The 275351-nt window shown below is 40.5% G+C and overlaps 1 protein-coding gene and 1 long non-coding RNA gene across 5 annotated transcripts; one reads left to right on the top strand and one right to left on the bottom strand.

Moving 5' to 3' along the window:
* Window positions 1-3802: 3802 nt before the first annotated feature.
* SPTBN1 (spectrin beta, non-erythrocytic 1) lies at window positions 3803-184839 on the bottom strand. Of its 4 annotated transcripts, none has more exons than XM_079110171.1 (36): window positions 184699-184839; window positions 132423-132617; window positions 69454-69605; window positions 57925-58098; window positions 54382-54473; window positions 52887-52967; window positions 52378-52493; window positions 49140-49252; window positions 48168-48355; window positions 47004-47121; window positions 45826-45984; window positions 44875-45177; window positions 43193-43346; window positions 41638-42508; window positions 41401-41538; window positions 39886-40642; window positions 38884-39086; window positions 34223-34313; window positions 30260-30406; window positions 29106-29369; window positions 27762-27986; window positions 27238-27327; window positions 26783-27064; window positions 25960-26090; window positions 24502-24706; window positions 23743-24117; window positions 19942-20186; window positions 18781-18919; window positions 17450-17534; window positions 15347-15543; window positions 14315-14427; window positions 13580-13643; window positions 8827-9065; window positions 7453-7626; window positions 5823-5865; window positions 3803-5136 (listed from the first exon to the last, which is right to left on the bottom strand). In XM_079110171.1, exons 2-36 carry the CDS (start codon window positions 132568-132570, stop codon window positions 4918-4920), a joined length of 7095 nt encoding a protein of 2364 aa, XP_078966297.1. In that variant the 5' UTR covers window positions 132571-132617; window positions 184699-184839; the 3' UTR covers window positions 3803-4917. The 4 variants fall into 4 exon arrangements, with proteins under 4 accessions (XP_078966297.1, XP_078966298.1, XP_078966299.1 ...); XM_079110172.1 differs by lacking the exon at window positions 184699-184839 and adding an exon at window positions 172082-172238; XM_079110173.1 differs by lacking the exons at window positions 132423-132617; window positions 184699-184839 and adding an exon at window positions 102324-102798.
* Window positions 184317-213326, top strand: LOC306643916. The gene is made up of 3 exons (XR_013759121.1): window positions 184317-184660; window positions 189264-189416; window positions 209263-213326. It is a non-coding gene; the product is annotated as an uncharacterized lncRNA (long non-coding RNA).
* The last annotated feature ends 62025 nt before the right edge of the window (window positions 213327-275351 follow it).

Raw genomic sequence — 275351 nt, forward strand, 5'->3', positions numbered from 1 at the left:
TTCAAATAAAACCTCACACATTAATGTTCATAGCAGTTTTACCGCCAAAATTGTTAACAACCCAGATGGCCTTTTGTAATGAATGTCTAAACAAACTGGTCCATCCATACCATCCTTTGTTATCCAGTAACAAAAGGAACTGTTGACACACCAAGTATTACTTGGATGAATTTCCAAATAATGCCAAGTCGGTGTGTGTGTCAGGGGGAGCCAATCCTAAGAGGTTTCATTCTATATAATTCCATTTATACATTATTATTATGATTATTATTGTTTGGTGCTGGGGATTGAACCTAGAGGCACTTTACCATTCTGTCACATCTCTAGTCCTTTTTATTTTGAGACAGGACCTTGCTAAGTTGCTAAGGCTGTCCTCAAACTTGGGATCCTCCTGCCTCAGTCTCCCAAACCACTGGAATTACAAGTGCATCTGGCCATACAATATTCTTGTTTGTTTGTTTTTTGTGGTGCTGGGGATTGAACCCAGGGCGTTGTGCTTGCTAGGCAGGCACTCTACCAACTGAGCTATATCCCCAGCCCACAATATTCTTAAAATGAAAAATTTTTAGCCATGGAGAAGACTGGTGGTTGCCAGAGATTAAAGAGGGGAGCGAGGGTGGAAAGTAGATAGATTTGTACAATGTGACGATGAAGATATTCTGTATCTGACTCTCAATGTCAATATTCCAGATGTGACTCTTTTTTTTTTTTTAACTGTGTTGTGAGAAGTTAGCATTTGCAGAAATCTGGGTAAAGGGGACAATATTATTTCTTACAACTGCACGTGAATTGCAAATTAAGTTTAATTAAAAAAAAATAGCCCGACACGGTGCTATATGACTGCAGTGCCAGCACTAGGGCTGGGCAGGTTCGTCACTTGAACTGAGTTCAAACTGGGCAAAACACTGAGACTCCCATCTCACTGTTAAACACACACACACAAATAAAAAATAAACACTGTCCTCAGTAATAAAATTGGTAGCAGCTGTACTGGTATTGCTATCCTGAGTTTACCTATATAACGTGGGATAGAACTGAACATTAAAGGATATTCTAGTTTTATGCCCCTATATCCTTGAGTTAAAAAAGGAGATGTTGATACAATATAGATATTAAGTAAAAACCAAAACAAAACACCCCTGCAATCCTGAATGTAAGTATAAACTTATTTTTCTTAAGTTTTGTCTAATGATATGGTCTAGAAATAAAGACAAATGCAAATAAGGATCCATTGTGGTCCTGAAATTCCATATCCCACCATAGGAAATTGGGTTTTTAGACTGCGGGTCTTAACTAGATGGGGCTGGGGCTGTAGTTCAGAGGTAGAGCGCTTGCCCCGCATGTGTGAGGCCCTGAGTTTGATCTTCAGCATCACATTAAAAGAAAATTGAATAAAATAAAGGTATTGTGTCCATCTACAACTAAAAGTACTTTAAGAATCATACTATACGAGCCTGGAGCATTGTGTCATTCCAGATAGGGAGGAAGCTGACAAAAGACCACTAGGGTTGTTCCGAAAGGTCTCTGAAGCCAACATGAGGACACTGCCAGCAATAAGAAGTGGGGCATTCTTAAGTTTCAAAAAGAATAATTTCATCAATGGATATTGCTGAGAGATGTACAGAAAAAGATTTCACCATGACCTTCAATAGTGAGAGAAATCTTCAGTGTTCACAGACAAAATGTTCTTTCCTCTAATGGCTTTTTGGATTAGGGGCCATGCTTAGGAAGGCCAACTCAAAATTATAAAATATGTTTGGTTTAAAAAAAAAAGAGGGTAATTTCATTTGAACAAAACTTGGCAAATATTTTTAAGCCCACGAATTATTTTAAAAAACTTTACTCATCTTTAGAGGATTATGGAAACACTCCATAATAAATAATGGAAATCATGGAAAAGTAAATAGAAAAGACAAGCACTTATTCTGCCTTTCCTAAAGGAACTGTATCAGTAGATGAAGAGAAGTTATGCATGCATGCATGTTTTTTCCCTTTTCTTTTTTTTCATACTGGGGAGCAAACCTAGGGCCTCATGTATACTGAGCAAGTGCTCTACCACTGAGCTGTATCCCCAACCCCTGTTATTTCTTTATGTAAGAATTCCAACTAACAAATGTAAAGAATGTATCCAAGGACAATAACACAGGACATATAACTGATTTTGTGACAGAATTTTAGTGAGATGACAATGTGCCCATCGTCCAGCCTGATAGCTATTTCATCTATACAAGATGCCATGGATTATAAGAAACACCATTGTCCTAAATACCCACAAGAAAGCCACAGCCATTTCAACTAGGACACAACACTGAAGATGCATCCCAACCCAGGGAGTTTAAATGTGATAAAAGGCACCCTTGTCTCAATTAAGGGTGCCATTTCATATGCAATAGATTTACATTTCTCGACTCTTTAGATTTATACTCAGGCCTGGTGTATGTATCACCCATACTGCAGCACTAAAAACAGAACATTATAGGAATAAAATGAATGGGTACAATCCTAAAAATATTAGTGAGAGAATAAGAAAAAATAATCCATATTACCCAGACAGGATTGGTGATCATGACCTTGTATGGGCTCTCCTTCCTGGCAGTGAATTTGTCTGGATGGGTGTCTCCTGATGCTGGTCTTCCTCTTGCTGTCCATAATCTTCCACCTTTAGGCCTAAGTGGATTCTCTGCAGGTGCACCAAGAAAGAGCCAGTACCACAGACCCAGGTTCCATAATCAGGGATCTGTGGACTGCTCACTTCATGCACAAGGTGCTCCATGTGTATGTATTCTAATAGGCTTCTTAGATTACTGATATGGACTTCTGTCATCTGCATGGCTTTATCAAGAGTAAGCTAGAGTTAATCACAACCATTTCCAAGATGCTTTTTCTTAACTGAACATTTTGATTTCTGAGAAACTAAACTTAATCCTGAGTAAGGCTAGGGCAAAGGAATATCATGGTAAGATAAATGGCCTTGGATATGTGAGATGAGGGGGAGAAGATGGTAAGGCCTGTTTGCCCAGAGATAAGAGTGAGCTTTGATGCCATTCAGCTGTGAAGCCCAGGACCAATGCACAGTGGGCATGGACTTCATAGAATAACTTATTGGGTGTACATGACACTAGCACCCACTGTGCTTTATGCATATAAGAATTTAAATAGACAAATGGTATGGAGTCAAAACACCCAGGCAAAACAGGACAAGCATTTCCCATGAAAAATAACCCATGACTCTACGCTGTGGTCAGCAAACTACAGCCCATGGTCCAAGTCTGGCCTGTTGCCTGTTTCTTGTATGATCTGTGTAAAATTGATTTAAAATGTTTAAGAAACAAATCAAATGAATACTGTGTGGCACATGGAAACTACATGAGATTCAAATGTTTCCGTCAGAACAGTTTTACTGGAATAGCTACACCCATTTGTTTGCATCCTATCAATGACAGTCTTTGTTCTACACAAGAGTTGAGCAACAGAGACATTATGGCCTGTAAAGTTTAAAATATTTACTATTTCTGTCCTTTTATAGAAAAAGTTTGCCAACCTCTCAGAGCTCAGGGTTAACAAGCTTTCTCATAATTCTTTCATAAATAAAAGATAAAATGTGGAGGTGTCACTACAAAAATTCACATTTATTATTCTGTTTGCTGTGGCTTTCAAAGCTGGCAAGCTATACACGCACAAAAATGCCAAAGGGTAACCTAGATGGACTGCATGATGGTTTCTATTTGCTATTTCTTCTTGTGCAATTTCCCTGATTGGCACGCATGTGCAGAAGAGGAAAAACAACAACTAGTCACCATGCTAGATTTAAAAGCATTTAATGACATAGCATATATTTAACAGATAGGGCAAAAGTTGAGAGGTACAGGTCGTACAATGGAGCACCAGGCCTGAGCGACCACTCCCTGTTCAGGCCCAGCCTCTAGAGTTCATTCCTATCAATGCCATTTTGATTGTGCAGTAAGATGAAAATTTGTCATTACAATAGTTACAGTGACAGAGAAATGCACACTATGTATCAAATAGCAAGGTAATGAAGCAAATTATAACACAGTGTGGCAACGCACAAGCAAGTAACCATTAGAGTAACATTACTTTGTCCAGTAAATGCTTCAGTTCCACTTGTACACTTACCAATGATTTAAAGGGTTTATTATACATCTAGTTTTATTATACTTTGTACTAGAATTATCTCAAACATACAATATAATGTATTTCAGCAAAAAAAAAAAAAAATTGAAATTACAGATTTTTTTAAAACAGTATCAGTTTTCTATTCCTTCTTATATACCGACATTCTTAACCGTCGTCGCAGTGGATGCAGAAAAGCCATATGTCATTTGTTAGTAAGTGATGCCAAGTACAAATGGTTTGGTCTGTAGTTTTAACATGGAGCTGCACAGTGGCTGCAGCAAGATCATAATACATGATCTGTTTGATAAAGGTTAGATCCATGGTGGGCACTTCTAATAGTCAAGACTCAGGGTAACCACCGGAAGTAAATGAAGAGAATGGTGTCAGGAGATTGGTACATTTTGTTTCTGGTGAGCACAGGAAATATTGTTTAAGCACCGCTGCCTTGCCAACCAACAGCACGAGAGGCGGGTTATTTCCAACACAGCCTCACAAAATTGAGGAACAGTTTAAATATTGAGATCTAATCTATATAATTTTATTAAAAAAAATCTGGCCTTCCCTCTGCACCTCAAACTTTTGTAACTTGGAGTTAAAGTGTATAGGTTTTATTTCCCCCTCCCCCCGAAATGCTCTATAAATTAAAAAAAAAAAAAAAAAAAAAAAAAAAAATCGACCACATTGAGGAACATTAGGCACAGAGAGTAATGTGTTGGTTCTGTGCTTGCATGCTGGAATTTCACTGAAAAGGAAAGAGAAGGGCAGGAGGTGATGGATAGGAGTTCATTTCTTTTTGCCAAAAAGGCTGAACCGCTTCTCTTTGTCTTTCTCTTTGTCCTTCTCCCGCTTGCCGGGGCTGGACTCGCTGGTGATGGTGACAACGCTGGTGGGTAAGGTCTGTGCCCGGCTGGATGCTGGCGTGCTCTGGGTGCTGGCAGACAGGTCGTGTTTATCAGAGGAGATGGCGGAGGAGATGGCCTGGATCCACGTGTTCATTTCCTCCTGGAGAGAGGAGGGGACATGGGTGAGATTCAACTGAGGGGCGTGGGCATCAGGTCTCTGGCTCCACCTGGATATCTGACCAAGCTGCCATAACCCAGAAGGCTCAGAAATGGCACCTGAGGCACTGTGCCTACAATCACCTCTGCTTTCTCAGCGTAGGGGAGTGAGCATGGCTCACCTCTCAGGAGTCAGTGTTACAGTACCTGGTGGGTGTTGTTCTAGCACTTGGTCTATAAATCTTAAAGACCTGAAAGAATGGTCTCCATCTGTGGGTCTCAGGTCTCACCCTACAAAGTATTTTCACTTTCTTTTTAAGGATATTTATCTCACTTGGTAAAAGGTTCTTCAAATTTAAACGCTGCATATGCTTCCTCTTTCCTCAAGGTGGAGAATGCCACGAAGAGCCGGGTAAAGGTCATGGGGAGCAGCAGGGAGGCTCCTGACTGCACCAAGGTTGTCTTTCCCAGATCCCAGTGGATCTTGCACTAGCTACCCTCCCACGGGGATGATCTTCACTGTTTTCTAGAGACAAAGAGAACTGAATGCCTGCCAGTATTAGCAACTGGCAACCATGCGAGAGTCACTGCTGATGATTATTTATATGGATAAAATTACAAATAAAGCTATCATCCCATAAAACTTGCATACTCCTAGGCACGTAAGAGAGATGAAGCTTAGCAACTTACATCGTCTTTGGCTTGGAAGAGGTACTCATTGCCGTCATTTAGTCTGTAATTTCAAGGAAGAGAGCAAGTCACAATTTAACTTCAGAAAAATAAAAATACCCAACTCTCTGTCTTATGTGGGACACAAGGAGGCCTCAGAATCTCTACATGCAGCACCAGCCATTCCAAGAGACCCATGTGGCCCTGCAATGGCCCTAGGGACATCAGAATTCACAATTAACTGCACCAATCTAATAGACACAGGCAACTTGGAGCTTCAATTCATAGGAGGATCTGTGGGGTCCACACACAACACTTGGCTTTGTTATGGCAAAGAGCACTAGATTCCTGATCACTGATCTAAAATGAACTCAAAAGAAAGCTCTACAGAAATGAAGAGTCCTGGGCTGGGGTTGTGGCTCAGTGGAAGCACTTGCCTAGCATATGCGAAGCACTGAGTTCAATTCTCAACACCACATATAACTAAAAAAAAAAAAGAGTCCTTCTGAAATTCTGCTACTGAGTTTATATTCCCCCAAATTTATACATTCTAGATTCTCTGACAAGACACAGAAAAAGACTCCTAAATTTTTCTTATGTGTGCCTCAGAATGAAGGGCCCCACCTGTGGGCTACCAGTGGGACATGGAGTAGTGCCTATGTTCAGAGGGTTCCATCATTCGCTCTGCGGCCATCAGCAGGAAGAGGGGGCTGTCACTGTAATGGTGGGCACTCCTCTTTGCCAACAGCCTTACTCCTGGAAGTGGCATCAAGGATGTACAATGGGGGAAAGCAGCTAAGGGGTCAAGCTATCTGGGCCTTGTCTGACAAAACATCAAGTATCCCAAGGCCCAAAGAGCCCACACTGCTCACTAGCAGAGTGTGACCAACTGTACATGTGTAACTGCCCTCTGCAGTCCTTGGCCACCTCCAATCAGCTCAAAACACAACTAAGAGCACGGCTGTCCAGGTCCCAGAGCAACAGCACAAAACTAGCACAAAACGAGCAACTAACCACTGAAACACATACTTTTTACATTTTTAGAAGATTATTAAAATAGTTTGCCCATTTCCAACAGGAGAACTTTTTTGAGGGTGGATCCACTGTGGGGAGGTGTGTGTCCTACTGGGAAGAGGCATTTGGAACCAGATGGCTCCAGGGGAGGGTCATGGGAGGACAGGCCCAGTCCCCACCCAGGCATTTCCTGTTTGTCTTCGTTCAGCTCCAGGCTAACTCACTTGACAGTCTCCAGATAACTCAAATGCAAGTAACAGCGAATCCAGGGTCTGCATAAGCTGAAAAAGTGGGGAAACTCTTTCTAGGCTTCCCTTAAACTGTGAGATGTGAGCAACCCACCTCAAGTGCTACAGGACAGTAAGCTCCACACATAAAACAGAAACTCCCTTTCCTTCCACGCTTGGCTGCATCATGAAACACAGGGAAGCTGGCGGCTGGCCATGGACCCCAAAGCACCCAGAGATCTTAATAGAAATGGGCGCCACATAGGTTTTTCTTTTTCTTTTTCTTTTTTGAGACTTAAAATGGCACAGAGAAAACTGACTGATCGCAATATGAGGTAAGAAAACCAACCCAAGTGAAAATAAAACACACATCTACTCAGACAACAGGGAAGCATGGGGGCAAGGCTCACCTGAGCTTGAACACGTGTTTCTTCTTTTTGTAATCAAGGGCCACTTCACAGATGGCTTCTTTCAAACTCACAGGGACCTCACTGTGATATGGGATTCCAGAAGCAGCGGTCTTTGCATCTTTATAGAAACCCATTTCTTGGTTATTTATGACACAATAAACATTGTGCCAGGACCTGGGCATGGTAAAGAAAGGGAAGTTAAGTTTCCACGTCACACTCTTACAGAATTAAGAATCTGACCACATAAAAATGATCTTTGTATAACCTTTTATTAAAAGCCCTTCCTAAAATCTGCTAACACTGAACAGTGAACACAACTACTCCAGAGACTCCCTAGGTTGAGTACCATGCTGCTACATCGGTACGTCTTTTTTTTTTTTTTTTTTTTGCGGTACTGGGGATCGAACTCAGGGCCTTGTGCTTGCGAGACAAGCACTCTACCAGCTGAGCTATCTCCCCAGCCCCATCAGTAGGTTTTTAAGGGCTATGTCTCTATCTGATTTTGATGGAAAACAAGGTGCCCTCTTCTATTAAGTGAAGGTACACTTGCCTCTGATGGGAAAGATTCTGATTGGTGTCTGATACTTTCCTCTGTGGTACTGGGCTACAGGGCTGGCTCCTTACTTGAAGCATAGCTATTTTCAAGCAGGGGCCCCTCCAGTCTTAGATTCATTCTTTATGTGGCTCAGCCACTTGACAAGAAGGCAGATCCAGGGCCACAAGCACTTATGAAACTTAAGGTGGCCTCTCTCCTATGGTATGGTTATCTAATATGCTAATTTCATTAAAACATCTGCTTGTGTTAACATATAAAAGATGTGAATGGCAGAACTCAGATGGCAAACCGTCTAGTGTTGTGTACAACTTGCAAAATTTAACATGGCTGCCCTAGGCAGTCTGGTTTACTGGCTTAGCATACAGGTTTTGGAGTCAGATATGATTTTTACCCCATTTTGCCATTTACTGGATTTCTACAGAAAGTGAGTTTCTCTAGCCTCTTGGCCTCCTTTTCCTAATAAAAGGAATCTAGGGCTATGGGGAGATAAGGAATATGAAGGTTGATATGGAGATGTGGCCAGGGAAATAATGAAGTCCTGTAATGAATCACTTCACTTAAGGAGGAGAAGACACCTTGACCTCAATGGAGGGAATTCCCTCTCAGGATGAACTGCGGAAGCTCCTTCTTGCTATTCCTATGGGCACTTACCTCTGCCTTCTCTATGAACAACAAACGCTCTTCCTTATTTTCCAGTGCCAGCCCCAAGAAAAATGCAAAGTCAGGAAGCTCTGAGTGAGAGAGCCCACAGGGGCACGCACTTCACCCCAGGGTGTGCTGGCTTCTCGCCTCCCCACTTCTGCCTGGGCTGTGGGTACCTGCTGGAGGCTTTCTTATTGTGGGCCTCCCACTCGTGCTTCCGGTTCAGGAAACCTTCCATCTGGGCTGAGGGCGTCTCCTGGGTTCTGGCTGGTAGGGTGGCGGCACTCTGGGCTGGGAGGGCAGACTTGGCTTTGCGGTCAGAGGTTGGGGAGGGGATGGGGCTGGACTCCTTTGAGCTCGTCCTCTGCTCTGCAGCGCCATTGACCATTTCGCTCGTGTCCACGGTTTCTGCCATCTAGGGACAGTAGAAAGGCCATTCAGCTAGCCCTGTGAGCCGTGGGGGGCGACCACATACGCTCTGACTCGCACACGTGGCTGTGTATAAATGCCTGGCACAGATCGAGGCAGTACAGTAAAACCATCGCACACCCCACAAAGCCAGCTGGACACCAAGGACATTAGAAGGTGGGAATGGATTAATGCCCCGCCCGCTTATGGGGAAACGAGAAAAGCGAGATGCCAGTATGCGTTTTACTGCACTCTTACTCCTCGGATCAATCCATTTTCTCTAATATAGCTCAGACCATCTCCTCTTATGGTTACTTTAAAACAGGACAACGGTGACAGTCACACATTAAATATTGAGAGAGAGTGGACGTTATACAGCAGCCACCTTACAACCAAGGGTGCCACCAGAGGGCTGGAAGTTTAAGCGAAAGGGCATTCACAAACAGATGGATAGACGGCCCCATCAGAACTACACGGCATTCCCCCAAAATAAGACAAGGAAAGACCTGGGGTTTCTAAAAGTGCTCTCTGGTTCTCCGCCCCCTCCCCTGAACATATCGTCATAAACACATGCAGAAATTAGGACGACAATCATGCACTTCACATCTACCATCCCAGTTAGACTTTGGAACTTAAGAGCTGGAAGGAAATGAGGCAAGTCAACAAACATCAATTTAACCGCATCTGCCGAAGTTGGATCGTGAGTGGGTTGTAGTTTGTGTTAAAGGAGCTGGAAAAGCCAATCACAGTCACTCAACACCACACAGCTATTTACCCCCAAACAAAGACAGAACCAGGGCCTTCCCCATCACGGGTTGGTTGATCGCGGTGCCTTGCCGCACTGAGATGAGAAAGCCCAGAGGCAGCCAGGCTTCCAGCGGCTCTGACCCTTCAGGCTGCAGACGTCTTCAGGAGCGTTCCTTCCCAAGCTCATTTAAATTGTGACCCTCACGGCTTTTCGGCTTTGGAAATGTAGTAGGGTCTTGATTCATTATCGCTTTCAGCCTGTGTACCATCAACTGTGTACCATTAACTGCAGCGGCCCCTGGCTGATGTACACCCAGGGTGTGGGATTAGCAAGTTACAAAAGCTGGGTGTGGCTGACGCTTTAGTGGATTACAGACAATTGGCACCCCTCGTACACGGACAAACATGGAGGTGTCAATGGCAGGCTCATTAGCTATGTCCCCCACCACTGCTGCTGAGAATCCAAATGACACCAAATTAGCAGCAATAACTTTGACAGGATAAGCGGTAGACTGGCCACCACCACTGGACCACTCAGATCTGTCAACTCTTGGGAACTGGACCTCTCACTTAGGTCTTACCTAAATGTAGGCTTAGTGCTTGATTTTCAACAAAATTAATTTTTTTAGGAAAAGGGATGGTGAAGACTCGAGGGATGGAGAATCACAAATTTATGTTATGTCTTTGCAAACCATTGCAATTTAACATTAGGATTGAGCATATGACTGGATGCAATTTAAGGCTGTTTTTGATTGAAATCCTTTACTCTCAAAGCAATGGAAAATGTATGATTAGGGCAGAAAGACACTGGGTGTGTGTGTACATGATTATCCTGGCCTTCTGAGTGACAGCCTGTAGACCTGTTCTTATGAGCAATATACTATTTAAGCTGTTTTCACTTTTTTTTGAGCTGGGGTTTCACTATGCTGCCCAGGCTGCTCTTGAACTCATGACCTTCCTGCCGGGATTATACAGGCATGTGCCACTGTACCCAGTCCCTCTTTTAAGGGAGAATTCTAGGAGGGGAAATGACCAAAAAATAAAACCCTGAGTCAAAACAATATGCATGATTTTAAAGTTGACAAATCTCTTCTAGTGTGAGACTTCAGGAAACTTCTGGTGAGGAGGAATTGTGAGTTTGGTGTGGAAGGCCTGAGCCAGGTGTGAGTCCAGAGAGACATGGGGTTAGTATGTACAGAAACCAGGTTAAAAAAAAATTTAGTGCTGCAGGTTTGACTTGAAAACTACTAGTGACAGTCATGACCTGGACAGAGAGATGTTTATGAGAAAAATGCTACAATTTATCATACTTGGTCAGACTTCAAGGTAGGTGAAAGGTCAGGAAGTCTCTTCTGAGGGAAATTCTGCAGCAAAAATTTTTTCTTTAGAGTTAGAAGGAAAGAGAAAACCCCAAACCAGTATGCAGAGATAATTAATGTTTATGCAAATGAATCACTAACCAAGAAAACAAGGAAAATAAAAGGAACAAAATGAATTTTAATGGACATGTGCTTTAAGCATGCCAACAGACAACACACTACTAGAGACAAACATTAAAAGCAAATCATAGTGCTATGATCAAACAGTGGGTACATGTGAATACAACTCCCTACCCCATGTTGCTTCTTTTTAGCAATTAGTCCAGAGTGCTTTAGTGGCCCGCACATCTGATACTTCAATCAGGAGATGAACACAAAGGCAACACAACTAGAAGCACAGGAAACACCTGATTGCTTTTCAAAGTGCAAGAAGCAACACTATCTTCAAGTTCATTAACTTGAGTCTCTGCATCATCACTCAAACAAAATGGCCTTTTCTTCTTCCAATACAATCCAATTGTTGGTTAAAAATTGGTTCTGGCAAGCTACAATTTAAAAATCTAGATAAAAATAGGCATGAGAGCAAATGCTAAAAGCATAGCACTCCCTTCTCATGTGCTTATGTGGTGGGTTTTTTTTTTTTTTTGGTCTTCTGAATACAAAAAGCATTAAAATTACGTATCCATCTTGATGATACAAAATTTAAACACACACACATATATATATATGGAAACATCACATATATACATATAGATCAGTGACACACATCACATAATTTGGGGCCAGAAACACACACCAGGGCTCCCTAATGACCAAAGACGAAGCAGTAGCTTTTTCTGAAATGAATTTGGGTGTGTTTTAAGGCAGAGACCCAATAATGGTGCAAACCACCCCCAGAACATAAGAAGCTTGGCATCTATCTATATACCCATCTACCATCACAAGTAGATAGATATGTACATAGAAATCAGGAAAAACAAACAAGATGCTACATGATGTTATCCTGACAAAAGAAAAAAAAAAAAGACATGCATCATGAAATGAAAAGACAAATTAGACTTAACTCATGAAGAACACATATCAAAACAGGTTTCTGAGGCCACTGACACATCTAAATATGGCAAATGAGCAAGAAATGTCTCATAAGGCTTGCATGTACTATGGATCTTATTTTGTTTTGGTCAGTACCAGGAATTCACCTCTTTTATCAGCTCTTATTTCTAAGGAAAAGGATTTCTGTTAAACATTTTCAGTCCTTGCTAGTGGCCTGATACACACCACCCTACGAGATTCCCAAAAAGTTTTGAGAAAATGAATGAATCAAAAGATCCATCTGAAAGGAACATGGTTTCTGTCTACAAGAGACCCTCGGGGGACCTCTAAAGCCAGGAGGCATGCAAATGCTCCTAGGCATGGTCCATCGAGTGCATCATTCAAGTAATCAGGATGAACCAAAATGGCTTATGTTCCACGTGTATGAAAAATTATAATAGTTTGACACCCCACGTCACTGACTGAAATGGAAAGGCCTTTAAGTCTGGTAGGCAGGTTCCCAAAACAGGCTGAAAACTGCTGTCACCAGCCATGCCAAGTCCCAGTGGGGCTGACAGTGACCAGGACAGAGGTGGCCAGCAGTAGTCAATAGGCCATTTACTCTAGAGGCCAGCTACAACACCTGCTGTGAGGAAGCCTGTGGTGCTCAATTTAGGGCTTGGCAGAAAAAAGAGAGTAACTAGTTTGTAAAAAAGTAATAAATGACCCAAGGGTCTTAAAATGTTTGAAATTTCTGCACCTAAAATTCAAATAGCTTCCCAAGTAGATCCAACTTCCTATTTTTTTTTTTTTTTGTCATCTTCAGTGAATGAATGCATCCTTCAATGGAATGTTACACAGCTGATTAGGTTTTAATCTTAGCAGTGAAATGTCTCCTTCCTTATAGACCAGTCTTCCTAGTTACTAGTAACTACTGCAGGTTAATAGCATCGGTAAGTAACACAGTACCTATACTGCAGTACTGTGCCCTGTTAGTATAACTGGATGTGTCATACCTGTTAGATTCTAGTTTTCTTCTTCATTATGCTGTAATCTCATTTAATTTCAATTACTCATGTAAGGATTTCGCTGTAAAATCTTAATAAAGTAAAAAGCTCACAATAAATAAACAAACGATAAGTACTGTGCTTTAAGGCAATGAGCATCCATCAGTTAAGAGACTCAAATAAACATGAATTAAATGCAAACAAATATGAAACCAAGGAAGGCTATGATATGAATTAAGTAAAACATAACACTTTGGGTGAAGTAGAAGCCAAAAAGTTAAAACCAACAGGATTTGGAAAGAATGGTTCTTGACAAATGGTAGTGAACTTCACAGTCCAGACCATGGCTGGTCACTGGCTGTCCGTCTGCTATTAAAGTTTTTGTAGTTTTGGTAGGTTTGAGAGCGGTAACTAACCCGTGGAGATCCCTGTTCAGTCGGCAAACCATTCTGGGAAACTTGCTCTCCTTTTGAAGTATCCCTGTTAAGTAAGGGCGGGGAAGGACAGAAGAGGGAAGAAGATGAAAGGGAAGGGGAAGGAAGGGAAAAAGAGAAAGAAAGAAAGAAAAACATAAGCAACCCTCCTTTACATCATTTGATTTCTTAAAAACTTGAATTTGCAAGTGTTCCACAGACACCATACAGAGAGGGAGACTACAGGAGCAGCTGGCTCCCCACTCTCATCCCACCCACCTTCCCACCAAAGGCTACAGTAGCTGTAGCTCCTACAAGTGAAGCAATTAGCCTTCTACAAACAGAATAATGTCTATCCTTCATGTGAAGTTGCCAGGACTTTCAGAGTTTCACTACAAAAATCAATGGCCTAAAATCTGGGTGGTGCATGCTATACACTGAATCACATGGAAATTCCTAAGTGTATGTGCATGCAGATATGGGTGTTCACACAGCAGAAAGGGCACTGTTTGTATTCCACCTCTGCCACCTAATAGTTATATGACCTTAGTCAGTGTCCTTGGGTGTTACTCAAGTCTGATTACACAGATTCTAAATCATGTGATGAAACATTTAATACGAAGGGCATGTGGCTAGGCGTGGCTAGGCCTAGCAAGGCCAAGCTTAGTAAAGATGCTCCATGAACCTCACCTGCCATCAAAGGTAAGCTTCCAGGTTCCCAGGTTGCCCCTGACTCACCACTGCTGCTGGGACTCTGCCTCCTCTGAAACCTTCGTGCTCGGCTCGGGCGAAGGTGGTCGCCTCTTCCTTTCCTCTTCCTCTTGCTGTCTGCGCACTTCCAGTAATTCCAACTGAGGGAGAACGCAATGATGTTGAGCAGAGCCCCAAACTTGCATCTTTTAAAAACAGGGCTTGGGGAGCCCAGGAAGCCCTTCCGCCTCCTTCCTACATTGGCTCACACTGCACAGGGTGAAACTCTAACATCCTGAGCAAAAGGGAAGTAAATTCATATGAACTATATCTACAACTTAAACCTGTAGGAGATGAAGGTCTACACTAGTTGCTGGTGAAACTCTCTGGGAGAATGGATTTAATTTCTAAATTACGCAACTCTCAACTTTGCTAAGTAGGAAGAGTATCTGGGCCATGGTCCCCGTGAGAGCTCAGACAACACCAACGACAAATGTACAAAAATACTCAGCAAAGACTCCTGTGCTGTGGTGGGGATGTGTTCAGCCCAAACCCCAAAAACACATTAAAAAGCCCCAGAATTGTCCACCCGAAATGAAGCCAATTCACAAGCAATGTGCATGCACTGGAAGTACTGTTTTGACACAGAAGTACACAGGGACACGTTAAATCCCCAGGCTTGCAGAATTACAAACACCAGTTCATAAGCCCTATTCCAAGACCTTTATGTTTGAGGGACAGATTATCAAGAATGGGGAGGATTTCAAAGGTCCAGGATCAAGCTACTATTTAATGGGCATTCTAATCCTGAAATGCAGAAGAAAATTTTAAGGTCATATCCCCTAGAAACCAGAGATTCTACAAAACACAAGAGGAAAAAAGACATTGAAAGAGAAACACAAACATCACCAATTGGTTCCTAGGCAGGAGGCTATTGTAAGAGATCCTGAATCCAGGTCCTTTGGAGGTGACTGAGGGTGGCACCTTGACCTCCTCCCCAGGTCCTGTTCCAAGAGAACCATCAGCTTCATAAGACCCTCACAAACATGCCAAGCACTGCAGCATCCCAGGGCCACTCACTGTTGTCAGCCTCTCCAGGGCGGAGAACCTCTCATCCCAGGTTGCTGCAGACTTTTCAAATGCCTCATGGCGCTTGATGAGCTTCTCCACCTCATCCACGCTCTGGCCGATTTCGCGACTGGATAGGTATGGCTCCTGCCCCAGCAGCCAGGCCTCAGCCACGCTGGCATCCCTTGAGAACTGATGGACCTCCAAAACTGCACAGGGTACCAAGAGTGAGTGCTGGCCACCGGGCCACCTGGCACTGCTACCCTCTGGTGGCAGCTACAGTCACAACCAGTTTATGATAAATACAACATGAGCCACACAAGCAACTTTATCTTCTCCAGCAGCCACATAAGTAAGAGTAAAAACAAGTGAGACTAAGTTTAATAGGATAGTTAATTTAACCCAATATAAAATATTATTAAACATGTAATTACTATAAGACACTTATTATTACTACTATTATTATTACTTGGTACTGGGGATTGAATCCAAAGGTACTTTACCACTGAGCTGAATCCCTACCCTTTTTATTTTTTGAGTCAGGGTGTTGCTCAGTTGCTTAAGGCCTTGCTAAATTGCTGAGGATGGCCTCTTAATTTGTGATCCTTTTGCCTTGGCCTCCCAAATCACTGGGATTACAGGCATGTGCCACCATGCTGCTAAAAAAAATTATCAAGATCTTTTAGCATTCTTTTTTTTCCTTCTAAGTCTGAATGCAAGGCAGATTTGACTGCATATCAATTTGAGAACACTTTAAGTTCCCAAGAGCCACAGTGGATCAGGGGCTACCAAACTGGACAGCATAGCTATAGAATGTACTCTGTTCACTGAGCCCTGCTTCCCTGAAGTAAGTGCTCAGTCCTGCAGGGATTCAAACTTGTGCAGGCCACGGTATAGCAGGCATTCTCATATTGCCCTTCTGTCAGGAGAAGTTTTCTCTTGGGGAGTTGAGGGGTGGGGAAGATGTGATGCTAGACAAGATGTGGGGACCGGTGGTGTGGGCTAATGCTCTTGCTGTGCCTCCTTCTTTTCTGGCAGGTGAGGAAACAGCACTCCTTCCACCACAGTCATGAGGGGATGGGTCAGAAACTGGTGCCTGGGGTGGGTGGGTAAGAGAGGGCCTGTGGGCAGCATTAGTTTCTAGCATCACCAATAGCACCTGACACCCGCTGCCATCCTGCACTAGGGGCTCGTCAGCTCTTTGAGGTGGAGACTATGCCTGTCATCACTGTGTTCTGAGGATAACCTGGTGTCCAGTTCACGGCAGTGTGGGATATAGGTTCTGTTGAATTGAATGAAACTAACCTGAAGTTCTCAAAACTTACAAACCAAATTCTCATCCAAATAATTGCCAAAAATGCCAAACATGATGTGCCCTCATTCCCTACACATGTTTCAGAAAAGGCCCCTTGGAAATCAAGCCATGGGTGAATGAATGGGGTCATTAGAATTTAAGGACAGAGCCCAAGTTCCAACATAGAATGTCAAAGTATGGCAAATAATGCTTGAACTGGACTACTTTGTGTTTGTAATTATGAGATGCTATTTCTAATACTATTGGCTATAAATTCTGATGGCTTCATGAGGATTAAAAAAAAAAAAAAAAGATTTTACCTCAGAGAGAGTAAATACAGAAATATATTTTAAAACACTTAGAACAATGCCCATTTCATTCCAAACCTTAACAGATGTTAGCTTTTACTTTGTGATATCATAAACCTTACATCAAAAATACTAGATATGAGACTTAGGCCAACTTTACAACTTACTGACTCTGAGGTGAGAATCTTTTTAGATGATGATTGGGGAAGTTCTATCTCTACTCTCCCAGAGGGATGCTGAATTGTCATCTTCATGATTTTCCTAAAGAACTCAAACCCCACTGACAGCTCTGAGATCAATCATGGGGTGAAAAACAGTAAATTCACCACACACAACATCTTTGAAAATAACAATAATATTTAGCATGCAATAATGAAATAGGACATAGCAGCATCCAGAACTTCAAAAATCATTAAGTGATAACATTGCATTGATTAAAGCGGGAGTATAGACTTGCATAATTTTCATGAATACCCAAAAAGAGCAGAAAGATAAATATAAATATGTGCTTACTCAGTCTTAACCACTCCCATCGGTCTTCCCACTTGTCAATCATTTCTTTTCTTTTTTCAGTCAACTGCAGTAACTTTTCCTTGATCTGTATGAAAATGAGAACCCCAAGATATTTTCATAGAACACATTAAATCCCTTTTGTTTCCCCCTACCATGGGTCACTTCATAGAAGAAACATACTTATTTTCTTAAGACGTTTTCCACTAAGCTTGAAACTTATCTGCTGAGTCTTGTCTGTCTGTCTTGGGAGAGGAGAGAAACACATGGCTAATCTTTCAGACCAGACTGAGAGGAAGGTGGGTCTCTGCTCAAAGATGCTTTGTTGTGAGGAGGTCAACAAAGCACTGGGCCACACTGGACTCTGGGGCTCACTGCAGCAAACACATTCACCAAGAGAGGGACAGGAGTAGGGGCACAGCTCTGGCCTGAGAGGACATCCATTCCTATGAAGGGATGTTCCTACACAGTGAACTCATTTAATTACTCATTACCATCATCCTAACCAGAATCTACAACCATCTACCTGAAAGTGAAGGGTCCTAGGAGATATGCAATGGAGAGGGAGTGCCAAGCAGAGAAGGGATGGAGGAGGTGGGAGGCACTTTTTCAACCTGGGACCCTCAAAATGGTCTTCTGTGCCACAGACATTACTGGCTCTGGGCCTAGATATAATTAAGTACATGCATGTGTGTGCATATGTGTAGTCAGCCCTCTAGCTTCAGGTTCTGTATCAAGAATTTGACCAACTGGAGATCAAAAATATTGAAAAAAAAAACTGCATATGAATGGAACACACAGACTTTCCCCTTTGCCATTTATTACTATTATTATTTTTTTGGTTCTGGGGATTAATCCCAGGGACACTTTACAGCTGACTGACATCCTCAGACCTTTCTTATTTTAAGACAGGGCCTTGCTAAATTTCTGAGGGTGGCCTCAAACTTGTGATCCTCCTGCCTCAGCCTCCTGAGTTCCTGGGATTATAGGCATGTGCCACCATACTCAGGCTTTTGCCATTTCTTAAACAATATAACAACTATATACATTATATCTACTTCATAGTTACAAGTATTACAAGTTTTATAGAAATGATTTAAAGTATACAAGAAGATGTGCTTAAGTTATATATGGATATTATACCACTTTATAAGAAGTACTTAAACATCCATGGAATACCCTGTGGATACTGAGGGACAATTGCACACACTTCTGTCTGCATATGTGTGTACGCATGCACGTGCACACACATGTACACACATAGAATAAAGTCATTTTATACCTGAACACCAGTGCATTTGTCCCATGGTTCCAAAGCAAAGCAGTATCATTACCTCCTCAGAAGCGTAGTGTTTTCTTGCAAGCAGGGATTTCCCCAATTCAATGCAGGTGGTGAAACTGTCATTACGAGCATCAATTTCAGCTTTGATACCTTGATGATTATTCATTAATAGTTCAACAGATGATACATCCCTAAAATTAGACAAGTGACATTTCCTTTACAACAAGCTTTTCAAACAAATGTATAGGTTTCAAAACATAACTGGAAGGAAAAGTGTCTAATGGCCTAGATGGTCTTTTACTGCAGATTCAGTCAGAGCTCAGGCTGGGTCACTGAGGCTAACTATAGTAACAGTGAAACTCAGGACCAGCTCTACAACCAAACACTCAGAAGAAGGCTCCTTATATTTTTATATGTGTGCTTAAATAATTAAAAACAATTGCTAGGTGTGTGCAAAAAAAGCACTAGATTTCTGCTCAAACTTTTATCTTGAAATGCAATTCAGAAAGACTCCCTTCAAGAAGGCACAGAGGCAATAACAGGTACCTCAAGGCATTCTCTACCACAGGCTCAGGATGAATACCTCAAAGAGCAGCTGATAGTTTCTCTATACTTACTCATGAGATACACATGAGGGAACTGGCTTTGGAATGAAGAGAATGGAAGCTATGAGAGCTTCTTGGGGATCAAAACCTACTGGCCCTGGCCCAGGGAACATAATTGTTTTTTTAACAACATAAATAATGATAAAAACATTTCTTCAACTGAAGCACAGTTCATTTCTCAATCATAGGGGGCCTGGGGTGAACTGGAGGTTACATACATATCTGCTCATCTATTAACTTCTCTTCACTGCTTTATATGAAACAGGGAAAGCAAAGAACTAATACTAATTGCTACATGACATCAGTAAGGCTGATGTTGACGGTAAGGGACACCTTTGAAAGTGTGTATGGAAAGAGAGTAGTTTTTAGTCCAATTAAGAGACACAGAAAAAGGAACTCAGTCATCTCTTTCTAAAAATAAGGCAGTTAGCTGGCTGTGCCCAAGGTACATGGCCTGCTTGAACCATGAATTTCCCAGATGTGGGCATGAGGGCTTGGGGGACATGGGAGCATGGTGGAGCAGAAGCCAGGAAGGTCTCACATTGCTGGTCCTTGTTTCCTGGTGGTTGTGTGGGGGAGAAAATTGAAGCAGTGGCTACAAGCATTACCTTGGCTTCTCCTGGGCCTCAATCTGCCGGATGACATCCTCCATCCAGAGCATGAGGTCACGCACCATGCTGAAAAAGCGGAATTTGTCCCCTGTGTCCACCAGCCGTACCCTGCGGCCCTCGCAGGCATCTAGCAGGGACTTCCAGGCTTCCAGGACCTCGTTCTCGCGCTTCTGGATGTCATCGGCCTTGTCCCCTGCATAAGCTGCCTGGAGGCGGGCTGCGTCCTCTTGCAGCTGCCTCACCTGTGAAGCCAGGGCAGAGATGAGCCAGGTTTGATTGCTATGACCTTCCTCATCACCTCCTCCCCTCAATACTCTGCTTACACACTAAAGGGAGCAGCAGGGCAAAATAGGCCATGTCCGCTCAGAACTCTCAATTTCATTGAGATCCAAGTCACAAAACCTAAGTTTTCTATAACCCTATTGAACTACATTATTAGGTTCTATACAAATATGAAAATAAATGTAAGACGATAAGAATGCAGGCAGGAAACTGAGGATAGGAACTGAGGACAAATCCTCTGGAGGTGGCCTGGGATATGAAGATGGTGGGACACATTCATATTCCAAAAAATAAGTGCCATATCTGTTCAGAGTAAAGATAAATGCTTGTTACCATGAATGAGAAACTGCCACAAAGAACAAATACGTTTTACAAAAGCCTTTCCACTGCTGTGTGATGGTACTGAAAAGAATACCCATATCTCCTGTCAGTTTTCTCCATGAGACACTTACACTTGAAAAAATATAAAAACAACATACAACGTGGTTAAAAGAACCAACAGATGTCACAGAAGGTGAAATCTGAACTAGCCAAACATTAGTAAAAGCTTTGTGGAACTGAAAACTAATGGTGAGAATTGTGATCTGGTAAATAAAATCGAGTGCACTTATGCTGGGCACAGTGGTGCATGCCTGAATCCCAGCAACTCGGGGGGCTGAGACAGGAGGGTTTTAAGTTCCAGGCCAGCCTGAGCAACTTTGTAAGACACCATTTCAAAATAAAAAGTAAAAAAGGACTGAGAGTGTGTTTCAGTGGCACTGTACCTGGGGCTCAATCCCTAGTACAGAGGCGGGGTGGAGGCAGAATGCATTTGTACTTATAGCTACTTGCTTTTTGTGCTTATCTTTTCAGCAACAAGAGCCACCAAACATTTTAAAAAATGCCAACCAACAGAAAAAGTGGCACAAGAAATTTCAGAATAGGAAAATCAAATGGGTCTTAAATATGAAAAAAATGCTATATGACAACACTGATTTGTCCTTGAATATTTAGGAAATTAAATACGTGATTATTTAGTATAGCACTGTTTACCAAGAGATCTTTAACCAAAAGATCAAAAGTAAGGTGCATCAATGAGGGATCAGTTAAAAGAATGTTATTACATCCTACCAGAGACTCCTATGTAGCCAGGAAGGGGGAAAAAAAAAAAAAAAAAAGGAAGCATTCTGCATACTCATATGAAAAGTGCTCTAGGAATATGGCTAAGTGGAATAAGCAAAGTACAGATGGTGTGTATAATATTCTTTTTGTGCAAAAAAGGGGAAAACAATAGGTTCTCACTCTTCCCTGGGCTGGAGGGTGCATATGCCTTTATAACAGAAACTGGTAACTGAGGCTATCTTATATTTCCTTCTCCTTATATATTTTATGTGAGGTACTTAGCATATCAGCAGAGCCACAAGTGTAAGACAATGTCTAATCAAAGATATACACATGGGAGAATGGACAATCATTACTTACTGGTGAGACTGTGATCAACAGTCCTTGGCAAATGAAAGTGTGGCAATGTCCATGAGGGAAGTGTCTGAAGAAATGCCACATGGGGCAGGGATGCACTTCCAAGGGAGGGGTGGACAATGCTGGGGCTTGTAGGGAGATGGATTACTGACCCTCAACTGCACAAAAGGACTTTAGGTGGTGGTGTGTAAAAAAATGAAGTATCTATAGAAGATGCAAAGAAGAATCAATGGGGTTTGATTTCCATGGTAATCTGATTTTCATATCCTAAGAGATTTGGGGAAATAATCTTTGATATTTGAGTTATGGCTCAGGCATAACTCAAATTACCATGAGCAAGTTCCTAGGAAGTTATGTGAAAAGTTAATTTCCTATATGACTAACCACATCTTTCCAAATGCCTTTTCTTATGTCTATGGTTGGTTTTCATGGGCTCCAACAAAGTGGAGGACAGCACAAGTGAAAATCCCCACAAAAATCAACCCCTGCTTTGTGCAATCACTTGAGGCTCTTAGTGGTCATCCTCAAATCCCACAGCTCCATGCAGAATGGAGGGTGGTGGTGGTTCAAGTTGGCACAAGAGGAACTAGTCAAGCAGGAGACAACCCCTGCTGATTCTGTGATAATAAACCTGGAATGGATCAACACATCTTTTTTACAGCTGTAAATGGCCTAGGGCAGCAGGGATGGTAAGGTAGGTGGAGACCATCAGACCTGAAGGAGTAGGTTCCTGTCCTGGACAGCCCTGGATCCCCACTGGCCCTCACCTCTCCAAGTCTCAGAAGTAAATGAATTTAATGAAAACACAAGGGAGCAACTTTAAGGTCTCCCTAGCCTCTTGTAGTTCTAAAAAGCAAAAAACCTTAATGATTTTACAGGTGCACAGGAAGGACCTGCTGTTGTCAAGATGTTTCCTAACTGTCTCAAGGCAGGCCCTAAGTTTCTCTGAGCTTTTGTTCTTTTTTTTTTGGGGTGCTGGGGATTGAACCCAGGGCCTTGTGCTTGCAAGGCAAGCACTCTACCGACAGCTATCTCCCCAGCCCCAGAGCTTTTGTTCTTTTGGAAAACCTTCAGAGAACTCTTATGATGGCATATGTTTTGCAAGCATCACCTCAAAACTAAGAGGACAATGACAGTCACAGTGGTTGCTCCAAAGAACAAACCCTAAAATGCCAAAGCACAGTGAGTCTCCTGGGGCCAAATCTGGGTTCTTTTTGTAAACAAAGATTTACTGTACATAGTCACACTGTTAATGTTAGCACTCTCTGGGGCTTTTTTATGCTAAGATGGCAGAAACAAGTATCTGTAACAGAAATTGTATTTTGTCACATGAATCCAAAAATATTTACTGTATGACCTTTAACAAACAACACCTGTTAATCCTTGCACTGGATAATCAATACACTCTCAATAGATAAGAATAAAATCCCTGACATGCTCAGGGCTAATATTTCTAATAAAATTGGTTTCTTCTCCATGACCATGAAACTCGTTTTTTTTGTTTTTTTCAACTAAAAAACATTAAGATTAAAACAGGAAACTATGCAGAGAGTAGAAAGGAAACTAGAGAATGATTATACTAGATTCTTACTGTTATATTTTTATTGCTTTGTCAAACACCTTCTAGACAAAACCTCAGTGCTTAGCAGGCATTTTATACTGAGGGTTAAAAAGATGAAGCATATCAAACTGTTAGAATCCTGCTTTCTCTCTTTTAGGATGACTGATGGAAAATAATAAGGTATTATTTTGAATATTGCTCTGGATGGATATACTAACATAATATAAACTCTAAGTAAGGCCTATAACTTGCAAATGTTTGTGTGTGCATCTGGGTTTACTTATTTAAATCATCTAACTATGTTTGCAAATGTGGCAAACTTAGAATTTTATGGACTGAAAAGCTCTCCCAAATGGAGCATTGTAACAATGTGTGTGTGTGTGTGTGTGTGTGTGCACATGTGTGTTTAACTTGGGCAATCCTCTCAGGCCAAAGAACAGAGAGACACTCAGAGATGCACAAAGACACTGTAGAGAGAAACCTCCTTCTCCACCCACCTGAGTGCCCAGAGCCTGGATATCATGCTCAAAGGTGGTGTGCATTCTCTGCAAGGTCTCCACAGTGTTCTGATCTCTCCCAAGTTCCTCAGGGAGTTTCTTATGTTTATCCTGGATGCGCCCAAAGATTTCCTTGGCATCATGGTAAAACTTATGCAGTTCATAGGAGGCAGCAAGAATCTGTGTCCTTGTGTCAATGAGCTCCAGGAGGTCAGCCCAGGCTTCATTGAGGCCGTCCTTCCACTCAGCAATGGTGGCAGCATCCGAATGTCCAGAGTTGATGAGTTCATCAGCCATGTGATTGACTGTGTCCACGCGCTCCTGCCCAATGTTTCCAGTGTCTCGAGCAAATTCCCGGAATCGTTCTTGTAACATCTGAAATGGGGATGTGTGTAAAGAAATCAGTGAGGCCATTGTAAACACTGTACTTCTTGATCACATGAGTTGTCATCTGGGAAGAGAGAGACAGCCTCTAAATGGGAGGCAACAAGTAATAGAATGATTTAAGAACAATAGATCTTTGCTACAAAACCTTGTATCAAGTCTCCTTGCTCAATGCAGCACTGCTTTGTCTCTTATAATTACTAGAGGAGCAGACACAGAGAGCTGGCCAACAGAAGTCAAAGTCACCAGATAAGAAATCCAAGTTGAAACTGAACCCCCAAGCCTAATTCAAGTCCCGGGCATTTTATCTGCTCACAGACGAGGAAGGCCAAGAGGCTCCCACACCATCACTCATGCTCTGCCCAAAGTACTTACTGTGACATGCTCATAGTCTTGCCCCAGTTCATGGGACCCTGCAACCACCTCCCTCTCGGCGATCCACTGCTCCAGGTCGTCCACCTCCCGGTTGAGCTGGAACAACCTGTGCCTTTCGTCCAGCTTGCCTCTCCTCTCCTCTGCCAGGTCCTTCAGGCCAGCATACAGCTTATCCACTTTGGACTGCCGCATGCTAATGCGCTCACTGAGAAGGGGGCAGGAGGTTGGGGAGAAAAAGAGATCTTAAATGTCAACCTTCTCCAAAGGGAAAAAGAATGAGGCAGAGATAATGGGAGAGTGTGCAACCTCAATTTTCTCTAAGGAAGCTTCTGGTAGCCTATTTAACCTGTAAAAACTCTGTAAACCATGATCTTGATTTTGAATGATGAAGAGCTAATATGTAAACCAAACACAATAATTAAGGTAAAGACCATCTAGAATATAATGACTGTGGGGAAGGGAGCTTAACTCTACACTACTGGCTCTGCAAGTTAGGATTTCTTGTGATGTGAAAAGTTAACAAAATTTTGTAGTCATCTTCCATTCTCAGGTGCCATGCTGCCAGAGGGACACACCTGTCAGTCACACACTGTTTCTAACTTTGGTCTGAACGCTCTTCACTCCTAAGAGGGCTGGATCTTGCTGCTCATTTCTTGGGTCCTGGGTAAAGAGACTGAATTCCCATCCTTCCTATTTATTCCCAGAAGGACAATCTCATAATAGTATACAACAGACAAGCGCTTGCTGGTTCTTGTCCCTAGAGACCAGGAAAGCTACTTTCTTGGGAATGTGATCATGCACAGTTTAAGGACATCATACACCAACATAGCCATTGACCTCATCTCACTCAACCTGCCTTGGTTAAACACAAAGAGCTGATTCCTTTCCTATCTCAGTCACAAAAGGCAGTTAAAACAGAAGGCTTAAAATGCTTGCTCTCAAAGTTAACATGGGGGTCAGGTATACAGTCAGTGAGTACCACACCCTCACCTGCTTCCTTCCCTAAACCATTCTGAGCACTCAATATATGAGTTAGGAGCTGAAATCATTTTGTTCTTTCTGGAGTCCTTTTATGGATCCACGTATTCTTATTTATCATTACTCTTAAAACTAATAATTGCTCTCCTAAACTGGATAACTTTTTCAATTCTAGGATAAATGATCTGATTACCTGTGTTGGTGCAAATCGACCTGTACTTTTTTGACTCACAAGATCAATAATCTTTCAATGGGGTCTCGGCTAACAGGAGATATTTAACCAAAAGAGTAATTTCTGAACGTAACAGTTTACCCTTCTTATTCACCACGGATAATTTGATCTGTTTTAGAAATGTTTCCCACGGTTCTAGCTCACCACTAAGTTAAGATGAATACTGCCATTTTCTTTTTGAGTGGGGTAGTAAGAGACCGGAGCCAAGAATCCACAACCACATCTCATCCTTAAAACATGGCACTCACCTTTCAGGGTGGCTGTCGGCCACCAAGGCCCGACTGGTCTTGGAGAGTTGGTGTACTGTCTCTGCATAGTCCTCAACAGCTTGTTCCAAGATTTGGTGCTTCTTCAACATGGAGACAGCACTCTGCTCATCCTGCAAGGAGGAGGCCTGTCAAAACCATAGCCATCTCCTCTGGTCTGATAACACTTTGTGAGGAGGGACAGACTAACTGCACAGTGGGGCAGGAGGATCATCAGAAAGAAAAACACTAGAAATGTGATGGGCTGGGAATAAACAGCTTCTGAAGCATTCTGAGAGCATCGATATGACCACAGGAGGCTTCTGTCAATGAGAAAGTTGGGACACAGAGGGACTAAGACCCCACTGAGGCACAGAGTTAAAGTCTGGCAGGTCAAGTGCATTTTGACTAGTTGAAATTCGACTAGTTGAAATTCTACAGATTATCAGATTTGTTGATAAAAATACTAAATATACTAAAATACTTTGAAAAGGTCTCAAAGGCATGTTGTATGTTGTAAAGTTATAGGTAATCGTATAAAGAATTCTGGCAAATTTATGTATTAGAAAAAAAATAAATAAAAATGACAGGACAAATCTTAATGGCACACCAGAATCCAGGCGAGAAAATGTTGTGTCAATGGGAAACAGAAGCCTGATTTTATAAACCTTTGCGAACCACGTGCTCCCTTAACATTCCAAGACAGCAGGTAAAATGTCTCACAAATTCAGAGCCACCAGCGAAAGTGAGGGTCAGGGTCTGAGTTGGAGGCTCTTCTAGGGATGCTTCCTGCTTCCTCTCAGGGAGGGCTAGGATGCTTGCTCACCTTGGCCTTTTCCTCAGACATCATGTATAGCTCCTGCTCGCTCATCCACGCCTCAGCCTCAGCTGCATCAAAATAGTACTGCTGGGCCTTATGCGCCTCCTCCAGCCGCCTGTGCCGTTTCTCCGTCTCCTCTATAAGTTGGCCCCACAGCTGCTTCAGGTCAGCAAGCCTCTGTCTGATGGCCTCAGCATTGAGGCTGCTGCTGTCAGTGACTATGTTTTGGCTCCTCTCAAAGATGTCATCGATTCGAGGCTGGTGCCCCTGGATTTCTTTCTGGAGGGTCTGTGTGGGAACAAAACACACACACAGACCCTTGCTAAATGGCCACAGCCGGGTGCTTTATGTCAAATTTCAGAGTCAAGAAAGAGTCACAAGCCCTGAAAGAACTCTTACTTTCTCTGTGATTTGGGAGTGACTATTTCTCAGACTGAACTAGCCCAAGCAGAGATGCTTACCTGATTTTTCTTTATTAACAGCTGCACAGTCTGAAGGTTGTGGCCATGATCTGTGGAAGTCGCCAAAGGCATCCTCTCACCAACCCACAACTGGAAAGAATTGAAAATAAGTGCTCAGGAACACGCAGAGGAACACATATATGAAACAAGGGCAGCAAGGATGGCAGGGGGCCAGCTCCCTTCAAAGGGGTTGCCAGGGGACGCATACCCTTCTTCAACACATGGCAAGAGTTAAGTCTTCCAAACTTCACTTCATCCTCAATGTAAGAGTCACTGTGAACCCTCCTGGTTATTTTTAAAATCACTGTTCTAAGGGACATTAAAATCCTGGCATACCTTTAGAAAACCAGGGAGAACATCTTGTATATGTAGGAGGGAAAGAATCCCTAGAACATGCAGAGTGTGGGCTGCAAAAGCTCACAGATGTGGCCCAACATGAGCACCAAAGGGGAGTGAGAACATGAGCTTTGGGACAGGCACGGCTGTTCGTGGAGAAGCATCGAGTGCAGTGACAGTCTACTCACGATCTCATCCTCCACATCCCGGTTGAATTGATGGATCTCTTTGGAGGCCAGGAGGTTATGTTTCCTTTCATTCAAGGGTTCCAACAGCTCCATGAACTTGGTCTGTACAGTGAGACGCTTGCTATCCACTTCATCAGTGCTCTTCCCCTCCTGACTTAGTGCCTGGGCTTGGCTCTGGAGTTCCTCAATCTCCTTCTTCCGCACCTCCATCTGATTTTCCAGCATCTAAGGGTGTAAGATGGAGAGACCTTCACATCAGAGACAGGGGAAACACAGATGGTCCTATGAAATGCTGGGCACTGGTCAAAGTGGAATATTGGAAAATATGAACTTATATAGTGGAAAACCCAAGAAATGGTTCTTACATTAATCAAATGACCAACTAACACTCCAGCTTCTCATCCCTTCCTAGTACTTTAAAGCTTGGAGTAATGTTTAAATTTATTCAGGAATTTGGGGAAGGAATGATACAAGAGACAAAGTTAATCATGGGAAAAGAACAGTTTCATCATTGGAAAGGACTGAAAATCTTGAGGTTCTAGTTCTTATAGGTAGAAAGATAACATTATCTTCATTTCTCTAATTGGAAAGCTGACACATACTAATTGTTGACTTATAAAGAAAAAGGGCAACAGTGAAAGCAGAGGTGTCTGGCTCAGGAAATTATAACACCAAGAAGACCACAGATGGACAGTTTAGAGACAAGGGATCCACACCTGGGAATGGACTGAGCTCCCTGAACCCCTGAACCCCAGGCCCAGGAGGTAAACATCTATGACTAAAAGACACCTATGAAAAAAAATTCCATTATGCACAGTTTTATCTAAGATCCAATTAAACAACCACTTATCAAAAGGCTGAGTGCCACTCTGGATGAAAGAAGCCAGCCTCAGCACTTGGCCACAACTATCTTGTGATTGGTTCTAAGAGGGATTGCTGGGTCCAGGACTCACACATGTTGCAAAGCCAGTCAGGGAAGCCACTGGAAAATCCTGCATCAACTGCTTTCTCAACCTCAGTGTAACTTTTCCCCATTATTTCAAGGTAAATTCATTTGCCCTCAGAGCCCTTTACTGTGATATAAAAACTTGAGATTTCTTTTATAATCTATAAAGTATCTTGTACAGTAACTGCACAGACACCTAGCACTTCGACAAATACTGTATACCATTTCTGTTGATTCTGGAAACTCCCAGGATGCTATTAGAGCAAGCACTGCTGGGTATTAAAATCCCTTCAACATAGTGGCAGATGGCTGAAAACATGGAGGGCAAGTAAGAATGGTAAGATCAAGACTGTAAAAACAGATGCAGGCCCAGGTATGAGGCTGCCTTGTCCACTTGCCTGTTGCTTTTTCAGCAGGATATTGACACTGGTAAGGTCTTTGCCATAGTCATCAGATTGAATCTGACTCTCCAGGCCATGCAGCCACTTGTCTAGATCTGCACAGCTCTGGGTAAAAAGTTCAGCCTTGTTTGCATCAAAGAGCCGCTGGGCCTTGGTCTGGGTGGTGGATTCAAGGACTTCCCACATTTTATGTAAACCAGTGAGTTTCTCCTTTACCACAGCTTCAGTCTCAGGCTTTTCTGATATAAGCTGCATTCCTTCCTGGAAAACACAAACCAGCAAGGTTATAAATAAATACAGTTAGCTAGAGAGTAAATGTCATTGTGGAAAACAAACCAATGATATGTGATCTGTGATTTACCCATTTATTCAACACTCATAAACACACATTCATACTGTATTTCCACAGGAAGTTACTGCTCAATAAAAATCACCAATGGCTTATTCCACATATCATATACGTTTTGTGGGACTTGGGCATCATGTACTGCAAGCTGACAGTTTCAAGTGGAGTAATGAGACATTTAATGTTAATAACCTAAGACTTGATCCCCCTTCCACTCTATGCTCAAAAGACTTCACATGTTATTTTAACCCTAAAGAGAATGACATAGTATAAAAAGTTTGAAGGGAGAGAAAGGATGGGGAACTCACACTGCTCAGTTAAGATACACAGAATCTCTCTGTGCAGAAATTACACACTGTGGCAATTAACGTAATGCCTGATGAATAGTAGTTACTGAGGCAAAATGGAAAATTTAAAGTGCATAGCATTATAAAATACCAAGAAACTGTATCTAATAACTGGTCACAAGGTACACACAAAAAATGATCAAGACAGTGGGTACCGCATGGAGGTTCACAGTTCATCAACAGCTGCAGATGAGATGCACAACACAGACCAAATTCCTAGGATTTGCTAGAAGAGCAATCAAACATTTTGGACCACCTGATTGGTTTTCTGCCTTTTTCCCTTATGGTGGGTGAAGTCAAGAACTGTTGAGTGCAAGGGGGACTGCCACTCACTGTGTAACTTTTGTAAATGATCAGTTAGAATTCAAACATGCTGGAAACATGTTCTAAATAAAATGGAGTTTGCTTCCCCCTATTTTTCCTCACCACAGCCATGACGTGGAAATAGCTTAACTTACCTTCTCAATCTTGTCAAGCCATTCTTTGTTGGATGCAAGTTCCGCCATGAAGGCTTGATGTTTTAGCCATTTACTGTGCAGATTCCTGGCTTCATCATAGGACATGTCCTGGGCTGTGAGCATCTTTTCATTGATCCACAGGGACAGCTAGGGAAAACATCAGGAAGGTTTCAGAGACCATAATCATAGGCATCAATCAACCTTCTTTGCTGCTTGGAGAAGGTTGTGTTTCTGTCATAGTATGCATATTGCATTTTTCCATGTCAACAGCCAATTGAATATTCAACTTCACAACTCTTATCTGTCATGACAGGTTATCTGTTACCAGGCATTTGTACCTGTTCCAAACTGTCCATCTAACATTAAATCCAGAAGTGTAAGACCCCTGAGCCAGCTTTCAAACTGTCTGGCAATAAACTTTCCCCCCAAAGCTTGGGTTTACACTTCTGCTCTAACCAGTCTGAGTCACAGCCTTTTTTCTCTTCTGAATACCATGTCAGCTATACCATGTTAGTCATGGTTAACTGTCTTTCACTTCATTCAGCCACTTCACCCTTTCAGTTCTTTCTATGAAAACAAAACGAAAACAACAACAACAACAACAACAACAACAACTAAAAACACCAGACTGCTCCCTTATCCACCCCTCCCTGCTTCATTGGTGCATGTATGGAAATACTGAAAAGCATGAGGGACTTGCTCACTGCGGGGCTAAGTTAATAGTGATGCCCTTCTGTTTCCTTCACATCTGAATCACTTTCACCTCTTCTACAGCCTCTAGTTCACCAATGAACTTTCATTTAGACTAAGAATACTCCAAGGGCTTGATTCTAAGACCCTAGATGTCTACTTGGGACAGAACCCTTGAAAACCATGCAAAGCCTGCCAGCTGCTGGCAGACTGAAACGAGTTCTTAGGAGGTTTGGGGCAAGAGTCAGCCAAATACCAGGCACCAACTCACACCTCCTGTTGCTGATTTAGCCCTGCTCATTACTGCCTGCAGACCAATGGCCAGAGCCCTGATTTCTACCCCATTCACAGCTATTTTGTTTGCTCAGGCAGGAGATACACAAAGAAACAACCACACAGATTAGCAGCAAGCATCTTCAGGACCATGTCCCTTCTCCTGGGAGCCTGCAAGAAGTCTGCTTTCATGCCAGTCACTGTCACATGTTTATACACAAATATCTTCATAGTTTTATCTGTCAAGGTCTAGAAATGACGCAGAAGACCAACAGAAACACTTTTGGAATCAACATGCCCAAGGCCACTTGCTCTCACTTGCCACTGCTGAGAAGGACTTCCCCATAAATTTGCTGCAATAATAGAAAGTCTGTTCTTTAGAAATATCGTGGAAGGGAATGAGGGCCACAAGAACACTCCTGGCTGTGACAGTGGGTGAACTCAGGCACTGGCCCTACCTTTCTCAGGCTATTCACCTTGAAGGAAAACTGAAGGGGGCAAGGTTCAAAGTAAAAGGTAGCAAGACCTCTGATGTCTCTTTACTGAGGGAAAAAAACTAGTAAACCTCACAACTTCCTCTGTAATCATACCATTGATCTGTCATACAACAAAGACACTAAATTTCTTACTTTAATTACTTGTTTTCTAGTTATGTTAGTGGCTAAAATTTGAAATACTATGGTCATTCATTCAATCTAAGATGGGAAAAGGTTAAAAGGAAACCAAATACTACAATAGAAGGTATTTATTTATTCAAATTGCTAAGAAGAGTCACATATTTTTGCTATTCATAACCACCTACCCAAGGGGGATTAAGGGAGAGAGAGCACTACATAAAATCAGAGGCTTATAAACAAATCTGCTCTTTGCTGAACACATCATCCTACAGATAAAGCATCGTGCGACACAGCACAATGCAGTGGGTCTATGGAACTTGCCAGTTCATCAGCAATGTGGAACCAGAGCCACAGTCAGTATTTGTGGGCATTTACAAAGGTCATTTAAGAATACACTCATTCTCTGCAGAAAAGAACACTGTGCAGATTGGAAAAAGATAAGAAAAATGCTTTAAGCATTGATTTAAGCCCAAAATAAAGCATTGCAATCACATCCCTGTGCCACACATCTAGGCACGCTGCCTTACCCTAAATCATGTTTCATAAAACAGGAGTTGCTCATGGTATGAGAGAATAAAATAAGAAAGCAACAACCTCGTAAATCAGTCATCATTTTTTCAGGACACCTCACTAAAATAACACTACAAAGATCAGGATGCTCTTTGCAACCCCATCTGTAAATGGGAACAAAGGTGTGGGTCCCTGCTCACTCCCACTACAGCACAAATTTAATAGCTGCCCCTGACCAGAAGGTGTTCACGGGGGTAGCAACCAGCACAGATCTCACAATCCATGCCTCTTCCAGCCAAAGCACCCAGGAGGAAAAAGACAAACTCCAGAATTTCCAAGAACTCAAAACACCACTAAGAGCCAGCCAGGAATGGCATTAAATCTGACCTCTGGGTGCTATGTCATTAACTACCAGCATAGTAGGTAGGTTTTCAAATATGGCCTATCTATACAAACTCCATTCTCAGAAATTCAGGCTCAAAAAAGGACATATTGGGCTAGGGTTGTAGCTCAGTGGTAGAGTGCTTTACTAGCACATGTAATGCACTGGGTTTGATTCTCAGCACCGCATATACATAAGATAAAGGTCTACTGACAACTAAAAAAAAGGATGTGTTTTACTAAAGCTGAGTGATGGAAATTCTAATCAGAATAATATATATCACCACTTTGCTTGTTATTTCTCTACCAAGGGTTTTGAAGTTCCCAAAGCTGACCTGCAAATGCCTTATCCTTCTGACTCTCTCCACTGTGAAGGGCCTACTGGGGCTTGGTGCAGCGCAACATGCGCTCTTCACAGCCCACTTCAGACTTTGTATGCTGGCACAGAACACCTGACATTAGCCTACAACCACACATTTGCATGCAAAGTATTGTGATGATCTGAGCTATATTCTCAGCTCATGTCCTGATCTTGCCCCCACCCCTTGATCCCCAAGGTCTTTTCTTGTGGATGTTCCTTATGCTGTGTCTGCCTTGAAGGGTATTTAGTCTAGCAAACCAGAGAGAACTAAGTCTTACTGTTTGTTCTCTAGCTGAACAGAGAAGCATGATATGCTCATGTGTTCACACCTGTGGAGTCAGCTAGATGCTTTTCTCCAACCAGCTTGCAGAGAGACTACATTTTTCTGGTCAACTTTAGTTTTCGAAGTTTATTTGGGCATGTATCACGGGAGCATGAAGTAGCACGAGAATCATCAGAGTAGTATCACGTGTTAAAACTTGGTGCCGGAAATCAGGATTACTGCTCTTGGCATGTTAGACACATATCTAAGGAGTCTGAAAGATGAATATCTTAGGAATACAATCTAGTGAGTAAGAAATCTAGTTTATAGCTTTTAAATCTTTGCTTCTTACTTGGCAGCCAATTTTTGTTCCTATTAGTTCTTTCCTGCCATATAATTTAAATGCACCTAACTTTATAAAGAGTTAATACCTACATGAAATGACAAAATGCTTTCAAGTTGTGCAATATTTTTGGACATCACTGTCCAATAAAACCTTCAACAATGATGGTTAAGGCTCCATGTCTGTGTGGTCTGCTTTAGTAGCCACTGATCTACATTTGGCAGCTAAGGACTTAAAATACAGCTAGTGATGAAATTATATTCTTTTGATTAACTTAAAATAGCCACATGTGGCTGATAGCTACTGTAATGGACCGTATAAGTCCTATAATATTCTATATTACAGAAATCTAGTTCCTCTAAATGGCAGCTTGTAGGTTGGAGAATTGACAAAGTGCCATATCTCTCTACCTAAAAATCAAATGGTTGATAGGAATTTCCAGCCTCATTCATCAAGGAGATTTCTGACTTAACCCTGGTTGGCTATTATTGAACACCAGGAAAGAAGGGACTGAGGAGCAACATACCTCTTGACAATCTTGCAGGAATTTCTGAAGATCCCTGTTGTCCTTTAATCTCATCAGGAGTTCACTGGCTGCCTCACGATTCTTCCTATGTCTATTAGAATAATAACAAAAATAATCTTTTAAGAAGAAATAGAGAATTTATAAGTCAGTTTCTTTCCAGGGTTTCTATATATGCCAACAAGAGTTTATGGTTCTCCAGTAGGTGAAGGTAAGATGAAAAGATTTTAGTATTCTTCAAATGAGTAAGCCATTGTGTAAGAGAGACCAAACACCTCTCCAAGCTACATAAAAGGCCAATGACACAGATGAGCTGCATTAATTTGGTGCTTTCTAATCTAGTGCTAGGGAAAAAAATCTAAGCATACAATGTGCACAAGCTCCCATTAAAAGTACTGTTGGAGAATCTGAAACTCATCTTCCAGAAACTCCTAACTGTAATACAGACAAGGTTAAGAAAATACATATAATCATGAAATTGGCTTATAACAAATGTTTCCTGACAGATTCCCATCTTGAGAACACTTAAAGAAAAATACAATTAAAAAACCCAGGAATAAAATTTTTTTAGACTTGTGAGATTATATATTTACTCAGTCCTACTTTTAAAAGATGAGAGTAATTATGTTTAAAGAAGTTAAAGCACAAAGCCTTTGACAAAAAACCTGTAAGACTTAGAAGCTGCTGAACTCAATGAACGATAAGGGAAAGGAGGTGCTTGCTCCTCAGCTTGAACACTGCACTTGCTGGCAAATTTCTTTCAAGCACCAGTGGTGCAGGTCCCCCCACACTGTAAGAACGGCAACACGAATGCAAGGGCAAAGACCAAGACTATAAGGAGGCAGCTGTCCAACCCTGAGGATCAAGGAGTACCCCCACCAACATGCTCACCTGGCATTCCCACATAACCTGCGATGGAGTGCCAGTCTGCTTGCAGAATATTAACAGCAAAGGAACAGTGCAAATAGAGAGCTGGGTTTTCACTCTTACTGTCAAACCAGTTGCTGGCTGCATGTGTCTGGGGGGGGCAAGGACTACCCATCCCAACAGCCCCCATGGCAGGAGCGAGGAAGAGACCCTCAGAAACATGTGCGGCTAACTTTGAAGACCTTTCCCCAGGAGAAAGTATCTTTAGTGTCACACAGGCCCTTGGCAAGTGCAGATGAAACAAACCACAGTAGCAGCACTGCAGCTACCATCTGCTGGGTGAACCAGAAGTCCCCTGCTTCTGTGGCTCCTGCAGTTGACAGCAGCTGTAGAACTGCAGGGCTATTATAAATGGAAATAAATGGTCATGTACACGTTAGATACACACAAGATTTTTAATTTTTTTTTTTCAAGTTGAAAGAGGTTCCATAGCTTCAGGAAAGGGAATATTAATGTGCCCATGTCCTTTCCAGAAAATGCAAGCATAGAAACATACTTATTTTATAATGCTAACTGAAAAGAACTTGTACATCCTATATGCTGTGAAACCCCAAGGCATAGATTAGACAGAAAAAAACAGCACATGCTAGTGATGGGATTAAGGGTAGTAGTTCCCCCTCAAAATTTTAGACATTTGTTGGAGTTTTAATTTACTGCCTTTATAACAAAAAAAATCAATAAAGGCCAAAGTCACTTTGTCATTGCTATCCTTAATCAGAAACTAAAAAATAAAATACTATTCTAATAAATTTGGGCTAAAAGGAATTTGTCATCTAAAAATGTGGATGGGTAAGGAATGTCAAGAAAAGTTCTTGAAGTTCCCTACCATCAAAATCTAGCTCCGTTTCTGGGGGAGTGTAATCAAATAAAGCAAATCTTCAGAACAGAGGTAATCTAAGTTGGAGCTAGTGACCAAATGCAGGAGTCCTGCCTTTTTAAGTCAAATGCCTTGAATATAAGATTCCATTTGCTTTGGCATGACAACTCACACAAGTGCTCCAGTGGCAAGGAAGACTCACAGATACTGGTATTCCCATAGGATATGCCCCCTTGACACTTGTGGAAATAATGGGAACAAAAACAACTTCAGACTCTGTCTAAAACATTCCTTAAGGGAGAAATACAACTAGACAGAATGTGAATGTCTTTCTCAGATATACATTCAAGTCTCATGCATGCCCTGCATATTTCTCTGCTCAGGTAATCTTTCTCTTATAAAAACAGGACCATGAAGAAGGGGAAAAGGAGGCTGGTGACTTAAAAGTTCAAATGACTCTACTCCAGGGGCATGTGTGCTGATGGCCTTTGCATGCTGTGTTCTGAGGGGTCAAACAGCAATGTAGGCAGTCGAAGCTGTTGTTGTCTCAGAGAACACTGGAAAGAAGTGAGTGTGGCTGAACAGGTTCCTAGCAGCAAGACCCTGAAAGCCTCTCAAAGTTGGGTCATGGATTCCATTACCAGGAGGACCCAAGAAGGACCTTCTAAAACATAGCTGTAGTCCTAAGAGTGCTCTTTGGACAAGGTTCTCTGGCTTCTATCTTCACCTCCTGCCCCCCAAACAAGACTCAGAGCTCCCTTATCACATGAAGCATAAAGCAGATGCTGGGTATAACTTGGCTTCCACTGAAGAGTAAAGAACCTCAGATGCCAGCAAATAGTTTGGTAATTATATTTTTTCCCTTTCTGAAGCTGAATGTGGGTCTTGGTTCTACTAGGACTGTGCTGTGGCTGAAATTTTCCTTTTAGGATCCTTCTCCCATCCACATCCCTAGACAGGCTGCTGGGCAGCAGGATGGTTTCCACCCAGCCTCAGACACTCTGAAGACCACATGTGCCTTACTTGCCATACCCACGTGTGTTAGAGCTAGTCTTTGTTCTGGTATCTCCCTCAACAAACTAACTCTGTAGTAACTGCTGGAATTTCCTGAATATGAATGCTTGCCTTGTAAGCACAAGGCCCTGGGTTCTATCCCCAGCACCAAAAAAAAAAAAAAAAAAAAAAAAAGGATATCTAGTTGGGTTGTATACCTACAACACCTGGACCTCACTTCTTTGTATATTTTTACAATAGACAAGGATCCTTTAGGGTTAGTTTCAGATCTTAAGTCCTCTGGGGGTATTAAAATGAAATCAGAATTTAGTTAAGAAATTATAGTTATCGAGGGCAAATCAATGGAAAGCCCCCCTCTAGCATCTTTCTCATGCTTATCAATAGTATAGGATTCTTTTTCTATTTCTTTTTAATACTATGAAGTCCTAAGAAAGTTTGGGAACTCCAGGAGCCCAGGGCAAAAGTAAGGGTAAGCCAGAAAGGAAGACTACTAATGCTCTCTTGGACCCAGCAGCCGCTGGTCTTGACAGTCTCACCTGCTCCCAATATTCCCATGCAGCTGCAGCACTGGGGGACACATAAATAAGTCCAGGAAGCAGCAGGGCAGCTGTACTTTTGTCTGAATGAGTCTAAGGGTCAAGCCTGCCTTGAGGAAACCAGCTGTGTGTATCTAACATGGAGGAACAAGAGGCACCACATTTACAAAACAATGATGGAGATAACATTAGGGAAGAGGAAAATTGTTTTTCTCTAGGTTAAGAATTGCTCATTCTCTGTTTCTTATACTCATTTAAGAAGGCTTTGGTGAAGGATATCTTTATTTCTTGTAGCTGTTTTAAAAGCAACAAATACAAAATTATAATTAATAAAATTATTCAACAGTCATCCTTAAAATTTAAGGTTTAGGTTCTTAATTGGTACAGAGACTGGAAATGCTAATTCTGGGAGCTCAAAATTTATGGGAATAATAAGTTGCCTTTTTCCCTCACATCTTATTTTAAGACGACCTGATCCAGAATCCCAGGAGACCCTTCTGGACGTGGTAAGCAAAAGAACACTTCTTTCTTCTGAACTGAACACCAGGGCCACAGAGGTCTTGACATCAGTCTCAAATGAGCCCTTGAATCTGGCCTAAACTGGGACCAGAGGGATGGCTAGAACAGAGGATAGTGACTGATCCAGATGGGCCAGTCCAGGATTGAACTGGATGGCTCAGAACCAGTTTGTGCTGCTGTATCCAAATTCTGATCTGGGTAGGGTGAGAGGGTTAGCCAATAGGGTCAAATGGCTTTTAAGAGAGGGAGCAAATTTTTCAGAAAAGAAAATAATAATGCAAACGGAAAAAAAGTACCCAATCCTAGAGATGTCCTGATCAAAGAGAATGGCATCTTCTCTCATCATGAAAAAGATCCTATTACACCATTATCCAAGCCCATTTTCTAAGGAAGGCAAGATAATGTTGCTCTGTGGCTCTGCCAGATAATAAGAACAAAGAAACCTCGCCCTCTCTTCCTTTCTCTTGACAGGCATCAGATAAGTCTTGCATGGATAAAGGCGAATGTGGCCTAGGCTGGGAAAGTCTGGTTCTCAAGGTCTCATTGGGTAACAGGTGGTGAAGAGCATGGCTTATACCTGACTGCTCTTCTGCACTACAGCTCTTCTAGATCTTTTGTTGAGGATTAGCTTGGCTTCTCAGGCTTTCTTATCTTTGGTAGACACCTGTATGTATCTTAGAAGAACCACAATCTGAGGCAGCCATGTGTTGTATAGGTAGATATAATTTTGGTAGGGGCCCATTCTGCCCACTAGGAAAATTATACCCACAGACCCAAGACTTTTGGTCACTGACTCATAGCTCAGGAGTCCTAGGGTGCAAGACTCCCTTTAGAATCTCAGAAAACTGTACCTGTCATCAATAGAGTCCACCTTCTCCTGGATGCGATCGGAGTTGATGTTCCCATCGCTCACCAGCCTCCGGCCCGTCTCCACAACAGCATTGATCTTCTCCTCATTGGCATCCATGGTGGTCATGAAGTCCTCTTGTTTCTTAATAGCTGCTTCAGCACCTTCCAGGGTGGTGGGCATTTCAGTATGAGCCAAAACATACTCCTTATTTTAGAAGAGAAGAAACCCACAGTAGGATGACATATTAACAAAAGACCTCTTATGTTCTACATTTCCATGTACCACACGTCACACCTGCTTAATTGCACTGTATCACAAAAATCTACTGAGTCAGATAAAATTAAATGGGAGGCAAAAAATCCCAATAGTATACCATAAGTGGCCAAACTTTCTAAGTGGTTCAATGTGCTGAATTTATTTTTCCCCCAAAGTAAGGAAAGTAATCAAAGTTCCCTGAGTCAGCAACTAGGGTCCTCAACTCATCAAGGCAACTGCAGCATTCCCTTCATTCTCTCTTGGAAGAGAGATCTACAACCCTGATGTAGGTGACCACCCTCAGTTGTTTTTCATTCCCTATTCTCTGCATTGTGTCCTTGGGTGAAGTCTTTGATCCTTCTAGATCAAGAAAGAGCCCTTTGGTTAAAAAAAACAAAAAACAAAAAACAAAAAACAAGCCTCACTGAACTCTTTAAATTGCACTGACACTCACAGAATGTTGCCAATTCAATCAGATACTATGAGAGCCATACCCCAAGAGATCTCAATTGTAGCTGAAATGGAAACGTACTTTACAAGGCAAGACAGTGTCCTCAAAAATCTTAAATCCTGTCCCATACACTGTGATGGATTTCAATGTCATAACGGTCAAGGAAAATATGTCTCTGAATTATCCATCTAATTTCATACAGGCGTGGCTTAAACCAGCTGCCCTGGTCAAAAGGTTTCAGAGGGCAGTCAGAACCTGTTCTAACAGGAAGAAAGCAGAGGCTGCAGTGACTGTTACCTGGTTGTTAAGAAAGGCTTCAGCTTGCTTTGTGTCCCTAAGGAACTGCTGGTAGGCATGAGACTGAGAGAGGAGATTCTGCCTGTTCTCCCACATTTTGTGGAGCTCATTCCATCCAGTGTCCAAGGCCTGTAGTCGCTGCCGGAGAAACATGTACTGGGCATCTGTTTGTCCCTGTGTGACCATCTCACCCATGTCCCTCATCTTCTGGTAGTCCTCCTCGTAGTTGTCAATCTCGTTTTTGATGTTTTCGTGCTGCGTGAGAAGCTTCTCTGCCTCGGTCAGGGTGTTGGGCATGTCCTCCGAGGCGATGGCTGTCTGTGTCCTGGAGAGCCAGGACTGGAAGTCGTCCAAGTCCCGCAGGAACTGCTGCAGCTTGCTGGCCTCTCCCAGGGAGGCCTCTCTGTTCTTCAGGGTGGTCTTCATTTCCTCCCACACGTCGCTGATCTCAGCCAGCCGGGACAGGATGGCTTGAGCCTGGTCAGGGTGTTCAGACTCCAGTTTCTCTGCTTCCTTCTGCAGGTCACTCAGCTTCGCCTCAATGGCCACCAGATCCCGCTCCATGCCAGTCAGCTTGCGCTGCAAGGCCATGACACCAGCCAGGTCATTGCCCAGGTCCTGCGTAGACTCAATAACTTTGGTCTTTTCCCGAATCCAAGATTTGGTTTCATTGCACTCAAGGTGGTAGTTCTGGATGCTCAGGGCAGAGAGAAGAGCATCTTTCTTCCTGTCCACCAGTTCTCTGAACTGACTCCACCTGTGAGTACAAGGACATTAGAAAGAGACATGAAAAAAGGAGACTGGATTGACTGGTGGCTAGATACTAAAATAACCAGTGCTGTTTTTCACCCTTCGTCTTTGCTTTGACTACCTGCTTTTTGGAAAATCATGGCACTTAGTAACTGGGAAATGATATTAATCTGGAAAAAGCCTGACACAAAGAGATGTGTAACAAGACCAACATGAGCACACTATGCCACAGAGTCCCTTAATTCAGATCTGCTATATACATTCTAAACATCTCTGAACTGCTCCTAAGTGATATTTCCCAAACCCAAAGGCACATGGCAGCTTTCAGAATCAAAGTCAGGTGTCCACCACAACCAACTCAAACATGTTTAGTCAACACGAAGATAAGATGAGAACAAGGTCTCTCCTGACAATCAGAAGTTTCAGAAATTATTCCAGAAATCATTTAAAAAGGGACAGATGGCACAAATACCACCATGCTGCCTTATACCACACTAGGTGTAATCCAAACCCAAGCCCTGACCTCCGTGTGGGGAAGGGCAGGTGCCAGGCTGACTTATCCTCTTGCCTAAAATGATGTCACCCCACCTGAGTCACTTCTTGCAAACAACGATGAGGACATGTCGAAAGGCAGATGCCAATGTCATGACATCACTGCTGCAATGCTGGCGACTCTGTGCCAAGAGTTCCTGACAGCAAAGCTCAGTCAGTGACCTCACCCGCCCCAGTTCTATACACTGGGCACGCTGCTGAACACGTGCTCACCTTGTGTTGAGCTTGTCCTGCTGGGCTTTGATTTCTTTCTCACTGGGGTGGCCACTGTGCATCAGCTGGCGTGCAATCTGGTTCACCACGGCAACCCGGGAGGCCTGGTTGTTCATTTCTGGTTCTAGGCTCTCAAATCTGAAAAGGTGATTCAACAGAATGGTCAACTCCATGGCCACTGGTGGTTACAAGGGGGTGGGCCAGCAATCCCTGTACCCAGGCAGTGACCCTACTCACCTATGCTGGATGACCTCCAGGTCCTCCAGCTTCTCTGGGATCTGCATGTTGTTGAGCCACTGCTCCTTCTCATCAATCCAGAGCTCACAGGCGTCAGCCTCACTGAACATCTTGTACAGGGCCAGGGTATCTTGCAGCGCCTGCTTCCTCAGCCTTGTCAGCTCTGCCACCTCCTTGTACCGCTCCTCAATGCCTGACAGCCTGCCCCTCACATCTGGAGACTCTGCATGCTCCTGGGGGAGGGCGCTGGCTTGCTCATGCAGTGAGTCAATGGTGGGCCTGTAGTTGGTGATCTCTTCTGCCACATCCTTGTGTTTTTTGACCAAAGACTGTGTGGAGTACTCATCGTGGCCCACGTCGCTGCTGGAGACAATCTTGAGGATGTCCAGCATCCAGGCGTCAATGTCATCAGCATCCGCCTGAAACTGGTGCAGCAGCGAAGCCTCTTCCAGGCGCTTCTTCCGAATGGCTGAGAGTTGCTCCAGATTGGCCCACTGCTCCCGAATGTAAGTGATCCTCTCACGGATCTTTTCTGATCCGAAGTGTTCCTCTGTGATCATGTCTTCACCTTCCTTGATGGCCTGCTCGAAGTGGCCACTACGGCCACTCATCTCATCCTCGAATGCCCGGTGCTTGCTGAGCAGGCGCATGACACTGGTCAAATCCTTCCCATAATCATCAGAGGACAGAATCTTCTCCTTTTCCCGTATCCAGCCTTCCTCTTCTGCCATTTCCCAAAAGAACTTCCAGAGGCGACGGGACTCCTCGAGACGGGCTCGGCGCTCCGCCGCCAGCTGGCAAAGCTCTTGATAGCAGAATTCCATGTGGGCCACACGGTCTCGGATCACCTGGGGGTCGCAGGGCTTGTAGCCTGTTTCACACCAAAGAAGGATTATGGATGGGTGTTTGATGGTTTACCCTGGTTTTCTGCTCATTTTCAGGCAGTAAGTTATCCCAAGTTTTAACTGCTGATTATGAGTTCAATGCTAAGGGCAAGACAGTGTTGAGCAGGCAATGGGGCCCCTTTCAGGAGCCTGACTGGAATGGGAATGGGAGCAATGATACACACTTGTCCTTTTGGCCCAAATGTAGACAAACTGATCATTTATGTACAAGAAAGCATATGAAACATTTGAAAGAAGGCAGCAGCACTTAGCTTTTTCTAAAAAATATAAGCAGCAATGGTAAATCTTCCTAAACATCCTCTAAACAGAAGATGTGATCAGGTGTGAAATCTTGCACTACGGAACAGCCACACCAGGTTATTGGTGCACATCTGTACTGAGTGTGGCCTGGCAGTTTCACTGACAAATGTTAAACCATTCAAAACCAAGCAGCAGCATTTGAGTATTTAAGGAAAAGATATTTCAGAAAAATGAGAGTTAAAGCATTCAGAAGGTCACTGCACTGCACCTCATGACAGACGAGAACAAACCTCCTAAGAACCTACAACAGTACAGCAACTTTAAAAGCCCCATCGCCACACACAACTTGTATACTCCTATAGAGACAGGTTTCTGGTTTCTAGGAAATGTGTGGACAGGTCTATTCCTACCTTCCCCATCTGTTGCAAACTTCTGGGCGGAAGCATTGACGCCTCTCACACGCTCTGCCTGGATTCCAATGTCTGCTTCAACCAGAGCATGTTTCTGTAACAGGTCTTCCACGCCGAGTAGGTGTTTGCCGTAGTCTTGAGACAATAATAGCACCTGGACACAAAGGCAACAGAGAAGAAACCTATGAGTACAACCTTGACTTCAGCATCATATCATCTTTGGACAAGCAGAGAGTCAGCAACCAAGTTATAGCTTTCCTCTGGCTTGCCACAGACCCCCACCTTTAGGGGAAGATGATGGTAAACAAACCAAATCCAAGTACAGTGAATCCCCAAACCAGCATTAGGAGAAATATAGTAAGACACAATAAGGCATTCTTTTCTTTCATCTACCTTGAGAGCAAAGAGGCCAGACCCACACTAGGCACAAACAGAAAGAGGGATGAGGACTTGTATGAAGGATTCTAAAACGTGCACTGAGGCTTTAAGAAGAGAGTGCTACACTAACGCTATTCAAGAAGAAAAGATAAAGGTGACAGATTTGTTCACACCAGAGTTTAAAGGAATCTCTTAGATGTTGCAGACCCCTTGAGTGAATAGGTTTCCTCCTCTAAAAACTTAAATTGGTATGCCTCCATGATACTCATATATACATCAGTGAGAGAAGAATCTGGCTTTCACAAGCCACACCTTCAACCAAATGAGGAGAGTAGGATCAGGTGGCTGTCATGTTTGGTAAAACCCAAACAAGGTCTGGGGCTTAAGTTTAAACCCATTAACATTTAATTTTGTTTCTCCCATCAATAAGTCAAATTATTTTCCATCAATTGTCCAATATTCTCTATTCTGTCTTACCTTAGGCCCAGAATGGAGCTGGCTGATCATGGACTGAAACTGTGAGCAAAATAAACCTTTCTTCCTGTAAATTGTTACCATCAAGTATTTTGGTCACAGTGAAGAAAAGTTGATCAACACAACCATCTGGCCCCATCCTACAATCTGTATGTATGTATGTATGTATTTATGTATGTATGTATGTATGTATGTATGTATGTATGTATGTATGTGTGTGTGTGTGTGTGTGTGTGTATATATATATATATATATATAAATAAAATCTCCACATTCCAACCTCACATTGACCAGATGAAGCAGATACTAAGAACAAGCTCCAATTACAGACAAAAGTAAGTACAAAAGAGATTAGGCAACTCAGGCATTCATGATCTGAACTCAAGATCCCTGCTGCTGGCCCATACTTTGTTCAAACTGCCCACGTTACCTTCTCAAAGCAGTAATCATTCATGCATAAAAAAAAAAAAAAAAAAAAAAAAAAAAAAAATCAATGGAACTGAAATCTAGTTTAACTTTAAAGAATTAAAAACAAAACCACAACTTGATTGATTCTCAACACTGGAATATATCTAGGTTGGCCCTAAGTCATAGTAACAGACCACTCGCTCACTACTGAACTGGTCTTTGTGACAACAGTTTCACACTTCCAATCTCATTTAACTTGTGAACTGTCCATCTCTCCATGGGTAGTGTGGCACCCCCTGGCTTTACAGTGTGGGCAACAGACACAAGGCACAAGCATATGAGGGACCAGTGGGTGGGTCCAACAAAAAAGAAAGGCATGGTTAGATAAGCTCTGGTCTCATTGGCTTTCGGTTAAGTGTTACCTTCATCTCATCCATCCAGTCCATAATGTAGAGCATTTCCTGGAATATCTTCTGTAGCCCTAGGTTCATCTCGAGACGCTGTCTCCGAGCCCTGAGCAGTTCCAGCAGGTATTCCCAGAGCCGGATGACATTGTCCTTCCTTGCTGTGATGCGTTTGATGTCATGGTAGTTCTCTGCCTCGAGCTCCCTGGCCACAGCCACCACAGCCTGCACACGCTCCTCATAGGCAGCAATGTCTGTCTCAATGGCCTCATGCTTTTTTGTGGCAGCCTCAACGGCAGGAAGGTCAAATCCAAAGTTGTCCTACAGTGAAGAAGAATGAAAAGAAGCACAAAGTCAGTCATCCAATCAAAAAAGAAAGAAAAGAAAAGAAAGAAAAAAGAAACAGAACAGAGTCAAATCCTAAGTCTCCCACTGCTCTCTCTGCCCTCCCCCTAGGACCCTTAAAATTCCCTGTTGGAGCTCAGATGCCCTCCCTAAAACAAATCAACAACTTCTCCTTTGAAAGAAGGGGCCCAGCTCATACCTAGCAACTAACTTAAAGAGACTAGAGCAGGTGGTCATTGATGTCAAACCAAGGAAATGAAAGCCACTTTCATTTATTTCATGACCAGTCTCACATTATTGCCTTGAGGTTGGTTGGTCAGACTGAGGAAAAGGGAGACATTTTAAAACCTTACATGTAAATGTGAATGGTTCACACACACACTCATTGGCTTTAAACAAACTCTGAGCTGTTTCCAAATATATGACGAGTTAGATAAATAAAAAGGAAAGTATATCGGAAATTATAAACATCCTCTACATGGGAAGTGGGCAAGATGGCTGGACAGGCACTTCACAACACTGAGAGCAGATGAGCAGCTGTCCTGCAGTCTTGGGCCCCTGGGTACAGTCAATATTTCTAGACTACCCCAGGAATGGTTTTGTTAATAATGTCGAGAGCAGAACCTGAGACACCAGACGCTGGTTTTCGCTCAGCCAAGTCTCCCTCATAGCTGCCTTGCGATCAAATCTGCGGGCAAGCTGTTCCAGTTTCTCCTGTCTTATGAGCTCGTTCCGCAGAGCCAGTTCTCTCTCATGTTCTGCTTTTTCCAGTCTTTCCCAGGCCTGCAGAAATGAAAAAAGAATGTTTCCCTGCGATGTTGAAGAAAATTTCTTTGTCTAGAGCCAACAGCTAGTATTTCTCAAAATGACCCAAGAACTTGAAAGGGAATTTCTCGTTCCCACCCTCACGAACTCCTAAGCTTTGAGAAAAAATTACTTTTCTCTTGGTGTAGCCTCCTGGGACACTCGCCCCTATGGAAATCCAAAAACCCTGTGTTGTATTTGGAATAGGAAACAGTGCAGATATGGAGTGAACACAACTAAATTATAAATCTCTTGTTTTAAAAGGAAACCAAGTAATTATCTTAAATAGCTCTGATCACATAAAAAAGATAAATTATTTTTCTCAGAACAAAATAGGGTTATGAATCTCTCATTTACTCTATCTTGTGCTACTTATAAAAAATTCCTAAGTCTGAATATTTCTTTCAAAATCCTAACCTACTGTCCACATTAATCTCTATAATGTGTCTTATTCACATTTAAAAAAAGATCCAAACATTCCAAAGAAATTTAAGTGTGTACCACTAATCAGAGTTCTGGAGTTTTCAAATTTCCCACTGTGAAATTCTATAACTGCAGACATAACTGTATATACAATAATGGAAACTGTTTATCTGCTTCTCTGATGAAAGGAGTCAACTTCTCAAGCCCACAACCTCTAGATTTCGAATACATGAAGTAAGGTTTCAAGTTCTCCTTTGTGTAACCTGAAGATATTCGAGTTAATTGCCTCAGATGGATGAGGGATAAACTGAATATATCTGAGTAACAAAGAAAAATGGCCTGGACCATAGCTGGTTTGATAGAATCTGACACTGTCCCCCGAACTCCAATAGATGGGCCTATTACAAATAATCCCTGGAGCCTCCACCATGCTTGGCATTCGTCAGCGGTCATTCATCAGTTCAGCAGGCCAGGAAAGATCCTTCTGTTCTTCTGTCCTCTAAGGCATCAAGACCCAGAGACAGAGCCTGAAGATTGAAGCTCAGGGCTGACAAAGGACTGGATGGAGGTTTTACCTTGTTGATATCAGAGATGAGCTTCCCCTCTCGGGGCATGTAGACCTTCTGATTGTTGGCCCTCATCTTGCTCTGAATAGTGAAAAGCAGCACTTCCAAGTTCCCCTTCTCAGTAAATCTAAGCACAGAGAAAACAGCTATGAACATGATTTAGTGAATTTTGTTTCTTCAAGGGGGAAAATTCATTTGTTACTGGAGGAAAAAAAACATTTCACACAGTCACACAATTTTAAAAGCTATTTATCGCTCATCTAATTTATGTGAAATGTGTGTTAGACAGCAGTGGGCTGCGTTAGTTGTTGGTCATTACAAACCTTGGAATATGCCAAACTGTATAGGTTATTGTTTCTTTCTTTGTTTTGTGGTTGTTTGCTGTTGCTGAGATTTATATTTGAGGGCGTTAAGGGCACACCATACTCTTATTAAACACCTCAAACAAGGTTAAGTCCTGCACAGTAGACTTATTTCATTCAGAGAGCCCAGTAAATGTACTCAACTAGGATTACTTCAAACGTCTACCAAATATTTTCAATGAGCTTCAGAGACCTCACCAAGAATTTTACAACTGAGTTTATAGAAAAGTGAACGACTTCAGAATGAGAGTAAACAAGAGATAAAATTCATGATCCTTATTTGAGAACTGTGAACTTAAAAAAAATAAATATATATGAAAAAGTTAAAATTGTTGGGCAGTAATACTGGATGTGAAAGACTATGTAATGATTTACTGTACTTCTTTATCTAACATCATGTTAATGTTTATACATTTTGTTATAGATTTAGTAGGCTAGCTATAGGTTACTCTCTCAGACACACCTTAGGTTTTATAATACACAATAATTGTGCTACTTTTCTAAAATCCAAAAAACATGGTATTTTGAAAGACATTTGACAAAGGGTTTTGGAGAAGGAATTGGGAACCTGTATCAACTCTTAAGATTCTCACATATCCTGTATGTAAAGGACACATTTCTGTTAGAAAGGGCTGAGTAGGAGGCACGATTTACAATAAATCTCAGCAACACAAACTCAAAGGAAGAAAGGACACTGGTGAGAGGTATTCAGTTAAGAGCTGAGATCACTGAAGTCAGAAAACAGGGGTCTACTGGATGCTATAATCTCTCCTGCCATGTTAATGGTAATACATGACGATTTTCGTCTTACTTGGGTGGTTTCTCCACAGTGCGGTAAGTATTGAATGCCTGAAGCTGCTGTTGAACCCCAACCAGTGAATTGGCAAATTTGCGATTGTTCAGAATAATGATGGTTTGTTCAATCCACTCCAGAAGGTCAGAGGCAAGTGATTCATATTTTTCAATCATTTTTTCTGTTTCAATAGCATTGTCAAGCACCTGTAAAAAAGGGTTAGAAAAGCTCAACATCAAGATCATATCACCATGCAAGGAAAACATGATTGCAAACCTACAACTAGCATGTGCATACTTAATGACTGGCTTTGAAATGGTTCTGTGTTGCTTTGGCACAAGCATTTTTTAACTCAAGGAACCATTTGATAATAGGCAGTCAGACAGTGGCTATTACTTGTGAGCCATGACAGCAGAACTCAACTGCAATTGGTTCTGTAAACTCCCAAGCCCCAGGGAAAGATTCTGAATGACTTCTACAGTCCAACCTACAAAAATTCCTAGAGAAGCAAAAAGGGCTTCATTTAGCATGATCCTGTCCCGTTAATTTTCTGTTTCACTGCACTGGTAGGACAATGTCATCTGATCTCAGGTGTTTTTGAAAAGATACAGCAGGTGAACATCAGTCACATGGGAAGTAAAAAGCCTAAGACTGAGACCTTTTCTATTATGGTCAGCAGGATTTCATGGCCATCACATTAACAGACTCTATGAGACTTTCAATACCCAATTTTTTAGAAAGGTTGAGGGGAGAAGTGTTTGTGTCTGGGACCCCCCCAGTTCCCTTCCTAGATAATTCAACCATCACCCTGACTCCCACCTCCCATTGCCCTTTGGGAAGAAGAGGGTTCTGCCCACCTCCCTGCCTCAAGCTACTGGGTTTGCCATCACAATTGTGATGGGCTCAGAGAAGAACAAGGTGCTCGGTGGCAGGACAGAAGACTCAGATTTGAATTATACATTACAACTTAGAATACTTGTGTGAGCTCACCTTTCCAATTCGTTTTCCTTCAACAGCCAAGGCCTTCATCTTAGAGAAGTAGTGGTAATAAGTCACCACGTAAGTGATAATGGATTTCTCATCAGGGTGGTCCACACTGATGTCTGTAACCCAGAAAAATACTCTGTTCAGAGTGCTGCCAATCAGGCAGGAGGAACAACCTGAAACAATTGTGCAACTACACTGAATTGCCTGGTACCTTCCTTTCTTTACACTTGAGAGTTCTGTCATAACTCCATTATTATAAGGATGAGGATGAAGCCATATTACTGATTGTCATATGATATGAATATTCATAAAATGCCTTCTACAGGTGGTGTTTGGCTCCCTGCCTTACCACATACCCCTAACTCCTACCACCAAACTGGTTTGTGTTTCTTAGAGTTCTCATCTCTGCCATGGCCCCAGAATCTCTCCAAGTCACTCGGTCTAGACATCTTTGTCTCCTTGTTACCCATATCCAGTTAGCCACGGAATCCCTGCTATCACGTGACCAGACCAGAAACACTGGCTCCCTTGCTGGGTTTCTCCCTTGCTCCACTCACTGCGCACAGTGACTGCCCTTCCAGAAGGACAGCTATGAACACATTTTCTCCTAGCTCAAAAGTGCCATTCAGTGTAAAAATTACAATATAAGCCCTTTGGTCCTCCAAAATCTGGCTGAAACTTTCCTTCTCTTTTTATTTCATCAATACATCCCTCAAATATTCAATGCCAAGCATTGTCCTAGACATTTCTAATTCTTTAGCCTATGACTATATATCTGAACCAAACCTGACTCGTCACCACTCCGTACACATGTCCCCTGCTTTCTAATACGCCTTCCTTTCCTCACAACTTCCCTTTCCCTGAAATGGTCTTCCTCACTTATCACTTATTATTATCTTTCAAAATCCAGTTCAAAAGTTATAACCCCAATACAGCCATTCCTGATTTCTCAGCTGGAATTATTCTCTCCCCGTCTTCTCCCTTAGGATTACATACATGGGCACACAGTCCACTTTCCGTTGGGTATTATTTTTATTCATTTGCCTCCAAGATTCATTCTCCAATGGTAACCCTGTCTTAGCCCCTTATGCCACTCAACTTCACAAATTCCTAGTGTGTTGCCCTGTAGAAAGTAAGTAGTCAGTAAATATTTACTGAGCAAGAAAGCAAATGGATGAATATGGCAAGTCTTTAGTATGGCTATACTGAGGGAAGCACTATCCTGGGTCAGATTAAGAACACACAGGACAGTTCTCAGCAGATGTATCAGGCTCTTTTTCAATGTACACTCATACATATACTTTAATTTCATTCTCTAAATAGCCTGTGAAGCAAGATTGTTTCTCTTGTTTTAAACATGAGAAAACTACAGCACAGGGCTAGGATGCTCCCAGTACAAGGTCAACAAGGCAGCCAAAGACAGAAAGTGCCAGATTATAGCTGCTGTTTTCACCTGAGGGCTCCTAGGTCTGTTCAGCCCCATCAAAGTGTGCCCAAAGGGGAGAGAACTGGAGGATAGCCCAAATAAAATGTCAGACATGTGCGCAATTTAATAAACATAAAATGCTAACATAACTGGAAGGATTGAACAGGCAAAAAAATTCTTTTTTAATTTGTCTACAAGTATCTTTTAACTGATAATCTTTGGGGCATGGACAACTAATAATAGTTGGGTCTAATCTCAGTTTGGGACTAGAACTAATAATCAAGATAAAACCCACACATGCCTATAATCCCAGTGGCCTGGGAGGCTGAAGCAGGAGGATTGTGAATTCAGTCAGCCTCAGCAACTTAGCAAGACCCTGCCTTTAAATAAAATATAAAAAAGGGCTGCAGATGTTGCTCTGTGGTTAAGCACCCCTAGGTTCAATTCCCAGAACCAAAAAAAAAGATATCGAACCCACAGAACACATATCAACTGCCATTTTTAGCTTCTGTCTTCATGATCTGAGAAACATCAATCCCCTTTTTACAGGGTGGTGATTAGAAAAAGTAAAGAATAAGTTAATAAAACATTTTGTCAGTGTGATAGAAAAAAAAGAGGTTCTTTGTAAAGCACAAAGGGCTAACACAATTCTCCTTTCCATAGTAAAGTAGGAGTTAAAGCATGAAGATTTATCATGACTGAAGGAATTTTACTTTTCTGTTTATATTAAGAAATCATTTAATGGGTTAGCACAAAGATAATTTTATCTCAGCTTCCTGTAGAGAACATATCAGTGAATCTGATGCACTGGAAAATAGCAGCAAACCAGCCTGGCAGCCTCATGACCTCAATCTGCCCTTGGGGAGTTAAACTTCCTGTTGTATATTTATAAGAACTTTAAACTTTCACTCACATACCCATAGTTTCTCCAATACTTGCTGCTCACAGCTAAGAGAATCTATAAAGCCCCAGCACTACAAACAAATCCTTATATATTTTAAGTGTTTTTCAAAATCAGAAAACATTGGTCTGAGAGACCACACTGAAATGAAACTTGGAATTAGGATTTTGTGGACTGTCTCACACAGGCCAGTTCTGTGCCACCTGCAGCTGGGCTTCAGGCTGCTACAGAGACCACAGTGCACAGCGTTAGTTCCATGAGGAGAATGGGGTGCAGTAAGTCATAAGAAAAAACTGAGTGCTGCTGCTGCTGCTTCTACCCACATTCCCTTTCCCAGATGCACTCTCCTCATTTGTAAGTTATTTGCTCACTAGCAAACAAAGCTCAGTGTGTTTCCCAGTCTCCACCCATCCCAAAGCATCCACCTTCAGATGAATGTCAGCCAGCAAGCAATCACTGAATGCCTGAGCCAGGTTGTGTCCTATGCGCACAGGCAATAAAACCCTTCCATGACTCCCCACTACCTGCTGAATAATCTCTAAAGGCATTAGCTTGTGAGGCACCCAACCTTTTCCAGGGGTATTCACTACTGTCACCCTAACCACCATTCCAACTGATCTACAGTGCTCAAACTCTCCTTCCTCTTTCCTGGTTCTGTACCTGTTGCATGTGCTTCCCTCTGCCTAGCACACCCACTCTTTCAGACTGTTAAATCATAATCATCTTTCAAAAGCCTTTTCCAATGCCACCCTTCCCACAAATCTTCAAATAATTTCCATAACCAAAATTAAGCTCCCCTTCCTTTGATAATTCCTAAAGCATATTGTATAAATAGAAGATATGGACATAAGACAGGTTTTGTACTATCCCTTTGCTGCTAGTTAAAGTCCTACCTTTCATCCTTGAGTCCTTACCTTCAGGGTCCAACAGTTTAGTGAGGCCAAGATGCTGCTCTGCCAGGTTAAATGCATTCTGCAGATTGTAGTGTGCATTGGATTTCTTCAGTTTATCAAAATCTATCAGATCAGGTCTATGTAGAACAACAGCAGCCAAACAACAAAAATCATGATTTGGAAGCAAATTATGTAACTAATGAGTCATGATCATTACTCCAAAAATGTTAAAATAACCACTTAGTGGAGTTAAATTACAAAATCATGTAATTATTTAACAATGACACCTAATTTTTGAATAAACACTTTAAGAATTTATTAAGAGAATGGAAGATAAAGGGTGAACTTGTTTACTTTGTTTGGGAGAATTTACATATTCTCCCATATTTTTCTCATATGGAATGCAGAAATTTCCACTGTGGTGTAACATCTAAGGCAATGGACTTGAGAATCATAAGTCACCAAGATCTGCTATGAAAGAATGGCAACATTCTACTCCACAATTGTTAGCATGATTTCTTCAGACTTACCTGTGTTTGTGTATCAGTGCATTGAAGGCCATGCCATCTCTCCAGCTAGTGGTGAAATTGTGAATGTTGACATTGGGGTACCTGCCAAGGACAAAGTACAAGAGAAAAGTAACAGAATCACCAAATAAAGGTTTACACTTTTGCTAAATGTAGTGTTAAAAAAATGTATGCTTATAGCTAGGCACAGTGGCACATGTCTATAATCCCAGCAATCTAGGAGGCCAAGACAGGAGAATGACAAGTTCAAAGCTAGCCTGGGCTGGGGGGGTATAGCTCAGTGGTAGACCTCTGGATTCAATCCATAGTGCTACAAAAATAAACAAAAAATATGTCTGCTAAGTCCTGTAAAATCCAAGATAGTGCCCATCCTTAAAGTCAATTATGTCACAGCATGTATCCCCTCAACTTCAATTTGCTATAAAATATATACTTATGTAACTTCTCCTGTGTGGTAATGCAATCTCTCAAAAGGAATAATCCTAGATTTAAAGCACTACTCTTACTTTGGAAAAAAAATGACCATAACCTAGATATGGCTGAGGCCTCTTGCTTCCTTTGGGTTTTCTACTCCACCTAGTAGGACACCAGCACCAGTAGTCACTGGAAACTGAATAAACACACCACTCTGAGATACAAGGCAGATGGAGCTACCTCTTCATGTGATACTCGGCTTTTCTTTATTCCTTATGTCATTTAATTGGATGAAGTTTTATAATACATTAAGTACCTCCCTTTAAAAACTTGCCTATGTTTCAACCTCATCCCCAGTAAGCTATTCTGTACCATTCTGGTTATTAATAAGGTTATATCTGTGGTTGATTAAAGGCTCATTACCTGACTTGACCTGCTTATTAGGTCCTAAGCTCTTTATAGTTTCCATACTTCATATTCATTAGTTATAGCTACATGTAGTATTGACAGTAACTCTCCAATTTACTCGATATAAAAATCAAATCTCATTAAGAACCTATGACCCTAAAATATTTTGATAACTTTACAGATTTAGTATCAGTTGAGCCCAGAGAACTTTGGTGACAACGAAAAAGATGCAGTTTTCTACAGTTATCTTCACTAAAATTTCAGTGAAAGAATAAAAGAAAGGAAAACCGGGACTTAAAGATTACTCTTAAGTTTACTAAGCAAAGTTCCCCCAAACAGAAGTTAAAAGGAGAAGAAAATGCACAACAGCATTTTAAAAATATAATGGGTGTGATTCTTAATAATGCTTCCAGGATTTTAAAATTCAAAATATAATAGACTCTGGAGCTTCTTTGAAAAAGTGAAGGCAACTGATTGAAGAACTATGACAGGTCCAAACTGTAAATCAGAACTCCTTCCATTCAAGAGCTAGCTGAAATGGCAACACAGCAACTGCTTATGTGTTAACAAGCCCCCTCAATGGAAGCCATGGAAAAGACACTTGTCAATGCCTTAGAAGTGATGACTAAAGCAGAACTCAGTCCTGGGAGAAGCAGCCCTGATATCCTTTGCTCACCCAGCTGTCTTCATCTGGCACCATAATAGCAAGGCATCCTTGGCAGACTTCTTCTCTTTGTTATCTTCTGTTTCCACACTGATGTCCTGGATCTAAGATTTACAAAGAAATATTAGACAAACAGATGGGTCAGTGGTCTAACAGCCACTGAAGACCAGGTCTGCATTTATATAAAAGTCAAATTTAGATCAAAGCCTTACCCTGCAAACTACTTGCTCATATGTCAATGAAAACTGCTTCCTGAAGTCAGGGCTCAGCTCAGAAGCACCAGCCAGAGCTGGGTTTCCTACTTATACAGAGATAGTGCTGGAAGGAAGACAGCTACCTGTATGATTTCCTAGCACCATTAGAGTTGTTTCTGCCTGAGACCTGGTCTTCTAACTATAAGCGAGCACAGTGGTTCTCACAGCATACTTGGAACCTTATCACAGCCCAGAAAAATATTTAGTTGGGTTTTTCATAACCATTTTTTCAAACAAATATGTGGACTTCATTGATGAGAATACTATGGGCACCACTTCTCAAAAAAAGAGAATGCTTAAATGCCATGCTTCCATGGTCTGCATCTGTAAGCTCCTCATAAACAATGTGTGTTCAATAGAAAGTCTCATCTACTGGCACCAAAGTCACCCACACTACCTGGGTCTGAACTGAGGCTCTACCATCCAAGTACCTCAATTTCCTCATCTGAGGAATGGCAGTCACAACAGCTACCTCACAGCGCTGCTGTGTGTCTTAATGAAGTAAACAAGTGCCGAGCTCACAGAAAAGACTGGTAAATAGCAGTTCTTGGGTTAGGAGCCAGCTCCCAGTTATGATGTTAAACAAGTGCTCCAAATACCCTTCTGGTTGTAGTTTCTTTCCCATAATTAAATTTGGGATGTGGGCTGGAACTGGATGGATCAACCCAGGAGATCATCTTTCACCTTCCACCTCTAGCCATCCCAAGTTTCTCTGTCCTACCTCCTGTCAAACCCCTCCATTAAACCTAAAAATATTTCCCAGAGTTCTTTTTCAAAGAGATACAAAGCGGACAACATATCTAAATACAAAATTAAATGTTGTAAACTTTTAACTAGGAAAAAATATCTAGAAATTGAAATATCTGCACTTAAAAAATAAAAAACTTCATTTTTAATTGTGGTAAAAATGCAAAGTCTGAATTTGCAAAAACCTCAAACTCTTCTATTAGAATCATTAGCTCACGTGCAAAGTGAACAAGAATAATCTTCAACCACTGAGTGACAAAGACTCAGGCTGGAACTTTATACACTAAACACTGTCAGTTTTCTCACACTTCTGTATGAAGAAGGGCATCTTTTTCCAGATTTGCCCATGTAGCACTGGGTTCAATTCTTAGCACCACATAAAAATAAATAAAGTAAAGGCATTGTGTCCTTATACAACTAAAAAAAAATTATATATATATAAAAAGAAGTTCTAGCTATCTTTCTGTGAGACTAGGCAAACTCAAGACTTCCAGTTTCTCTCACCATCTTTTATTCTCTTTAAAGGCATAAAACCTGTGTTGCCATCAGTAATTAATGGATTTCTATTATACACATACAAGACAAAACATGTCCTGGGAACAACAGGGAACACACACAAGCACTGGGAACTTAAGACTGCATATTCAAGAGCTGGGGGAAGGAGAGATCTCTGTGGACACACAGGGATGCTTCACTGCAGAAGCTGAGCCTTGGCCGATGCAGAATTAATCCGTATCTATAGAACAGGTAGAAGAGGCTGAGTCATGTAAGAAACCAAGACCACAGACCATGCACTAGCATCAGCAGCCTTTGTATCTCCCCTCAAAGGCAAAAGGTTTGTATCAGCATTCACAGGTTGAAGTACAGAAAAAGGAAAGCTGGCAGGAAGCTAATTAGTCAACAACTCAACCCAATTCATGCTGAGAATCCTGAAAAGGGCTGCGTGTGCCAGCTCCCTGACATAGGAACAGTGGGTCAGTTATCAGGAACAAGATAGGCCACAGGAATTTTCCTGGATATATGTCAGTGACAGAATTAAAAAAAAAAAAAAAAAAAAAAAAGTAAAAGAAAAAGAAAAAAGAAACAATTGTAAATAAAGGTAATATTTATTAAACTGAATGTCAGTCTTGCATGAATTTAGCACAATTTTTAAATGAATTTTGTTGATGCATTAAAAAAAAAAAAAGATAGGCCACAATCAGGATGCCCTCCCGTGCTCTGATCACCACTGCTCAAAGGCAACAGACACAGAATGCTTTCCTCTGCAAAGCTGGGGCCAACCTCAAGGAATGTCTTGTTGATTTCACATCTACTGGCGTAAGACATGAGAGCAACGATTAGTGAACCTGATGGCATTCGTTCCATTTTCAATAATTCAGGAACTAAATGACAGAAACCTACATGAAAGTTGTGCCTGGGGAAAAAAATGTCCTTGGTGGTTGTGATTAAGTCTGTTAAGCTATGCCATCTTCTATCATGATCCCCTCCTCAAACCTACTTAATGAGAATCATGTGGGCTGAGCTCTGAAAATCTGAATTATTAAGAAGTTTTCACAATGGTGGCAGATGATCAGCCAGGTTTGGGAAACAGCTAGTCAGGGAGTCCTTTCTAAATGTGATTCCATTTTAGCCTCTTGCCCCCTCCTCACACATAGACACCCAGAACACTGGAAACTGAAGCCCAATCCTAGGCACAGTGAGGAGGAAGAGGGATTGGTGTCAGTATGAAAACATAAGATAGCTCTAATTTGATTTTTCACTTTCCCTTTTTGTGTTTTTATTTACCCAGAAAAAAAAAAAAAAATCAATCAGATCTTTATCAAAGGGCACAACAGGAAGGAAAGGCATGCAGTGCACAGTCACCCAGGAGACAAGACTGTTAAGATATTTGTTTGCAGAGTAACCTGACACCAGGGTAATAAGTCCTTCTTGCCTTTCAAATTTTAATTGAAGAGCCTGAGAAGGAAGCACACACCTGGAGAAGGAGTCCCAGGCCTCAGGCTGGAGGTCTTGAAATACCGAGCTCTTTCTTTTTTATGAGTCAGAAACCTGAGCAAGCCTACAAAACTTCTCAGGATCCTTGGTTTCCTCAAAAAGTAGAATTAGACAAAATGACCTTGAAAGTACATTCTGACTTAAAAAATACTTCTATACTCGGTGAAGTTCACAGTCTACTGCTAAGTAGACTCACATCAGCCTCATCCTCATACTTCTGCTCTGGAAAGTGAAATGGCAGACACCAGACAAGGTGTTGGGGAAGTAGTGGGGCAGGGGATGCAGCCTGAAAGCTACCACCACTAAGTCACATCTGAGAAGAGAGCCAAGACTGTCAGTAGCAGTGAAATGTGGGAGGATACAGTAGCTTCTATATGGCTCCAGGGGCAGCACTCAGTCCTGAGGGACAGATGTGACACCCCTGACTCTGAGATGCAGTTTCAAGCTGTTCTTCCTGGTCCCTCTGGCATGGGGAGGTCACCTCCACCAAGAGACCTGAACTTGGAAGATTAGCCTAAGTTCTGAGCATCATGTCAGCATCCTGGGTTGAGTCACTTACCTGGAAGCGAAGGATGATGGTCCAGATGAGGCCAAGGGTCAGCCGGTGATTCCCATCCACAATGTCATGGGACCCCATGTTCTCAAGATGAACTCTCTGCTCTTTCAGGAACTGAAGGGCCTTGTCCACATTCTCCAGACAGTGGATGCGCATTCTTCCTTTGGTGGGTTTAGGCTAGAAATGAGAGCAGAGGTGGAAAGAGATCATCCAATAGGGCAGAGACAGCCTGTCGTGCAGTGCTCCCCCAACCTAAAACACTAAAACTCTTGTGTGCTCATCTGTTCCAAAAACACATTTATCTAACAGTCTTGGAAAAGAAAAGTTTACTTAAGGGGTTGTAACCGATTACTTTCCAGAGGTCTGTTTAATTGTGGAAGCTACATAATTTACAAATGAGGACAGAAATGGGAAATTTAGAGAGACGCAAATCCAATTTTCATAGAGAATTTCAGTGCTACTGCTGCCATCTACACAGCTTTTTGCAGATGCATGGCCAACAACTGTGAGGATTTTCTAATTATTTTCAATACAAAAATAGATTTGTGGGCTGGGGATATAGCTCGGTTAGTAGAGTGCTTGACTAGAATTCACAAGGCTCTGGGTTCAATCCTCAGCAACACACATATACATACACATACACACACACACTTGCCACCTGCTGGCTTGAGTCATTTCCTAAGGATGGTACAAAACAAAGATGGACCACACCATCAAGTCAAGAGAATTTCCAAATGGTGGTTTTGTGAGGCGAACAGGGAAGAGGTTAAACAACAGGGAGTGATTTACTGAAAAGAAAGAAAAAGGGGGAAAATGAGAGTAGCCTAATTTGAATACCCCAAATGTTTCTTCCTTTCCCCTAGTTCCTTCCTTTCCCCCAGTTACATCAAAATCTAAATAAGGCCCTTGGAAGGTAAACATTCAAAAATAAACAAAAGATATATACATTTGTAACACACACACACACGCACCTACCATATGTATCTCCACAGTATCCGCTATACACACATACATATTTACTATAAATATTTATTTTATCTACCTACCTAATGTATGTACATACACTTCATTAGGTCACTATTACCAACATGACAAAACCAAGTTCATACTGGACTCCTGCACCTGCTCTTCATTTCCCATTCATTCCCCTCTGGTCCAGGGTGCACCTGGGGCTGATGTCATCATCTCAAAAACACCCCAACAGGAAGCACACACCCTCACCTGTCAGAAGAATACATTTTGCCTAGCTGACTAGTGGCTGCTGTTGATCCCTAGCATCTTCTTGGTCATCGCACCATGTCCCACCTATCTTCCAAGCCTCAGGGTCAAGGCCTGTCTTTCCTTCTTGGAGACATGTATAACTACTCTAATTCTCAGAGGTCTCTTCTCACAATTCTGCATATTGATTATGTGGACAGAGTCCAAGAACTCATCATTGCCTTGTATTTTTTATGATACTATTGTTTCTTATATTGCTCTTAAACTACTTCTAATTCAACTGCTGGCTGATTTTACGCTGCTATATTCTTAGGGGGTCTCTGGTTTGATTCTGAGCATAGGGTATGTGCACAAGTAATCTGAACACCCACGGGTGAGGTGACCTCCAGAGAGAAAAGGAGGCCAGGTGTGCGGCAACCTAGGCAAAACTAGGTAAACGCAATAGCCAGTCCTATGCCAATATATTGGCCATTTCCTGCTTTTTTCTTTTTTCCTCTACAGTTAAGATCTTCCTGACTTACTAGCTGGAAAACATCTGAATGGAAAGATATTTGGGTAACAAGTGGTCATTTCAGTCTACTCTGCCCAGTTTCAGATTAGTATTTTATACTTCCTACAGAAAAGGACATATAAGAATTGAAGAATTGGACTTTGACATCAAAGAAACAAAATTACAAGCAGAGGCCTTATCAAAAGTGGTAAATTCTTGCTTAGCATGCATGAGGCCCTGGGTTTGATCCCCTGCATTGCAAAAAGAGGATGAAAACTGAGCACTCTAGGTAGGCAGAAAAAGATATGATTGTAGACACTGTCTGAGGCTGCCACTGGCGCACGCTCTCTCAGAGGCACCCCCACCAGCCTCCTGAGTCACACTCAGTGTCATTACACAGGGATGGGGTTAGCTCCAAGTGAAGTGTGTGGATGCTGGTACAGGGGCTTCTGACCTTCCTTCCTGCTGCGGAGAAGACTTCTTCTCTTCTTGGTATATGTGTGGGTCAGTGCTTCCCAAGGTGAGGCAGATAGGGCTACCTCCTCCTGGTGAGAAGTGCAGAACTCCGCATTTGTTTGTTTTTTCCTGATCATTTCTTGGGTTAGCTATCATTTCTCACTACTGAAAACGTAACTATTCACAGCAGCCCCTTGCTCTTCTCATAGCCAGGGGCTTCGGGATGGAATGAAGCTCCTGGTTAAAACTCTGCTCCAAGTTGAGGGATAGAGATTTAGCTGTCTCTAAAAAGAGGTGTGTGAATTCTGTACATTTCTTCCTGCTGTTCAGAGGCCTTTTTTAAACTCCTCTCAATGTTTGTGTGCCTGGCTAGTGAGGCAGTGAGTGGTCTCTCTACACCTACAGGTGCTATTCCCTGCAGAGCAAGGAGGTCTGAAGCATTCTGTGAATCCCAGCAGAAACTCTCGTCTTAGTTCATACAGGCAGAAAAGGTTATTTCCTAAGTTGGGGTGAGGAGAACAGTATGATTAAAGCGAAAGGACTTAGGAAAAGGAGAACAAGGAATAGATGGGGGCTTCTGGTACCTTCCCAGCAGAACAAAACCACAACTAAAAAAACTATTCAGCAGAACAAAACCACAACTCTTTCAAACTTTGTCCTGAAAACCCAGATCTCAAATGATCACTTAAGTCTGGTTCACATTCAAACAAATGCAGCAAAGAGTCCTCCGAGAATCTCCTTTCCTCAAATGGGAAACTTCAAAACCTCAGTGTAATGTATGCACATTTGTGTGGACAACAGGGTGTGAGGCAGTGTGTAAGGGAGGATGAAGGTGCTTTCCTACAGGCTGAAGCAATGTGATGCACATCCCAGGGATCTCATACTAATTGGCCATGCCAGATGACCATAAAGGTGGTCCACTCCAGATCTGGATGCAACTCAAGTACTTGGGGCAAGGGTCAGTCATCAGAAACGGTGGAGCATGGGGCTGGGGATGTGGCTCAGTAGTACGGCACTTGCCCAGTATGCCAGAGCAACCCCCAGCACTACAAAAAAAGAGAAAAACAAACAACAAACAAAATGATATGGTAGTGTGCACACCTGTACTTCCAGCTACTCGGAAAGCTGAGGCAGGAGGATTGCAAGTTTGAGGTGAGCCTCAGCAACTTAGCAAGACCCTACTTCAGTGGTAAACTATCCCTGGGTTCAACCCCAGTACTCCCAAAACAACCAAACCAAACCAAACCCCACACCAAGAAGCCAGAAGAGATGGAAAACTGTGTTTTTTTTGTTTGTTTGTTTGTTTTTTTGCATTTTACCAGAGGGGAAGGGATGTGTATCTGCTTTTTTCCCACTAAAGTTGTACAAATGTGTATGTGTGCTTGCTTGCAATTTTCCTATTGCTCCTGGCCTTTACATTGTACAGGATGATGATATCCAAACAATCTCAATCAATAATTTACTTCACAACTATTTATCAGTAAAATTGGAATAGTATCGACAATTATTTCAAAAGGCTGCTACAAAATTAACTACTGTGGTATTCTCAAACCTAGAACCTCTCTACCAGCAAACGACACCTCAAGTATTTTCCTCCAAAAAGAAATTCTACTTTGAATAAAATGGGGAACTCCCCCTCTCCCTATGCCAGGGAGTTGGAACTGCTAAGAAGTAGCACAGCTCTCCGTGGACATGGGAATGTTTAGAGTATAGGACTCTCCCAGTGAGAGCCAGAAAAGTTGACCCTATCAATCGAAGGGCACGTTTAAAATGGGAAGAGAAATGTGCCCTAAGTACAGCAATGGCAATGTTACTCTTTTAATCCTGACACCCCAAACTGAATTCTAGCCTGAGAGAAAGATTTGGTGATAAGAGAAAAAAGTGGTCAGTAGTATCCCAAAGGAGCAGATAAGATTAAGGTGGGAAGAGGATATAAAAATATAGAAATACTGACCTTTGGGGGCTTCTATATAAAAACTCTAATTCAAAACTTATTGAGAAGTACCAAAAGTGTGATTTACAGAGATTTTAAATAAATATTATTACTGCCATACAGCAGTAAAGAATTCAAATTGGGCAAAACATTGTGTGATAAAAGTTATTGGGAGGCTTGCTTTATCATCTTATTACCCCACCTTTGTGATTTAAATCATTTTCCTGTATTTCGAAATTGAAGTTCGCCCATCTTCAGTGCAATATTAACCCCCTGTACAACAAAAGAATAAATAAGACAAGGCAAGGTCAGAGGATGTACTGGACACACACGAGGCAGAGCGAGAAGCAAGACTAAAGCTCAATAACGGGGCATGGTGGTGCATGTCTGTAATCCCAGTGCTGAGGCAGGAGGACTACAGCTTGGGCAACTTGATGGGACTCTGTTTCAAAATAAAAGGTTAGGGATGTGGCTCAGTGGGAGAGTTCTTGCCTAGTATTTTCAAAACCCTAGGTTCAGTTCCCAACCCCCACCCATAGAAAGACTAAAGCTCAAGTATGCCAACTAATTTGTCTTAGTTTTATTTGCTTCAGAGAGGACTTCTCAATGTTTTAAGGCACAATACTTGGAGGCAAGCTCAGGAAACATTACAAAACATTAATTTCCAGAGATAATAATGATATTCCATAGCTATACATGGAAACATATTGGTCAACTACATAGCTTCCAAGATCTAAAAATTCTCAGCTGCCATTTACTGAGCAACTATTGTGTGTTCACCTCTCTGTTAGGTGGTTTATAGCTGTGACCATAGTTAATCCTCAAAACATCCTGATTTATTGTAATTATTCTTTTCATTTTACAGATGAGGGCACGCTGGCTCAGAAAGATGACATAATCTGTCAGTACATGGCAAACCAAGACTCTAAAAGTCGTTCTTTTTATGCTACACTAAGAACCCAGAATACAGAATACAAGGAAGAAAAGTACACATTTCTCCGAGAAAGGAAGGAAGAGACTTGGTTCCCATCTGGTGAATAGCTTTCTTTTCCTTTAGAAGCTATTTTTATATTACTGAACTTGATCTTCTCAAAAGGAAGAGATAACAATGGCAAAAACTAAACACAATGGAGGAGGGGTGGGGGAGAGCACATCACTCAGTTATAAACACTTTCTGAAGCCTCACCCCCAGAGTGGCTAATTCTGCCAAGGAAAGGAGTGTCCCCTCTTGCTTCCACTAATTATCATCAGATTCCTAGTGTGACATGGGCATGTTCCCAAGGTAACATGTACATTTCTGTTTTGTTATTTCTGACAGGACAGTCTGAACAGGCTTTCACCCAAAGACAAGGATCAAGACAAGGCTTATGGGTCTGAGATTTCAGGGGGGCTCTGAAGGCAGGGAGACTTTCTCTGAGAACATACTTACTTTTACTGACCTTCTCTTAAATCATTTTTAACAAGCTTTCCTTCGCCTCCTACACTACTGTCCTGTGGTTTTTCAAAGGTGCCTTTTCTGTTTGCCTTTCCCCAAGGCCTCTCTATTCCAAATCTTTACCAACTGCTATGGTTTGGATTTGAGATATTCCCCCATCAGAAAAGCTCTTGTGAGAATTGATGCAGGAATGCTAAGAGATGGAATGATTAAATCACAAGAGCTGTTGGATTAATCCATTTGATGGACTAATAACTTCAAAGGACCACTGCACTGGTTAACTGTAGCAGGTGGGATGTGGCTAAAGGTGGCTAAAGGAAATAGGTCACTGGGAGCTTGCTCTTGGACTATATTTTGTCTCTGGTTCCTTATGTGAGTGTGCAACACACACACACACACACACACACAACCATCCCCTGGTTTTGTTGCTATCATGAGCTCAGCAGGTTTCCTCCACCTAGATGCTCTGCCTTGTCATCTCAGGCTCAGAGCAATGGAGTTGGCTGATCATAGACTGAAACTGTGAGCCCAAAATAAACATTTTCTCCTCTAAGCTGTTGTTGTCAGGTACTTTGGTCACAGTGATGAAAAGCTAACACACCAACCATAACTTTGTCCCAAATCCATGATCCATCTGCTTTATTAATCTAAGGGAGAAGTCTCTATGGTCTGAAAACATAATTCTAATTGCTCACTACAGCAGCCAGTCCAAGCTCTACCTGAAACAGTGTAGCCTTGGACTAATTACCCTGCATGGTTCCATCAGAGGCCCTTGGTTCTGCCTGGACAGCCCGATGGGCTGTGCAGCCTTGAATCTGTGTCATTTATACCCAGCAAGGTTTTAGGATTTGTAGAGCTATGGAATATATTCCCAAGATGGAAAAGAGAAAACAAATACTTCCTAGAGCCAAGCAGATCTCCTTTTTGAATAAAAGGAAGACACCAGGGACAGTTCTTTGCAGGGTGCTTTGGGAGGGCCCTGGGAGGTAGGCTGCCATGTCCCACTTTAGAAATAGCCACTCTTTCTCCACAGGTAGCCAAAGAAGCCCTGAAGCCACCTGGAAAGACAACTCTGCAGTGCTGGACACAGCACAGTTCTGGGAAGAATCCTCTGGGCCTTGAAGTGACACACACTGCTGCCTGGCCCTGACAGCCCCTTGGTTGGAGTTACAATGTCTACAACAGGAAGTGGTCACTTCCTGCAGTAAAACACAAGCTAGGGACTGTGGGGCAGAAGACTGGCCAACATGCAAGATGAATTCTAAAGAACCTGCTAATCCTGTTCAGGTGAAGAAGTAAGTAAAGACACGAACTGGCCTCAGGATACCTGTTTGACCAACCTTTGCTTATGTTTCTATCTTTTAATCAAAAGTGAATTTTACTACAGAGACAGATACTAGAGATGCCTCTCTAGTATCACTCAGGGTAGAATGGGAGGTACTAATTCTAAAGTCTCCTCTTATAGGTTATAAAGCCAAATTCGTTTCACACTAGTGTCCAACTTTCTCCCTACACATCAAACTTCAAGCTTTCAGAAGAATATCGGTGATTTTTACCCAATTAAAACTAATCAGGTGTGCCAGGTGCGGCGGCAGGGGGCACACCTGTAATCCCAGTCACTCAGGAAGATTGCAAGTTTGAGGCCAGCCTGGGCAACTTGGTGAGATTCCTGTCTCAAAATAAAAAAGTAAAAAGGACTGTCAATATAGTTCATTAGTAAAGCATCCCTGGAGTTAATCCCCAGTACTAAAAAAAAAAAAAAAAAAAAAAAAAAAAACCAAACAATTCAGGTAACACCACACTGAGTCCTGTTACCTCCTGCCTATCTCTTCCCTGGTCAGGATCTACTGATAAGAACTCAGTGGGAAAGGAGGGTACAACAGACAGGGTGGGCCACAGTCCAAGTTACATGACATACAGCAACACTAGCCTTGGGCAGGTTACTCTAACTCTGCTAATGCTGTCTACAAGGCAGAGGAAATACAGGTTGTCCACTTCACTAGACTCTAAGAACTAAATAACATGTGTGCCAGTATTGTGTAAATCCTAAAAATCAGACAGTATATACTGATGTTATCATCATCACTCCTTTCAAAAAAGGAACTCCAGTTTGACCAGGAAACTTGCCCATCAGGCAGCACCCCTCACCTGGGTCCTGTGGATACCATGGCCTCTCGTGGGCTGGCTGAGCCCCACACACTTCTAAGGTTTCTTGGCACTTCACTCAGAGGCTCCTTTCCTCCTCTCAACTCTAGGGATTTGAGGTCATTCATTTGCTACTCCAGCACACAGAACTCTATTATTTCGTTCTCTGTTTGTACAATTAGACCCCAATTCATCAGGGAATTACGTTCTTCCATGGCTGCTTGTTTGGAATAAAACTAAATTCTCCCATTTCCCAGTGATATTTAGAAAAACAGTTAGGTTCTATGGGCAGTCCACAAAATCCTGTTTCAACAAATAATACATGGCTGCTGTGATCTATAAACAAGGGTTTTATGAAAAAACTTGCTCAGAGTGGTTCAATATAGGATTTAAGGCTTAAGAAACCTCAATGGTAAATCTATCTTCTCCATCTCGCTAGCTCAGCTTGTTTTAGAATTAATGGTTGCCAAAAAAAAAAAAAAAAAAAAACCAAAAAAACAAAGCAACAACAAAAAATCCATACACACAGAAAAAAAAAAAAATCCATCTTTTTAGTTGCTTTTAATTCTTAAAGAGACTGATGAATGGAGTAAGATGACAGACTATCAGCAAACGACAAGCCAGCAAAAACCAATGGCATCTTGTGATTGGTAACACCTGGGGTTGGGGAAGAGCTCTCTCAGGGACAGGGAGAGCTCAGTGTGGCAGGGACAAGGCAGAAAACTGGCCACCCTAACTTAGAATCATTCTTTGCTATGGAGGCCCAGGAAAGGAAGGTACAGGCACAGGTAAGCCTCCAACCTTTATGACTTTGGCCATAACTATCAAAGTACAGGTTTGAGGATATTATGCCAGGGGCCCCTCTTGCTCCCAATGTTAGTGCTGCTATGGGTGAACCTTCACCCCTCAAATTCTGTTCTTGTCTGACACTGAGATCAAGGTCCAATTGCAGAGTGACCTGCACAGGTTTTGTGCTCACACTTTTACGTGTCAATATGACACTGAGGTAAAGGGTGGTTCCATATTTTTAGAGAATTTCAAAGTAGGACCTTTATGCAGAGTTGTAGTCCACAGTGATTTCAGAGCAAGATCCTGGAAAGTAATTTGTCAATTCAATCCCAAAGAGCAACAGCAAAGCCCCATGGTGTTCTCATTGCCCCAAGTACCTGAGACAGAGAGGGAGTGGACACTCTGGACACACAGTCTGCCCAGGCCAGGGATGAAGATGGGAAATTCTGTTCCACAGTGGATCAGAATCAAGTTCCTTGATAACACAAATGCCTGCCTAAAACTTGCTAAGTTTAACTCAAAGTCTATTGGGCCAAAATCCAGAGTAGAGTTAGGGTGAAATTTGCTGGATCATTCATCTAATATTTCTTTAAAGTTCACTAAGAAACATGCACGTGCACACACACGTACCCATCTCCTCCTTTGTAAAGGATTCTAAGAATCTATCAGTAAAGTAAATCTGACTGAGACGGAGCTCCAGATGGAGTGCAAACATTCGTGTTGCCAGGGATCCCTGGTGCAGAAACCTCAGCTCTGACGGAATGTTACCTGATGACACTTTAGCTGTGTTCATTAACTGATCCAGGCCTGGAAGCTCTAACCACCTCAATAGTTTTGGAACCTGAATACACGAGGATCCCTTGGGCAGCCCTCAGGGAGTTCTCTTCCCTGCTGGGAGGGTCTCTAACTTGAGGCCTACAGGCCTCAGCAGCAAAGGACAGAGTGTGGTTTGTGTCTGTTCCATAAAGTTCCTTAAACTAAACACCCTGAGGCCAAAGAGACTGAAAATCTCCAGTCCAAATGAACAATTTTACTCACTCAATGGTATCCTTACTTTTGGAATACAAATAACTGGACTGTTCAACCTATAATCCCGGTTAGCTGTGAGGAAAGGATAATAAATGAATTAAGGCAACTGAGGATTTTACAAAGTACCAGCTAAAAGTTTCTGATACTGACTGCTTAAGAGGGTGGAAATGGTGACCATCTCCATTCTTGGCCCCTAGTCTCCTAGGTCTCTGGGTCACAGTCTACAAAGTTATTGCTAGTGGCAAAAAAAGAGTAGGAGGTTTTCACACATAACTAAAAATTATGGTTCACTGGTTGGATTTTCCCTTCCTACTAATATTTTTGTTGCCCTGTTCAGGATAAACGGCAATAGGCCTAATCCCATTTATCATATGGACATTATCAAGGGCATAATCTTCTTGGTATAAAAGAATTACAAGCCTTCAAAGGTTTACAATTCACTCTTTACCTATACGATTTGACCACATTGGTAACAAAAATAAACGACTAAACTGATTCCTATCCATGTGACCTTTAATGAGCTTTTTAGCTACTTTCAAAACATTTTTAAAAATGAATAAGCAATTTTATGAGGCCCCAAAAAAGCACAGAGAGGCAGGGGGAAAAAAAAGTCTGGTTAAAAAAACTGTATTTTGTAAGCTGCATATCATAGTAATTCTAGCCTAGGCTCTCAAACAAATTTCACTTCAAGAAAACAAATCGAAATGCAATAAATGACTAGCCTGTCTGCCCTCTCCATGTGGGCCCAATGCTCACGTCACACACCACCTTCCTTTTTTTTTTTTTTTTGCGGTGCTATCACCACCTTCTTTTATAACCATAATGATTTTGAGTGAGGGGTTCTTTTCTCATCTAATCTGACCCACAAACTCTCACAGAAATTGAGGCAGTAGGACCTACATGTTCAGACAACAAACAGCATGGATAGAACTCAGTTTAGATGAGATGGGACTTCACTATCATATAGAGGAAAAATTCCCATTCTTGAACAGAGAGGCAACGAGGGAAAATGTTGGCTCCATTTTTACTCCAGCTCAGACACAATTTTGTCAGTGGGCTAATAATAGGGCAAGGTACAACCTTGGCCCCTTGCCTATGGTCAGAGGTGTATGGGTTCATCTACAGAAAGATCTGCTGTGGATGTCAAGTTACAGGGTGGAGATCAAGTTAAAAATAAGGCTTTCTGGCAGACCTGCCAACCACCATCATATTTTCCTAATGATGTCAGTGCAGATGTGGGGTTCTATCCCTGGGCATCAGCTCTTGGCTCAGCGGCATCACTACCTATGGAATTACATGTGCTCTGGTATAAAATATAGCATTTACTTTCAAATCAAGGCGAGACAAAACCTGTTGGGTCAGTCACAGAGATGGTTTAAGTTTCTCTGGTTTAAGGTGTATAAATAAAAGTCACATCAGAGAGGGTCACAGCAGCTCTGAGAAACAGAATGAGGACAGAGTTCTTACTGCAGGCTGATAACTTTCCTGCCAAAAACGGCAGGATGAATTCATCGGATGCTCTGTTTCTAAGGAGACAAAAATACCAGCTCTCCCTCCACCCCCAGAACAAAAAGGGTGCAGGGAAGAAAACAAAAACATCAGAACCCACTGAATTCAATTCTTGCCACCTTGAAATGAAAGCTCAGATTTTCCAGAGAATCAATAAGACCACAAATTTAGAAATCATTCCATGATCTCATGTGGGATGCAGATTCATCCTTGAGCCAGCATCCAAGCCTGGCTCTTCAATTTTCGGCACTATGCTCTGCTTAACAGGAACACCAGCCAGGATCTTTCTGACCAAAGGGAGCAACCTCACAAGTTACCAGAATGAGGCTGCTTTATTATAGTTCGAGAATGTCACCCAGACTCAGAATGTGAAGCTGGGGCTTTCCCTAAAGCATTTGCCTCACACATCGAAAATTCTCCTTTGCAAAAATATCATTAATTATAGAATTCAACAATAGGCAAATCCACACTTGAATTTTCAAAAATATTTTCCTACCTATGGTACAAGACACTACCATTTCCACTTACCAGTCTCTCTCCAGAGAGGACCTCCAGCAGCTTGATGAGCATCCGTCCATCTCGAAGGTCAGTGTACAGGTCTGTGATCCGGCAGGACACTCGGGCAAGGTGAGAATTGACCCACTTGGTGAAGGTCTTCTTTTGCACAGCTTCACGCTCATCTGCAAGAGGAGAGCTCACTTTAACCACCAACCACAGCACTGGCAGCAGCAGGTGCATGCCAGCAGGGCCACGAAAGTCCACAAAAGGAGTGGGGGTCAACCAAACCAAACTCCAATAGAACCTCTACTTACTTTAACTACAGTCATCGCTCTGAGAAAAAAAACTGGATAATCCTTGAACATGTGAGCCCCTTAGACATGCTGCCAAGAGAAAATCCTTCACTTCCTTTTCTCCCATCCCTGCTCAAGAGGCATCAGGATGCAGGAAATGATGATGGGGTGTGTGTGTGTGTGGGGGTGTCTTTGCAGTTCTGCCCAATACTGTAATATCTGACTGGCAGAGTTTCTAGTGTCATGTTATAGCTACTATTCCCCCAAAAGGAAAGTGTGGGGAAACGCACAGTATATGAAAGAATGTGGAATAGAAGCTCAGGAACAGCAGGAAACTGCTTCCCTTGTGTACAAAGACTTAGGCAATACCTGACAAGTTAAATTTACTCATGACTTTGATTGGCAATGGTTCTTTCACAGGTTCAGTCACATGCTCTGGGGACAAGAGAGAAAAGGGCAAGCAACAAGAGTACAAAGAGATCTAGCCAAGCATTAGGAGAACAGAGGCTGAGCCCAGGGCCTCAAGAAAAGTGTAGTGAGACCCTGGTGGCTCAAGTATTCTATTCTACAAACTAGTAGACTCCAACTTCAACCACACTGAAAAGGCAACTGCTGGTTTATGGTTTAAAGTATGGTAGTTGTATATTCAAGTTATCCAGAAAACAGCAATAACTTTTTCAAGTTTTGGTAATCCAAATTTTCTTCAATTTGAACCAAAAAAACTCTACAGACACTTAAGCCGAGAACTGCACCTCCACAATTCATATGAACAGGTTTCCAAACTCCTTGGCACTCCAGAACTTTCTAAGTGAGAGAGCTGAAAACCTTCAACAGACATCCACAGAGGGTGGACTCACACACTCATCCTCCCTGACTGTTCTCTACAGAGCTACTCTGCTCTTCTGCCACTAGAGTAGCTATTATTTCTAGTTCCACCAGAACCCAAACCCTACTTCTCCTAGGGCAAACCCAAACACATGGAGATGTTTATGCATGACTCTACAAAAGCTATGGAGAACTCAATTATTCCTTATGTATTTCAAAACTATTGGGTGACAACTAAAAAGCTATCCCACTTGATGGGGTATATGCCCAGTGGCCTGAGGGTATTGGATTCCCAGATTGGTTACAGGGTCAGCAAACAGTCTGGTATCTAAGATCTGCCTGAAAGCAAAGTCCCTTGCCAACCCCACCACAGGGAGGCAGTTAGGCAGAGACAACAGTGGATAAGCATTTACTAATGGCAACCTGGCAGGTGAGCCAGCAGAAACCAGCAGGGCACCTGCCAAGACAGCAGGCCACATGCTGCAATCAATAGCTCCTTGAGGTCCAGCTTCTCCCCTAAAAGATTCAGCCCCTCCAGATGGAAAGTGGGCCTTTCCGCAGGGACAAAGGTCAACCAGAAACAAAGGCAAATGGGGAGAAGGAGAAAAAGGCAGTAGGGGTTCACTGCAACCTATGAAGGAAGTTGCACCAATGACACTATGACAGGTCAGGAGGAGACCACTCACATTCATTATTAACTGCAAAATCATGGGGGATGGTGACTTTACCACTACAGTGATATGGGGAGCTGCATTTTTTGGTTTAGGTTGGCTGCTTTGAAAGAGCAGGTCCACAGTAGAATCAGAAGACTTTGCTAGGAACATTTCACAGATGGTCTCTACCCAGGAGGCAAGTAACTCTCAATTCAGATGCATTTAGGGTCAACTAATTTCTTTTTTCACTTGTAATATCCTTTATGTGCTATACTAGGGTAGGAAAATGTCTTTAATAAAACCCTTGATGGGTATCCGAGGCTGTTAATGAAGGGTTTGGGGCTCAAAGTTACTGCCGCATCCAGTCACTCAAAGGAGCAAGATCAAAACAAAAACCTGCTTGGATTACGGCATTTCTAAATAAACAAGTACAAAATGAGTTCCTCAGTCTACTGTCACTCCTTTGAGTGAATCTCACATTAAAGTAACATTCCCGGCTTTTTAAAGATTCTTTTACAAGGAAATTCCAAGGATTTGCTTCAGACTCCAGTAAACACACTCCCTACTCAGCACTCGGCCCCGTTACCACCCAACCCCAACCCTTCCCCCATAAAGAGGCAAACAGAGAGGTCAAGGGTGGGAGCAGAGAGACTGAGCTGAAACTAAACAGACCAGGATCTGTGCAAGGAGGACCCAGAAACTCTAGGAAGAAGAAAGATGAGGCAAAGAAACTAAGAACACGAAAGAAATGAGAGCTAGCATTGCATTCCCGTCTGCCCCTCCCTTCTCCTCACAGATTAAGAAGGAGAAATGCAGAAAAATCACAGGGTCTCAGCTCCTCAGGTTCACACCAACAGTGGAAAAAGCAGGAAGATTCTGCCCAGGGACAGGATCCGATAAACACCCTTTTGACAACCAGGCGCAGGGGCAGGAAACTCACTCAGCAGAGAGACACAAAGCCTGGCTGGCTAGCTGCCCTCTCGAAGGCAGCTTGGTCAATGACAAACACTTCTGAAGTGGAAGAAGGGAGAGGGAGGGACAAGCTACCCTGTGCTCCAGTAGAGGATGAGGCTCCTGTCCTTGGGGACCCGGTCCTTTGTTCCACCCTTCCTAGGAAGGCACAATATCAACCTCACAATCCCAGCAAGGAGGGGGATGGAGGTGCAGATAGGCCAGGAGGCTCTTGGCACATGTAGTGTGAAGACAACCCAGAGCCTCCTTCCAGGTTTCCAGGCTCAAGCTTATTGCCATCCTGAGCTGTCAGAGAAGGTGGAGAAAGCAGTCCAGGGAAGAGGGCCAACTTCCAATCCTATGAGTATAAAGCAGTGGTGGTGATATAGAAAGGAGTCCTTACAAGCTTCTACTGATCTGATTTTTTAGACCAGAGATTCTCTATGGGGGCAATTTTGGCTTCCAATCCTCTCCCCCAATGGGAGAGGCTACAGACATTTTTGATGATCATGAATGGGGAAGGGAACAGGAGCTACTGGCATCTACCGGGGAGAAGCCAGGATGCTGCTAACATCTTAACACAGAACACTGGGCTTACACCAATTGGAGCTTGCATTCGTGGCGCTCAGACCGCACTTACAAGATGCCAGAGTCAGGGTGTTATTCATTCCTCATTCTGTTTGCCTATATCAAAAGCTTTTTGACACTGATGGTTTGCATATCCTCCATGGCAGCAGGACATCTCTGCTTTCAGACTCACTCATTCCACAATGCAGAGGAGCAGAAGCATGCCTGGGAGAACAGAGCAGCCTCCATCTGGGACAGTGTGATGGTAGGCATTTCTGTCCCCTAGGCCATTTCCATTCTTTTCAGGGCCTGTTATCAAGTCAACTCATGCCTGTGTCTCCCCTCAGTAGGGGGTGCATGGTGAGGCAATCCACATGGCCAAGGAGGAGTGAGGTTAGAAAGGACAATTCCTGATGCTGCTCTCAAAAAATAAACTTCCAAAACAAATTCCACCAACATGTCCCTGCAGCTCTGAGAGATCCTAGGAACCAGAAGTAGTTCCCAGTGCAAAGACCTAATCAGGTTGTAGTTAATTCCACAAACTCAGAGATATACTAGCCAACTACTGGTCAATGAGAATTACCAAGAGGCAGATCAAGAAACACATCCTCAAATATGACAACATTTATAGTTTCTGATCCATGAAGGAGAGAAGTGCAAGTGACATTCCATTACTGGTACTCTTTCCACCAAATGATTTTCCAGGCACACCTGCAATAATGCCATTGTGCCTCAGAAAAGCAATTTATACTTCCTCAAAGCTCACTAGACCCTCACAGCAACTGACAGGAAGGCAGAACCTAACAGTTCTCTCCAGCAAAGCAAGAGGCTCAATGAGTCCACCAGACTGCAGTGGTAGGGCTGGCACGTCTGGGGTCCCTTTGGGTGTTGCTCTGTCTTTCCCATTCTTCAGTCACATAAAGGGATTTGTAGCTATGACTTCTCTTCAAAGTGCCAAGATTTGCTGTCCTTTGTTATCTGATTTCTAATTTAAAAAACTTGAAATTTTCAGTGTGTCTTTAAAAGGGGGGATATTTAAAGCAGAGAAACACATTTGATTGATGCTTAGGTCAAAAAGGTTGTGGATAGCCTCTTTATTATCATCCCCTGTAGAAGCACATAATCTATCTTTCTTTGCAGGGAATGGTTATTATAAATAATGGAAAGTTGCAATGCTTCAATATTTATTTATTCTGAAGAATGTATTACAACTGGAAAAATGAACATTATGTTAACATGAATCAAATTTCAGGACATAGGAGGAGCTTTGATGAATGGATTGTTATGGTTTGGATGTGAGGTGTCCCCCAAAAGCTCACATGTGAGACAATGCAAGAAGGTTCAGAGGAGAAATGACTGGGTTGTGAGAGTCTTAATCCAATCAGTGATTTAATTCTCATAGGGATTAACCGAATCAATAGGGATTAACTGAATCGTAACTGAAGTGGTAGGGTGTGGCTGGAGGAGGTGGGAATTGGGGTGCGGCTTTGGGTATATATTTTATCTGTTGAGTGGAGGCTCTCTCTGCTTCCTGATAATGCAAGCCATTTCCCTCTGCCAGTCTCTTTTGCCATGATGTTCTGCCTCACTTCAAGCCCTTCTAAGGACTAAAACCTCTGAACTCATGAGCCCTCAAATAAACTTTTCCTCCTCTACAGTTGTGATGGTCAGGTCACTTAGTCACAACAGTGAAAAAACTGACTAAAACAGATGGGTATCATGCTATGGAAACTATTGGGCAGCATTTTCCTGCAATACCCTCTGTAAAAAGTACTAAACACAAGCATGTTCTCCACATGCCATAACGCTGGCTGTGGAAAGAAACCAGAGGGAAGGCCTAAAAGGTATGGAACATCCTGGAAGGAAAGTGACGGAGAAACATCATGTGCAAGTTTTGCTAAAGCACAGATTAAGTTAGGTGTAGACCTCGGTGTAAGCAGGAAAGGAGTTGTAAGAACGGAAGCTGAGAAGAAATCAAAGGAATATATAAAGCAATCATTTTACAGACATTCCCATGACTGGCTGACTAATCAGAAATTGAGAGTATTAAAATAAATTCCAACATTACAAAGTGCATACTATACACAGACCTCTAAGATAAGGTCTCTTGAACTCAGTGAACTAAAAGTCTAACTAGGAAAACAAAACAAGAAGTGAGAAGATATTATGAAGATATTACAGAGAAGTTTAGGATCAAATGCAAAGAGAATGATTTTGACAACAGATTTTTGGGGTTGTTTGGGAAAAAATGCTCACCAGTTAAGATGATTTCAGGTCCCACCACCGTCAGTTATGAGGTTTCCCCCTGCCCTGAGCCTCTCTCCCCAAGCTAACCCCCCTGAAACATCACTGCCATAGTCATCCTCCCCAAACAGCAGCTTTTCAAAGCTGTACGACTGTACAATAACGTCCACATCCCCAGCCTTCATCTAGTTCTCTAAACCTAGTATCTGAAGGTCCTAAGATTCTCTCCTAAGACACCATCTTCATCTGGGACGCTCCCTGGCACACCATCTGGGTGCTCCCACCCAACAGGTCTTGCTCATGCTCTGAACTCTCCCTGAGCACATTCATTCTTCACATTTACTTACATCATTCTTCTAACCTAGAAGGCCCTTTCTCTTCTCTCACTTTCTTTAATGTGTAGGCTAAGATTCGCTCTCCAGGAGGCCGGGCTATCACCATTTGATGGAATATGGTCTCTCATCTTTGTATTAGGTATCCAGTGTCCTATCTCCTTCACTAGCCTTCAGCTGCCTCAGGGAGAGGGGCTCAACTCCACACTTGTTTAGAGCCTTAGCATACACCAAGAAGTGAATGGACATACAATAAACATCTGCTGAACCTATCAGCAAACCCCCAGTTCCAATAAGGAAGCTCTCAATAAAGCTTGCTGCTGCTAGTGTTCCTCCAGAAATTAGTGGGGGCGGTGCTGGTGAAAGTTTCAATCATATAGATATGAACACTTAAATGTTATAATTGCACAACATAAAAACTTTTCAAAACAATTTTTTATGTAATTATTTCTAAATGTCTGAAATATGACAAAAATGCCATTTTGTGGTACTGTCTTTCAGATTAAAGAGTTTGACAATTTTGTTTTGTTTCATTTGGGGGCAACTGCCACCACATAATTGCACAGTAAAGTTGCAGAATACACAAGGGGATAACTACAATGTTACATGACCCAAACAAGTGAATTGTCACAAGACTTACTTTATACCAATTTTAGTAATTTATCCACTAAAGCTAAATTCTTGAGTTTAAAAAAGAAAAAATCCTAATTCAAAACAAAAGAATACAGTGGGGTGGAGTCCTTATATGTGCCTTAGCATGAAAAAATAAATAAGCCATTTCCCAGGAGAAGCATGCAAAACACACAGAGCAGGAAACCGGAAACAGGCAACTGACTGTATTGATAATAGAGAATCAAACTGTTATCTTGAGGCAGCAAGAGGAAGGAAACTAATCTTTTGACTGAAGGCCTCCCTGTGACGGATTAGTCTGGGGGCCCTTAATTCACTGCTGATTTGTATATAAATAGAACTTGAGTTAAAATATTTTCCTAACAGTTTAACAGGCTTCATGGACAAAACACACGTAAACATCTGTCTAAATGCATGTGCCCCAAATAGCAATTCTCTGCTGATATTTATAGCCTGATGTGCAGACTATATAAAACCAACTAAAAACTCTGTATAACCCTGCACCGACCACGAGCACCAAATGAGAAGCCCCTGCTTGTGTTGTCTGAGTAACAAGGCTCCAATTCTGCCAAGGTGGAAACTGAGGCACAGAAAGGGAAACACAAGAGGACACCTGCGGTCCTGCCTCTCTGTCAGTCATACTTGAGGGTGAGCCCCTTAAAGACACAATCCAGGAAGCTAAGGCTATGGAAGGGGCTGAGGTTGGTGAGGATTCCTCTGAAAACAACTGAAGACAAGAGCCAGGGTAAGAACCAGTGTGGATTAACAGTCATGTAGAGTACAAAAACCAGGAGGAGAAAGTAAAGGCCTTTAAGACAGAGAAACAAGACCCCATTAAAAAAAAATTTTTAGACACTATATCTATTAATCTCCATCTCTGCAGGACAGGGCAGGAGGAAATAGCTTGGAATCGCAGTCAGGGAGAATATGGACAAAGGATGAAATGGGCCCAAATCTCCTCCTATACACTAATGGATGCTGAGTTTGGATCTTCACTAGGCTTACCCTGTTTATTAAAAACTGTTTTTAACTATATGAGGCACATAAAAATTTTGGTGACTTACTTAAGGGCATGCTGCTAGCAAAGATACATCCAGCATTAGAACCCACATCTATGTGAACTCTTAAGAATATCAAAGCCCACCACCACTACCACCCTACCCTGCCTGAGGAAAACAAGATATTACCTCCCCCAAACAACAGGGAAAAATCATGATCATTCATCTTAGGACAGTTTTTTATGATTAAAAAAAAAAATTTAAAACAGTAGTCTGCAAACTTCTGCCTATAGCCTAGTTTTATATTATCTGGAAGCTAGAATGCCTTTTATACATTTTAAGAACCTATGTAGCCTGCAAAACCTAACTTAGCTACCCTCTGGCTCTTTACAGAAAACGTTTGCCATTTTGAGGTTTAAAACATTTTCATAGTATCACTTATAGCATAACCCATTTGTTAGACTCTACTTTCCAATCAGTATCAGCGTAGCAAATGTGCATTGAGTGCTCATTATGAACAAGGCAGGGAACAAGGCACCATACCAGGCACCAATTTAACCTCCTCTGGTAAGTATGTTGCCAAGCTGGTGTTCAGAAGCAGTTTTTTTTTTTGTTTTGTTTTGTTTTTGGTACTGGGAACTGAACCCAGGGGAACTTAACTACTGAGTTATATCCCCAGTCCTTTTTATTTTTTGGAGATAGAGCCTTGCTAAATTGTCCAGGCTGGCCTTGAACTTGTGATCCTCCTGCCTCAGTCTCCTGAGTCCCTGGAATTCCAAGCATGTGCCACTGTATCCAGCATAGCATGACTTTTCTTTTTAAAAGTTATGTTACTAGGACTATGCCCAGAGGTCCAGCCAGGCAGGGAGAGAACATAGGACCCCTTTTCTCTCCCCAGAACCTCATTTGGTTACTGTGACATAACAGGATGAATAGTGTGCTATCCCACCTGTCAGAACTCAGGGCTGTACCTTTACCTTCTGAGGACTAGAAAGGGTCCTGGACTCAGGACTGGATTTCTCAACTTCTCACTGCTCTGCACATGCTGCAGGCTACTCTGCTAGGTTCTTACTTTGATGAACACTGCATTTACCATCACCTCTCCTTCCCCAACCCTCCCTGCAAGAAGGCAAACTGAAGATAATCTTAATATCCTTAAAGTTAGAAAAAAGCTGGGACTAAACCAATATCATAATTGTAATTACTAAACTTCTATGGCGGAATGTTATAATGCAGACTAACACTAATACTGAGTAGTGGGAAATAAATTGTTTTTATGGATTCCTTTTTCCTGTGAATAAATTTTCATTTATCTATTTAGCTTTGATCTCACTGTGTTGCCCAGGCTGGGCCTGAACTTCCTACCTCAGACTTCCAAGTAGCTGGGATTACAGGTGGTGTGCCACCATCCCAGCTAAGGAAAGAGATTTGTTAAAGGCAACACCTGGAGTGGGCTGTGTGGCATTTTTTTCTAAGCAACTACTAATGAAGCAGTAAATGTTATATTAAAAGTCTATCATGATAGCTCAGTTGGTAGAGTGCCTGCCTCGCAAACACAAGGCCCTGGGTTCAATCCCCAGCACCGAAAAAAAAAAAAAAAAAAAAACGTCTATCATGGGGCACACGAATTCACTGGTTAAAATTCTCTATGGTCACGCGTGGCTTAATGCCAAGGATTATGTTTTAAGAAATGTCCTTGAGCAATGGGGTCATTGTGTGAACATCATAGAACAAAACTTAAGACAGGCCCTGAAGGTATGAGCCCACTGCACACCTAGGCTATATAGTATAGCCACCATCATGTATGCAGTCCAGAGTTGATAAAAATGTTATGCAGAGCATGACTGTACTTCATTTTTCAGGGCTAATGATAGGTAGTCTTTTATTGTAGGAGCTTGGGAATTAAGTAATAAAAGATATTTCAAATTTACCATGTTTTCTTTTCATGCAATGCACTAATGTAGGGGAGGTAGCCATACTATTCTGTGGACCATGTGGCTGGTCTAAAAATCAGAGTGTGTACCCTGACCCCTGCTTATGATTTTCATCCTTCTCCAGGTCTCCAGAATTCCTAAGGTCAAAAGAATTTGGGTCAACAGTGCAGGGAGGAAAAACAAAACTCTTTCACATTACCTGAGACTTTCAAGATACAAGACGATTCTGCTCTACTTAAACATTTCTGCACAGATGACCAGAGAGGCCAAGGCTGCCTGTGAGATAATCACACCAAATGCAGCGGTTGCTGTAGTAGTTCTGACAGCTTTAGTTAATGAGGATGTCAAAATTAACTAATTCACAGACTCCAAAAGGTTAAGACCCCTGGGACTTTTTTTTCAAACCAGAGAGACAGAAACAAAAATAAATAAATAAATAAATAAATAAAGGGACATCACACAAAGTTAACTACTTTTCATAGACAGTATATCATCTACTAAAATAATTACTCCCTCAATAAAGTAATGATGGACACTCTCATCTAAAATAATCTAGTATTACAGAAGTCCTCCAAATAAGGTTATATGTAAAAATTTGCTCTGCAAAGGATTAGTACTGTGGAATAAAGAAAGCCACAGCAATGACAAGTTATCACTTCCAACTACAGAATTACACCAAAAGTCCACTTAATGAGAAGAGGAATTACATTTAAAATAAAGGGACATAAACAGAAAAAACATGTTTTAACTGACTTCTGTTTTAGTGAACTGTATACAAATTTAGTCAACTAAATCCCTTTTGGCCAGTGACTATGATCCCGGCAGAAACTATCAGGATGGAAATAACAGACTGATAACTAAGACTGTCTCAACTTCAATGCCAAACACCAAAATCCCAGTTGTCTATACAAGTAAGTCACAGACTTCATGTGTGTGTGGGGGGAGGAGGGGTGAGGTGTCCAAACCATACTTGGATTCCGAAATAACAAGTGATATGACAAGACTAGAAAAGAAACATATAATTTTACAATGGAGATTTACTTCCTAAACTAAGGAATTTTTAGAACTTAGCACTATTTCTAAGTGATATCCTAGTGCATCAAACCAAAATTTCACCTCAGAGTATTCTTCATTGAGAGAGTAATTCACTGAATGACAGAGGCTCTAAACCAATCAACAACTACAAATTTAACTCAGCCAACTAATCCATTAACTGAAAAATTATCCCATTTAGAACAGCAAATGTTATAAACACTAATACTTCACAGTCATAAAGGCCTCCTGTCATTTTTTCCCATCATGGGTTAATTAGTTAGTCAATGAGCAAATATTTACTTAATAACTAGTATGAAGACACTGTTTTTGGAGGATCTGTCCATCCTCCAAAAACATTAAAAAAAAAAAAAAAAAAAGTTAAGAAGCAGGGCTGGAGTGTGTAGCTCAGTGGCAGAAGGCTAGCCAGCATGCATGAAGCCCTGGATCAATATCCAGTACCTCAAAAAAGAAAACAGAAAGAAAAAAAAAAAAAAAAAAAAAAAACAGCTAAAAAGCAATTTCCAAATCCTTGAGAATTCACAGCATTAGGTAAGTGATATACATATTCATCTGCCATTGGTCACTTTTAAGATAACCTAAAATGAAAAGAAAGTTATTACATATAGCGCCACACTCTGAAAAACAGTTCTAACTTTCTTTGTGGATTCCTTAACCTCACCCATCCTATAAATGGTCGCACAAGATTTCTTTTTAAGTCAAATAGTGCGGAGTTTTGGTGGGCAGATCCTATTAACATACAATGTACACTGCCTTGTTTTAATAAAGGGCAGAAAAACTGGAGGTAGAAATACCTTACATTCAATCCCCTGTGACAACTTAAGTCACCAAGTAAGGAGGCAGGACAGTTGATGGTTTATACTACCTTTTTTTTTTTTTTTAAACCAAAACCTATTTTTCATTATTAGGAGCACTAATCAAAACTTTAAACCCACCTTTGTAGAAGCCCACTTTTACAGAACACATGACCAGGATCATAATCTTACTTAAAACTGTTTTTCTACCTAAATTTATTTATTTTTCAAATAAAAAAAAACAAACTTTGAATGAAGGGCTAGAAAGGGGAAGGTTTCTGATGTTTTGTTTTGGACATGTAAACCCACTGCCAAACTCATTAGCTCCTACAAAAGAGAACACAGACCTTCACAACGTTCTTGAGTGTGTACCCACTGCAGACCTCCCTACGCCATTTCCCCCATCCCCACACGCAAAGCTTAACTCTACAAAGTCAGGCGCTTCCAACAGGTGTAGGGACCTGGCTGTTTATAGTTTTGCCAGTTTGCAGGTGGGGTGGGACAGCCTTGTCATGGGAGGAGTATTTTTGCCTGGGTAGACTATTGCTCTACCGACTTACTCTTCAGGGGCATTTTATTGCTTAATGATTACCTTAGCTGTTTCTTTTCAACAAATTCTATAAAGATAATAATCCTGTATTTGTATTTAAGTGGGAAAGGCCAGAGACTCAAAGATATTCTGCTGGGGCTGCAGACAGAAGCTGTACTTTTAGCGGAAGTAGGTAAAAATAACCTCACTCCATTTCTTACCTAAAAGACAAATCCTTTCCGTTACAGAAGGCACAGAGAAGTAGCACACGTGTATGCGGTTGGTGAAAAGGTAAGTGGCAATATCGAAATTTAGAATACGTACTTCCTCCATAGTTCAGTCACGCCTATAGATATTTACCTTCCAGAAATATGTGCACTCCAGGATTTTTAAATAATTGCACAAAAGAATAGCAACAATAGCAAAACAGAAAAGACTAGAACTAAGGATATATTAATAGGTTAGCTAATGAAAATATGGCCATCCATATAAAAGAATAGTATGCATGCATTAAAAAGAGTAAGAGAAATCTGCAGTACACTGACTGGCTCTCTGGTCATCTGTGTTACTGAGGGATAAATAGTGGATATTTTTAGTGGGATCTCAAAAATATTTTAATGTTAGTTACTCCAATAAAGGGTATGGAAGAATATGTTCTAAACTATTAACCAAAATTATCTCAAGGGAGTCGAAGCAAAGAAAGGAGGCATTTCCACTTGTGTATTTCGTTGGCTTTTTTCTTCTGTTAAAGTAATACCAATTTTGAAAATTTTAAAGGGCATTTCCATTTGAGGGGAAACACACAATTCAATTTCATTTGATGACAGAACTGGGGTTCCCATCAGGTCTGAGTCTGATGGGAAGTAATACAAAGGACACTCACTGCAGAATGAATTCTCTCTGGGCACCGCGAAAGATCATACGTGAACTGCTGTCTTCAATGAGAACTCAAAAATAGATAAAACACCACCCTGAATTTTCATATCTTTCTTCTGAAGAATAATAAATGAATATTTAGCCTTTTACAACATTCGTACATGGAATAAGGTAAATGAATGCTAATACTTGCTTTTTTAAAAATTTTTTTGGAGTTGTATATGGACAGAATGTTTTTGTTTTTGTTTTTTTTTTTTTTTAAATGTGGTGCTAAGGATGGAACCCAGTGGCTCTCCTGTGCTAGGCAAGCGCTTTGCCACTGAGCTACAGACCTAGCCCCCAATACTGCCTTTTAATGGTTTGGAACTGAGGATATTAATAAAAAAATAATAAGTGACGTTTACTGAGGTCTATAGGATGCTGAAAGAGTAGTTTCCAACCATCTTTGCATCAAGGAATACAAAAGAGGCAAAACAGAAGCTTATACATGAAATACCTTCTCACCTGCATGTTGGACAGAAAAACTCCCATTTTAATATCCTTTATTTACTAATGTTCCACCTCAAATTTCATCTAAGGAAAATCAAATTCCATTCTTAAAAAGTTTGGTTTTTAAATTGTACTAAGTAATGGGAACTAAGGACAGGTGCAGTAGTTTCTAGTTTACTGAGACACTAACTTCCTCAATGGGTAATTTACGGCACAGAACAGGTACAAAAGAGAGGGCCAGGCAAAGCACTGTGGGACATTGACCAGAGGTGAGTCAAGGAGAGCTTCAGAGCTAATGTCTGAGTCCAGGTGACATCACCAATCAATGGCAGGGATAAGACCAGAGACCAGTGGGGTGGATCTACCAATGCTTGAGCTACCCATGTGAGAAGCACTCTAGATGTGATCCCAAATGATGGAGGAATTAAATCATCTCTCACCTCCACCCACACATACTGTAGGTTTACTGAATGATAACCAGGGCCAGGCGCTCTTGGAAGCACTTCACTAAGACTCATTTAATTCTCACAAGCGCTGTGTGAGGTAAGTATTCATATACCATCAAACATCTTGCACAAGATCAAATGAAGTGATTTGCCCAGTCACAAAGTAGGCACAGTCTCAGGAGTGTGACACTGAAATCCCCAACTCTAAAGAGTTCTACAATAACAAGGACTTGGGTGCAACCGAGACGAAATGGGGTTTGATTTTGAATGCTGAATAAAGTCCCTGCCGCCCTGCTGTCCACAATGGGCACACACTGAATTCAACCTCTTAAAAAGTTCTGCAACCAAAATTCATAATTCCCAAATTGCAGAAGTCCTCATGAGAAAAAATCCTCTGAACTCCCAATTGTTCTTTCTAGTCCATCAGGTTCACCCTTCCAGTCCCATCAAGGGAGAGGTTCCTCTTGCTGGTCTGGCACCCAAGAGGCTTGTATTTACCCTGCAATATTCAAGGAGCCCTTGCTTACAGTCAACGCACATCCAGACCCAAGACAGGTATCTTCAAGAGTTACCATTAGCCACAGCGAAATACCCCTTACTCTCTCTTCCACCCAAACGTCTACCAAAATAATTTTTAGATTCTGGAACTACTGACTCAAGAAAACTAGCTTTATCATTGTTCTGCCATCATATTTTTAAATGAACAGATGAAACAATTTACTACTGCATCTGTTTAAAACAAACATAAGTATAGACTGGAGGCTGTGAGCAGGTCTAAGGTTACACATAACCAGACTTCCAGATCTGTTTTCCTTTACCTTGGTTTCCAGGGCCACCCTGTTCTTGGCCCTGAAAATTACAGGTACCCCATGCACCAAACCAGAGCAGCATGCCTGCAGTCAAGGAAGAGTGAAACACCTATTGTATGGAATGGGGAAAGTTCTTCATTAGGATTCCGAGGCAAACAGTGATTAATTAATAAAAAGTATAGCTTGGGGTAATTAGCAGCAGCAACAAAAATGTTTAGCTGAGCTTCCTCTTTTTATCTTGAGGCAGTTCCTATAGACAGATGCTTAGGATTAGTGAAGTTTAATGAGACCGGCAGTGGCTGCCTAATTAGTCAGCGAGGAGGAAGCAGTCAGTAATGACAGGGGGAAAGGCTTTTACCCCTGTTATTAGTTTAGGCCTAGGACAGCATTTCTTCGACTGGGCTATACCCTCAGCCTCAAAGTGGTCCCTAGGCAAATAAAAAGTTAAAAAACAAAAACAAAAACACCCCCAAAAAAGAAACCAAAACATGAGAGCTGGGCTTCCTGAGGGCTGGCTCTCCCGTCTAGAGGAGAACCATACTGTATCAGCACTAGGGCTGCGGCAGCTCAACCCCAGCCACAGCTCTCCTGAAAGCAACACCAAATTCTGTGGCACCAGAGAATACCTGTGTCCTGGGTGGGCAGGATAGCTGCCACCTTATGTGGTAGATGGCACTGAAAATGAAAGGTGCCTGCTGAAGGAGCCAGAGGCCTCTGAACATCGCTGGCTTCCTGAAAGTTTCAGGTGCTAATCCATATATAGTTAGTTCTACCTTTAATCTCTACCACTTGACACATCCCTAGGAAAAAAGAGATCTCCTCCTTATGCACCAAGAGTCACCCCATAGTAAACTTCAAATGGAGTTTTTCTCTGAAGAAAAAGAGCCAGGCCACCATCACTGTCATGAGGACATTCCAGGGTTCCCTCTGACTATTTGGAAGCGTGAATTTTTCAGCACTGGCTTCCTTCCCTACAAAGGTCAGAGGTTGTCAGAACCAGCCCAGAAACCTCTTTCACCTGTGGCTGCAATGTAAATGAAACTAAGCCCCTGTTAATTTTTTACAGAAGGAAGGCCATCAGGTTGGCCCTACACCAGAAAGCAGGTCTCAGCAGCAGTTTTGCCCTGGGAATGAAGAAAGGAAACACTTACTTAAGCTCAGCATAGAAATCTGAATTTAGAATCTGTTTCCAAAGTCAACAGAGTTGACTGCTGTAGGCTACTTACTTCTACAGTTTTGGGATCTCACTGTAACACTGGACTTTCTGACAAGGTCTGACAAACAATACTGTCATTTTAGTCTTAACGCACTGGCTTAAACCGGTTCCCACATTCTCATCAATTCTGTAAGACATGCATTCTACCTAAACCCAAAGGTCAATAGTTAGGAGTTTCTGGGACTCACAAAGGTACTTTTCAGAACTCCATTCAAGCAGACAAACCTTCGAAATTCAAAGGCAGGATCAAAGAGCATGACTGATTTCCCCTGATGTACCCCACCTGCAGCCACGTGCTTAAGTTTGTAAGAAAGCAGGCAAATTGTTCTCTGGTACCCTTACACCTGAGTATGTCACAGGTTGAAGGCATTGTGACCGATGTGCTTGTCATTGGTCCTTCTACATTTTATATCTACTGCAGCTCAAAGTAAAAGTAAAGGAGACCACTGGAACTATATAAATCTACAATAAGCTTCATTCTCAAAAGAGAAATGGGAATACATAACATACACATTAATGTAAGAAAATTTTTCCAAATTTTCAAAAGAAAATTTCTTGAAAAAAACGCACAGCAGTGACAAAGCATCTTTCAGTCTGCAACATCTGTCCTTCCTGAGAAAGGTACTCTCATTTTTCCCGATAGAGAAACCAAAGAGAACAAACCCAGCATTCTCTAACCCAGAAATCCTATGACAAGCCTGTGATCTGAACTCTCTGAGCAGTAGGCTTTTCATAATATATACAAACAAAAAACACCACCAGGAGACACCTGCCCAGGCCAAATCATTTCTGGAACTAGGCAGGGAATAAACAATAAATACAAATAATTACTTTGCCTCTTTGATGCCATATTTAGAATGGCCAGTAAGTAAAACGAAGCTTGTGGTTTTAGGGTAATAACAAGAAGTGTGGATGCAGTGGTGCTCCCTTACAATTTTTTAATTTTAATTATTTTTATTTTTTGTACTGGGGATTGAAAACCCCAGAGTGCTCTAACACTGAGCTACATCCCCATCCTTTTTATGTTATTTTGAGACAGGATCTCTCACTAAATTACCTAGGTTGGCCTTGAACTTTTGATCCTCCTGCCTCAGATGTTTGGCCCTTTTGCCCCCTTGAAAGCTATTTTTAGGCCTGCCATGGGGAAACTCGGAAGATGGCAAGAAAAAAAAAATGCAAATAGCAGCTAGGATTCTTTACTTATACCAGGCTGCATCAGCAACACCAGAATTGAGATTATCTACTTTATTTGTACATGGACACACCAACAAATAGTTCAGCAGCCAAAAATACCTGAAGTTGAGAAAAATCAGCAAACTCCAAGAACCAGAACTTAAAAATGTGTTTGTCTGTTTTTTCCCCCATATTCCTATGTAATGCTAACATCATCTTTGACAATTGCTCGACTTACCTTCTATGAAGTCAGTGCCTCAGGAGTGAAGACCATACTTTAAACTCCAAAATTCTACTTCAACAGTAATACCCTTTATCCTAGGTCCTGCACCAATGATTTTCTATACTGGTGAACACAGACCAAAAGAATGTATTATCAGCTGAGTCCATTTATTCTGTCAGAACCACCAAAGCAGACATCAAAGGAAGAAAGTAAGGTCTTCCAAGATGAGGCAAGTCTTGAATTTTTACATGCCATTTACAATCCTGCCCTTTGCCACTGCCTCCAATTATGAGTGAGTTTGAGCAAACCCTTTAAGGTTGGAGCAGAATCAGGAATTTCCATCTCTCAGCAATCACTTTTGCCAAATCAAGGTTGTCCAGATCCTTAAAAAATGCTAATGTGATAGTTACAAAAGCACAGACATAGCAGTTTAGGTATTTTCTTTTTCTTTTTTTGGCGGTGGGGGGGGGGGGGGTGGAGGGACGACCAAGGATTGAACCCAGAAGTGCTCAACCACTGAGCTATATCCTCAGTCCTTTTTCATGTTTTATTTAGAGACAGGGTCTCACCTTGCTTAAGGCCTCGCTAAGTTGCTGAGGCTGGCTTTGAACCTGTAATCCTCCTGCCTTGGCTCCTGAACTGCTGGAGTTTAGGTGTTTTCATAAATTACCATACAGAAATGCCCTTGAGGGGCTGCACAGCAAAATGGCTAGAAACCAGGGTCCCAAAGCAAAGTGCCTAGGTTGGAATTTCAGCTCTGTCTTTATTAGTTAGTTAGGCATCTTTGGGCAAAGTATCCTTTGTGCTTCGATTTCCTCATCCTCAAAATGAAGAAAACACCACGCAGGGAAGTTGTGAGGACCAACACTGCAAAGTACTGAGAACTGTGTGTGCAGAAGGGGACCTACGTTCCTGCTCTCTGCGTAAGGATGTGCCTTTTCTTTTCCTTTTTCAGTCCCTGGAAGCCCTTCAGTTTCCCCATATGACTCATTCTGTGAGCTTAGAAAACCAGAAGTAAAGTGTGTGTGTGTGTATGTGTTTTGCAGTGGGCATCTACCCATCCGAGCTTTATAGGAGCATTCAGAGACATTAAAGTGCTCATGGTAGAGTCATGCATTTATTTGTGGGAGTGTCTTCAAATTTGTTATCAGATGACCAACAGTCCTTTCTAACAAGCAAGAGAACGGAGATGCAAGTCACTTGTCAAGGTCATTTTGCCAACATCAGATGCTAAGCAGCTGATTCCCTGGACATGTGCCAAGATTAGCTATTTGTTGGCTTACAAAAAGGAAACAAAAATCCCAACAAATAATAAGCATAAAGAGTTGAAATGTAAGAAAAAAACATGCCCAGGTAATGCTTAGCTATTACCCCAATAATGCTCCATGATTTTGAGACTCCCTCTGTTCATATCTCACGATAACTACCGCCTCATAAACTAATCTTCCAAAATGCCTTACACATCCCACAAACATGAAATGTATTCAGGTTTTGGAGCACTTGTCACTTTCTACCTAGTATTTTCTTTCAGAATATAATTTCAGACTGGCTGCACTGTGGTCCCAGTGTGCTTAGCACTGTAACCTGCTCACGATATCTACTATGCTTGTTAAATGTTGACTGAATGGGTAGATGGGTTTGATGGCTTCTTCAGAAATCTCAGATCTATAAATGTGTTCTAAAAAGTTACCCTGCCTTAATCCACAGCACTTATTCTTGGTTAATTAAGAGGTACATGCTAGTGTTCCAACAGTCAGTCTGCAATGGTGCATCAACTAAAGCACATTATAAGTAACTGGCTTGGAGGCTTTGTCAGTTGGGTTTTGAGGACATGAACTAGAAAGCACTACTAAAGTACAGAGTGAAAAAACTAAAGCAACTAAAGTCAACAGCTCTCTTCCTGAGTCTAAATATACCTGCCAACAACATTTTAGCTTTAAAAAAGTCATTAACACAGCCAAGACAGCAGAACAAGGATGCGTATCGGGACGACACAGGAATAAAACACAGCCTTAAACAAATCTGGGTACTGTCCTAAGTACCCGCCCATGAAACATGTTTCTCTTATGCTACAGGTTAATTTCTGTCTCAGGAGAAAGGAAGATAAGGTCCTCATGATTGTCTAAGTAGAGGCATGTTGGGACACAGCTTTCCAAATGTATGTAAACACATACATGGTTTCAGAGGTTTGTGGGACTGATTCAAATGAGTCCTTAATACCTTGAAGTGGAGCCGTCATGCAGTCTGGCTGCCACTGACTCACCACTTCATTGAATCGCAACAGATATTCTAGTTGCAAGTATTTTATCTAGCAGCCCAAATCCAGAGTCTTGCAATCACTGCCAGTGTGTATACATCCATGTCTCTATGTTCGAAGGATCCCAATTCACCAATCTTCAGAATCACCTCAATCGAGGCTATAGTATGACTCAAATTACATCACCCAAATATCTTAACTGCTTTTAAGTGAATGTCAGTTCTGCCCTTGAAGATATGCTGAGGTAATACTCAGCCCTCTAATGCTATGCTTACAGTATCAAAGATAAGCAAATTAGCTGATGGCATTGTTTTTAATGGAAGGATTTACTCATCAATAGCAACAGCTTTATCAGAAAGTGACATTTGAGAAACTTGAGTGGTGTGCCTTGTTTTCCAGCTGTTTATCCATTCTGTTGCTGGGTTACTTACTTTTTTTTTTTTTCTTGCAGTACCGTGGGATTGAACCCAGGGAGCTCAACCACTGAGCTACATTCCCAGCTTTAGGTTCTTGCTCAGTTGCCAAGGCTGGCCTTTAACCTGCAACCCTCCTGGCCTCAGCCTTCCAAGTTGCTGGGATTACAGGAATGTGCCTCCATTCCTGCCTAAATGTGGCACTTCTGAACACTTGTGACTTTCACCAATCTCTAGTAAGAACAATCAAAAATACACAATTCTTTGGGTTTAAAATGAAAATTAAAATCAATACAATCTCTACACAGGCTGATGGATGTGTACACCACACCTTGCTGTGTGTCTCCACCTATTTATAAAATGCACTTTCAGTTTGAAGACATACTGAAAACAGCTCCCTCTTTGCAGTAGTTTCCCAATTTGTCACTTGCTGTCTAATCCTCTCAGGAGACATCTCACCTCTGTGAGTCTCAGGTTCTTCAATTTTCACAGCAGACAGGACCCCATCTACTTCAGAGAGTGACTGAAAAGATATACTGTGTATCTGGCTTATGCTGAAAAGCCCCCACAAACGTTTCATACTGTCACATTCAATGCAAAAGAAGCCGCTTGTGGTTTGGCTTTTATATCAGATTATCAGCAGAGTCTAAGCAGTCTGGTGGGAAGGGCGTGACCCCCAGCTGCCCTGACTCTCACCACACCACTGGTTACTATGAGGATGGCACTGAGTGACTCAAGCAGCAGCTTCTCAGTAACTGATGATTTCTGACCCTGGGTGAGAAGAGCTGACCCCTAGAGGCAGGAGGAAGGAAACCATATGGTAAATTACCACACTCTAAGAGCAGGATGATTTCTGAACACTCAGGCTGAGGAAGTTGCTTCAAAGACAACCCAAGTAACTGCTGGTGGCTGCTGCTAGACAACTTCCAACTGCCGGCTCCACACCCAGCCACACCTAGATCCTCCCAAGAAGATAAGTATCTCTGGAGGGGCAGTGTGGGCATGGTTTAGTGCTGGGGCTTCATGAATGGTCAGGCAGCTGTGAGGGCAAGCTCCACACTGAGCCAGTTACTTCATCTCTCCTCATCTGTGAACAGAGATAGCTTCTCTACCTATCTCAAACATTCTTCTGAGTTTGAAGACAGTAATGCATACAAATAAAAGCAGAGTCTGGTAAACACTCCATAAATGTTTGCTGTTGTCACTGGAAAAGTGTCATTTTCCTTCATCAGCAGGTACCAGACCAGTTGAGTGAACCTGAGAACAAAGACAGCCTTGACATTTGTTCTCTCCTCCAAAAAGAATTTCTTATATTTGATTATGAATTTGTATTTTTCACAGAAGGTTCACAACCATTATTTTTTATTTTAGAATGTTGATGGACCTTTACTTTATTCACTTATTTATATGCAGTGCTGAGAATCAAACTCAGTGCCTCCCACATGCTAAGCAAGCACTCAACGCCTGAGCCACAACCCTAGCCCCATAACAATCATTTTTGTAACAGATTCTCACAGCAACCACAGAGGGGTAGGGAGGGCAGGTGTTCTCCACTTACAAGGGCATAAAGCCACCCTTTTCCTATGTACAGTCATTAAAACCCTGTTACAATAACCCTATCTATGTTCCTGTCTCTTGACTTGTTTGTGAGCTTCTTGAGGGCAGGGACAGAAACTCTACCCCTGTGACCCCAGTACCTAGCCAAGAACTGCAGACAGAGGCCCTTCATAAGGCAGAATATTAACCAGGGGTTGAGTCCTGCCAAGGACCATGATTATTTATTTTAATGACCAGGTCTCCTGGTCCAACAGGAGTTTGGTTTGTTTTTAATGCAGAGAACCTTGACAAGTAAGCTACACTGTGAATTCCCAGTGGAGGGGGAACAAAGAGATCCCAAATCGACAGCTGAATCACTAAGTGACCTGTGCCTCTCTTTCCTCTTCCTGAAACACTGTGCAGAAAGCAGAGGTGTTCCTTATCAAACAAAGAGGGAGCAGGCTCAATGACATAATTTATGATCTCATGGGAAAATGAGGTAAGAAAAGTCATTTTGGAATTACTTGAGGACAATAACTGGTGAGATGGGTATCAGCTGGGCGCTGAGTTGGCCTCCCCATCGGACTCCAGCACACCAGTTGGATACTAACAAAGGAGCTAGCTAACTCCCAGTCCTTTTCTATGCCCTTCACCTGGGGCTTAAGTCCAACAGGTCACTGCCCTAGTGCCCCTCCAACTTCAACCCTTTCCCCCAAAAGCCACATGAATTTACCACCCCGATAAAAATGATAGTATGTGGTTCTGTGGACAAGTACTGGAGTCAAGCTGGCAATAGTCAAGCCCAGGACTGAAAAAGTATAACTTTGAAAAATTGCTTCCTTGTATTTCCAGTGAAAAAAATAATCTATCTCAAAACTGAAATCACATATATTTGCAGAGGAAAAAACAATTTTAAAAAACTTTTTTTTTTTTTTTTTTTAAACTGGAGTGGGGCCTGGGAAGGACCAACACTTGGGAAGTAGTTTTTGGGCCAAAAGTAGTTTTCCTCCTGATATTCTTTTCAGTTGAAAAGGCCAAACATATTAATATGTTATCTAAATTTCTGAGGCCATGCCCTCTATTTGCTCAGTGTTATTTAACTGCAATACTTCTAGAAAAAGTATTGCTCATGCTGGATCTATATGAGCAAGGACACATTTGCAGTTAGAAAAGCTGTATTTGCTTTATGGGTCACGCAATGTAATATGTGAATGGCTACCACAACTAGAAAAATGGATCCCAGTTTCCTGGGGTATATGTTTTACATTTTTTTCTTGCTATGCAACTAGATTACATTAGTGTAATCCTTAAACCGTCTCATCTAACTACTCTTAACCATTCCACTCAGAAGAAAGAAACAATGAGAGACAATCTAATGTCTAATTCCTAGGGAGCTACTTCTACTCTCCAAGCACTTTAAGGTACTTACTGTGTGGGGACTTCCCTTCCTCCACCCCCAACAAAGTTAAGTTCCCCCAAGACCCTGTAGAGTTCTAGGGAGTCCATTCACAGGAAATCCCTAAGACAGAGTTATAAGCAGGCTGTCACTAGGTTCACATCAAATTTCTTATCAGAAATGAAACAAGTTCAGCCTAAACCCTCCCTGAAGTTATCATATGTCCACATCATAGAGACAGATTCATTATCAAACATGATTTATTATTTCATTCGACACAGTATTTGTGAAGTAGCCACCTCTCTATTCTCAGGGGAGAAGTGGTATTGGGAGGAGGATCAGTTAACTCACTTTAAAACAACTACCTGTGCATTTCTGCTTCCTTTACTCACTCATCCATCCCCCTAACCCAGAGACATTTATTTACGTGCTAAGTTCTAGGAAAGAATACAGAGATGAGCAAACACACACAAGATGTCCTCTTGGGAGTTCATAAATCTTTACGGTTATACACATTATTAGGTACCTTCATATATAACTAGGGTGCCTGGATTGAGAGAAATTCCCAAGAGGTGGAACATTTGGTGCCAAAACCCAAAAGTTCTCTGGCAAACCAAAATGAGTTGGTCACCCTACTAATACAATATACCTAATTTAATCTCCATAATCACCCCACGAGCTATTGATTCCTCCTAGTGGAAGAAAATGAGGCTCAGGGAATCCTGGTCAGTGTGCTTTGCAGCACCCCATGTTTCTGAAATGAGATATAATACCCTGGACAGCCCTCTTCACCACCACCACCAGGTTCTGAATCACTCTCTTCCACCCTCCCCTAGCCTCCACCACAGATTTCACAGCTGAGATTTCATCTCTGCAGTTGTCTGCAGATAATGCATAATCTCCCCTCTAACACTACAAGACTGAATTACAGTAAATTGTTTAAACCTCTGTAGGAATAAACGTCTCCCTCAATAGAAATCAGGGCACCAGTTTCAAGCACCAGAAACACACTCTGCATTAGATTTATATTCACATCTGGGATATTATACACTCAAGCTAGTGAACTACGGAAAGTCATTGGAATTTAACAGTTCAACAGACTACAGACTTTCAAAAGATGCTGTATTCTTTAAAATAGACCTTCAAAAATAAAAAATAAAAACAAAATAGACCTTCCAAGTTTTCTTACTTAAAAGAAACCTAACTAAAAAATGTGGAGGCAACACTTCAAGATATTGTTTTCTACCATCTTTGCTATAACCACCAATTACATATATCAATGCTACCAAAGTACTATGATTTAAAGGATCTCAGGCAAACATACACTTGCAATTGATCTGTGCTTAGAACGATCTTCACTCCAAAATTCCATTGCAATTGTGCTCTGGGGGAGAGAGAGGGTGGACTCACCCAAATAACACAGACTATGTCATTTCCTTGCCACCAGAGAAGAACAGAGTCTCCAGACTTTTTATTTATGTTTTGCTCACATTCTTCATGAATAGTGTGTCTCCGTGATCCTTAAATTAACTTTCCACTTGCATCATTTCAGCATTAAAAAGGGCCTATATGGCCAAACCCTTCACAAAGCCTTTGTGAAACCAAATATAGACCAGCCTGTTGTCTCCATGCTACTGTGATTACTGTATTTGCTACTTAAAGGTCTTGTGCCTCTTGAAAACTGGGTTGGGGGGAGAGAAAGGCCTTTCAAAAGCAAACACAGTGGAGGCATTCAATGTCTCCATGGAGGGCGGTCAAGGCTAGTTTGGACACAGTAGTGCTCTCTGACAAAGGCAGCTCTCTAATCTAGGGCTGGATGCTCTGGCTTCAGCAGTAACTGCTCCAGATGCTTTTCATGCACCTGGCAGAGGTACCACCACTGCAACCTTCAATTTACACCAAAAGTCACCTGGCTCAAGTGATAGTCATCAGATTCATGTTCTTTCTAAAGCAGAAAGGGGGTGTTTCAGTCGAGTGCATTTTCAGGCAAACCAAACACTCTTCTAACCCAGTGAAGGAAACCACACCCAGAGGTTTCAGGAGTGGGGGTTGGGGCACTCCACTGAAGTTCAGAAGACTCACTGCCCCCCAACCCCCGTCCTTGCTTTGCCATTTAACCAGGATCCACAATAACAATGGTTTGCTGTGGATCAATGAGCATTCACTTATGTACCAGCAACAGTACAACCAAATATAGTTCCTACAGAGAATCTCATCTAATTCTTAGAAGAATCTCATTACACAAAATTTATATTAACCCCCATCCTAGAGATGATGAAAAGGCTAAGACTGGTAAATAAATTGCTCTGATTTGCAAAGAGACAGAGTAACCACACATTAAGTAAAAAGCCAGGTGTAGTGGTAATTCCAGGGGCTTGGGAGGCAGAGGCAGGAGGATCACAAGTTTGAGGGTGGCCTCTACAATTCAGTGAGACACTGTTTCAAAATAAAAACAACTGGCTGTGTAGCTTCATGCTAGTGTCCCCAGTTTTAATCCCCAGTATAGCAAAGAAAGAAACAAACAAAAAACTTTGGTCATTAGTGTTAAGTTAAAAAAAAAAAAAAAAAAAAAAAACCAAGAAGCCTAGACAAAACAATCTGCACAATGATTATAATAGTGTTAAACTGTATGTACATATATAAATATTAATAGAAAGTTAAATTTGCTGGTATTGTATAATCACATAAATCATTCTTTCATTTTTCTTTTGAGGATGTCATAATACTGCTAGTATAATAAACATTAAAAAGTTTGGAATAATATAAAGGAACAGCTAAATATTTAATAACTGTCCATTAATTACCTTCGACCCAGCCTTTCAAAGACCATCACCCTCAATCACCTCCTGACTTGCTACAGCTTCTGCTGTCAACCCCTCCCATCAGGGAAGATCTGGTGAGTTGGCAATCAAGACCAGGGGTCACTTACCTTCCCCAGCCTTTTCCCTCTTCTCTAAGGGGCAAAAACTTCAGACAAGTTTTAACAGGTGCTTTTTCTCCCCTACCTGATCAATACCGGTCATTTTAGATTTTTACTTGCAGACTGAGGAAATGGTCACTTATCAAAGAACAGATATTTAGTGCATTTCAAATCCTCTTTTATCACCCAAACCCAAAGGCAATGTTGAATAAGTATGATATGCATGAAATGAAAATGGGAAGAAATCTAACCAACTGGAAGAACAGCATCATTGATTTAACGTAGGTTGATTCTATTAACATGAAGCCTGAAGTAAGGTGGTATTTTTGCTTTATTTCTTTAAAACAGTTTAAGAATCAGGACATAGCTCACTGGTAAGAGTGTCTGCCTAGCACGTGCAAGGACCTGGCTTCCATCATCAGCAGTACACAAAGTTTAAAAGTATTTAAAAGATTTAAATCATAAAGCAGGTATGGATGCCTCTATTTCCCTGGATACCATCTTGTAATTCTGGAAGAATTCAGACAAATTAGTCCAGAGTACTTTTGTAATTCTGTTAACAACAAATGGATAAATATAAAGAAACTTTTTTTTAAAAAAAAACCTCACAGATTTCTACAACTGCAGAATTGGCAAGTAGGAAAATCCTAGCCAAATTCTAGTAAGACTTAACAAAGTGAGGAATTAGTCAACCATGCTTTAAAGCCCTGTAATACTAAACTTTTTTAAATTAACTTTTATACATTTGCACACTCAAGATTTTTTTTTTTTTTTTTTTTTTTTTTGGTAAGGAGGATTGAACCCAGGGGATCTTAATCCCTGAGCCACAACCCCGGTTCTTTTTTATATTTTACTTAAAGAACAGGGTCTCATTGAGTTGCTTAGGGCCTTGCTAAACTGCTGAGGCTGGCTTTGAACTCACAATCCCCTGCCTCAGCCTCCCAAGCGGCTGGGATTACAGGCATGCTCTACCATGCCCGGCAAGATTATTTTTATAATTAATTAAAAATAATACACCTTACTTTAAAATACCCCCTCCCAAAAAACCCTACTACATTTAGTATGAATGATGTATAAAATATTAAACCTCAGAAAGCCTTTCTGGCACCATTTCCTTCTTTGTTCACAGGAGTAGAACCCTGGGCAGTAGAGATTATTTCCAAGGCAGTGCTTCTTAAACTAGAATATGCAAGAAAACACTTGGGGATCTTGTTAAAATGAGGTTCTGACTAAGGTCTGGGGTGGGGCTGAGGAGCTGCATTCTTGATAAACCCCAGGTCACCTAGAGAACACACCAAATAAGAAGGTTCTATCTGCCTTTGAAGTCCAAAATTCAAGGATATCATGTTTCCAGGTTTCTCAGCCCAACGAATGCAGCCTGGGCCTTCTGCCTCCTGACCACAATTCAGGAGTCAGATGAATCTTTCTTTAAAATTATAGAAGAAAAGAAGGGGCTCAAACAAGTCATTTAAAACCCTCTAGTAGCGTCCCACTGAACTGATTTAGCAGCCCAGCGTCTATCCAGAACCCCTCCTACCACTCTGCAGTGGAGCTCCAGCCAATCTCCACCCGCCTGAACTTCCCCACCTGGTCCCTGCCCCTAGACTGGAACAACTTTATTTGCTTGCTTCTACTCCTTGGTCAGCTCAGCCAACATTTCAGCATAGTTCAAATGAGTTCCACACACTTCTAATCAGAGGACCACTGTTCAATGAAAAGCGGGTAATCAATAGACATGTTAATAATAAAGAAAAAAACTAAAGAGCAAGCTCTGTGTTAACTACATTTTATTTGCCTTTTAATAAATAGAGTCACTTTTGCGTCTAAGATAGGTTATATCTTACCTTACCCAGTCTTTAGGCTTCCAGATGTATAATATGTAGGAAAAACAAAGAAATACTGGAATTGTAACAAAATGTCATATGTGAATAATCACTGGAAAATGACCAAGCACTGAAATGTTCAATCTTTTTTTTTTAACCTATTTATATTTTAGTTGTTGATAGGCCTTTATTTTTATTCATTTATTTAAATGCGGTACTGAGAATCAAACTCAGTGCCTCACACAGGCTAGGCAAGTGCTCCACCACTAAGCCAAAACCCCAGCCCCCAAACTTTCAATCTTAAAGGGAATGCAACCAAGCAGGGACTCTGATCCTTGCTCCCTCTGGCAATGCTTAGAATAAGTGGCATAAGAAATGAACCACAAAAGAATGATCCTGCTGAGCACTAAAGCACATGCCTGTAATCCCTGCAGTTCATCAGGCTGAGACAGGAGGATCTCAAGTCCAAAGCCAGCCTCAGAAATTTAGCAAGAACCTTTCTCAAAATAAAACATAAAAGGGCTGGGGGTGTGGCTCAGTGGTTAAGTGACCTGGGTTCAGTCCCCAGTACCAAAAAAAAAAAAAATAAGGAAAGGAAAGATCCTGATACACAACTGCCCAGTTGAAGAAACAAGAGAGCTGGGTCTGGAGGGTAGGGAAGTAAATGGAGGACAGACCTAGTGAATCTCAAGTTCCACTGGAAATGCTCGCTGGACTCAAATCCCAATTAAGTCAAAACCCTAAAGATTTTGCAAGGAGAGCTCTTACGGAGCCTGGCTTTAGGTACAGGGCAGAAGCAGAAGGGCACTTAGGAAGCCAGAAAAAGACGAAACAGAGGAAGAGGCACTGGAGCTGTGAACAGCTACAGCTACCTTTTGGGCTGAGAAGAGATGATGATGTGGAATGGTCATCCAGGAAGTTTTCCGGCTTTCTATAAACCAGGAAGTCTACAGTCCCATTATTTCACTCCCCTAACAGAAATGGTATCTCTTCCTGTAAGGCCAGTATCTATCAACCTCCCTTCTGACATGTCTGGCCTCCAAAAACCCTTTTAACACTCTTTCCAAACATGGAATAAATGGATTAAAGTTGAACGAACTGGTGTTCCCTTGACTGCTGGTGTTCCTAGCCCACCAAATCTGAGCAGCTTTCTGAACACACTGATTTCCCACATCAGCAGAATGTTTTCCTGATAACTGGGCAACAAGTGCCATGGCCCATATCTAACCCACACTATGTGGTACCAAATTCAGTCAGAAAGTCTGGATTATGGAGAGCTAGCCTCATTCTGACTGATCTTAATCCAATTATCTGTTTCTTCATAAAAAGGGAAAGACTATCCACTACACAGGATTATTTGGTATTAAGGAAATGTACATTTATTTATGATTTACTAAGTACTAGATCCCATGAATAATCTCATTAATTAAGCAAGATGATATATGTTATGTTTCTATACTTAGAAATAATAATTACTATATCGTTTAAAAAGGATTCTGATTCACAAATCTGATAGGAACTAATTTTGAGCTGAAGTTGGTAAACTGGTGAAAGGAGGTTTAATTTTGCTTGGTTTGTTTGGTTTGGTATCCTACAAAGTTGGGGCTTATAAAAACCACAGTATTAGCATGCATTTAGACCAAGAGTAGGAGGGATTTTATTTCATTAAACCCAAAAAATGTTCTTCTATAAAACTTGCTTCCACCAACTTCCCTACAGAAAAATTATTACTCATCAATTCTTTTCATTATCACAATGGAAAATATTAGAAGGTTATTACTTTCAATTTAAAAAGTTAAGAGTAAATTTTCTTCATGACAAGCAAAGGTAAACCTAGAAATCTTTCTCTAAGGCTTAGGAAATGAAGCAACACAAACATTTAAGAAGAGCAACAAACTAGAAATTTACTAAAAACTTAAGAATAAATGTTCTTCGTTATTCATGGGTATAAAAATCAACACTAGTCTTTCCCCTAAGTATTAAGAAATTAAGAAATTAGAAGGCAACTGTCAGACGGGGATGTAGCTCAGAGGCACAGTGCTTTCCTAGCACATGTGAGGACCTGGGTTCAATTCTCCAGAAACACACACACACAAGAAGGCCACTCTCAGCATGTAATAAATTTGGGAATACTGCATTCTCATGATCTGAAATTCTTTACAGTCCCTCTATAATCCCAGAGTCAGGGCACTCCATGGTTCTCTCCTGTGTACTCACAAAGCCAGAAGAGCTCGAAAAACCACCTGACCACCTCCAGAAAGTTCAGATACTGAATGTCTCAGTGGGATGCAAAGAAAAAGTACCTTTTAATGCTCTTCAATTAGTTCTAGTTTTCATTACAAACTCACTGCTAGAGACAATGGTATTAGTGGTCTGCGTTCGAGATAGACAGACAGAAAACCAGTTAGGCCCTGCTGGCCTGGAAGGTTTGACCACAGGAGTTGGAATAGGAAGTATGGGCGGGGGGCAATTTGGGGGAGTCTTTGAATGCCACGCTAAAGAATCTGGAATTTCATTTACACAATAGGATAGCATGACCAGTATTTTCCCATAAGGAGTTAAGCTGGCAGATGTGGAACTGGAAAGAAGGCATCATGAACCTCTGTTACTACAAACACATTTTTCTAAACATAAGAGGCTGAGTTTTAATATGTTTCAAGATTCTTCTTATTTAAAAAATACCAAAAAAATTCAACTTTATAAGAAATATGAATGATTCAAATTAAGAAAGTGCTATCTTAATTTTGCACATGAAAAATGAGAGGAAAAAAGTGTGCTAGTGAATGTTAAAGTGATGGGAGGTTAAAGGGCCTGTCCCATCTTATGCCAGAAGCCCTTCTGTGATAAAGATATCATTCTATATCTCTCAATTCCTTAAGTCAATGAAGTTTTGTTTTTATCACATTTATATACTGGCCTATAAATCTCCACACACTACTTTATCTACATAGACCAGACTCATTTTAACATATTTCCCCTAGTTTGAACAGTAAACTTCATTCTATGGTTCCTTCTGGAATTCTTAGGATTCAGTGTGGAAAAAAAAAAAAAAAAAAAACACAGAAATAATTTCCACAAAATTATAGTACACTCAGGCACAGGTATTAAATTAATATAGAAGGAGGCATTAAAAAAACCAATACAGGTTCAGAGAAGCATTTTACCAATATTGGGTGATAAGTGCTAGCAAAGATTATAACCAGAAGGGTATAAAAAGCATTTACGAAATTAAATCAGCAGATAGAATCTAAATGTTATAAAAAATACGCAATGAGCCAGATGCAGTGGCACATGCCTGTAATCCCAGCAGCTTGGGAGGCTGAGGCAGGAGGATCAGTTTCAAAGCTCAAAAACTTAGCTAGGACCCTGTCTCAAAATAAAAAAATAAAAAGGGGATGTGGTTCAGTGGTTGAGTGCCCATGGGTTCAATCTCTGGTACAAAAAAAAAAAAAGTGACGTTTTAAGAATTGCAAATACTAAACAAAGTACCAAGCCAGGGATGGGGAGTGAGGAAAGGTTTTATCAAAATTCTCATAAGGTTGCTTAAAATGCAGTTGGGTTCCATTTCTTACTAAGGATGCTGTCAATAGTTAGTGTTCTCTTGTAACTTGAAAGTAAATTCACACTTTCTCAGTTCCTGAACATAAGTGGTTTTCTGTTATAGAAATACCAGCACTAAACTTGTGCAACTCCAAACCACAATATTTAAAAAGAAAGTCATCTACAGCTAAATTAAGAGGTCAAAGGTTGTTTTTAAAAATTGTTTTAAAGTCACCACACTATGTGAAGCCCACCTCTTTTGAAGAGATTTTGAGAAAAATACACGAAATATGAGGGGCACATAGTGATTTTCTTTTTAATTTAAATGTTTCCTTGTCCAGAGAGGACAGTTAAGACATTTCCTGTGTGTAAGCGCCACCCTGCTCAGTGAGCAGTTTACAACCAACCTCAACCCTTTTAGAATAACAGCCTTTTGTTATGGGTGGGTCTGGAGTGCATTCCTCCCCACACCTTTTTACATTCTCTCCCAGTTGGGCATTTTTGCTGAGACTACAAGGAGTGAGCTGGTTGGAAACTGGTGGTGGGTTTTCTGGTTGAGACTCCCTGTGGGAGCTTTCCCTTTGGCAGAATGACATAAAAAAGTAGGGAGTCTGGGCCATGGGAAGAGGGGAGCTTTCTCAGATCCTAAAGCTGCGGGGCTGCTAACATAGGCTGAAGAACAAACACTCCTCTATTTTATCACTTGCAAGTTCCCCTCACCTAAGTTTTAAAAAAGTAAATCCCACCTACAAAGACTCAAGAAGAATGAACCAAAAACTCACAACCATTCCCAAGACTGAATGAAGTTTCCTCTCAGTTAACTGCCCAAGGAATACGGCACAACCTAGCAAATGTTTAAAATCACGTCCTGTTCTACCTCTTGTTTTCCAAAAATGTGTCATTACTGTCAACTATGTCACAAGACAAATAAACCAATGAATGAAATATATCCTCACCCTCTTCCTAATGAAAACATTCTAGGACTGAGCCGCTTCCTTCCTTTCTCCTCCTCACAGGAACCACATCTTTACCACCAAGAAGAGTTAAAATAAGAAACACAGTCTTTGAGTACTACTCTTTACAGTACTAGAGCCATTCCCCACCCATTACTGTTTCCAGGGGCTTCCAAATGGAAGGAGCTGTTTTCAGTTATGAACCTTTTTACATGTATAAACTGAGATCCACTGGCCAGGGCCTGCTGGCTGGTCAGCGACAGCCATGGGCTGCAGGCAGGAATACACAGTACACTCAAGCAACACAGGGTCCTGCTCTTTAAAATATGTACAGCAAAATATTGGATGCATTCACTTCTCTGAGCTTGATAGAGACGCCAAGAAACTTGTAATTGATCCAACTAATCCAACCCATAGCACTGGAATGCCAAATAACTGGCTTTTATTATAAATTACATAGCCCACTAAACTGATGGGAAGGTTCTTCCCCAACACAATACATCAAAAGAGTTAAAATTAAGCTTAGGAATCAAAACTGTAATTTACTGATGGCTTAGGAACAAAAAGACCACTCCCTCCTCCCCTCTATTGTTCTACAGGACTGGGTCTCCGGTAGTGCACTTTACACCTTTAAGGCTTCCCAGAGGTAAGAGGCTGGGGGCTGGGAACCAGAGGCGACCCGGAACCAAATACTTGCATGCTAATGGATCTATTAGCACCGATCTCCTGAGATAAAAAGACAGATAAAAGAAAGGAAGAAAATGTGGGTGTAGTGGCAGCTGATACCTGACAACCAAGAGCCAAAAGGGATCTGAAGCGAGCAGGACTCCAAATGGTGGCTTTTTTGAAAACCAGTGTGAGCAACTGCCGCCTGAAGTCGTGAATGGGTGCTCGTAGTCAACCAGAGGCTTTGGGGCCGTGCTGAGCGGCTGCAAGTCTTCATTAGGGTCAGGTACTATATGGCAGAAATAAAGCCTCAGAACCCACGTCGACCCGGCCCCACTGGGGCCTCAGGAAAGGTGCTTACCTTGGAGCTGCTTGAATCTCCCTTCCAGCTGGTTGTAGTTGTACGGCACCTGCCCTGTGTATGCAGGCGACAGAGGCCCAGAGATGCTAGAAGTCCTCTGCAATTCCATTATGCCCGACGTAACGCCCGGGCCGGCTGCACGGTGGAAATCCCGCTCCAGCCCCCTCCGATCCCCATCCAACACACAGTAGCTTCCGCGCGGCTTGGCTCCCGGACCCAGCAAAAAGGGCTGAACCTCAAGAGAGTCGCATTCCGGTCGGAAATGGGTGCTGGGTGATCTGATAGGAAGTTGGTTAGAGTCCACCTTAGCTGGGCGAGGAGTTACCACTCAGGCATCTAATTCCTTGTGGCTCTCCTTCCTTCTGTGGCCCTTGCCTAGAAGCTTGAGGAAGGCACAAGTCCTACTTACAAATGTTTTAAATATGGCCAATCCTAAGCATGCCACGGTCACCGAGCCCGGGTGCTCGCGGGAGCGGCGCACACACCTCCTCCCGGCTGCCCGCAGCGGCCGCCCGTTTGTAATTTAATCAGGAGCCACTCGCCGTGCGCTGGGCGGTGATGTCACCTGATTAGCATAACAGCATTGTGGAGGAAACGCAGGCTGTACCACGAGGAGGGGCGCGGGGGAGGCCGGCTGGCCCGCGACCCCACGGGACCGCGGGACCCGCACGGCCCGGGTGGCCCCGCAGCCGCCGCCCCGGCCCGGGTAGCGCCGCCGACAGGCGCCGCGGTGGTACCTTCCTAAACAAAGCTGCTGGAATTACAATCTTTTGTTGCGCGCCTCATGTAACGGAAAAGTCTCCGATTACTATCACAAGAAAAGGAGCGCACGGCCGCCGGAGGCCGCGAGGGTGGCGAGAGCCCCGCAGGTCCCCGGCCCCCGCGGCTCGGCCGCTGGGAGCGTCAGCGGAGATAACGCGGGCCGCGCACCTGGGCGCTCGGCAGCCACTGCGCGGGCGCCAACCACGCGGCCGCCGCGGCCCGCCACCGGGAAAGTTCAACAGAGTCGGTCTGGGCGCCACGCAGGACGCCGCCGGGGCAGGCGTGAGGCCGGGCCCACGGGGGAGTCTTCCCGGCAGACGGCTGCCTTCCTGGGAGGTGAAGCCGGGGGTTTCCTGGGATAACGCGCGCCCCGTGCCGGTAATTCCAGCCAGGAGGATTTATGGGAGCACCGAGGTGCAGGGCATTGTGGGAGAAAGGTGCGCAGGTAAACACCAGCAGGAGCCCTGACCCCGGGGGCTTCCGATTCCGTGGGGAGACGACGGAACAGAAATTCCCCTTAAATCCTGCTTCGAGTGGTTAAACGAGACCTCAAAACTTTTGGTTCTCCAAATTTTTTAAATCTCTCCTCACTGTTTCTCCCACGCACCTCAACCAAAAATAAACTCCTCTACGTAGAAAGTCTTAGGCTCAAAGTGTCTCCTTGGTAAATAACTGACTCTAGTCTTGCCCCCTCCCCCTTTTTTCCTCACTGAAGTTGGCAGACAACAAATTACAAATCTGGCATTCCGGGTTTAGAGCCCTGCAGCAATACTGAAAAAGTTAATTTCTTCATACCTAAAAGGATTCCAATCTGCATCAAAGAGGTGGGCCCCCATCCCAGATTCACTTTAGTCCCCAGGACAATTGTAATTCAAAGGGCTGCACCTGTCCAGCGCTATAGTTAGAACAAACCCAGAGCCTAGCTAAATGCTCAGCTTCCAATAAACCCTACTCCTGCCACACAACTGGGTTTTTAATACATTCAATATCAATCTTTGGTTTTCAGGATAAACCCAGCCAGGGTGAGAAGATATTTCTCATCATCCCAGATGTAGAGCATATTCTAAAGCTCTCTTAGCTTTACCAATTCAGAATACTGAACAGGTGTTAGGCAGGAAAATGGCAAGATGCTGGGTCTTAGGAAAAAACACCTGACTTGGATTCCCAAGACCTGAGTTTCTAGTCCTGTCCAAGCCTCTTCATCACCCCATGACCTTAGAAGGAAACCCTGGTTTCTTTCTAAACCCCAACTGTCAGAAATAATTAGTGTCTATCTCTACAAAGTCACTAAAGGAATAATGCGAAAATGCCCTAAAATTTTTCACACTCTTTAAAATTGAGTATACTTTTCAGAGGGCATCTTTCCTTCTATTTTCCCCCACATGAGTACAAAGAAAAATAGAATGTGGAATTGTCTCAATCAGAAAGAATCTTTTCAACAGGCCCTTTTTCACTATTAAATACACTAGTGAAGTGATGAGTCTCAGTGACCAGCTACGGCACAGAAAATGAGATTACAAAGTGCTTTGCCAATTTATAACATTTTATTTTTAATATTTAAGCCATTCAGTGAGGAGAGTGTGAGTCACCACTGGGAATATCTCCCTTTCAGCTCCCTCTGGTATGAGGAAGTACATGAAATAGCTTTCCAATTCACCAGGTTACATACAGTGCAATGGGAGAGGCTGGGACTAGTGCAGCTGTACTCAATCCTAAAAAGCCAAGGCTGAACAAACCAGGCAGAGTGAACACATGCACGTATTAGAAAGGTTTTGAGGTATCAGAAAGGTTTCTCACCCCACAGGGATGGGTGAGAAATGGGAATGTATTTGGTGTGATGGGGCCAGGGAACAATGGAACAAAACCCTGAAAGCCCATCAGACTACCTGCAACTCAGTAGTGGGAAGGAAAGTGAAGGACAGCCAAAGGCACTTGTTCTTTATTTCCTCAGTGTTTACTGAGCTATATTTACAATACCTAAGGTGGGCAAGGCAATGATGTTTCGGAGGATTCAAAGGAGACTGGAAGAGTTGCTAGCCAAAGGAGATGGGACAAATTATGTGCAAACAGTTAAATACCAAAAGAATACAAAGACTTCAGAAGACATGGAGGCCACATCTGCCTAGGAAGGCAGGTGGGAAGAACTCCAGGAGACACTGGCATTTTGACCAGACTTTGAAACACAAGCAGTTAACAGGCTGGAGAGAGGGAAAAGCTGCCTCACCTAATTGCCCAAGGAGTAGGACCACAAAGTGCTGCAGTTTAGCTGGTTGGCTGGCACATAAAGAACTGTCAGGTTGAGAGGGAAGCTATGAGAAGCAGGTTAGAATTAAAAATGAACTGGGAACCACTGGAGAATTTTTGAGCTAGGCACCAGGGATGATTAATCTGGCAGAAAAGAAACAAGGCAGCAAAGTCAATTGGGTGGTTACTACAAAAGTCTAGGTCAAAGGACCAATCAGGGTGTGGCAACAGGAATCAAAAGGCTGATGTAAGAGTTAATCCTAGGACTTTGGTAACCAACTTTATGTGGGAAGTTCAAAGGATAGGATCAGGAAAGACTGGCAGGTAGAGCTGGCAGGGGGTATGTAGGAGAGGACTGAACATTCCCTTTACACAGGCTGAATCTGAGTCACCTGCAACACCACTAGGTGACATCTCCAGAGTAGTCAGGGATGAACAGCTAGAGCTCAAAGCTATAGTCCTGGGCACAGAGGTGGCAGCTGAAAGAGTAGTGATGTTACTATTCCCATGAAGGGAATAACAAGGCAAGAGTCTAAGTAGAGCCCTGGGGATGATGGGTTTGGAGGAAGAAGAAAAAATAATGAAGAGTTATAGAATAAAAATCCAATGGAGAAGAGAGATACTCAAGGAGGAAAAAGGAGGTGAATAGCATCAAAAAGGTCAAGGAAGTATCTCAGAGAAAAGGTAAGTCAGTGTGAGAATTAGGAGGTCAGTCAATGGGTTAATAAAAGCAAAAGCCAGGTAAAGGAGAACAGAATAAGGAGAAAGTGGGGTGGGGGGAGGAGGCAGTTTGGACTAGGGAATGGCGGTTAGAGGGCCAGGGAAAGGGGTTCTGGAGTAGGGCCCAACTGAGCATGTCCTCTGTGCACAGGTTTCAGCCCTGGGTTGGCCTAAGTAGGGAAAGGCCAGTAGGAAAAAAGGCTCAGAGGTATGGGTGGTAGTCAGCCTCAGGCTAGAGGAGGTCCAATCATCTTCAGAGGCAGGGAAAGGACAGAGACATTCTGAGGAGGAAAGAAGGAATTTAAAGGAGCTTAGTTAGCCCTATCTTAATAAATGAGAAGTCGGCATCCTACCCACAGTTTTATTTATAGTGATATCAGAAGAATCATGAAGACACCTATGCAGATACATGTGGCATGTGACTGGGAAATTAAAAGAGGGAGACAGTTTTCTTTTCATAATGCTTAACAGTCAACCAACCTTCCTGCAGAAGGAAGCTTGGGTTCTGTCACTGTGGCCCATCCCCTCCATTTTCTAATCTACTCTATCCCTCACCCAAGCCAGGGGACCAACTCAACAAGTGGGATTATGCCTGCCTTCAAGCTGCATCAAGATTCCAAGGTGTGAAAGACAACTATGACTTACTGGAAAAGCAGTTACAATGATGTCGAAAAGGTAAAGCCAGGTCTCTGTGATGATCTGTAGGCGGAACAAATTAGAAGAGCTATGTATGGGCTGTGGGTAGGACCCAAGTCCAGTGTTGGTCAGGTACTCAGACTCATCCTAACTTCTGGGTGCCACCAATAGGATACCTAATCTTGAGCATGTGTCTAACCTTCCTGCAGCCTTTTATAGAAATCACACAGGTTGGAATCAAACACCATAAAAATTCCTTCTGATCCTAAAAGTATCAGTGATTTAGATGCCCCTTGCTTGGGTCCCAATTATAACTGCAGTCCCAATTATCAATCCCCACATAAACAGAATGGCCATAATAACCATAACATTATCACACTTTGCAGTTTAGTAAATGTTTTCACATATATCAAGGAACACTATAAGGTAGGTATTTTCTGCACTTTGCAAATAAGACAACTAAGAGTCAAGGAAATACACTGCTTTCCTTGCCAAGGTCTACCCAGCTTGATGAGTAGCTCAGCCAACAGGTGGATCCCAGGCTGACCAAGTCCAGCACTCTTTGCACCTCTCCATCTCTGCCATTTCTCAAGTGCACTTAGAGTTTATCTAAAGAAGGATTTTTGAGTTTATCTGAAAAACTGTAAACTCAAATAGTATCGAGGTAAACCTAAAACCCAAGCAAGCCTCCATGGGAACCCCTACGACAGTTAGTTTGGGACAAGATTAAGTACATTCTCTGTTAATGCACATAAAACTTGATACTTGGAGGGTTCTTTTGTTGAGAATGGGTTCTGTTTGGTCTTGTTTGGTTTTATTCCTCTTCTCATACTTGTGGACCTGGTCACTAAGATTCTATGGCATTCAGCATGTTGGATGTGAAATGGGGTGAGAGTACAACTGTTTGTTCTAAGAGCATCTGTACAGGCTTAGGGATTTAAAAAAAAAAAAAAAAAGAAAAGATGAATGCTTTTTCTGCATTACAGAAAGCTTGAAAGGGTAAACTTTGGATGTTCGTTTCCTGAACATCCAAACATTAGTAAGATTGAAAATGTCCGGGAGAGGATGGCCAAAATGCTAAGATGTGATGGGATTTGTACACATTCAATCCCAGGACTTGAAAAACCAGTCTAAGAGCTGGGAAAGAAGTGGTGGGAACAGGGAGACACAGAAAAACAACAAAGTTTCACATATAAACTGTTTTGCCGAGTTTTCTGCTGCTTTCCACTGCCAATTCATCATTCATCAGTGTCAAATCACTTGACAGTTGGATGAGCACAGCCAATTTCTCTTGGGCATTTTCTTATAGGAAACCAAAATACAATGACCAAAATAATCCTCTTCCATTTGCATGGTCAGAGACAGAAGTGGGCTTCAAATCATACCTGTATACTCCACAAGGCATTCGTTTATTTTACTTTTGTGACTGTGTCTCTGGTTTTTGCTGTGTCTTTCCTCTTACCCATCTATTCCATTCTCTAAAAGCCTCTTGCCCGCTTCCATTCTTAAATCCTTAAGCATGATCACTCTTCTTTTCTTTCTACTATCTAAAGCCCAAAGAGACTCCTGCCCCCCTAACTACCTACTTGCTACTTTCTTTTCTCCCCAAAGCCTACCTCATTATGTGTCTCCTGTTAAAAAACTCATCCCTTCGTCAATGGAAATTTTCCCACATAACAGAAAACTCACAACCCATCACACTATGCAATAACAGCCAAAAATAGTAAACAAGAAATTACACGCACGAAACCTCCTTTTTCTCTCCAAAGTGCATTTTTCAAAAAGGCTCACTAACAGAATACATTCAACACTGGCATTTCTGTGTCAAACTTTACCTGCTTGCCACCCTCCAGAAGGTCTCCTTACTCCCCAGTGGCACCTTGCACTTGAGGACCTCAGCCTGGGAGCTGGAAGCAGCACTTCTTCCAACCCATACTACTCCTAGAAGACCAGGGGTGAGTCCACCCCTTACCTTCTCCAGAGATAGCTCATGTAACGCTGTAAGGGTTTCAATACGCACCACTGGGGGAGGAAGGGTAGTTAAAAGCAGGCTTTGGATGTGGGAATCTAGCTCTGCTGTTTTCAACCTTGTGATTCTCTACAACTAATAAATGATGAAACCAACCTCACAGAGTTGTTCTATAAATTAAGTGAGCTAAACATCCATAAAGATGCCAGAACAATCCTAGATGCCATGATTACCAGTCTTTAAACTTGTCCTAGGGAATATTTCACAGGTTAATTCTCTAGTACTTCTGGTGGTCTCTTATTTAACCATGGAGGCTATCAGCTACATGATGTTGCAGGCTTCACAGAAATGCTGACCCCAGGCTGGGACCTGAAGTAGTCACTCCTGTGAATTTTGGACAAGGGCAGTAGTACGTGGTAGTACCAATTCTCCATTTGACAAGTACCCACATATTCCATTCTCTTCTCTTTAACTCACCCCATTATACACTGGGAAATGCATATTCAAATTCACATGGCTAGAAAGCAGTAACACCTCAGAGATAGCAAGGTTACAATATGCACCATGAAACAAATTACAAAAGGCCAATGTTTCTTCTAATTGGGCCTATCAGATTTGATACTTCAGGATTCACAACAACTAGAAGAAAAAAATTAAGGGAAGACTTAAGGTCAATAGAGATTACTAGCCTTGTTCCTTGGAAGACACAGATGTTTATCTATATATAAATCTGCCCCCACACACATAACCAAAATCATCTAGTTATATGGCAGAATGTGAAATATCATTGTATACCTAATTTCCATTCATCTGCTTTTCTGGTTTTTGTCCTACTGTTCATATCAGAACTGAATACAAAGCACCTGACATCAGTGCTGAGGAAAAAATTAAAAAAGGAAGTTACACTCCTAACAAGCACCCAAGATCCTGGGGAAGGAAGGAATGCAGTTTATTGAATCTTCCTCCCCAGCAAAACCTTATCCCTGCATTTGAATCATATCACATATTTTATCTACACAGGCAAAGTTTCCCTAAATGGAAAAAGAATGCCCTAGTCCACAGGCCCCACCTCTGGCAAACAGGTGTTGCTATGCCTATGAATGTAACACCAGCCAAAGCCCTGAATGGGCTCCTCTGCTATAGGTAGAGTAGTTTAAAGGAAAAGAATATCTGAGGAATGCAACTGGGGCCAGGCCTGCTCTTGCCCAGGGTTTTTGGTTCTGCTTTCCACCTCCAACATGGAGGAAAAAAGACTGATAAACATAGGTATTCAGAGCTGTCTTGCCAGAGTTTTATGAGAGGTTGGGGGATAGTAGAAAGACACTGTTGGGGATGGGGCTTGGAGCTAGCACAGCTCCATGATGGTAAAGGAGGAAATACAAATCTATTCTTTGTGAAAATAAGCTTTTGGACCCTGCCCTCAGGCATTCACACCCATGTTATTTTTTCCAGGTGAAAAAAGCAAAAGCAAGCACCTAAAGAAGGAAGGAAAAAGGGAAAGAATGGAGGAATGCAAACTTCGTTATCGAGATGGGTTCCATGCCTCCCGTCTAGAGAGCCAACTCAACCCATCCTATGTGCCACCCGTGAGTACAGGCCATCAGAGAGACCCAGAGGTTATGCTTTCTTCTCTGCAGGCACCTTCAACCTAGCTGAAACATGGTTATGCACATGCAAGTACAAAGATGTAAGCACGTGATCAATGACAGGTTAGTGACAGATAAAGTCAAATGGATCAACAACTGAATTTCTCTACTTGGTTGGGAAATACCAGACAAGAGTGGGGTTTCTTCCACATGAATGCTCTCTGTTCCTCTACCATCGAATTCATGCAGTTTTAATGTTGCATCTAACTAAACCCCTGCCAATCTGTGTCATACTAACATCAAAGTGTGGACTGTTGTACTTATTAATTGGGGGATGGGAGGTGTTATTTCTTGCTCTTTGAAAAAGAGACCCAGTTGCAGGGATAGGGAACACAGACAGCTCTGGCACGTTAGCATGTGAAATATTTTAAGGGTACAGTCATATCTTCCTCCTCAGCACCTGAGTGTCTGCTGATCTCTCAGTGAGATAAAACAGCCTCTTTCCCACAGGACTTTGCTAGGCAGCCACTCACTGAGCACAGGCCTGAATAATTCATAGATGACGCAGTCACTCAGGAGCACCAAGGCCCACCAGCTGCCTATGAAGTCAGAGGCTTACCATAAAAGAATGAAATAATATGGGCTACCTCTGAGACCTTCCTTATACAAATACACAATCCTTCCATTTTTCCTCCCCATTTCAAGCCAAATAATTTCCTGCTGGATCAAAATGCAATTGATTTTACTCGAAGTGGGACAGGTCCCCAAATACAAACCCAAGGTGGGGAGAAAGTGATGTCCTCAAACAGGTAGCAATCAGGATGTCATTTCCCACACTCAGGATGCTGAGATGAAATGGGTAAAGCTCCAGATCCTGTGCCTGGCACAAGGCAGATGGCTGCATAGATGTCAACCAACCCCTCCTTCCTACCTACTGGTCTGCTACAGCCAAACTGATCAGCATCCCACCACCTGTGTAGGGCTTCTCATGCCTCTGCTCTTGATGCTCCCCCTTCTCCATCTACATTCATCCATCCTTCAAGTCCATCTCAAAACCTTCCCTCCACCAGGAAGGCTTCCTAGATTATCCCAGCTAGGATGATCACTCCTTCTTAGAAACTTTATACCACTACTGCCAGCCTCCCTCGTCTGGCACCTATCACACACTGTCTTAGAGTAGTGCTTATCTCTTCTTGTGCACTAGTCTTATCTACTTAATTAAAATAGTAGACTGTGTACCAGTTTCAAACTCAAGAGAAGTAAAATGTGGACTCCCATTCTCAGCTTTGACACTGACTGGCTTACACCCATGAGCTGTGTCCTTTAGCTTCCCCAATGCTTCCCTAAAAATCTAAAGGACCGAAAAGAGAAAATCTCTCTGATTCTCTAGATATAATGGTCTTAAAAATACATAAGCTGCTTTAAGGCAGATGTAAGTCTGTAATCTTCTCCCCACCCTCCCAGCCCAGTACCTAAGAAGTGTGGTAGCCATTTCAGAAGCCTAAACATTGAGGAAACAAAAGCCCTGTAGGGAAGTTGGCCTCACATAGTAAACTACAGAACTTAGTCCACCTTATGGAACACCCTCAGGCAACACTTTAATCTTTCAGGTTTAGAAGATGACAGCTAGAACTCTGTAACAGGTGTCAAAAATTCCTTTTTTCAAAATGTATGTATTTAAGCCATCTATCTCAATAAGAGGCACAGAGATGTGCACCCAGATATACAAAGTTCCTGGCATACTGGAGATTAGAAAGTAGTCTTTCTGAATTCCTGCGCCTTTTTAATTTCCAGGACGAACCTGAAGGTACAGGTAGCTGCAGACAAAGGAAGTGGCATGCATTCCTCATGCCTCTCTGTCAGTGAAGTAGGGCCTGGGCTTGAAACCAGAGAAAGCCTCATTCTAACGTCCTCTCCCACCTGCCTTCCAGCATCCAAAACCACTTGTACCACGGGAGCCAACAAACTTAGACCAAGCGGTAGATGACCAATATCCTTCCATGTTCTGCAACACCCCTCTTGCACCAGCTCAGAGAATGGGAGCCCGCACTGTGGGACTACCTCATCTCCTAGTTTAGCAAAGAGCACAGAAAGTCCCAACAGACTGCTATTCTAAGACCCTTTCTCTCATCTCTGCACTGACTACTCCTTTATAATTCTTATGATATCCTGAACGGCCTATCAAAAGGCATCTTCAAAACAATAGTTGACAAATGATTCATTCATTGCAACTAGAATTTTAATGACAAATGAGGCATGAAGTGAGAGAAGAAAGGACTAAGCTATTTTCTAACACATGCCACGTATGACCACCCATAACCACCTCTACACTTACCCACTCTCATTACCTTTCAGTCGACCCTTTAAACTGGTTTTCTGACCCGGAAAAACACAGTTTGAGATCACAATGATGCCTTTTCTCTACTATCCCTTGTTTTAATAACATTATGAAGCCTCAGTAAAGGATGTGGAGAAACTGGAACCCCTGTGCACCATTAATGGAAACATGATGCAGTTGATAAAGAAATAATATGACGATTCTTCAAAATATTTAAAATAGAACCATATATGCTCCAGCAATCCCACTTTGGGTAATCAAACAAGATTTCAAAGAGATATCTGCACACCCTTGTTCATTGTACCAGCATTCACAATACCCAACACATGGAAGCAACTCTAACACCCATCAGTGAATGAATGGAGAGATCTGGATATTATTCAATCTTAAAAAAGAAGAAAATCTTGCCACATGCTACAACATGGATGAACCTTGTGGGCATTTTGCTAAGTGAAATAAGTCAATCATGAAAAGACAAATATTACATGATTCCACTTACACGGAGTACCTAGTTGGTCAAACTCATGGAAACAGTAAGTAGAATGGTGGTTGCCAGGAGCTGGGGGAGGGGAAACAGGGAGTTATTGTTAAATGGGTGTAGAGTTTCAGTTTTGCAAGATGAAAATGTTCTAGAGATCTATTTCACAACAACGTACATATAGTCAATACTGCTGAACTGCACACTTAAGAATGGTTAAGATGGTAATGTTTATGTTACTTTTTTTTTTTTTTTTTGCCACAAATTAAAATGAAAATTTGAGGGGCTAGGGATGTAGCTCAGTGGTAGAGCCCTGGTCTAGCATGCTCAAAGTCCTGAGTTCCATCCCCAGCACCACAAACAACTAAAAATACATTTAAAAAAATAAAAATTTGAAGGAAGGAAAAAAAAAAAAAAAGGCACCAGTAAAGACTGAAGAGAAAAGCACTCCTGTGATGGCGAAAAGACAGCAGATCTAGAGCTGCAGGTTCCATGCCCAAGACTCTGGAGCTGAACAAAATGTTCTCAAATGCTGTCAACCAATGCACCTGTCCCTGGTCCTCCCTTCCACCTGCAGGAAAAAAGAAATTTACAGGGAATCCTGCCAACTCTTATTTTTATAACAAAAGTCCTCATAACTTAGTCACTGGCTCCAAATTGCCTCCATGCCTCACACTTGCATGCAGTTCTAGACAGGGACTTTCATTCCTCACCACTGCCACTTGTGCAGAGCGTGGAGACCTATATGAGGCTGACCTTCATGCAACTGCTTAAACACTCTGTTACAGTTTGGATGTGAGGTGAGACAATGCAAGAAGGTTCAGAGGAGAAATGGTTGGGTTGTAAGAGTCTTGACCCAATTCAGTGATTGAATCCCCTGATAGGGATTAACTGAGTGGTAACTAAAGTGGTAGGATGTGGCTGGAGGAAATTGGAATTGGGATGTGGCTTTGGAGTATATATTTTGTATATATTTGGAGAGTAAAGTCAAGTCAGTGTCTCTCTCTCTCTCTCTCTCTCCCCCCTTCCTGATGTGAGCTGCTTCCCTCTGTGACACTCTTCTGCCATGATGTTCAGCCTCACCTTGAGCCCTGAGGAATGAGGCAGCTGTCTATGGATTGAGACCTCTGAAACTATGAGCCCTCAAATAAACCTTTCCTCCTTTAAAATTGTTCTAGTCAGAGCCTTTTAGTCATAGCAGAGAAAAGCTGACTAAAAGACACTTTATTTTTCAGACATTATCTTTTGAGATTAAGTCCCCAAAACATACAGGAAATCAATATTTCAGACACAGCAACAACATATCATGTTGAAGCATGTGCACATTTACACAATGTAGGGGTGTGAGCACAATTTAGTGGTGAGGGAGTGTGTGTGTGTGTGCACAGGATCACCCTGGCAGATGTTGGATGAGTGTCCCTTGCTCTGAAGGTCCTGTGATGCCCTGTCATCAGTCACCCTGGAACATCAAGACTTGCCCACCCAGCTACAGAACACTGATGTCCTGTCAATGTAGCCACATACACAGCCTGCTGTTAAGGATAATTTTAGGGTATTAAGAGCTTGTGAAGCAACAGACCAGGGTTCTCACTGATCAAAAAACTGTCCTTATTGTTGGTCTATTAAGGAATATAGAAGGGCAAATGGCAAAAATCATTACACAAGAAAGAAGTCTGTAATTTGAAGTGATTATAATCAAAGTTACCCTAGTTTTTGTTAATAACACTGTGTAAGAGCCTGCATTTCTGACTCATCAAACATAAAACATTAACAAAAAATTAACATGAGACTAGGCCTTGAGTCAGAGTCACAGGGCATTTATTATTTACCACCAAGAAGGACAAAGGTTGCTATCATCCTATACTAACACACAGTCCATGTCTCACCATGCACACAGAAACCACAGTGAAAAGAAGCCAGAACTAACAAAACAATGTCAGCCTGTCACCTTCCTAGGATATATTTACATCGCCTTATTTGGTGGTGGTGGTGGGGAGTACGCAAGGAGGAATGCTGGGGATGAACCCAGGGCCCTGAACATGCTAGGCCAGCACTCTACCACGGAGCTACATCCCCAGCTGACCATATTTTATAAGATAATCCACACCACCATATCTTTTTAGTACACTATTTGGTATATAAATGTATGTTTGATCCTTTTTTTAAAAAAACATGTAGGCTTCCCTTTCTAAAGTGGTCATGCTTCTCTTGTGTTTTGACAGTCAGAAACAAAAAGAAATACCCTGTAAAAAAAATGATTGTCAAACCTCAGCCTTCCTGTTAAATACAGGTAAGGTTCCGGCCTCTTGGGAAAGGTTTTATCAAGCTCGATCACCCACTGGTGTCATAAGGAGATATCTAGTTATCTCAGTCTTACTCATAATTCTGTAATATGGAGTAATTGTAGGGATAGGTACAAGATTTTTCCCATGAATTAAAGAGCATTTGGAGACCAACAAATACTTAGGTGAAGGAAGGCAATTTCCAAGAGGGTTGGAAACGACAGTCAAAGACAGGCATCAGAGGCTTTCAATTAGCGCCTGGGAAGCCAGATGCCTCTGATTTATGCCACACTAAGGCTAGGCAAAGAACAACCCAATTCAGAAAAACAGATTGAAATCTGTGAAATGGGAGATAACTCCCCCCTACCATGGACTGCTATTAATATCACAGTAGTATTCTAGAATGTTCTCCAAGATGAAAGTGACACACAAATTTTAAGTATTATAAATAATCCTCCTGGAAATCTAGTAATATTTCTTCTTTATTATTCCTCCATACCAAACTACAGCTGTCCCAACAAAGAGGAACAGAGCACTAAAACTAAATAACCCCCACTAAGGACCAGTCCCCTTTTGGTTAAAGCAAGCCTGTTTGACTTGGATTTTTCTACACTGTATCCTTCTGCCTCCAACCTCAAGTCATTTTGGGGGAGGAGAGGGAGTGGGGAAAATAAATTTATCAACCGTTTTTAAATATTTTTATTGCATTTCTCCCTAAATCATTCTTTCAATAAATCTGGGATTATGCAGGATCATTTTAATGTGCATTGAGCGTAGATCTAAACCAGGCAAGTGCAGCAAGAGAATGCTCAAATGTGAAGATCGTATTTATTTTTTAAGTTCAAAAACAAAGTCTTTTTCAGTGCTTTTCCTGCCTCCCAGGAGAAGGATTGAGTCACAAAAACCCTCTAGTCACCATAACAAACAAAGCAAGCTGCAAGTCACCAGTATCTTTAGGTCATAGAGCATGTGCCCTTTGAATGTTCCTGCTCGTCCACCTTGATGTCTAACCTCCCACTTCACATTAATGTAATCTCAATAGGGAAGGACTCCTTGAAAGGGGAGAGAGGAACCCTCTCTTCAAAAGATTGGTTTTCATAATGAATTTACACCTCACAAGCATGCCTACTGTGTGCAGACACTGAGCTAGCAACTTTCACATTACTGTAAGTTCTCATGTTCCTGTAAGATATTGTTTTGTTTTTGTTTTCTTTCTTTTTGTTTTGTTTTGAGTACTGGGGATTGAACCCAGGGGTACTTTACCACTGAGCTACATTCCCAGTCCTTTTTATTACTTATTGTGAGATAGGGTGTCTCTAAGTTGCTGAGGCTGCCCTCAAATTTGCCATACTTCCTGCCTCAGCTTCCTGAGTCGCTGGGATTACAGGTGTGCACTGGGCACAGGCTAGACATTGTTCTCATCCTATAGGAATAACTTCCCACTATCTCAGAGCTAGCAAGTGGCAGAGGAGGGATCTAATGTAGGACTATAGGACTCTGAGGCCATTCTTCAATTCCTGTTATTGGCTCTGAGATGGACAGTCCTAAATAAATGAAACAAAACCCAGGAAGAACCAGATGCTCTGGCCCTAGGAGGAACTCAAAGTGCATGTAGCCATCCAGACTGAAAGAGCCTCTGGGCTACATAGAACATAGACAAATATAAGCTGAGGAAACCAGTATATAACCCTAAAACTGGAGGGCACATGGTACAAACACACACACACACACACACATACACACACACACACACACACTCTTTGCACATTTTGTGATCAAAAGACCCAAACAACTCTCATAAGCCCCAAGCATCTGACATGCAAAGGCTTCAGATAACCAACACCTAACTCCTTTTCCTTCTTTCTTGTCCCATACCCTCTACAGCCTCTTGAAGAGCAAGTTCTAGGGATCCTAATTCAACAGTAAAGTCCTCGCTCTTGCTCCATCAAGCCCAGTTTCAGGACCTGTCTCCTTGGAAGAATAGAACAGTCTCTTAAAATGCCTTGTCTCCTTCTTGCCTCTCCCATTTCTATACCGTCTGAAGACAAAAATCTGAACCCACCATTCCCCAAAACTCACAGTGGTTCTCAGGTTAGGTCAGGCCTCAGGATTCCCAGGGGTAGGAGTCTAGAGGAGAGCCCTCTGTTTCACCTAGGATAGCTCTAAGTTTGCAGTTTTACAGATTAAAATAAAAAGTACTTTTCTATTTGAAAATTTAAAATCTTCTGACCTGAATTTTGCAAACCAGAATGAAAAGTAAGAGCTAAATACCTTGGCATAGCACTCAAGGCCTTATTCACTCCTTTTGTTTTACATAGAGCTCTTCCTGCATATGGCTCTATTCATTTGCTTGGCCTGAACTTCTTTTCCATTTACTGATATCACCTCTCCTCTTTGAGGACAAAAAAAAATCTCTGCTGACCATGCGGACATGTTTTCCTGTAATCACCTATCTCAGTATTTCAAACACTAATCACAGAGCCTGGGACATAGAAATTGCTTAATGAATATTTTAGCCATTCACTCACTAATACATGATGAAAGTAAGAAGTCAATAAACACTCTCTCTAGTAAGCATGATTCACAAAGCTTAAAAATAAAGGGACAAGCCAGATGTGGTGGTGTACACCTGTAATCGCAGTGGCTAGGGAGGCTGAAGCAGGAGGATCTCGAGTTCAAAGCCAGCCTCAACAACTTAAGAAAGACACTAAGCAACTCAGCAGAGACCCTGTCTCAAAATAAAATGTAAAAAAGGCTGGGGATGTTGCTCAGTGGTAGAGCCCAGGTTCAATCCTCATTACCAAAAATAAATAAATAAATAAATAGACTCTCTCCAAATCACAAGGTAGTTACAGATTAAATCACCATGATTAATTAGTTTGAAGTTCTTCATTTGGTTTTAAAAACATGGAAACATTATCATCTTCCATAAAATTCAATGGGAAGTCCATTTTAAAATGGCTCCTTGAAAGGGAAAGAGTTAAAAAAAAAAAAAAAAATACATGTGGGCATGCCTGAAGATTACAGCTGATTAAACGCACAAAGAAAGCTGCACAAGCACACCTGTTAATTCAGTGTTGGAGTTTTAGGTTTCACATTAGTATCAGGTGCATCCTCCAGCCTGTATTTCTCCAGGCAGTCTTGAATACCTCTACATTATTTACAAGCATCCACACTAACACCGCCTACCTTCAAATGCCTGGGGACCATAAGTACAGTTCCATGGATGGTGTGTTTAGGGCTCAGGGCAGAAGAGGGAAGCACACACTAATCCTCGGCAGAGCAACTAGTTCTAGGTGTGACATTATGTGTTCACAGTAGACCTATAAAAGGTTAAGAGATATGGTCTGTAACTTATTTCTCCAATATTTCTTATTTCTGATGTACATAAAACAGCTTTGGGTCCATCAACCCACGGGACTGTCAAACATATGTCCCTAGTTAAGACAAAAAGGTACCAACTGACCACAGGGCCAAGCTGGATAAATGACATGCTGCCAGTGCTATGCATTTAAGAAAGCTGCTAGACTGTTTTCCTCCTTGTCAGACCAGTGTGTGTGTGTGGTAGGGTGAGGGGGCTTAACTTCAATATCAGCTAAAACAACAGCAGCGACAAGAGCACTCTGCTCCACTTGTAATCCAGTCTGAGGGAAAGACAAATGGTCTTTGACTGCTGTAGCAAAATGGAAGTATTCTAGGTATAAATACTATAACTTGTAACATCCCAGTCCTAGTCAGGGGTTGCCACTCCACTCAACCAAATGTCCTATGTCACTGTCACAAAAAAAGCATTCCAAGGGGAAAAATGAACCATTAAGTCCTCAAACTCTAACTGCTCACATCCACAAGGCTAAAAGTGACTTAAGACTGGCAAACTACAGGCACTTAGGAGTGAACAGTTCTTTAGAGATGCCCTCCATGAAGCACCCTTTTTCAAGAAACTTAGAAGACAGAGAAACAAAGAGGGAAGAGGACCAGAAACACCACACGGTGACCTGAAGAAGTACAAAAATTAAAAGAATCTTTAGCTTAGCTCTTGTGACCAAAAGGGATAAAAGCCTACAGTCAGACACTTGCAGCTCAATAGGAAGCAGGGGCCAAACTGATGGCATTGTGTGAAGGATATCTGACCCACTGTGCAATGGCTTGCACCAGCTAGCAGACAATGCCCCAAACTTCTAAGAGCATCTCTACTAAGCTGACTTCATGGTAGGTAAGTTAGATGCTACAAGAATGAAAATCTATGACAAATGCTCTTTAAAGGGAGGAAGATTAAACTCTAGGATTCTATTAATCAACTGGTCCTGCTTCTACTTTTTTACTTAAAAAAAAAAAAGAATGCCTACTTCATGTATGCATGTATGTATGTATGTCTTAGTTTAGGTTGCTGTAACAGAATACCATAGACTGGATGTCTTAAACAACAAACATTTGTTTCTCACAGCTCTGGAGGCTAGAAGTCAGGGTGTTAGCACAGTAGGGTTCTGGGAATACAAGATGGTTTACAGAGAACCATCTTCTTCTGTTCTCACACAGTGCAGAGAAAGGCCATCTCCTGTGCCTCTTGTATAAGGGCACTAGTCCCAACTCATCAAGTCTCCTTCCTCAAAGTCTTTCATTTCCCAAAGGCTTCCCTCTTAACACATCATATTGGGGCCAGGATTTCAACACAGGAATTAAGAAGGGGAAATACAAATATTCAGTACTTAGTCTTTTCATGTACACGGAGAAAGTCCCAAAAGACATGCATCAAATTTTTAAAAGGAACTATCTTTAGGGAATGGGATGAGAAATGGTTTGGGGAAGAAGACATTCATTGTCTACTTCTGTAGTGCTTGGATTTATTTTTCAGTTGATGCATTGTAATGTATAATGCAATGTGTTATTTTATGATTTTAATGTAAAACCCTTAAACATGCAGAACTCTCTCTTTAACAGGTATCACAAAAATTAGGGGGAAATTTCCCCCAAATGAAGTGATAATTAGCAGTTCTGACCACAAGTGACTTCTTCATTTTGTCAAGTACTAACTGACACTAAGTGCATTCAGACTTACAAAAGACACTGTTATGGTTTAGGCATGAGGTAATTTGAAAATCTATGTCTGAAACAATGCAAGAATTTTGAGAGGTGAAATGATTAGATTATGAGAGCTTTAACCTAATCAGTGGATTATTCAACTGATACAGATTAACTGGGTGGTAACTATAGGCAGGCTGGGTGTGACTAGAGGAGGCAGGTCACTGGGGGCATGTCTTAGGGTTTATATTTTGTCCTTGGTGAACAGAGCCCTCTCTGCTCCCTGATTGCCATGTCCTGAGCTGCTTTCCTCTGGCACGCCCTTCTGCCACGATGTGCTGCTTTGTCTTGGGCCCAGAGCTATGGAGTTGGCCATCTATGGACTGAAAGCTCTGAAACCATGAGCCAAATAACCTATTCTTCTACATCGTTCTTGTTGGGTCTTTTGGTTCCTGTTATGAAAAAGCTGACTAAAACAGGTACTACAGGAAATGCTGGAAAAAATGTTATCCATTGTTATTATCTCCAAGGAATTTATTAATCAACTGGAGGAACAATATGGACATACACACTTTGATCACACACATCAAACTAGTAATCCTTAGAAACATGGTACAGAATAACGAGGGCCAAATAAATTTCTTTAAGAGAAGGGGTCCAGCATGAACCACAGGCAAAAGGGCTCCATGATGGGACTAGGCTCAGGCTGGAGCGCTTGGGTTTCCTAAAGACTTATAGGGTGATCTAATAGGTATCAAGGAATGCAGGGAGGGCAAATGTCCCAGTGTCTTCCTTACTTCAGTCCAACTATTTCTTGAGACTCCTACAATTTTGTAGCTAATAAAGCAACTTCACATACACATTCAAGAAATCTAAAAAGTTTGCAGAAATTTAAACCAGTGTGGCAAAATTCTTACCAGCCTCACCCAACAACATACAACCATTACCCAATCACATTACTACCTTATTGAAGTTCTGAAAAATCACAGGCTTACAGCAAACCAGTCAAAATTAGAGCTTGGCAAATTCCCCTGAAGGTTGACTAATGGGAATATAGATAAGAATTACAAACATGCATATGTTTATCAACCAGAGGATGAACAGGCTAAGATTCAAGTTTTCAGGAAGTATCACTTTCTATAAAATACTGTCCCATTCACTGCTTGTTTTATAAACATGGTCTAGTTCTCCAAAATAGATTATATGTGGGTAAAGAACATGCTAATGTAGTACTTAGGTCACTATACTGCTAAAAACCCTAGAACAATGCTCTAAAACTGGGTAACTTCTAAAACTGGGTAACTCTAAGAATGGTGCTTGGGGCTAGGGATATAGCTCAGCTGGTAGAGTGCTTGCCTCTCATGCACAAGGGCCTAAATTCAATCCGCAGCACCACAAAAAAATAAAAAAATAAAAAGAATGGTGCTTGGTCTTTGAAAGCCCCAAAGAAAAAAACAAGGGATGGACTCTCTTCCCACATCACAAAACCACCATACAAATTCACAAGTTAATAACTTGGGCACAAATTAAATATCTTAGTACAGGCATATTCATGTGTGTGTGTATGTGTGTGTGTTACTAGAGACAAAATTCAGCAGCTCGTGCATGCTAAGCATATGCTTTGCCACTGAGATTAGAGGCCTATTCTAAAGAACTCAAATTCTAATGTTTGTTTCTATTTGTTAACTTGATTTTTTTTCAACCATCTTAAAGGAAACTGTTACTTCTCCTCTTTTTAAAGGAAGCAATTTATCAAAGGTGAACACCACCTTGCCATTTTACAAAATTTCCTTTACCTTTTATGCCTTCGTGAATATTGATTTACCGTCGTCTTCCCAGCACCCTCCCTTTTTGTGGGGAGCCGCTTCCTGAGATTCTGAGAAAGCTGCCATGTTCTCACAGCCCTCCACACACCATATCAGAGTTCACTAGTCCAGGCGTAGCCATTTGACCAGAGCCTAGCAAATTATTGCTTTGCTCCCAAACACCCCCACACCCCCCACATCCCCAATGGTCATGTTTCCAACTGGAACTATAAATATTGAAAGGAAAGGGATGAAAAGCCTAGGGGCAGAAGGAAGGTCACCTTCAGGAGTACAGACGGAAGCCCACTCACACGAAGAAGCTAAAAACAGACCAAGAATGAGAAAGCTTCATTTTTTTCTGTTCTGGCCCCTTCTTCAGATTGACTGTTTAGCTCTTCCCTCAATCATGCACGATACTCCAAGATCTTTCCCTAAGAGTTTTAATACGAAGGGCCTTCCTTCCCCACGCTACAATTCTGCTTCAGACATGCCAAACAGAGCCTCCAACCTCCAGTCACATACTCTCTGACCTGTGAATGGCTAAATGCCACTGGTATGTTTTGTACATGTGGTTTTCTGCTCTTCATCAATGCCCAGAGATACCTTTTCTAAAGGAATCATTCGTAAACACATAGCCGGCTATGACCTAATATGATATGTTTTCTGGGTCTTCGATTCCAACTACTCATGAGATGAGAGGATCAGGAGTTCAAGGACAGCCTGGGGCAACACAGCAAGACCCTGTCAAATAAATAAATAGTTAAAAATTATCTGAGCCAATCAGAACTCCAACACCATACTCAACCTTACTTACAGAAACACACCGAGAAAAAAACCAGGATATTAAGTCATTAATATCATTTAGTGGTGAAGTCAAAAGATAAAAGCTTGGCGAGAAGTAGAGCTAGAGCTGGGCATGGTGTTGCACACCTGTAATCCAAACCATGGGAGGCTGAGACAAGAGGATCTCAATTTAAAGGCCAGCCTCAGCAATTTAGCAAGGCTCTAAACAAGTGAGACCCGGCCTTGAAAATAAAAACATAAAAAGGCAGGGGATATGGCTTGGTAGTAAAACAAAAACAAAACAAACCTGGGTATGAAAAAAGAAAAAAAAAAAAAAAGAATTGGAACTAAAATATACCAAAGTCAGCTGTGGGCCACATAATGAAGGAAGATACACTACACTAAGTACAGTAACCTATACTCAGTCATAGTTTGTTAAGTAGAGGTCTGCAATGAAGAAAGCACAGGGACCTGCCCTGTAGCAGCCACAGTCAACGAGGATTTCCAAGTCTCATGTGTCTGGAACTCTGTAATAACTTTCCTTCTCTCCTCCCCTAATTCTACCATACACATATCTTTTTTTTTATTCAGAGAACTCAAATGAATCTCTGTTCCTTCTAACCAGAAAGAACTAACCAAAAATAATTCTCTGAATGCAGGAATCTTTTCCAAGAAGCTAATCAGTAGACACAGAGTAGATGTTTAGCACCGGAACATCTCCCCACTGGATTACTATTTAGGGTGATCACATCAAAACTGCCAACAAATCTATAGTTTAATAATCACAGCCATCTTCTTTAGTGGACTTGGTTTCAAAACCAAAATGTAATCGGAGAAACTATTTAACATCTACCCAGCATCAATTTTCTCTACACATTAAACAATTAAATTGAATGATATTTCTGAGAATGTTGATGAAATAATATTTTAGCTATCTGAATTCCACTGTTAATTATAAAATATACTTTGTGATAGTTTCAATATCCTAGGTATCAATATCTCATTTCTTGTCTCAATGATCCTATGTGCCATTTTTTTATTTTTAAAGTACATGGGACTTCATAGATGCCCTGCATATAAATTAAATTTCAGTGGGGCTCAGTGGCCACACCTGTAATCCCAGCAACTCCAGAGGCAGAGACAGTAGGATTGCAAGTTCAAAGCCAGCCTCAGCAACTTAGGGCCCTAAGCAACTAAGAAAGATTCAGTCTTAAAATAAAAAATAAAATAGGGTTGGGGATATGGCTCAGTGGTTTGCCCCTGGGTTCAATCGCTGGTACCATAAAAGAAAAAAAAATAAATTTCATCCTTTTATCTTCCTATGATGGTACTTGCTCACAGGTCCATTTTGGTAGAAAAGTGGCATAGGAGCTAAACTATAAGTGAATTTAATAAAGATAAGACATGACCATATGAGACACCAAACACCCACACTAGGCTCTTTTGATAACCACATTTGGATAAATGAAAAACTTCCTAAGACCATAGTACTTTTAGGTCTGCAGTACTACAAATGATCTGTCATCTGTTCCCAGGAAACCACCAAATAAAAGCTGGTAGCTTTTACAGAGTATTTTCTGTTCTTTCTCACTATTCCATTACTATATAAGAGAGTGAAGGGAGAAAGGAGATAATGATACATGCCACAAGCTGGATGAACCTTGAAAACATTTTGTTAAGTGAAAGAAATTAGTCATAAAAGGTCACATATTGTAAAATTTCGTTTATATGCACTATAAGCTTGTATGTAAACTTTGACAACTTTATGTTATATATTTTCTGATATCTCACTTGTTGAGAAAGTTCAGAACAGGCAAGGATATAAAGTCAAAATGTAGATTAGTGGTTGCCTGGGGCTGGGGGGAAGGGAAAGTGGGAAGCCGGGGCTAAGGTGGAGATTTCCTTTTGGAGTATTGAAAATGCATTGGAACTAGATGGAACTAGACAGTGGTGACTGCCGGTGACTGCCGTATGGCTTTGTTTTAAAATTACCAAATTGTATGCTTTAAAAGGATTCATTTTAAGAAATGTAATTTTTTAAATTATTGTATTTGAAATGTAAATTTTATCTCAATAAAAGGTTGACATTTGAGAGTCAGAGAAGGAGGCTGAGGGAGAAAGTGCAGGAATGAGCAAGTGCTGAGGTCAGTGAGGAAGGAGAACCCTGATATGTGGTTAAGAGGTTTCACGAAGGAGAGGAATAGTAGAAGACCATGGTAGCCGCAGCTTCCACCTGTTGGTCTTCCCAAGCCTGGGCCACTCCCCTCACCTACCATGAGATCTTAGCCATCACTGAGCAGAGAACAGAATCTGTGGTAGAATCTAGGAATCCTAGCTGAACTAAAAAGCAGGGAAGAAACTGGATCTATAGTAACAGAGAGAAAAGGGAGGGAGGATAAGAAATCCAGATGAAATGTACCAAAAAAAGGCAGAGAAGACTCCTGCCTTCCAATGATTAGAGAACTACTGAAGCCACTTGCATGTGAAAAACAAATTGAGGGTATAATCTGGGAATACATGTAATGATCTAAACAGACTTCCTCTTTAATGGTTTTCATGAACCTCATGGATATGGAAATGCTCTTTCAGATTCAGATTTCACAATGGTGGTCTCTTACTGTGTGTTAGGGACCACACCTCTCATGCTCCCCACAATGCATCATTTAGGGAAACAGATTCTAGAGTGGATTAGGGAAACGAGGAGCAATTAAATCCCTGCTAATCCTGATTATAATATTGTATGTAAGTACTGAAAGGTCACGTTCTACCCCATAAATACATGCAATTACTATATGTCCATTAAAATTTTTTACATTTATTTTTAAAATATCCTGCCAGGTGCAATGTGGCACAAGCCTGTAATCCCACCTTCTTGGGGAACTGAGGCAGGAGGACCACAAGTTCAACGTCAGCCTGGGCAATTTAGCAAGATCCTGTCTTGAAATAAAAAATTAAAAGGGCTGGGGATGTAGCTCAGTGGTAAAGCACCCCTAGGTTCAATCCCTAATTCAGGGAGGGGGAAAAAAAATCCTGACTGTAAACATTCATTCTACCATCCAAGGAGCTGTTCTCTTTTGTAATGTATAAAGGTGCTCTCCCCACCCTTTCCGATGCAGCCATTCCCCTGCCTCCCAACTACTGTCAGTCTGTGAACATCCTAGCTAGCTATTGGTTCATCAGTCAGCTTGCAAGTATCCTTCTCCATTATTGGTCCCGTTAGCCCGTTATTGGTCCTGTTAGCCCGTGGGGATTCTTAAAGATAGCTTCATCACCATCTTTTCTCACTTGGTTTTCCTCCTCCTCGCTTTCCTCTCTCTCTAGCGCCCGTCCTTTCTCTTTCCTTTCTCTTTTCCTCTCATTTTCTCTCTTACCTTGCGGGAGACACTCTGTTTGCTTAATAAATTCCCTTATGTGATTTCCCGTGTCTGGTGTGGTTTCGTGAGATTTCTTTACATCTTTCCCTTGGGGCATTAAGTGTTACATCTGAACAGAGAGGTAGGTATGTGATTAAGCAAAGTCCTAGTTGGATTTTGAGGTGATTCCAAGCATGTGATGGCCTATCATCTTGAACAGCCCAGAGCAGGCTTTCTGCTTCAACAGAGGGGTCCTGGGAGACCCACAGCCTGGCCTCTTTAATTTGCTGCAATGGTAACTGGCAGCCAGAACAAGACTCAAGTCCTGATGTGCCTTCCAGCTATGAGACACTAACATCTTAAAATGACTCTGGTGCATTTTTCCCTGTTTTGTGATAAATCTTTCCCTCTAAATTACTGCAGTACTAATTGCTCATAGTACTTTCTTGGCACTTGTACACACATGCAGTGGGTATGTGGGGGGGTTAGCCATTGAGGATTCATAGTCTTATTCTGTATTCTGTAATTTCTGAATGAAACCATCATATTAGAGGTGACCATCAAAAATATAAAGCCAATATCCAAACCATCTAATCAAAAACATGATTATAGGTAGAAAAAAACATTAAAACATATTTCAAAAAGGTAAACTTAAATATCTTTCATGATTTTAAAATAGTTTTCCTGTCATCTATGTGTAGAACTGACAATTGAGGATTAAAAGAATCTAAGCACATAAGTCTTCCTTTCTCTTTCTTCTCTCTTCATCCTCCTTTTTCGTACTGAGGACTGAACCTTGGAGTACTCTACCACTGAGCTACGTCCAGCCCTTTTTAACTTATTTTGAGACAGGGCTTGACTAAATTGCCCAAGCTGGCCTTGAACTTGGCCTCAGCCGACTCAATCAGTGGGTTTATAGGTGTGAGTAGCTCCACCCAGGGTAAGGACATAACTTTAATGCTAGCTTGAAACTTGCAGTCAAGTGGGAGAATGGGATGGTAAATTCTGCTCTAATTCTTGCCATATACAATCTAGTTATTTCTTCTGAGAAAACCCTGGGTGTGAATTTTTTGTCTACAATTGCAAAATTTTTCAGGATATACTTTTTAAGTTTTCCCACTCATTTTAATTAGCACTACAGAGCTAACTTCAGACTAGAGAAATTTTCTGTCCTAGAAATTAACAAATCACACAAGACCCAGATAGCAATGGAGCAGATGTGGACGCCCTCGTCACCGTCACAAAGGGTGGATCCATCCAGTTGGGGCTGCAATGAAGGCAGGGATTACAAGAATGTACTCCTCCTGCCAGGAGACAGCACAACACTCAGTGTGGGCAGAACATTAAGGCATCTAGATTCAAGATATCAAAACATAAACTGTGACCTACTTGTCAGGGGAAAGGTAGACTAATACGTTAAAGGAGAGACAAAAGTTGATTGTCACTTCAGCAGGAATGCTCAAGGATAACAGGGTTTCAATATTAAGTGAGAGCATTTAGGCAATGTCCTAAGAAAGTGTGTTTCAAACTGGTCTACATCACAATCACAAGAAGGCTGACTAAAAATGCTGACTTCCATGCACCACTCCGCAGGGGTGAATCTCGATTTATAGGGCAGGGGGACTTGGAGTAAGCACTGTTAACAAGCAAGCTGTTGAATCTTGTGCATCCAAACACAGTGTTTGACAAAAGATGCCTGGGTATTGTGCTCAAGTTTTCAGCCAAAAGAGAAGAATGTAGATGTTGGTAGAGAATCTATATTTGTTGCTACTTTGCATCTATTTAATGAAAGTTTAATATTGGAAAGCAGAAGAGAGAAGGCTTGATTTTTTTAAATAACTGTTCAGTTAGTACACTATTCCTTATCAGAATTTAAATTTATATTTAGCTAGAAGCCAACTACTTACTACTTCATAAATTCACCTATGACTAAATTAGTACTTTAAAGCCTTCATCTATTCTATAGATCTAAAAATTATGCAGCCAATAAAAAATGTCTACATGAAGGCACTTAAATTGCACAAATCAGTGCAAATCAGTAGCCACTGGTCACATGTCTACTGACCACGTGGTATGTGCATACTGAGAGGAGCTGTAAGTATAAAATACACAATGGATTTCAAAGACAGTAAAAAAATGTAAAAGTATTTCAAATAATGTTTTATGCAGATTAAATGTTGACATGATAACATTTTGGATATACTGATTAAGATATTCTACTTAGAAATTTTAAAACTCACATTGGGCTAGTCTTATATTTCTTTTGCAGAGCACTGATCTGGATATTTCTGCTTAGTTGATTAAACAATATCAAATTCTTCACCACTGCAGTCCATGTTTAAAGGCATCTGGCACATATATACAATCACTATCAATGCTATTTCCTCTGTGCATGTGAGACAGGGACACAATTAGATACATGTCATTTTCCCATGGTTGATCTCTGTCCTTAATTCCTCTATGATAATGCAAATTCAAGGTCAAATTCTCTTGCTATGTCTACATCTTAGTAAACAGGTAAATTCTGAACTCATAAATGTTGATGAGTGACAACTCCCAAAGTAATCTCTTTTTTTTTTGCAGTGCTGGGGATTGAACCCAGGGCCTTGTGCTTGCGAGGCAGGCACTCTACCAACTGAGCCATATCCCAGCCCAGTAACCTCCTTTTAAATATCTATCATTTTATTAAAATGCACATTTATATACAGGTTTTCGTCTACCACCTCTCTGTGCCATTATTTTTTGGGAAAAAAGTTAATCAAAATTTCTGAAGAGTATTAGATGCTTATGATACTCTCATGCTTTTTCCTTATTACAAAAGAGTTTATGTTTTATTTGAGGAAAAAACCTAAATATAGAAAATTCACTAAAAAAATAAACATTGGCGATTTTGGTATATACTCTCCCAACTTTTTTCTTTACTAGTAACAAGTATTGATAGAAAAATATTAATTCTAATTACTTTTATCAATATTTTCAAACTAAATATGCTGCACATTTTAAGGACTTCTTCCCCTACTTCCTCTAATTTGTGTTGATTCTACAAAATATAAGCCATAATCATAAACACCCTTCATTTAAAAATAATCATTTATAGAAATAAAACATTCACCTTTGACATTGCTTTAAAAGATAAAGAAGTCAAGAATGTGGACAAGCCATCTGATGGAATGCAGGAAATAAAGACATAAAAACCGCTTCACAGTGTACCACCTCAAAGTTGAGTGCCCCCATCTCTTTGCCACTCAACAGAATTCATGAATATTCTTATCTTCCTTCTGAACCAAAAATGGGAACCACGGTAAATACTGGGTAAGTACCCTCTACCATGTTTTCATTCCACATTCAGTTTTAAAGATGAGTATGTATCACACCAGTCCCTCATATACAAAAGAGATATGTGGGGACTGGGGTTGGGGCTCAATGGTAGAGAGCTTACCTAGCATGTGTGAGGCACTGGGTTAAATTCTCAGCACCACATATAAATAAATGAAGAAAATAAAGGTCTATCAACATGTAAAAAAATGTTTAAAAAAAGAGATGTGCTTCAAAGACAGTATAAACATGTAAAATTTCACTAATAAATTTTCATGTTGATAGGATTGTATTTTGGATATATGTATTTTGTGTATATATACATAAACTTTGAGTATATGGCAAGTCAGTATTAACTCTAAGTATTTTCTAAAATTATATGTAAATCTTAAAATTTTTACAAACCAAAGTGTTAACAGACTCCCCCTTCATGCAACTTGTGCAAGGAAGTGGCTTACAGAGGAAGCTTTTCTCTACTTTGAGGAAAAGCTGCTGGTTTCAATCCAGCAAGGTACTCCAGGTAGTTTCTATAGATGGGAGAGTGTAATTCTCTGTACTTCTTTTTGATCATTAGGCTGATGTACCAGCAGGCCAGTAGTGTCCCTTGGCAACTTATTTAATCCCTCTGTTTCCTCATTTATACTTTACAGATAATGGTAACTCTCTCATACGATTGTTACAGGATTAACTGTTAATATACGCAATGCATTTAGAACAGTGCACATATTTAGTAATAATAAAAATGAGCATTTGCTATAATACTTGTGACACAGTTCTTCTGGGACCTAGATAAATATCCTTAGAATATCAGGAAAAATGAACAATACAATGGGATCTTTCCTCTACATCTATAGAAAGATCACAAACAAAAAGCAAGTAACTGCTCTGCAGTTTGCAAGAAAAATTGAACTTAAAAGAAAGACAGGGTAGCTGGGCACAATAGCACACACCTATTATCCCAGCAGCTTGGGAGGCTGAGGCAGAAGGATTCCAAGTTCAAAGCCAACCTCAGCAAGGTCCTTTAGTGAGGCCCTAAAGGAACTTAGCTAGATCCTGTCTCTAAATAAAATATTTAACAAGGGCTGGAGATGTGGCTGGGGATGTGGTTCAGTGGTTAAGTGCTCTTGGGGTTCAATCTCTGGTACCAAAAAAAAGACAGGATAGCCTAGAACTAGAAAGTAAAAGTCTCATGAGCAAAGGTAATTGGTCACCCTAGCATGCTAGTCTTAAGGCTCAAATGAAGAGCAAGCAAATCGGGGAGGGGTGAAAGTACCAATCAATCCATTAGTACAAGCCAAAGATCATGGTTTCCATAAAGTTCCATGCTAATGGAATGAGAAGAAAATAAGGCCCCAACTCTAGAGTGAATGACCATCTAATTAACCATTCATTCAAGAAAGATCTTTAAATCACACCACTCAAGGGACACATTAGCCTAAGAAAGCTCAATAATTTTCCTATAGCATTTAGTTGGCTGTATTCTCTACATCCATTCCCCTCTTTCTGCTTCATGTTGTATTCCAAATTTTCTAGCCAAGCTGTCTGGTGGGACTGACCAAATGCTCACTCTAGGAGTGTACCCTGTTTAGATGAAGTCAAAACAGATATCCTGTTCTCCAACGAAGTCAAACAGGGCAATGAGATGACCCCTGGACCATGGGGATGCAGATGTGCCCTTTTCTCTCGGTGTCTGTAAGGTCCTGGAGGCCTAGGATCTGGGGCAGCCACTTTGAGACCACAAGATAGACCCTGATTATAAATGGAGGCTGCACTAACAAATAAAGCCAGAGTGGAGGGAAAGAAACTGGGTTCTGGCTGTACCAATTAAGTCCAGGAGCAGGTCTTGTTAAAAGGTTGATTTTGCCTACCAATTAGTCTTCTGTGTTACTTAAGCCTCTTTGGGTTAGGTTTCCTTTTGTTTAAAATCAAGAGAATCCTGAATGAACATGCTTCATAATAAAATTCTGTTATAAAAAATAATAGAAAAGTGAGCTATTTTCACAGTTAACAGTAAACTTACCTGACTTCTTGTTTATCATAATTAAAGGTATTGGGAGGAAAGCATAAATTTACTTTTCTCATTAGAAACAATTTCCTTTAAAGTCTCAAAAGTACAGAGGGAGGACCTTGAAAGCACTCTAGTTTGACTCCTGCTTTACACATATTCAGTACTGTTGAGTTCTCAGAGTGATGAAACTGCTTCCTGATTTTCAGGGCAATTTTAGGGTGACACACTCCCCACCCTGCCCAGGGTCACTGTCAAAGTATGCTCTAGGTATTCAACAGCAACGAGGGAATAAGAAAATACACTTTCCTACTAGTGTAAATGAACCAATGATAAATCTACCTGTTACAGTATTAAATGTACCCTTACCTAAATATTATACTACTGGTTTTCAGATCTAAAGCCCTTATCTGTAGTACTAACCAACCTTATGCAGTTCAGGTCAGTTAACAGGTCACAGGCACTAACTACACAGGTTATTTCAGATATTTTTGTGTATAAGGTATACTATGTTCCAATAGTTTGAAATGTAAGATGTCAGAATGAAATCTGACAAAGTTTGAGTAGCCCTTTCTGAATTACTATAAAAATCACTCTGTGCTCTGAATTATGCTGGCCATTAGGACGGACAGCTCTCGAGATACAGAACTAGCTCTTTACAAAATGTTCAGCTTGCTCTCATGGGACACGGCTAAGTGGAGATAAGATGATCTGTAAACAGGAGTCAGAACGAGGACAGGTGGACGATTTTAAGGAGGACCATAGGGCATCCTGGGTTCTTGACAGGGCATGACGGGGACTCACCTGCCAGAGCCTTGATGCGGGACCGTTCAAAGAGCCGCGCAGAGCTGTTCTCGTTGTCCCAGTCATCCACGTCCCAGCGGTTGTTGACGTCGCTGTACTGCTGTTGGATCTCAATGTTGTCATAGTCTGTGGCTACTGTGGTCGTCATCGTGAACTGTCTCAGCTGCTCCTCCACATCAGTTCCTTCTTAGAGTTCTGTGAGAAAGAAAAGGAAAAACATATTTAGGTGTCCAAAGTGTGTATATTCCCACAAACCTACTAGGATAAAGGTGAGTAGAAAGCAAAAGAATGAGTGCTTGTCCAGAGTCAAGTCTTCTGGAGTCAAGGCTGGTTTTGAACTTCAGCACTGCCTCTTGCCAGCCGTGTGACCTTGGTCAACCTACTCAATATCTCTGAGCCTCAGTTTCCCAAAGGAAGTAACAAGGAAGATAGTTCACAAGCTGTTGAGAGGGCTGAATGAGATGATGGATTCCCAAAAAATGTTTCTTTCTTCTTTGCAAAGTTTGAACTGCAATTTTAAAACTTTTATTATGGCTATCCCAAAACTATTTGGGGCTTCTGAATAAACATTTTGGTTTTTATTACATATCACCATAAACTATATAATCTTTTAATATAATAATATTAAAACTATATAATCATTTAATCAAATGTTATGTAAAAGAACAAATCAATTTTTCTATACATCTCACTTGTGTATCAGAAAACTGATGCCTAAGATTAAAATATAAGAATATGGCAGTAAGAACAGTATCAGTTTACAGTAGATGCTCAATAAATGATCGTAATTATTTATATTGTTGTTATTAAAATTTCCATGACCAACACCAATAACCACCCCTCAGGAACCAACTGAGGGTCACAGTATTTTTCAGGAATAAATATGACACAAGGATCTGGACCTCAACTTTTGGCTCATCGTTGTCTTCACTTTATCACAGTCCTTCAATGAATGAAGAGAGAGATGTTTAAGTGTAGCCTCTCCCTCAATACAGCCATTATTGATGCAGTCAACCCAAATACACTGAGGGCTTACCCATGCTCAGCACCTTTCCAGATGCCAGGGATAAATAGTAAATAAGGACAGGGCCTTGCTCTAGGAAAGCTCAAGTCCCACTAGGAGCTGGACACACACACACACAGGTAAGAGAGTTTAAAGAAAATAAAATACAAGCAGAATAAAGTGAGAGAGTGAGTAACTGTTTTAAACCTGGTAGTCCCGGAAGTACTGAAATTGAGATCTCAGTGTCATAAAGGAATGAGTCAAGCACAGACAGAGAGGAACAGCATTGCAGGCAAAGGAAACAACAAGTTAACTGCAAATTAAGAGCAGGAGAGAGAAGGATGATTCCTCCTACAGAGGTACGAAGATGTCCCAAGGGAAAAGATGTTTGTTATCCTCCCTCTTTCTTCCCATCCCATCCCTCTCCACATCCTAAAATTCAAAAGTTCTAATATTTTTGTACCTGGATGCTCACTTTGCAAGAGTCTCATCTGATGTGTACCAAAAACATGAACATGAACCATTCAGCAGGCCTCATCACTAGAGAGCCTGAACTGATGCAGCCAGACCTCCACCCAGCCACACAGAAGGACCACTAAGAAGACAATCTGCCCAAATGCCACCATACAAGGAAACAAAGCCATGTGTGCTGAAAAGAAACTTTTCTCCTATTGTACTTCAAATGTACATTTTCTCAAGCTCCTTCCCATAACCACATGTCAAATGCAACCAAATGTCCAGGTTAAATTAAATAATCTGAAATAAACAAAGGCTTAAATAGCATAATGATAGCAAATAATGATATGAATAAAAGCATCCTCTTTTATCATTAGCAGTTTTCTCAGAAGCTAAGAACATGACCAACACATCCTTCATGTTCCTCAGGAAGAAAGCACCGACTGCACCTGACAAGCAGCCCACAACATCTGTGATCAAATGGTCATCATCACATCACTCAAACAGAAATCCTGGAGGGGAGCAAAATTCCCAGACAGACATAACCAATCCCAACCATGTACACGCATTGGTGTATTAACACCTATTTTAGCAATGTATTCACAGAATTCCATTAAGACAAAAGGTTATAGAAAACTAATTCAGTAAGTATATTCTACTGAATGATCTTATAGTTTTAATATTCAGGGTCATCGTCCCCCTTTGAAAAGATGGAAATCAATATTGTTATAATACCATTTGATCCTGGAGATGATTACCTTTCATGACTACATCACAACATCAAAGGCTTTGAGAAAATTCAGTCTTGGAGGAATCTACCTCAGGGGGTAAGAGGATGTGAAGGTGCTACTCATCTCAAATTCCAAAGGTATAGAAAGTGTGATTTAATCCAGCCCAAAGTGAAAGCCAAGCAGTGTCTCTCTCCCAGATAAGTTTTGGCTATTTGGTGCCACCTGCTGACCGATGAGAACAAGCCGTACGGCAGCCTCCAGGACAGCCAAGGACAGCCAAGGCCAGTCAGTGCTCCACCTTCTACCACCTGGTTCTGGAGTCGGCAGACTCAACCCATGTTTGAATCCGTTACTCCCACTGACCCATCCCCAATCACAACCAAAATTCAATACATAAAGTCATTCAGAGAACTTTAACACATTTTTCCCCCTAAGTGTTCTTAATTAATGCTTTTCTTTAAAAGTATTGTGATTATTCCTTAAAGAGGTGAATGGGAAGCAAATGTATCTACCAGTCTGTACAGAAGAAATGTTAATGGTGTAAGTTATTATTTTATTCAATTGTTCCACTCAAGAGCCTAGAATTTGGAGCCAGGCATGGTGGCACATGCCTATAATCCCACGGTGACTCAGGAGGCTGAGGCAGGGGGATCACAAGTTCGAAGTCAGCCTAAGCAACTTAGTAAGGCCTTATCTCAAAAAATAAAGTACTATGGATGTAGCTCAGGGGTAAAGTGTGCCTGGGTTCAATCCCCAGTACCAAAAACAAACAAACAAACAAACAAACAAACAAACAAAAAGCCTCCAATTTGGGGATTGGGATCATTTTTCTCCATTTCTCTCAAGACATTATCAAACAGTTGAGTTTTCACAGTGATGAAACACTTCTTACATTTTCAGAGCAATTTCAAGGTTATTTACCCCCACCCCCAGCAGGCACACAGTGAAAGGGTGCTTCGGGCACTTAGCAGAAGCAAGGGAGTGACATCCAGCATGCCTCAAACCCATCACATCTAACTCACTTTAGCAAGGGGCCATGCCAGCTATCAGCACAGCTTACACCACACATACAGGTGTTCCCAAGAAATTATCCCAGAAGGGTTGCATTTTCCCAAGGTGCTGCCAGCCATAAATCACCAGAGCTAGTGAGGTAATTTGTACTTCTTCAATGGCTGTGGAAGGATGCAGAGGAAAGAAGGGAGGAACTCTGCCGGGCAGTTCCACCACTAGGGAAGCTTGAGAGGACTGTGTAAAGTTGGCACAGGACAGGACACTCTCTCCTAGGAGAAACCGCCTCCAGCACCTCTCCTAGCTCACAGAGGATGGATTCTATATGAATTCGTCTTCACAGTATGAGCTCATTAAGCAGCCCTTGAATGAGTAAAAATTAATACTATCCTAGGTGTGAAATGGGGCAATACCCGTGTTCTTTGCAACTAGGTTTTGAGAAGATAGTTAACAGTGCCTATCCACCTCTATACTTTCCCTGCTCTTCTCTATTCCATGTGTGTGTATAAAAATGAGAAATAGGTAAAAGAAAAAAAAAAATCAGCACCTTCCTGCTCAAATTACTCCTCTCTAATCTTGTGTTCCATGAGTTGGAATCTTCTAAAAGATACAAAGAAACTCCAAGTGCTTTACCTTTTCTGCTTCAATAGCAGACACTATTTTCTTTTCTTTAACTGATGGACCAAGACACAGTGGATGAGGAAACTATTTTCCTAGACCTACAAGGCAAAGGTTCCTAGATTTCTGCCACAGACTCCCACAGGTCATAACCAATAGGAAAAAACCAGAGCATTACTAGTGTTAGAACTCTCACTAGTTCTCTGTATTGGTTGAAATTCTGAAGTCAACATTTGATGCAGCCCAAAGAGAAAATACTTAAGATATTCTGTTACTTCTCAAGATGCCACATTATTTTCTATTTCATACAGGTAACAGATAAACAGGTTTTTATTCTATAAAGAAATCAAAGAGCCAGGTTCAGTGGTACATACTGTAATCCTAGCCACACAGGAGGCTGAAGCAGGAGGATGCAATTTCAAGCTCAGCCTGGGCAAATTAGCAAGGCAACCTCCTTCCTCCGTTGAAAAAAAAATTTTAAGTTTATCCCCAAGCTTCCTTCCAGCACCTCTTCTGATACTCTGCAAAACCTCCATGGGAGCCCACCAACTTCCCTGTGTTTGACTAGTAGGTGCCCTGTGCTGACAACTATTCCCTGGACAGTTAAGTACAAGAGAATACTCTACTCTTAAGGAAGTACATTTTTAGAATTAGCTGCTAATGGATGTGAGCACGTATATAATAAGGTGCATCACACCCTATTAAAATTCAGGTTTCCCTTTTTAATTTAGTCTTTACCCATGAAAATAAATTTTTTTGTCTAAAGTACTAAGATTTCACAAAACAGAGCAACAATAAGAGAATAAATAGAATTTTCACTGGCACTACACACAAGTACACACACACACACGAACACACTAGTTTAATACTCAACCTTAATAAAGGTTCAAATAGATAAAAGTCACCAACATTTGCCAATTCTCCTGAAGGAGAAAAATCAGATGCTGACAATTACTTTGGAAGCATTCATGACCCAGATGTTCTGCAAACACTGAAAGCCCTCCCACCTCACTCATAAAAGACTTGAAAAAATATACACTGGAGTGCTTATGTGCTCTATTTTTTAAAAAAATTATAAAATAAAAATAAGTCTGCTCAGGACTTCGAAGGGACCAGATTAAGTGTCTGAGAACTTCCAGTAATAGTTTTTCAACCCTCTCAACCATTCAGTCACCAGGAAGCAAGGAAGTCACCTCCTGTTCACAATTTGCCTGAGGGATTATACAGCATGTATAAAAATCACCAGTTACCATATTTCATCTTCTTGGTAGGTTGCTAATGTTATAACATACCCTTTCATCCCTATTAACATATGGATTCTATTTGACTGATAATCTATACCTAGTGTATATTCTTCCATTCCATTATTTCACACTTTCTAAAGTTAAACTGGATTGGGTCACATAGCTCTTTATCTCCCATATCTTAATCTCTCATATCTTTATCACTGTTGAATTCGGAGCAAGAAGCATGTAATCTAATCTTTAAAATGCAGAGCTGGTAAGTTAAGCCCTAACACAACTAAAATACCAATTCTTGATGGCTTGCTTGATATGAGGCTCTCCTTGCTTCCTCATTCAGTACTCCCTAGCAACCTTTTGAGGTAGGCAACTATTATTAACCTATTTTGCTAATAAACTAAGGCTTAATAAAGACAAATAACCTATGACTTTGCTAGTGATAACATGGCATAAAGATGAGGAGGGCAAGAGGATTTGAACCAGGTGTGAGCAACTTCAAAGTCCAAGCTTTAGGTAAACAACTCAACCTTCCATCAGAGGCAAAACCCTTCAGTAGGGATCCATATCAGAAAAATAGCTGAAGGACTTAAGGATCTTAAATAAATGAGGACATGGCTTAGCCCTCATCAAAGCCTAATGACTGCCTAGGGCAGCAACTCATCCAGCCAGGTTTCCCAGCCTGTGCTTCCAACGGGGATGATAGCCAGTGGACTGAAAATTCATTTGGGGAGGGGCTGAAAAACTCCTTTGGATGTAAGCACAGATACACAGCTCGTCTATGGTATTTATTTATTTTTTAAATTTTGATTCATTGTACACAAATGGGGTACAACTTTTGTTTCTCTGGTTGTACAAGAAGTAGAGTGGCACCATTTGTGTGACCATACATGTACACAGGGTAATGATGTCTGTCCCATTCTATTATTTAATGTCATGGGCTGGGCAACAGTGTCTAAGGGACTCCTGGTGGGGGATGGGGAAAACAAAAAGCGTGAGGAACCCCACCCAAGCTAAAGGGAAACAGTCATCTCCTTTCAGTATATGAAGACTTGAGAGAAAGCCCTAGAAGACAGGAAGGTGAAGAGCACGGAGGATCCTTTGTGCTGAAGAATCAGAATTTCATATACCCCATCCTACTCCTTGTGCCTCTGGCATAAAACCCCACAATGGGTTACTCCCACAACGCCAAGCATGTGTGCTTTGGAGAAGCAGTGGGGGGTTCGGTCATTGCCCCCTGCCCACAACATTTTCAAAGTACCCACTACAAACCTTCATCCCAACATTCAGAGATAAGCCTTTCCTACCAGATCAGAATGGCCACTGGAAACCTGGATCTACCTCTACAAACAACACAGATGGAGAGGGAGAGTTTTGTTTTGTTTTATTTTGTTTTTAAATCAAGTGGGCAAATTCAATTGGCTTCTACTCTTTGAAGGAACAAAATTACTGTGAAGGAAATTAATTATTTTAAAAGATGTCAGTAGTGGAAAAGACACTGACCATAATTAGTTTATTTTAAGACAGTCCATCAAAAAGATCTTGTCATCAAGGTTTAAGGACATATGTATTACAAGTATTACTCCCAAGTATTAAAGCCAGGCAGGAGGCATGGTGGCCTATGCCTATAAACCCAGCAACCAAGGAGGCTGAGGCAGGAGCAAGTTTGAGTCTCTGTAACTTAGCAAGAGAGAGGGAGGAAGGGAAGAAAGGAAGGAAGGAAGGGAGGGAGGGAGGGAGGGAGGGAGGGAGGGAGGGAGGGAGGGAAGGAAGGAAGGGAGGAAGGAAGGAAGGAAGATAAGAGAAAAGAAAAACAGCTGGGAATGTAACTCAGTGGTAGAGTGCCTAGGTTCCATCCCTGATACCATAAAACAAACAAATGAGAGAAAATGACCACAAATGTACTTCTACAAGGAATGATATGAAACGAGGCATTACTCTGACCTTCCTCCAAGTGCTCCACCACTAAGCTACATCCCTTATATCCGTACCCCTTTTTTAAAATTTCACTTTCAGATAGGGTCTTACTAAACTGCCCAGTCTGGCCTCAAACTTGTGATCCTCCTGCATCAGTCTCCCAAGTAGCAGGAAGATCATAGGACTGCGCCACCAGGCCCAGTTGTACGTTAAAATTTTAAACAGAGTACCTTATTTCTTTTCTCCACCTACATTTGATATATCTGAATTCCAAATACAATTTTACAAGTCCTAATCTTTTTTTTTAAGTCAGCAATTTTGAAATTAGACAGTAGAATGAGAAGGTTGGCTCTGCCAGTGTTCGTTTATAAGCCTCAAGATTGCCTAATATGAGCCAAACTTAAATTGTTAAAAAAATAATTCCCACTAACTAGATGGCTATCCTCATCTACATGGCAGTCAAAGGCTACCTTTGCTTCTGCTCCTCTTACAGAAAAGAGCAATTAAAATTGAAATCATTAACTCTGTACAGGTCTAACACCATGTTCTCATGGCCAAAGTGGGGTTTCTGAGCCACTGTAAAAATTGTCTTATAATTATTTCCAAACAGTTCTAATGGTACCACTGCCAAAATACCAATCCTGAATTTCAGAGAGTTTTGCATTTCGCTGCCTTCTTCCTTATAAAATTTCACAAGTCAGCATCATGTGTGCCTGAACAACAGAGGACCAATAACAGAGTGAGCTTTCTACTTGGAAGCTGACTTTTACTCCTAGAGCAGCCCAGTGCCAGAATCCCCTGTAAATCTATCAGGTGAAAATGCACATCTCAATTACCCCTACAGAATAGGGATTAAAAGAAAGAAACATGTAGAACTGCAATGAAAAGCAACACTATACCAACTGTTATGTCACACACACACACACACACACACACACACATGCACGCACAGGTCAGGTGCCTATATGTTCTATTCATCTTTATGCCACCAGCACCCAGCACAACATCTAAGCCATAGCAAGTGCTCGATTTTTTTTTTCCCCAAAATAATTGTGAAATGAATTGGCAGGTGGCAGGAACCATCTAACTCTGGAACACAATGCTTCTTTCTACATAATATGAATTCCCAGTAAAAGTCTCATTGTTATGTAAGAGGCAGCCTTCTCTATGTAGATTCAAGTAGCAAAAGGTGAATTCTTGTAAGAAACCTGTTTTCACCTGGCACAAAGCATGATGGTTCATATTTATGTAGGAATGAAAAAAAATCACCAATTTCATAATCTCATTTGGAATTGCATTATAACATAATTGTCATAATATAGACTGTTATAAGACCATTTCCCTTTACAAAATGTTCTAAATCCTAGGGTCTAGTGACTACCTAAATTTCCAGAAGTTTAAATTTTATTACTCAAAAATTTTTCAAAGAGCGGTTGGAACAACTCTCATGGCTTGGGTGAGCCCTTGAGTTGCAAGCCTGTTTCCTCTGTATGCTTGATGAACATCCAAACTTACTTGTATATCTGTAATCTTTCAGATCAACAAAATGAGTAAAGGTTGGTGTGTAATACTCGAAAGGAAGAAGTGACATCAACCCCAGAAAAACCAAACATGATCAACCTTCTATTACTAAAATTTGTTTAAACCTAATCACAACCTGAAAGAATTTTCAAATACAAAAGACAAAAATAATAAATAGTGCTTAGTAACATATGCAGTCTGCAATTCATTAGAATCCTGTACGTTAATGGTGAAAGGCTCATTTCCAAAGGTGCTCAATATTAAACTTGATATCAAAGCAAATGAGTATAATGATACAAAGTAAATGTGGATACACTTTGGCCTGAAGAGTATCTAAACACTAATATAAAAGAAATTTTAAAAAATGAGCCAGGGTACCTAAAATAGTGCCACAAGTTTGGGATCATGGAGGAGCTCTAAGGGAGGCTCTGACAGCGAGTAGCATGCTTTAACAGCCACAGGCTAAGGATGTCTACCAACAGCCAGACCATCAATCTAGCATCCAGGCTGGGGATGCCTTATCACATTTCCCAGAAAGTCACAGAACAATGCAGCTTGTCCAAGGCCACATGGGCATGAGCTTAAAATTTTAATGATCCTCACTCTTTTGCCCAAATGACTTCAAAATAAAAATAAGGTCTTAGTAGGTGAACTACTCAGTTCTATTAATAAAAGAAATCAACTTTCCTTATTCCTCCAGCAGGGGAAAAGAGATACAGAACAAGACCTGAGTGCCCAGATCACATCAAATGTCTTTTAAAATTCCCTGGAATGGGGAGGCTGGGAAATATGACTCAGTGGTAGAATGTCTGCCTAGCATGCACAAGGCCCAGAGTTCGATCCCCAGCACCACACACACATACACACACACACACACACACGTGGGGCTGGGAATGTAGCTCAGTGATAAACAGTACTTCCCTAATGTGTGAGGACTGGGGTTCAATTCCCCAAAAAAAAAAAAAAAACAAAGGTGAAAGCCAGGTACTGTGGCTCACGCCTATAATTCCATTGATTATGGAGGCTGAGGTGGGAGGACCGTAAGTTGGAGGTTAGTCTCAGCAACTTAGCAAGATTGTAAGTAACTTAGGAAGACCCTGTCTCAAAATAAAAAACAAAAAGTGCTGGGGATGTAGCTCAGTAGTAAAGTCCCAATTCAATCCCTATTAACAGCAACAATTAATTTGGAAGGACCATATTTCAAGACCAGCCTCAGCAACAAAAATTCCCTGGTGATGTCATTTTGGAAAATGCCTTTTCCAACTAATTGCTCAACCCAAATCAAGCTGATAACTTTGTTTCTCTGAAATGAGTTATTAGTACACAAGATTTCTTCTTCTCCAAATACCTACAACATAACATATACTTTGTTTTTCCTGTCCCCAAATGCCTTCAAAGCAGTCCCTTCTTTTCTCAAAATCAGCAACAGAGCAGAAAAATGAAATGGACAGCAGGGCAATCTGGAACTTTTGCAAAGAACTAAATGCTGTATTTATTCTATAATCCTATGCAGAGAGAGAAATCAGGGGCTGGACATCCAGTAGTAGAATGAATTTTTAATGGTGCCTAAGTGTTATGGATTAAACTGTGTCCCACCCCAAATTCACACGTGTCTAACCCCCAATGTGACTGTATTTGGAGACAGAGCCTGTAGGGAGAGAAGTTAAATGATATCATAAGGATGGGGCTCTAGCCCAGTGGGATTGGTGTCCTCATAGGAAGAGACACTATGATCTCCCCACCCCACCTTATCTGCACAGGAAAACCAGGTGAGGACATGGCAAGACTGTGCCCATCTGCAGGCCAGGAGGAGAAGCCTCCTCAGAAATGGCCCTGGCAGCACCTTGATCTTACACTTGTAACCACCAGAACCATGAGAAAGTAGATCTCTGTTGTTTAAGCCACTCAATCTGTAGTATTCTATATGGCAGCCCAATACACCGAGTGAGCCTCAAAGCTGTCTTCTGTGCCATTAAACCCATTGAAATTGGGGAATTTCAATTCACTCAAGGACCCTACAATTTAAGGAAGGCTTTCCAATCTCATGAGCAATGGCACTGCTCTCTCTCATACCTGTGGTTTTACAGATAAGGACAACAAATAAATGAACCAGGTTAGCTTAAACTTTCTCAGGGAGGACTCTGCTGAAGTCCCCAGGGCCTCCTGTTAGGTGCTCTTGTTGGCCTGGGTTTTTTAGTTTTTGTTTGTTTGTTTTTTATAGCCAGTACCACAACAGTATATAAATAATTACCTATGTAATTATTTGTTAAATTACCAACTCACCTTATATACTGTACTCTCCACGAATTATGAGGTATTTCTCTGTCTTTCATCAACACATCCCTAGATTCACAGTGCCAAGCACACCAAGAACAATGGGTAAACATTTAATAAATAAATTTTATAATGAAAAATTTCTCAGCTTCAAAGAGTATTAGAAGCACTTCCCCTACCAAGTCTTCTACTATCAAGAAGAAAAAAAAAAATCTCTATTTCATCCAATGTTAAATTTGTCTAAATGTAAACTATAAATATTAGAGAAAATGGAGAAAAAAAATCTGACATAAAACTGGGATAAATTTTTTTTTCATTTTTTATTTTTGGTACCAGGGATTGAACCCAGGGGCACTTAACTGCCAAGCTACATATCCAGCCCTTTTTATTTTAAGTCAGGGTCTAAGTTGCATGCCTGGTGGTATAAATGCTTACAAATCAAGAGTTACCTACATTTCATTTTATTTTATTTTTTTTGCGGTACTGGGGATCGAACTCAGGGCCTTGTGCTTGCGAGGCAAGCACTCTACCAGCTGAGCTATCTCCCCAGTCCCATTTCATTTTATTTTTTAAAACTAGATTTGAATTTTTACTCCCCTCACTGACAAAGGGAAAACTTCAAACAGCAACTTCAAATTTGAGGTTCATTCCTCAAGATAAACTTTCACTGCTGGCTGAACAGCCATACACAGACTGGGTGCTGACCTGAAGATTAAAGGATGGGGCAGATTCATAATACAGGACCCAGGTCCAGCCAACAACTTCTTCTCTACCTCAGCGCACTTAGCACAGCAAAGGCCCCAGCATGGAGAAGGGACTCACAAGTGTTCAAGCTTGCATATGGTCCTGCATTTATATTTTAAGACAAAGTACCCAAAAAGAAGAGATAAAAACTGATAGCAAGTCTCAGAAAGGATGGCAGGCGCACAGTGAAGCAACAGAAGGCAGGACGATAAGACACTTCGTTTTTAGAAACCAAGATAAATTGCCCCAGAATACCAACCAACTCAAGAGTGTCCAGAAGAGGGCAGCCAGGCTGTAAAACACCTAGGAATCCCAGCCCAGGAACTAGCACCACTCAGGGAAAAGCCCAGAAGAGACAACAGTGCAACCATCTTTTAGACAGCAGCTTCAGAAGTCCTCATGGAGAGCTGGCAGACTCCCCGGCAGGTGGCACAGCAATTTCATAGTGGCTCAGGGTTGGGAGCTGCTTTCTCATGAAGTTCCCCAGAAATGCAGGCAGGGTTGCCCACGGAGGCAAACCATTTAACAGGGTAGTTACAGAGGGGGCTGAGTACTGTGCAGGGAGCTGAGCTACATAAATTCCAAGATCCCTTTCAACTGACAGGCCTCTCTGATTTGATTAACCACAAAGTGTTCCCCATTCTTGCAAATCAACATAACAGCAAATCCACAGTACTCAAAACTCGGTTCCCAAGGTGAGTGTAACACTCTCTCTAATGGGGTTCAGAAAGCATTTCAAACAAATGGTTTTTCCATTCCTATTTTTAACTGAATCTGTTAATCATAACCATTCTTTCTTTGGGGCACTTTCATATTAAGAAAACCTTTGTATTCCTTTTATAAACAAAAGTATTCTTCAAACATTTACACACATTTTCACTGGGTTTCTCAACCCCACTGAAAATAATGGCGAAAGTTTTTGACATTTTTATGAAAACATATAAGTCTACCACTAGAAATATTTATCACTGAAGTAGTTATTTTACTTGGGAGTTTTATACTTTTTAAGTATCATAGCTACTGAGAAAAACATTTGTTGATTTAACAACAACAAAAAATCCTTCTAATTAGAAAATACTGCTTATGCTAATGTGACTTCTCAAGTCATCAGGGATACTGAGTCTGGGATTTTGTTCTTGCAAAAGATAAAGACATTCCTACTCAGTAGATATAAAATTACCAATGTTTTCTTTAATGATGTAATAAAGTCATGGAACATGAGAATGTATAAAGACTGTGCTTTGCATGTCCTTTGTTTACGCTGTTTACATGAGAGCACTTTGCCTCTTCAGGTTGGGGGACAGAGATGGCCATATCTCAGAAAGTTGTTTTCCTAAGAAATTACTCTGATCACCTGTCCTGATTTTTGCTCTAATAAAACGGATGTGACCCAGTCAGTCCCACCTAGTGCATTTACTGAGCAATGTGTACACACCAGCATTAACTGAACACCAGCAATGTCCTAACACAGTGAGGGGGATGCCCCGAAGGGGAGCTGGTGGCAACTAAGGGACCACACCAGAAGGCTGCAGAATTTGCTTTGTAATGGCTTGGTTTGTTATTTGTTAATGCAGTTCCCAAATGACTGATTTTCTAGAGACAGAATCACCAAAATATTTCTGAGCAGAGTAAACTGACATATGTGGAAGCTTCAAGAAAGTATGAAAGAGTCATTCACTGAAACCACATTCAGCTATGGGAAGGTAAAGAGTTAGGCGTTTAGCACGTCTTGGCCAGAGGTGGGCTGGTTTTGCTTTTGGGCAAGGGGCCTATGTTTTGAATAGTGCTGAGTTGCTTGCTATATCCAAAGACTAGCAAGGAAAAGGCCAGTTTGAGAGATGAGGGGATAAGAACATGAGTCAAAACAGTGACCTGGGCCCTGGGTTTGATCCCCAGCACGGCAAAAAAAAAAAAACAAAAAACAGTGACCCACAAGTCATTTTCATGTGCATGGAGATTTCTTATTCCTAACCTTGGGTACACTTTCAAATGCTGCTAAATTCTACTATGCCAGGAAAGAGGCTGGCTACACAGCAAGGAGCACTGGCTTTCTTCTTTCTCAGCACCACAGAGGGAACATGCAGCAACTCAAGAACATTCTCCCCTGAGGTTACTGCCTGATGTTAGCTCAGGAGTCTGTGACAGGCTCATTCTCAGGGAGAGGGCAAAGCCAACAAGGATCAGCCCTCTTCAACCAGACTGCTCACCACTCACACATTCCAGAAACTTCCATCTAGATGCTCCAGAACGCTTTTGCTAAAAACTCAAAGGGCTTTAAAAAAGAGGTGAGGTCAATCCCTTCCACGTTGCCTCAGTGCCCGGTCCAAAAATGAGGGAAAAAAACAACCCCAGGAAAGCCAGAGTTTGCCCTTGGTTTGGTACTGAGATAGATTTTTCATTAACACATCTCTTCTGACTTTGGGGTAAGTTCGTTAATCTTTCTCTACATGGAGATACCTTCAGCAGGAAAAGCAGGTAGCGAGCCATCACCCATGCATGCACAGCCTCAAAATGTATTCACTGAAGTGGATATTTATTTATCTTCCTGAAATGGCAGGAGGTATCTTCCATTTCTGCTGGCTGTTGCCAGAAATAGACAGCTATGTCAGGAGCAGCCCTTCCTGATGTAAACTGACCCCTCACAGAGGAGGGGGTGGGCAAGTAAAGCTAGACCCTTCTGACAGCCTGACCATTCCCACAGCACTAAATTGACGCCAGCTGCCCATTACAGTCTACATTCCTTAGGTCCTGTAACAGGCTCCTGACAAGACTAACAAATCTTCATTGGCTTCCAGATGATGGCAGGGCCGAGGCCTTTGGGACAAGAAAGCAGAAAATCACTGGCTCCCCATCATAGCTACAGTCTTGAATTCTTATGGAAGGGGGGTTGTATACAGGGATAGGGTGTCATTTCAGAGAACAGTGAGTGTTTTGGATAAGGAATGATGAATTCTTTGATTGACATCCAGAAAAGAAAAATATACACACTCTTGAGTTTCGTATTTGGAGATGGATTCTGTCATTATTACAAGAATAAAAAACAGGTCTGGAAATGAACCAAAGCCCTTTAATCCAGTCTTGCTTTACAATGCAAATGTTTTTCTATCAAATATTCCAAAATATGCTAATCATCACCTGCAACAGAAATTTTCAGGGAGCTAGAAATACTTAACAAAAATGTGATCCATCTTTTCTCGCAAAAGAAGTCTCCATGTACACAAGTTATTTCATATTTGGGTTCTGGCTTCCCCTTCTCACAGCTGCAGGCTCCTCCTCTATTCTCCCCTCTCCCCAGAGGCTCCAACCCCTAGATGGGGCTAGTGACTCTCCAGTGCCAGCAAGGGACACCCAGGTACCACCCTTCCATCAACCCAACCACCACACCAAGGAGTTAATGAGTAGAAAGGTGAACAGGTAAGGAGGGCATTCTAGAAGTCTTCAAAACATGAAGTGCTAGTATGGACCCAGCCAGGGTCTACGAAGTCCCTCCCCTCTTTCTAGATACCACACATGCACACCATGCATTCAGCCAGGTTAGCATTTAATGGGTTTAAAAGATCTTTAATGGATTTGGTAGCATCAGAAATGATCATTTATATCAAACACTGCCTAATTTGCACTATTCCCTAAAGGGGAGAAAAGGAGTTTCTACAACAGAGTTGCCCAGCTATGCTGAGAAGCTCTTTTGTAATAATAAGTACCTCATGAAAGTTGCCATCTCAATTTAGGCAATTACAAACCTATTTGTTTCTGGAAGAAAAAAAATGGAGCACTTGAGGCTGTTTCTCAGCCTGGAACTCCTGTGGGAAAAGGAAGGGCCGTTTCCAACAGGGTGTAAAGGCAGGAAGGTAAATACTCCTCCCTGTCACTGGGGAACCTAACCGTCCTGCTCTCTGCAGCTTCCTGGACTGGCCCCTTGCAAGACAGTCCACAGGCCTTTTGGAAGGTCACCAGAGATCCCTTCCAGAAGCAGACCATCCCATATTTGGGTCAGTATGAACAAGGAACATGGGACAAGTCACCTAGGTGCCCAGGGTCTCTGTTTCCTGTCTGTAAAGAGAGAGCTGGCCTAGAACAGTGTTTCACAACCCTGAGCAAACATCACAAACACCAGCGGGGATCCTGTGACTTAATTAGCTTGGCTTGATTATAGCCTGACTCAGTGACCATGAAGATCTTTAAAACATTCAGCCAAAGGCTGACAACTACCAATCAAGTGGTGCTCCGGCTAGTTTATACAAAACAAAAAACTTCGTTAATTCCCAAATACCAAGGGAATCACTGTACATTCACCCCCACTCACCCCCTGACTATCCACCTTAGCATGGTGAATCAGTACAGAAAAGGTATGCTCATCACCAAGTTCATCTAAGCATGCTGCCTGGTTCTGAGAACACTTGAAGCACTGAGTCTGAAGCTTACATAAATGATCTAGAAGCTTCCAGACGGCTCTAGAATTTGGACACTATTTGAGATTGAGATTTAGATTTTTTTTCCCTCTGCTGTGTGAAAGATGAGTCTCACAATAAGATATCTTAGACATAAATTGTTGGCTATTTAAAATAAACCTTCAGCCAAGAAATGTAACTACTTGCCATTTTTTTTTTTAAGAATGAAAAACTGCCTAAAACATTCTTTCACTTCCTCACTTTTAGTAGACAACAGACCACAGAAAAACACAAAACAAACCCTAAGAAGTGAACAATTACTATCACAAATAGTGAAAAGCATTACAATAGCAAGATGCCAAAAACACTGATTACATTTCAATTACCATTTGCACTTTCATCTGGAAAACATACCCCACCCCCCCACCCACCACTGGAAAGCACCCAGTGCAACAGCTGCACCGCCTTTTCAACTTTCACAAACACGGGAAAAGTTAGCCAAAACGTGGGGCTGGCTGGCATCCAGGGGTTTATTATGATGTACTATTAGTCCATAGTGAGAACTGTGGGCTAAAGCAAGGGGGAAAGAGAAGTAACCACAGGGACTTCATAACCGTGTGCAGATGTGAAGGTTTCCGAAGCTTTATCTGCCAGAAAATGCATTCCATATTACTTCCACTACCTGAGGCCTTTATCAGTTTAATTAGATAATTGCAAATGTTGTGTTTTTAGGATATCAGAGACTTAACTGTGAAACTATTTTTCTTATGTCAGTGCCTGGACCACTGCTAACATTTTAATATTTTTCACATGTGAAAGCAAACTGGACGATTCGCTCCCCCTTCCTCCACTTTTTAGCAAGTGCTGAAAGCAATACAACAGGCCAAAAAAGAAAATAAAAGTCACCTCCCTTCACTATGTCCATGTCTCATCAAATCATTTGTGGTTCAAAAGTCCCTCACTTTTAGTACTTCATGAATGTTGTGTCTTTTTGTTTTTTTAGTTTATATAAGCCAAATGGACTGGTACAGCCTAAGCACAGACTTTTCAATCTCGCGAATCAGTAAATGAATGAAGGGACTGATGTGGGTTTCAAACTTTCATTTAGTTAAGTAAGGAATAAAAATGAAAACACACACAAAAACCTACCAATATTGCCATTATTTTACAGTGAAGAGCCTAAATAAGCAAAGGATCACCATCATTAGAACTGAAAGATCAATCCTTCCAGAAGAGGCCAACTGGTAACCTACTTCAAGGCTTCTGCTGGGGACAGTGATTGCCCCAGGACACTCCTGACTCCACAGGTACAACAGAACAGTGTGAGCTAACAGAAGGAACTTGCCCAAAGTCGAAGAGGGAGTGGAGTTAAGATTTGAGCCCAAGTGGTCTGAGTCTATCCTGTGTAGTCCAGCACACTCCACACATGCCATGGGTGGCTATCAAAGCTAAATAAAATTAAATGAAATTTAAAATTCAGCTCCCAATCACACTACCCATGTATGTTCAGAAGATACATGTGGCCTGTGATGATCAAACTGAAGAGTGTGGATATACATCATACCCGGCATTACAGAAAGCCCTGCTGGAAGCACTGATCTATGCTCTTAGCTGCCCCTGTCTTGCTGCCTCTTGCTCTGAGTTTGCTTCTAGACCCTGAAGTTCCATCTCCATGCTGTGTCCGCAACTTAAGAAAATATAACACAATAGGCTTTTCAGGCAGGGCTCTCTAACACACATTCTTAAGGCAAAAGGTACTTAGAACAAGTCGACAGCAGCTTGATTCTTGATGGACTTCCTCAACAAGTATGCCAACTAGAAAGTTTGGGTTTTTTCCTTTGTTATTTTCTACTCTTCTCTTGGCAGGATGTCGGAGAAATGGTCTCTTTCCATGAGGTCACTGGTGTATACTTGCACCTGTCCTGCTGTGCAGAGCTGAAGCCCTATATTTATGGATTTTTCAGCAGAGTTCAGCCAGAGGCTAGCCCTTCCCAAAATCCAGTTCCCAAAATATTTGCAGATATTTTTCAAAATGTAGGAAGCATACAAAGTTCTTTCTGTAACCCAAGAAAAAAGTTTTTTGTTGGTTAATTAAGGTGGCCTTTAAATTCTGTGGCTTGGAGGAAGATTCAGGGCGAGTTGTCCTTGGGAGCTAACAGTGAGTAGTTATGATTTCTACAATTCCCAATTTAAAAAAGCAATCATTAAATTTCAATTATGTAAGGGTAACATATCAAGCCATCATTCACTATAACATCTGAATTCAAATGACCAACTTCTACTGCCAAGTACTCAAGGGGAAATGAGACCCGGGACAGGTAAACTGCTGTTAAAAAAAAAGGACATTACTAGCATGGAGAGGCAGTTAATAAAGAGGTAAGCAGAAAAACTCCTTGGTAGATGGAGTGAATCTTGGGGGAAGAAGGAAGGTACTCAAGCAATCTTGGCGGCAGACTTAACTACAACAGTCACCAATTTGTTTCTTATGGTGGTTGGATTATCCAGTTGTAAAATAGTTTCTGTACTTGTTAAACGAAGTCAATATTAAGATCTATAACAAAATATATTAATTCCTTCACTTCCTCTTCTAAGCCAGACATTTTTATGATGTTCTCAGAGCGTCTAGCTGGAATTCAAAGGATTCCTTGAGTGGACATGCATCCTGTGGGTCGACAAATTTTTCTGGCACCATTTAACAATAAAGGAAATCAGATGTGCTAGTTGGGAAGGGGACAGGCAAGACCAACAATCAGGAGCATACAATGTGCATGAACGTCACATCCTCACGTTCCACACTGCATGTTGATCTCCGTTTGCTATTTCCTGAACAACTATTTCCTTAAACATATACCAAAGTCACCATTTGGAACAGTTATGCTGCATTCTGTGGAATTCTATGAATATACCACAATTTATTTGACCAAGTCCCTACTATAAGCCACATAGATATTCGCTATTTTCAACAATATTTCCATAAGCATGACAATATCATTACAACCTTCATTTTTTTTTCTTCTTTTTTTCCTGGTATCAGAGATTGAACCCAAGAGCACTTACCCACTGAGCTACATCCACAGTCCTTTTTTATTATTTTAATTAGAGATCCGGGTCTCACTGAGTTGCTTAGGGCCTGGCTAAACTGCTGAGGCTGGCTTTGAACTCCCAATCCTCCTTAGCCTCCCAAGCTGCTGGAATTACAGCACCACCATGGCCAGCTCCATTTTCTTAAATTAAATTTCTAGAAGAAAACCTAGTACCCACAGAAATAGATCCTCTCACCAGCACTATGTGAGAGGGTCTGCTATAATTCTACCCCGAACTATACATCAAATATAGGATTAAGATCACTATAGTCTCTAAAGGAGTTCATAGTTACTTTAATTTGCATGACGGCTTACTAGTGATGATTACTATATTTTCATATACTACATAGATCATTTATTTGGGTATGTTACTAACACTGCTTTCAGTTTATGTACCTGCCAAACAGAAATAATAATGGAATCTGTATCTCAAAAGAACTGTTTAAAGGATTAAATGAGTTAGTTAATACATGCTTCTAGCAATGCATGGAACACAGACGAATTAAAAAATGTTCCCTACTGCTGTTATCTATACTTTTTTAATGTATTTCTGATATGGGGAAGAAATCTTCCTTTGGGAACAACAGAGCTCACATTGGTTACTTTCTGTGAAGAGCAAAGATGAAATAATCATCACTCCACAACAAAGAACCACTGTATGTGCCCAAGTATAATTCTAGAAAGGGGTCTCCCTCCCTTCATTTTGTCAACATGTCCACTAGACTACAGCTATTTTTCTGTGCTATAAATTTAAACACTATTATCTTTTAATAATAACAATTTTAATTAACAGTACATTCTTTGATTTCTTTGATTTACTTGCTATTAGTAAAGGAATTACAATTCTCCCAAAATTTTTAACAGAAAACAAATCCCAAGAAGGAGTTTGGTTAAATAAATCATGATACATGTAATATGTAGACATATGCATTAAGTGAAAACAATATTTTATGTGTCTGTGTAAAACATGGGACAAAGCTCAGACAAAACTGCTAAAAACAAAGATGTACTTTTTGCTGGAAAACATATGTATGTCTGAAATAATATACGCCAAAATATTAAAAGTAGTTAGCACTGGGTAGTGGGATGAAAGATAACTTTAATTTTCTTAACTATATTTCCCTTAGTTTCTTATACAAAAAACACTTTATTTTTTGAAATGACAAATTTTTAAGTGTTTGTACAGGTGGGATTCCAATGCAGTTCAGTTTTTTGGACTCAGCAGAGTCGCTTGGCAAGACCGAGCCCTCTTGGATAACAAAGTTCTCCCCAGAGGAACATTCTTAGGACAGTTTGGGGGCGAAGCATCTAAGGGCTCCTTGAGCTCTGAACCCGTGCTTCCTGTCTTCTCATCCTCCTGGAGACAGGTAATGGCCTTGAGATGGCTTTGTCCCTTGCTCACCACCCATCAGAGATGACCCAAGCTTTCAAAACAAAGCATGGAACTGTTGGATAAGCACACATGTCCAGCTTTCCTCCAGTTCCACCTGCTGCCACAAACCCTCATGTCCTTACCCAGACTCAGCAGGCCCACTGAAATATCCTCCCTCATGCTCACTCAAGCTCACTTCCTCCCGGGGTTCCTCCCTGCACACCTTTGTTCCCCCATCTATCCCAGCGTTCTATACATGAGTACAGTTGCTGACCCACTCCTTTGAGCAGGTTGGATGGGTTACAAGACAGCTGGGGGTGGATCCAGTAGAAAAGTCCAGAGAGGACTGGACTTAGGGCATTCTTAAATCAAAAATCAGCTTTATTTAGGCGAAACTGACATACAATGTACTGTGCATATATAAATTATATTTTGAGAACTTTTGACATATATATACAACCATGAAACCATCACCACAAACAAAAAAAATGAGCATATTCATCCCTCCAAAAAGCCTTATGCCCCTTTGGAGTCCATTTCTCCTAGCCCACCCACATATCCCCATCCCCTCCCCTGACAATAATGGACTTACTTTGTGCCACTACAGATTAGTCTGCATTTTCTATGTAAATGGAACCATACAGTTTGAACACTTTTTTTATCTGGCTACTTCACTCAGCATAATCACTGAGATTCACTGAGGTTGATACATATAGGAATGGGGCATTCCTTCATATTCCATTGTATGCTCTAACAGTTCATCCATTCATCTGAGCTGGACATTTGAGTTGTTTCCAATTTGGGGTTACTACAAATAAAGCTGCAGTGAACATTTGTGTACAAGCTTTTGTGTGGATATATATTTTCATTTCATTCCTAGGTTTTCTAAGCAAATATCTAGAAGTGGACCTCCTGGGTCATATCACAGGTCATATTAAGACTGCATGGAAGGGCATTCTAATTCAAATTCTGTTAACAATGGGTGGAGAAATACTTAAATATACCAGGGGAATAGCCTCTTAAAAGAATAAGTCCTTGTATTAGGGATGCTGAGTCATCTTACAATGGGAATAATTATTCTCTGTGACTTTAAAAATTCAATCTTCACATTTCAAGTTTTTTGAATATGTCATGCCTATATTAATTACAGTTATATAAAAAGTTGTGCTTTGCCTGCTGTCTGGGTCTACTACATCGCACCTTATGCTTCTCAGGATTTGGATAGTACATTAATTGCTTCTTTCTCTGTGGTATTATGAAAACAATCATGGCACTGAGATTATATCAAGAGTCTTGAAGGATTCTTTCTTTGTATGTGTTCCAACAAAGGTAGTTACCCACTCATGTGACTTTGGGGAAGTTATATTAACTTAATGTGTCTCTGACAGTCACCCTATCATCACCCACAATGAGATGGAAGATTTCAAAGGTCTCCTGTTTAAGAAGTTACTCAGCAATAACAACATGAGCTGTTGATGGAAAAGCAGTTTCACATGCAAATATCCATCTTAGCACTTAGATCCTGGATCTCTCCCCCAACTTCATTCTAGTTAAATTCAAAACACGTAAAATAATACAGTTTGTAGAATATATATGTAAAAGCAATCCAGAAGGCAGAGGAAATTACAAGAAAATCCAAAACATCAAGACACGCTCTTTCTTTCTATCTAAACTTTAAAAGGTTGGGTTTTCTGGTAAATACTGTATTCAATATTTTGTAGGCACATTAAGCTACACAATTGCAATTTTCTAAACACAGTTTTAAAAGAACTGAGTATAATAGCATAATAGAGCTAAAGAGAGGCTGACAGTTTTTATTATTTCTATTAACTTTTCTGGTCTAGTTTATACAAGCCAATAAATCTCATTCTTATTCCACATGAAAAGAAAGGAAATCCACCCAGTAGTCACTCACTGTAGGTTTGGACTGTCTTGGCTGAAGACACAAGACACGTGTCCATGTGTCCTCATGAAGACTGCTGTAATTTACATAAATGTTCCAAAACCAAACCTTTTAAGTAACAAAACCCAAATCCCATGTAAAATGTTACCAGCCTGCCTAAGTCTGGAGCCATCTATGTAGCAGTAAGTCAGGCAGCATGAATGAAAGTAGGTCAGACACCTGCCAGGAGGTCCAGGGGATGTACAGCCTTTGAAACAGGTGTTGAGTAAAACTCCTGAGATCAAAGAATTCCTCTTTTAGGAATCTAAGGGTAAAAGGTGAACCCAGATAAAAATTAGGTGCAATGATGCTCACCACTGTTTTTATAGTAGCAAAAAATCAAAGACAACCTGAACTTTCAGTAGTGGAGGACTGCATACCAACTTTATACAGTCATGGAATGAACAGTGTCTTCACAAAAGATTTCAGCGTGGATGCAGCTAATAATAAAATGAGCATAATTATACAAAAACATAAGTATGGTGTAAGTATGTGAATGCAGACCTGTGAGCAAGTGTGGGTTCATCAGACCAGGAAGAAGTTATCATGAAATGTTAACAAGGGTTAGCTTTGGGATTACAGGAAAATTCTTCAATGTATTAATTTCATAGTAAGAAATTATCCTTTTTTAATTACAGTAATCTTCAAAGCAAATATTTTCAAAGTTGTTTGTTAGTTTGCTTTTGAGAGCTGGGACTGAACCAAGAGCCTGCAGTACGCTAGGCAAGCGCCCTACCACTGAGTTACACCCTCAGACATTTTCTGTGGTTAATTTTGAGATGGGTTCTCACTAAATTGCCCAGGCTGGCTTTGAATTTCGTGATTCTCCTGCCTCTGCTTCCCAAGTAGCTGGGATCACAGGCATATGCCACCGTATTCAACCAAGGCTTGCTTTTGTTTTTTTTAAGATCTTAAAATACCTCATTTCTTCAGGAACATCTAAGCAACAAAATATGTTCACCAGTCATGCTGAATATGTTTAACAGGAAAAATCCAGATTTAGAGAGCAGAGAAATAAAAATTACCCAAAAGTAATTCTTTAAGTCATATGATTTTCAACAGGACTAATTTAAACATGTATGTCTATAAAGCATTTAAAATATGATATTCAGGGGCTGAGACTGTAGCTCCATGGTAGAGCACTTGCCTAGCATGCATCAGGTCCTGGGTTCAATCCCCAGCATCACCGAAAAAAAAAAGTTCCAAAGTTCACTTTACATGGTAACCTATCAGGAACACATTTACCCCAAGAACTGATTCCTACATAATATGACCTACACTTTCCGATCAGTTCTTCACCAAAAATGTCAATTACCACAATAGCTCAAACTACAATATGTAATTGATAATGAAAAGGTTTCTACCTAATTGTAGAATAATCAAAAGAGAAAATATTTGAAAACTATAAAATCCTACTTAAGAATGTGGGTGATCTTTGACCCCTGAATGTGAACTTGAAGACTTTCACAATCTGTTACTATGTGAGAGAGAAGGTATACCCTCACAGCAGCAGGCTGATCACCTGGGAATTTTCCTATCACTCAAACTTATTACTAACAATTTATATGGACCTAATTTTTTTCTTTCCTTTTTAAATATTGAGGATTGAGCCAAAGCCCCAGCCCTTTTTATTTTTTATTTTAAGACAGGATCTCACTAAATTGACCAGGCTGCTCCAACTTGCAGTTTGCTGCCTCAGCTTCCCAAGTTGCTGGGATTATAGGCATGCACCACCCTGCCCGCCCATTTTTTGAAATGTGACTACTAGTCCCTTAGTGTCTTTGACTGAATTACTGCCACAGCCTCCTGACTGGTTTCCCTATTTTTGCCCTACTGGAATTCATCCTCTTCCATACTGTAGTTCAAGTGAACTCTGAAAAACACACAAACTTGCCCAAAATCTTTTAAGGCCCTCTAGCTTCATCTCATGAGTCAAGCGTCTTTTGCGTTGCCTCAGTTCCCTTCGCTCCTCAATATGCCCCTCCGCCTCAGTCAGTCCCCAAAGTCTCTGCCAGACTTCATGCATGCAGTTCCCTCTGTATGTAACTCTCCTACGCCCTAATCTTTCCAGCTAGGAGGGATCATTCTTCCAGAGTCACCTCCACCTCCTTTACAGAGTTTTCCTTATCCTCCCATCTGGCACCTACCTGAATAAGACACACCCCTTCTGTAACCAAGGCAAGGACCAAGACACTACTGCATGCACCTGTGGAGAGTTCCCTGTTTCCCCGCTCTGAACACTTTCCCTGTCTCATGTTGTACCCAGTGTTAGCACAGAGCCCAGCATGTGGCATTATTCAACCTTGTGGCTAAAGCTCTCTCACCCTTTTCTGCTGCTAAGGGGACCTTCCCACCTTGTGCAGTAAAATATCCACCAAGGGGAAATTCAGACATGGCAGCTGAGTAAACTACCCAGTAACTTCAAAGTGCTCATGCCCCATCAGAAAGTTCTAGAGAACTGACCTCTGAAAGAACAAGAGAGTTCTTTCACCAGGTCTGCAGTTTCATGTGTTCAAATTTCTGTTTTCTCTGTTTTGTGCCCCCCCCGCCCCCCGCCTTAAAGCACCAGAGAAGACCCTTTAAATACTTTCTGAATTAAAAGATAGGGCTCGGGATACAGCTCAGATGGTAGAGTGCTTGCCTCACAAGCACAGGGCCCTGGGTTCAATCCCCAGCACAGCAAAAAAAAAAAAAAAAAAAGTTTATAAAATCCAAAAACTTCTTTTGTATCCTCTGTTCTGCCCCATTCCTGGGGGTAGCTCTATGAGATCGGCATGAACAGCAAATGCTGAGGTGTTCTTGGAAATGCAGCTAGGATTAAACATACCTTCGGCTCATATAGGTCTGCATAGATTCTTTCCTTGATCTAGAAAAATTCAACTGATAAAAACTATGGTGAGAAGTTAATTTCAAAGGACATTTTTCTACAAATCACCCACATACTCAGTAGTATTTTTGCAAAACATTCCCAATAAGAGATTTCTGTATGCATGCTCTTCATAAAAGCTCTCAATCTGATTACACCAGCTCTCAAATCAGAATTATGATTTTAAAACTCAATAGCTCACATCTGCATACTGCCATATATTTCTCAAAGTACTTTCAATTCTGTCATTTTATTTGATCCCTTTTTATCACTGATTTCTCAATGTCAACCCCAAACATTAAAAGTTCTTCTTCTTAACTTTTCCATTTCCAGAAAACTGGATTTTTATTTTAGCTCCTCATGGTAACAATACTCTTAATAATTTTTGCCACACTGAAAGTAAATATTGTATACAGTACATTTGCCGAGATTAGTCTTATTACAAAATAAGTGCTTTGTAAGATTAATAGCTTCATTAAAACTGAGAGTAGAAAAATAACTCATGGAAAAGTGTGAAAAATTCTGTTTTCTTCCTCCTATACAAAAAGTACCATCTGGAGTTATTCTGCAGCCAAAAATGTATCAAGAGATAAGACATTTTTTTTTTTTTTAATGGTGGGGGAAGGGGGAAACTAAATCACAAAGAAGACACTAGGATGAGATAATGCACAACACTGAAACCTGAGAAAAAAACGGTCCCAAAGATCACTCTCTAAGCTCACACCAGCTCAAGTGACCACATAGGACCTGTGACACACCACCCTTTACAATGAAGCAAGAGGCAGCACCCTGGGAGTGAAACAAGAGAGCTCAATTTGCTGCCAAAAATAAACTGAAAAGAAGCAGATTTTAGGAAGAAGACTGCAGTATGAGTCAGACGCCACAAGCCTAAGGTGAAACCAGAGAGCCACTGTTCTCAGGGGTGTGAGGGACCTGAGAAGGAGCCCCTGGTCTTGTCTTACATCTGGCTGTATCTTCTGAAGGCAATCAGTTCACCTCCCCAGTCCTCAGTTTGCTCATGTGAACAGTGAAGCACCATTAATAAGGCCCAAACTCAGCAGCTCACCTAAATCGCCTGGGAATTTTAAAATACAGATTCCTGGGCTCGTGCCTAGAAACTCTTATTCAGAGGGATGCGATATGTCCCAGAACCTATACTGTTTTTAAAAGTCCTTCAAGTGGTTCTGATGGTCACCTCTAGAAACCACCAAGCAAGATGATCTCTAAAGAACCACCTCATCCTTTCATTTTAACTGCAATTTAATCTCATTACTGAGAACCCAGGTCTACTTTTTTCTAAATTTTTCTGAGTACTCTACTAAAAACTGAAAGGCAGCACTTCAGAACACAAATGTCCAAGGGTAAGGAGGTAAGTTTTTTACTTGCCTTTAAAATTCAATTCAATAAAGGTATCTGAAATTCATAAGCAAAGAGGGCAAGCTGCACCCTAAAGAGTTGAAGCAGGATGGCTCTCAACTAAGGAAGAGGTTGAATTACAAATGCTTACTTTCCTATCATTCCACTTAGCCTGTTTTTCAGTCCTTCCAATCTTCCATTCTCCTGTTTGTAGGAGAAGTTAGCATTCCCTACCGAGAGAATATGGAAACTAATGAAAGAGAAATGGAATGAATAATTAAAAGAGAATATGGAACACTAAGCAAAATAAAGGTGTTGGACATTATTCAAAACAGCAGATGAGTGTTAACAAAAGCCAAAAAACTGCTGACCATGGGGAGGGGAGGGCAGGGGAGGGGCGGGGCTGAAGTGAGTAGCTAAAAAACACAATTCCTAAGTTTATGAAATTGGGGGCGGTTATCATTATCACTTACTCCTCAGAGTAGAGTAGGAGGTCAGAGTGTACAGTTATCACTTGCCATATTTGGAAATTTGGATACAACCCTGTGAAGAATGCTTACCTGACAGGTGGGACAAAGTGAGGAAATGGGGTCTGCAAGGGGCACTCATACTCCACCCTCAGTTAACTGCAGACAATGACAAAACAGGAAAAACTCTCAAGTGACTCACAGGACCCATTAAGCCACTGGAGCCTCCACTCTTGGACTAAGTTATGGTTTGGATCTGGAATGTCCACCAAAAGCCCATGTGCTGAAGGCTTTGTTCCCCAGTGAGACAATGTTTGGAGGTGGGTCTTTTGGGAAGTGGCTGGATCACAAGAGATCTGACCTCATCAACAGATTAATCCATGATAACCAGATGGACTACTGGGAGGTGATGGAAACTAGACAAGCAGGGTGCGGCTGGAAAAAGTAGCTCCCTAAGGGTGTTCCCTTAACTATATCTTATCCCCCTCCATTTCATGGCTGCTATGAGTGAGGAATCCTTCCTCCACCACACCTCTGCCATTGATATTCTGCTTCATATGGGGCCAAAAGCAATGAAACCATCTACCCATGGATTGAAACCTCTGAAACTGTGATCTCCAAATAACTTTTCCTCCTCTAAGTTGCTTTTCTCAGTATTTGTCATAGCAATGAAAAGCTAACACAGCATGCATTTGACCATGTATTCTCAGAGCTCTTCCTACCCATGCCTATGCCCATAAATACTTGGCACCTTCCCTTTCAGTAGACTCAGAGAAAACAATAGAATTGTTTCTGGGGAGGTGCTAATATCCAGTGAAATGCAAGAGAGAAGAGGCAGGGCACAGAATCTGAAGGTACTAACTGGACTGCCAGCCTCAAGAAGGCCTCTCCACAGGAAGCTGGCTCACTCCTGCAGGAGGCAGATTCTCCAAAGAGGACTGGCCTGAGGAAAGCACGGTTTAGAAAATCCAGTCTTAAGAATAGAGGGACTTTGGATTAGGCAGAGAGGAGTGAAGGGAGAGGAGGGGATGAGGGAGTAGGAAAGATAGTAGAATAAGTCGAACATTATTATCCTATTACATATATGACTACACGACTGGTGTGATTCTACACATGTACAATCAGAAGACTGAGAACTTACACTCCATTTATGTATGATGTGTCAAAATGCATTATACTGTCATGTATAACTAATTAGGAAAAGCTAAAAAAAGAAAATCCATATTCTTTAGTGTACTTCATTTTCCTCTAATCCTTCTCTTTTCCATGACCCCTCCTACTTGAATTTTATATGTATGTCTGAATAAACATGATTAAGTATCTCAATCCTCTGTGCCCCTGTTCCCCAAGAAAATGGAGACCCACAGTGAACATTATTTCATTGGAAATGTGTGCTAGCACTGTCCTTGTCACCCACACCTCCCTCACAAAAGTGAGGCCATAACCAAGGCAGGTTTTCTTCAACAGAAGGGATAAAATGCCCTCTTACCTAGTCTTACCCCAAATACTCATGCTTCAGGGCATTCCTCAACTCTGAAGGAATAAAGCTGCATTCTCTCTTCCTTGGTCCTGGCCTCCTCAAGTTCACCTTTGCCTGCCCTAGGTCCTTATCACTTTCCTTAGGTCAGCCTGCTTTTTTAAATGGGGCCTTTCTGTGAGATGTGACACATAATCCATTGCACCAACTGTTCCAAGGCTTCTGGTGCCAAGAAGACCATTGAGAAAAAGGCTGCTTTAAAAAGTATGTGGTAACTCAGACCTGGCAAATCTTGCTGGATTAGCTCTATTCCAAGCCTGCCCTTCCTGTGTCAGACTTCTCAAATGTTCACAGCTCCTTCTGTGTTGTGCTGACATCCTATAGCTAACCTAGATCCAGGTTGTCCAATGGAAACATTCTATCTCTGCACTGTCCAGTGAGCCATATGTAGCTTCCAAGCATATGAATGTGGATAGTATGACTGAGGAACTTAAATTTTTAGTTTTATTTAATCTTAATTAATTTAATTATAAGAAGCCATGTAGTGCTTATAGCTACCCTATTGGGCAACACAGAAGAGACCATAATTCTGAAAGCAGACTAAATGATACTATGCAACTTGGGAAGTATGTTAAAATCACCCAGAACCTCTTGACAGGTCCTGGTGCCTGTTCTACATCCCATACAATTAAATCAGATTCTCTGGAGGTGAGACCCAGATATCTATAATTCTTAAGGCTCCTCAAGTAATGTTAATGTACTGCCAAGGTTAAGAATCCCTGCTCCAAAATGTGGACACTTCTATCATTAATAGCAAATAGCAAAATGTGGACACCTCTATCATTAATAGCAAATTCCTATCCAACCAAACACTTCCAAGCACTATGCCATGTAAACAATTAGGTCAACTATTCCAGCCATCTTGCAAATCAATCATGGGACACGATGACAAACCGCAGGCTTGTTAAAAGTAAAACCACCTCCAAAAGGAATGGGTCACTAAAGGAAGTAACAAGAAAAAGAGTTCAGAAAATAAAGGAAAAAGAGTGTATCAAGTTAACTGTCAGCATCTAATGCCTAGCTAGCACAAGTATATACAAATAGTTTATTTTTTGGAGTCAGCAGTTAACAAAATACACCTCCAAATCTAGTACTTGGAACAAACAGCTCTAATTGGATCTTTTCCCTTGGCTAAGCCACCCACACACTATCTGTGCCTAATAGTAAAAATGTACTCTTACCACAGTGCATTTTTCTTCAAAAGATAATCTGAAACCTGTGTGCCCTTTCATTGGGCACATCTGATTTTTTTAAATAGCAGCAATTTAAAAGTAGTTTTGTTCCAAAATCCATTTGCTCTGGCTCACTCTTCTCCAGCAGCACAACCTCAACCTTCACTTGCCATTACTGATTTCACTGAGTGTATTGTTAACCTGGTGAAGCTTTTCCTTGGAGACTTTACTTAACAGAGGCATCATACCCAGAATGTAAAAAATGCAAATAGACACTCAGGTTTCTGCAGCTTTTAATCCTCCAATCAGCATTTCCCAAAGACAAGCAGTGCCCTTCAGGTTGACTGCTGGAAAGAGTTCCAAAGCTGATGCAAAAAGCTCACAAGTATTTTCTAGGCAGCACTACTGAAAGTCAAAAACAGGAAGAAGAGATTTTAATGGAGGAGTATTTGAAGGTCACTCTTAATGACAATAAAAGTTGTTCCCTCTGTCTTGATGAGTGAAATATAGATGATCCAAAATTAAACTCTCCCCAAAATTATTACTAAAATAATTCAATCACAAAACAGAACTGGAGTTGGCCAGGACTTCTATAAGTCACGTTAACCAATAGACTCCCCTCCAAGGAGAAAGAACTGGCTTGAGTCCATCTACATTCACAGCCAAGAAGTCCTCACAGAACAAATGTAATCCCTGCTACTGTGGCAAACCAGACTGAATTCCTTTTCATCTTGGCCTGAGTGGGCACCCAGCAGTAGGTTGTTACCCACTCAGTAACAACCTTTCAATGATCATCCTGATGGAGGGCAGAAAACAAAGAGTTTAACACAATACTTAAAACAGGATCCAGACTACACTGTTTTATATACATCTGAATGTTATATTGGATAGGGTAAACATGTTTTTAGAGTATACAACCAGGACTGTCAGTTAAAGTTGAATTTCACAATGAACTTTTTAGTATAGCAACATGACATGAGATGTTCATACTAAAGAAGATGTACTGTTTATCTGAAATATCTGATGAAACTGTTTTATACTGTTTATGTGTTTAACCGAGAATTCTAGTTTGATTTTCCTAAATCTGGCAAACCTATATATCCCTATGCTGGGGGGAACCCCAATTTTGGAGACAGATAAGGAGGAAGTCTAGTTTTGCCACTCCCAAACCACTCAAGCACTCCTGTATCAGCTATAAAAAGTGTGCTCTCGGGTAGTTACTAATTAGCTACAATCTGATAAACTAGTGCCCCAATGCCCAGCCTTCTCCACTTCATAGCTTCTAATTATATAACTGTCAGAAAAATAGGTAGCTGACAAAGCAAAAGTTAATTTTACCTTCCTAAGTAAAGGCTCAGATAGAGCAAGTAATTAAGTTTGATCAGGTGCCATGAATGGAAGAAATCATTAGTAGATGTTATCACTCACTCAATAAAATAAAAAACAAAATTTTCTTTGGACAAATGACATGAAGATAATAGAAAACTAACTGAATATATAAGTGGTTATTGTATGAATTAAGTATCCTAAGTAATAAATATTTTTTAAAAATGACTAAATCTATTAAAGAGTTATCACATGCCAAACATTCTAAATAACTATTTTACTGCATTTAACCCTAACTCCCTGGAAGTGTTATCATCAGGTCCGTTTTCCAATGTGAAAAAAAACAGGATATCAAGATGAGGTAATTTGCTAAGGCAAGGATAAATAAATTACCTGATTTGCCTCAGAGAGTCCTAGTTTATACCTGGTAGTACTGGTACAGTTATGACCAGTCAGTAACTAGCCGAGGCAGGCTGTATGGCTACAGAAAAAACTCTACCAATGTATTGGCAAAGCTCTCTCCCAAATCTTACCTTTCATGGAAGAAGGTCAGGATGATGGGATTTCTTTCTTTACTCTTACCTAGATTTCCTGTGTGATTACACAGATCAGTTCAAGGTACTGGCAGCAGGTGAGGAACATGCTTTCTAGGATTGTCCTTGAACCCCCTTTAAATCATTGCTATGCACAGCATAAATGATAAGTGGGCAGAGAGGACTCCTCCATCAACTTCCATTGATATCCCTAGGTCTCGAAAATTTCTAAACAACTAAGCAAAGTAATATTTAACCAGATCCTTCTATTTTGGCATGACCTTCATCTTCCTTCAGCTTCACTGGGGAAGCTAGGGCACACAGTTATTATTTTCATTAAGACAAAAGTAGATGTGCAGTATGTATGTACTAACCTTTAGTTCCAAACGCAATGGGCTTTTTTTTTCTTCCCAATATTTCTGTGAACTCTTTTTTTTTTTTAACCTTTGGTATCATGTATTTTCAAACACTTTGTATTCTCCCAGTAAATGTTTAACCATTAACTATAGCTTAACAACACAAAAACAGCAAACATGAGAATAAACCTGTAGGCTCACCTCATCTATAAAATTTTAAAATGCATTACAAGTGGTCCCAATAAGCAGAGATGAGATACCTTTCAGGGCTCAGCCCTTTGAAAATGGTCACAAGCACAGAGTTTAATCGACAGTGATGGTTTCATCCCTTCCACTTGTGTAATAGCCTCTCTGAGCTTTAGTCCCTTCCCTAATACAAAGGCACAGACACACAAAGATCTACAAGGTCCTGCCCAGCACTAACACCTCCATTTCTATGTATTCTCTACAACCTTTCTGACCATGAGCTGCAGCCTACAATGAGAAAGCACTGTTCTTCCACAAAACTTCGTAACTACTAGCTCCCTAACTGCTCCACATAGGTAGAGCAGGTGAGGGTACCTGCAGGCTATCACAGGTGAGGAAACAATTCTTTCAAAAGCTGATCTATACCAAGGCACCATCCCTCTCATCACCAGATGAAACCCTGTACTTTTAGAAGACACGACATAGGCAAGGGTCCTGGGACCAGGCCTGGATGCAGCTCTTTGGTGAAGAGCAAGTGGACCCATGTTTGTGATATTCCTTGATATAGAAGCTTAACTGCTACTGGCCCCAGGCCACTTGAAAGAATGTTTTTTAATGATGGTTTTTGTGAAGGGTCACAAATGCTTTTCCTACAACAATACTAAAATCAACGAAAAGGACGAGACTGGGAACCATGGCTCCAAAGGATTTCTCTGGCTCAAATCCTCAAGTTGCCTTCAAAAGGCAAGTGTACTAACTGTACTGACATAATGGCAGGGGGAACAGGGTGGGAATGGGGCAGGACAGGGAGCTGCTGAATTAACTGATGAATTTTTTTTTTAAAAAGTATCTCCTGTCAGGAAAGAGCAACTGCCCTTCACACATGTCCCCTCACAGAGGAAAAAACAAGCAAAACAGAAAACGAAAACTGAGTTCTCAGCGTAGAGTCTACATGATTTATAAGAAAAACTGAATTCATCATGAGGAGGGAGAAAAATTAATGGCACAAACTCAAAGGTCTGCAGAGTTGGTCATTACATGGTTTTACCCAAGCATACTTAATAAAGCAGGGGGTTGCTTTTTACCTACTTTATTACACAAGGTTTACAGCTGCTTTAAGTGAAAGCTTCCATTCTGAGATTTCTTACATATGCAGGCATGAAATCCCTGGCAACAAACACTGTATTTGAATCCAAAGGCTTTTGGTGGAGAAATAATACCTTTTGACAAAGACTGTCTCTCGCCTCTGAGAGCCTTAATTTCAGTAGTGTCTCATTTCAAGACTTCTAGAAAACTTTTATAGAGTCAGAGAAAACTTTTATAGAGTCAGAAGAAAAAATGTTGAAGGCAATTAAAAAAAATGTTTGGGCCATCCACTTAAACCAATTAATCTCTGATAACCACAACAACTGGTAGGCAGGGCTTGTGCACCTTTCTCCTGTCAATGCTAGGTTTGGAGCACAGAAACAAAAGAATAAAGAAAAGCCCTAAGGATGCAGCACAGGCAGGTAACTGACAGTGACTACATTTTAAAAACACTGCCTGCAATTTGATTTGTCATAGTAGACAAAAGATTAGTTTTTCGAATTATTAAAAAAAAAAAAAAATGCTTACTGCAGAATACTAGAAAAAACAAAAAAAATCAGACTCTCCAATAGTTAACTTTTCTAACCAACAAAAACAAAGTTTCTTCCCAATGTAAGTAATAAAGTGTAAATTCTATAATTTTTGCTTTTTGAATAGGCTAGACTAGTGCATATCAAGCATATTCTATGAAACCCCACTCTGACGAGGAGACTACCAAAAGTAAAAATTCCAAGGTCAGGTAAGCTTGGGAAAATACCACTCTCCCCACACAGAAGGCCTATTAGAATATAAAGTCTCAGCTTAAGCAGCCTATTACATTTTACTTAGCCAGGCACAGTCTCAATTTATTTGACCAGGAAATGCCCTTTATATATAACACATGTCAACAATACTGCAAAACTAGTGCTTCAAAAAAGTTAGTGGGAAACACTGAGTTAGACCATATTGTCTACATTGTTATTTACATTTAACTAAAAACTTCTAAGGATCACGCATGTCCAGACGCTGATCACATGAGAGGATTACTTCCGCCTGCTCCCCTTGTGGTGGGGTGGGGCATGTGGATAGTTCTGGTCAACCAATACAATTGTATACATCCCATTAGCCAAAGTAAAGAAACTTGGGGCAGGGACTCTGTTGTCCTGGGACATATTTCACGAGTGAGAAATACACTGTTGTGAGACAACACCACTGAGATATTGGAGATGTTTGTTGCTACTCTAGCACCAGACTCTTGCATGATACACCATGTGAGGAAAAGAATTTTTCTTAAAACATACAGACACACACATATACATATATACATATAGCTATATGTCAAGGACAGAGAAAGAGCAGAATAAGCACAAAAGAACAATGACCACTTTTTAACAAGGCCACTTTGGTCTAAAGAATCTTAAATCAAGCACTGAGGATCAGTGAGTTAGAATCAAACACCATTGTATTTGGTGACAAGCTAGAAGTGACCAAGGGGAGAGGGAGCAGGCAGTGAGGACAGTAACATCATTGAGGGCCTGAACTGTGCCAGACCCTGAGAAATGCTGTGCATTGATTGCTGCACTTAATCCTGACGCTATGATAGCTGGGAGGCCATAAGCACTGGTATCATCTCTTCCATCAGAAAACCAAAACCTTATTACATAATTTGTCTAAGGTCATATGGATTTCTTAATTTGCTTATGATCACATCAAATGGCAGTTGTGCACCTACTTCTCTGTATTCTTTTTATTACACTACCAGTTGGAATTAGTGGGAAAATCTAAATTACACTTTGTTTTTTTTTAAAGAAGTTTTGAGTTTCATTTCTGAGGCACTATGCAAGAACGTGAAAGCATTGCAGAATCAAAAGGAGGCAAAACTGGTGCCAGATAGAAGGCCCTGAGCCTATAAAGAATAAAATGCTCTTAATGATCAACCTGATCGTTGTTCACAAAGCACGTAGGTATTCCTCAAACCAAAATTTACTTTTTCAAAGTTGGAAGGACAAGCTTATTGTAAAATACTGAAGATACAGAGAAGCACTGAGACAAAAATAAAAATCAAAAGTAATTCCACTACCCACCTCCAAAATTTAACATTTGGAGTATTCCCATGTTTCTTTATCTTTTATGTATTTTTCTATATAGTTAAGATCTTACCATTATATAATCTTGTGTTCTGCTTTTTTACCCTTACGTTAAAAACTTTCCCAAATGATTAGATTTTCCATAATACTATTTTACGAACACAATATTTACATAATGTCAGACATAAGTCTAACCACTTCACTTACATTAACTTATTTAATCCTCACAATAAACGTATATAGTCTAAACTGCGATTATCCCCAGTTTACAAATAAGGTAAATGAGACAATAAGGGTTAGTGACTTGCCCAAGGTCACAAAGTGAGTCTATGGTAAAGCTGGGATTTAGACCTAGGCAATGTGGCTCCAGGGTCAGTCCTCTTCACTACGACACTGTACTGTCTCCATACATTCCATCCTCTAACTTACCAAAGTGGACATTTAGGTTATTCCCCATTTTTAAAATTATAATGTTATAAGACACATCTTTTAGGCATCTGAAGCATTATTTTATCTAAAACTATTCAGACAGCAAAACTCATACCATACCAACAAGTTCAATTTATTTTCAGCTAACTGACAACAGCTGTGGAAACATCTAAAATGGCTAGCATTTCATAAACCAGCTCATTACTCCACCTACCCATGGTATGACTCCCACGTGGTCCTCACCTGTCCACTCCACTGCCATCTGCGGCAGATTTCAGTGAAGTTTCCATCTGCCTTCACACTGCACAAAGAGCCAACTAAAACCCTGGGTCTGTTCTGTGCAATCCCCAACATATATAACCAAATTCCATAAATTTTTATGTCTGGAATATTTTAAGTGCTAAGCTTCCTTGTTCCTTGTCTTAGAAGCTTGTGTCAAAACAGGACACACAGATGAGAAGAGAGATAACATCCAATATGCGTGTGTAAAATTAAAAATGAATGTTTTTCTAATTCAGACAATAATTCAGAAAAGGGATATTCAAATATCTAATTTTCTGCCTGCTCATCTTAGACTGAACTCTCTTTCAAGGTTAAGGGGATACATATTCTAATCAAAGGATGGTCTGAGGTGAAAACTAACCAAAATAATTTCACATGAGTAAATCAGATAATGGCATGCAAAGCCAAAATGAATTGGTAGTTTGTAGTTCATGTCTTCTGAACTCTAATTTCCCAGTTACAGTATCCAAAGATGTGTTAAAAAACAAAACAAAAATATGGGACATATATCAAAGAAAAAGAAAAAAAATTTTAAGAACTGTAGAAGGCATAAGCTCAATAAAGAAATTTTCCAACATGTCAATATCATAGAGAATTCATTTGCCACCTAAAATGAAAACATTAAGACATCTAAAGAAACTATCTACATGTGTTTTCCACAAAATATTTTTCCATGCTGTAAAAACATAAAATGTTTCTTACATACTCTAAAAACATATCTAAAACATGCTCAACTTCAACTCTATTGACCAAAAGGCATAATAATTATAAATGAAAAATCTTTGCATAAGTCACTTACAAAGAGCCAGAAATAATGTTTCTATACAAGAAATGGATGAGCAGACCTTTGGGGTATATAATATACTGAAAGTGACAATGCAAATTTAGGTAGAACGTACTAAAAATATGAAGAAAGTGACCAGAAAAAAAAACCAAAAAAACAAAAAAAAACCCGACCATTTGCATGATACTCTACAAAGTTATAAAATTATTGCCATTTTTCTGAATTCAATTTTTTTTCCAGTAGAGGGAATTGAACCCAGGGTCTCATGCATAATAGTCTAGCACTCTACCACTGAGCTACATCCCCAGCCATAAATCCAAATTCTTAATGGACTTTGTTATGGGATAATTACAACATCTACTGATGCTGTCTTTTAGATTTTCTTTTAAGACATCTTTTTTTTTGGTGGGGGGCAGTTATTAGGGATTGAACTCAGGGGCATTCGACCACTGAGCCATATCCCCAGCCCTATTTTGTATTTTATTTAGAGACAGGGTCTCACTGAGTTGCTTAGCACCTCACTTTTGCAGAGGCCAGCTTTGAACTCATGATCCTCCTGTCTCAGCTTCCAGAGCCACTGGAATTACAGGTGTACAGTAGTGTACCTGGCTCTTAAGATATCTTAATTGGAACCTGGTTTGTATTTAAGCCCCTCAAAGTTAATTCACTGTTTTCAAATCATATTTGACATATAAATCCTTGGTTCTTATTTTATTTTCACTTATTAATCCAAATACTGCAGTTTATTTTTAACATTTCACCTTCAGAGAGCCCAAACTAATTAACTGTTTGCCTTAATCCTAAAGGTATCCAACCCCCAACTGTGATCACCTCACCATCAGGCTTATAACTATACAGAATCTATCCCAAAGACTGCCCCCTACTTGATTTGTTTATACTATCTCACTTTAAAATTTTCCCTTTCTATTGAAAAGAATTGAGAGACCACAGTTAGGAAGGTAATCAATTACACACAAGAATCAAGTACTACAGAGAAACAACAATGACCCTAAGAAGTTAAAAAAAGGGGACTGGGGTTGTGGCTCAGTGGTAGAGCACTTGTGTAGCATGTGTGAGGCACTGGGTTCAAGCCTCCGCACCACATAAAAATAAATAAATAAAATAAAGGTATTGTGTCCATCTGCAGCTAAAAATATATATTTAAAAAAAATTTTTTAAAAAGAAGTAAAAAAAGTGAACAATTTGGTTCCACAGGATAGTTCTCAATGCCTCTTACTCCGCCTCTACAGTTTTTTGGTGTCAAACATCAATAATCCATGTCCAAATGCCCATCAAACATAAAATACAGGACTTTTTGTTTTAAATCTTCAGAGCCCCAATTGAAGCATAAAAAGGGCATATTTCTCAGTGAGTAAAATAAGTGGGATGGAGGAGTCAAAAGTGAAGTTTGGGATAATGCCGTACTAATTAGTCCAGTAAAGCCATGCAAGGTAAGATGTTATAAAAGAACTATGTGCATAAACTTACAAGCTTTTTTTAACTGTTAGAATAAACAGACAAACAAAAACAACACTGAAATAAAGAGGAAAGCAATCATGTCCATGTCTTAGTAATACATGTAGAGGAACAATTTTGCTCAAGTGAAATGACAAGTTTCAAATATTTTTGTTAACCTGCAGCTAGTTATTTTAAGGCAGGTCCAGGCTGCATTAGTGCTTGTCACACAGCTTGCTCCCAATCTCTTGGCAGTTTTCCAACACATTCCAACTTTTTATGCACAGCCTTGCTGGAATCACATCCCATTTATCTCTAAAGACATATCAAGTAAGATGTTGCCACACTACACAACCAACCTGCCATTTCTTCCCATCAGGTCACTTTGCATAATGTCTGACTAAGGGAAAAAAAAAAAAAAAAAAATCAGACCACCACATCAGCTTGGTCTAAAGGATCCAACTCATGTTGGTCCTCAAAATAAATTAGCAGAATATTGGTCAAACTGGGGAGAAATGCTGTGCCTTCATTCTCAAAGAAAGATTAAATATTTATCAACTAAAGAACTGATAGGAAAGGAGAAAAAGATAAAATCCTCCCAAAAAGGACACCTGGCAACCTGGAACCTGGACTGCAGATGCTAAACCCTAATCATGCCACCACTGCCTACATTTTAAAACACATTATCAATGGGGCGTATTTTAAAGGATAATCCCAGTATTAAATGAGCTCCATTACCTCTGAGAAAAGAACAATTTAACATAGCAATACATGTTCTAAAAGTCAGAGGACTCTCTAAGTGTTAATATTTGGCCAAAAAAAAAAAAAAAAAAAGTCATCTTCAAAAGCAAACTGAAATAGTTAACCACTGGCTGTTACATTCCATTCTTGCTAAAAACATATTTAATTAGCACATTTAAGCCTCATGCTCGCTCTGCACAGCTGCACAACATTCCAGAGATAGGCCAGCTATCCATATACTCTTTACATTTATGTAATGGGGTTCTTTTAAAAGTAGAAAAGACTGAGAAGCAGTTCTCAAGCATGACCCACTAAAATTATATTTATTTCATGTAAATAAGTTTCCTTTAACAAGAGGGTAGTCCAGGGGAAATATATACTAATATTAGTAAAAAAATGCAAGCAAACACACACTAAATAATTCTATAAAGCCAGAAAAATACATATAAAAAATTCAAATGAGAAGACAAAAATAATAATCTTTCAAAACAAAAGGATAAATCAGCCTGCAAATTAAACTTTTACACTTTAACAATCAATGAGATTTTTAGAGCTAGGAGGAAACCTGGTGTTTAGCATGTCAGGAACTCTCATTAGGAAAGCAAAATAAGTCTTTCGAAATGAGAAATGATCCTAACTAGTATGGAGGAAACTCAGGAATTCCTTTAGTAGTGGGTACTGATTTTATAACAAGCAAATAGACAAACAAACGAAAACCCTACCTTTAAAACAAAATAAAATGCAGGTGTGTGCTGGTTTCTTTCCTTCCCAAATGGCACACAAATCTCTCTGCTTTAGGACTGAGGCACTTCCTCCTCTGCTCCACCCCCAGGAGATAAGTTGGGAATTTGAGGACAGCTGGCAGCAAGCAGAGTTGTCAACCTGCTATGAGAAGGACCAGGGCCCTCTCAGAAAAATCACCTGACTAATACCTCTGGTCACCACTCACCTCCCAAAATAGTGACAGGTGTTCTCATCCAGTGAGAGGTCCAGCTGAGGCCACATTCCAGCCCCCTGCCCTCCCTTAACCTGGGCCACCAGGACCCCATGGGCCTTGCCTGGGATCACTGCCATTTCAAGTGTCAAGGCCCAACATTTGCAGCTGCCTGGAGGTCAAGAGGCCTCCAACCCAGGCTCAAGACAGCCCAGCACAATAACCATCAAGCATTTCCTTTGACGCGTTTCCGCCCCCGGCAACGAGAATGGGTCCTATCAGGCTGGAAGCTTCTGAAGACTCCTTTATCTGGAGAAAGGAAGCCCACTTAGTGCAGCCCAACTCCATCACCCAGCCCAGCTCAAAGTTTCCCTCTCAACTAGCACAAGAGCTATCCTTTGCCCTGTAGTGTTTAACCCAAGAACACCATTTGCCACTTTTCCCAGGGGCCCACCATCTCAAAAGAGACTAACAACAACCTCAAAGTGCTCAATGGAAATTGCTGGAAAGGGTCTTCTTTCTCTCCCAGTGAAAGGGGGTGTCTATTCTCTTTTCCCTCCGTATGTGGGGAAATCCTTTCAGTACCTACCTCAGAAAGGGCCCAACTACTAGAATCAAGGAAACAAAGAAGGGTCAGTTTGTCACTTGCATTGTCCCATGGCCTAGGAATTAGAGAACTGGCTTGCATACTCAAATATGTATATTGCTTTTTCTTCTTGAAAGCTATTCTAGAACCAAAGTTAGAGTTTTAAAGAATTCAGATAATACAAAAGACCCTAAGAAAGCTAAGCTCTAGTCTACGCTTTTGACAATCACAACCAAACCCAGCTGAGTAAAATTTATTACACTGAAAAACCAAGATTATAATAACCACATCCATTCCATTTGTGACACATTATGGGGTAGCTATTTCAAAGACTCTCTAAAATCTGAAGACACAAAGTAAAATCAGATGTTGTCCGAAGCATACAGAGATCTCTCCTCAAGGGAATCAATCCAACTCTGATGGGAATTCCTTTCAAAACAAAACAGAAAGCACACAACACATTATCTAATGAGAACTTAATTTCTGGTATTTTTCCACTGCAAAAAGATTTTATTCAGAGAGAAGAAATATCTATAATAAACCAATTTGGGATTCTGTTTTTTCACCATTTTTCTCTAATACTCCTCACTTCTAAATAGCTCAGGGTAACAGTATTCATGTGACAGCTCTAACTATAACCAGTAATCAGATTTTATGTTTTGCCATGCTACATGTATAAACTGGAAGAGTGATAAACATCAACATATGATTATATAGACTGTTAAAACATTATGTTTTTAGCATAAGATTTGAAGATTGACCCTTATTATATAATAATGGTAAGATGAGAAATATGCACAGAAGGGGGAAAGACTTCAAGTACATTCACCAATATTAACTGCCTGCTGCTGGGGTCCTAGAATACCTAGGGATTTTAATTTTCTTTTTGTGTTCAGCTCTTTTTGTTGTTGTTTATATGCAATACTGGGGGTTAAACTCCAGGCTGCTCACATGCAGGAGTTCAGCCACTGTGCTACACCCCAACTCTTGTGTTCATCTTTATTTTCCACATGAGCTACAAAAAACATCTATTATTTTGGTAATAAAAGAAGATCTTTTCAAGAACTTTTTTTTGTATTTTTGTTACAATGATTTTAATGTTAATTTATGCCTGAAGGTATATATTTTTATAAACCATCCATGAAACACACACACACACACACACACACACTCACAGAACACATATACTATACGTACTATCAGACACTGTCAAATATTCAGGAATCCTAAAGTGATTTTTTTAAATGAGCATTTTAAGACTATTGTGGGGCAGGAGTCGCAGCTCAGAAGTAAAGCATTTATTTGCCTAGTATGTGCAAGGATCTGGGTTCAATCTCCAACACAAGAGGCGGGGAGGTACATGGAAACTACTGGGACTCACTATGAAAGTTCCCCCATACTTCAGGTTAAAAAATACAAAGGAAAATGTTTGCATGTTACAGAGCAAAATAAATAAGCATTGTTTTAGGGAAGAATCTGGGTTCTCCTTTCCCTTTAAGTAAATAATATACAGGAGGAAAAGGGCCATACAGCTGGTGAAGAACATTCCAGAAAAATGTTCAGTCTTTCAACATTCAGATTTGGCCTTGAGGCAAACATACTAGAACAAAAATTATCTCTGAACCAGTCACACAAGAGAGTAGGGAAACACGAAGAAACTTCATTCAGAGCCAAAGGCTATAGCCATTAGAGGCTGATGTCCTCCTGGACAATGGTTTAGTCAGGCTCCCTCGTGGCCCAGTTCCTACATCTTTTCCCACACTCCACGGAAATACGGAAATGCCAGAGCTCTCTCTAAATGCACATTAAATCAAGGAATGGAAAAATTCTTTTAAAATTTCAGTATTCTTTGTATTTTCAATATTAATTCTAATTTTCTGTAAGTTCTTGGTAGAAAAAAAATAATTTAGCTGATTATTTTATTTATTAGTTTTTATCCAGCTAAAGTGAAATTTGCTCTGAAATGATAGGATATTTTTGATAAAGACCAAGACTTTAAATACTTCTCAAGATCTGGAAAATATGAAAAGACTAAATACTGAGATGCCAAAACCTTCTCTATCCCGTCCCCAGAGATAACCACTGTTAACTGGCTCACAAACCTTTCTAAGCCTAAACATACTTCACTGAGCAAATTACATATATACTTCAAGATAATAAATTCTATTATATTTAAATACCACTCTAAATTTCATGCTGGTTGATTTGTTGGGTAAAAATCTACAGTTGTATTCTAATACATATTTTGCTACATAAATAGTGGTTTCAAATTTGCATGTAAAAGATTAAAATTAGTATGTGGAATATGGCTCAGTGGTAGAGTTCTTGACTAGCACGCAAGGGATCCTGGGTTTAATCCCCAGCACCACAGGTGGGGAAAAAACAGATTAGAATTAGCAGAGAACTGTAGATTCCAGAGCAGAACACCCAGTGGTTCTAAAAATCATTCAGGTACTTACAGTTGTGAATTTATTAAGAATAGAATCTTGACTTCTATAAATGAGTCAATTTTAAAGCAATCTTGAAATTATAACATCTGATTTTCCTTTTTTGTTGTTATTTTGCTTTGTTTTCTGTAGTATAGGAGTTAAACCCAGGGCCTCACACATATTAGGCAAGCACCCAACCACTAAGCTACACCTTCAGACCAACATCTTACTTTCATATCTCAAAGTACAATTAATCCTTGAAACATTCCTCAAACAACCATTTAGTTAAAGTTCATGGCACAAAAACAAAATTCATGGAAGTAAATAATTCAATTTTGTAAGCTTGCACTTTATAAAGTACTGATATAGTCAGCAACCCCAACCACAGAAAAGTACTGGGCCCTCCCAAACATCAAGGGCAATTTGACACATTCACGAGATTTACTTTCAAAATATGGCCCTATAATAATAACCCATTTAGAAAAGTCTTAAAATAGCCCTTTGCCTCCCTTCATGATAGAGATTATTACACAGATACACACACAAGACAAACATGATATATATGCATCATGTATCTACATGTTAACATATAACATTGCACAAGAATTTTCTTACAAAAAAAGAACAGTTATCACTAAAATTAGTTCTTCCCAATCTTAGCCTATAACATTCCCAAATGCTGAGAAAATTCATTGAAAATATATCTAAATCTTAAGTAACTTTTGTTTTAAAATGTTCACTTGGTATTTTATCTATATTTCTGACCATTTTCAATGAAATACAATGGTTTAATGGTTGTGAAATCAGCAGCAGTGTTTGGGCTTCCAAAAGTGAAAACACGCATATCAATAGAATTCCTCAAGTTTGCATACTGGAAATATTAAAGACTCCTACTTCTCCCCATGTTTAAGCTGACATAGGATAGTGTAGAGAATGAAGCTAGCATTTCAGTAAGTCCCAATGTCCTAGTTTCTCTCACTTATACCTTAAGATTCTTACTCATCTTACCACTGCTCTTAGAAAAGTCCAGAGAAGTACAGATAATACAGTCCTTTGAAATTGAAATTTTAAACAGTTCCTTCATAATGATCTAGAATTGGGCAGATCTACTTTTTCTTTCTATTTCAAAAGTTAAAATGTTCACGGCTTTTTTGATTATATTTTTAAAAAGTCCTGTTGGGCATAGAGGTGCACACCTGTAGTCTCAGTTACTGGGCAGGTTGAGGCAAGAGGATCACTTGGGCCTGGGAGTTGGGGGCCAGCCTCAGCAACATACCAAGACCCTATCTCTAAACAAAATATAAAATTTTTAAAAAGGTTCTCAATGTCAGCTATTATACTCTTTACTGAACCTTTCTGTATGTGTAAAATATTTCAAAATTTGAAATAAGAAACATTAAGTCATAGAAATTTTCTTTCATACAAGAAAGGAAATCACCCATCAACCCAACACCCAAAACAAACCATTAATATGTTTATGTATTTCCTTCCAGACTTTTATTTAATGTAACTGGGGTCATACTGCATTATGCAGCTTTGCATATAGGTATTTCCAATGGATATCATGTGGTCAGCATTTTTCCATTCAGTAGTTTTCTACCTAAACCACTATTTTAAGCACTATAACTAATAAAATAATTTTATTTATAATATAATTTATTTAATTATGCCCTAGTAGAAAACAATTTTTTGCAAGTTCAAGACTGGTGTTACTTTAAAAAAAAAAAAAATCCATGTTTTAAAAACCTCTGTCCTTATTTATCTATTTAGGTTAAAAAGCTATATGCGGGATTTTAATCCAAAAAAGTATAAACATTTAAGGTTTCCATTACACATATAACCCATTGTTTTCCACTGTTTGTAGTAAGCCAAATGTTTGAGTAACAAGTGATACAGAGTTTCCATCTCACAGCAGCACCAACACCATTATTTTTAATTTTTATTTATTTATTTTATTTATTTTGCAGTGCTAGGGATCAAACCAGGCCTTGCAAATGCGAGCCAAGGGCTCTCCCATTGAGTTCAATCCCCAGGCCCCAGTCCCTACATAATCACTTGAGAAGTTAATCTATTGTTTTAATTTGTGCTTCATATACTGTTGAGTTTGAACAGTTTAATATAATGATCTGCTTCCTTGATTTCTTTTAAGCTTTCTGCTCATATCCCTTCCCCAAATACAAAGATTTTAATGCTTTCTAGTTTTTCTAAAAAATCCTATATATTAATCAGATTTTTCTTTCTGGTTATTTAAATGACTAATATTATTTGCCAAAGTGTATCTTTTCTGAACAAATTGAATAACTTATTCGAAAGAAACAGAAAAACTAAGCAAAAATTCCATATTTTATAATCACTAACATTTATTATGATAGGTACTAAATTATCTCATTTAGCTTTTGCGGGGAAGGGGTGCCACTGGGGATTGAACCCAAGGGTGTTTTACCCTGGAGGGACATACCCAGTCCTTTTTACTTTTTTATTTTGAGACAGGGTCCTACTAACTTGTCAAAGAGGATTGAACTTCCAGTCCTCCTGCCTTGGCCTCCCAAATAGCTGAGATTACAGGAGTGTGCTGTCATGCCTGGCCCATTCAGCTTTAGTAATCGTAACCGAGAGCGTCATCACCATCACTTTACAGGTGAAGATTCTGAGGTACAGAGTTCACCCAGGGTCACAAAGTGTAGGCTGGGAGAATGCAGAGGGCAGAACTCCGGGACTGCTCCAAACAAAGGCCTCACCATCATATTTCACTGAAGGCTCTGCAACTTCGAACTTTACACCCAATATCTACCCATCCACTTCTGTCATCACCAGCCAGGCTCTTTGTCATCATTTGAATTACCTATATCTCCTTAGCTCCTCATCCACTAGGTCTGTCTCCTATTCGTTCACCCTACCACTGTTGGCAGGGGGCTGGGTTTTGACAACCCCTGCCTCATCTTTCCCCTTCCTCTCAATTCCCTAGGACTTGCTCCCTCATCCAACAGCTGTCTCCTGTCTCCTAGCTTGTAGCGCCTTCCTGTCTCACTGTATTCTAAACTGTCAATGTCTTGAGTTATTCAAATATTTTAATCACAGAATTTAGAAGTACACAGGATCTAAAAGCTGAGTGCCAAGCCTGAGGGTACAACAGAACCCGAGACCCTGGGTTTCATCCCCAGCATGACAAACAAAACAAAACAAAACAAAATCCTGAGTGTCACACTTAATCGATGGGTAGTTTCTGCTTAGAACAATGTTGAAAAAATTTCTGAGGCTCTCCTTCAGCCCCGTGGAAAAACACAACCATAACTGATTCACTCCACTCCCACCTCCAGTACTGGGGATTGAACCCAGGGCCTTGCACATGCTACATCTCCAGTTCTTTTTAATTTTTTGCTACAAAGACTTGTTAAATTGTCAAGGCTGGCCTCAAACTTGCGATCCTCCTGCCTCAGTTTCCTGAGTAGCTGGCATTACAGACATGTGCCACAGCATCTGGCCCATGACCATTTTTTTTTTTTTTTTCTTTTTCTTTCGTACCACTCAGGGGCTTACCACTGAGGCACATCTCCAGTCTTTTTTTTTATTTTTTATTTGGGGAGCTGGTCAGGCTCACTAATTTGCTGAGGCCAGCTTTGAACTCTCCATCTTCTTGCCTCAACTTCCCAAGCTGCTGGAATTATAGACATGTGCCACTCCACCACCTGGCCCCATGATCAATTTTTAATATCTGCCAGGAACCGGAGGCAGTGATATATGTGCCATGTTTTAACCTTCACTATGATTTACTTTTATAAAATTTTTTCATTTTATATAAAAAATTAGATTTAAGGCCAGAGGGCTAATGGTTTGCTGAAGTCACACATGTGGTAAGTAAAAAGTATTTTATCTTCTGTGTACAGTAAAGCATATATATAGTTCTTGGATTCAAGAACTAATTCTTATTCAACTTTAGGCCAGCCCACACCATTACTACAACTTCAAATCCTGGCAAGAGAATGTATCCAATAATTATTTATCAAACTGAAAATAATATTGCAAAGTAAACTCAGAGTAGCTACAAATGGAGATTATTAACAGTATAAATGCTTACTTGTAAAAAAGAAATGCTTATAAATACATGTAATTATACTACTATTAAGTACTGGAACCTAAATTGATGAAGGGTTTCAGTTTCTAGCAAGTGGTCATTACAGCCTATGTTAAAACATAAATTCCACTGGTAAGAGACTTTTAAGAAATGGAACTTAGGGCTGGGATTGTGGCTCAGTGGTAGAGTGCTTGCCTAGCACATGTGAGGCATTGGGTTCAATTCTCAGCACCATATAAAAGTAAATAAATAAAATAAAGGTATTGTGTCCATGTACTACTAAAAACAAAATTTTTTTTAAAAAAAGAAACAAATTAGAACCAGCTGTTTAATAGCTCTTCTGATATAAAACTGCTTAGGTAGATTTTCAAAGCACACCAAAATGGGTTTGTGGCTCATATAGATTAAGTGTTCCCGAGAAAGAGGAAAAGAACCATTAACTGAGCATGTACTATGTGCCTGGCACTGTATACTACTGTCACATAACAACAACATAAGGAAGTACATAATACTTGATTTTTCTGAGGAAAAAACTGGTCATGGGAGTAACCAATCCAAGGATAGTACCCAGCTGTAGTCACACAAGGCTAGTGTACAATGGCATTAGGATTTAGGCTTAGATCTTTTGGCATCAAAACAAAAGTTCTTTCCAAATTTTTGTGCAATAACAAAATCATCTTTACAAGCTTAAAGGACAAAAACTGACTATGACTCTACTAAAATTATAAATGACAAATAAAAAAAACTACAAATGACTATTCATCAAAAGAAACCACAAAATCAGCAAACACAAATTAGGAGATAGTTTTTACGACACATATTATCTACAAGGGAGGGATTCATAGGCAATCTCCCTATAGAACTCCTATAAATCAGTAAGAAAAAAAAAATCAGAAAGAAAAACACAAAAGACTTAACTGGCACCTCACACAAGAAGGAACCCAAATAGTTGATAATATAAATTAACATTACAAAATTCAATATTCAGGGAAGTTACAAACAAAAGGGTTGAAATAACATTTCACTAACAGAAACTGGAGAAGATATTAAAGCTGAGTAAATGAAATGCCAGCAAGGTTGTGGACCATTTACACACCACTAATGGGAACACAACTGGTACAATCACTCTGGAAAACAGTTGGGCATTATCTACTAAGGTTGACGATGCACATGCTCTGTGATCCAGCAAATTTCATTCCTGAGAGAGAATGTGTGTGTCTCCACATGTGTACCAAGAGACTTGTACCAAACCACTCACAGCAGCCCTTTTACAGTACTAAAAAACCTGGAACCAACCCAAATCTCCATATACAGCAAAAAGAATAAATAAGCTATGGGAGAATACTCTATGCAGCGAAAATGAATGAACTAAAGCAAAATGGATGAATCTTAGAACTATAACATCAATCTAAAAATGCAAGTCAGAAAAATACTTTGATTCAGCTCTACTGCACTAAACTAGTGCCTTACTGGGGAGGGGAGACTTTTTCAACTTTAGAGGTATTTGATAGAAGAACCTAAAACACTGATTAATCTAAAGAAATCTTTTTGATATTGAGTTTTCTTAACTGAAAGAGTGGAGCAGTTTCTTAATTTAATGTTCATACAAATCATTTAGGAATCTTATCTAAAAGATGAGGCTGATGGAGAAGGTATGGAGTGGGGCTTAAGAATCTGCATTTATAAAAACCTCCTCAGTGATTCTAATGTTGGTGGTCCATGAACCTCATATGACAGCAAGGGACGTTATGAAAATACCTTTTCCGGAGATGGTTAAAAACAGAAATATGGGTGTATCTGATTGGAATAACTTAGTTTTGCTCACCAAAGTAGAAAAAAGATTGATGATATTACTTCTACAATGTTGCCAGAAAAACAGAGCGCTAAACTAGCTCTAAGAAAATGCAAAGACTGAAAACTTTAAAAAGAGATCTACAGAGCTACAGAAGGAGCTTTTCTTGCAAGGATATTAGTCCTTTCCTCATGGAAGGATGGTTTGCCTTCTAAATAGTGTAGCCAGAAGAAACCAGGGCTATCATAAGGAAATTCACAGAACATTAAATAAAGCCTGAGTACAATAAAGATCTTGGTCAGGACCCAAAATAATTAAAAGAGAATCACATCACTACATGTAAAAAATAAACAGAATTTTTTTTTTTAAATTGGGCTTCAAGATTATCTCTAAAAATATGCTCTTAGCCCAATGTGGTAGCACAATCCTGTAGTCCCAGCTAATAGGGAGGCTGAAGTAGGAGAATTACTTGAGCCCAGGAGTTCAAGACCAGCCTGGGCAACATACCAAGATTCCATCTCAAAACAAACAAACAAACAAACAAATAAAAATATGCTCTTGGTTAGTAGCTGTAAAATCCTTCTACCTCAAAATAGTACCTCCACATGGAAAGTCAGACTTTTATACACTAGGACAAAGTAACCAAACTAACTCTTACAGGAAGCTCTGTCAATGCCAGACTTTTGCTCAGGATATGTCACTAGCAAGTGAGGTCTTCTTCCTTGCTCCCAGAACATCACAGAGTTGTTACTAGTCCTGCCCCCAAAAATCCTTTTTGCAGGCCTCAACCATGGAAGTCCACCAAGGGACAGCAGCTCCTTCACTGACCCAACACTTCTCATTGTCTCAGATGAAGGTTTTGGTCACTCAAGGGACAACAGAGTTACGAAGAGCTTAACTCAACAGAGTCCTGCACCTGGTGTGTAAGTCAGAACAGCTAAACCTCCTGTGACATCAACACAGGATATTTCTTACAACATAGTAAATCCAAAACGCCTGGATAATCCATGCAAACAATACTCAAAAAAACCTTTACACACATGTACGCAATACCATTTTATACAACCAGGACAATAATGAAGCACCAATCAAGAGTTCCATATTTTAACAGCCCTCTTTTAGAGAAACTTAAAATAATGCACATATGCCACAAAATTTACATGCAATTGTGTTCTGCACTGAGATTCATTAGAGATTTTTGTTTTTTAAAAGCAGACACGCCCTTGGCTTTGAAATGTTGACCTTCCCTTCCAGTTAGTACACTGAAATTTCCTTTTTCACCTACATGTTTTAGGAGCCTGGGATGACCTCGAAAATATATCCCATTTGCCATCCATGCTGAATAAGAGAAACATAGGAATAACATTTTGAAGGGAAATGTCCTGTGTACTAGCACAGACTTAAACAGATAACATTAGGAACCATTTCCTTCTGAGATTTGGCTGAGATTTCAGCCAAAGAGCCACTGATAGTCTGCCCTTGTCCACCCCCGCCTCAGTCACATCTGTAAAAAAAAAAAAAAAAAAACAAAAACGAAAATACACATAAACAAACATGCAGCCTGTAACCATCATAATCCCACTGGTCATGCCTGGAGACAACCTGACTATTAAAATCAATACAAGTATGAATACTAATTTATCACCAATCATGACATTCATCTACCCTAATAATCCTTTAAAAAGAATCCAAATATGTAGTTGTACTTAACTTGCACAAAAAGTGATGAAATCAAAGCAAAAACAGGTTAAAATAATCATTTACTATCCATCAAAAACATAAACTCCTTTTGAAACAACCTACCGAATGCTAAAATCCTTACAAATGTTCTCAGTAATCTAAGAACTAAGATGTATTAATTATTTCATTTTAAAATAATGGTTTCCTATAGGAATTTTTCATTTTCTTGGTACTGATCAAAAACAGAAGAGGTGAAATAATGTCAGAGCTGTTAAGGTCTAATTAAGAAACAACTTTTCACGAATGAAGAAATCCATGCACAGTTGGGTTGTGGTTACAGATTATGGGTGATGCACAGAAAAGCTGCGACTGCCACCCTGAATGCACCACTGCCTCCGCACACCACTGGGCCCTGTCCTTCTGCAGCCCCTCCCTAAGGCTCTGGTTCCTCAGTCGGATATCAGACTTTGGTCCGCAACCTCTCGCCGGCTTCTTGGGCCTGCATTAGTGCTGCAGGGCGCCCCTGCATCCGAGCACAGCCAAGAGGTGAGACAGGAGGGTTCACCCCAAAAAAAAGACTCTCTCCCCCTCCCACCTAGGTGACCTGGTCCTCCTGCAGCCACATCCAGCTGAAGCAGCATGACAAGGTAGAAGCAGCTCCAGGCGCCGGCCAAGGGCAGCTCTGGGCCTGGGTGGGGCCGGGCGGGGGCCGCAGGCGCCGAGTGGCCGTGCCAAGCCCCGCCAGCGAAAACCAGGGGAAGCTGCGATACTGCTGCATTGTGCTGCATCACGGCGAGGGCACCGCGAGCCATCCATCTTGCCAAAAACGCACATCCCCGCCCAAATAAATCCCACCGAATCCCTTTTCCTCCTCTGTCGAAGTACCCCCACACTCGCCCTCTCCTCAGTATCTGCTCTGGCTTTGACGGGAAAAATAATGGACAACGTTTTGTGTACTAAACCCCCACCCCATCTGATGGCACCACCTGGCACCTCTCCTATCACAAAAACAAAGGGAAGCCCCCCCCCTCCAAAATAGAGATATAAAGGGTGACAACGAGAAGGTCTGCCAGCCCACCTCCCCAAGGCAGGCATGAGGGTCCCCGCGCCGGTACAAACCTGTTGAAGAGAGGGTGGAAGGCGCGGAAGGGCGGGCGCGGGCGGCTCGGAGCCCCGAGGCGGCTCACGCCCAGCCCTGGGAGAGTGGGGACAGCAGGGAGGGCGGGTGGCCGATGCGGAGGGGGTGGTGAGCGCAAGGATGGGGCGGGAAAGCGGGAGGGGGCCGCGCGGCCGCCGCCTCCGGCTCAGCTGCAGCGCGGCGCAGCCAGGACCACGCCTGGCCGCATCCCCGGCACCGTTACGCGCACAGTCGGGCCCTGTCAACGCCGCCCCCGCTCCCCACCCGCCAGGCCAGGGGGAGAGCACCTGAAAACATCCCCTTCGGTGGCCCCTCCGTATCCACCCTCGTGCCAGGGGCCGCTGCACTGGGTCGAGAGGAGGAGATTAGGAGGAGGAATCGGCGCTGCTGCCCTGGGGATAGGGCCCAGGAAACGCGGTGCGCACCGCTGATCTGCGGCCGCCACACTGCGGAGCCCGCCGTCCCCAGCCCCGCATCACCCGAGTACTAATAAGCGTTGGAGACCAAGGCTCCCCGCGTCGCCCCCGCCCGGTATCTGCAGCCTCCCCGCCCCCACGCTGCTCCCCGGGCGCAGGGCAACAGCGGGCAGCAGCGTCCTTCGGCCCTGGGCCCGCGCCCCTCCTTCCGCCCGCCCGTCGCCGCTGCGGAGCCTGCCCGGGAGGCAGCCCCAGTGAGTTGGCATCTTCCTGCCTCGGGCCCCCTACCTACCTCCAGGGATGGGGTGGGGGCGCCGGGGTCCCGTCCTCCTCCCGCTCCTCGGCGGCCGGGCGGGTGGGCCGGGAGGCGACTCCGCGGGGCTGTCCGCGGCTGGGGCCGGGGCTCACAGGACGGGACCGCTGGGCGCTGCTGCGCGGGGTTGCGCGCTCGCTCCGGGAGGAGAGGCGGCCGAGGGAGGGACTGGAGGAATCCGCAGCCTGCACGGCAACAGCTGCACTGATTCCGGGGGCTGGACGGGCGCGCGAGGGGCGGGGGGTGGAGGGGAGGAGAAAGCCGGTAGGGAGGGGGCGAAGGGCGGGGAGAGAGCGCGCGGGCGCGACGCGGGCTCCGACTGCGGGCGCGCGCGCACACACACTCTCCCGCACGCCCTCCTCCGTACTCTCCCCCTCTATTCTCGCTCCCTCCCTGCCTGGAGTCCTCCCTCAGCTCCGGCTTACAGACCCGAAGCCCCGAAGCCGCCCACCCAGAGCCTGCTCGGCTCGGGAGCCCAACCTTGGGCGCGTCCATGCTTTCCCGAGCCGAGGTTCTTCCCCGGCCCAGCCCGGACCTCGTCCCTAGCGGCGGGGACTGGCTGGTCGGGGTGGGCATCGCTGCCGTCGCTACCCCAGCAGAAGGACAATGGGGGCTTTGTCCCCACAGCCAGCGAGGCCCAATTTCACGTTTAATTTGAGGCTAATTCGATTATCGCTATGGAAAAGGGCAGCCTAATTTTCTCCGTGACTTGTGCAGCCTCTTTTCGGCTGCGATGTTTGCGTTTAGAACCCGATGGAGAGTGTTGGGGAGGTTTGGGAACGTCATTTGCTTGGTTGGCTTTAGATCTGTGTGAGGATGCCTTATAGGTTCCGCCCAAGCTTTAAGAAAGATGACGGTGACCCTGTCCGTAGAAACTGAGTGTTGGGGGAAGCCGGGGTTCTTCCTCCAGGGTTAATATATTAAGCTCCTTCGTGAATGCTTTTGCACCCTTTCCCACCAGGGTAGTTAGGAACAGACCCTACAAGTGGTTTATCCAACTCCTGCCTCTCTTGCCTAAGCACAGGCTCAACTTTAACCAGAGGCCAGGTACTGGCCCCTAGACACTCAGGAGTGGTTTTGTCCTGCTGCAATGGAGGCCTCAGACGACTTGAGGATTTGGGTTTTTCCCTACCCACATTTTCTGACACAGACTCTGAAGGATTCCTTGAGTTTTTGTTAAGTGCCCATGCCCCTTTTCAAATGTCTGCCCTCCTTCCTATCACCCCCCCACCCGCTGCATACTGAGTACAATTTTGGAACTGCCACTGTAGGGGAAAAAAGACCATGACTACGAAAAGAAACCCTCTTTAGAAAGCAGGGTATGGAGAAAATGGCTTTCTCCCTGGTCTGTAAGGTGCCCAAGACAGCATTATGGACTTTCAAAGAGAAGACTGCCCATTCTGTTTGGAGAGGTCTTTCACCCTGAAAGATCTGATCACCTGGGTAAAAAAATAGAAATACAGGATAGTTAAGTAGCTTGGATCACGCAAATCGACAGAACCTGTCCTGATGGGTTTCAATTTTTGTATGTACTTTTAAAATGAATATTTTAAGATAAAACTAAATGAAATTGTCCCTGAAAACTGAAGATGATTCTTCCTTTTAGGCCTTCACGGCTAGTTTATTTGTACTAAGGTTTACTTTTGGCATATGTGCAAAAAATTGAGGAAAGAAAATAATAAAAAATAACATTTTTCTCAGAAGGTTGATCAATACAACCAGAAAGTAAATTCCCCAAGGACAGGATTTTTTGTTCTTTGTTCATCGTATAGCAGGAACTTAGGGGGTTCTCAAGAATTTGTCAAATAGAATTGAACAGAACCAACGTGGAAGCTGCTGCCCTCCGTAGGTAATGCAGGAAAGCCATGAAAAATGAAAGTTGTTTCCTTTCACTTCTTTATTTTTTACATGGTTCCAGCACCTCCCACCCACAATGTTAATGGAATACCAAAGAAAACAACAGGCAAAACTGGGAAATACCACACTTCTATATCGCTTCCTTTATCACAGATAACAGTATTTAAATAAATCTTCATTTCATGGATGACTCACTTCGCCTTACCCATTCCCCCCCCTACTTAAGTTTTTAAATTTTTCTTCAAAAAGGACCATACACAACCTTAGTGCTTTACTCTAGCAAAGCACCAATAATTATTCCAAAAATGTGAGACAAGTATTTAGAGTTTCACTGTAAATACTTGCTTTACAATTTCAAATTCTCATTCTTCAGTGAAAAAAAAAATGATCGCCCAAGAGAGTAGAGTGTGCCAATGACCAAAAAGAAACAATTCAAAGAATAGATATAATCTATATCTGGAGAGATAATTGGAGAAGACATCTCTATGAAAGGCAGAAATCTTCAAAAAAATGTAAAGCTTTATTAATGGTGGCAACTCAGAATAATTATTTCCAAATATCTCAGAAGCAACTTTGTTGAAGTTTATCTTTACATTAGAATCGAGGTTGATGTAAATGAACCTAAAATCCATCAATATCACGTCTGTAACATACTAATCTCACTTTTAAAACTGGGTGATTATACACAACTTTGTCTTCCATATAAATAGTATTTTGTTAAGAAAATTTTGCAAATATAAATTTTCATTTAACTTTCCATTTAAAATGTAGGGTGAAATCTTGTTAACATCTATATTAGTAACTACAGACTATATTATAAAGCTGTAACACACACAATTTCAAAATCTTATACAGGTACCCAAATCAATAAAGGTTAATTTACTGCTTTATAAAGTCAACTATAAACCAACCATGGTGGTGCATGCCTATAATCCCAGAAGCTTGGAAGGCTGAGGCAGGAGGATCAAAAGTTCCAGGTTAACCTAACAACTTGTGAGATCCTGTCTCAAAATAAAATAAAAAGGGGCTGGGAGTATAGCTCAGTGGTAGAGGGCCCCTGGGTTAAATCCCCAGTAAAGTAACACACACAAACACACACACACACACACACACACACACACACACACACACACACTGAAGTCAACTACAGTTCTAAGAGGTTCTCTGGAGAAGCTGTCTTCCCTGTGTCAGCTCAGCATCCCAGAATACTTCAATATTATAGTACCTCAATTAATGTTCTGGTAATCTTCATTATAAGGGAAAAATGTGATAGAAAGCTAAGCACCAGCAACTAAATACTCCTAGAAATGATACCCAGTTCTCTCACTACATTTCATTTGCCAAAGCATGTCACATGGCTAAACTTGAAATCAGATCTTGATAAACAATAGGATTATCTGTTATAATCTGTTTTATTTAGAAAAGAAAGAATGATACTTTATTTCCTTATTATATTACATTAGCCCATTTAGGATCTATCTGTTATTATACAGATAATAGCCTCAAACTTTAAAATCAAAACAGATTTTGAGAACTCAATGAAATTTTCTTAATTTTTATTTCCTCCTAAACTTGACTTCCTTTTAACCCCAAACTAGTCTGGGAAGTTTCCTCATAATAGAAATGTTTCATTTAAGGATTCACACAAAATTTTCTACTGGAAAAACCTATAGACTTAGGTGTTTAAATTACCACCATCTGAATGAATGCTTTTTAAGCACGAATAGCACATTTACTGCTTCATAAAGAAATGTATTCTTTCATTTAATCAAGAAATATGTCTTATATTGTTCTAGGTTCTGAAATAGAACAGTGGGCCAAAGAGTAAATAAATAAAAATGACTCCTTCATGAAACTTTCATTCTAGCAGGGAATACAATGGATAAATAAGTAAAAGATATGCACAATGATAAATCTGAATATATGGTAATCTGAATTCATAGAAATAATATTTATAAAATGATCACAATAAATAGTCTCAGCTTTCTATGAAGGATCTTTGAATTTTCTCTGGTAACAATAATAATGATCATTAATAGCAACTATTAAATGCTTTCCAACTTTTAAGTGTTTTAACAAGGGCCTAGTATTCAAAACATACAAAAAATTCTTCTAACCCAAGCTACAAAAAGACAACCTGATTCAAAAATGGGCAAAGGACTTGAATAGATTTTTCTCCAAGGAAAATATAAAATGTCCAAGAAAGAGATGAAAATATGGTCAACATCATAGTTATTTAGGAAATGCAAATTAAAACCACAATGTGATACCTCTTCACACCACTAGGATATCTTTTTTTTTTTTTTTTTAAGACAAAACAAGTATTGGTGACAATTTGGAGAAATTGGAAGCCTCTTACACTGCTATTGGGAACGTAAATGCAGAAGCTGTTTTGAAAATTTGGCAGTCTCTCGAAAAGGTAAACAAAATTAAAAAAAAAACAGAATTATTATAGAATTGAAAAGAGATACTCAAAGAAATCATATACACTAATGTTCATAGTAGCAATAGTCACAATAGCCAAAAGGTAGCAACAACCCAAATGTCCATCAGTGGATGAATAAACAAAGGGTGACATGTATCCACACAGGGGAATGTTGTTTTAGTTAGCTTTTTCATCATTGTGAACAAAAGATTTCACAAGAACAACAGAGGAGGAAGTTTTATTTGGGGCTCATGGGTCTCAGTCCATAGATGACTGACTCCATAGCTCTGGGCCTAAGATGATGCAGAACATCAATCATGGCAGAAGGACTTGGCCGAGGAAAGCAGCTCAGGATATGGCAGCCAGAAAAGCCAGAGAGCAATCTACTCACCAGGAACCAAATATAAAACCAAAGGTAAGTGCCCAGTAATGTACCTCCTCCAGCCATACCCCACCTGCCTGTAGTTACCACACAGTTAATCCATATCTATAGATTAACCCACTGATTATGCAACAGTTCTTACAATCTAATCATTTTGCCTCTGAACATTCTTGCATTTATCACACTTGAGCTTTTTGGGGGACACCTCATATCTAAGCCATAACAAATGCTATTCAGCTGTAAAAAAGAATGAAGTACTGAAACATGCTATGATATGGATGAACTTTGAAAACATGTTAAATGAAAGAAGCCAGATGTAAAAGATCGCGTATTGTGTGACTTCATTTATGTGAAATATATAGAATAGATAAATCCACGCAGACAGAAAGCAGATTGGTGGCTGCCAGAGACAAGAATCTGTGGGAAGAGAGAGAAATGGGGTATACCGTTTAATGAATACAGGGTTTTATTTTAGGATGATGAAAATGGTTTGGAAATAGATAAGGGTGGTGATTGTACAGCATAGTGAATATATGAAATGCCATTAAATGTTCACTTTAAAGTGGTTGTTTCTATGGTATGTGCCACTTTAATTTTTTCAAATCTATTTCAAAAGTAAAAGTCATTTTTATTAGTTCTTCATTCAACATGATCTTTCAATAACCCACAGGTCATTAGTTTCGTCAGATAAATGGGCTTCTGCTTGTTCTTGAAATTTTTCCTGCGTTCTCTCCTGAGAAAGAATTTACCATAATTTATCTCACAGATAGAAGCTATCCTATCCTACTTGTAAATTTTCTGGGAGCTTGATTCCAATTATCTCGCCACAGAAACGTAAGAGTGATTCTGAATCTTTTCTGTTGAAACCAAACAAAAATTTAAAAACAGTTTGAAGAATCTCCCTTTGGCAAGTAGAAGTTATGAATAAGGAAAGGAAAAGTTCTACCTCCTCCTCCTTTTTTATCAGAGCTTTATAGTTATACATAGTAGTTGGGTTCATCCTTACAAATTCATACATACATGAAAATTGATTTTGATTCATGATCCCCCTTTTCTCTTCCCCTTTACTCTCCCATTCTCCCTCCTCTCTCCTATTCTCCTTCCTCTATTCTACTAGATTTCCTTTCACTCATCTATTAATTTATATTTGATTCTTTATGTTATACTATCCTTCTCTCCCCACCTCCTGTTCCTTTATTTTATTCTAATTTCTGCATATGAGATACAACATTCTACCTTTCAGTTTCTGAGTTTGGCTTATTTCACATAGCATGATATTCTCCATTTCCATCCATTTATCAGCAGATGCCATAATTTTATTCTCTTTTATGTCTGAGTAGAACTCCATTGTGTATATATACCACAGTTTCTTAATCCATTCATCTATTCATGGGCATCTGAGTTGATTCCATAATTTACCTATTTTGAATTGTGCTGCTATAAACATTTATGCGGCTGTGTCACTGTAGTATGCTGATTTGGGGAAAATACCAAGGAGTGGGATAGTTGGGTCATATGGTAATTCCATCCCTAGGTTTTTGAGAAATCTCCATACTGTTTTCCAGAGTTTTACTAGCCTGCAGTCCCACCAACAATGCACGAATGTTCATTTCTCCCCGCAACCTTGCCAGCATTTATTGTTCATATTCTTGATCATTGCCATTCTGACTAGAGGGAGATGAAATCTTAATGTACTTTTTGATTTGCATTTCCCTGATTGTTAGAGATGTTAAACATTTTTTTTTTCATATGTTTGTTGGCCTTTTGTGTTTCTTCTTTTGAGAAGTTTCTGTTTAGTTCTTTTGCCCATTTATTTATTTATTTATTTATTTATTCTTGGTGTTAAGTTTTTTGAGTTCTTGGCATATTCTGAATATTAATCCTCTACCAGAGGAGTAGCTGGCCAAGATTTTCTCCCATTCTATAGGCTTTCTCTTCATGATTTTAATTGTTTTATTTGATGTGCAGAAGCTTTTTGGTGTGTTGGCATCCCACTTATTGATTCTTGGCTTTAATTCTTATGCTTCAGAGGTCTTATTAAGAAAGTCAGTGCCAGCACCTATATGATGGAGTGTTGACCCTACGTTTTCTTTTAGCAGTGGTAAAGTTTCTGGTCCAGTTCTTAAGTCTTTGATCCATTTCAATTTGAGTTTCTTGCAGGATGAGAGATAGGGGTTTAGTTTCATTTTTCTACAGATAGCTATCCAGTTTTCCCAGCACCATTTGTTAAACAGATTGTCTTTTCTCCAAAATATATTTTTTTCACCTTTGTCACCTTTTGTCAAATCAGATGGCAATAGGTATGTGTATCTCTGTGTCTTCTATTCTGTTCTGTTTGTCTTCATGACTATTTTGATGCCAATACCATGCTGGTTTTATTATTATAGCTCTTGTAGTATAATTTCAGATCAGATATTGTGAAGCCTCCTTACTCACTTTTCTTGTTTAGTATTGCTTTGGGTATTCTAGGTCTCTTATTCTTCAAAATGAATTTAAAAATTGTTTTTTTTTTTTTTTCTAATTCTGTAAAGAATGTCATTGGTATTTTGATGGGAGTTGCATTGCATCTGTATATTGCTTTTGGTAGTGTAACCATTTTGACAATATTAATTCTACCTACCCATGAACATTCTGTATTTTTCAGCATTCGGTAATTTTCATTGTAGAGTTCTTTACCTCTTTGGTTAGATTAATTCCCAAGATTGTTTTTTATTTGTTTGTTTGTTTTGAGGTCATTGTGAATATAGGATAGTTTTCCTGATTTCTTTCTCAACCAAATCACTGGTGCAGTACAGGAAACCTCTTGATTTATCAGTGTTGATCCTATATTCTATTACTTTGCTAAATTTATTTATAAGTTCTAAAAGTCTTCTGGTAGACTTTTCTATATATAGGATTATATCATCAGCAGAAATAGTTTGACTTTTTTTCCTGTTTGAATTCCTTTGACTTCCTTTGTGTGATCACTCTGGCTAATGTTTTTGAGGACTATATTGAATAGGAGTGGCGTGAGTAGACAGCCTTGTCTTGTTCTTGATTTTATTGAAATTTTTTTTAGTTTTTGTCCATTAAGTATGATTTTGGCTTTGGGTTTGTCATATATGGCCTATATGATGTTGAGATAAGTTCCTTCCTCCCTCACTTCTCCAGTGTTTTTGAATGATTGGATGTTGAATTTTATCCAAAGCCTTTTTGCATCTATTGAAGTGATCATGTGATATTTGTCCTTAATTCTGTTTAAGCTGTGAATTACATTTATTGATTTGCATATGTTGAATCAACCTTGCATCCTTGGAGTAAAACCCACTTGATCATGGTGTATTATCTTTTCGATGTGTTTTTGAATGTTTTGCCAATATTTTTAAGGATTTTTATATCCATGTTCATCAGGGATGTCGGTCTGTAGTTTTCTTTCCTTGATGTGTCTTTGTCTGATTTTAGTATTAGGGTTATACTGGCTTTATAAAATGTATTTGGGAGTATTCTCTCCCCTTCAATTTTATGGAATAATTTGAAAAAGATTGGTGTTAGTTGTTCTGTAAAGGTCTTGGAGAACTCAGCTGAGAATCCATCAGGTCCTGGGTTTTTCTTTTTTGAAAGACTTTTTATTGCTGTTTCAATTGCATTACTCATATTAGTCTGTTTAGGTTTTCTACATCTTCCTGATTCAATTTGGCAGGTCCTATGTGTCTAGAAATTTCTGAATGTCTTACAGATTTTCCAGATTATTAGAATATAAATTTTCAAAGTAGGTTGTGACAATCCTTAGGATTTCAGAAGGGTCTGTGATGATACCTCCTTCTTTTATTGCTGATCCTTTTGATTAGTGTCTTCTCATTCTTTCTTTTGGTTAGTTTTGCTAAAGATTTGTCAATCTTTTTTATCTTTTCAAAGAACCAACTCTTCTTTCCCTTGATCCTGTGTATTGTTTTCTTTCAACATCTTAATCTTTTCTTCACCTTCTTAACCTTTTGTCTTCTTAACCTATATTGTCCAATATAGTAGCCACTGGCCAACATAGTTATTGAGCATTAAAATGTGACTGGAGTGGCTAAACTTTTAATTTTACTTACTTTTATCAGGGACTTGGGCATGCTAGGCAAACACTCTACCACTGAGCTACACATCTACCCCTAATTTTACTTAATTTAATCAATTAAAATTTTGATTTAAAATTGGTTCTTGTTTCAATATTGATTCTTGGTTCATATTATCAAATATGTTTGGAGCAAACTGGGTGACAGATCTATTTGCTTTAACTGTAAATTTTATGAAATCTACCTACACATCAGATTTCAGAGACTTAGTTAAAAAGAATATAAAATATCTCAATTTTTTAAATATTGATGGGTTACAATGATACTATCTTGGACATAATGGGCAAGAAAAAATCTATTTTAAAAATTAATTTTACTTTTTTATTTTTTTTTCATGTGGCTCTTGTGAACTCTGGGGGAATGTGATTTCAATTTCTTATTCATCGGCCTATGAATTTCTGCAATTTCTTGAATGAATTCTTGGCATGAATCTGTCCCTTTTCTGGAATCCTTTATATTGACCAGCAAACTATGTCAAACTGGGGGAGGGTGAGGTGAGGTCTGTTCGAAGGCAGTGACTTTTCCTTGAGCTGCCTTCTGGTCTCAGAAAAGCATCATGACTTGCCACCCACAGCCACTGAGCCCATCGTCATGGGGCGCCATGAGAAGCCTGGGAAGTTGGGCCTTGTTTTGGAGTGATTGCTTTGTGGCACATTCCAAATTCTACTTGTCTTTCTTCAGTTTTCTTAAGCCTAAACAGTTAAGGTTTCCAATTACTGAGGACCTCACTGACAATGTCTGGAACAGCAATGTCCAAGAGAAATATGATGCAAGTCACATATGTAATTACATTTTTTCCCCAAGAGCCACATGAAAAAAAATAAAAAGGTGAAATTAATTTTTAAAATAGATTTTTTCTTGCCCATTATGTCCAAGATAGTATCATTGCAACCTATCAATATTTAAAAAACTGAGATATTTTATATTCTTTTTAACTAAGTCTCTGAAATCTGATGTGTAGGTAGATTTCATAAAATTTATAGTTAAAGCAAATACATTCATTACCCAATTTGCTCCAAACATACTTGACAGTATGGACCAAGAATCAATATTGAACCAAGAACCAATCTTCGAATTAAAATTTTAATTGATTAAATTAAGTAAAATTAGGGGTAAGGGTATAGCTCAGTGGTAGAGTGTTTGCCTAGCATGCCCAAGTCCCTGGTAAAATTAAGTAACATTAAAAGTTTCGCCACTCTGGTCACATTTTAATGTCAAATAACCATGTTGACCAGTGTCTAACCTATATTGGATAATATAGGTTGAGAAGGCAAAAGGTTAAGAAAATGAAGTCTAATAGGTCACTGGTTTGAGGGAAAATGCCTCCATCCAGATTAAGAACTTATTCTGGCCACTGTGCCCCTTTGATCATAAGCTTGATGTTGGGATAACTTCATTTCTCGTCCTTTGCCCTCAAATGTGGATTTAGATATATGATCATACCATAAATATTATGTTCTGTTCTCAGAGATAGGGATGTAAAAAAAAAAAAAAAAAAAAAAAAAGTTGAAACACCAAGACTGTCTGGGTATCCAAGTTCTTTCCTTACCTGTTTCTCATGATTTGCAGGCTACTTTCTTCTCTTGAGTTCTTCTGAAAAACAGTTTAATTTTAAAGAAAAGGTTCTTATTTAAGACTAAAATGGGCATCCTTAAAGTGTTTAAAAAATGAAGAAACATTACAAATTTCCATTGATAAGCATTTTCCTAAATGAAAGACAAAGTATAATAATTGTTATTATTATTATTACTGTTTGAACATTATTCTTTTTTACTATATATGTACAGACACTCTGCTCAGGACTTTACATGCACTCTTTAATCTTCACAGTTAATCTATATGGTAGATATCCCCATTTTACTAATAAGGAAACTAAGGTATAAAAAGAAGTTGGGTTATTTGCTTTAAGTCTTACAGGTAGGAAGTGAGGAAAAAAGAAACCAAATGCAGGTCTATCTGACATTGAAGCTATTTCCAAGAGTTTGAAAAGGAAAATGGGATCTTAAATATTTACTTACATAATTACTCAAAATATATGGTCAAAGATATTTTTTAAAACTACACAGTTTAAATAAATTTTTTAAAAATATGTTTTTAGATGAAGGCTGTAGGGATATATCAGAGTTTGAAAATTTTTAAGCACCTGGACTCTTGTGTACTTATGTTTCAAACAGCCCAACTTGAAAGTCATCCGCTTCTTAATAAGTGCTGCCAATATGGAATAAGAAAAAACAAAAAACTTTTAAACAGAAAATTCTCCTTGTGTTTGGTGAACAGAGCAGTATTGTTGTTTGTTTTCTGGAGGGGACAGGAGATGGGGGTGGAGGTGGGGGATGTTTGTTTTTATGAGCTCTGCTTTGAAGAGCTCTTCTGAAGCCTTCCCAGGAGCCGCCAAGCAGGAGTGCTAGGGTTTAATGCAACACATGCAGGGTAAGTATGGGCCTGTCTCAGCTGCAAGTCATTTACACTTTCAAGATTCTCTCCAAAAGAGGACCTTGGACCAAGCAAGCTGGAATCATTCACTGGATTTCAAATTGCTAGGGACTCTGTAGGAGGAGGAAAAATATTTATCAGTTCAAGTTTTTTTATGGGTTAACAGGATTTGAGAACCTGGGATTTCACCCATTGGGTCGGAAGATTTATGCTGAGCATAGATTCTATGGGAAAACTAAAAAAGTTACCCCAAAGCATTCTCTGAACTGTGTCTTCTTATTGATGTAGGCCATACCAGCTTTAGCCGTCCTTAAGAAGGGAAGCAACCTTCTCCAGTTCCTCTGTTTATTTGCCCTCCAAGAGATTTGAGAATTCGCTTGACTTGACCCTTCTCCTCCCTCCAACTGAGTGCTCCCAGATGGTCCAGAAAGAATAGGAATGCTGGTACTGCTACCACTGGCCTCTCACACAATCATCAGCTACATCCTGGGTGGATGGTGGCTTCCGTTTTCTGAACCATCAGAATCAGGAGGCAAGAACTAGAGAGCAATGTGGCCCACCTGAGAAGAAAACTCCAGTAATACCTTAACTGCCAGAGTTTCACCTTTCCAGGGACAACTACCATAAGAATTGTACCCTAATACAAAGCTGTAGCAATAAATTAATAAATCATTCCTTAGTTTGTCTCTAGCCCCTCTAAAAACTGAAATCAACAAGAGAAACATCTGTTTTGTTAAGAATACTTTCACAAAGATCTCCCTTTTAATTTTAGAGTTTTCTTTGACTAGACAATATATTCCCATTATTAAAAAATCAAATTGATATTAAGGTCAGATATGGTGGCATATGCCTATAACGCCAGCCACTCTGGAGCCTGAGGCGGAAGATCTCAAGTTCAACGCCAGTCTCAACAATTTAGCAAGCACCTCAGCAACTTTTATTTTATTGGCTAACAAAAATCTGGGGATGTATCTCAGTGGTAAAGTGCCCCTGGGTTCATCCCAGTACCCCCCCCCAACACAATATATTAAAAGATATGTACCCCATTCATCTCACTCCCATCCTGTCCCCATTTACCCTGCCCCTATTCCCTGTAGGTAACCACACTTTAAATTTTTTAAAAGATTTATGTACTCTTCCAGGGTCCAGTGTTTTGGGTTTTTTGTTTGTTTGTTTGTTTGTTTTTGTTTTTTGGATTTTTTTGGTACTGACAATTGAACCCAGAGCACTTTACCACTGAACTACATCCCCAGTCCTTTTTTCATTTTAAGACAAGGTCTCATTAAGTTACTGAGGCTGGCCTTGAACTTTCAATCCTCCTGCCTCAGCCTCCTGAGCTGCTGGGTTCACAGGCATGTTCCATCTCACCTGGCTTGTGTCCAGTGTTTTTTAGGCATATATAGACAAAACCAAATATTTTTATTATTTATCTCCATTCTGTATACAACAGGTAGCATGCTACAAACACTATGCTGCCCCTTGTTTTTCTCACTTAATACATCCTAGAGATCTTTCCTCATCAGCACTTGTGAAGTCCCCTCCTTCTTTTTTTTTAATCATTATAACTGCATAGAATTCCATTATATAGATGTTATGTAGATTGTATAATATATAGATAGATTACATTGATATTATTTCCCCCATCATTCAGATAAAGACACTAGCACTTGCCCAGTCTCAAAGCTATCAAGTGACAAAGAGTGTGCTGAGCCCCCTGGGTCTGATTGAAAAACCAGTGCTTGTGCTCAGGCCCACGTTATCTAAAAGTGGCCCACAAGTGCACAACCTAGAGGGGAACAGAGTTCTGTGGTCTACTAAGCTCAAGAAATATGAAGATAAGCAAAGTTAGGCCTGCCTTTAACTGTAGATATGCTTAGATACCTTAATATGCTTCCATACTACATAAATCTACCAAGAAGTGAATGGTGCATCTCTCATTTCCAAAGCTAATTTTAGCCAAAAACTTTCCTAAAAGCCTAAATAGATTGTACTGGAGAAAGGAAGGAGAGGCATATTTCCCTGTGTGTATTTGCATGCTTTACAGATGTATAACACCCAAATATGAGAGGGCACTTGAACCTTTCTTCCTGAAGGCAGCACAAAAGAGAAGTTATCCAGACTTCCACATCTCAGAAAAGTGGTGGGTTGTCTTGTTTTGTCTTTGAGTGCATGTGAATTTAAAAAAAAAAAAAAAATTTAATTTTTGCTTGGTATCAAATGGAAAAACCTGATTTGATTTCTAAAGTAGAAATCACCTAGTTTCCATCCTAATTTTTTCATACCCCAAGGTAAAGACGTTGGGAACCACAAAACATATGTAGGACAATTTGCCTATATGATGTCTGTGAACTTATCTTCCTGTTAATCAAATGTTGTAGCATATCACTATAAAATACAGTCTGTCCAAAAAAAAAAAAAAAATTTTACCCTCTTCCTCTGAAAGTCCTCAGGAAATGTAAAACTTCTACTACACATCATATGGCCCAACTAAGTAAAACCTTTGTTATTAAATAGGATTCTGAAAATCTTAAAGACATGAAATCATTATTCTTTGTCTACAAATTCTGTCCATTAAAGGACATTTTTCTAGGTAGTTATTATTGCATTTGATAAATTAGGTAGAACTTTCTTTTCAATTCCAGGAGTAATTTCAGAATTTGGGGGCATGGGGAAGAATATTGGAATGAGCAGAAATACTATTGGTAGTGGTTTTATTGCATCATAAAATGACCTCATTGTAAGGATGAAAATGATACTGATGCCAATTTTTATTTAGAAAGCTGAAATATGGGTAAAGACTTAGACACAACTCTAAACTCTTGCAAAAACATGTACAATCACTCATAGTAGGGTTAGTTCATAGTTTAGGAGATGTTTGATAGTGATCTTTTCTGATGAAAGATAGGATTGACTGCTAGGTGTTTTTCCTAGGAAAGTTTTTGCTTATACTTTGCTGCTGTTATTGCTCTGAAAACCTAATTTTAATCACTCAAAACTATGAACATACAGGCCTTCTATTTTACCAACTGTATTATGATTGGACAGTAAAATATTTGGGCTATCATTGTTTCATTTTTGCCTTAAGACTATAGTATCAGGAACTCAAAGGGAAAATTCAAATAAAAAAGAATTGTTCATTTATAATCTTCCTTAAACCACAGTGAACACTATATTAGTGTTACGAATGCTAGCAAGATAGATTGGAAAATAGAAGAGGGCAGGAGAATAAAGAATGATGCTAATTGCACATAAAATACAAATTAATTTAATTACTCAACTACCAACACAACTAGCAATACAAATATCCTTCTTTTGGGCGACATATAACATGTACGAATGCATTGGAATGTTTCTCAAGTAGAGGTAACTGGGTCCCCCAACCTGTGGAATATACCAACCTAGTGATAGGGTTTGCATTCTAGGAATCAGGGAAACTGAAATTCTGTGTGACTCTGATGACTTCCTAGGTTATTAGAGGATAAGAAATTCTGTGTTCAAGATCATGGATTAAAGGAGACTTGAGATGGCCAACCTGAATTGTAACTGTGGCACCACCTTCCCTGTGAGCTCAGACAAATGACTTCATCTCTTGCGCTTGTTTCTTTATCTCCCAATTTCTATTCCAGATCTTTCAGAAGCCCTAGGCATTCTGTGTGGTGTATCAGGAACAAAACCAGGAGGTAGAAAAGGGAGTAAGGGAGAGAGAGGCAAGTGCCTGGTTAGGAACATGAAAGTATAAACTTCTTTTAGCGTGTATTGAGGGTGTTTCACATTCTGGACCATTTCTTACCTCTTTATACATTTTCTCCTGGCTCTTGGAATACTGAAGTTTCCATGGAACATTCCAGGAATGATCATCAATTGTATAGTTCTATTAAAATAACTGGGGTCTATTTATAAACTACAGGAAATTGTCCTTGCTCAGGATACAGTCTGAAGAAGTACTTAAAATTGGAGAATGCTGTCAATCATCCATATGTTTTTCTCTATTTATAGTTTCCCAAACTGGCCCTGAGCATCCCTATCTCTCTACCTTTGCTCATGCTGTTCACACAGATTGGAATGCCCTCCCCACTTCTTCAACTTCTCCTTTAAGGCTCAGCTCAGGTTCCACATTTTGGGGAGTGAGGGTGGGTAGAAATTTCTGCACTTTTTTGGCGTGTTCCTCTGCCTCCCACAACTCAGGGATCTCGTTTTCTAAAGTGAGTCACTTGCAGCCTGTAACACATCACTTAACACTCAGTTAAGTCCCACCCTGTATTGTTCTCTCTTTTCAGCCACTGCATAACACTGGTCTTTCCAGAGAGAGACTCTAAACTCCTTGAGGAGGGGTTCCTGCATGATAACCATGATAGCATCAAATATAAAATTAACAGCATGGACAGCTTTGACCACTGCTGGTAAAGTGTGGTGGTTTTCCAAAAACCAAAGGAAAGAAAATCACAGAAACCCGATATGCGTCATAAAGACAAGTTGAGCTGAGCCACTGTGGTTGAGGTGGGGGTAAAGAGAGGCATACTGGCATCCCACAAGCTGGGCCCTGCTCCCTGCCATTCTGAGTAGACTCTGAAACACTGATAAGAGTCTCTCTTTCTCTTCTGCTCTGTTGGTGCCTAGAGTTCTCAGACTTCCTGCTGAGAACCCCTCCTTCCCTAGTACCCAAATGTGTTAGCCAGTTTTGTGTTACTGTGACAAAATACTAAAATAAACAATTTAACGAGAGGAAGGGTTTATTTGGGGTCACTGTTCTGGTGGTTTCAGTCCATGGTGGGTTGGCTCCATTGGGTGAGATGAAGTGAGGTGGATCCTCGTGATTAGGAGTGCAGTGTGGAGCAAAGCTGCTCACCTAATGGTGGCTGGGAAGCAAAGAGAGGGGACGGGGCTGGGGTTCTAATATCTCTTCCAAGGGCACATTTCCCATGACCTACTTCCTTCCATAAGGCACCACCTCCTAAAGGTTCCATCACCTCCTAATAACTCCCACGAGTTGGCAACCAAGTGTTTAGCATATGGGCCTTTAGTGGACACCCCAGATTCAAACTATACCACTGAGCTTCCTCCTTCCGTTTCCTTGGAGTTAAAGCACAAACGTGTCTGGGCTTAGCTAATAGGACTCTCAGCTAAGCTAACACTGTACATCCTTCCCCAAATTTAAGCTCCTTGTCTTACCCAGTCAGTTGGAGAGCTCAGTACGGCTGATCATGAAGTAATCCTTGTTGTTATATCCCTCCCTCTATACTGCCTCAGCATACAGGCTGTATGTTTAAAATTCTGGAAGTCTCCAATAGTATTTCCTATTTACGGAGACATACTCTTCCCATAAGCAAACTTCTTTCTGCTTTATACTTTCAGCCAATTGCAAGGAAACAGTAAATAAATTTCCAGTGATACTTTCATGATCACAAGATACATATACATTCAGAGTAGCAGGAACAGAATAAAGAGTGGCTGTACTACTCCTTGGTCTTGGTATCACTCTTCCTGTCCCTAGCCCCAGCACTGTACTATACTCCTGTAACTGACCAGCTTGGCTGACTATTCTCCCTAGCTTTCTGCTTAGATTCTTGCTCTGCCTTCAATTTGTCAGACTTGATGACTGGACCAACAATGGCTGTGTCAGTGACTTTATACTTTCCTTGCTCCCTCGGAGGTGAGGATGGAGTTTTTACTCCAGATGCTGGTGCCCTCAGCTGTGGTTCACTGATCTGTAGAGTCTACCTGATCCTAGCCATCTCAGCCAAGTCACGACGCCAGGCCCTGCTAGCCACAAATGGCAAACCACCCATGCCAGCTAGCGTCGGAGGCTATTTCCCAAGAGACTCCCTTTCCTGGCCCTAACCTGTATGTGCTATAAGCTCATTTCCATTCAATTCCAAATTCCTGACTTTGCAGCCCCAATCTCAATAGTCTTTAAATGGAGGTTGTATAAAGTCTTCCAGTTATTTAGACTTGGACTTACCTCCACAAACCTTGGTCTCGTTCACCTTTGGGGCTCTCTGCACTCTCTAGAGAGCTTTGCCTGCCCTACCCTCCAATATCTGTGCCACTGGGAGGCAAAGTCATACTCTGGCCATCAGCATTGGGAAGCATTCCACTGGCCCCTAAGGTGTGCGCATAAATTGTTTCGGGAAGAAGTGCTGTTTGATCTCTTATAACACACCATGTAAATCGCCAGATTATTCTCAAAAGAAGATAGAAAACAAAGGCTGTGTAAATCTGGAGTTTTCGTCCAATAGAGAAAGAGGTACACACATTTTATAAAGGCCAATTGATTTAATCTCTTCCCCCATCATTCTACCAGATAGGTTGAGGCCTACTGGGAATGAGCTATGAGGGAAATGTTTATTAGGAGGATAAAGAAATTATAATTATTTTCTTATCCATCTTCCATAAGCAGTCAGTTTGCTTTGTCTCTCTTTTTTTTTTTTTTTTTTTTTTTTAGGAGAAAAAAGTGTTGGCTTGAATTCCTTGTGCTTTCTTATGTAACAAAAAAGTCAAGCAAAGGCCATTCTTGGTTTGGCTTGGACTCGGCAGACTGCCTGCATGATTACAAGTGCTAGGAGCTGGAGGCCCTTTGTTCCTTGAGGATTATCATGTAATTCCTCCTCAATGTTAAGCCTTTTTATATCCAGAAGGGCCTTTCTCAGGGCAGGCCATTATGAGGGCTGGTCCATTGTTGATGTTCAGTAAGGGTTAAATAGATCTTAATAGTTTTGTGATAAGAGTAGTGAATATGATACAAGATTTCCAAAAACCAGTTCTCCTTCCAGCTGATTATGGGTATGTCACCCAGCCCATTGGTGTCCAATTACTCATCTGTAAAATGAGGGCAGTTGACCTCCTGTGATCTTCAAGATCTCCCCCACCTCAGAAATTCTCCACCTTTAAAATAAATCATAGTGGGTATCTAGTTAATAATTGGAAATCTGTGAAACCAAATAAGATATTCTAGAAATGAATATATTGGCATTCCTCAACAATCATAGAAATAATTAAGAGCTTGGCCTAGATAGAAAATCACATTCCTCTCCTATAAATAATCAAGATTAAATGAGATAATGTACACATGGGAATATCTAGCATGGAGAAGCATATTTCCAGTTCAAGAGGCACTTCTGATGCTAGCATTTCCTAGAATATAATCCTAGAAATACTACTCTGACACCTAGATTCATGAGTGCACTTGTGTCTCAATAAGGTCCTTCATAATGTCTTTTTGTGTTTGTGAATTCATAATGCAAAGATCACATATTGTATTTAACTGTCTGGTAACTTTAGCTTTTGTTTGTTTGTTTGTTTTTTGTTTTTGGTACTGGGGATTGAACCCAGGGATGCTTTACCACTGAGCTACATCCTCAATCCTTTTTATTTTTTTATTTTGAAACAGGGTCTTACTAAGTTGCTGAGGGCCTCGCTAAATTGTTGAGGTTGGTTTTGAACTTGTAATCCTACTGCCTCAGCCTCCAGAGCTGCTGGGACTATAGATGTGCACTACTGCACCTGTCTCTTTAGTTGTTTTTAATCTAGAACACTCTCCCTGGCTTCATTTTTTATAACATTGATAAATTTATAAAATATCAAAGGATTTATCTGACTGTTGTTTCCTATGTTATTTAGATTTACCATGTTTAGTAAAAAAACAACATGGCAATTATCTTAACATGGTTGTGCTTACTTTTAAAATTATTTTCATTTTTACCTTTGATATATGATCAACTATCATAGAAATGCATAGGGCATAAATGGAAGGTACTCTAAAATACCAACTCTTAGACATAACTAGTATTTTGAGACAGGGTCTCGTTAAGTTGCTTAGGGCCTTGCTAAGTTCTGAGGCTGGCTTTGAACTTGAGATCCTCCTGCCTCAGCCTTGTGATCTGCTGGGATTACCGGCATGTACCACTGTGCCTGGCTGCCATAAGACTTTTCTTGCTATGTATATAGCAAAAATTTTCTATGTCATTTTTATAACTTGCTCTCTTTACAGCTGCTTGCTGTATTTTGGAACGAAATACATATAGATCTACCACATTCTTTTTAGTGGTTTGCTTCCGGTTTTTAGCAGTTTTAGCAACTGTGGTGTGTGTACATTTGTCTTTGTGTTTTTAATTGTTTCCTTAGGTTACATTAGAAGTAAAATTTAGGAGGTCGATTTTAATGGATATTACAAAATTGCCAACATAAAACATTATACCAATTAACACTCTCACCAACCATGCATGAGTGACAGTTTCCTCACATCCTGGTTTTTCCATTCTTTTTAATCTGTGCCAACTGGAAGTGAAAACTGCTATCTCATCACCATTTGAACTTGAATTTTTAAGCTGTGAGTGAGGTGGGTTATATTTTCATATGTCTATTTCCTGTTTTTTTGTTCCTTTCCCTGAACTGTAAGTATCTTTTTGCCTATTTTCTTATTGGGTTGTTTATTCTCTTTTTATTGATTTGTAAGACTCTTTTTCATATTATAGAAATTAGCCATTTCTTCTCCATTTGTGTAATAATTTTTTTCTAGTTAATTGGAACCCAAAATAACATTCTGTGAAACATGTTCCAAAGTCTATCAAACTCAGAGAAAAGCGATGTTCAGACACTGCTCTTTGGATCTTCCATGTAGGAATCAGGGCCAAGACACCTGCTGGAGTCCAAGCTCTAAGTAAGGGTAAAGTATGTTATGCTCTCATACACGTATAGTTGCACAGTACACTGTATGTATAACCAGAAAGTGGTATTTTAAAAATGTTTTCTCACCATGTATAGTGGGCATGCCTGTAATCCCAGCTACTCAGGAAGCTGAGGCAGGAGAATCACAAGTTCAAGGTCAGCCTCAGCAAATACTGAGATTCTTATCTCAAAAATAAAAGGGGCTATAAGAATGTAGCTCAGTGGTAGACCACTTAATTAGCATACATGAGACCCTGGATTTGATCCCCAGTACTGCCCAAAAAGGGAAAAAAAAAAAAAAAAAAAAAAAGTTTTCTCTGTAGTAATTTTCTTTCAAGAAGATTAAAAAAAAAAAAAAAAAAACCTACATTAAAATACCTTAATATAAGATTCTTAAACTCCTGGGCTATGGTGAGTTATAAGTTAGAAGCAGAAATTGTTCTGAAGCTAGAAACAGGTTGCAGATAAGTAATGCCCACAGGTAGCCAAATATTTCCCCCCTATGGCTGTTCATAATTTGGAACTCATTATTCCAGAAGTTCTCAGAAAGCTCTGATAAGAAGACCATCTTCAGAAGGGTAGGCTCTGTCCACTTAATTTTCTCTCCCCCTGAGCTGCAGGATTCATTTGGATGGCTGCTCAGAGCCAGCCAGCAGGTTGCAATATTAGGTGCACAATGGGCCTAAGTTCAATCTTTGGATATCTTTCCAAACAAAAAGATTCTTTGTTTTTGTTTTGTCTGTCCTATCCTAACCAAGTTGGATTCCTTCTCTCATAATGTGGATCTTATCACTGCCTTTCATCTGAGCAAGAGAGCTGGCTCCAGAGATTCCTATATTTAGTGATAGTGAGTTATGTTCAGCAGTTTTACAAAGTTCTCCTTAATCATTTATCCTGGTTAATAACTGGAGGTTCTGGCTCTGTGCCTGGTACAAAAATTAAAGATTAGTTAGCTGGATGCACAAGGTACAGCACCCCCAGCTCCATTTAGGACACACAATTAACTCTTACCCCCTCTAAGTTCTGCCTCACACCCTGGCCCAGAAGTGATGAAGTTCTTCCTTGTTTAATATATGGACAACTCTATAGAAAGAAACAAGAGAATAAATCTTTGATTTCTGATCCCCTGAGGCTGTATTTGCCAGTAAACCTGGATACATTCAGTTTCCAATAATAAAGCATTTTCATATTTGCTTTGAGGGAGTTGGGATTTATTTTCTCAGAATTTGATCTCACCTATGTTTCATGAGATGTTTCATGAAGGTGAAAGTAGCTATCTATTCCCAGCCCCCAACATAGCCAAGAAATAGGGAAGAGAGAAATGAACTCACACAGTTAAGAAATGGGAGGTAGGGAAATAAACACTGAGCATTAAACTATGAAATCAATACACAATGGCACTGGGCAGAGATAATGTTTTAAAGGGGCAGAAATCAATGGGCTGTCTCAGATCTTTAAGGTTTGACTGCTGCTGGACTCAAGAATAAAATGCATATTCAAAGGGAAAAAAAAAAAAACCATGCAGTTATTTGTAAAAGGAAACACAAATGTCACATGGCAACTGTTATGGTTGTTACATAATATAGCCATATTAATTTTGTTTCACCATTGCTATTCTTCTCATCTGCATTTTTTCCCCAGTAGATGATATTAAATGGAATAAAAATCACCCCCTGCCAATTTTAAGTGCTCTAATTACTAATCGTGGATCTGCCTCAAAGTGTGCTGTAGATTAAGCACACTCTGACTTGGTTGGGGCAGATCCCTCCTATACACAGTCCATTTGTTAAGTTACAGCTGAAATATTATGATAAGAGAAACCGGAAAACAGCTCTACAAACAAAGGTGCATTCAGGGTGGAATCAAAACTTTTCCTCCACGGGAAATAAACTAACAATATCACTGTTTACTTCTGAGTAGAGAAAAGCTGGCACAGAATATGGTTTATTATACTGCTGATACATTCATTGAAATGGGGTATCATGGGTGGAACACATGGACTATCATAGTTTTTGGTTCAGCTCCTCAGTAACTAACTAATCAGGTTTCCTAGACAGAAAGTTGAGAAAACTGATTCTGCTGCCTCATGGACACACCCAGAGCACAGGCTTACAATGTTCCAGCCCACACACCCTGGACTTACAGACTCATCCTATACCACCCAACAAACAGTCAGTATTCATATATATGTTAACTTAATTGTACCACAAGGATATTCATCCTTGTCAATCATCTGTGTGGGACATCATTATTTTCTAAAAGGGTCTAATAACTAGAGATTTTGACTGAATCTTAATAATCAGATTGGATGTTTCCCTACTCCCACTAGTTATAAAATACAAAACAAAACAACCCTCAACAACAAAAATTTTTCTGATTTGAGTGCTTGTGCCATGATTACTTAATTTGTTTTTCAAATTTTGCAGAGGAATTTAATTAGCTCAGATGTTTAACTCTTTCAAAAGTAGTTACTAGTCACACATAGCAACTACTCCCATTAAGAAATGTCACAAGCAGTTCAGGAGGCTGAGGCAGGAGAATTGCAAGTTCAAAGCCAGCCTCAGCAACCTAGCAAGGCCCAAAGCAACTTAGTGAGACCTTGTCTCAAAAAAAATAAAAATAAAAAATAAAAAAAAGGCTTGGGCTGTGGTTCAGTGCTCAAGCACCACTGGGTTCAATCCCCAGTACGCATGCCACACCCACCCACACAAGAAATGTGTCACAAGGTTGTTTATAATTTATTGTGGGGCTTGTTCAACACAGCATGCAAACCAACATACATATTTACATCCTGCATCAAATATGATCTTAGAAACAATTTCGAGGCTCAAGCCAATCAGAGCAACACCGTGATACTGCTTTTCCTCATTCCTGTATGTAAAAACGGTCCCATTCCTATGGTGTATGAGTACTAGTATGTGATCAGAACCACCAAACACAAATAAAAGGTGGTCAGGGACCAGTCAGTGACCAACCCCAGAACTCAGAACTGTTGGCCATAAGGGGAAGGGAACTCCAAAGTAAAGGTGCTGATGGAAACCGTAGCCATGAGACAGTTAACAGTCACTGCTCATGAGTCCCACGGAATAGTTGTACAAACGGCTCTAAGCCACAGTGATGCCAGTGAACAAGTGAAATTGATCCCTAACATCATACATGAAGGCACAGGCCACAAAACTTGAAGACTGAAAAAAATGGATTCCAAGATGAGGGGACTTCAGAAAAGGACTGTCATTTCCCAGAACCACTCTCTGACAAAAATTTCCAAATTTAGACTGTTGTCTGAAATCACACAGGTAGATCTAATTTTCTTTGACTTAAGGCTTCCTTAAGGGTTTTAAAAATGAAAATATTTGAATAGGTGTAATATCATATGCTAATCTTACTTTTATCTTAATTTGAATAAGGAATATAACATTCCTAAGGTGAAATGTGCATACAGGGCTGGGGACCTGGGCAAACCTGCCTGCCACTGGTCCTTGAGGAGTGGATGCTACTGCAGGTGAGGGTCTGGGTGCTTGATGCTTACCAGTGGGCCAGTGGCCTCCCTGGTACCCTTCTTAAGTTTTACTCCAAGTTACAGGGAGAGCTCTGGTGTCTAAGCTGCCGTTGGCGATCCCAGGCATGGGGACCTTGGGTGCTGAACAGGAGACAGCTGCTGACCCACAGAGGCAGAGCTATATAGTAGAAAGAACCGGGGGTATGTCTGGGAAAAACTTCATAGCTTCTTATGGTTTATAGGTCTTTCTGTGTTATCAAGTCTCCTCTTAGGGAGGCTCCACTCTCTCTAGATATTTACAAAATTGATATTTCAAGTTAATTTCCAAACCCCTACCCAGGCCTGAGAGCCTGCCAATGCACAGGGCTGCAGAAATTCTTCCACAGTGAAGAATGGCAATCAGTGGATCTCAGGAGAGGAGCCAACACCCCTCCCCCATTCCTCACACTCTGCCACCACCTTGGCTCTGCCCAGAGATGTAAGATTTGTTTTGCACCTTTCTGAGTGGATCTCAAAGCCCTTTAGACACAAGAATGGGGGTTATCCCAGGACAGAACTCTTAGTTTGTATTCATCAGATTACACTTGGCTAAAGTAACAGTCGCAGTTGGAAGCAGGAACAGGGCTTCATGCTTCCTAAGAAGTCTGGTTGGGATTTTGTAATCACAGGATGTGTCTAGAGTATGAGGCAAATCTTAAATAAGCTCAGAAATATGGCAGAGGTATGCCTCACTCTGACCTACATGCTGCATATGCTGTTTCCTGAAATCCAGCCAGCCAGGTGGTGGTACTGGGTGGTGGACAATAACAACAATTACCACTTACATAGCATTTACTATGGGAAGACACTGTTCTAAGGTCTTTACATACATTAATCGATATCTTCCATTGGACAGATGAGAAAACTGAGGCCCAAAGAAATTAACTTGTCCAAAAGGTCACAATGATAATTACAGTTAATTATACTTTAAATGTTCACATTGCCATCCTCATTTTGCAGGTAAGGAAACTGAGGTTCAAAGACCCAAGGAACATCTAAGTTTGTGCAGTGTTGAAGTGGTGGGAAGATTCACTCGTAATATTTGGGGAGTTTGGGAAAGGCACACATTCTATATGAATAAATATGCAAAAGATATATATCAGGCTAACAGTCAAATAAAATTTGCCCTCTCCTTCTAATTTGACAGATGAATCTTCGTAACACCCTAGAAGGCCAAATTCAAAGGAAGAGTTTGCAGACTCCTTGGTGTAACCACAATGAAGATGTGTACCCCAGAGTCAGGCACTAGCTCCTGATCTGGTACCCTTCTGCACCCACCCCTGAAACTTGTGTATGGATTCTCCCACTTGTGTATGAACCATCCAACCCTTGTCCATACTCTCTTCAAACCACTGTTCCTAGGCTATCCTGAAATCTAAGGAAGATGAAATTGGGAAGAGCCTTGAAAGAGCACTGGAAATGGGCTCAAGGGCCATCAGCACAGCAAATTCTGAAGTCTCTGCTCCTGGATCATGGTCTTGAGGGGGAGATATGGACTCCAGGGAGATGTTCCTTTGACCCAGGGGACTCAGCATTTCATGGGCTAAAGTGAGTGTCAAGGAGGGTCAGAGCAGAGTCCAAAGAGGTTCTAATCAGGGCAGAGTCCCTCTTGTCTGGGTTTAAGAGAGGTACTGGTGAGAGTACCAGGGCTTTATTCACATCTATCCAAGTCCAGTGTCCTTGATGTATGTATGGAACCCCTGTAAATGTCATTCCCTACTTCTGCCCCTGCCCCCAGCTTTCATGTCACTGGAGCTTGACACGAGTAGAGGGAACTCCATGGGAAGGTGGGAACGCTAAAAGCAAGGAGTGGGATGGGTGTGGGGAACAAGCTGGAGAGATTCCCCTCACTCTCTCTCAGACTTCCGCTTTCCTGCTGGTCCTGCCTCTGACCATGGCTGCACACACTGTCCAGAGCAAATCCAAGTCACGTCCACACCCTTTCCTTGTTTACAGACACAAAAGCAGGGAGAGAATAGGGACCACCCTGAAAATGATTCTTTCAAAAACTGTTCATTCCTCCTACCCCGGAAGATAGTACTTTTGAATAAATGGGCTTATGCAGAGAAAAACTCTTTTTCTTCCTTGAGACTAGGCCAGCAAGGGGCCTGCCAGCCCTGCCAGCCCTGCCAGCCTCTGCTACTGCAGCTATGGGTACTTCCTAGCACCTGGCATGGGTTATTTACACGGACTTAGGAGGGATCCTGTCAATCTGTCCAGGCTTCTAAATTTAGTTTCCATACATAAATGCAATTTCCTGTGTTAGGTATCATAATTAAAATTTTCCACAGGCTTAATTTTGTATTGGTGACGTTCAAATGCCATCATCCGCAGTGTCAAACTTCCATTTTTAAAGAGCCAAATTAATACCCTTACTAATAAACATCTCCCAAGCTCCCAACATTCAGGGCTAAAATGCTGGGGGTGCTGCTGAGGCCGCTTCCTTTAGTCCTGTCACGTCAAATCCTTACTCACCTTTTTCTTCTCTTCTTCATCCTCTTTTGATGACAATGAAGAGGTACCAGGGGAGTGAAGAGGGACTTGCCTGAATATCAGAGCATGCAAGTCCTAGATCAGGGACCTCAGAAACACCCCCAAACCAATAAAGACAAAAACATGTTTGGTTTTAAAAATCAGGCCAGACTTGGGCAGAGACTGTATCAGATCTCAACCCAGGAATTGGAATCAGAACTCAGAAAGCTGTGGGGAACGGAGCTTTCCTCCTACCCCTCACCCCCAACCATAATAGTTTTCTGGATCTTTGCTTTCTCCATGCTGATCACTTCTTCCTGTGTTTCCACTCCTTTAGCCCCTAAATGGCTACCCAGGCAGCCTTAAGTCCTCTCATTTTGACCACTGGTTTACCTGTGGCTCAATTGCAAACTGAGAGCATCTTATCGGCTCAGCTTGAGTCGGTTATTCATGTCAGGTCCAATCAGCTGTTACTCAAGGAGATAGGTGGAGTCAGAACATTACAAATAAGCCTATTCATGGGGTGGGGGGAGGAAAAATATCCTCAGCTACGTGTGAGTGAACCAACACTCCAAAGAAGGGCCTAGTATATTCAGTTTAATATCTAGAGTATACACATATTTTAAAAGTTATGATACTAGTCTTTACCTTTGATTTAACTTTGTAGATGATAAGCAGTCTGAAGTCAGGTTTCCTATTTGTACTGTTGCACACAGTGCACCCTTATTTATCATTATCATCATCCATGACAACATCCTTATCATCCTACCTTCCATCATTAAGGCCTTTTCTGGCCTTTTTTTTCTGAGGGGGCGGTGCCAGGGATTGAACTCAGGAGCACTTGACCACTAAGCCACATCCCCAACCCTGTTTTGTATTTTATTTAGAGATAGGCTCTTATTGAGTTGCTTAGCTTTTCTGACTTTTTATTATGGAGCCTTAACAGAAGCCCCAAATTGGAAGTAGGAAGAGACATTGTTGGGAATCCATTGTGATCATTACTTAGCCTTGTGTCTAGCTGAAGCCTAATTGGAACATGCATAGAAAATGGCCCTTGTCAACCTAGGTCACTTTTTAGGCCCAGGGCCCAATCACAGTTTTCACTACATTTTCTTCACTTGTCTAATATGTAAAACAATAGCCAGCTCTACCCTCTGAAATAACACAAGCCTCTCAGTCTATAAATCCTAGACTGGGATATCTGAGGAATTTCTGGCAGATCCACCAAGAAACATGGCCAATCTAGATGTTAGAGGAATTCCTTGAGTCTCTAGCCAACGAAGAACATTAACACTTCACCCATATTTCAGAGGAATGCAATAATTTTGTACAGTTGGATAGTCTTTAGGGAATGGGCACTTTTACTATTGTGCATTTTAAGAAATATGTATTTGATTTCCTTAATATGTATATTCATGGAGAACAAAGAACTCATTGCAAACTAAATTTTGGGCATAGTATAGTCTGTGGTGACAGGTTAGTTTCCATTTTTTCAAAAACTTTTCCTTGCTAGAATGAGTAAAGAAAAATTCTGTACCAAAATCAAGATGTAAACTAAATTTCAGTAATCTCTTTATTTATTTATTTGCTGTTCCTTGGGCATTTGCTGTGTGCTGGGAGTGCACCAGATATTCTTCATTTCTACATGCAGAGATGAAGGATGCAATCCTCATCCTCAGACCCTCTCCAGTATGGAAGGAAAGACGGTTTGTAAACCAACAACAGTAATGCAATATACTAAGGGTTAAAATACACATAGAATGTTAAGGGTGATCAGAGAAGCAATTCATCTTGGGTTGTATGGGGTGAGAATGAGAACTTCCTGATGGAGAATGAAGTCTGAGTGGACTTTTACCCTTTAAAACAGTTAACACGCCTGTAATCCCAGTGGTATGAGAGGCTGAAACAGAAGGATGGAGAGTTCAAAGCCAGCCTCAGCAAAAGTGAGGTGCTAAGCAACTCAGTGTGACCCCGTCTCTAAATAAAATACAAAATAGGGCTGGGGATGTGGCTCAGTGGCCAAGTGACCCTGAGTTCAATCCCCTGTACCCTACCCCCTGCCAAAAAAAACCAGAGTTAATCAAGTAGACAAAGTGGGAAGGGTATTTAGGCCCTGGGTGGGGATGGTGGAACATGAAAGAGCATGATGCATTGTGGGTATTGGCAATGGCTTGTTTTGGCAGGGTTAGGTCAAGAGTGGTAGGGAGAGGCCTGGAAAGGTGGGCCTGGGGCCAGGTCACAAAGGGCCTTTGGCCAGGCTGAAGTACTGGGACTTTATTCAAGGATGATGTAGAGTCTACAGAGTCTTTCTTTCTAAAGGAAACTTTTTATTGAAGTGTAAAATGTGTGCAGAAACATGCACATATGATAAGTATTCAGCTCAATGAATTTTCATGAACTGAACACAGCTGTGTAGTCAGAAGCCAGATTATAAAAACCAGTGTCCCCGAAGCCCCCTTCTGCTTCCTTCTACTCACTACTTCCCTCTCCAAGGGTGACTGTGGACCTGACTTCTAACACCATAGATGTTTTTCCTGCCTTTGAACTTTATGTAAGTGGAATTTTAAAGTGTACTCTTTTGTGTCTGGCTTCTGTCAGTCAGCATTATGTTCATGAGCTTCATCTATGCTACCATATGAAGGGAGATGTAGTTCATTCAATCTCATGGTTGTATAATATCCCATTGTAAGAGCAAGCCATCATTTATTTATCCCCCCTATTATGTATCAACATTTGAGTTCTTTCAACTTAAGGTAATTATGAATAGTGCTATTGTGAGTGTTACATGTATCTTTTACTGAATATTTATATATGTATATGTATATATACACACATATATGCATTTCCATAGGATAAAACACCTAGGAGTAGACTCTCCAGGTCATAGGCTAAGGATGTATTCATCTGTGTTAGATTCTGCTAAGCATTTTTTCCCCTCTCTCCCTCCTTTTTTTTTCTTGTAGTACCAAGTGCTTAATGGTTTTGTAAAGTAAGGTTAAGGTGCCAGCATCATTGTATGAGAGTTCTTGTCATTCCAGTTTTCAACATTTGATATTGTTTTTCATTTTAGCCATTCTGCTGAGTTGTGTCCATCGCCAACCCTTATTCACAATAATTTCTTGAGTCTCTAACCTCCCATGTGACTATATTTGGAGGTAGGACCTTTAAGGAAGAAATGGGGTCATCAGGGTGGGGCCCTAATCCAATCTTCTTATACTAGCACCCTTACAAGAAAAGAAAGAAATTCCAGAGATTGTTCTTTCTTTGTGCAATCCTAGAAAGATAAGGTAGCTGTCTGTACACCTGGAAGGAACTTCAATAGACACAAATAAGAATAAAATAAAAATTTATTATAATAACTCACTTTAAACACAATGCAGGATCTGTCCTTTCTGTGACATTAGCTCTGGGAAGAACATGTGCTACACAGTCTGTAAACATTAGCTGTTATCATCACCACCATTATCACCACCACTGCCACCACCACCACCACATTATTATCATGGAGGTTGCTAGGATTATGTCTCCAGTAAATGGCATCAGTGACCACACTTCTCTGATCCTCCTTGTATTCACACTTCTTGGAATGTGACTTTGAAGATTTTCCATTAAAAAGTAGTATATATTTCTCCACCCCTTGAACCTGGACATTCTATTGGCTTTGTGACTTCTGGCCAATAGAATGCAGTGTAAATGATACAGTGTGCTAATTCTGTTCCTAGAACTCAAGAGGCCTTGAATGGTTTCTGCTTTCTCTCTTGGGACTCTGCCCATCTGCCATGCAAATGAACCAAAACTAGCCTGTTGGAGGATGAGAGACAACTTACATCCAGTCGTCCTAGTTGTGCTAGCTGAAGCTCCAGACATGTAGACCCAGCCAAGAGAGGCTGAGTCTGGCTCAGGTCAGCAGAAATGCCCAGCTGCCTTACAGACTTATGAGCAATAATAAATGGCTGCATAGTAAGCCACTGTTTTGAGGTTGATTTATTAGGCATATATAGATAACTCCTGTAACTTCCAGTCACAGACACTCATGGAGACAGAGTATATAGGAAGGAAAATGCATGTGGATATGGGAGTCTGATCAACTTTGGGGTTTATGATAGCTAAGAAACATCTAAGTGGTATTCTGTGGGGTATTATAAAGAGCAGTCTGATCAAGAAGCAAACATTTAAGAGAATTCAGTTTTAGGTAGAAGAGGCAATACCAGAAATGTGTACCTTTTCCCAGGAAGATAGAAAAGTGGGCTAAGTACTGACCTCTGGAGAAAACCGACATTTAATGGATGAGTAGAGGAAGATGGTGAGAAGGAACAACCAGATATGGGAAAGGAAAACCATAAGTGAGTAGTATAATGGAAGAAAGGCATGGAAATTCAAAATTACATTATTATGGTGAGGAGGAAGGTAGGAAAACTGTCCAAAGTGTTCTTCCATAGCTAGATGACTGGCATTGGATGTAGGAGGGGATTGTGAGATGAACCTAGAAAGGGAATTGACAGGAAGGCCATGAAAGATCTTTGGCAACACTCCAAGGAATCTGGATTTTATCATGAAGAATTTTTAGCACAGGTGTAACTCAATCAAGTTTCTCTTTGAATATCACTCTGTGGGATTGCAGTGGATAGACTGATTGGAAGGAACAAGACAGAGGTCAAAGGGACTGGTTGGGAGACTCTGAGAAAAGCAGGCAACATAGGATGAGGGCCTGAACTGAAGGAATGTCTATGAATATGAAGAGAAAAGATGGCTTCAAGAAAATGTCGGAGATAGAAGTGGTAGGACTTTGTGACTGAATGTATGTGGAAAGTCAGAAAATACAGATATGAGTCCTGGTTTGGGGGCTTAGGTGGCTGGTTACATTATCTAAAATAAATAGAAGTAAGTTGTAATCCAGGGGAACACCCTGCCCCCAGTAGCTTGTGACTTCATCCAATTATTCTTCCTTGGTATACTTAAGTTATTACAGTACAGAGCCTGCACTGGAGCTACGCATTGGAAATCCACACTTGTGGGTGTCCTATCAGCTGTTTCTGGGAGTGTCAGAGCGTCTCTCAGTTGAGCTACAAAACACGTTCCTTGGATTTTCACCTCTAACCTTCTCACCTTGCTGCTGTGCTACTGCTGCTGCTGAAACCCTTGAATCCCTCCTGAGATTCCCTGCTCTATAGGATCAGCTGCTTTTAGGATGACTGCTGCCAATGGATCACCATTCCAGCCTTGGAAAGAGCATATGCCCTCTGGAGACTAATCAGGTCCACAGTTGCTGTCTCAGTCCAGAAATGGGCCCTGTTTTGTCTTGACTTTTCAGCCTCCATGTTGTTGCTTGGTTGGATACCTGATGCTATCATTTGCAGCCTCCATGTGATAGCAGCAGTTTTGAGGGTAGTGGAATGACTCTAGGCTTCTTCATGTCTCAGATTCAACTCAGTTGATCTCAGTCCCTAGATCTTCTCTCCTCTAATTCAAAGCATGCCTATCTCCATTCCTTGTCCCAAGAGAAATCACTTCAGAAGATGACTGACAGCAGAAATATCTATTAACTGCAGGGAAAAACTTCATCCCCACTATCCAGCATGAGCTCTTGTTTCATTGTTCAAAAGGTATAATCACAATATAGTTCAAAGTTGACATTTCCCAAAGGCTGGGTCACTCACTGTTCTTCCTATGTGGAGAGCAGCTTGTGTCCTGCTCTGAGTTACTCCATGATAAGTAGAATAGTAGTTTTTAGATTGTGCCTAACTCTGAGTTGCTCCACTTTATAAAGTTGTAGTTAGACATGAGTTGCTCCATTTTGCTGAGGTTGAATGAATGACTCTACAAATTGTTCATACAAGTAAACAACAACTATCTTCCCAGCACAGCCATAAGGCACAAACTGATAAATAAATTAATTGTGCTAATAAAAATGACCACCTGTGAACTTATGGAATTAATCAGAAGCACATGAATACAAGGGCATATCAATCTTGTACCAGAAAAACCAACTCCATGAACTCATCAAGCTCTCCAGATGACTGAAAGAAGCAATCCCCTTACTTGAGGTCCACAAAAGGAAGACAACCCCAAGAATGGACCCAGCAGCACAGTGACCTTGTCATAAGCCTTGCCCAGGAAAATCGCCACAGTGATAAACCTCCAAATCTCTGCCCTAGGATTCAGCAGTGCATGGTTTTCCACAGCCCTCTCCAAGCAGACACCTCTAGTTGATATTCTGAAACTACCATCCATTTGGACCCTGAGAACTCTGTGCCCTGAACTATTTCTTTGACTGGTTTGGAATCTTATCTGACTAGCACCTATAATGACTCTTTGCATTCATACATTCATATCTGCTCTCTGCCTTCATTCTCAGTGCAGCCTCTTGAGCCCCTGTGGCTGCCTCAACCCTTTATTAGCATTTCTTTAATATATATATGTATATAAATATAAATGTACTTTTATATATATACATATATATAAAATGTGTAAAGTTTGATGTGTGACTTGAGTGTTATAGATATTAGTAGTTAAGATTGGAATTAAAAAAAAAAACTGTTTGCCCAGTCTATGACTATCAGATGACCCATTTGGTAAACTACCACCACTGAAAGTGGTGTAGCCTGTGAATTTATTGTTATTTAATAATTTCTGACATTGAGGAAAGACACCAACATGTTTGGCCTATGTTGATGACATACCTTGCTCATGACACCATAGTTACTTTGATAAACTGAGTTTACAGAGATGGTTCCTAGGAAGACCACGTGTCCATTTTATCCTCGATGATGTTCACAATATGCAACATTCAAGTGGATAGAAGTCTAGATCAACAGAGGGCAGGGAGATAAGTCAGCTGCAGATCAGCATGTAGGTGGTAATAGAGGTGAGGGCAGAGTGGTGTGCTGGAGCTGGCTCATGTAGTTGGTGAGGGCCAATTATGTGCATCTATTCCCAACTCTACGATCAATGACTGGTAACTTAACGTTGGCTATACAAAGAGTATTTATACCATAGAAATCAGCATTATACCATAAATCATCCCCTCCCCCACCAAGAGGTATTTGTTAAACATTAACTAGCACACCCTTGTTGGTTAGGATGAGATTATCCAAGGAGAGAGGAAAAAAGTTGGACAGTGAATGTTAAGGAAGTCACATTTAGCGAGTGGATAGAGATAGAGGAGTTGTAAATAGAAAAAGCAAACAAACAAAAAGAATCCAGGAGGCAGCAAAAAGTTGTGCTATAGATACTAAAGGAGCAGAATTTGCAAAATAACCTTGGGATATGTGTCTCAGTATATTCATAAATAAGGCTAGAGTATGTGATGGAGTCCATGTACTCAAAGATGGCTATTCTTATTTTGTTAAAGTTGTTTTATCTACAATATTTTTAAAGGCAATTTTAAGAATCAAAAGGGTGCTTCAGGGGGCTGGGGATATAACTCAGTTGGTAGAGTGCTTGTCTTGCAAGCACAAGGCCCTGGGTTCAATCCCCAGCACTGCGGAAAAAAAAAAAAGGGTGCTTCATGGTCAAGCCAGTAAGCAGTAAAGGTTGCAGAAATAACCAGCCAGTAGTGTTTCAACCTAGTTATCTTAGTCTTTTCAACAACTAAATTATATAACCCGTCTATTGTTGGACAATTTGTCTATTCAAACTTTCTGTCCAATCACATAGATTTAGCTATAAACATTGAATCATAATATTTTGGAAATAGAAATGAACTTCTAGATCATCAGAACCCTAATTAGCCAGCTAAGGAAATTAATGTTCAGAGAAGTTAACATGACATGGCAAGATCATGATGAACACACAACCCTCCAATAATAAATATAGGGCTGAATTCAGGTCTCCTAATTCCTCTCTCCTGGTCTTCCTACCTCTTCAGTCTCTTCTTGTGAGTAAAAGGACTAACATGAGCTCAAATGAACCAAAGTCTGGAGTGTCCCTAAGCTTTTTATTGAAATTCAAACCAACCAGGGTCATTGTGCCTATTTTCTTCTGCTTGGGGATATGTTTCCAATAATGCTCAGGATTTAACCCACCCAGGTTCTGACTTGCTGTAACCAGGGGAAACTAGAGTATCTGAAGCCATTTTGTGTTCAAGGTGTTTCGTTTCCAGGGTATTGTGTTGGCAGAAGTTCTCTGGTCAAGAAAGCTTGGTACTGGCCTCCTTTGCTGGTCCTGAGTAACAGGAAAGGATTTGACTGCTTATTGCATCATAAGATTAGGTTTTGAATCTGATTCTAAATGACAGCTAAGAACAGTGTTAATTTAAAATAAAAATAAACCTAATAGAACTAAGAAGAAAGAATAACGGGTTATATGATGAATTCAGCTCTATTCCTAGTACTGCTTTCTCTAGAGCTCTTCAGAGGACCTGGTGTTCATGGTATCAACTTACTGAACAGCCTCATTTCCTGACGGCTGTTCAGAAGCTCTGGAGATTCCCCTGTGGCTTAGGGAGTGTGTAGGAGAAAATTTGACTCCCTTCCCTCATCAGAGCAGGGCTGAGGGAGGATAGTTGCTAACTGAGTTTTCTTACTTTTTGATTTGAGTGGGGATGTGGATGTCACCTGCACAGCTAGCTAGTTCTCCAAACCTGGACCATTCTTTTTTTTTTTTTTTTGCTTAAAAAGATACAAATTTATTATCTCACATTTTCTGCAGAACAGAATTCTGGCTATGATCTATCTAAGATTTTTCTTTTATTTTTTTGATTCATTGTACACAAATGGGGTACAACTTTTCATTTCTCTGGTTGTACACGATGTAGTCACACCTATTTTTTTTTAGATGTTGATAGACCTTTATTTTATTCATTTATTTATATGTGGTGCTGAGAATCGAACCCAGTGCCTTGCTAGGCAAGTGGTCTACCACTGAGCCACAACCCCAGCCCCCAAACCTGGACCATTCAGATTCCCCTTATTACTACTGTTTATCTTGTGAACCAGACATCCAGTCCCTATTTACTGCCCTCTAGGAGCCAGTACCTCAATGAAATGACAAGAACACTTAGTCCTTTTTGTTACTCTCTTATAGGTCTGACTACAGTCACCCAGGGTTCCCCTTAGGCCCTAAATAATTAGCTTCTTAAAGTAGCATCTAATGGGTAGTGACATGCAGCTCAGCCACCTGGGCTTGTTTCAGGCACCAACTGGTTAATGCCCTTTGGCCCAGAATCTTTCTCTCCTTTTTCCTTTATAATTTTGTTTCTCATCACTGTCATTTGCATTCTGCATATTCTCTGAGAGCAGATTTTCCTCTTTTCAAATGAAGTAAGTCATCTAAGGAAATTATTCACATTTCCATTTTTCAAAATATATTCTCCTTCTCATGTGGGTGTTATTCCTGAATAAATTGGTTCAGCAGTAAGTGTGAATAATGCTTGATATCATCTGCCTCACTTGGTTTTGTGTCTTAGTTTCCCTAGTAGACTAAACATTTTTTTCAGTTACTCCTTATTATTTGTACCTTTTATCTTACTTTTAAAATATATTTACTTTATAAACAATGAAAAGAAATTCTACATTGTGTTTTATGTGACATACATTGTTGCTAGATGTCTTGGTCATTAGTTTCAGGAGGCACAATTAATCTTTTTACATATTAAAACTGTTGATCCATCAGTTTCTTCCTCCCCCCCCCCCCCCCCCCCCACTTGGAATTTATTTCATGTGATCTCCTCAGCAGGCACTTGACTTTCCTGGGGAAAATTTTTTTTCTTTGCTGCCCTGGTTCACATTATAAATTAATTTACAAATATAGAATTGTGCTAGAAACAATATTTATAAAATTTCGTATGCTTGATCGCATACAAAAATATCCATAGAAAGAGTTTTCTGTACACACAGGAGGCTAGGTAGTCTCTGGTTTTCTTTCTACATAATGGTTAAAAAGCAACGGGGTCATAATCTTTACTCCAAAAAGCTAATTTTTTTTCCACATACTCTATTTCAAAATAAAGATTTTTTAAAAAATATTGCATCTTAAAGAATACACATAAAAAAAAGGTTTTTTTTTTTTCACAATGTGCTTGTGATCCTATTTCTAAAAAATTCAAAACCCCAGACTAAAAATGTTCACAATCAAAGGCTTGAAAAACGTGACAGAAAGGAGACTCACTGGACACTGTCATCATCTGAGTGGACTACTGTCCCTGTAAATCCAACATTCATTTTTAACATTTTATAACTTGCTATTCAACAAATAATGGCCAAGTATTTGCCATCTAATATCCCAGGCCCCTGCTGGGCACAGGGAGCGGGGCCGTGAGAGTGCTTGAAGGGACCAGGCCTCTGAGAAGTGAAAGGGGTGCTAAGATAAATAAAATCATCTACTATTTTTTAAAATTTTGACCACAAATGGTTTATCATATTAAAAACTATGAAATTCCATTTTAAAACTATTTTAAACAAAATTTCAACAGTTTTTGTTAGGAAATGAAATACCCAGAACAGGAGCTGAGATCAGGATAGGCTGCCATGGTCAACTAGCTCAGCAGTCACCCCAGACCTTGGACTTGGGCAGCAGAAGTGAGCAGAGCTGGGGTGACCCCTTTCCTGCTCAGGGAACATCTCCAGGGACTGCTATTTCAATCAGAATCTTTGGTCAAGTGAGATCCAGCTCCGCTGCCCAGGGTGCAGTTTGTGTGAGCAGCTAGGATACAGGCTACCAGCACCAGCTCTGGAACCAGTGCCCAGCTCCACCATTTCCTCTCTGGGACCTTGGGCAAGTCACCTCTCATCTCGGAATTCTATATTCCTTGCATGGAAAGCAAATGTGGGCACAGGGCTCTCCTGCCACTCCTGTCAGGCAGGATTCTGGGGCCTAAAGTCTGTTGCGTCTAGAACAATCCATGGCACCCAGGGCTGCCTGCAGAGTTTTATTGCGATTAGTACCTAGTGGGTGCCAATCAGAGGTGACTGTGAGCTGGGCATGGCCAGTTTCTTCCTTAATACATCACACACACACACACACACACACACACACACTCCATTACTCTCTTTCTCATTTATTTCAGACATTTTACCTTTTTTGTATGCTAAAATTGGCTTTTATGTAGAGAAAAATTTAAAAAAAACATTTCAATACCAAGTTTTTGAGTTCACATAAATATTAAAATATTCCACTAGAGAGTATTTATCAGACAGCTTTAGTATGTCATAGACAATACATTGAGAAGTAAAGATTTGGGAAACTTGACGATGATTGCTTTTCAACCTTGACCCAGTCATCTAAGTCAGTGATTCCCCACAATGTCAGGGTGACATTTCCAAAGGTCCATGGCACAAGAGAGAAATAAGGTCAATACAGGAGTTTTCATAAAGCAAATTTATCTAATTTCAGAAAAAGAACCTGGGGAAGTTTATGTCTTGTCTACTTTTTGAAAGCTAAAAGTACTTTATTTAATGACATCATGGTAATGTGACAGTAAATGATAAATTTTCCCCATAATATCTTAACTTGGCAAAAACAAACAAAAAAATAATAATTTTTCTGTGTCAGTCTCCCTACATTTTTCTGGACTCTTAAGGATTATTGGGAACTCAAGGTCTGGAAATTAAACAGTTTAATTCCCTGTGTTCATCTATTTGCTATTAATCCCCCTGCCAACATCTCCTACTCTCCCAGCATCTCAGTGGAATTTACTATTTCCCAAATCAATTAAGAAATTCAAGGTCCTGCCTCAATTCTTTTCTTCTTTCTTCCCACTTATCATGCATGCTTTTTGTGATAATCACCCTCAGGTTTTATAAGAAAACAGATCCCAGAGATGCATTCGTGCATGCATGTATGCACTCAGTAAAAATTTGCTGAGTGCCTAAGTGGTGGAGAAACAGCAGTGACTAAAACAGATGAGTTTCAGCTCCCTTGAGGCTCATTTCCTATTGGGGTAGAGGGTTCAGCTATGTGTGGGGGTGAGGATACGGGAAGATTAATGATGAGCAAGTCATTACTTAAGTAAGCTCATTACTTAGTAACAGAACACCATGTAGTGATACATATGAGGTTATGGATCAGCTTCCCAGTTATCTTCCTGACCACCAGAATGATTGGTGGTGGGTGCTGAGGAAGGAAGGAGACATTTCAGATTGGGGGTGGGGTGTATTCAGGGACAACTTGAGGAGTAGATGTTTGAACAGAGATCAGAATGACTAAGAAGAGCTGTCCCTCACATGATTGGGGGAAGAGTGTTCCAGGTCCAGGGAACGGCATATGCAAAGGTCAAAGGTCCTGTAGAACATGATTTTGGGGGGACCAAGGATGAGGAATGAGGGCATAGATTGAAACATTCTGTTTTGAATATATTAAATGTAAGTTGTTTGCTGACATCCAAGTTGACATTTTACCATGTAGTTGGATGTATTAGTTCTAAGAGTATAGGTAAAATTTGGGAAGCATCAGCATATAGATGTCATGGTGAAGAGATAGGGTCAAGAAATGAATGACCCATGTGTGAACCCAGTATTTACACACTGAGGAATCAAGGATGAGCCATCATCAAAGGAGACTGAAAAGGAGCCGCTAGAGAGACAAGAGGAAATCCAAGGAATTTTACAGATGAAAATATTTCAAAGATGAAGAACAGCGGTGCCAAAATGTGATGCTGGTGGAGTTTTTTTTTTTTTTTTTTTTTTTTTAATACAAAAAAATCCTCTTAGTTCATATTATTTTTATTATTATATTTTTTTGAAATGTGTTCTCACTGTGTTGCCCAGGCTGGTCTTCAACTTTTGGGCTCAAGTAATCCTCCTGCCTCAGCCTCCTGAGTAGCTGAGACCATAGGTGTGCATCACATTGCCTGGCTCTATGTTATTTTTTTTTAAATGAAACTGCAGTTGTAATAACTACAAAGGTGGCTCCTTTCACTTGACTCAGGCACTGTTAATTTAACCCTGGTTCCACACCCACCTCCATTGCTTGCAGGAGCTCAGATCTTGGCTTGCTGCTTCTGCCTTCTTCCAGAACAAACTGGGCCCCAGGACGCTGAGCACCATGCTACTTTTAGTGACTTTCCCCATCTAGAACATAATAGTGAGTTCAGGCCCTGACACAGAGCTCCCTCTTAATCACTCCTCAACTCCAAAGGCTTTCTTTCCTCTCAGGCAAAGAAAAGAGAATATAAAGTTTTTGGATACCCTGGGTCTGCTCAGATTCCAAGATAGATTCAACAGTGTCTCCATCTAACTAACCACTCTAGATTAAATTTATTTTGCATAGAATACTTCTGAGTTCCTGTTCATCAAGTTAGTGAAAAATCAGATTCCCCACCCCACCCTTCTTTTAGACCACTGCTGTTTTGAAAAAGTGTTCCCTTTTTTTCTAAGGGGATGAAAAACACATTTAGAGAAGCAGAACATTTGGGAAGCAGCTTCATAGGATGCTTCTCACATTCCTCTATGATTGAGTGATGGCTGGAAAGTGCTAGAGCCTGCCAGAGGAGTTTTGCCTTCTGTTCTTTTGTATGACATTCTTTATTGTTATTATTTTTTTTCCTTTCTTTGTTTTTGTATATTGTTCGGGTAGAGGCAAAAGATGGAAGAGGTATTGCACTAAAATGTGAGATGACTTAATTCTGCTCCGAGCTCTGGGCAAAATCCCTTTGAGTTGCAGTGTCCCTCAAGCAAAAGCGGCAGCCTAGCTGATGTGTTATAGTTCTCAAGAGGGCAGAGTCATTTCTGATGAACACAATATAAATACATGTCAAAGATTTTGTTTATTGAGGGAAACATTAATATGTTAAAGCTCATCCAAAGAGTATTTGAGATTATGTGTTTAAACTTTTTTTTAAAATAATTTTTAGTTGTGCACAATACTTTTGTTTATTTTTATGTGGTGCTGAGGATGGAACCTAGTGCCTCACACATGCTAGGTAAGTACTCTATCACTGAGCTACAGTCCCAGCCCTATGTGTATAAACTTTTAATAAAGAAATATGTTTGATCAGTTAGATACAAAACTGGTTAATGTTCAACAGGATGACAAACTGCAATTCCTGTACTTACATGCTGTATTGGACAGAAATTATTTGCATCTGTATCAGAGAAAAATTTTCAAGTTAACTCCACATATATTTCTGTATGTAATACTGGATAACTTTCTTGAGCACTTAGTATGTGCTGGGCAACACTTAACATGCATTATCTCTTTGGATGCTCACTGCAACCCTCTAGAGATATGTACTTTTATTAATCGCTTCTTGCAGGACAGAAGACTGAGGTTCTGAATTGTTAATACAACAGTCAAAGGCCACAGAAAGCTCTTCAGTGATGGGGGTGGCAATCAAAGCCTGACTCCAAAATCTTTTTGAGCTGCTATTATTATTAATATTATCAAAGTCAAGAGGAATAATGAATGTGAAAGTAATTTATAGATTGTGAGTAGATTAGATTACATATTACAAAATGTAAGGTATTATTGCTACATCTGTATTACTATTAAAAAATAAGATAGTAAGAGTTCTTGCCATACCAGTGTGGAAGGAGAAACGTGAATCGTAGAAAAGGTGTGTTTACTGGGGATGCCTCTGAGACTCTGTCTTAACTGTTCACTTGATCTGAACAGGTTCTACTTAACTCAGCCTGCTTTTTCTTCTTTTTTCTTAGTGGATGGATTTCATTGAAGGGATTTTGGCCCATTTTTGGCCCATTTTTTATTCATTTCTGGTGAGGTATCCATTCTGAAATTCTTCTTCTCTTCTGTGTGTGTGTGTGTGTGTGTGTGTGTGTGTGTGTGTGAGTGTGTGTGTGTGTGTTTTCCTGGCTTAGTAGAGTGAAAAGATCACCATCCTAGAATCGGTATGCCCGAGTCTGAACTTGAGCACCACGGTTGACTATTGGAAGACTTTGGGCAGTAGCTTAGCCCAGTTTGTCTCAAAGCCAACTCCATCCAAATCACTTGAGGGAGAGGGGAAATTCTCATTGGTCATGAAGGGGAGGGCGCTGAAGAATCTGAAATGTTCCTCAGAAAAGCTATTACTGACAGCTACCTTGAAGGTGGGTTTGTGACTTGCTATCTAATAAGACATCAGAAATATTAGTTCGGTTCCCATCTTCTTTCAAGAAAGTCTTCCTAATATGTCACTCTTCTTTCCTCCTATCCTCTCTCACTTCTATGCCTTCTGCTCCATTCCCTTTCCTGCCTCTCCTGTCCCCTTCCTCCCTTTCCTTTCTCCTCTCCTCCCCTCCTGTGCCCTTTCCTTCTCTCCCCTTCTGTCCTTTCTCATCTCTTGTTATCTTTCCTTCAGCAGGACCCTGAGATCAGACATCTCCTAAACATATGACCTTCTTCTCAACTTACTAATTTAGGGAAACTATAGTATTTAAGTCTGAAAGGAATTTCTGCCGCTTCTATTCCAACCTTCAGTTTATTGCAGAGGGGACTGAGAACCAGGGAGGTTAAACCGAAACTCAGACGCCCTGACTCCTGGTCAGTGGTCCTCCCAACACATCACCAATTTTCTGTGTCTGTGGTAGCAAGAAAATGCTATGGTTCATCGACATCTCTGCTCAGCAGTGTGTTGAGGGACTTGGAAATACACCAAGGTGAATCCTTGCTGCAGTTTGTTCATGAAGAGTGAATTAAGCTCCTGTAACAGCTAAGGTGCCAAAGAGAATGTACCATGGTGCATAAAATAAAAAAGCCAGATTTCACCATCAACTGTGCAGTGTCCTCCTTAGCTGGTCAGGGAAACACAGCAAATACGAATTGCAAGGAAAATCATCCGTGTCCATTTCCACAGAGAATCACAGCTTTTACAGTTAACTCCTTGGGAAGGGAATAAAACAGGACACTGCTGGGCCTGGTGGCACACGCCTGTAATCTCAGTGTCTTGGTTGGCCGAGGCAGAAGGATCTCAAGTTCAAAGCCAGCTTCAGCAAAAGCCAGGCACTAAGCAACTCAGTGACACCCTTTTTCTAAATAAAACACAAAATAGGGCTGGAGATGTGACTCTGTGGTCGAGTGCCCCTGAGTTCAACCCCTGCTACCAAAACAAAAACAAAAACAAAACAAAACAAAACAGCATACTGCCAGAAATAAGGCTAGTGAGGAAGAAGAATAATGAGCTTGGTGAAGGTAGCCAGAGACCTGGCCGCCACACTAACAATGCTTTCTCTAAGTTCCGTAGTGGAAAAATTAAATGCAGTGCCAGATTTCCTTTGCGTGTTATAGCCAAGGAAGGTGAGCTTCCTGCCCCATCCCCATGGGTCCCACTGCCTTGGCCCTAGATGTCAAGGAGGGGAGCTGGAGCCAGCAGCTAAGATGGCATTCACCTCACCTCAGGGAGGGAGGGAGGGAGGGCCTTGAGAGTCCCACCAAGAAAGCTACGAGTTCTTTGGAAATAGATTCTTTAGTTTAACAAGAATTCTTGTACCTTCATGGAGTGATGTTAATTTGTATTCAGTCAATTTCCCCACCGGGGCCAGAGCATCAATAGGGTGTTGCCTCTGCTTACCTAGGCCTGGGGAGGACCCCAGAGGTTAGGAAGGGGAAGGGGGAAAGCAGGCAATTCTGTAGACAGAAGGTAGATTTGTGGTTTGTCAAAGACTGGGAGCAATGAGGAATGAATGCTAACAGGTTTCTTTCTAGAACAACAAAAACATTCTGAAATTGGGGAGTGGTGATGGTGGTACAATTTTATGAATGTGTTAAAACTACTGATTTATACATTTTAAATGGATGAATCTTGTACTATGTAAATTATATTTCAATACAAGGAATTTTGGATAAAAAGGGGGAATGGTGAGTTTTGGGGCAATGCTCAGTGCTGTCAGGACCAGCTACTTTCTTTCCCCTGGTATCCTGCCTGCATATCTTATATCTTTTCATAGTTTTCATTCCTGTGGTGGAATAATGTCCACAGTGTAGTACGATTCATAAAGAACCATCTCCAATGCTGATAATTTACCAATATTTCATTTTTTTGCTATTATAGATGTTAAACAAAGGGCACTCTGCCACAAATCTTGGTTTTCCTTAAACTTCCTCCTGGAATCTATATTCCCACAGTGTTGAACTACTTATCGTTCTGTGTTTTAACTCTGTTGTTTTCTCCCCTGTAATGTCACCTTGTTCCCTTAGCAAACTTTTCTTAACCCTGACTGCTTTCTGCTTATCTACCCCCCTTACCTCCATCATAAAAATCCAGCTCTTCTGACTTCATCTATGTTTCTACCGTAGGACCTACTGCATCATTTTGTAATGTATTTATTTGTCTACCTGTCTCCTTTGCTAGGCTGTGAGCCCCCAGAGGTCAGATACAGTGTCTTATTAATTTCTGATTCCCTGTTGCCTCTACTTGGCAGGTGGAAGGTGTAAAATATATGTTAATTGGATTTAATTGAATTGCTGAGGCTCTGAAGAGCAGTGCAGAGGGTGTCTCTGCTTCTGTTGAATTACTCTTCTTACTGCTAATTGGAAGAACTGGAATCACTGGGCCAAAGGGCACAAATGTTTCTCTGTGCTTGCCATATTGCTTTCTCAAAGGTGGTGCTAATTTGTAGTGCCAACTAAAATGAATGAGTGCGCCAATATTGCTGTCACCTTGCCAGCTCATCATTTTAAAAAATGCTAATTTAGTAGGTGTCAAATGATATTTCAAGGTTACTTTAATTTGCATTTCTTTGATTACTACTAGGGCTGAACATTTTTCTCAGGTGTCTATTTCCTGTTTCTATTTCTCCTTGAGGGCACTACTTTCTCATATTCTTTGACCATTTATCTATCCCAGTGATAAGATATAGCTAATACATTTAAGTAAGCTTCTTTTATATTTTATGAGCCTTTACTGCTATATTTGTATAGATTTTTCATGTGCAGTTTTTTGTTTGTTTTTGATGTTTTTCATTGAACAGAAGTTTAAAACCTATAGACGTATTTACCAATCATTTTCTTTTCTTACAATTTCTCACAAAGTTTCAAGAAAAATAAAGGTTTTCCTCATAGATGTGCTAAATCTTTCATTCTATGTTCTGTTCTTTCTTCACAATAATAAAAAAAATTCACTTGTTAATCCATCTGAAGTATACTGAGTACTCAGCTATTTTTTTTAAATGCTGTTAGTAATCTAATCTCTCTTATTAAATATTCCTTGAATCAGTCATGAGTATTTGACTCCAACTAACAAAAATCTAAGTGACATGGCTCAAGGAAATAGAATTTTAATCTCTTCACTTTATAAGAAGTCCAGAGGCCGTTGGTAGCTGCTGGATCATTTCAGTGTCTCTATGAGGTTGGTGTGGGAAACAAATTCTCTTGGCTTTTCACTTATGCTTATTACTTCACAATTCCAAGATGGTAGAATCTCTGCATTCAAAGCGAAGAGGAAGGGCAATTAGAGCCACACCAGTCTCTTTTATCAGGAAAATAAAAACTTTCTCAGAAATCTATCAGCAGAGTTTTCCCTTAGGTCTTATTATTGAGAAAGGTGTCATTTGGTCACACTTAGCTGCAATGGTGACTGGAAAAGAATTTGACTCTTCCTGTTTCTGTGGTAGAAAACATAAGAAGAGAGTTGGGAAAGATCATTCACTGAATCCGCCAACCAGACGTGTCTGTACACAGCTTCCTTCCTCCTTATATTCTAAAAAGTTATTTTGTGATAGAGACATAGATTTTAAATACATATTTAATTTACTTACATAGTTATACTTCATTCACAAAAAATGCTTCATAAATTACTAGGGTTTTTAAAGTCCCTTCATCTGGTTTCACTGATCTGTGATTGGGTCAGTGCATTATTTTAATCCTCATTTTATTGTATAGTATTTTTTTTTTTTTTTTTTTTTGTGGTGCTGGGGATTGAACCCAGGGCCTTGGGCTTGCAAGGCAAGCACTCTACTGACTGAGCTATCTCTCCAGCCCCCTGTATAGTATGTTTTAATGTCTAATATTGATAGAATTTTTTACTGCTTTTCTTTTCTACATTCTCTGTTAATGATTTTCTCACAGTTTTTACCCATATATTTTAGAATACACTTGTGCAGTTAAAAATCTTCATTGGATTTTAGATCAAAATAACATTAAATCTGTAAATTTAAGTAAATTAAAATTCTACTCTATTTGTTGATGCAGGCATTTTAATATTATTAAGTCTCTTCATCTTGGAAGTGACTCCATTTCTCCATTTATTTGAATAATTTTAAATGTTCTAATAAAGTTTTTAAGTTTTCTTTTTTTTAAATTTTTTTTCTTTTTAAAAATTTTGATTCATTATACACATACACACACACTTACCAGTTTCCAAACTTAGAATGACTGGGAACTATATAATGTGATTCTTAAAAAGAAAGCTTCAAATTTTATTAAGAAAGCTTCAAATTTTTGTGTATGGTGGGGGGGAGCTGTAAATCAGATCTCTTTTCTCATTATGTTATCTAACTGGTAGTTAAGGGAATATAGAAGCTGTCCTATATTTTATGGTCATCTTGAAAACCAGACTGCTTTGTTTAAATGTGCTTCTGTGAGTGATAGATCTGGTGCTTGCCTGCCCTCTCTCAAGGTTCCTGGCTACTCATTGATCAGATCTCACTTCTTTGTTAGGCTAGTTTGGATGGTAAGTAACAGAGAGCTGAAGCTACCGCCTTAGATAAGTGAGCTCTACAGTTTGTAAAAGTTCTGTTTCTTTTTAGTTTTTCACTCTGTGGGCAACATAACCTTCCTATTGAGGCTGGTGGCCTCGTGGTGATCAGATGGCCAATTAAAAGACAGTGTTTCTTTTCCAGCCTCCTTCTCCTCCCCCCTCCCCCAAAGAATCAGTCTCACTGGCTCAGCTTAGGTCCTTGATCACCATGATCCCATAATTATGCTTGGGTGGATGAAACCGTACTAATCAGCTTAGTCTTGAATTGGGCTGTGGAATCATATTTTCCTAAAGCATGTGGGTTTTATGTAGAAGGTATAAGTATCCCCACACCCACCTCCTCCACCAAATTAGGATAGTTACCAAGAGTTGAACAACGGGTGCTGAGGAAGCGACCATTACACCCACTATACTAACAATGTCACTTTTTCCTGGACACCTGCCCTGTTGCCCTAAGTCCAGGTTCAAAGTCCTTCCTTTGTAGTCCTCTAACACAGGGGATTAAACCATAGAACTTCATGTTTACTTATGGGACCAGAAGAAAAATAACTTATTTATAATCTCCTACTCATCTTCTAAGAAGGAATGTTTTGCTAACAGGAGGGTTTTTTAAATACCTGAGATATAAGGCTTAGTGGTCTCCATAAAGGAGAGACTGAGAGTGGGCTGAGGGGAGATCCTGAGCCCAGGATCTGTTCCTGGACTGAGAAACAGAGGGTGGAGCTGGGTGGGATAAAGATGTTAAGTACTGAGATGGTGGGGAGGACAAAGATACTTATGGGGAGAGGAATCAGATGTCATGAAGCATAACCTCTATGTCCTATAACATTTCCCTTATACCTTCTTCAGCAATATATCCTTTTCTTTCTGACCTAATAGGGCAGATTTATTTGTTTGTTTGTTTATTTTTGTGGAGTTGGGGATGGAACCAGGGTTTTGTACATGCCAGGCAAGTGCTGTACCACAGAGCCACACCCCCAATGGCAGGGTGGATTTGAAAGTTTTATGTTTAGGAGGAAGAACAAGAATGGGGAAGGGACTGGGGATATAGCTCAGTTGGTAGAGTGTTTGCCTTCCATGCACAAAGCCCTGGGTTCAATGCCCAGCACCCCACACAAGCAAAAAAAAAAAAAAAAAAAAAAAAAAAAAAATTCACAATTAAACTTCTATTTGTCAAATAAATAAATAAAATAGAAAGAATGGGGTGGGAGCTGGTTTTGGGGCTTCATGACCACATGGGTTTCACCTGTCTGTACCCATCTCTTTAAATCCTATGAGGGCAGGAGTAGTTCTATCCTCTACATCTAATTCATTTCCTACACAGGGACTTGGTTAGTATTTGGTGAATGAATGAAAAAACTTTTAAAATCAGAGAAAGCTTTGTTACATCCCAAGCCTGCCACTTTCTCAACTCTGGAATAGGGGGGCTGGTAATCACCTGTATACTTATCATGAGATTTAACTCTATTTATTAAATAGTAACTATGGTTATTAGTTCTTTCCAAATTCCACCAGGTAACCTATAAATACCAGTAATGACCACTAACGTTTAGTGAGCATTTTCTTCAAGAAAGACCTTTTGCTAAGCACTTTACAGGTGTTACTTCCTTTGTTTCTGCTCCTCCCAACCACCTTGTAATTGCCCAAACCTTAGCACTTCCTTCATAACATTCCATATGACCAGCATCCAACATTTCCTTACCACCCTAAGCACCAAAATCTAGATAAAGAAAGATAGAATTCTTTGCTAGTGTGCTTCTCACTACTTCATTCTCTAGAAATGCACAGCTCAGTTGTTCTGACAAGATTGGATAGAATGAAAGTGATGGATAATTTATTAAGAGCTACCCCAGAGTGAAATGTGATGGATTCACAGTTGTTGTAGCAACTGAGACCACATGACCTTAGAGTCAGGCAGAGGCTGAGCCTGCGGTCACTAGTGATGGGAAAAGTCGAGGGTGGATTTGTGAGCGTCAGGAATCAGTGGGCTTTCTTTTCTGGCAGGGTCTATTCCTGGAACAGCTGAAAATACAGAGGGCTAAATTCAGACTCCTGGATAGGACTCAAAGATTGACTGGTGAGAAGGACAGGGGAGAAAGGGACTTTGTTCCTGTTCATACAGGTCCTCTGTGCATATTTAACATTTTGGGATGTTAGTTTTCTCATTTCTAAAATAGGAATAATAATATCTGATTAGTCATCTCTCATAGGAGTATTTGGGGGTTTAATGAAGTGTTGTTCAGAATTTCTGTATGGAAAAATACAATAGAGTTCAAATTATTTCAATAAATAAATATATATGAGCTCCATGCAGACTCTGAGGAACTTAAGGAAGGTTAACAGTTACTCATTTAAAATTAATTAATCCATAAGTTGCAGATCTGCATTATGCACTAAAATATCCATAACAATACCTCTATAATTCTACATGCACATAATATAAATAAATGTATACTTATAATCATGGATGCTCTTATATGAAGAGTCATGTGCTTTTTGCTGTTTTTAACTCCTTGGATTTCTGTCCTTCCAGAGAATATCAAGTGATGAATTTGACAATATTTTAACACTATCAAATGAAATTGTCATTTGCTTTGCAAGCCAAAGGAACTTCTCAAAGTGTAAAGCAACTGATAAGGAATTAAGGTAACATGGAGAGCTTAATTTAAGATTTCAAATTCTCTAGCCTAGAATAACTCCGTTGTGGAGAAGCATTTTAATCAAAAGCAGAAGACTTTAATCTAAAGTAATAATGACTGTTATTAAGTTTTGGTGGTTAAAAGGAATAAACTTCATTTAAAAAAGATCCCCTGACATGGAATACTCAGTTCTCTACTCATGAAATTTACTGTAACTAAGTCCAAAGGACTCAGCTCTGGGAGACCCACACTCTGGTCTGAGTCCTATTGCTACCGTGGTGAATGACCTTGAGAAGTCACCCAATCTTTTTGGATCTGTTTTCTTATCTGCCAGCTGAAGAGAATGGAGTAATTTCTACACTCCTTTCAGCTCTAAGATGTTGTGATTACTTTCAATCATTTCCAGAAAACTTAGTGCTTATCTTTGGAATACTGCTAAGCAACAGCCTGAAATGAGAGCTAAAAATGAAGTGAGACTCACCAGAGTTGTGACTAAAGCTCACGCCAACATCATTGCGCGATTATGCTGCCCTAGACCCTGTGCCTCATGCTTTGCATTTATCATCCACTTAAGCCTCAATTTCAGGAATACCCAAGTACGACCACTAGAACATATCTCAAACAAGGAATGACAGTGCACTGTGGCACATCCAGGTCTCAGCCAACTGGTCCTTACTTACATAAAGATAGGTCTAAATCCTTTTGATGTCACCATGAAACAATCCAGGGAGAGATGATTGCTGGTATCGCTGTTTTTTTTTTTTTTTTTAATCTTATCTCCCTGAGGCATTTGGTAGTTTACCAAGGTCCACAGCATAATTAGGGACCAATTCTTGGTCTTCCTATTACTAGACTTTTGGGCAGCATTTGACATGGTTATTTGAAACAATTTCTGATCATGAGGCTTCAGGACCCCAAACTCACCTGACAAAGATGTGTGACTTATCAAGGAGGGTCCGAACAGGTCACCAGAACGTGAACCACCTAAGATAGGAATACAAAGACAAATATAAGCCAAGGCTGTTCACCTTGGTGAACTCATCCAGGCTGTAACTTTACATGCTGATGGTTCTAAAATTAAACCTTTAAGCCAGATCTCTGCTCTGAACTTCAAACAGATATATCCAACTAACAACTCAACATCTTCACTTGGATACCTAGTCTAATTTGAGAACAGAACTTTGATTTTTTTTCCTCTAAACTTACTCCTCCCCTAGTGTTCTAAAATGTAGCAAAAAGCAGTATCAATCACCTAGTTGCTTGGGCCAAAACCCAAGGGGTCATCCAATATTCCTTTCCTCTTACATGCAACACGTTTAATCTACCACCAAGTTCTCTCAGCCCTGTCTTGAAAAATGAGGCAGAATCTGACTACTCTTAGTCAGTCCCATCGCCTCTACCTTGGTCCAAACCTCTAGCACTCCTCACTTAGACAGTTGCAATGAACTCCGATTGTCTTACACTCCCGCCTCCAACGCAACACCTCCCTGCAATCTGTTCTTCAAACAGGAACTTGTGATTCCCTTAAAATGCAAAAGTTGGAAATTCCAAAATGAACTTCCTGGCTCCTTTGTAGCTAGTAGTTGCCTCCTCACCCGACCCTGGCCAGCGATCTCCAAGGCAAAGCCTGTTGGAGTGCTGTTGCAAAAAATTTCCTGCCTGAAAAAGAGATGAGAACCCCGAGAAACCTTCTGTGTTTTTGCTCTGCCTTTTTATTTCTGAGGACTGCTTCTGGGAACTGTGACAACCATCTTGCAATGTCATCAACTGTTTGAGGAGGGCAGATTGGAATGATAGATCCTTAGTGGTCGGTGGCATCGCAGGGTCACTGTTAGAACTCAAAGACAGAATGCCTCAAAACTTCTTAATAATTAAACACCAGACAATGGTAAGAGTCAACTGGCACACAGAGCTGTCCAAGTGTATAGAAACCACAAAGTGAAGGAAACATCACAATTAACATACAGATAATGTAAAGAATGCTCTATTTTTATAGAAGGAAGTAATAAAGAGGTAACTCATAAAGGACTTACTTCCTATAAGGTTCCCTGAATTTGTTAATATTTCTTGATAGAAAAACTGTTATTTAATATTTCTAATTAAAACAGAGCAAGGATCCAGTCACCCTCCAACTTGTAATCTTTTTCTAGTTTGTATGTCTTGGGAAGCGGTCTATTAGGTATGATATGTGGTTGTTTTTCTTTCTCCCTATATCCTCCACTTTCTTTCATTAACATAGAATACAACTAAATTACGTAAGATAGAGCTCTGTGGATTGAAGGATACACTACCTAGGGGCTGAGAATGTGGTTTGTTTATTGACCTACTATTGGGAGTCTCTTCAGCTCAGCTTCTGTCTCTGCTCAATATAAATTTGGTTCTGAAGATGATAACGAGTTATTGAATTTGCCGAGAAGGGAATTGATTGCCTAAAGGCTGGAGAAATTGGTAGAAAAATAGCTTGTTATAAATGGACTCTTTATTAAAAACACAACCCTCACCAAATTTTTTTTCAAATGGTAGATGATATAGGATGTTAGCTGACTCTGAGGTTAAAAAAGAGAACCAGGAGAATGGACTCTGTGATTATTTTCAACGAGGTGGTGAATCCTAGGCCTGTATAGTTAGTGAGTGGAATCGACACAGGAGTGGAGTGATAAGAATGAAGGAACAACTCTGCTGCTCGGTGCCGTGAGGTGAGGACGGGCGGGGGAGATGTGGCCATGGTGTACTACATCTCTGTGACCACCCGTGTTGGTTTGGATGCTCTGGCTCCTGGGCTTAGGCATCTTTTACTGCTTCTACTCAGGGTCCTCCTGAAGCTGTTTGGGGAGCCAGCATTGACATCAATTCAAATTGCAAGTATCTGAAAGTAACAGAAAACCCACCTGAAGGTGTCTTATACACATGTCCTTCAATTTCATTTTTGTCATCCAACATAACAAGAAACCCAGGAGTAGGCTAATGATTGTTTAGTTCAGCTGAGCCACAAGGCATCTAGTGTCTGGATATCTGCTGTCCCATCCTGAATGTGCCAAAGTTCACCTTTATCTTTGACATCCCATGACTGCAAGATGACTATAACTTCATCGTTTCCAAGCCAATGTAGGATGAAGGGAGTAGGAAGGGAAGACACTACCCGTTATTATTTTTTCAATCTGAAAATCAAAGTATTTTACAGAAAATCTCAGGAAACTTCTGTTTATGTGTCATTGTTTCCAGTTGTGTCCCATGGCTATCCCTTGATGCAAGGGGAGCTGGGAAAGAAAATACTTACCTTGGTACTTTGCAAAATATATTATACTTAATATTTAGCTTGAGTAAAATTGGGGTCTGTTAGCAAAGTGCTGTCATAAAAATATAAAATAAAATTAATGACACATTCTTTATTGCTTTGGCAAAGGTCACTCTTAGTTCCTTGAAATGTCCAGAGCTCCAGAAGTCACTGTTGTTCCTGGCAGGAGACAGCAGCAGAGATCAGGAAGGGTAACAGAAACCACATGCAGGAACTGCCCCAGTCTTTTACCCACGAGAGGAAGTGTAACTTCTGGGATGGGGTATTTTGGAAGAAGGAACAAGACCTTCTTAGCTCTCTCCCGCCCTCCCTCCTCTCCTTTGGGATCTCCTGACTCATCCATTTATGACCATGCAGAAAGCCTTGACCCTATGCACCTTATGTCCAGCTGTGCCTGTGACCCGGGCAATACAGTTAAGCCTATTGTCGTTGTATTATTAATCTCTGTCCTCTAACTTAGACTTTCTCAATAATAAAGCTGGTAATTTTTATTTTTATCTATTACCTGTGTCTAGCTCATTATTGGGTTCAGGTGGATAAGAGACAAGCAATAGGTATGAACATCCTAGCAGCCCTACAAACATGTACATCTCAGTCTGGCATGACCTGGGGATACTCAAGTCTCTAAAGATCCATACGGATAAATCTGATTATGGTAAATAACATTAAAAGATGTAATCTCCTTCACTTGGGTAATGTTGACTTCCATTTCTATGACCTTTCCCTGGTAGAATAGTACAGCTGATCACTTGTAGACCTGCCTGGACTGATTTGACTCTATTTACTTAAATTTGTGCAGGGTGAATCCAGCATAATTTAGCCAAGGTTTTGAGGATAATTAAAGCTGTAAGATTGCTCCCAACTTACTTCCAGGGTGGATATTTAGAATTAAAAAAAAAAAAAGAAAAGAAAAGAAAAGAAAAAGAAAAAACAGGTCTTCATCCGAGGAAAGAAAACATTTCTGAAAATATCCTTTCCTTCTCACAGAAAGAACATTGGCAATCTCCATTGTTAAGCAGCTGTGTTTGGAAAGTGCTCCTATTTATCTAGGTTTGGGGTTATTTAAGATCCTGTACAAGTCATGACCTGTATATCTAAGTTCAATCCAAAAGAAACTCTCATATTAAAAGAAAAAATAGGAAAGTCTGGCCCTGGGAACAATACTAAGAACTTCTTGAAGTGTGTTCTAGGTCTCATCAACTCTCTGCATAAGCAAGGATATCACCAAAATGTATTTTTGTGGCTTCTGGGCAACTCTTACAATTTAAAATATAGCCTTTAAAAATCAGCATACCCACTCATGCAGAAAAGTCTAATAAATCTTACTGCTTGGCCGTCCTAGGGTATTACTACTTTCCCTGAGAAGGCCTCTTCTTAATGTGTCTTATGACCTGTGAAGAGGCTAATGGGGTGGACCAGAGGGCACTTCCAAAGATATAGGTTATATCCTGGCTACCCAATATTCTGCTCGCCCACCTGGGCGTGGACTTGCTCATGTTCAAGAACCTAAAGCAATGCTGCTCAAAAAACCTTAAACTTCTCTGAGCCCTAGCCTGAAAGTCAATGGCACTGTTGGTCCTAATACCAGGTATTTGACCCAACCAGATATTTATAAACTTTTTGGGGGTTTTCCATCCAGTTGAGGCTAAGGGACAGTTAACAGTTGTAGCTTAACAGTTGTAGCTTAAATCCTTCCTCAATTTCACAAAATGTACTCAAACAAGTAAAGTGGTATATCTATCAGTTTTCTTCAAGAAGCAATAGTGAGTTAACTGTATGCAATTGTGGGAGCTAATGATATATTACCCTTTTCTGTGAGGCTGTTGCTTCTGCCTCTGATGCTACAGTTTGAAGCCAGCAGGACAGGTAGTCAGGAAGCAAATATGGGTTGAAATGGGGGAAGCACAGATGAACTGGAGCATGTAAGAATGAGGGGGAACCATGAGGATGGGGGGACCTCACACTGGACTCTCACCCACCTACAAACCCTTTCACCTATAAGATGGAGATGTCTTGCAGAAGGAGTTGGTGGCTTCTGTCCCATGGAGAGGAGTGCCCTGGCTCTAGAGTCACAAAAGCTGAGGGAGGAGACTCTGTAGCAATCGGAGGCCCAGTAGGCCCAGTTGGGGTCTCAAGCCTAGCAGTGGAGCCCCCAGATCAGCTACAGCACGTGTGAGTAGCAACAACATCCTGTGCCCACAAGGACCCTCTGAGCATAAAGTAATACGACTGTTTCATTTCTCTTCCAAAGCAAGCCAATTATGCATGGAAGAGTATTCTGGGAAATGTAGTCCCAGTGTAGCCAAACTGGCACAATATGCACCCACCACAGAGAAGAAGAAGGTGGCCAAGCAGGCTGTAGAAATATTAGTGTCTCATTGCTTTACGCTTCTACATGGACAACTGAACGGGCTTTGTAGTCAAGCAGCCAGATCTATTAATTGAGGATAGAAAACGTAAGCATTTTAACTTTATGTGACAAAAGAATCTGAATGGAGCATATAAAGCTAAAATCCCAGCATACATTATTCAAGCTATAAGAAGATACAGAGAAAAATTAATAGACACCTTGGGCAAACTAAGAATGCTAAAGACACATGACCCCTCCTCAGGGAAGGAAAGTTTTCCTGAGGAGTCTCTCAAAGCAGCAAAGTTAAAAGTGCTAGCTGAAGGACACTTAGATCTTTACTGACACTGTTTGAGTGGAAATCAGGGAGGTGCAGGTGAGAAAACTAGGGAGATTCTGAGCTTCACAATTCCCTATACAGGAAAGAGATTCAGCTCCCTCAGTTAATTCTCAGTACCTCTAGAGAAGCTGCCTCTGCTAACCTATGCAAAGAGTTAAGGTGAGCCAAGGTAAAGTGCCATGATCCATGATCTGTCAATATCATCACATCATTAGCAATTCAGGGGCCCCAATGGTGGATAACTGAGTGGGTTACTGGAATTTTTAACACACTCTCTCTTTCACATTTTTTGACTCCCACAATTTTCTCTAATGGCAAACAGGAACCTTGAGTCATATTCAGATGGGTAGAATGAACCAACAACTCACTTCTCTGGAGGGACCCAGCAGTTGTTTAAAGTCATCACGATGATAACTGCTAATGACAGACATTCTGAATGTTTCAGAGTCATTTGGAAGATGTCTAGTTAGTTAGAGAGGCTATGTTATTTGGAACTGTCACTGTTCTATACATCATTAGGCTGTGCATTCTGCTAATTGCATACGTACACTCACCCTCAAGTGCACTTATCCTTGACCTACCCATGTTATAAATATTTCAGTGCTTCTTGTCTGAGGAGATGATTGATTCATACTTCCTTCTGTGGATTGCAGACCAGGTTTCTCCTTACAATTTAAACAATCATTTATATTTTGGTTTTTGCAATATTTTAAAGGGAGAAGAATCTTAATGAGTGTGAGTGACATAAGATGCAAAGAATAACTGCACATGTGAAAGGGAAATTAATGTCGTGAAAACTTAACGAAGAAGAAAAAATAAAATAAATACATGATTTAATCAACAACAACAACAAAAACAGGCATCTTGTTGACCCTATAAAGAAACAATCTCTCCCTGGACATACCATATTACCCTCAAAATGTTATTTTCAGTGTTTGAAGGAAGTAGGGAATCTACATGTACAAGTACCATTTAGAGCGAACATATTTCAGTTCTGTAACTTCTGATTGATGTGAACAGGAAACATCTCCAGAGCAAAGAACACATTAATTTATTGAGCATCTCAGCAACATAAAAATATTGAAATTGCATTAGTACAGAGACCATAGTGCTCAAAGTATTCTGTGAACTATTTCAAGATGTATATAGCTTAAGTCAATTTCTGTCCAGAGATATTTGAAACTGAATACAGAATTTGAGGTGAGCGTCCACAAGGAATGGAGCTTTAACTGCTTGGGGTCTCTAAATTGAACAGGCATAAGATGTGGCAAGTTTTACAAGAAATGGAAGGTCCCTGAACAGGTCCAAAGAGTCAGACAAACTTGCCATTTGATGTGAATGATGCTATCTTTAAGGACAGCACCTTTCTGGGGTAGACTGCTCACAGCTTCCTTGGTAAATAAGAGCCTCCAACACAGGTCAGGCTTAGACTAAATCACTACCCAAATCCTTCATAAAAGTGGGTAAGGACAGGCAGGGAAAGGCTGTGAGAGGTGGACATGGTCCCTTGCTCCAGAAGTTAACTTATTTGTAAACCATTTTCTTTAAAGAAGAAAGTTCTTTAGAACAAGCTTGCCTTCCTTCTCCTCTGCTCTTCCTTCCTCTCTGCCACCAAACAGAAAAAAACAAAACAGCTGTGAATGAGTGCTTTGAATACCTCTTCTTTTACCTTTAGACATCACTATTTCCCCTTTTTCTTCTTTTCCTTAGCTCACCGCTGAAAAGAATCTTTATGCGGTTACTGATCAAATATTCATTGGGATTCATTGACCAGTCTTTAATAGAGTAGAGCACATTCATCCCAGAGTAAAAGCAAGTGGGTAGAGAAGGCTCTACACGATCAGGGAGGGCATCCTGGTGCCTGTGTGTACTTGCATAGCAGGTACACCTGCACAGGGGTATAGTACCTGCTCTCCAATAGTCTGCTCCCTACAGTGCCCTTGGCTTTGAGGAGCTTACTTGAAGAACTTGCACTCGTCCTGTGGATGCCTTGGGGGAGGGAAAGACACGGTATAAAACATTTCCAGTTCCCAGTTCCCTAAGTTTCCCTGGAGTCACCTATTTCTAATCAACCCAGGCACCATATGGTCTCCTGGGGGCCCTGAAATTGAGAGAGGCCTCCAGTTTCAGAAAGAATCACAAGCCAGTGTGATGTGGGCAGACCCCTTCCCTAGGGAAGCAGGTCTCTTTAGCATCCTGTTCTGCTTGCAGCCCCCACAGAACAAGAGAGCTAGGCCCTGGGAGCCAGGTCTTCTCCCCCCGCCCCCTGCACCCCCAACAACACACACTCCAAGCCACTGCTGGGGAAGGAGAGAAAAATCTTTGAATTCCTTATGGGATTAATTTGTACCAACTTTAATAACTAAAATTGACCCGAGAGAAGTCAAATCTGCTTAAAATGATACTAAAGTTTGGAAAGGGTGGTTTGACAGAACATGGTTGAAAGCAGTGATTCTAAGTATAGGGAGAACCATTTTCTTACATTTCCTCCAACAAGCTGAGTCTCCTGAATTAAGAGGTTACCGAAAAGGCATAATAGTTTAGTTTCTGTTAATTTTAAAGGTAGTGATAAAGCAACCCCACCGGGGAAAGAAATGGGTAAATTCAATGTTTTTGAGTTCTCTCCCATGAGGATGTTTAATTTGTTTATAAAAAAGAACACCTTGGCAGTCTGGGGTCTTGAGCACTCAGGGGGGAGTCCAGTCAGAATATGTGGCCCAGCTCAGTCTCAGCAGTGGAGCTGCAAGCTCTGAGCAAGCACCATTCCCTCCCTCATCTCAGTTTCCTCATCCAGCAGTGCCCCCTCCCCCCGAGTTCAGGTTCCCCAGCTGTTCCCAATTTCCTCTTGACTTGCTCATGGATGACTCAACCTGGCTTTTTATAGGGGCCAGAGCATTTGGAACATGTCAAATGTAGGTTAAATACCACTCAAAAAGTGATTCCACATATAACACCAATTATACAAACAAAAAGATTCCTTTACTCCTAGGTTTGTGTGTTACTCTGGAAGTTAGGTTTTAATCCCTCCCAGGTTCCAAAGGGAAGTTACTGAATGAATGTTGATGATGTATTAGGAGCTTGATGTCGTGGCTCTGGAATAGGTCACCTGGGATCCTGGAAGTCTCTGCTCTAAGTGGATCCTGGCTACCGGTGACTGGTGGAAATAGACAAAAACTGCTATAAAAGGAGACAGTCATGACTGCTTTCCCCCCTGTGAAATAGGTTTTTAGAAAGTTAATTATTAAACATTTCAAATATAAAATAAAATATAGATAAAAATAAAATAGCACATGGTAACCTATACTCAGGTTTTTAAATTGTCAACAATTGACCATAGATGCTTCAGATGAGAGAGAGAGAGAGAGAGAAATATCTTAGTTGCAGTTGAAATGCCTGCCCGTTGTCAACCGAGGAGTCATTACCCCTCCCCAGAGATAATAAATCTTTTATTGTTGCTGTGCATTTTTCCTTCCCATATTTTCATGCTTTCTCTATATATTTATTCATATATACAAGTGTTCTTATCCATTATCTATATATATTTTTAAAATATTTTACACAAAGATAGAATATCAAACATGACTTTTTCTAACTTACTCTTCATTCAACTTTATATTTTATATTAATCTGTGTTTAAAGATGTAGTTGTTCATTTTAACTGAGATATAATGTGTCATTGTATGATGATGAAACCATAATATTCTGGTTTACTATTGACTGATAGTAGCACTCCCCGCCTGTTCATGTTATAACAATGCTGCCATGGACAACTGTCTGAGCAGCATATGGCTGAAGGTGAAAGTTTTCCTGGAAGGATATGAGCATCATCAATGTCAACAGATATTGCAAAATTGCTCTTCTAAATGGTCATGCAAATTTACACCCTGTTGTATGGCAGACTTCCTATTCAACATCCTGGCTAGTGTTTGGTATTAACAAACTTCCAGATTTTAGTCATGCTGGTGATTGTGAAATACTACTTCACATGTGATTGTAATTGGCAATTCCTGGTTAATAGAGAGGGTGAGGATCTTTTCAGATATTTATTGGTCTTTAGAGGATGCTCTTCTATTAACTGACTAGTTCTACCCTGTTTCTCCATGGGGTTGTGACCTTTTTCTTGTCAATTTGTAGTATTTCCTTCTATTTTGATATACTAATCCTTTCTTTATTGAAAATAATGAGTTGCAAATATCTTCTCCTGCTGTGCCCCTTCACTTTATATATGGTGCCTTTCATCATACAATAATCTTGCATTTTAATGTAGCAGAAATTCGTCTTTTCCAACATGGTTGGTACATTTCCTGTGTTATTTAAGAAGTCCTTCCCAACTCATCAGACACAGAGACAGAGGCAGTTGTGTGACAGATGAGAGTCTATACTTGGAGTCAGAATGCTTAGATTTGAATCTCATATTTTATTAGCATCTTGAATGATGGGGCACTTACTCTTTTTGAATTCCTGAAATAGTTTGTATTAGATCAGGGTTATCTGTTCTTTCATGTCACCTGGGTCTTGTATACAGTTTACTGCTATTATTGTTCATAGATTCTTTGAATAACTTTACTGAAAATATCACTTATATGCCAGATAATTTACCCATTGTAAAGGTACAATTCAATGATATTTAGTGCAAGCCTTATTATAATTTAGTTTTAGAACACTTTCATCATCCCCCAAAGTTTCCTCATAACCTTTTGCTGTCAGTTTTAGCTCCCTCAGGCATAGGCCACCTGCTGATAGAAATGTCATATAAATGGAGTCCTATAAGATGCAGTCTTTGGTGTCTTTCTCGATTTTGAGGGTTATTCATGTATCATTAGTTTATTCCTTTTTATTGGTGAATAGTATTTTATTCATAGATATACCAATGTTGTCTCATTAGTAGTTTGTGGGCATTGGATTATTTCAAGTTTTTAGTTATTATGAGTGGTGTCGATATAAACATTTGCTTACAAGTCTTTCTAATTGTTATTATTTTGTAGGCGATTCATTATTTCTTTCTGATTGGTTTTTAAATTTCCTTTTTGTTCTCTGCTATTTCACTGCAAAATTTCTAAGGGTGGATTCATTTTTATTCATCTTTCCAATACTTGCTATACTTCTTGAATATAAGGACTCATGTCTTTCTATAATTCTGGGAAATTCTCAGTTATTATCTCTTCTAATGTTGGATATTTTCCATTTTCTCTCTTCTCTTTCCAGAATTAACACAATAAAAGACACACTTTTTCATTCTATTCCTCCCATCTCCCAACTTCCCAAGTTTGTAGTCTAGAAAGTTTCTTTGCATCTACCTTCTTGATCAAGCATTATTTTCTCTTCTGGTAGGTTATATTTTCTGTTTAACCAGTTCATTAAATTCTCAATTTCAATGACCATACTTTTTACTCCCAATCTTTTTGGTTCACTTTGAAACCTGTCTTTCCCTCTACTCATCATGTCTTCTTCTCACTCTTTAAAATGGAGACAGTTTTTACTCACTTTAAATATGTAATATTTATATATAATGGAATATTACTTGGCCATAAAGAATAATAAAATTATGGCATTTGCAGGCAAATGGATGAAATTGGAGAATATCATGCTAAGTGAGATAAGCCAATCTCCAAAAAAACCAAAGGACAAATGATCTCGCTGATAAGTGGATGATGACACATAATGGGGGGTGGGAGGGGGGCAAGAATGGAGGAAGGAGGGACTGTATAGAGGGAAAAGAGGGGTGGAAGGGGTGGAGGGGAAGGAAAAAATAACAGAATGAATCAAACACCATTACCCTATGTAAATGTATGATTACACAAATGGTATGCCTCTATTTCATGTACAGAGAAACAAGATGTATCCCATTTGTTTAAAATAAAAATAAATTAAAAAAAAAAAAAAAAAAAAAGAGGAAGGGACCATTATCACTGGAACTGAGAAGAAAACTATCAGTAGGGAGGAAGTTAAGGCCATGGCTGAAACCATCAATCATGTCACCCTGTTGAACAGGGGTTAAGAGTGATTTCCAATAGTACTAAATACAGAAACTTCCTTTGGTGAAGAGCCTGCTATGGGCCAAGTATTGTGTGGATATTCTTTTATCTGATCCTAATGACATCCTTTTAGAGTTCAGATTATTATTCCCATTTTCTGTAATAAAAATCAGACAGAGAGAGATTAGGGGGAAAAAATATATATATATGTAATATTTTTTGAGGTTGTCTTGTTACTCCTGTTCTAACAGTATGATTTCTCCCATGAACCGCCTCTTCTGACTCTCCCTTATTACGGTTTCTTATGTTGTGTGGCTTATCAATGTTTATCAGGAGACATGTTTAGCAGGTGCTACTTATCACTTTTGAGATATTTGTGCTTCTTGGCTTGTGGAGGTATCACTTTGGGTCAGTTTTGTGTTTGTTTCTGTAGAAAAGGAGTTTGAGGGCACCTAATCCAGTTTTATTCCTTAGCTTGGGATACCATACAGATAATGTAATCTGGACCTCATACTTCCATACACTTGTGGTTTTCTTTGTTTGACACTTTTTGTTTGTTCCCTTGATTGATTTTTTCCTACTCATTACCCCAGGCAGATGGCAGGCTTCCTCATTCCTTCCTTGGCCTAGCAGACTATTTTCTAAGACATTTAGAAGGAAGGGGGCAGCTCTTTGAAGGTCCTGGTTGTATATTGATGCCAGCTCCACACTGGTCTTAGGCCCCAGGTTGCATCTGTCCTGTCCTCATTGCCAGTGCAATAAGGGTTCAGTAGCTCCCTGGACTACTGTGGTATCAGCTCATGGGCCTGCTTCTACAGTTTCAGAACCTTCTTGGTTTCTAGCTTCAACTTTCTTCTTTTGAGTTTGCCCAGGTATCAAAATTTCATTTTGCCTGTATCTTATCCAGTTTTCCTATGTGTTTAGAGCAGTGTCAAGGTCAGCTTCAGTTTGGTGTGCCATGGAGCTGGATGTCTTTCTCTTTCCATCCCTGCTCCTGTGTGTCTGACTGGCTGTCTATCTAGCCAGAGCAGTGAAGGATTTGTTACCCTCTTTGGAGAGGCCTAGGTTTCTCTTCTGTCCACTGCCTCTCCTTGGCCTTAGTCTCCCTTTCTTTAGTAACTTGGAGTCTGACCTGGTTGCTTCTTTAGAGGAGCCCCATCTGTCTTCATGCTATCTTTTCTTCTTCAGGGATCAAGCAAAACAGTTCTTGAGGACTAGTGTCCCTTCTGCCCCTTTTCACGTCCTCTCCTCACTGTTTACCTGGAAAAGGCCCAGACCAGCACCACTCCAGGCCTTAAGAATGATTCTCTGTTTTCTCTTGTCTTTGTTCTCCCTCTTCTCATTGATGAGTGTGACTGTACTCTTATTATAATGATCAAGAACCAACCAGCCTTGGATTCAGAGTTGGGAACGGAGAGAAAGAACAAGCCTTTCAGTAGTTTTGGTTTGGGGCTATTAGACCTTAGTAAAAGCCTTTTACACTAAGTCCATCATAGGTCACTACAGTACTGCAGCCAGATTTGGGACAAAGTCTCTTGATGAACTGTTTTTTGTTTTTTTGCTTCTCTGTACCCTTATAGGAAGGGGTGATTATTGAGGAAGGACTCAGGATCTCAGTGATCCTGAATCTGTTAGACCTCTGCCTCTCACACATATCTGCATATTCAAATCCCCTAGGAAACTTCTAAAAGTAACATGGAAAACCTGCTCTTACCCCAGAATAATCAAGTCAGAATTTCTGAGGATGGGTTCTAGGTATCAGTATTTTAAAACTCTTCAGGTTAATCAAGTGTGCAGCCAGACCAGAGGAGTGCCAGACTGTGGCTTCAGATAAACAGAACCACCACCTTATTCATGTCCCATGATTATTTCCAACACTTTGAAGTTTAAGTCAAGACACCTGGTCTCTCTAAGAATGATAAATTAACTATGGGGGGAGGTTAAGAGAACGTTAAGTAGATATGAAATAACTGTTAGCACATGTATTTCAAAAAGCCAAGAGACTGATTACTATGTCTCTTTTATACAACAAAGCTTCCTAATCACATGTTATGTTAAGGTCAGGGAGCTAGGGGGTTCTATAGTCCGACTCCCCACCCCCTGGATTATTTGATCTTTGTTTTGGTCTCCTTGGAAGACAAAGATGCTCAGTCTGTAACATTTTTGCAGCTGGAAGGATGGTCCCTGGAGTCTGAAGCCCTCTCTTTATTCTGAGGGTTGTAGCGGTGACCCTACAGGGCTATGAATGTTTTTCTGTCCTGACTTCTTCCTTTTCCAGTTGCCAGCTAGTACCTCCACTAAGAATCTTCTCTGCTATGTTGGGCCACATTTTAGGTCCCCCAATCGGTCCAGCTAGCACTGGCTACCCTGGATCCCATTCTCCAGAATACCTGTGAACTTTCCTTGGCTTTGAGGCCTTTTTGAACATTGGACCAAATTTCTCCTACACACATCACAGGAGAGAATATAGATTTGTTATTCTGCATCTGAGTGGACAAACTGCTTCCAGATTTCCTTTGAGACCATTGGAGTTTCCTCTCCAGGGAAGAGGAACAAGATTTCCTTTTTGCATTAGCAGACTATTCAGATGCAATCCCAAGAATTCTTAGGGTAAATGAGCAGAAGGCAACTGAACTATTTCCAGAGGACATGTGACTAAACTCTTGAGAGGAAATATCTGTTGAAAGGAACCCCTGGGTGCTTGCTGTTTCTCTACAACAGTGGAAACTCACTGATCAAATATGAATGGTCTGAATTTTCAAATTGTTCCTTCTACCATCTCCTCAGGTCTGCATTGACTCACAGTTCTTCACTATTCCTACCTCAACAGCATTAATTTAAAAATTTAACTGTATGTTAGCTTTCCATCCCTGTAACAGAATACCTGAGAAATCAGTTTACATGGAGGAAAAATTTAGTTTGGCTCACTATTTTAGGGTTTTCAGTCCATGGTCTCCTGGCTCTGTTGCCTTTGGACTTGTGGCAAGGTAGCTCATCATGGTGGAAGCAGAGGAGGAAACGCTAACCTCATGGTAGCTAGGAAGCAGAGAGAGATGGGGGTGGGGAAGGGGTTCCAATCCACCCTTCACGAGCAAGTTCCCAGTCACTACTTCCTCCCACTGGGCTCCATCTCCTAAAGTATCCACCACTTCCCAGTAGCACCATCAGCTGGGGACTAAGCCGTTAGCACTTGAATTTGGGGAACACTTAAGATCCAAACCATAACAACCTACAGCCATGCTACTTGACTCTCTTTCGATGCTGGGGACATGAGTCTTTCCTTTATTGTGTTTGTCCCCTTCATTTCTTAATTATTTCTTTCCTCAAAAGAATGCTGTTCTTTATCTCATTCTCATCAGTTTGCTTTGAGTTTGGTTTCTATTTAAACTGTTTTTTAGAACTTTCTTCAGGAGGCTTTACCCTACGTACTGGTAAATAATGGTGTTAACCTCATGAGGGACATGGAAGGGGACAAGATTATTCACTTTTTCTTCATCAAACTTTGTTTTCTTTATTTCTTAAAATGGGCACATATTATTTCAGCAGCTAAAAATATTTAAAAAAATAACTTTGGTCACAGAGAAACTAAAAAGAGTGTTCCCTTTGTTGGGATTTATGCAACCTCTTACTATATGTACAACTTCTTTCTTTTTAAAAAAAATTTTAAAAAAAATTTTAGTTATAGATGAACACAATACCTTTATTTTATTTATTTATTTTTATGTGGTGCTGAGGTTCAAACCCAGTGCCTCACACATGCTAGGCAAATTCTCTACCACTGAGCTATAACCTCAGCCCTCTTTCATTCTTTTTTAGTATCAGGGATTGAACCCAAAGGTGCTTAACCACTCCAGCCCTTTTTGGTATTTTAGTTGGAGACCGTGTCTTGCTAAGTTGCTTATGGCCTTGCTAGGTTGCTGAGGCTGGCTTTGAACTCACATTTCTCCTGCCTCAGCCTCCTGAGCTGTTTGGATTACAGGCATGCACCACTGCATCCAGCTAAATGTACAATTTCTTATAAATGCACATGCTGACATATGTACCTTTAAAAACACATACATGCATAAGTATATTTATAAATACATTAGTGTTTATAAAGAACTTAGGATACCACCCTGCCTGTAGTAAACCTAGGACATAGTAAATAAAAAAAAAAAAAAAAAAAAAATATATATATATATATATGTGCTGTCATTTAACAAAACAAAGGACTTTTTCTAAATCTGTAAGTGAAAGGAAATTCCGAATTATGGGTGAAAATACAGTGCTCCGCCGAATGTGGAGCGAATGCACTGCTGGCGGATAACTTCTGATGTTTTCTTTGTTCTCTTTTGAGAAACTGGAATGAGTTAAAGTTGAGGAGCATGCTGAGGTTTAACTCATTCCATCGTTTCAGAGTGACACAAAACGTGATTTAAAGCCAGCAAGCCTGCCTGGGTTTTAGTTCTTAGTGGAAGTTGTCTTTGATTGATTACAGAGGACCAGGGGTTCTGAACACCTATTGGGACTGACCCAGGGCTGAATGCAGTCAGGCAGATGGTTTGCTGCATTCCTGTGATTTTTCTGGTTCTAGCCAAAGCCCTTGGACTTGAGTAGCTTTTGGATTGATCTGAGACTCTTCGACTGAACCCTGCACTGATCCTATGTCCTCATGGGGTCTAGATTATTTCTAGGCCAGACCAGAGAACCTCAAACTTCAAAACAGGAGAGTAGTAGTCTCTGAACTTGGCCAGGATCTTTGGTTGCCTATAGAACCGGAGGTGGGCTCTGATCTAAAATCATGGGGATTTGGAGGCAGAGTCAATCAGAGCATTCACAGTTCGGATGGCCTGAGACAGCAGACAGAATCCTACTCAGTCTCCTACCCAACAGGCTGGCCAGGCTGCCTTGACCTCAGCTTGGAGGGTTCATCCAGCCCTGAATCAGCTTTGCTGTTTGCCCGGATTGTCCACTGGTGTCAATGTGATCTTCCACCTTAAAGTTTTCCTTGAAGGCAACCAAAAAAACAAGAAAGAATTCCATTTGCAATGTATTTTTGCAAATATATTTTTCTGATCTTAGTGCATTATAGCTTTCTTTCTTTCTTATTAGAAAAAGATCTTTCTGAATTATAAAAATGCTGTTACTAATTATTGATGTTCTTGGTAAATTTAAAAAAAGGTGTAACTTGCTTTTATTGGAATGGGGAATTCCACAGAGACTTATGAAAGAGTACAGGGGTTTCTTTTGTGTTCTTAGGCACTAAGTCAAAGAATTCAATTGTTCATGAATTAATAATGCTAACTATTAAAATTGAGGTTTCTTTAAGTTTGGGAGAAAGTAATTTCAGGAGGAATTAAATGCAGATTCATCACTACATAGAGGGGAACAGGTCGGGCTTTTCCAATGCCTCCATTCCAAGTAGAGAAGCCAAATTCTGCCCCTGGGACTAAACACCAGCGTCCTTCCGGCTATTCTAGCTGTGGAGGGAAGTCCAGGAGAACCTCCTGTCCTGATACAACTGGTTAGGGTGGAGACCAGTCAGAACTTATGAGGGGAAAGTATCAGAAGCTTTCACTATCCAGGTCTAAATTTTTACTTGGCTCGTTAAACCTCTTTTAGTCCCGTGAATTGGAACCCTGTGAAGACATGGCTTTGCTGAAGGGGTAGGAGTTTATTTATAAAGCATGACAAAAATTAGTCATACTGGCAGTTAATTATGTGCACATTTAATTTCTAAGGTACCTAAGCATTTCAGTTTTATTCTCATTTCACTTCAGTTCTTCAAAGACATATCTTCACCAAAATATTGATTGTAACATTTAGAAATAGTCTGGCCACTTCTTTTACAGATCGTGAAGAGGTGTGATCATGGTTGAAGAGTCACTTATTTTAAAAGCTTTGTAAGCCTGTTGGTAGTAGGGATTTAACAAATATTTATTAAATAAGTGAAAAAAGAATTGAAGATTGATTCTCTTTCATGGCATTTATCAAATTCATTGCATGTTCAGGAAAAATGGGCATAAACACTTGCCTCCTAATCTGATCAATCTCAACGTTACATATGATGTGTCATCCAAACATTCAAAGGGATTACCACCCACTTTTTATTAATTAATCTGTGAGCATAACTTTAGGGTGAATTTCTATGTTGTAGAAATAATGTTGTAGAATATATGTTGAATATATGTTGTAGATATAATGGAGCCATTATATCTATATCAGGGCTTCTTAATATGAGCATTATTAAAATTTGGGACCAGATAATTCTTTGCTATGAGGGACCGTCCTGTGTATGAAAGATGTTCGGCTTTCTGGTCTTTATCTACTAGATGCCAGTAGGAACCTCTTCCCTTGCTCCATACCCAGTTATAACAGTGCAAAATGGTTTTAGATATTAGCAAATGTCCTCTGTGAGCAGGAAGGGAATCACCCTCAGGAAACATTCTTTTATATCCGATATAGAAGAGTAATATATGGGGTGGGGATGTAGTTCACTAGTAGAGCACTTGCCTAGCATATGCCAGGTCCTGGGTTCAATTCCCAGTACTGCAAAAATAAAAAAATAAAAAAAAAAAAAAGAATGATATGTGATTATGACATTTTAAGCAATACTAAAATTGAAAAAAAAAAAAAAACCAATAAACTTTTTGTTGTTGTGTTTTGTTTTGTTTTCTGCTTAGAGAAGGTATTCTGTAACATTCTGCTCAAAGGAACACATGCTGAATGGAGTTTTCTCCGAGAAGTAAGGCTTTTGTTTATGGGGACAATAACTTGTTTTGGAGCAGAGATTTATAGTTATGAAAGTTTCCAAAAATAATATTTGATTACTACTGAATCAGAAGAGTAGGAAAACAAAAACCCAAATGGTCATAATCCTCACCTTGATGAACTCTAAATATTTTGAAAGAAAAATTATTAAATGCACACAGTAAAAAATTGGTACAAGAGGATAAGAATGGAAAACAAATGTCTCTCTTCTGCTCCAATCCCCATTTCTCCCCAAAGTTAATTACATTCATCATTTTTCATTTCAGAAAAAAAATGTTTACAGTCAGGAAAATTCGAGTTTCCCTTTGGGAGAACTGGAATAGACATAGGTGTGACCCTGGGGTGGAGACAGGGTGGTGGCTTGAGGTTGCTGTCAATTCTAAGCAAATCAGAAAGCAAGACCTGGCTTTGCTTTCATTAAAAGAGTTAGAGATTATTCATTACTTATTCACCCTCCCTAGGAGGGAGAGTCTTCCTTTTCCCAGGGTGCATTGGCCACATATTTTGGAAAGTTAGCTGTTTTTAGCTTAAATCTGATAGAGTTTTTAACTCACAGAGCAAGCCTGCCGGGACCAGTTCTTTGGCAGAGAGCTCCGTCCGCATCTTTGTTAAGGCTGACCTGTTGTGTTGGCGCCAGGGACTCATTTACTGCCTTTTTCCTTGGTACACAGGGCACCCACTCTTTCACTGCATTATCATGTTGTTCTGGAGGGAACAATTCCTCCTTTGTCATGCTGCTGAGGTTCCCCAGCCAGGCTCCTGTGAATGGACACAGGTTCCTCCTGAAATGAGCACCCATGGGTATTGTCACTGTCCTGTCCTTAAAGGGTGCCTGTGGGGTCCAACAGCTTTCCTTAATGAGGCGGCTGTTCAGAAAAGTTCTGAATTTGTTTGATGTCCTGAAGCATTTGAGGCTCTTGATCTAAAAATGAAGAAATTCTTAGTATTCTGTAAGCATGCTTTTCATCCAGTGAATGAATCTCTTTATGCGTTCTAGTCACTAACACCCTAAAGTTCAGATGCATACAAGTAAAAAGGGCCATTTGTATGGGGGAAGAATATTTCAGGACAACATAATTTTTTGATTGTTTGTGAACTTTCATGACATTTCCCCTCAATATATTGCTGTTTGTTCATTCACTTATCCAAGTAGAAACAGACATCAATTAAGCAACAACAGTATGTAAGAGACTAAGGCACTGCGTAGGATATAGGAATAAGTGGGAGGGAGCATAGCAGAGTGACTAAGAGCTCAAGACTGGGAATCAGAATATTTGTCAGTTTTGCCTCTCGTGTGCTATGAGGAAGTCACTTAATCTCTTTCAGCTCAGATTCTGCATCTGAAGAATGGGAATAGTAATAGTATGTAATTTATAGGGTTATTGTAAGCATTAGTTGAGGTTTGACAAGGCATATACTGTCAAACATCTTATAATTACTAATTTGATGTTCATTTTAAAAAAGAAAGGAACTTGAAGACTAAAAGACAGTTCTACAAATAATTATATCATACATAGTAAAGAACAACAATACAAGCTCTGAGAAGTAAAAAGGAAGATCAATTGCAGAGAATAAGTAGCACTAGCTACTCTAGCAAGCAGGCCCCAAATGAATGATAGCGATAGTTTTCCAGGGTACTTAGACTCCAAGTGACTGACGGATCCTGGTTTCTTTCACTGTGACCTTCTAGAGTTTCAGAATCACTCAATTCAAAGTTCATGAATAGGAAAAAAGAGTTTGTGTGAAATACTGCATGGAATGTTTGTAGGCGGGTGTGGTGGCACACGCCTATAATCCCAGCAACTTGGACAGCTCAGCAACTTAGCAAGACCCCAAATGAGTAAGACTTAGTCTCAAAATTAAAAATGAAAATGAACTGGGGATGTGAGTCAAGGATAAAGTGGCCTTCGGCTCAATGCCCAGTACAAAAAACAAAAACAGACACAAACACAAACCAAAAAAACCCAATGAAATGTTTTGTAGCTAAGCCTATATATATTATTTATTTATAGATATTTATTATAATACTAACTTAAAACAACAAATATTTATTAATTCACAGTTTCCTTCGGTCAGGAATTCAAGAGCAGCTTAGCTGGATGGTCCTGGCTGTGGGTTTCTCCATGGCTGCAATCAAGGTTTGCCTGGCTGTAGTGACAAGAAGGTGTGAGTGAGGTTGGAGGACCTTCTCCAGGGGGACGCCTCACGTGGCCACCAGGAAAAGGTCTCAATTCTTTGCTGGCAGGAGGCTTCGTTTTTCCACTGGGCTGATGGAATGTCCTTACAACATGGCATCTGGCTTCCCTCAAGGCCAGGGATGAGAGAGGGGAGAGAATGGTAGCTGTGGAAATTCTGATGCCTTTTATGATCTAGTCTGAGAAGTCATTTGCTGCCACTTTCACTTTATTTGTGTGTTGGAAGAGAATCGCTAAGTCCAATTCACACACAAGAAGTGGGAGGGGGGAATTAAGGTCCCACGGCTCCTCAAGGAACAAAAAATTCGTGGACGTATTTTAAAACCACTACAGTCTGGAAGTGATGAATATCACCTCTGTCTACATTCTACTGGCATAAACCAGTCATGTGGTCTGATTAAATGAATGCCCAACTTGGAGTCTTTTAATTAGTTTTAATGTTTTATAATTATTCCTTCATTGTTTAGCTTTCCTGGGCATGTTCTATAATGGTGACATTATCAATGATTTTTATAAGTAAATGTCTTACTGTATTGGCACAGTCATACTTGACTTCTAGTCAATATTAATTCTTACAGCTCTCTGGATATTGATAATAATGTTGTAATTTAAAAATTGTGTTGAGCCAGGAGTGATGGTGCATCCCTGTAATCCCAGTGGCTCGGGAGGCTGAGGCAGGAGGATGGCAGGTTCAAAGCCAGCCGGGGCAACTTAGCCAGGCTGTAAGCAACTTAGCAAGACCCTGTCAGAAAATAAAAAATAAAAAAAAGGGGCTGGGGATATGTCTCAGTGGTTAAGCACCTTGGGTTCAATCCTTGGTACCAAAAAACAAACAAAAAAACAAACCAACGTGTTAAAATGAAAACCTAAATGGTTTCGATATTTAGAGAGATGGCTAAAAGAGAAAGGCAATTATGTTTGTTGTTTTTTCAGTCAGCTCTTTCAGTGCTGTGACCAAAATACCTGACAAGAACAGTTTTAGAGAAGGAAGTTTATTTGGCATTCCACAATTTCAGAGGTCTTGGTCCATAGACAGCTGACTCTATTGCTCTGAGCCAGAGGTGAGGCAGAACATGATGGCAGAAGGGTGTAGAAGAGGAAAACTGCCCAGGATGTGGCCATCAGGAAGCAGAGAGAGAGCTGTTGCTCACCAGGGACAAAATATAAACCCCAAAGGCACATCCCCAGTGACCTGCCTCCTCCATCCACATCCTACCTGCCTACAGTTACCTCTCAGTTGATCCCTATCTGGGCATCAATGCACTGATTAGATCAAGTCTCTCATAACCAATCATTTCACCTCTGAAATTCCTGGTATTGTCTCACACATGAGCTTTTGGGAGATACCTCATATTTAAACCATAACAATTGTTTTTCATGGGTTCAAATTTTTATAGTAAAAAATTGGTGCTTTGCAATCAGACTAGTAAATTCTGTTCAGTCACTTTTGGAATAAGTTACTTACCCTCTCTTGGCCTCAGCTTCCACCACTTATAAAAACAACTGCTAATACTTACTGTGAATATGTTTTAAGATGCAGATGAGATGATCTGAAAACCACCAAGGGACAGTTGTTGATATACAGCCTGTGCTAAATAAGTGACAGCTGCTTCTCTGTCCTTCCCTTCTTGCTTTCTACAGCTGAGGACCAGCTAGGACCAACCCTGACTTCTTTCCTCAGGGTTCAATATGGAGGGAACACCAAAGGAAAATCACAGGAAAATACCCAGTGGTTCACAAATCAAATGGAGTTCTGAGATAGGGAGATAACAGAAAAGTCATTCTAAGATTCCAGAGGGCAGATGGTTTATAAGCTGGGGGGAGCAGAAGGCTGGATAGATTATATAAAGTCACCAATTTCAGGATCGGAGAGGTCTTTGAAGAACAGCATTGCATGTCGTTGAAAGCATGGGGTTGGACATTAGACCAAGCAGGTTCTAATTCTCTCATAGCTCTTCACTACGTACCATTGGGCAATTTACTTAGTCTTGTCAGTGTCGTTTTCTCACCTGGAAGATAGGAACAATAGGTGTCTCCGTTAGGGGAATTTATTTGAGAAAAACCTGTAAAATACTTAGAGCAGTTAATATGGAGTAAGCCTCAGTAAGTGGTTGTGCCTACGGTTCATGGAGTCCAGCCTGGTAAGTGAGGAAGCAGGCCTAGAGAGTATTAACAACTTGCCCCGAATCACTTCAGCAGCTAGTTAGGAATTGGATTAGAACCTTACATTAGAACCAGCATGAACCAAGGCAGAGAGGTTGGAAATGTCACATGGGCCTAGGACAGAGGTAGCAAAAGACAGTTTGGGCAGAGAGGAATGGGGTAACACCAGCCCTTGAAAGCAGAGAAGGAGGCTGATCTGGATGCAGTGAAAAGGGGAATATGATCCTCACTTCTTAGGTAGGGAGGTATTTTTATGCAAACATATTCTGCAGAGATGAATGATAGAATTAATACAATAGACTTTGACTCAAGACCAGGAATACAGTCATTCAGTCACTGAGCCCAGCAGAGACAGACCTACCAAAAGGCACCCAGAGGCTTTGCATCATTCTCAATCTGTAGTCAAGGCAACAGGAGGCTAAAAAAGACTGCCACAGAAACACTGATTTGAAAATATCTACCAAAGAGGAGAACCAGCTATGTATTCTGTGCCCACGTTCCCATGGTAGCATATGTATGTACAGAATGCCTGGTAAGGCTCAGGTGTAATCGTGTGTGTGTCCGTGCATGCACATGCATGCATGTCGTGTGTGTGGTGTGTGTGGGTGTTGGTGCATGGGTGTGTATGTGTTGGTGATGGATGTGGAGGATACACAGCCCCAGCTCACACCTGAGAGAGTTGGGAGAGAAGGAATGAGCTCACAGTCCATCTATGAATGGAAAGGGAGTTCCCAGGAGCTTTTAAGTTTTTATCTGTTGTGCCAAATGAGCAGTGGCATAGCATCTTGGAGGTCACTTGAGGTCAATAGAAAAAAAAATCAGCTAAAACCTGGGTCTTTGAATGCATGCAAATGGGCAGACACTGGGTGGGAGTTGGGTGGGGGTTCTGATGTCATGGGAAGAACAGAGGCTGCGGGGTTAGGTGCACTTGCTTTGGAATTCAGGATTTATAGTAATTCATTGTGGAACCTTTGGCAACTTATTACACAAACAATTCAGTGTCTGAGACTTATCACTGAAAGACAATAATAAAAGCTACCCTTCAATGGTTTTGTGAAAATCATAGGAGGTGTCATAAACACATGTACCTGGCATAGAGACACTCAGCACATTTATTTCCCTAAGTGTCAAACCTTAGAGTATGTAAGAATCACCTGGAAGCTTCAGGCTTGCTTCAACCCCAGGAATCTGCCCTAAAAGTCTGTAAAGGGGGATCAGGATCATTCTAACTAGGGTCACAAGGGATCTATTGGGATGACCCAGCAACTACACATGAAGAAACTTTGTCCTAGAAGAGTGAGGAACTAGAGGGAAAATAGAAGTCAAAGAATGAAATCTAAAATAAGTACCAGGCAGTCCTTTCTTGGTTACTTTATTTTTCAAGTGGATGAGGAGGCATGGTTAGGAGCAGCCTGGTCACCTTCCAGAGATGTCAGTCATGGTGGCCCAGAGCAATAAACCACACTGATAGCAAAAACCTAGATTTTAAGTTGAATCAGCATATTTCCCTTTTATTAGACCAGGTGATGGAATGGGGCCCCAGAAGCTGTTTTGCCCATATCCATAGTTGCTTGCTCATTTGTTGCTTCACTGCCTCCTTTGTCCATTCATGAGTGCCTGTTATGTGAGGCTTACAGGACATGCTCACTGCCCTTGAAAAACAAGATGTGAAAATATGACACCTTAAATATTGACAGGGGACAACAGTTCAGAATGTGATGAAAGTACAGACTTGGTACCAGAGATAAGTTCTACAGCTGTGGGAATTCGGGAGACAGGGGTTCAAAAAGGCTTACTGGAGCCTTTGGGAACTAGGCTGGGACTTGAAAAGGCAGTTGGAGTCGAATACATAAAGCAAAGGGCAGGGCATTCCAGTTTCTTCCTTTCATTGAATACTTCTTTTTATAATCATTTTGGTGACTTGTTATATATCCTTTAGTTATTTTTGTTGGTATTCAGACTGGTGCCTCTGTACTTAGCTAATTATAACATGCTCTGTTTCCTAGGAAAGTGGGACACTCCTGTACTTCTTTACCAGACAATCCTTTGGTTAACTTCACCTGCATATTTTCCCAAATCCATTTTAGAACAAAATTTTAATATTCTAGAAAAATCTCCATTAACGTGTATAAAGCATATGACTTGATCAATTAATTAGGGAAGAAATTAAAATAGCTTGCAAAATAGTTTTTCTGTTGTTTCAAACTCTTTTGGAACTAGCTTAGGTGCAGGCCCAGCACCCTGTGACTTTTGTAGGGTGAGATTTCCCCCCAAAATGACCAGCACTGGTTATCTGCCCTTGGGAACCCTGGGCAATGTTGTCACCACTAAGCCAGGAGAGTTCTGTCTCACAGTGGCAACTCTAATTGAGTGGGTTAAACTACAAATTTCAACAGGCACCAGGATGATAGTGTTTCTCCCAGTCCAATTCTCAAATCAAGTAAAAAGGGGAGCTAGGTTCAGCCCATTTGTTCCCGATGCTGCTGGCCCTGTGGTTCTCTCCAAATAGCTCCTATCAATTAACTGGGGGTCTGTGGGATATTAGTGAAAGAGAAAGTACTAACAGGCACTAAGCACAGGTGATGTATATCTGTCAGTCCCTAAACCTGACACTTGCTCTGTGTTTAAGTTCATTCTCTACCTGCTTTATTTTATTCTTATTTATAGTGATCCCATACATAATAACTACTATTAAATTACTAAGGACCAAGTTAATTATTGAACTAAACTTGCACACTGACAGAGTAGTCACTTAACACCAACATTCATGACTTCTTTTGTATACCACACACTGTCCAGCTCTGACACCAAGTTCAAGGAGATATGAATGCAGACACCTGCTGTTACCATAGGAGCATACATATGCACTGTTAAAACATAAGGAAAGCTGAATTTCCATTAAGGAAATGATGCAGTTTTCCCAGGAAAACCAATATCCATAGCATCTTGCCATGTAGCCATCTCGGGGATGTGTTGCAAGCAGGTTATTTGTCATGCAAGAGCAGGTTGTTAAAGTTTTGAGGAATATTCTGAGTCAGTTGTTAAACCCAGCTATTAGTAGAAATTAAGTTATATAAACTTATGATTAAGCAGTGTTAAAAAACAAAGGTCATAATTATTCACAATCTGTCACTGCCTAACCATTTTCACTACACTTTACCTCTGCTCTTGAGATAGAAATACTATAAAATGGTACTATACACTGTGTGCATCTCTTCAAAGTGGATATTCAGAGGTGTTTCGTTGTAGCTTGAAATCAGCCAGGAGAATTGTAGCCACACTACAGAAATTGGCAAATACTATGAACCAGGGTGTTGTTCTTCCAGGGACCCAGTTGTTAAAACACTTACCAGCATAGCACAGGCAGTCTGCAGATGGGTGTTGTCATGAATTCCCTTTATAAGGAAATAGACCGTCCAAAAGGGCTAATGAATATCTTCTGTAAGCCCCAAAATGCCATCCTATCACCAGAGTCTTGGCTGAGAGAGCAGAAGTCAGGAAGACTGGAAGTGTCAAACTGTGGCTAAGCGCTAAAGACGCCCTACAAGACAAGGACTCTGGGACATTAGCCAAATTCTGGCATGTAGACTCCTGCATGAGCTTCCCCAGGATCCTGAAAGTAGTGCCTTTGCCCTCAAGGAAAGCCAAGCTGAATTTCTTGGACTTATCATGCCCAGCCAATGGAATCCCTGGTGTGTGACTTTTTCCAGAACACTTCTGCTTCCTGGGCCTCAGTGCGAATGGCCACGCAGTGGCACCCCTGGCTGGTGATGTGTATGAGCATGACATTCACAGAAGGCGGTAGGGCTGGTGCCTCACTGGCTTTCTTTCACTCTATGTTACTCCTTTTCTGGGCACTGCCAGCCCATTGCCCCAGTAAGTGCATTCTGCTTTATCTTGGGGAGCCATGATCACTGAAGTCAAATTCAGCTGTGGGAATCAGTGTCTGGAGAAAAGTAGGACCAAGTCATTGGGAAGAGGGTCAGAAATGAAAATTATGGCAAGAGAAGAGACTACAAAGTGAAGTTGAAATTTTAAGGTAAACATGAACTTTTAGGATCCTGAAAACTTGGTGGGCAGATACTCAGGACAGAAATATAGTTAGAAGGGCTGAGGAGATAGCTCAGCTGGTAGAGCGCTTGTCTTGTAAGCACAAGGCCCTGAGTTCAATCTCCCCCCTCCAAAAAAAATATATATAGTTAGAATTTCTTTGCACATTATTTTTTCTTCGATTCTTTAAAAAAATTTTTAAATCAATTTTGATCACAGTGCTGCATGCCTATAATCCCAGCAACTCAGGTGACTGAGGCTGGAGGACCATAAGTTCAAAGCCAGCCTCAGCAACTTAATGAGGTCCTAGATAACTTAGCAAGAAACTGTCTTGAAATAAAAAGGACTGGGGATGTGGTTCAGTGGATAAGCCCCAGGTTCAATCTTCAGTACCAAAATAATAATGATAATAATAATAATAATAAAATTTTAAATGAATTCATACTGTAAAAATATTGAAGAGGAAAAGATCTGGCCCATGTTTTATTGCATAGTAGAAAATTCTATTGTACGTATGTGCCATAATGTATTTAAAGAGTTTTCTACTGGTGAACAGTGAAGTTTTTAAAAATTATTTCCACTTAAAATAATTTTAAAAATGAATATCCTTGTACATATGTTTAGTTTACTTGTAGTTATTTTTGTAGGAAAGATACCAAGGAGCAAAGTTGTACAGTAAAAAGGTATGTACACTTATAATTTTAATAACTTATAAAATTTTAATTGTCAAATTGCCTTTCTAAAATGTTATACGTATGTATATTCCTACAACATTAAGATATCTATTTTTCCCCTCATTTTTATCAACATGGTGAATGAACATTCTTTTTCATTTTGGCCCATCTCATAACTGAAAACTTATATATTGTTCTTACTTTGTAATTATTTGACAGTATTTAATGTATATTTTTCCCGTGCACAGCCTGTTCATATCCTTTGCTAACTTCCTTTTAATTTGATTGGCTTTCTTTTACTGATTTGTATGAGTTCTTTCTCATTTGTATTGTTTTAAAAAAAATTTTATTTATTTTTTTAGTTATACATGACATATTATACATACATGGTTGTATGTTTTTTTATGTAAAACTTTTTATATCTTTATATATTAGGAATATTTATACTTTGTTGTGTGTTATGTTTTCTCACTCATCCATTTATCTTTTGTCTTTATTAAAGTTATATTTTTTACCATATCAACATTTTATATTTTTTTCATAGATGAAATTGCTGATCTAGTCCCTTCACAGTTTCTGGGTTTGGGGGTCTTGTTTTGGATATTTTCAAATATGGTAAGGTGACTATAAAACCTTAAGGAAAAAAAAGAAGCTTTATAAGCTTGATGACTGTCATAAAAAGAAACCAGCATTTATTTAATATTTCATTAAATATTCTCTTTTGTGTGGAAGCAAAACAAAAAGCATTTAAGTATTTTTCCAAATGAATAAATGCTTTTTGCAGATAGGGAAGAAAACTAGAGAAAGCTGTGCTGAGCCTTCTGCACACCCGCAGCAGGCAGGGGATGCAGCAAGGGAGCCAGCAGGAAAACCGGAAGTGTGTCTTCACACATACATTTCGTTACTGGCTCTACCGGCAACATTTAGCACTGGCTTATTCTGTCTTTATTTTGCCAAGGAGAAAAGAAAAAAAAGAAAAGAAAAGAAAGTTTGTCAAATGCTCGAGTGACCACTATATTCAAGCTCAGGCTTATCCCAACCAGGCTTTTCTTTCTATCACATATTTTATTTCGAGACAAAACAGTTTTTTTGTTTACTTTAAAATTCTTTAAAAAAATTTTGCAAACTGCATTTTGATTCATTGTATACAAATGGGGTACAATTTTTCATTTCTATGGTTATACATAATGTACACACCATTCGTGTAATCATACATGTACATAGGGTAATGTCTGTCTCAAGTCAAGTATCTTTCCTTTCTCCACCTTCTCCCGCCCCATTTCCCTCTACACAATCCAAAGTACCTCCTTTCTTCTCTTATCCCCACCTACCTTCACTCCCCCCCCATTATGTATCATCATCCACTTATCAGAAAAATCATTCAGCCTTTGGTTTTTTGGGATTGGCTTATTTCACTTAGCATGATATTCTTCAATTCCATCCATTTACCTGCAAATGCCATAATTTGATTCTTCTTTTTTTTTTTTTTTTTTTTTTATTGTAAACAAATGGGATACATGTTGTTTCTCTGTTTGTACATGGCGTAAAGGCATACCATTTGTGTAATCATAAATTTACATAGAGCAATGTTGTTTGATTCATTCTGTTATTTTTTTCCCTTCCCCCCACCCCTCCCACCCCTCTTTACCCTCTATACAGTAGTTCCTTCCTCTATACTTGCCCCCCCTCCCTAACCCTAACTCTAACCCTTCCCTCCCCCCCATTATGTGTCAACCTCCACTTATTAGCGATATCATTCGTCCTTTGGCTTTTTGAGATTGGCTTATCTCACTTAGCATGATATTCTCCAATTTCATCCATTTGCCTGCAAATGTCATAATTTTATCATTCTTTATGGCTGAGTAATATTCCATAGTATATATATACCACAGTTTCTTTATCCACTCATCAATTGAAGGGCATCTAGGTTGGTTCCACAGTCTGGCTATTGTGAATTGAGCAGCTATGAACATTGATGTGGCTGTATTTCTGTAGTATGCAGATTTTAAGTCCTTTGGGTATAGGCCAAGGAGTGGGATAGCTGGGTCAAATGGTGGTTCCATTCCAAGTTTTCTAAGGAATCTCCACACTGCTTTCCATAGCGGCTGCACTAATTTGCAGCCCCACCAGCAGTGTATGAGTGTACCTTTCTCCCCACATCCTCGCCAACACCTGTTGTTGCTCGTATTCTTGATAATCGCCATTCTAATTGGGGTGAGATGGAACCTTAGGGTGGTTTTGATTTGCATTTCTCTTATTACTAGAGATGTTGAACATTTTTCCATATGTTTGTTGATTGCTTGTAGATCTTCTTCTGTGAAGTGTCTATTCATTTCCTTAGCCCATTTGTTGACTGGACTGTTTGAATTCTTGGAGTAGAGTTTTTTGAGTTCTTTATAGATTCTGGAGATTAGTGCTCTATCTGAAGTATGATTGGCAAAGATATTCTCCCACTCTGTAGGCTCTTTCTTCGCATTGCTGATAGTTTCCTTTGCTGAGAGAAAGCTTTTTAGTTTGAATCTATCCCAGTGGTTGATTCTAGCTTTTATTTCTTGTGCTATGGGAGTCCTGTTAAGGAAGTCTGGTCCTAGACCAACAAGATGAAGATTTGGACCTACTTTTTCTTCTATAATCTGCAGGGTCTCTGGTCTGATTCCGAGGTCTTTAATCCATTTTGAGTTTAGTTTCGTGCATGGTGAGAGATATGGGTTTAGTTTCATTCTGTTGCATATGGATTTCCAATTCTCCCAGCACCATTTGTTGAAGAGGCTATCTTTTCTCCATTGCATATTTTTGGCCCCTTTGTCTAGTATGAGAAAATTGTATTTATTTGGGTTTGTGTCCGTGTCCTCTATTCTGTACCATTGATCTACCTTTCTATTTTGGTACCAATACCATGCCGTTTTTGTTACTATTGCTTTGTAGTAGAGTTGAAGATCTGGTATTGCAATACCCCCTGTTTCACTCTTCCTGCTAAGGATTGCTTTAGCTATTCTGGGTTTCTTATTCTTCCAGATGAATTTCATAATTGCCTGCTCTATTTCTGTAAGGTACGTCATTGGGATTTTAATTGGAATTGCATTGAATTTGTATAGCACTTTAGGTAGTATGGCCATTTTGACAATATTAATTCTTCCTATCCAAGAACATGGAAGATCTTTCCATCTTCTAAGGTGTTCTTTAATTTCTTTCTTTAGTGTTGTATAGTTCTCATTGTAGAGGTCTTTCACCTCTTTTGTGAGATTGATTCCCAAGTATTTTATTTTTTTCGAGGCTATTGTGAATGGGGTAGTTTTCCTAATTTCTCTTTCTGAAGATTCATCACTTATGTATAAAAATGCGTTGGATTTATGGGCATTGATCTTGTAACCTGCTACTTTACTGAAATCACTTATGAGTTCTAAGAGTTTTCTGGTGGAATTTCCAGGTTCCTCTAAATATATAATCATGTCATCAGCGAACAGGGATAGTTTGAGTTCTTCTTTTCCAATTCGTATCCCTTTAATTTCTTTGGTTTGTCTAATTGCTCTGGCCAGAGTCTCAAGAACGATGTTGAATAGAAGTGGTGAAAGAGGGCATCCCTGCCTTGTTCCAGTTTTTAGGGGGAATGCTTTCAGCTTTTCACCATTTAGAATGATATTAGCCATGGGCTTAGCATAAATGGCCTTTACAATATTAAGGAATGTTCCCACTATCCCTATTTGTTCTAGTGTTTTGAGCATGAAGGGGTGCTGAATTTTATCAAATGCTTTTTCTGCGTCTATTGAAATAATCATGTGATTCTTGACTTTAAGTCTATTAATATGGTGAATTACGTTTATTGATTTCCTGATGTTGAACCAACCTTGCATCCCTGGGATGAAACCCACTTGATCATGGTGCACTATCTTTTTAATATGTTTTTGTATGCGATTTGCTAAAATTTTGTTGAGAATTTTTGCGTCGATGTTCATTAAGGATATTGGTCTGAAATTTTCTTTCCTTGATGAGTCTCTGTCTGGTTTAGGTATCAGTGTGATATTGGCTTCATAGAATGAGTTTGGGAGGGTTCCCTCCTCTTCTATTTTATGGAATACTTTGAGAAGTATTGGAATGAGCTCTTCCTTAAAGGTTTTGTAGAACTCGGCTGAGAACCCATCTGGTCCCGGACTTTTCTTTGTTGGTAGGCTTTTGATGACTTCTTCTATTTCAGTACTTGAAATTGGTCTATTTAAATTGTTTATGTCCTCCTCATTCAGTTTAGGCAATTCATATGTCTCTAGAAACCTGTTGATGTCTTCGAAATTTTCTATTTTGTTGGAGTATAGATTTTCAAAATAGCTTCTAATTATGTTTTGTATTTCCATCCTGTCTGTAGTGATATTTCCTTGTTCATTCCGAATTTTAGTGATTTGGGTTTTCTCTCGTCTTCTCTTTGTTAGTGTGGCTAAAGGTTTATCAATTTTGTTTATTTTTTCGAAGAACCAACTATTTATTTTGTCAATTTTTTGTATTGTTTCTTTTGTTTCAATTTCATTGATTTCAGCTCTGAGTTTAACAATTTCCTGTCTTCTACTACTTTTGGTGCTGTTCTGTTCTTCTTTTTCTAAGGCTTTGAGCTGTAGTGTTAGGTTGTTTATTTGTTGAGTTTTACTTCTTTTATTAAATGCGCTCCATGAAATAAATTTCCCTCTAAGTACTGCTTTCATAGTGTCCCAGAGGTTTTGATATGATGTTTCTTTGTTCTCATTTACCTCTAAGAATTTTTTAATTTCCTTCTTAATATCTTCTGTTATCCATTCATCATATAATAGCATATTGTTTAACCTCCAGATGTTGGAATAGTTTCTGTGTTTTACTCTTTCATTTATTTCTAACTTCAATCCATTATGATCTGATAGAATACATGCTAGTGTCTCTATCTTCTTGTATTTGCTAACATTAGCTTTGTGGCATAATATATGGTCTATTTTAGAGAAGGATCCATGTGCTGCTGAGAAGAAAGTGTATTCTGCTGAGAAGAAAGTGTATTCTGATTCTTCTTTATGGCTGACTAGTATTCCATTCTCTATCACACATTTTAATTTATGTATATAATATTCCTCTAAAGACACTAAACAACTGGTTGATGATGAAATTCTTTAAGTGGGAACAAACTATCTGGTTATTTTGGAAAGAATTCATTATTCCCTGAGAAACTAAGGATACCTTTATTGGTTCATAGTATCATTTTACCCTTACTTGAACTATTAAAATCCTTAGGCTCTTCTTCCCCATAATTTTTCTCTTTCAAATATCACCAATGACTAAAGGAACTGTGAATATCTTGATAATTTTTAAAATTTCATTTTCCAATCAGATTTCTCAGATTTAATTGCTCAAAATACCTTGTTTTAAAAAGGACTCCCAGTACTTTGGGCTATATAGTTGCTTGAAAGAAAATGTCTTCCATTCTCAGCAGTTTAGAATTCCATCTGTATGAATTACAGGGTTGAACAAGAAGAAATGCTCAGCTAAACCTGGAAGATCAGTTACTATGGAGAGTACGGTGTAAGAGAAAGGAGCATCGCAGGAAGGCCTGTTGCACAGTGAGATCCAGGTCAAGTCATTGGAAAGGAGGCCAGAAACAATGGTGCTGATCTCAGGTGTCTGTATGCCATTGCTGGGACAACGGGTAACAGGTGAATTTGCCAGTCTAATACCCAGAAATAAATATGATCTCATGGACATCCCTGAGACTTGATAAAGAGACTCAATGACAAAATAGAGGAATAGAAGAATAGACTTCGTCTAAGAAACATAGGACGATAGATAAGTGAAGAATTCATAAATTGAAGATGGTGCTGTGCTGGAGAGTCAATGAATACAGACATGAAAAGAGAAATCAGGAACCACACAGAGGTGAGCAAGGCGCTAGCTCACCCGACTTATTGAGGGGCTTCTCTGTTTGACCATTTACTCAGTTTTCTCTTGTCCCCAAACCATTTGTGTATGTCATTGAAGTGATGCCTAAGAGTTCTGTCTTCATTGAAGGGGAAACCTACAAGAGTTTTTGAGAGACAGAACCTGTCAGAGGCTGAATTTTAAAGAAGACATTTTATTAGTGTGGTGATCACCTACTGAATGAGGTCAATAGAACCTGGGACCCTAGAAGCATTTATAGGCCACATGGTAAGGCCTGGACTAACAGAGCATAGAGACAAACAAGCACCTCAAAAATGACATGCAGACTTGGAGACAGAAATATATATGTGAAGGAACGTTTGTTCTGCTTGGGGTTGTTAGAGGGGAGCTGCACGGAGGGTAGTGTCTCCGTTAGATCCTGGAAGTAGAATAAAATGCTAGAGACTTGGGAGAGGCGTGAAGGAACGGCATGGGGAAAGGACAGAAACTTGCCTGGCATGTTCTGGGAAGAGTGGGTAGCTCCGCTGTGGGCACAGAAAAATAGGCTGGGATCATGGCGAGCTGGAGAGAGATAACCCAACTAAGAAGGCTGTGTAAGTCCTGGCAGCAATGAAGAGCCGTTAAACAAGGCTCAGGCTGATCAGACCGAGGTAGATCTGGAGAGACCAGTTCCAGCAGCAGTGCAGAGAATGAACAGCGTATGAGCCGGTAAAGGTAGAGAGATCACTCAGGAGGCCATTGCCTGTGGACAATGGAGTGGTGAGGGCCTCAGGAAGGTAAGGCTGGGCAGTGGATCTGGAAGAGAGGAAGCAGACGGAATAGAACTTGGTGGTTACTGATTGGTCATAGAGTTTGAAAGTTTCTGACTCATTTAGTGACCTAAGATGGCATTAACTGAAAGGCAGAACTATAGCAGTGGGGATATGGGGGGCAGAGGTGACTTGGGACATATTGTGCCTATTGTAATTCAATAAGGACCCCAAACATAGTGGCAAAAGCCGACCATTTTATTATGCAATGAGTTTGCCTGGCCTCTGCTCCCCAAACCAAAGTCTTAGCTGGAAAGACTGGGGGTGCCCCAGACAGCAGGCCGGAGCAGCTATAGCTGCAGGAGCCACTTCCAAGATGAATTTGTTTCTCAAGTGCTTGGCCCCTTGGTGGGCAAGAGTGGCAGCTGAACTCAGCCTGCACTGTGCTCGGGAGAGGTTGGTGCAGCCTTCCCAGCACAGCGGCCTCAGGGCAGTCCGACTTCCTACCCGGCTGGAAGACTAGGCGCCAAACCAGCGAACAAGGGCCTCTGATGACCCAGCTTTGGGCAACTCCTGTCAGCACTTCTGCCTAACTCTACTGGTCTAAGCAGCCACAAACCTTGCCCGTTCAAGCGGAGGGGACGCAGACCCCTTCTCTCAATATAAGAGCCCCAAAAGTTTGAGGCCATGTGTTAAAACTGCCACTGTAAGTGTGAGATTAAAAACAAGGACAGATAGGAGACGTTCATAGGGTTCTACAGATGTCAGAAACTAAATGACTATTAAGCTAAGGAGGAAGGAAACCTCAAAGATGAATATAGACATTGCAATTTCCCACATTAGATATTGGTGGTCGTGATTACGAAGGTGGGCTGTGGTTGAACAACAGCTCCATCATGTATTTACAGTTTGATCATAGGCAAGTCTCTTAACCTCTCTGTACTCCACCTATTTGTGACCCATTTTCCTAGGTATAATAATTTAATAATTGAAAGTTAATAATTGTATTTATTAATTGTAATAATAAATAAATAAATTGTTAATAATTGTAATTATTGTTTAATAATTGTAAGTTAATAATTGAAAGAGTTGGTGAGGATTCTAGTTAAGCTACATAAAAGAAGCTGGGGATGGTGGCACATGCCAGCTTCTTTTACATATCCTAACTAGAATCCTAATCCCAGCTACTTGGGAGGTTGAGGTAGGAGGATAGTGTGTTTGAAGCTAACCTGAACCACTTAGTAACCCTGTCTCATTTAAAAAAAAAAGACATATAAATTTCCTAGTACACAAGACACTGAGGCAGTAGGACTGTGAGTTCAGAGCCAGCCTCAGCAATTTAGCGAGGTGCTAAGCAACTCAGTGAAACCCTGTTTCTAAATAAAATACAAAATAGGGCTGGGGATGTGGCTCAGTGGTCTAGTTCCCCTGAGTTTAATCCCTGGTACAAAAAAAAAAAAAAAAAAAAAATCCTAGTACAGCACCAGGCACACATTATTCACACTCCATAAATGTAAACGATTACTGTTTACGAAACACATGCACATGCATTATCTCATTTATTCCTCACTAGGACCATCTGATGTAGTTTTTCACATAATTGCCATTTAACAGATAAAGAGCAATAACACTGAGAAGTTAGGTAACATTCTGGAAGTCACACAGCTGGGAATTGACAGAGCTGCAACTCAGAAACCTGCTTTCCTGCTTCCATAAACTCGGCTCTTCCCACGGCTGCACAGCTGCTCCCCAAACAGGAGCATGCTCGGGACCACTCCTGTACCCACCCACACTGTGGGATTAGCTTCCTGGCAAAGCCGCTGTGTTTCTAGCGCTGATGCCTTCCTCCTGGGAGACGCCACTGCGCCTGCCTCTGCCTTCGCCCACCACCGGCATGCCTGAAATTTACTAGAAACAAGATGCCAACAACTGTGACAGCAGGTGTGACGCCTGTGGGCACCCAACTCCCTCCTGAAATCTTCAGGCTGCTGCTTTTGCTCCAGAATCGGAGCAGTGTGGGAAGTAAGCAAGGCCAGGCAGAACCCAGGACTGGACAGGGCGACACACAGCCAACCATTCTCTTGGGACCAGCATCAGTGCAGAGGCCAAGCCCAGAGGTGCCTGCCCAAGATAGCTGTGGGAGAATGCTGAATGAGGATGGGCCTGCCTTTCCCATGACCTGTAGGGCCCTCTCATTTCCTGGGCACCCCTCTATGGCTGAGCCGTAGCTCCTCCCTATCTATCCCGCTGCATTTTTCTGTTTGGGGTGCTCAAAATCAAACAAATATTCACAACAGTGACACATTTCCTCTTACTCCCTGAAAAGCCTAAAACATGGGCACATCTGTGAGAATATTAATCTCAGACCCTGCAACAGCCCGGAAAGGAATAACAATGTCTGCTGCTTTCAGTTAAAGGTCACCCTCTAGGCTCTAAGGAATTTTTCCTGAATTACAAAGGAGGGACAGATCAAATGCCTGTCATAACACACTCAGAAAACAAGGAGCAATCAGAAGTTCCCATTCATCTAAGGAATCTTTGAAAATCCTGCCTTGGGTGGGGCAACATTTGCTAACAATAAAAACAGTTCACTTGGCAGGCAGCCCTGGGTATAGCCAAAGCTAACCAGCCCAACTGTCCCTCCAGGACTGTGTCTCACCTCTCAAGACTTCCAGGAAGTTCCTGAGAACGTCAGGAACTATGTCTTGGCTTTGGAGAGTCACAGCCCTCACCTCCATCCCGGCTTCCTCTGCACCCACGTCACAAGGGAAGCTTTCTCTAAAGAACAGTGGGGCTATTTCACCTTTCCCCGCAGTTAAGCTAACCAGGGTCAGCCTAGGCCAGAGTCACTGGGCAGAACTACTCACATATTTGTGTGATTCCAGCTGGTTACTTGGGTTCCTGCCCCATGAAGATTCTGAGTGATTGGATACTATATGGCAAAACCATATACATCCCATCCACCATACAGCTGCAGGGCTGTTTCCAGGTGCACTAGTCTTCTTTGCATGGGTTTGTTAAAAAGCACTAAAAAGAACAGCTAATATTTGTCATACGACGTCAAAGTAATTGCAAAGAACTTTTTATAATCAACATTTTGCAATCTCCACAACACTCTTATAGAGGTGACAGGGAATTCCACTGTCTCTTTTGTCTCTGAAAATGTGATTTTGACTTAATAAAAAAATGGATGACCCTGAAATATTATAGGACTAAAATTACTAAAGGTTTTCGTGTTGTGTGAAATCACTGAAGGAAGAAGCATCCTGCCTCGCGTTGTACAGTGGGGACACCCTTCATTACTGTCACTGAATTCTTGTAATAACTCCAGCAGCTTTGGTGTGACTGGTGTGAGGAGAAATGTCAGCATGACTCTGATCTACAAACCTCCCTGTGACCTGGGAGGACAAAGGCTACATGTGTTAGAAGACAAACGCACTCAGTGGTCTTCTTTCCTCCCTTCGAAACGGTGCTTCTCTGTAACCAGGGGATTGCCCTAGTTATTTGAACAATCATTTTCATTTGTCTATTAAAATTTTCGTAGGATCATGACTTCAAAGAGGAGAAAAGGAAACCCTACATCTGTCGATTTACTAATTTTAAAGCACTTTCAAATCAACCGCTGTGTCTTTCCTTGGTCCTTAATACCATCTGTGACTTGGGCAGAGCTGCTGTAATTGTTGTTGCTTCATGAACCAATTGTTATTGCTTTATAAACCGATGTTTATAAAGACAAGGTGACCTGCTCCAAGGCCTGCCTCAGTGTTACAGATTTTTCAACCTTTGGTTGCATTGGGTCCAAGCTGTATTCCCAGTGATTCTTAGGATTTTTAAAGTTCCCCCAGAGGGGATTACTGTTAGAGGAGGTGAGTCAAAATGTCTCCAAGTCCATAATCGTTTAATGTCAGACACACACTCACACCACCCAGACCCCACATAAAGTGCTGAAATGTTTTGCCTATGCTTTTTTTTTTTTTTTTTTTTTTTTTTTTTTTTAAATGAGGGTGTAAGTGCTTATTATAAGAGGAATGTTGTTCTATAACCTGGTGCAATGGTTGAAGTTTCTTGTGGGCAGGTGTGCTTCATGTGCATAATGTACACAGCCTCAATTCAAATTTGAATCCCCATGACCACTTTGATGTTTTATTATTTTATTTTTTGTTTTTCAGTACTGGGGATTGAAACTGGAGCCTTGTGCATGCTGGGCAAATACTCTACCACTGAGCTACATCCCCAGCCCCATGTTTGATAATTTGCTAGAAGGACTTCAGCAGTCACCAAATCTCGTACAGTCACTGTTACAGTTCATTACAGTAAAAGGATAAGTTAAAACAGCAAAGAAGAAGGACATGGACTGAGTCCAGGAGAGTTTCAAGCACGAGCTTCCAGTTGTCTCTCTCAGTAGAATCATGAACAGGGTTAATTTCTCTCAGTAAGGATATGTGACAGTATGCATCGAGTATTGCCAATCGGGGAAATGATCTGAGCCTTGGTATCCAGAGTTTTAGCTGATCTTTGTTATATAGACACAGTTAATTACCTATGTGGTGATTTTAGTCTCCAGCCCCTCCTGAGGCCAAGCTGAAACCATGTGGCCCAAGACCCCATCCATAAACATCATATAAATAGAATAGACTTTCTAGAATGGCCCAAGGCCCTAGCTAAATAAGATACTCTTACCAGGCAGGGCATTCCAGGATTTTAGAATTTACTTCACAAGAGCAAAAGGCAAAGGTCAGCCTCTTTTACTGCACAAGCATGTACTGGAGTTGCAGAGACTTAATATTAAAACAAAACAGAGGGGCTGGGGTTGTAGCTCTGTGATAGATCACTTGCGTGGTACGTGTAAAGCACTGGGTTCCATCCTTAGCACCACATAAAAATAAATAAAAATAGAACAAAGGTACTGTGTACATCTACAATTAAAAAAAAAAAAAAAAAACAGAATGGAAGAAACTTTGCAGGCAGATAGTCATATGATTTTCCCACTGTCCTTCCAGTTCAGTGATACTTCAGAATTACTAGACAGGAAACCGCATACTGGACATCATGGGCTGTGTAAGGGACTTTCAAGGGAATTTCAACTTTAAAGTCTGCCTTTACCCCTGTTCCCAGCACAGCTGAATACATAAGCTGCTGCTGCTACTACTACTATAAAGAAACAAAAACAAAAGTAAGCAAACAAAGCAACACCCCCCAAAAGAAATTGCTTTAATAGAAGAACTAAATCTGGAAATTCAATTTCTGTTATTGTTACAATTAATATTCTAGCCATGAAAACTGTGTTAGGTCATAAGTTTCTTTTGCTTATGATTGTGAAACAAAGAGTTAGGAACTTTGGGGACTATTTTTGGAGTGTTTAAAGTTGACTCAGTGATGAGGAAATTATGTGACCTATAAGGTTACTTAACAGTAAAATACAGCCTGCCCTCTATGTCCATGGTTCTGCATCCATGAATTCAACCAACCACAGATCAAAAATGTTTGAAAAATAAATGCATCTCTGCTGAGCAGACTGTCTTTTCTTCTCATTATTCCCTAAATAACTTAGTATAATGGTTATTTATATCAGCACTTACATTGTATAAGGTATTTTAAGCAATCTAGAGATAATTCAAAGTATGAGGGAGTATGTACATAGGGTATATGCAAACACTATGCCATTTTATATAAGGTACTTGAGCATCTGTAGATTTTGTTACTGTGGGAGTTCTAGAACCAATCCCTGATGGACACTAGGGATGATGATTTCAGGCTTTCAATCTACAGAACTTAAAAAAAAATCGTATACAGAGTAATTGGAGGAAATTTTTATAATAAAGAAATTAATACAAGTAAATAGCAACATTTTTCTCTGTCACAAAATCTGTCTTTGACATTGATGGGCATATAACATCATTGGGGGCTCTGTCTCCATGTTGAAATATTGTAGATCACCTTATATAATTAATCAACCAAAAGCATTCCATTCATAAATCTTAATAAGTTGGCAATAAATTTCTATGGTGGAAAGATGGTTTTTTCTCTCTTATATTTTGATTTATAGCATGCCCTTTGCAGAGACCATGCCCTGAGAACAGCAGTTCTAATGCTTTCATGCAACCTCTTTTCCTTATGTCACGAACACAAGTACCCAACAAAATATCCTATTACCAATAAGCATAGATTTTTGGTATGACACATTAGCAATAGATCTTACAAATCTACTTTTAAGAAAAGCTTTTTGCACAATAGATAGGATCAATAATTTCTAGACTAGGATTTCACAGATCAGAAAAATTATCATATTAAAGAAATATTTTTAGTTGTAGACGGATGCAATACCTTTATTTTATTTACTTATTCTTTTGTGGTACTTATTTTTATGCAGTACCTCACATATTTGAGTTGAGCACTCTACCACTGAGCCACAACCCAGCCCAAATTTTTTGGAGGAACAGACATGGACTTGTCTGTTGCCAAATAAAGACACTGTGAGGGGAAAAAAATCTCCTAGAATATTATCAGAATCATTTCACAAAAGAACAATTTTGCAGTTTACACACAGGTTAATCAATATGACTTAGTGATTTATTTGCCTTGTTTTTCTGCTTATAACCTACTTTTTCTCTCTAGATTTGACATCAGTCTTTTAGATGGCATCATTTAGTAGTTACTTCAATGAAGATCTGTGGGTAGCTAACTCTGTTAGTCATGAAGACAGAGTAACAGAGTGAATAACCATGGACTCTGGAGCCAAATGCCTGGGCTTGAGTCCTAATTTGGCTACAGACAAGCTGTGTGATCTAGGACAAATATTTAAATACTTAATCTCCCTATATCTTGGTTCTATCATCTCTAAGATGGCAATATTGTAGTATCTACAGCAGAAGGTTGTTGTAAGGATTATGAATTCAATTTATAAAGCAGGTACAACAGTGCCTTGTACAACTGTATTTTTTATATATGTGCTTGATATTATTATTAATCTGTGTATGTCTGAAAATGTTCATATTTTGCTTCCATTCTTGAATTATAGTTCAGTTTAGCAGGAGATTCTGTGTTGGCCATTATTACCTTCATTACTTTTGATATTACTCCATAGTCTTCTTGAATCTATTTTTATGGAAGAAGAGTCTGCTATCATGATTGTCTTTCCTTTATAAGTAAGATTCTCTTTTATCTCTGATTTTTTTTTTTACTTTTGATGCTTAGTAGTTTTACTCTGTGTGTCTAAGTGTGGATCTAATTTCATATTTTAGTTCAATATTCAGCTTACTCCTGAACAATATGAAGACTCATATCTTTCTTTAATCCTAGAAAATTTCAGTAATTATATAATTTAGGATGAGTTTCAGGTGTAATTTAAAAAAAAAAAAAAGCTAAATCAGAGTGATTTGTCTGAGATGGAAGTTTCTTTCTTGCACAAATTAAGTCACCCAGGTAGTGTACAATGACGTCAGGGAACCTTCCATTTTCTTTTCATTCCATTTTCAGGAAGTGAGTTAAAACCTTAAACCATCACATCTGTATTCCAGCTACCAGAAAAGAATAACTAGAGAGAAGGGTCTACCTCCTTCCCTTTCAGGACATTTCTGGATGTTGCACATGTTGTTCTGGTTATATCCCAGAACAGTAATATGGTCAACCTGGCTGCAAGGGAAGCTAGGAAATATTTTCTTTATTCTAGCCAAATTTCCAGTTAAAAATAGGTGATTCTATTAATAAGGAAGAAGAGGAGACTGGCTATTGGGGAATAAGTAGTAGGTCTGTCACAGCTATTTGTTTTCAAATTTCTTTTTTTTTCATGTTCCCCTATTATTTCCTTCTGGAACTTTAGTAGCATTCTATTTTGTCTTCTCCTTCTTCCCCTTCTCCTTCTTCTTCCTTTTTGTGGTGGTGGTATTGGAAATAGACTCTAGAATCCAGGGCATTGTGCATGCTAGGAAAGTACTCTACCACTGAGCTACATCCCAGCTTTTCTTTTTAATATTTTATCTTCTGTGTTGTATTCTGTGAGATTTCTTTAGTTCTATCTCCAACTTATTGATTCTCTTAAGTTATTAGTCTATTGAGTTATCTTTTAAAAATGGTATATTTTTATCTTTAGATACTCTCCTATGCCTATTTCTTCATGGTAGTCTGGTCTTTCCCTACA

Source organism: Sciurus vulgaris (genome assembly GCF_902686455.1).
Source record: "Sciurus vulgaris genome assembly, chromosome: 14".
Lineage (NCBI taxonomy): Eukaryota > Metazoa > Chordata > Mammalia > Rodentia > Sciuridae > Sciurus > Sciurus vulgaris.

What these genes read in the sequence shown, in the direction of transcription:
- SPTBN1 (XM_079110171.1), bottom strand. Translation starts at nt 132,570, where the DNA reads ATGACGACCACAGTAGCCACAGACTATGACAACATTGAGATCCAACAG. An exon ending in CAGGACAAGCTCAACACAAG is followed by an intron (nt 40,643 to 41,400) that starts GTGAGCACGTGT and finishes TTGTACTCACAG; the next exon opens with GTGGAGTCAGTTCAGAGAAC. An exon ending in AACACTACGCTTCTGAGGAG is followed by an intron (nt 17,535 to 18,780) that starts GTAATGATACTG and finishes ATTTTCATACAG; the next exon opens with ATCAAGGAAAAGTTACTGCA.